The sequence below is a fragment of the Panthera uncia genome, chromosome E3 (genome assembly GCF_023721935.1).
Source record: "Panthera uncia isolate 11264 chromosome E3, Puncia_PCG_1.0, whole genome shotgun sequence".
Classification (NCBI taxonomy): domain Eukaryota; kingdom Metazoa; phylum Chordata; class Mammalia; order Carnivora; family Felidae; genus Panthera; species Panthera uncia.
In genome coordinates, this window is record NC_064815.1 from 8,424,493 (window position 1) to 8,712,850 (window position 288,358).

At 48.0% G+C, this 288,358-nt stretch overlaps 1 protein-coding gene across 1 annotated transcript; it reads left to right on the top strand.

Moving 5' to 3' along the window:
- The first annotated feature begins 8,951 nt into the window (after positions 1-8,951).
- XYLT1 (xylosyltransferase 1) lies at positions 8,952-241,866 on the top strand. The gene is made up of 12 exons (XM_049639366.1): positions 8,952-8,987; positions 17,483-17,572; positions 96,916-97,423; positions 154,718-154,890; positions 155,875-156,077; positions 190,383-190,463; positions 203,990-204,206; positions 207,202-207,378; positions 212,002-212,264; positions 218,726-218,921; positions 224,733-225,066; positions 231,283-241,866. Exons 1-12 carry the CDS (start codon positions 8,952-8,954, stop codon positions 231,603-231,605), a joined length of 2,601 nt encoding a protein of 866 aa, XP_049495323.1. The 3' UTR covers positions 231,606-241,866.
- The last annotated feature ends 46,492 nt before the right edge of the window (positions 241,867-288,358 follow it).

Consider the following 288,358-nt stretch of genomic DNA (forward strand, 5'->3'; position numbering starts at 1 on the left):
TTAAGGGCTTGGACTCTTAAGCAAACCCAGTAGATCTAATCAAAATTAGAGAGGTGATTATATTAAAATGGTTATCTTTGTTTAAAAAAAAAAAAACGTATTTTGCAACAAGCGAGCACCCATTTGGTGTGGGAACCACAGTGTCCCTGCCCCTCTCCCCCCACACCCTGCCCCTCTCCCCCCACACCCTGCCCCTCTCCCCCCACACCCTGTCCCTCTCATGCTGTGCCTGGCAAATGCTTGCTGATGCCATCCATTCACTGAAAATCTATTGAGTGTCAGCTGTCTGGCATGCCTAGGGAGGTAAAAACCCCTCACCTGTGAGTGTCCGTGTTTGACTATTTTCCTTCAACTACGAGAAAATGGCAAAGGAGAAAAAGCACGATGCAACTACTCTGTTATTTTGAGCCCCAGTGTTTTCTGGCTGTGCAGTGAGCATACCTGGGTGTGACAGTCTCCAGGTTCTTTGTAGCTCTTCGGTTCTAGAACTCAGCCGAAGCCAGGAATTTCTTTTGCATGCCCTGCACCTGATTCAGCTCTGATTCAGAGCTGTTTGTCTGGCCGGCACTTCTAGGTGAGATCGTCCTAGGGTGAGTTGAAGTGCTCAAATGCTCAAAATTCGCACGCATCACATGGTGAAGCCAGAAACAGAAAGTAGGGTTTAGGGTTAGGGGTTAGGGTTAGGGTGTCTGGGTCTTGGGGGGTCCCTGAGTATTCTGGTTCTCTTTGGAACAGAGGGCTATGGCAAGAATGAACCCCTGGAATGGGATCACAGCTTTCTTCCCACAAAGACCTTCCCCATCAGGATGTGAGTCAGGTCGAGGTCTTGAGAGGCTTGTAGGAGGGGGACAATGAGCCAACCAAGTGGTTTTCAAAGTCCTCCAGGGCAGGTAGAAGGCTGGCTGTCTTTGCCCACAGGATTAAACCTTGGTCCCCAGTTGTTACATACCATGTGATGATAATAACTTTACTTCTTGGAGCCCATGTTTTCTTTATAATACCTGTGGTTGTTGTGGCTAGAGAGACCTATTTGTCCTCGTTTGGGACATCCTGATTTTAGTATTGGACACCCATGTCCTCAGTTTGAGGCGAACTGAATGGGGGTCACATGAGCTATCAAGTTGAAATAAACACAGAGCACACAGTAGCAGTCAGTAAAAGGGAACTGACAGGACATAGGATATAGTTTGATTGTGTGTGTGTGTGCATGTTGGGGGGTTGCCATTCATCTTTTTCAATATACAAATGCCCCTGGCATTTTCATAAGCCATAGAACTTCAGAGCTGCAAATTGACGTTTGTCTGAGATTGATTTTTTTTTTGTCTTTGATTTTTTTTTTTTTTTTAGACAGAAGATACTTCAGACTTGAATATGCTGCAACATGCCATTTCTTGATTTCCCCTCCCCCCCATGGTCTATAACAATGAGGATTAAATCACTTGTAAAGCTTGGTAGGTAGTAGCAACCTATGGCTTAGACAGTGTGGGATGTGTTATGATCCCTAAAAATGTGAAGTAGAAACCACTTGAAGTTCATCTTGAGAACTTTAACTGTGTTGGTCCACTGAAAAGGTTTTCCGAGGTACCTTTACATCCAATTGTGTGAAGCCGTTTAACAATGATCTAGGACGTGGGAGGGAAAGCTGGCTTCTAGGGAGGAGTCCCGTCACTCCCCACATGAACCTTCTCCATCATTCTCTACTGCTGTTGGCATGAAATCCAAATTCCTTGGAACCCACAGGGTCTGCCTGGCCTGGCCCTTTGACCAGGTCCTCCTGTGTCCCCTTATGCCCCTCACCCCTCCACATGCTAGGATTGGGCTGCCTCTCTTTGTTGCTTAAAAGCATTGCTAATGCTGTACTTCGTGCCTAAAATGCTTATGGGCTTTCCCATCTCAAGTGAGTTGACCCTTGTTTATTCTTTGAAGCCCATTCTATTTTACTTTATTTTACTTTGATTGATTGTGAGAGGGAGAGTGTATGTGAGTGGGGGAGGGGCAGAGAGAGAAGGGGGGAGAGAATCCCAAGCAGGTTCTGCACTGTAAGTGCAGGGCCTGATGGGGGGTTTGCACTCATGAACCGTGAGATCATGACCTGAGCCGAAATCAAGGGTTAGAGATTTAAACCACTGAGCCACCCAGGAGCCCCTGAAGCCCATTTTAATTGTCACTCCCTGAAAGAATCGTCTTCATTGCCCGACTAGGTTGAAGTTCCTATGTTTGATGTCCTCCCCACATCCTCCTCTTGGACGGCATTTCCCACAAACAGAACCAAGTCATGAATTTTGTCATCCTTGTTTGATAGATGGTGATTGAATCCATTCACCCCTATTCCATCAGCTTGTTGCACCCTAGGTGTTTATTGAAAGGGCGACAGTTGTTGAATTCCGCAGGCTTTATGAGAGGCTATATTTCAGAGTGTTGAGGGGCAGGGCCTCTGGAGCTTGAATTTGATCAAATTCTGGCTCCAGCACTTTGTAGCTGTGTGGCTTTGGGCATCTCCTAGAACCCCTTTGAGCCCAGTTTCCTCATCTGTGAAATAGAGGCTAATAATAGTCTGTGCCTTTATAGGACAGTCAGTGGCTTAGAATAGTGCCTGGCAGGTAGCATATGTTGGTGCTGGTGGTGGTTGTTACCATTGATTCTGTTAGTGGCAGTAATCACCTTGACAGATGGACCCAGCCAGCTTAAGAAAATGGGGAAGGAGAGAAGGTTAATTGTGAGAGGCACGTCACAACTTGGTTTGGTTAGCAACTTGAGCGATCAGAGACGAGTTGTTTGAAGCCTCCGTCTCCTCATCTGTCAAACGGGGGCAGCGTTACCTTCTCCACATTCTCCATTTCACAGTGCCTACTTGGAGGCTTGGTGTGAGAGCTTAAAAGATGGGGTTGTAGATGGCCAAGCCCAGGTCGAAGCACACAGCAGGTGCTTGAGGAAACTCAGCAGTCCCAGTACAGCGAGAAACGGATCAGCAGCTCCTCATATGCAGTAATTAGATGGTTGGAAGCGTGCTTGGGGTCTGAGGAGTTGGGCCTCAAATCTGGGTTCCCATGACAGCCTTTCAGGGAGAGGTCTGCTTCTCTGTGATTTAAAACAAAACAAAAAAATACCACGGATGATCCAAGGTGCTGGTTTTATATGGCAGCTAATGAGATACCAGGACAAGTAATTGGAGAATGCATTGCTCACAGACACAATAAATACAGCGATGATTATATATTAGTAGTTCTCAAATGGCTCATAATGCAGTGAGATTGCATGAGGTCAAGAATGTGTTAGAAAACAGATGTTGTTGAGGTATGTTACAGCCTCCAGTGATTAGTTCTTATAGCCCGCACTTTTGGAAAAAATACTTATTTGATGATGATTATGAACCAGACATGATTCCAAGTGTTTTACAAATGTGAATTCAGTCAGTCCTGAGCACAGGCTTCAGTGGCGGGTGTTACTAATGCTCTGGTTTCATATGGGAAAACCAAGGCATCAACAGGCTAAGTAGCTTGTTGAAGGATAAGCAGAGTAAGCCGCCAAGCCAGCATTTGAATACAGGTGGACCGGTACAGGAGTCCATCTTCTCAGCCACTGAAGAATGGAAATAGGTAATCAAATGCAAAATACTCACTTGACCCTTGAATGGGCCAAGCCAGCTGTCCTTGGTCCTGATACCTACAGGTCTGTCGATTGATGGAATTTGTCTACTGGGTTCTAGAATCCATTGGGAGAGTTGCAGCCCTCCAATTAATGGAAGGTACACAGCCTCTTCTCTCTGCCTGTGACACTGTATGCCCCCCCCATCCCCGCCCCCTTCAAACTCTGTCCTGATACTGATGGTCTTTGATTCAGTTAAAATGTATAAGTGGTTCACCATACCTGCTGAAAAACAGGGTCTTAATTAGCCTTAATTTTTGAAGTCTACAGCTGTAAACTGTGTTGGAAAGATTGAAAAGATTAGTGCACTAGTAATAAGATAATTGTCCCTGAGAAATGCTGTTAGCATGTAAATACAGTTAGTGTGTGAAATCAGCAACTGTAATATTTCCCCCTTTTGGTGTTTAACGATGCTCCTGCATGAATAATTATAACTAAATGCAAAGTGCAGAAATAAAATACTGCATGCTTTCCCTCTTCCTCACCTCACAGCTCAGAAAGAAGTCTGCGGAGTGGGATCTCTGCTGCCATGGCCCTCCCTCCCTTCACACAGTGGCCATTGGAAATTAGTACTAGGAGTGGGGTGACTTAGAGGCAATTCCCCAAAATTAGGGGTAGCAGGCAAACAAAACTTAGAAATCTCATGTCAGCTTTTTGGAAGGCTTCAAGCGGAAGAGACCACGTGTTCATGCAAGTGAATGCTCACAGATGTTTGCGTGTACGCATGTATGCACGAACACACACACAGACTCAGTCATATACAGAGCTTGAAGAATAACAGTCTTGGCTACATAGGACAGAAGCAGATGCAGTAAATGTCAACCCACCTTCTTGGACCTAGAAAAGCTGTAATAAAATACGCTGTACCTGCCACCACTGAGGGGCCTGCCCTGTTTGTGTTGAGCTTTTGTAGCCTTGGCTAAATTGGGAACTTGCTTGCATTTTATGATGTCGGTGTAGGTAATAACTTCCCAGGAAACCACAGCTTGCCAGATAAGCTACATATGCCACATGGAGGAACCTCTCTGTTTCTTCATCTCACATGGTGGCCAGTCGGTTGAGTTCATCTGCTTTCTGCTCGGTCTTTGATGCCCAAGGCTCATCTTTGCAGCAGGCACTTGACCTCAGGAAAACCTCCTGCAACTCCTAATTTGGCCGGGTTCTGAGGATTCATCTTTTAAATCCCAACCCTGTGTGGCTTCAGGTACAGTTAGTGTGGGCTCAGTGAAAATGAGAGTGCTGTCTAGGTTGATAGCCACAGGGCTTCAGATATGCGTACAAAGAAGGTAGTCCGGGGTCTTGGGAAAGCAGGACAAGTTGTGAAAACAGTAGCTAGCTGGGAAGGGGACCCTCACCTCTACCGGATGAGGGGACTCAGCTGCAGACGCAGTGTCTCGGATGTGTGTTCATCTGTGCTTCTTAGGTCAAACTGTCCTTGGATTTTGTAGCCAAGTTGGCCTTAAGACCAGTCTATGATACATATTGTGTATTTATCTCTCATCCCAGGGCCACCGTTGAGAGTGTTGAGACTTAATAAATCAGATCGCGGAGTTGAGGGCCCATAGCAGCCGCCAGGCCTCCTTCATAAGGGAAGCCTGTCTGCGGGCTGGGTAGCCTGGAGGGCACATGCCCCTTCTAAGGGAGACAGCTGCTTCCCAGATCCATACTACTGGTACCTTAGGGAGGTGATGGATTTGTGTTTCCAAGTCTTAGGGTTTTCTAAGAAATGCCAGGACTTTGCAGTTTTACGTGGGACCTCCCAAATATTAAGTGTTGGCATGGTATTTAACAGTTTGCTTTTGAAAATAATGTACAGGGTAAACAAAACATGTCTGAACTGAATCCTGGTCCGTAGGCCCCCAGTTGGCTCTTTGCTACCTGTGCAATAAATCTCTGAAGATGAGGCTCTCAATGTGCCTGCAACACAGGGGCTCCTGCTTGGTCATCAGCAGTGACTATTCCCACATCGTGAATTGGGTCAACTTGAGACTGCAGACTTGAACTGGCCTCTTCTCCAGTCCTTTCTCGTCCTGCCCTGCCCCCTCTGTGCAGATGTCTCAATGAAGTTTGTGGGAAGGAAACACTTACTACCCTGAATAGATCCTACAGTTATGCCAAACATGTCACGCGTGTGAGTGAGCCCCCCCCCCAACCCCGAGTGCCCAACCCCACTGCAGAAAAGCATAAAAATAAAAGGGGATCTTTGTAGACTTCAGGTCAGCCAAATGGCACTGGGCACTGTGGTTGTCTCCTGGGTGCTGATTAGCAGCTTGCTTGGGGGTCTCAGGCTCTTGCCTGACCTTGGCACAGGGTCTGGCAAATTTGGCTTTCTGGGTGTAGAATGGGTCGTTTAAGAAACAAAGCCATTGAGACTGAGTTGAGGAGAGTCCTCTATTCACTGATGAAAGGAGCTCATTGTACACAATCCATGTGCCCTGCCGAACCCCCTTCCTCTGGCCTCCTCCTCCTTTTCCCTGTCCCCCAGCTGGGGCTTTGTCAGTGGGCTACAGGATGCTGTATCCCAGGCTGTGCTTTCTTCCCATTTTCCTGTCTGGGCAGCTCTGGGGTTGCTCCGTACAGAAGGAGAGCTGGGACTCGGAGCCCCTGCGCACGTTCTCGGTTCCTAGGGCCAATTCTGTTGTCGTGGGTGATGAGCGCGCTTCCTTCCGGGACAGCTAGGAACAAACAGCCAGTTCAGAGGCAGCTGCGTGCGATGGCTACGCAGGAAGCCAGAAAACAGTGGTGCTAATAACCTCTTCCTGTTCTGTGCTCTGCACTGAAGCGTCCCCATCACCACCTCCCTGTGTGATCCCACCACCCCAGGAAAAATCAAAGCTATTGAGCTCCAGGTAGAGGCTTGTAAATGAATAAACCATAGTGTTGAACTTACTGTGGATTAGTAGAACTTTGATCCTTTTTAGGTGAAGGCATCCCAAACGTTGCTTTCTTGGGACTGGAAGTGAGGGTGGGGTCCTGATGAATCAACCATTGAGTGGGTAAAATGGCACAGCGATAAACCCTGGTGGCAAAGATATGGGGGGGGGAGTGGTCACCAACTCGGGCTCGCCCAGGTGGGTGGGGCAGGGCCGTAGCTTAGAGGAGGGTGTGTACCTACCTTAAGGAAGTAGCAACTTTCTCCAGTTCAGCCATGCCAACCAGCATGCCCACTTGGCCAGATCTTTGGACATTCTAAGGAAAGCCATAAATCTGGATGTTCTGAAATCACCCAATCTTTGGGGGTTGGCAACTAGTAGAAAAAAAAAAATGTAAAAAGCGCTGTGTATCGTTTAAGTCAAACCACACCACATCTGAGGGTTCTGGTTACTTTTTTTTTTCCTAACGTCTATGAGGATTAGAAGGTTCAGTGGGCCAATCTCTGTGGCTTCTGGGCAACTCATGTAACCTCTCTGAGCCTCTGTTTTCTCCTCTGTAAATTGGCAACAGTACCACAGGGTGTCCGTACTCTGGCAACAGAGGTGAATGTGCATGGCCATCAGGGGCCTCTCACTCTAAGAGCATGATATAAAACCATCTGTTTCCAGACTTGATGGCCATCCTGTGGTAGCCAGGCCTTGAGGATGGGACGAGGATTTATTGAAATAATGTGCATGAACTGCTAACTGTGTTGCTTCATGAGGACTTTGAAAATAGCTGTCCTAATGGCCACTGTCATTGGTGCTGTCACTGTCATCCCCACCGTTGATAACATTAAGAAACCTAGGAGAAGGCCAGGAGGCAGGAAGGAGACCCTGAGTCTCTATGCTCTGAAACCACCTGACTTTGACCTTGACTCTGAACATAGGAACCCTCTGTCTCCTGCATGTTTGATGACCAGCCATCTCTTTTCCGGCCCAGGAAGGAGGCTCCCCTGTTCTGAGGCACAGCCTGGAGTTGGGGGTGTCCCCTCTGCAAGCACTGTGAAGTTCTCCCCTTCATCACCCTGTGCCCGGCATCCTGGGATCAGTTTTCCCCCATGGCTTGAATCAGCGGGTCTGTGTGTGGCATCCTGGAAACACTCCAGACCTGAAACACTGCTGAATTGGTTTTCCCAGAGCTGGGATATGCTATCCTTTGAACAGAAAATGTCCTGGTTAGAGGCTCTTGTGTGGGAGCCGAAGAAGAGAAAATGAAGAAAAGGCAGAAGGGACAAACATAGAAAATGACTTTGGCAAAAAGGGATGAACCCAGGATTTGGTATTAAGAACCTTGGATTCTAGACCAGGCCCTTAGGACATTCACTTCTCATCTTGAATCTTCTTTTCCTTACCAGAAAATGAAGGGTTTGATTCAAGTCAGGGACAGAAATAATTTTGCATCTCCTAGGACAATCAGAATCTGTTAGTAATGGCTGCCCAGAGGGCCGTATTGAAACTTTGAGGCCGAGTAATTGCTTAGTAGTAGCCACCTTGGGCACTTGGCAGGGAGGCACTGAACACCTATCCTCCACCTCTAAGTCTCCTGGTGCTCAGTCTTGGATTCTGGGTCTTAAACCTGAACTGTTTGCCCGTGGGACAGAAGGCCTACTCAGTGGTGCCAGAAGCTGTAGAGCAAAGCATAGTCTCTCTGGAACTTGCGGCAGTGTCTGCGGGACACTCAGTGGCATTGGCTCCAGTGGGCCGTCTGCCATTTTGGTGACCACAGCAAGTGAGTGCAAAATTGGCAGGTGCCACAGCATGTGCCTGGGGAGAAAGCTAATTATCGCGCTGAGCTTGAGCTGTGGCTTGCGTCCACACGGAGTTCAGGTGGCCAGCTTCAGAAGGACATGGAGCCCTGGAGACAGCTACCAGCACCTCTTGCCCAGCAGTGGTGGGTGGAGGCTGCGTTTCTCAGGTTTCTCCTGGCACGTGGCCTGTCTTGTTTCTGGTCTGAGCTATGAAAAGCCGAACACGACAGAGTGGTAGTAATTGTCCTCTAGAGGAACTGACACTTGTGGCTCGCCCACTGTGCACCAGGACTGAGCAAGGCTCTGCTCCACCATTTGAGTCGGTCTTCACTTTGTCCCTCTCAGAAGGTTGTTGTTAGGATGGTTGCCGTTGTGACAAGTCACTGGCCTGAAGACACACACGAGGAGATGGGAAGGTTACCACTTACTAACAAGTGACTTTGAGCAAATTCCTTTCTCCTCTGAGCTTCGAATGCATCGTCTGTAAAATGGGTCTGTTAATACCTACATTAAGAGGTTTAAATTAGATGGTTCTTACTACCCACTTAGGACAGTGCTTTGTTTTCACTATGAGCCAATGTTAACTGCTCTTCTGATAATTGTTGATACCAGCCATGTGACCTTAGGCGAATTGCCTTAGTGAATGGAGGTGACCGATACAGTTGTTGGCAGTGACCAGGTAGCGATCCAGCCAGAAGCTTTGCTGTCTTGCAGGGACACGTGCAGTGTTGGTAAATCTCTCATTTTCAATTATTTTTTAATATTTGTTTATATTTGAGAGAGTGTGCCCGCATGAGTGGGGGAGGGGCAGAGAGAGAGGGAGACACAGAATCTGAAGCAGGCTCCAGGCTCTGAGCTGGCAGCACAGAGTCTGACACGGGGCTCGAACTCATGAACTATGAGATCATGACCTGAGCTGAAGTCAGACGCTTAGCAAACTGAACCACCCAGGCACCCCTAAATCTCTCATTTTTTAAAAGAGAAATGAGAAATCTGGATTTGCATGTGAACTATCCTGGTTTTAGAACATGGGCAACAAGGAAAAATCTGTCATCGATATTACAGGCCAAAAAATACCACCTAGCACGAATCATCTAGAGGCCACCAATTGGCCATCCCATGTTAACACTTCCTACCACAAGCCTCTCCTCTTTTAGGTAGGTGTGTTCAAAACCTTATTGTTCGAAGAATTCTAATTCCGTGTGGTTTGCAAAGAATTAAAAAACCTCTTAAGGCATACACAGAACCAAGTGTGTGGTTTAGATACTGGATAACTGTTTATTCTCACAGGTGTTCACACCCACCTGGAGAACCATTGAAGTCCTTCCAGAGTTTCATGCATCTATGGCCTTTTGTAGCTTCCAAGGTGATTCACTAACTCCAAGGCCCCGAACTTCATTTTGAGGTCCTGTGGCTCGGTTCTGGGGTGTGGGTTACAATCTGTGGAAGGAAGGCCAAGTGGTAAAGAGACCTGTAAATTCTTAAAACTTGGAAGACCACAGAGACAGGACAGAGTAAGGAAATTGCACCCAGTTGAAAGGGCCCAACTCTGCAGCACCGTCTCTCTAAAGCACTGCCAGTGTCCTTGACCTCTCTGTGAGGTTTCTGTTTGCTCAGTCTTTCTTCGAGATGAGTTTGCATTTTCCAACAAGGTGAGGGCTGTGTGATTCTGGCCGGCATCTGTATTCCCAGTGTAGCCTTTCTGAGAGAACAAGGGGTCTTGTGTGCTGTTGGAATCCCTCCCTCATCGACCAGTGTTGCCTGCCATGCACGTCCCCAGCCTTCATCCCAGGAGCCACGGACACATGAGCTAAGCTCCTTGTGAAATCCCAGAGGGACACCTGGCAGAGAAAGTCCCATTGTGTGAGCACCTTCATGGCTGTGAACAAATCCTGAGGAGTCCAAAGGAGCCACTTATCCCTGGGGAAAGAAAGCTGGAAAGATGAAGGTGATGGTCAGGGTTTCTGGGGCAAGAAGGAGGTCATCACCATGTAAGTGGAGAAAAAGGAAGGAGCAGAAAACACCTTGTACCCCACTGTGGATGGAATGGTTTGTCCCCCTAAATTAATTTGTTGAAATCCTGACCCACAGTGTGGTGGGGGCTGCTGAGGGCAAAGCTCTCAAAAACGGAAGGAGTGCCATTATAAATGAAGACACTGGAACGCTCCCTCAGCCATTCGTCTAGGTGACGGCACAGCAAGAAGAAAGCTGTCCATGAACTAGGAAGTCCTGCCAGATCCTGAATGCACCAGCACCTTGATCTTGGACCTCTCTGCCTCCAAGACTATGAGAAATACAATTCTGTTTCTAAGTCACCCAGTCTGGTCAGTTAGAGCCCTCAAACACACACACACACACACACACACATCATGGAAATGTCTAGCGGATGCAAAACGTGAACATCGGAGTTGGATGAACACCTCAGAGCCTTGGTGACTGGCTGGGGATCAGAGGGGACCTATTCTTGGTCTCGCACTGGCTGTCTGTGTCACTGCGGATGCTTCCGGTCTTAAATTACCCATGCTACAGTGCAGGTCTTGTCAAGCTTCAGTATGCATAAGACTCAGCCAAGACTGTTCAATGAAAACGCAGGTTCTTGGGCTCCTGACCCAGAGATCCCGATTCACTAAGTTCATGGTTTTGTAAAGGACCAGGATATTGGTGAAGGTGCCTGTTTCAGGCCACTTGCAAACCTAAGCATCAGTCCTGGCTCCAACCCGTATCAGACCTGTGTTTCTGGGCAAACGATCCTCCCTGAGTTTCAGTTAATCTGATCTGTAAAAGGGGTAGCATGATACCTGCCTTGGCAGAGTGGCAAGGATTTCATGTGTTTGGCACAGAATAAACACAGAAAAGGAGATGGCTAAATTTGCCCATTTCACTACTGTCAAATGGGATTGGTTCAGCTGGGATCTATAATGAGTGGCCGTGGAGAAGAATTGTGGCTGATTGGTTTGGGGGTGGAGGGGTAGGTCTTAGCCTTCAAAAGCCTGGAAGAAGATGACAAAGAGGAGATAGTTTTTGAGCTTTTAAAAATTTGTTTATTTAGATTAAGACAGAGTGAGTGTGAGCCGGGGAGAGACAGTGAGAGAGGGAGGGAGAGAATCCCAAGCAGGCTCTGTGCTGTCAGCACAGAGCTTGACATAGGGTTTGATCCCACAAACTGGGACGTGACATGGGTTGAAATCAAGAGTCAGACGCCCACTGAGGCCACCCCGGTGCCCTTGTTTCTGAGCTTCTAACCACGCAGCAGACGTTAAAAATAGCTGGTTTTATTAAACATGCATGATCACCTGTAATGTCTGTGGTAGCCCACTTCCAAGATGAGGAGGTGACTCTCTATACACATGAACAGTCCAGATTTCCACCTCTTAAGCTAGTGTCCTTATTTATTTGTGTCCCCTTTAACTTCGAAAACAGTCCTAGACTGTCCTTTCCTTCCTTCCTTGCAGTAGCTCTGTTGGAGAATACAGTCCCACCTATTCACAGGGTGTGGTTGAGAAAAGTTAAGCTCACAGAAACTAAGTAGTTTGCCTGAGGTCCCAAATCTACTAAGTGGTTGTTAATCTGCTGAATCGCCAAACCCCAGCACCTCAGAATGTGAAGGTTTGGAGACCGGGCCTTGACAGAGGTAATGAAGTTAATATCAGGCCTGAAGGCTGGGCTCTAATCATTCTGACTGGTGTCGTTATAAGAGGAGGAAATTTTCGATGCACAAGGAGACACCAGAGAGGCTCAGGCATGGAGGGTAGAACATGTGAAGACACAGTGAAAAGATGGGTGTTGGTGAGTTGAGGAGAAAGGCCTCAGCAGAGAGCAACTCTCTTGGCTCCTGGATCTTGGATTTCCAGCCTCCAGAACTGTAAAAATAAACATGTCTGGCACATGGGCCAAGCAGACTAATCAGTGGTGACGTGTGATTTCAGCTGACGGTCTGACCCCGAACCTGCACTCTTCCACTGCGTTTTCCTTCTTTGCCCCATACAGTCCCTTGTTGCAAGTGACAGCATCCTTTTGGGTCCTTGGCTTGGCATCCGAATTCCCCTTGCACTTGATGGTCTTGCTTGGTGGTCTCCAGCAGGCAGGAACGCTGTTGGTGAGATTTTGTGTGTTTTAATCTCTGATCCTATAAACAGCTCCCTGCATTTTCTGAGGTACCTGGTGTTTGGTAAAGCACAAACTCCTAATGGGGGAGGCTTCTATTTCTGTCCCCCAGAGGGCTCTCGGGAAGACACTGCCACACCAGCCTTCTGAAGTGTTCTCCTGGGTGTGTCCGTGCAGAGATTGTACTGCAGGGCCTGGTGCCTATAGCTCTGCTGACTTGATGGCCCCGATGGGGAAATCTGGCTCTGAAGACTTGAGTCACAGTATTGTTGCCTGCACACCAAAGCCATTGCTTAGTACCCAAGAGCAAACACTATCTTAGGAGATACTCAAAGCACAGGAAGGGAACACACTTTCCAATGGCTGAGGCTAAGCTCGAGGCTCACCGCCGGCCAGGGGAGCCCAAAACGTTTGAGGCACGTATGGAATGATCATGAAATGTCTCCTCCTATTTTCTTCATGAAAGTCTAATTGCTTGTTAAAATTAGGCTTTTGGGCTTGCTGAGCTCCCAAGTTTCTGAGCCTGGCTTCCTGGTCTTGAAGTGAGACCGAGTTTCATTTCTCCAGGATCTGTAATCAGACTTCTGCCTATTATTTAAACTGTTAGCTTTGGGAATAGAAGTGTACACAGAGTCCCTTTAAACTCCTTTCTATCTCCCTCCTGGTGCCCACCAGACATGGTGCTAGCTACTGAGTCGGGACTCGGTAAATATGTGTGGATGGATTTGGTGCCCCGCTGTGGCAAAGTGGCTGTGTTTTATTTTTAGTCATGACACGTGTGCTAATTTCCATCAACCGTGTCCACTACCTTTTTTTAAAAAAAGGATGCTAATAGTGGTTAAAGTGCTACTGTTGATTTGCTGTGCATGTTCTTTCTTTTAGTAGACCTCATCCAGGTTGCAAAATGATTTTTTCTGATGGGGGATTGTGTTCTCCAGTGCAGCTAGTATAAAATAACGGAGCACAGGTTTCTCAAGTACAGGGCCCTGGTGTCCAGTCCAGGCTTCAGTACTGTCTGTGTAACCTTGGGCACGTCACTCAATTTCTCTGGTCATCAGTTGGCTCATTTTGGTAATGAGCATCATGGAGGTCTCTATCTCCTAGGTTTGTTACAAGGGGTCAGTGGAATGATACATGTTTAGAAGGTAAGCCAGTGTCTGAAACGTGGTAAGAACTCCAGGTATTAGTTATCACTTACTAGTTCTTACTGGTATTGATGATTGTTGGAAACGTTGGTCAACTAATAGGCCCATGGGTTAAAGTTTAAAATAAGCTGGAGAAATGAAAATGGTAATTATCTCAGGGCAAGAGGATTCTGAGAAATCCTGTGACCATTGTTTGTCATGGCATTGGAGTAAATTCAGAGGGACTGGTCCATTTGGCAAAGAGATGAAAGTGACCTCCTATATAGTATGAGGTCTTGGTGGTTGAGAATGTCCTTTGCTTGGTATAATCTACAGCTCATGTGGAGTGTGGCACATAGTAGGTCCTAAATCATAGCTATAAATGGTAGTTAGTTCAGGTTCCTGAGGTTTGTTTGAATACTTGGGGAGAGTAGATAGCATTTTGTTTCCAAGGCTGGATTGTCCGTTATGTTTTTGTTCTATTAAGATCAATTCTTCAGAAAGTGTATCAGTTAGTTACTACCACAATGATGGCTGTATAACAAAGCACCCTGAACTGTGTGGCTTGCAACAACAAGCATGTATTATGTATGTGTCTGAAGGTTGGTTGTTCAAGGCTGGGGTGGGCTTCAAGCTGCGGGTTGCATATAGGTTTGTTCCCTGTGTGTGTCCTCCTCCGTGCACCAGCAGGTTACCTGGGGCATGTTCTTGTGGGGGTAGCAAAAGCACAGGAGATCATGTTCAATCACACAAGCATATTTCAAGCTTCTGCTTAGGTCCTGTTAATCTCCCCTTGGATGAAACACATCAAAATGGCAAGCCCAAGGTCAAGGGATGGGGCAGAACACTCAGCAAAGAAATGGAAAGTCATGTGACTAGAGGGCGTGGATACAGGGAGTGGTGAAGAATGCAGGCCACTAAATCTGTCTGCCTGGTTCCCTATTTGACTTCCCCAATTTAGTCATTGCAATAGATGATATGAAAGGGCTTCCCTTGCTTCAGGCAGTTCCGTAGCCCCAGTATCCACATTAAGATTCTAAAAGCACTCCACTGTAGCATCCGAGCATGTTGCAAATTCCCCTTTGGTCTCCAGGAGCCTTTCCCCTGACAGACAGGAATTTACTCTACTGTAAACCAAAGAGTCCCAGTTTAGACAGACACGATGGATTAGGCAGACAGCATCATTGACCCGGTTCCACTTCGTTAGCCTTTCCAATTAAGGAGGATGTTGCTGAAAGGGAGACCTCACAGATATATTGCCATACCTGGAATCTTCTGGATGGAGCTTCTGTAGGGAGAAGCTTAGGTTTTGAGTGTGCACAGAGGGAGGAGATTGAATTTTTGTTGGCAAGTGAATCCTAAGTGTTAATGACATGGCTGCTTGGGAGTACTCTGTCTGCTTCCTGGCTAGGTCATTAACATGCTGAGTAGATAATACTGGACCCCTGACCATGTGCTGGGAGGGTTTCTGATCTTGGAATTCCAAGTAAAGAGCCGGTGCTCTACCAGAATCTAAGTATCAGCTTTGGGTTTTGTCAGTACAGTTGACAAGTTGACAGAGTTTTCTTTGGTTTGCTAAGGACGATCGTTTTCAGGGAAGTTGTTCTTAGGGGTTCAGGATGGCATTCTCCCCTCTCCACCCCTTCAGGATTCTGAGCAGTGAAGCATAAGCCCCAAACAATAGCCAAATGGGCTGAGAAGTACAACTTAATTAATCTGGGCGCACACCCAACATCCCAGTGTGGTTCTTCACTGTGACCTGGCTTTGAGAATGAGGCTCATGTTGGAATCTGAGAGGCAGCTTCTTATCTTCTGGCCAAATCGAGATGGCAGAAACTGAACTTTGGGAGAGACACACAGGCTGACTCAGAGTTGAAGAGTAATGTGGCATGCCCTCACCCACAAAGCAGCATGCCGGAGGCCGGAGTCCCACCCTGTCATAGACCAGGAGGAGAGCCTTGTCTCCCAAAGACAAAAGTGGGTCCTGTCTAGTGTGCCTGACACAGGGAAAATGGAAGAACAGGGTTGCCACTCCCTGTGTGTGAGGATGAAGAGGCTGGTCAGGGGGAGCCCCGTGAGGAATGGCTAAAACACAGAGGCTGCTCACTCGAAAATGCCTCAGCCAAGGTTCTCACCCATATAACGGCCCCTCCTCACCCTTGGGAGGGAGCTAGGTAAGGGTTTAAAGAGAGAGCCTCTAAAATACTTTCAAGGCTTGAAGGACAAGGCTGCAGTGTCCAGAGAGGGGGAGGAGTATTCCCCTCAGTATCTTCCTGGGTCTGAGGAATATTCTGTGCCTGGGTAGAATGTGGAAATTGGAGTGAGCTGTTTGCCTGGTGGTCAGCTTGGAGCCGTAGCCTTGGAGAAATGCTGGGGACTGGATTCAGAGCTAGGATCTGGGGTGGGGGTGGGGTGGGTGGGGAAAGGAACCCTTCATCTTGAAAGAAAACTCAGAACAGATCAGAGCTCAGGGTTACTTTGGCATCGTTATAAAGATACCACAGCGGAATCATTAAGAAAGCAAGTGACCATTCCCCTAGGGTAGGGGTTGAAAATTTTGCCACAGTTTTTTCTTTTCTAATTGTGGTAAGAACACAACAGGAGTTGTACTCTGTGAACACTGCAGTATACACCTAAAATTTTGTTCACTATAACCACAATGTCACACAGCTGAATGCCAGGGTTTCTACATCTTGCATGAATGAAACTTGACACCTGTTGAATAGCAACTTCCCATTCCTTGCCCCCAGCCCACCTGACACCCACCCTTCCACTGTCTGTTTCTGTGAATTTGACTATTGGAGATGCCTCATGGGAGTGGAATCATGACACTTGGGTGCCCATGCTCGTTGAAGCCATACAACAGCCAAGATAGGGAAAAAGGGTAAACATCTGTTGTGGATGAATGGATCAAGATGTGGTGAATGCGTATAGTGCACTGTTACTCAGCCTTATGTGACAACAAGGATGAACCTTAAGGATGTTACGTAGAGTGAGCCAAGTCAGACCACAGAAGGACAAATACAGCATAATCCCTATACTTGTTTCTTATTCACCGACTAGGCCAGGGGGTGCTCAATTGCATGGCTTCCTAGAAGCCAGTGCTGGAAAATCTCTTGCCTAAAGCAACGCTTCCAAACTGAGTTTGTCCCTCGGGGCCCTAAAATCAAGCCCATTCTCTGTAAGAGGCAGCTTGAGGTTGTTTTACCAGAATCCTGAATCCAGGGTGGTTAAGTTCAGAGCCGACACAGTGCAGACAAAAATAGTCTTTATGTGCTGGGTTTCCTGTTTTCCTTGGAAACCACTTGCTGAAAAACCCTGCCTCCTCCTCACCCATCCCTCCCGCCTCTCGACCCACCCTGCCCCCCACCTAAAGAGTTCATGTTTAATGACCCGCGACATGACCACCAAGCCTTTCCAGTCAATTGGCTTTTGTAGAGAGTGAATGAATAGGACTTTTCTCTGGCCTTTGCTATCCTGAAAAGGCTCTTCCCCAGCCCATTGGAATGTGCTGCGAAAACGAGGAATTAAGCTCTTCTTTTTCTGTCTGTTCCTTCCCTCATTTTTTTGTAAGACCAGGCCTTGCCCCCTCATCTGGACTCTGTGTTCCTTGAGGTGTGTTTCTAATCTTCTCAGAGGTCCATTCTCTCCATGTAGAGGATTTGAACACACTTTGAGAGAAGCAGCAAGAGTGCTTTCTTTCCTATTTCCTTACACTTGCACATTCGCATGATCTCCGTGGCAGGTGTCCCCTTAACCTGTCAGTGAGAAACTTGAACCTCCTTAGTCATCTGGGTGTGGGAAGAAGTTAGGGGGAGATTGGGGATTGGGTCAAGCTCTTCTCATGAGTTGTGGAATGGGGAAGACATTTGGGTAGCCCTCCCTGTGGGCTTGTTAGGCACTGAAGAGATGTAGCTTTGTTGGAAAATGTGAACTGGGTTAGTAGGCTCAGTTTCCCCCCCATCACTTACCTGTGTTTTCTCCTCTCTCCCTGCAGGACCCTCATCCAAGTCCACCGATCACCCTGGAGACACAGGTCAGTACCTTCCCCTGATTTTTCTCACTTACCTGTTTCAGCTCTTCAGGGGGCTTGGTGCACCCTCTAGGCTCAGGAAAGCTGGGCAGGCACATCAGACCGTCCTCTTGCCTATTGGGATGTGTGCAAGCACGCACAGGTGGGGACACGTGCCAGCCGATTGTGTGTGCATGCACGTGTGTACCCTCGTATCCGCGTACTCATCTTCAGGGCCTGAAAAGTGACGTCGCCTGTCAGTCTCCCTCCTGCCATCTGGAACATTCCCATGGTGGTAGTGCCTACCTTGCGGCGTTGTGAGCACAGCAGAAAATGGTGTCCATGAAGTTGTCAGTATGTATTAAGTACTGGTGAGGTAGCTTTTGAAACCAATAGACTGTTGCCTTTCCGGCTGGGCTTTAAGGGGAGCTATCTTTGGATTGATCGTTTCCTGGGCTCTGAGGGTTGGTCACACGGAGAGGAGACCAGATGGACTGCATCCAGAGCCCTGTCTGCCCAAGACAGGCAAGCCTGCTGGAACATTGCAAGGCTGTGGAGCAGCGCTGTGGCTGTTTCTGGAGTTGTCTGGCAAGACCCACCTGCCTGTCTCCCTCTCCAGCCTCCTCCATGGGTCCCTGTTCTCACCGATGTCTCTGCCTCAGTCTCCCCTAGGGGAATGAAGGCCCTCCCCCACCCCCCCACTCCCCTGCCCAGCTTCTCCTTACCTGATCAGGAGGGCCAGACACAATGGGCAAAGTGGAGTCCTCTGCCTTCTCTTTCCTACATGTATGTTGAGTTCTGTCGACTTCAGGAATGACACAACAACAGAGCAGGCGGGAAAGAGCATGTGACTTGGGGGATAAGGACCCCGTTCTCTGGCCCTTGTGGGCCATCCTCTGTTCTGGTTCCTCTGAAACTTCTGCCAGTGACCTGTCACCTTAGCCGTGTTTGCCCCATGTGAATCACACCTGTTCCAAGTCCCCTAGAAGTACATTGGCCTTAAATCAACCTAATGTACTTTCAGAAGTGGATTTACTCTAAGCTAATCGTGCTCAGTCAAGGAGATCTTTGACCTCCAGAGGATGTACGACAATGTCTGAAGACAATTTTTTATTTTCTCACCTTGGGGTGGGGAGGTGACTACACCAGGGTAGCAGGTGAGGAGGTAGACTCCAGGGATGCTGCTAAACTTTGGGCAGCACTGGGGCCAGCCCCCCACACAGAGAACGAGCTGGTATAAAAGGTCAGTAATAACAACGATGAGAAACGCTATCCCGTGGGATAATATTGGTGAAATCACAAGCAAGGAATCACATGCTGGTTAGATTTTTTTTTTCCGCAAAACATTAAGAATTAAACTATTATTCAATAGTTAAATGATTAAATATTAAACGATTAAATAAAAATAAATAAAAATATATAAATTTTAAATATTAAACTATTAAACTATATTAAAATGTTAAGCTATTAGTTAAATATGATTAGTTAAATATTGAACTATTAAATATAAATATAAAATTAAAAACATAAAACTTAAAATACTAAAATACAATTTAAAGGTTCCTTTTGAGTTCCCTCCAAAGTCATCTACGTATACTCTCAGAGCATTTGTTTGTATGCTGTGTTTTGGAAAACAAGGCTCTCCCCAGTCTACTGAGTGGATTACCAGAGAACTTCCACAGTATGTTTTTATTTTTCGTTACTTTTTAATGATTTTTTTAATGTTTATTTGTGAGAGACAGAGCACAAGTGGGAGAGGGACAGAGAGAGAGAGAGGTAGACACAGAATCCGAATCAGGCTCCAGGCTCCGCCCTGTCAGCACAGAGCCTGATGTGGGGCTCAAACCCACAAACCAGGAGATCATGACCTGAGCCAAAGTTGGATGCTTAACTGACTGAGCCACCCAGGCATCCCAGGGTGTGTTTAAATGATGGCCCTTCCCTTGATCAGTCCTTCCCCAGAAGAAAACTTGACTCTGCCCCTGGGCAGATGGTCTGTGTCCCGAATTCTAGGAGCCAAATCTTATCTCCCAGGGAGGAGTAGATGTGCCCCAGGTAGTTCTGTCCTTGGCTGTCTTGTGTCCTTTACTGTAGAAACCATCCAGTCAGCAATTAAGAACCTCCATGGGAAAGAACAGTCACTTGCTGATGGCTGATAGCTGTGGTGAGAGTGACAGCTCACCCCTACACAGTGACCTCTCCTAGACCCGAACCTGATGCCAAGCCAGCCACAGCACAAGACAGGCTTTCTACGTTGATGCCACGCTATCAGGGAGATGACTCACCTGGGCTCCAGTACCACTCTGTCAGCCCCAGCCGGCTCTTGGGGAGCCATAGGATGTTCTAAGTTTCTATGTTAAAGAGACTCTGGAACCCAACCAAAGTACTAATGTTTTTCTGTAACTGTTGGCACAAGTCCGTGGCCAGATCTTATGCTGTGCTGGGCCCCAGTCCATCCTGGGACTCATGATGGGATCCTGTTCAGCTGCCTGCAGGCAGGTTAGACAAGAGGGACATGGATGGGTTTTCTGGCAGAAAGTGGTGTCCCAAATACTACCCATATGGCAGCAGCGAGACAGCAGATGAGGCTGAGCTTGGAAAACCAACCATGCAGTGGCAAGGGACAGGTGTAGGAAGTCTGGCTCAGTTCCTGCTTCTTTGCCTCAGCTCCCTTTGCTCCTCAGACAGGCGTTACCTGGTCCAGCCTGGAGCACAGGTGTCACAGGTAGGGCTTGCCTTTCAGATTCATTGTGAGCTGTGTTTGTACATGACATACCTGTGGCTCAGCTTACTTAGTGCTCGGCCTGTGTAGGAACATTGGGCCACCCAGGGTGTTCGTTGGGTCCTCCCCCAGAACTTGGTGAATCCACCCTCAAGCCCCTGGTCTGAGTTGGGGACCATAGACAAATGGGCTTCTGGAGCCCCTGCAATGCGCTTAGCCTGTGGCAGCACCGAGCTCTGCATCTGCTGCCATCAGCATGCCTCACTCTGCCTGATGGCCACGTTAATAGAATGAGGGAGCCTAGTGAGGTTGAAATCCCTGTTGTCAGCTTTCCCTCAGCAGGCTGCTCCTGGGGTGCACCAAGGAAGCCCTGACTTGCCATGGTGGATGCTTCCCTAGTCTCCAGATGGTGGTTACCCAGGAACCAGAGAAAGCCAGTGTGAAAGCCGTGTGAATTTGGTTAGTGGCATTACCACGACCTCTGCTCACACTGACATTGACCATTTGCCGAGAACTGGCTTCTCCCATTATATCTTCACCTCATTATGTAGGTGTTCTCATGATACCCATTTTCCAGATGAGAAACTTAAGGGTCAGAGAGGTGAACGAACGTGCTCAAGATGATGCTGGGAGCACATAGCATCGGTGAGTGTCAAACTGGGGGCCACAGGATAGCACAATCTATCTTCTCAACTTGTATCTTATTGTTCCAGAAAAACAAGTTGCCTTGACTGGTAGATGTGAAATGGCTCAGGCAGAACTGGAGGGATGGGCTTGATGTATACAACCCAAGGTCTAGATAAAGGGAACGCTTTGCAAAAGTATCCCCAATGTACTTAGATAAATAGGAAGAGAGATAGATGGATGACAGGTGAGTAGGTATGTAGATAAATAGATATAATGCTTTGCACAGTGAGTAATTCTTTGACAGATAGATTGCCACAAGGCTTGTGGATAAAATGGTTTGAGCAATGGAGCCAATAGAAAATTTATTTTAAAACAAAAATGAAATCTCTCCCTGTACATCAGTAGTGTTTTTGACCAGTTTAAATGCTCATTATTTGATTCTTTCTCATTGATCCCCAAGATGGCTTATTTCTGAACCCTCTCCAATTTGGCAAGGCTCTTGTCATTTAATTTTAGCTTCTCTGCCTGCCTTATCCTCTCTACCCCCCCACCTCCTGCCCCCACAAACGGCTTCACTGTCAATTAGTTAATGTCCTCTACTCAAATCCTGAAATACCCTGGGAGTTGTAATAAAAGAACTCTTAGTTAGAACAAAGATTTGTCAATCTGGGTATTTGTGAAGTTGGCTGTACTTAGAAGGGAAACAAACCTTCGTTTGCATTGAGAATTCTCGCAGGACCTGAATATCAAGGGCATTAGGAGGAAAAACTCCTGATTGCTCAGTGTTCATCAACCAACCAGGTACTTGAATGTCTTTGATCTGCTCAGTAACTGGGAGCATAAGAGGACTGAGTTAACTACATTCACTGAATTAAAAGATGATGCTGGGGCCATGAGGATTGTGAACAGAGCTCAGGCAGACAGAGAAGTGGGTGGTAAGAAAATACTCCAGGGGCGCCTGGGTGGCGCAGTCGGTTAAGCGTCCGACTTCAGCCAGGTCACGATCTCGCGGTCTGTGAGTTCGAGCCCCGCGTCAGGCTCTGGGCTGATGGCTCGGAGCCTGGAGCCTGTTTCCGATTCTGTGTCTCCCTCTCTCTCTGCCCCTCCCCCGTTCATGCTCTGTCTCTCTCTGTCCCAAAAATAAATTAAAAACGTTGAAAAAAAAAAAAAATAAAAATAAAAAGAAATTAATACTCCAAAGCTACAGCTATGCAAATTCGTTCATCCATTTGCTTACTTACATAGTTCTGGGGCCAGGAAGAGGCCAGGCCTTGTGCTAGATGCTAAAGATACAGCTGTGAACAAGACAGAAAGCTCCCTGCCCATAGAGCACCTGCTCTGCTTGGGGGAGTCAACCAGTGAATTTCTGAATTAAAAAAAATGTGCCCATAATTTCGGGTAGTAATAAGTGAACAGAAATACAGGCAGGTCTGTAAGCAGGAGTGGCTGGGCGCTGTAGAGAAGCTTGTCCAGGGAGTGTTCTCTTTGGACTCGAGTTGCAAGCTCAGGAATGGAGGTTTGAGCTGAGAGCTTACAGTGGAGAAAGAGTTACAGGCAAAGAGACCACAGTGAGAGCATTCTGAACATTTTGCATATTATATCTGGATTCCTATAAAAATAATGCCACTTTTCCTTAGAATCAATTAAAGTGTTAGCTCCTTCGAGCTCCTTCAATGCCTTTGTGTCACTAGAACGTCAAGATGAATAAGGAATTACCTTATCAGGCAAGGGTGAAGGGAAAGGACTGGTAAGGGAGGTGGGGGGAGAAAAGGTGGTCACATTTGGAACCAGCCTGTCAAACTGATGTCCAGTGCATCTTGCCAGGGTCAAAGGAAGTTAATAGCTCCTACAGTACTGTGCAGATACTGGGGACTTAGGTAAGAAATCTGGCTTATACTTAGCATTAGCTAATTCGCTGGCTTAAGTTCTGCTGAACTAAAGCCTCCCACAAAACCAGTGGTTCACAACTGGTTGTGAATTTACCCCCCCAACCCCGCCTAGGGGACATTTGACAATGTCTTGAGACATTTTTATTACGACATGGGGGGTGGGGCAGTGCTACTGGCCTCCAGTGAGTAGAGGTCAGAGGTGCTAAATAACCTGCAGACACCTGAGGAAGAATGATCTCCCAAATATCAGCAGTGCCAAGGGTGAGATACCTTGGCACACCCCTCTTTGCTCTGTGGACAAAGATGACCCTGGCCATGGAATCATAACCATGTAGAAAAGTGTAATTCATTCCTTCCTAGGTGTTGCCTCGTTTATGTCCAAACGTCACCCTCTCTGGTTAATATCAGACTTGTCCGATCTCCAGCCATGACATACTTGTCACCCAGAGTCTCTGGGTCTGTGTTTGTGTGCATAGTCACTGTTGAGTAATGACTCATGCGTGTGAGCATGTGCATGGCGTAGGTAAAAGGGAAAACACCTTTTGGAGATGGTTTCCTGAGAGATTTATGGCTCAACAGTGCAGGGAGTGTGCAGCGTGTTAAAAAAAAAAAAAAAAAAATGAAAATGGAGCTACTTGGCTTGGGTTCAGAGAGGGACTGGCCAAGGCTTGTGGCCTGATGGAGCAGGCTTTGCAAATAACTCGATTTGGAGGCCTGGTTCCTTTTTCTGAGGCAGACCACAGTCTCCTCTGTGCAAACTTCTCTCTGTGGAAGCTCTTTGCCGACTTGCAGGATTAAAGCAATTGCTGTCTCCTCGCCTCTCTTCCAGCTCTGGGCTTCGATTAACCTTTTCCTCCGTGGAGAGCGGTTTTTGGAGCAATCAGGGAGCTTTTGAATGGCTCTTACCTGAGTCTCCAGCCCATTAATTCTTATGGTGCCCAGCATCTGTTGAGAGGACAGCGAGACCAAATTGCTTCTCAGCCCATCTGCTTTCCTCCCGCCAGCCTCCTTGGGGGAACAGAACCTCTCTGGAGCAGACAAGGCTGGTTTTGGGACAGGCTGAGTCCCTCTCCTATGATCTTTGCTCCTGGCTCTGGTTTGCTGGGTCTTTAATCAGCCCTGGTGGGGAGTGGAGCAGGGAGGTGACCAACTGGACCACTGCTTGGGCAGAGACAGGCAGGGAGCATATTTCCTGAGAACGGAAACATTCTCAGGGAGGGTTTGCGGTCCTTGGTCCTGGGCGCCTTACTGGTCTGGGTGACTCAGGGCGAACCATGTGATGCAACATTCCACAAATAGCCGACAAGTTCCCCCAAAGCACAGCCACATGTACTGTTGTGAAAAATAGATCATGTTGAGATCACTATTCATCCCTTCTTGGTGGGAGCTGACTTTGCCCAAGATGTTGAAGGTTTGAGTTTGGCTGTTGACTGAGAACACTTCAAAATCATGACTCTTGTCCACAGTGACTAACGTACCTTGAATATGTTTCTATGTTGTAAGATTTTTTAAGTAGTCATATACTCAACGTTGGGCTCGAACTCGTGACCGTGAGATAGTTACATGCTCTTCTAGCTGACCCAGCCCGTTGCCCGTTGAATATAGGGTATCATGAGCTGTGAAGTGTGCAACATACATGGATATGTAAACTTACCGTTGTTAGCTAACCTTCATTAAGCACTTCGAGTGGGTTCTGGGCATGTTTCTGAGCAACCTCTTGGTATAGGTTCACTCATGCAGATTTCACAAGTATCCCCAATGGGAGGTGTATCAACATCATCTCCACTTGACAGACAAACGGGCGCAGAGAGGTTAAGGTGCTTGTCCAGGAGCTAATGGGAAGAGCAGCTATAATTTGAAACTGGCCATCTAGCTTTCATTTGTCAGGTACCACAACCCCATGAGACAGGTACTAATCTTAGCCCATTTTCCAGATGAGCCGACTGGAAGGCCATGGAGACCAAGTTTCCTTTTATTTATTATTTTTTAAATGTTTATTTTTGAGAGAGTGGGCGCGTGTGCACATGTGAGCTGGGCAGGGTGAGAGAGAGAGAGAGGCTCCCAAACACGGTTCACGTTGCCAGCACAGAGCCCAGCATAGGGCTCCATCCTGCGAGCTGTAGGATAATGACCTGAGCCAAAATCAAGAGCTGGACCCTCAACCACCTGAGCCACCCAGTTGCCCCCAATTGTTCTTTTAAAGGTAATTTGGTTAGCAAGTGGTAGAGGCTGAATTAGAAACATGATCTCTTTTACTACTTGGTTGCTGAGGAGACACATGAAATGTACAGATTGGATGTAGAGATAAGAGGTAGGTATGCAGATACAAACATGGTTGTAGACCTGTGACTTAATTATATACAATATATGTCATGTACAATGCACACATGGTAATGCGTATATCCTAAATCAGATGTAATATATATTACCAACATATAACCATATAGCTAATCTATGTATCTCCAATTTGTAGCATTTCTAATGTATATACATATGATGCTGCATGCATGTATCATGTATACACTATAATGTATGATACAGAGGTAAAGGTAGTTTAGATGCAGGTGTAGCTACAGCTAGAGATGCAGTTATCAGTAGAAGCACATACGAGTGATGGAGAACGCTCACTTGGCAACCCCAGGCAGATGGGTCTGGAAACACCTGTCTGTGCGGAGTGGCATGCAGGTGAGGAACCAAACCTCCAGGCTGTGGGAAGTTTCGCCCTGCAGAGGGGAAGCAAAGTGGCGGCCCACAGGGGAGTGGACACTCAGACTCCTCACACCCCCACTTCAAGCACAGAGTCAGGAGCCTGCTGTGCTGCCCGCTGAGCAACAAGGCAGTGTCGCCAGATTTGCATGGAGTTGCAAGCCAAAGCCTGGGTGAGGAGGCAGTGCTGCTGTTTGGTGGAAATATCAAACGTACCAGCGTGTTTGAAGCTCAGTCTGTCTTCTCCACGGGCGTTTTTGGGCAGGGCTGTGCAAACCAGCGAGCTTCAAAAGAGCAGGGTCCAGTGCTGGAATGTTCAGGCTGGGTTTTGAGGTTCTAGTTATCAAGATAACTCAGTCAGGAAAATCGCTTTTCACATGAAACGGCAGCCTGATGGAAGTCCAGGCGTATGAGGCACGTAAAACTCAACGTCCAGGGCCCAGACTTGCAGAATATCACAGAAGAGGGCCTCCGATGTTCCTTGCTATACATTATTTGCATGTAGGACTTGCTTAAGTACCTCTTTGAGGTGATCTCCTCTCATCCTGACAGCCATGCCTGGGGAGGGGACTCTTGGCCCCCTCCTTAGCAGGTGCAGACCCAGAGGTGTCAAGAAGTTAAATACTTGGTCCAAGACCATCGTGCTCCTGACATACTGACATGAAGTGTGTTGGGGGTGTCTCCTCTCCCCTCACCCCAGCAGATCCACTGTCAACCTTTCTTTTCCTGTTTTTGGGCCCTCAGAGGCTTGACCTTGATGGATTTCATCAGCGTGACTTCTCATTGCTTCCACTAGGGGGAGGCACTGGCAGGAGATGGGAAGGTGGGATGACAGTGGGTTGGGGGTCATTTTCCATGTGTCTCTCTGTGAGGGCCACAGCTCCCAGAGAGCTGCTATGATAGCTTTATTCTTCAGGATCTGGTAACACCACTCTCCAGGGTGGTGCCAGCTCCCCATTGTGGCCAGCCCTGCTTTGTTTCCCTTAGAAAGGGTTTTGTTATGGGGGAAGCTGAGTGGGTCAGTCGGTTGAGCATCCAACTCTTGATTTTGGCTCTGTTCATGAGCCCAGGGTCATGGGATAGAGCCCTGGGTTGGGCTCCGTGCTGAGCATGTAGTCTGCTTAAGATTCTCTTTTGGTCTGCCCCTCTCTTTCACTGGTACACACATGTACACACACTCTCTACGAAACAACTGTTTGCTTATTCCCTAGGAGAGTAGTATATGTTTCCTTTGGGAACCCTGCCTTGGACATGAAGCCTGCCCCCAGCCCTATGCTAACACAGCATTGCTGGAGTGAGCGACTGTCATTTCATGCCATGTTTTGGTAAAGTAGGCGTGGAGGTCTATCTTCACGCCAAAGAAAGGCCTCACAATGGTTGCGAGGGAATGGGGAAGCTGTTGAAACTAAATGCCCAGTTGTCAATGGCGTGAGTGTTTTTCTGGGCAGGGCATCGTAGCTGTCATTCTGTTGGTGACAACTCCCCCCAAACAGAGACACGAACATTCTACACACCACTGTGCTAGTAAATCATCCTGGGACCCATGTATGTGAGAAGAGATGTCCCAGGCAGGGGACACTATGCTCTGAGTCTCAACAGTCACTCATACGCATTCTGTCTGTCGTGACTACAAAGCCGGGAAGAGCTGTCTCACCTGGGGAAGGGACTCAGGTTGACGGTAACAACACAGCGGGGGTGGGGAGGGCAGGCCATTGGCTCCTCCCTGTAGCCTACAGCAGACAGACAGACAGAAGACAGATTGTTTCTGCCAGCCAGCACGGCCTTGGCAAACTCTCCCTGTTCACTGTCCTCCTGTCACTCCCAGGAAATACCACCTTTCTAGCCTTTGAATCTGTTTTCTCAGAATTGCTCCTGCTCCTCCCTGAGCCTTCTGTTGCCATTCCTCCAGCCCAACTGGTCCTGTCTGGGGAGCTGGTGAGTCCTCTCCCAGCAGGATGAGGCGGTTAGCTGGCCCCAGCTCCAGCTCAGCACAGCCCTCCTGCTGTGTTCAATTGCCTTCCTGAAAAGGAACATCTTATTAATAATGATAAGCCCTTCTAATTTTCTTCTGGGAACTGTAGCTCTGTTTTTCCACTGCAAGGAAGAGAGGAAAGGAAGGATGGAAAACTGAAGTTAGCTCTGGTGCAGGTGCCAGATGGGTGGGGCCAAGGACAGTGGTGCTGTTTTACTGTCCCAAGAAGGAAAACCCCAGCCAGCTCGATGCAGGAAGAAACTCCAGCCGTTAAGAGAGGCCTCGCTGTCCCAATTACAGTCTGACATTGGTTATGGGGGAGTGGGAGGTGGCTTTTTATTCTGTGGCCCAAGATCCAAAGTGATATACGAGCCTGCTGATGGGTATCTCCCACTGGCCTGTCATTGTTCTGGGATTTTTTCTTTCTTTTTTTTAAGCAGGGGGAAAGGGGGTTGGAGGAGTTCTGAGAAATTGGAAAGTAAAGGGGCTTCTAGAAGTCAGCTAGTGGTAAGGAAGGGGCCCAGGGTTAAGAATTTCCAGCAGCTTTCTTAGAAAGTTGGCTGCCAGAACCATCTTAGCTGCCTGAAGGTAGAGGGTGGACCAGGTGTTCTCAATCCTGTTCTTGTGTCTCCAGCCAGTATGTCTTTGAAGGGTCTCCTTTCCCCAGGGCAGCCTCCTTTGTGCGGAGTCGTTCAGCCAAAACACCCCAGATATTTTGGACTGTATCATTTTTCATTGTGGGGGGCTGTCCTGGGTACTGTAAGATATTTAGCAGCACCCCTGGCCTCTGCCTGCTACCCCACCCCAGTTGTAAGAACCAAAAATGTCTCCAGACGTGGTCACCAGTCTCCTGGTGGCACAATCCACCCCAGCTGAGAACCACTGACCTAAGTAGAGTTTGTAGGGATTGTGTGAAAGTCTGTTGACTGTCTGAAAGGATTGCTCATGAGGGTTAGGTGAAGTCCACTGGCTGAACACCTCCATATAAATGTCACTGGAATTTAAGGTTTTTTTCTCTCAAGTGGCTTCCTGTTGGCTGGGTTATAAATAAATTAGCACCTGCCAAGCCTCTGGGGGTGGGTGAGATGAGATATGGAGGAAAGTTATAATGTTTCTTCTTCGATCCTTTAAAAAAATTTTTTAATGTTTATTTTTAATGTTTGAGAAACAGAGTGCAAGTGGGGGAAGGGCAGAGAGGAGGACAGGGGATCCGAAGTGAGCTCTGTGATGACAGGAGGGACCCTGGACTGTCAGATGACCTGAGCTGCCCAGGCACCCTTCTTCTTTCGTTTGACACCCAGCAAACCCTGAAACACAGGAGGGTGAGAGGCCTTGGTGTGCTCCTGGGGAATGACCTCTCAAGCCGCAGCTTTGAATCACGGCAGCGGGAAGGCTGAATCCCAGGCCTGGCCCTAGAACCCCATCCCCTTGAAGACACAGGCATGGGGCTGGCAGATTTGCCACGGTGTGGCTGTCTGAGGAGGGTGGGGGCTCGCCTGACACCCGGAAATAGTCTGTGGCTTTGGAGCTGACACTGTGATGGGTTCAAACTGGCTGGTCTTTACTCCTACTTACTGGACTGTCATTGTACTGCATTCGTACAGGCTGGTCTTTACTCTCTCGACTCCATGAAAGAGGCCTGTGTGTCGAGCGCCAGCCTTAAACAACCAGGCTGCTGTGTGCTGTGCTGGCTATTAGGTGTTTACCTGTTAGTTTGTCCTTGGGTGTTCCCCCACCCTGTTCTCCGAGGACGGCTGTGGCTGGAATGTGTTTGGTTTTGATTTTTATTATTTATTAATAAATTTGGGAGGCGGTTGAGGTCTTCTTTGGGTTTATTTTTCATAGTGTTTATCAATAGTACTTTGTGTTATTTCGTTATCATGTTATTGATTTAGTTCACTCATTGAACCTTTTTTGAATGCCTTCTATGTGCCAGATAGTGTTTTAGGAGTCAGAGATACAGCAGTGAGCAAGATAGAAGTCCCTGCCCTCATGAGCTCTCATTCTAGATAGATTACAAATAAGAGATGTGTGTTTATATGTTTATATCAGATATTGACAAGTGTTAAGGAGAAAAGCTAGGCAGGGGAGGGATTACCCTTCACCTTTGGTGGAACCAAGGAGAACTTGGAGATCAGGCAACATTCAGGCAGAGACCTCAAGAGTATGAGTGGGCAAGCCCTGGAGAGAGCAGCCAGTGCAAAGGCCCTGGGTTGGCATGCACTTGGAACGGTCATTGCACCTTAGAAGCAGGAGTGAGCAAGGGAAAAGGGGGTGAAGGTGCAGGCAGATCATTAGCATCTTGTTCAACTGAGAAAGGCAAGCCTTTGGATGATTTTGAGCAGAAGACTGACATGGCCTGACTTGGTTCGGTGGCCGCTGTACTGAAAGTGCACTATTGTTGTTCAAGAGCAAGAATAGGGAGTTGGGCAAGGGCAGAGGCTGTCAAAATAGCCAGGGCATTGTAGTGGTGGTTTGTACCAGGGTGCTAACTGTGGAGACGCAGAAAAGTGGTTTCATTCTGGATACTTGGGAGGGCAGAGCCACGGAATTTATTGTGGATTAGAAGGATGTAAAGCAATACAAGCACACGATAGAAAGCAAAAAAAAAAAAAAAAAAAAAAAAAAAAATCAAATCAAATAATACAAAGAGTATTCAGTGAGAAGTCAATCTCGCATACCCTTTTCTCCAGTCTTCAGAGGCAGCAACCATTAACCTTTTTCTCGTTTCCTCTCCTAGACCTTCCTTTGCATATTAACACGTGTGGGGTGTGTGTGAGTGTGTGCATGTGTGCGTAGGCAGGGATTTTGTTTCCTTGAACTGGAATCTAATGAAACATATTTTCTAATCACGCATGGTTTCTTTGTATCTTACCCCCATTGGCTATCATATCTGCACACACTGCTCTTCCTTACAATTTTTAACTGTTTTCTGTGTTGTCCAGCTCTCTATCCAGCACTCAGCATGGCGTTAATGTGTAGAAACTGTTCAGTAAGTACAAGTTGAATGAATTATTTTCTCGTGTATGTAACTGATTTCCTATTGGTGGACGTTTAGGTAGTTTCTTCTCCCCCCACCCCCACCCCCCATCTTAACACTGTCGTTCTCGTACACACGCTTTCTCACAGCTGAGTGGCTAGATCTGTAGGGTGAAGTAGATTTGGGACTGTGAGTCAAAGGGTATGTGCGTTTTCCATTTTGACAGTCGTAGCTGAACTGACCTTAGGGAGGTTTCTTCAAATCGACTATCAAAGTGATTTCCTGTTTCCACTCTCAAAAGCACTGGTAATCATCAGTCTTTATCATCTGTGTCAAACTAATGGGTAAAAACACTGTCTTGCTGGTATGATTTGCATTTGATGTCTGAGTGGGGTGGAGCATATTTTAAGAGTGGTATCTGTTGATTAATTTCTTAGCTGCATTTTCCTGGGTTCTAAAAGATGCCTCCTCGGAGACATGATTATTAAGACTGGCCAAGCCAGCTATTGTGCTAAGGACTCGACGTGTGTTAACTCACTTCATGTTGCCATGAGCCCTGCATAAGGAGGTATGGTTCGCATTCTCCCTCCCAGACAATGAAATGGAGGTATGGAGAGGGGTGAGGTCAGTGTTGCCCAAGGTCACGCATCATGTGGAGAGGAAGTAGGGAGCCGGTATTGGGACCTAAAAAGAACTCTTAACCACCATGCCGCGTAGCTCAGCATATTTGGTAATAGCTGTGACTCTCCTTTAAGGCTTAACCACTCTGATATTTTGAAAACAAAAGCCTAAGTGTCTCTGGGCTTTGGAAAGCAGATGGATGAGACTCTGGCATGTGGTGGGACCTGGGCTTGAGGCCCCAGCCTGTGCTGGAGACAGAGCTGTGCACTAGGCACCTGGCAGGCATGTGCCATGCAAGGAGACCGTGTCACCTTTTTCATACTAAATCGCACTGCCCTCTGACCAAGTCCCCAGCTGCACGGCAGAAGTGGATCTAGGGGCCAGTTACATACGGAGCTATCAGTAGTTAGAACTGTGCATTGGATCACACAGATGGAGAACAAGATCGAAGACAACAGGTAAATGGGAAGAAGGAAGGAAGATGGATAATATAATATCTCAGTTCCTATTGTAAGAAAATATCCCTGCTATATACTGGCCACTTCTTCAGGTACCGGGCATTGGGACATGAAGGACCCAGGGCGCTGTGCTCGGGGAACTCCCATCTAGAGCATCGTGTTTGAACTTTTCCTGTGTCACGGTCCCCTTTGGCATCCTGAGAAATCTGTGATCCCTTCTCTGAATAATACACATTTTTAATTTTTTGTTTTCTACTTTTTTCTAAAAAATATTTTAAATGTTTACTTTTGAGAGAGAGTGAGAGAGGGTGCGAGTGCACACAAGAGGGGGAAAGAGCAGAGAGAGAGGGAGGTAAGAGACAGAATTCCATAGGCTTTGAGCTGTCAGCACAGAGCCCAATGTGGGGCTGGAACTCAAAAACCTGGAGATCACGACCACAGCCCAATTCGGATGCTTAACTGACTGAGCCACCCAGGCGCCCCAAAATAACATTGAAATGCAAAAAAAAAAAAAAAAAAAAACCTAGCTGCAAAGGATTACAAAAGAAAGCAGTTGCGCCGAAATACAGCTAGCAAAATATATATAAACATAAAATAAGTGTGGAGCAATTAATGCATTTGCATCTTTACTAACACATTAAGTAACTAGGTTTGGCTGCAGGTCTAATAAGTATCATAATTTTGAGGTAGTGACAAGTATAAGTAATATTTTCAGCATCTGCTACCAAAGCAGTGTGATAGGAAAATCTCTGTAATTTCCACTCATGCCAGTCTCAGGTCTTGGTAATACCCCTGCAGTCTGGTGCCTGCATTCATAGCTAAAGGACACAGCAAAATTGAGTTAGAGTTAGTGAAAATAATTACAAAAAGGAATATGTATGAATCTAAGACCCCCAGAATTGGATCTACCGACCGCTCACTCCTCCCCCTCCCCCCTCGCCGAGTCCACGGACATCCCTGCACTTGACAGAAAAACCATTGCAAAATGGTGTATACCTGCTGAATGAAATGGTGAACAGGGTCACCCACGTTATGTAAATGATGTGTTGCCCTGTCTTTTTTTTTTTTTTTTCCCTTCCACCTGATATTTGTAGTTGAACTGTTGTAAGATAAATGGACTTTTGCTGTTTCTTTCTTGTGGGGTGGTATCGGATCCGTGATGGTATAGGAGGAAACAGGACAACCTGGAAGAATCCCAGAAGGCTTCTCGTTGGAGCTCTTGGCCACACCATGTCCTCAAGGGTGAGTGAGACCAGACCAGGAGAGGCTGGGATGACAGACAGAACATTCCCAGAGAAAAAACAGAGCTGAAATAACGGGTCCTATCAAGAAATCACCAGGGACATCTATCTGGGTGGCTCAGTTGGTTGAGCCTCTGACTTTTGATTTCAGCTCAGGTCATGATCCCAGGGTCACGGCGTCTGGCTCTGCACTGAGCACGGAGCCTGCTGAAGATTCTGTCTGTCTCTGCCCCTCCTCTACTTGGGCGTGCCCGTGTATACTCTGAGTCTCTTTCTCAAATAACATCACACAGTATGAAGGGAACACAGGTGGGGGAGCAGAGAACGGCAAGAGACTGTTGAAGTGGGCACAGGCCCAGATAGCGCCGGGGAGCTTGAGATCGACCTAATGGGCAGTGGGGCAGCACTGAAGGGTTTTGGGCGGGAGAGTCTGAGGTCAGCTTGGGAGGATTGCTCTGGCTGCCACATGGGCAACAGACTAGGAGGCAGGGGACCAGAGAGGCACCTTTAATCCAGAAGAGCCAAGAAGAAGGCCTGATCTGGAGCAGTGACAGAAGGGAGAGTAGGGGATTGTATTTGAGGGGCCATTAAAAAGACTGGGCAGGGTAGGATTTGGGCAAGTAAGAGTAGGGCACAGAAGAAGTTAGGATAGGAATGCGTGAGGAAAGGACAAATTCAGTGGGAAGACGAAGTACTCCCTGGGCATGGGAAGGGGCACAGTACCTAGTGAGGTTGTCAAGGAACAGGTGGAGTGGAGGAGACCTTCTGGAGCCCCTCACTCTGCTTTCCCAGAACACGGAGCCCTGATAGTGCTGTGGGGGATGGGGGTGGGGGTTGTCCTTGGACCGAGCAATATGGAATCTTGCACCCAGGAGCTTGGGCAGATTTTCAAGTTCAGTCTCCCAGGAATGAATAGAAGCAAAAGGTAGGAAGAATTAAACCACTTTTTAAAAAGAAAAACCTGCACTTTGCAGGGATTTATATGCCTTCCTGGATCTGAATAATAAATTTTTTTACAGCTACAGCTGCCGTTATATACGACCTTATAAAATGCCATGATAGCGTCTAATGAATATCGTATTGCGGAATATATGACTTTTTTTTCCAAGGGCTTTTTAAGGTACTGTCTCTGGCTTGCGTCGGCAGGGAGGCCACACTGCACTCCATCTGAGAATGCGGGCGAGTGTCTTCGCTGGGACTGATCCTCACTGTCAAGGTTTTCAGGCCCGGAGGAGGCAGCCCCCGGCAGAGACACGGGGGCTGATCTGACACAGTGGCAAAAGCCTCCGTGTTTGGGCAGATGTCCCCTCTGCGAGATCAAAGATCAGACCGGCTCTTCCCCCTGTGGAATTGAGGCTGGCTAGACTTGCCTGACCAATTTAGAAGTGGACCTTTCACAAGGCACGTGTGTCTGTCTGGAGACCTGGATGGCCCTGGGAGAAATCACACACTGTCCAGTGGGGCATGGGCTTCCAGTGTCAACATCCTCTCCTTGGCCTTTGACTACACACCTTGTCTCCCTTCCCACCCCCCCTCACCCTGACCTTGGACATCTGCATGTAGAATTACATCACCATCCTGGAAATTGCATTCCTTCCCCAACCCCCACTGCCCCCCACCCCCCACCGCCAGAAAAATGCGATCAGAGGACAGTGTTGGGAACCAGGAGGATAAGAGGCTGGGGGGGGGGGGCTCCGGTTACTTGTTACAGGGTTAACTGGGAGTTAGGAGAACACTATTGTTCAAGTCCTTGCTTGTAAAATACTTGCTAAGGGAGTCCGTCCGTGTTCTCAATGTGTCCAATCCATTGCACGTACCTAAATGTCAGCTCCCTCCCTGCCTTTCCTGCTCCATGCACGTCTACTCTTGCATCTTTGTCCCTGCGGTGTACCTCTCCTGGGACGTCTTCCCCACCTCTTCTCCTACACAGATCTTCCCAGCTCACCAGGCAGAGCTCAGGTGTGTCAAATATGAACCGGAGGCGCCCAAGATAATTTCAAGCAGTGCTTGAACAGACTTTAAAGAAATGAATAGCTATTGTTTTCTTTCCTTAGTGACATTCTACCTGTGGCAAATTATATTTTTTTTTTAAGTTTATGGGTAATGTTTCCTTTTTCAATTAGTTCATTAAAGAAAAATAGAGCTGAGCTGATTGAAAGAGCTTTGGTAAATAAAGAAAACTGCAGATGCTCCATGGATAGGGCAAAATCAGAAAGGTTAGCAGGTGAAGGACTAATATTTGGGAAGGGTGACTGTGTTCCTTGCTGTCCTGCTTCTGGATTTCCCACTGCAGCAGGTTGGGTCAATTCTTTCATTTTTCTGACCTCTGTTCTCTCCTCATGATGATCTCTGCCTCGCATGAGGGTTAGCCCTCCTTCCTTGCGGGCAGCGGCCTCTGAGCTATATCAGCTCCATCAATGGTTGATTTTTTTCGTGTGGGATTTGTCACTGCCCCTCCCTGGCTGTTCGCGTCTTTGGGGGTGCCTTTGTGGGCACCATCAAACTCTACCCGTTTCTAGGTGGTTGGCAGTTAAAAAGGCCTTTCCAAAGAAGTATTTTTTGGCTGTAAAGTGTGAGTTCCCTTAAGAGGTGGAGAGACCACCCACTTATCTCAACACTGAGAAGGAGGCAGGTGATGGGGTCGAGGCCACCTTTCTGCTAGGAAAGACCCTGGCTGTGGAGAAAGGTCTTGGTTGCCCCCTACCACAGATCCTCATGGCTCGTTAATCAGCCCAGGATGTGCTTGTTAACCGTGATGCACCAGTTGGGAGAAGACAGTAGCAGTCATTGACTAATGACCTGTTTGTTACAAATGCCCAGAATCGGCGTTCTCAACAGTCCCTTCAGACTTCGTTCCAAGCCTGTGCTGTCCAGCGTGGTGGCCAGCGAGCTCTTGAAGGGCAGTGAGTCCTGTGAGCTGTGCTTAGGTGTGGATAGTATGAACCACACCACGTAAAATACTGCCTTGATACTTGTTCATATTGGTCATATGACGAAATGAGACTATGTTGAACATATTGGGTTGACAAGATTATTCAAACCCATCTGTCCCGTTTCTTTGTTTTCTTTTCCTTTTTTTTAAACATGACTCTCGAAAATTTCCAATGAGTCATGTTCTCCCGATGATGAAGGAAAGTGGTCTGGATCAAAGCTGAACCTGGGAAAAGCTAAGAAAACAGTTTTTCTTTTTCAACTGTGCATTTCTCCCTTTTCTGAGCTCAGAGTCTCCTGAGAGGAAGCAAAAGGTGATCTCTGTTAATCGATGGTTCTGGTCCATTGAGTTCAGTTAATCAGGGTTTCGCCTCCCCCCAGGTTCGTGAGCGCTTGCTGCTTTCTTGGGCTTAAGCTACCCCACCCCCACCCCCCCACCCCCCGCCCTGGATTCCAGGTGGAAGGAAGGGGGAGGTTGCCGATTTGCAACAACAGTCCGTCCTGTGGATGTCTCACCAGGCGTCTGTTTCTCGGGAAGCGCCGTGGCCTGTGAGGGAGTGATTCCTGGCCTTTGGCGGGTTGGCCACACACCCAGCATCCAGCACTGGACCGATGAGATGGGGAGGAGTTACTCACGTACACTGAGCCTGAGGGAGGATGTCACATGCCAGGCAGGGTCATATGGTGGAGGGAAGAGTGCGAGGGCCCGTTGCTCTCCACGATTCCAGGGTCAGTCTTGGTAGTATCAGGAGGGTGGGCGAGGTGACTACAGCTTCCCACAGCTGGGTGAGATTGTCTTGTTTGAATAATCCTGAGGGGCGAAGCCCGCTGCTCAGGGACGAGCAGGAGCTGCCTGGTCTCTGTGATGGGGAGGGTTGCCGGGCCAGGGGACCTCACCCAGTGGAGAGAAGGGGCCACAGGAACTGAGATTTAGGCTGTTGGAGGCCTTCCTGATTTTCCCCAGATGTTGAGGCAGCACATAATACTGATTGTAGCCCTAAAACCACAGTGGGGTGGGGGGGGGGTGGAAACTAGGTGGTGGGATCATCCTATCTGGGTTTGACTCTTGGCTGTGCTGCTCATTAGCAGTTCACCTCATGGGTCCTCAGTGTGTCTGCCCATCAGTAAAATGGGGATGTGAACATCCACCGTGTGTGCTTGCACGTGGGTGTGTGTATTTTTGTCTATCGGCAGATCGAATACCGCATACACCTATTTCTCTTTTCTAGAACAGTGATTTAATCCCTGCTCCTCTCCCCTCTCCCCCCACACCCCCTGCCTTCAGACAACAACACATCCACGATCAAATCACAAGCAGCATTTAATAAAAAACAGATGTGTGAGTTGAGCCAACTGAGTTCTTGAAGCCAAAGGCTACATCTGGCCCTCCATGTACTATTTCCACTGACTGAATTGAGTTTTGCATCGCCAGAGGCAGACATTGGCTCATTCTGTTTCAGGGCTGAGGAGCCAGGCTGTTAGTTTGTGTAATGCTAAGTGGACAGAGCCTCCGCCCTAGTCCAGACATGGACGTCCATGTTCCAGGGGCTTTACCTTGGCAGAGGGAAGGCAGCTGTGTGGGAGCGAGGCATGCCACAGAGCACGGCAGCCCCCGGAGGGCCTTGTGTGCCGTCGCTTGGGTCGCCCCGCCGAGTAAGCAAGCTGTCACCTTCTTGGCTGACAGGCAGCCTGGCCGGGACCTGATTGAGTATAACACACCCTTCGTGCAGGAGAAGGGGGCATCTGTTGGCTCTTTCCTTCCAGATAGACACACTGTCTTTGTTCGAAGACAGAAGGTCATCCCAGCCGCTCTAGGGACAGCCCTCCAGTCTCCACGGTGCTCAGACGCCATCTGATAGGTGGGTTGGGGGTTTCGCTGCCCCTTGGTCACTGCCCACCTTGGTGGGGATGTTCTCTGTGGAAACCCCAGCCCTGGTCTCCTCATGGGGCCGTAGGGTCCCTTCTATGCTGAACGTTGCAGGGGACTGAACTGCAGTGGTGTTCTGAGCAGTGTGGGTGGTGACGTTCTGGAATCTGGCAAATGGCCAACAAAATTGCATAATCCCAAGCCTGGAGCACCCTGTTGGTCAGTTCCTTCCAGGGGGTGAATGAACGTGGATGGAGAATTGCAAGAACCTTGGGTCGCCCAGCTCATCTGTTAGCTGTTTGCTGTGATCTGTTTGTATGTGCGAGTGCTTGGCATGTTTGTAAATGGACAGGTGCGTCATGAGCACATGCTTTGTGTCAGATGTAGTTCCTGCCGTCATGGAGTTCACAGTCCATGTGCGGTGTGTGTGTGTGTGTGTGTGTGTGTTTATATAAGAGTATTTGCATATATATTTAGTTTTGTGTAGAGTGTCATTAACAGAGCAATGAGCATTTATTGAGCACTCTGTGTATGTCAGACACTGGAGCTAAGGATACTTTTCTCATTTAATCCTCAAAACCACATGGCTCTTTCAACCTATATTGCTGGAACACTGACTATGTACTAGGCATTATGCTGAGTGTTTCACGTTCTAAGGTTGAGCCTTCTAGAACTTCTCCTACCATTAACTCTATTTCACACAGGAAGCACCCAAAGCTGAGTGGTCAAGTGCCTTCCCTGGGGTTATACACCCAGTCAGTGGATGTTCCAAGCTGGAACTTGATCCGGGTAGATTTCTCAACGGGCATGTGTGCAGATTGATGTGTGTCTGTACTAGGTGCAGACGCAAAGCTGGCGGTTGCTGGTTTGGAGAGCATACCTTACTCCTCTGGCTACAAAATCTACTTTCGTGAGTTTTTGTTTTCTTACCAGTAAAGCAGCTGGCAACCTCTGTCTCCCCACCTTGTGGAAGATGAGCAGGGGGAGGTTATGAGAAGCCCCTTGATAATAATCCAGAATGGTCATTGGTGACTGAACAGAACCATATGGGTGCATAACCAAGGAAAGAACCACATAGATGAAAAGAATAACTACTGGGTGGGGCAGTTAATTTTTAATCATCCTCCTCTGTTTTCTCTTTGATGTTCCTAATAATCCAGCAAAGTGGGTATTATTATCTCCCATATTATAGAAGAGGGAAACTGAGTCTCAGAGTAGCCAAATGGTAGAGTCATGGTTCGAATCCAAGTCTGGGCCTGTCAGAGCTCATGTTCTTTGTTCTAGACCAAGGGTTGGTAAACTCTTGCTCATGGGCCAAATTCAGCTGGCTATCTCGTTTTCTAAGTGGAGTTTTTATTAGGAACACAGACACACCCATTCATCACATACTGTCTATCGCTTCTTTGATCTACAAGGTAAAAGCTGAGCCGTTGTGACAGGGACTATATGGCCTGCAAAACAAAGTCTTGACTGTCTGAGCCTTTACTGAAAAAGTTTGCAAGTCTTTGTTCTAGACTATAAGGTCTGTGATGAGAATATTTTTTAAATTTTTTTCTTTTATTTTCTTCAAGTTTATTTTGAGAGAGAGCACAAGAGTGGGAAAGGGGCAAAGAGAGAGGGAGATAAGAGAATCCCAGGTAGGCTCCACACTGTCAGTGCAAGGAGCCTGATGCAGGGCTAGAACTCACAAACCTGATGCAGGGCTCAATCATGGCCTGAGCTGAAATCAAGAGTCCCGACGCTTAGCTCACTGAGCCACCCAGGCACCTCAAACATTTTTTAAATAGGTGAAAAAAAATGGGGACGGGGGCCGCCTGGGTGACTCAGTCAGTTAAGCAACCAACTTTTGCCCAGGTCATGATCTTAGGGCTTACGGGTTCACGCCTTGCCTTGGGCTCTGTGCTGATAGCTCAGAGCCTGGAGCCTGCTTCGGATTCTGTGTGTGTGTGTGTGTGTGTGTGTGTGTGTGTGTGTGTGTGTGTGTGTGTCGCTCATTCTCTGCCCCTCCCCTGCTCATGCACTGTCTCTCAAAAATGAATAAACATTAAAAAGTTTTTAGGTAAAAGGAAATGCTACAGAATGTAAGCACTCACATACATCATATATATGCCTGTGTACGGCCAAACTTCAGCCATCTGGAGCCTTGGGAGAGGAGACCATCTTGATTTTCTCAAGAAAATTAAGTCTTACAAGGGGGAATCTTTCTAAATTATATCACCTGTTTCCCTGCCTTCTGAAACAGAGTGTGTGCTGGGCAAGTGTTAAACTTTCCTTGAAGAAATCTTGACTGCATTTCAAGCACCAGGTTTTGGATTCTGCTGAAAGTGCTAATGACCCCGGAGGGCATCAGGAAGGCTTTCACTTTTTCCCTCAATGGGCCCACGGTCCTTTTTATTTTTGTCTGCCTTTTGATCAGTTTTTCTGCTTTTGTCTTTCTTGCACGCTGTTACTTCTCAGTGCTTTCAACGTGACTGATTGTGACTCTCAGCTGGCTTTGCTTCTCACCTTTAGAAATCATCAAACTCATTACAGTCCTACACAGAGTAAACAGGTTGTGATCAACAGCCGGGGACACCTGTGTCTCTCTCATTCGCAGCTTCTCAGGAGAGCTGAGTTCCCTGGAAGCAGGGTTTCACTGTGTGTCTGGCTTCCTCCTGCAGCCCAAAGACCGTTTCCCTCTCCATCATGGCCCTGTTGTCCCCGGGTTCAGATTGACAATAACCGAGAAAACAGCAAACCTTAGAAGCAGATGGTGAGCGTGGCTGGCTCCTCACACCTTGCAAAATACCAGGTCTTATCCTCAGGTTTGAGCTTCAATAGCCAGAGCTCACTGTGAGTTACTTTAATCTTGATCACAGATGTTAACAGAGGAAAGGTTCACTGAGTTTGGCTCACTGCAGTGGAATTTAAGACCTGGGAAATGCAGACTTGCCTGCGAAATCCAAGCACAGTTTTATGTCCAGAGACATGTTTTTTAAAAAAGAAACTGATTGTAATCAAGTATGCAAAGGCAGTTGTCGTTAGTTTTTAATCACTCGACCCGAGAGTATTTTTGTTGACAAGTATGTTATCTACCTTGTGAGTCATTCTTAGTGAAATCTACATGCTTGGTCTGCCAAACTGTTTTAAATCCCCTTTTGTTTTGGTCAGTGGTGCTTTATCTTTTGCCTTCTGTCAGCAGAGCCAGCTTCATGGGCGGGTACCCTGGGCAGTCACACAGGGCTTCATGCTCAGTAGGGCCCTGCACTTGGTTGAATGCTCTATTGTCACTGTCTTGAAATCCTTAATTTTTTAAAAAATAAGTTGCCCTGTATGTTCATTTTGCCTTGGGCCATGCAACTTAAGTAGGTGGTCTTGGCCATCATGGAATAGGACGATGGAATATCAAAATAGGAAGGAGCTTACAGATGAACCTTTCAAAGCCCTTCAACCTAAACGTGGAGACTGAGGCCACAAGAAAAATGAAAGTGACTTGGTGAAGGTCACAGGACAGTGAAGGGCAGATTCAGACGAGTGGAAAAGTCCAATTTTGAGGCCCCTCAAGATCACAGGCTCTTTCTCTTACACACAGACAGTGCTTCCTGCTCAGTTCATTCTTGCAAATGAGGAGCTAATTTAATAGTAAACTAAGCACTTAATACTTAGGAATTTAAGTTTGCCACTCATCCCCATTTCCCCAACATGCACAGAGTAAGTAACCAGTTTTGTGTGCACTATTCAAAAATGGCTGTTGACTACAATGGAGTTCTCATTAATGGCATAAAAATTGGGACGAAACTCTCAAAAATGCTGGTAGTTTTCTTGAGTTAAATATTTGAAAGGCACTTTTTTCCCTGCTTACAAAAGTAGTACATTCTCATGGTTGGAAATTTGGAAAATGACCAAGAAGAAAAAAAAAAATCACCATGCTACAGTTTTTTGTATATTTTTTCCTGTCTTTTCCACGATGTGCATTTTATATATCATCAATCTCAATCTATTCATGTGAAATTTTATGTTCCATTTAACATTGTACTAGGTTAAACCATATGAAATAGCTGTTTTTTATAGGTAAAAAAAAAAAAGGGTTGAATATCAGCAATTTGATGTTGTACAACCAGATTGCTAAAACATCTCCTTAAATCATAGAATACTCTTTGTAAACGTTGTATTTATTGCATTGTATAAAATTCCAGCATGTGGTTATATATAGTTAGGTAATTTTTATTAGACCATGTGATAATTATATTTTATATAATAATATACTTAAAACCTATATAAATACATGTGAACAACTGTAAGTCACGTTATGATAAAGCTTCTTATTTCTCTGCCTTCATAGATGGAATATTCTTTTAAACATTACTTTCACGGTTCTTTATGTTTAAAAAAAAGTTGATGTTTTTTTAAAAAGCTTGAAAAGAGAAGGAAAGAGAAAAGTCATCATCCTGAAATAGCATCTTTGGTGCATTTCTTTCTGGTCTTTGTTTCCTAGATTTATATGCATTTGAAAACTTACTTTTTTTTTTTCTTTTTTTGGTCACCCACCGACATGTGTGAAGCACTAAATGGAATATTATAAATCTGATGAAGGGCATTTCCAGCGACTCTGGGGCATCTTTTAGAAAAGAGCCCCTCAAAGTGTGGTCCATGGATCAATGCCAAGCTCAAAGAGCCAGTCACTGCCTGCTCTGAGACCCTTTCAGAAATTGAGGGCATGGTGTTGGAAACTTCTATAATAATTGAACATGGACCCAAGCATATCAGCCTGCCTATCTATCTGTCTAACTATTTACTTATTAATTTATTTTGATGCTTCCTTTTTTGTTGTATTTTATAAAACTACCAATCTGCGATGGGGAGGGGAGGAATCTCCCCACAGCTGGATTGAGCCCTGGAGGTAAGCCAGCATATAGGGCTGGGGCACAGGGCAGGACACCTGCTCACCTCAGATCCTAGGCACGCGTGCCGGGCGGGGCTTCTAAAATCCCCGTGATTGCTGTCTTGTGGTGTTTCACTTTATTGTCCCTGTTTGCTGCTTTCACTGAGCATGTCTCTTGTCCTCTTAGATGCTCTTCTTCTACCTCCCTTGACCTTTCTCTCTCATTTTTCCCACTCCCATCTCATGGTAGTGGTAGCAAACCACATTACCATGCTTGCTAGAATAAATTGGGTCTCAGAGAGTGTCTCTGTCTAAAGCAAATAGGCTTTTGTATCCAGCTGTCATGACACATCCTCCTGTAGCTTGAGAATGAGGCTTTTTCTCACTTAGGAGATGTTGGTTGCATTTTAAATGTGAAGTCAGCTGGCTCTGAATAACTTAATGACGTTCTAAGGATAAGCATTTTTTTAAGGTTATTTTGAGAGAGAGAGAGAGAGAGTGAGAGCGTGCACAGGCAGGGGAGTGGCAGAGAGCGAGGGAGGGAGAGAGAGAATCCCAAGCAGGCTTCTCGCTGTCAGCACAGAGCCCGACTCAGGACTCGAACCCATGAACTGTGAGATGGTGAACTGAGCCAAAACCATGAGTCAGATGCTCAGCCAACTGAGCCACCCAGGCGCCCCTAAAGCTGGGCGTTTTTTAATGTTAGTTATACTTGGCACCTTCTCTGTCCGTGCCCTCCAGCCTTGACGTGGAGTCCAGATGTGCCTGCAGGTCAACCTGGGCATTTTGGGGACATGCGTAGTACCCGATCTTGTTCCGTAGCGGGATCCCGCGCCCAGTGGAAGCAGCGGCATGTTGGTGACGCTCTGTTGCCGGTGAGCAGGAGCAGGCGGCCTCGGGCTTTGCAGTGCTTCCTCGGGCTCTGTCAGCCTGACGTCCCCTGGGCGACATGCGCAAGTCCGGTGCTGGGAATGAAGCGAAAGGCAATGACGAAATAACTGGCTTTGGTTAAATAATTTGCTGTTTACGGCTTCTCTGTTTATGAATCAGTTAAAAGCCCTTTTAAGTGAAATTGGATAGACTACAAAGTGTTGGTTTCATGTGTTTTATTTGCAGTTTAATCAGCGTGATCCAGCTGCTGGAGTGGGGAGAGTGGAACAGGATTTTAATTATCCCTGCTTTGCCCGAGTTAGGAATTCCCAATGGTACCGTCTGTGCGAAGATGCCAAAAACCGCATTGTTCTTTAATTAGCTGTTGTAATTGTTTTAGTCTAATCTCCGTGATTAGCAGCAGCATTAAATACAGCAGGAAGAAAAGGCCTGTCCTCTATGCGCTGCCCCAGTAAACAGAGCCTTTCTCCCTTCTGGAGAGGGATATCATAGAAAATCAATTAGAACTCAACCAGTGTTGATTGGAAAATGATAAAGACCAGCCACCATGAAGAAGGGTTTATGGCCTCTGCAACCAGCTCGCCTGAAGAGCTCCGCGGGTTCTGACGTGTCACAGAGGCGCCTGGACAGGGCCCCACTGGATGGCTGCATCCCTCTCTGGGGATTGGGAGATGGACTGGGCTGGCACCAGCTGTGCTTTTGGCTTCAGATCGTCTGCTTCATGCATTCAACCACAAGCTTTTATTGAGCCAGGCGTCATGCCAGGTGCCTGGGGATGCAGGGCTGATCAAAGCAGGCGCAGTCCCTGTCCTCACCAAGCCTATAGTCTAGAGGAAGAAACCGCTGTCGGTCAAACACTTGGACAAGTGCAGGGTTCCTTGTAAATTGTGAAATGCTATGTAGGTGCGGGATGTGGTGCTGAGAGAGAGTTTAACAAAGATAAATTAACTGGTTAGGAAAAGGGCAGAGAGGGTGTCCTAGCAAAATGAATTATAAGCTGAGGTCCAATGGATGAGAAATAGCTGGACAGAGGGGCCAAAGGAAGGGTGTTTAAGGAAGAGGAAATGGCTTGTGCAAAGGTCCTGAGGCAGAGGGGAGTTGGATTCTTCCTTCCGTCGTTCTCTTAGAAGCGGTAGAGTGTGGTAGGAAGGAACCAGATTCTGGATACATCTCATCAGGTTCAAATCCCATCCCTGCTACTTACCAACTGTGTGAAAGTCTTCAAGCGGCTTCACACCACTCTGCCTCAGTGTTCCCAGATGTAAAATGGGTTGGTGATCATGATGAGGATAACGACAGTAGTATCTACTTCACAGAGTTGTTCGGGGGATGAATTAGGCCAGATGGTAAGCATTCAGACAATTAAGCATTGTCTGACATGTGATGAGGCTCAGGAAGTATGATCTGGGGCAGCCCTGATCATACTTTTGTTTGGAATGTAAACAAAAGGGACTAAAATTGAGATGGACTGTGTGCAAGCATGGTGACCTTGGCCTACTTACCCAACCTTGCTGATCCTGCTTTCTTGAGCATGAAGTGGGGACAGGAGCCTCTAACTCAGAATTGCCTTGTGGTTAAGTAAGATATGTCACCCCCTGGTAGGTGCTCAGAGAATAGTAGCGATTCTGGTTATTCATGAAACATCTGCCTGGCACGGGGCTGGAGGTTGATACTCACTAGTGATGAGTTCCCTTCCCTTTTTCTTTCTTCCCACTGTCAGCCTGCCGCTGTTGTCCTCCCCACCCCCACAGAAGGGATGACTCTGTAGCACACTTTCCCACCCCGACTGGGGCTGTTGACATTTTGGGGTATGGCATTCTTTGCCATGGGAGCTGCCCTGTACTTTGTAGGATGGTCAGCGGCGTCCCTGGCCTCTACTCACTGGACGCCAGTGAGTACCCTTTCCTCCAAGCCGTGATACCCGGAATGTCTCCAGATACTACCACACATTCCCAAGAGGGGTGGTAGCCGAAAACCACTGATCTAAGCTGGTAGTTTGGGAGTGATCCAGAATAGGGGCTTAGAATAAAAATAGTAAAGGCTGTTGAAGAGGACAGTAGACAGCAGATAGTGTTGAGGGTTTTTTGAGCATAAGGACTTTACTGAGGTTCTCATTTTCTGCTCCGCATCGGAATCACCTAGGGAGACTGAGAAACTGGCTTGAGCCCTCCCTGGAGAGGCCTGTGTAATTGGTCTGGGGGTCCCCTGGGGGTCAGGGTAACCTAAAGCTCCCCTTGTGATGCTAATGGACCCCCAGGGGACAGAACCGCTGTCCAGTTGAGGAGCCCAACCACCTTTGTGAAAGGTCATGTGCCGTGGAGGGGTGGGGACAAGAATTATTACTCCTACTACCAGATGTCACTTACTCACATACAAGGCACTATTCTTCGCCCTTCACATACGTTAACTCATTTAATGTTGAAAGCAGTTCTTTGAGATAGGTACTATTACCGTTCGAACCATTCTAATGGTAAGGAAACAAAGGCACAGAGTGGTTGAGAAGTTTTTCCCAGATCACACAGCTGAAAGTAGTGGAACCAGGAATGGAGCTCAGGTCACCCATGCCCCACGGCCCCAGGGGACAGAGTGGGGAAAGAACTGGACACGGGCATTGGGAACAGTGTGCTTTAAGATTCTGCAGAGTGAGCTAGATGAAGGCCTTGATGTGTGCAGACTGGCAGGAACGCCATGCCGTCATCTGCTCAGTTGTCAAGCCTTTATTGAGCACCTGCTGTGTTCCAGGCATTCTGCTAGGCTCTGGAGATACATGGCCGACCAGGTCAGAAATGGTCCCTTTTCCTTAAGGAGGCCTACAGTCTCCTACTCTGTGGAAGAAACGGGAGAACGGCACACATTTACTATAGAGCTACACGTGGTGGTAATAGGAAAATGAATAAGGAGCTGCTATCAAATATAATGGGGTGGGCTACGTTATACAGGGCAGCCAGGAAAGGGTGAGAGGTGCAGAAGGAGCCCATCACTGGAGGGAGGAAGACGTTCCAGGCAGAGGGAATAGCATATGCAAATTCTCTGAGGCTCGGATTGCTTAGAGCGGCTGAAGACAGGAAGTCCAGTGCGGGAGGGATTAGAATGTAAAGTTAAGGGCTGGGAAAGGACCAGAGACCAGCCACTATCCCATCTAATGATTGAGGAAGAAGGCCCAGAAATTGGGTGAAGATGCTTCATTTTCTCAAGGTCGCACAGCTGGAATTCGGATCTAGATGGTGTGGCCCTGGGGTGAGATGTTCTAGAATGGCCCTTGTTTTGCTGGCATGTTGTGATGTAGGGTTTGGGAGATGGAAGTAAGACAGGGCCCATCCTGCCATGATTCTAAGGCTTTGAGAGGTAGAGAAAACTGAGGCAGGCTCCCCACTGCCCCTTGAACATAGTGGGCATTTAATAAGTCTCTCAGGACCACATCCGTAAAGCTCCAGTTGCTGTGATTGATGTTTTTCACGTATTTCTTGCTGCAGCATTGAAAGTATGCCCTTGACAATAGGTGGACAGTCATTATCCCCATTTTCCCTATGTGAAAACGGAGGCCTAGAAAGTGGGACCGCTCTTTGAGACTCCCCCAGCAAGTTCCCCAGGAGGAACCTCCAGTTGCTATCAACACAGCTCACACTTTCCCCCTGCTGGGTCTCTACTACTTCATCTTGACATTGTCCAAAGCGCCCAGAAGTTCATTCTTTGCCTGTGTAGAATCAGTGAATGAATTCGTGGCTTCGGGTTCTGAATTGCAGTAATGCTTTGGGTCTGCATAACCGACGCCTGTACTCATGCTGTTGCATTTTGCTGAGGCACCAATGTGATCCCTGCATTCAGAGAACAAATCTGTGGCTAGAGAATCGCGTCAGGACACCATACCCTCCACCTCATCAAATGTTGGCATAGGAGCCTCGGTGCTTCTTAGGAAGTGGTTTACAAAACCAGATAAAACCTCAGCCTTGTGGTGAAATTTGCCCTTCCCCCCAGAAGCCACATGCCGGTGTTATCTTTGGAAGTCCAGCTGACTCAGTGTCCTGTGCTGAGGCCATGTCAGCCAGTGGTTAGGAACCTAGGCTTTGGAGTGACATCAACTGGAACAGTGACTCCTGTTCCCCTTTCATTCTCTCCCGGAGTCATTACTTGGCCTCTGCATGTGCTGGCATGTCTCCAGGCACTGGGTTTCTTGGGAGTCCAAGGTCTCTGATTTCATGGAGCTTAGCGAGAAGAAACAGACTATAAATGCCTAAGCAGACACATAAATATGAAAACTTGAAAGAAGTGGAAAGGTGCTATGGGAAAGATTAAACAGGGTGATGAGATGGGTAGTGGCTCCAGGGGGCATAGGTGATATTTGAGCCCAGCTTCAAGTGATGGGAATAAACCAGACAGATATTCAAGGACGTGGGGAAAAGTACACCAGGCAGAGGGGTAGCGTGTGCAGATGTCCTGAGGCAGGAATGAGTTTGCTTCTGGTGGTTGAAACCCACTGATGAGTAGGGGTGGGAGGAACTTACAGAAGTTGACAATCTCCTGATCCCATAGGGCCTCATAAGGTCATGATAAGGAGCTTGGATTTTGTTGTTCTTATAAAAGAACATATGAGGTTAGTGAAATACTGCATGTAAATATCTTTACAGTCCCTGGCACTTGTGCTGGGTCCCTAATTATTAGCCATTGATGTCATGATTTATTTATGGTTATTTTTTATTTGGGCATTTATTCCCCAGGCCCCTGCTGTTTCCATCATGAATCTGAAAGATTGCTTTTCCCCTCCGGTCGTAAATGACCCAAGGAGAAGTTACAGCTCAAAGAACCATGAAGAGATGGCATGAGGCAAACACCTAGAGATGGGATCACATCACAATTCGCTGCTGCCAACAACGAGAGCCCTGTTAAGTCGGCCTGCAGTTTAAAAGTCCGTTCTCTCTGAAACCAGTTTCTGCAGAATATTAGCTTTTCCCAAAATGCTTCCACTGTTCAAGCCAGCCACATGGAGGGAAAACACGGGCTCAGGAGAAGGCCCACCCCGCCGCCCCCGGCTCAGAAATCTGCATGCAGTGAAGAAACAGGGTATCTGTCCTTCCACCCTATTCCTGTTCCAGCTGTCATTCAAAACTCAGTAAATACTTGGTGCCAATAACCACTAGTCCCCCAGGCTCAGATGACATGTGTAAATATATCTTCTCCATGTGGTACCAAAGACTGAGTCAATAAGCTTAATTTCCTGTGGATTCCACTGTTTGGTTGGCGTAGCCTAGAAAATTGATGAGATAAAGGCTGTGTACTTGGGGGAGGATAGTTTGTGTTGCGAGCTGTGGAACATGGTGGCCATAAGGCCAGCCAGCCAGGTAGGGTCTTGCCGCATCCCCCTTTGCTCTCCTACATGGAGCCGGACTCCAGCTGCAACTTCCTGACCCTCTTCTGATCGTCATCACATTTCTTGTTGGCTCCGTAGCAAGGCACAAAGATCTTGATGCAATCCATTGGTAGGGGTCTTAGGGAGTAAGGTCAGGGAAGGGTCTTGTGATTTGACTCCTGAGCAATTGGATCAGAGGCCCTGGCCTGAGAGTCAGACCTGGGATCCACCAGCAGGTAGCCTGACATCTCTGAGCTCTCCTTTCCTAACCTAGTGGCTCTGCGTTTTCACCAGAATTTATTAAGCACCTGTTATGTGTCAGGCCCTGGGCTATGATGGAGGAGGAGATGCCATGGGAGACACATCTTTGTCTTGGTGGAATACTAGACCTCCTGGTGGAGAGATGGGCCATAATCAACCAAGAAGTAAACCAGACCACAATAATGATGGGCTGTGATTGGGTGCTAAGAAAGAAGCAGGAGAGTCTGGGATTGAGGGAGATCGTACATGTCACAGGGGCTTGAGAAAGAGCTCTCCCGGGCTGACAGTTACAGTGCCATGCAGAAGTCAAGGGAAGTACATGATGGGCAGATACCCAACGTGACTAATAGACGGGACCAGAAGTGGACAGATCTCAGTGGTGGGAGGGAGAGAAAGTGGCATGGGATTGAGCTGAACAGAGAGGAGGGTCTAGAGCATGTGAAGCCTTGTGGGTGCTGGGAAGTAGGCTGGGTTTCATTCTAAGGGCTTGCACTGTCTCTTGGGTGGCATTTTGGTGTAGCCTCCGGATAGGCCTCCCCGCTTCTCCTGTTGTATCCCAGCAGGCTATTCTCAGAACATGTCAGAATTGTTCTTTTAAGTCATGAGTGAGATGAGGTCAGGCCTCTGCTTAAAGCCCACCCCTGACTCCTCATGCCGTTTAGAGTATAAGCCAAAGGCCTGATCTTGGCCTGGCTGCCACTGACCTCTGGACCTCCTTACCTCCTGCCTCCTTGCTCACACCTGCCGGGCACATTGTACCAGGAGCTAGCTTTTCTTTTTTCTGTGGCTAAGCTTCCAGGTGTTAGATTATGAGCTATATAATATGATAGGTTCTTTTTTGCTTTGGCCACCAGGAAGCTCAGAGCCTCATCTGATGTCGGTTGGAATCATTCTGTTAGCTGCCGTTTGTAAAGTTCCCATTCCTTCACTGTGGTTATTGATTTTCTGTCTGTATACGGTTTTTCTGGCTTCTGTGTCTTTCATTGCAGCCTTCCCTTTCTGGAATGAGAGGGTATAAATGGTAATTTGGTTTCACGTGATGTCCTCAGTTAATTGTGTGCCCATTTCCCCTTCTATTATGGGTTCATTTGGAGAGTAGATGTATTGATGTCCCTTAAGGAACAGTAACTGGTGGGAATGAGTGGGGAGAACTTCTGGCCATTTGAGGGCAACTGGTAACACATATTCTGGTTTCAAGAATCTAGTGGTTTCTGGGAGGCTCTAAAAAATGATGTTGAGTTAGCCGCACGCAGCCTCCTTCTCTGTGGCACCCAAGGGAGTTCCTGTGCAGGTGAGGAATTGACCTGGGAGGCCTCTGGCCAGAGACTGGGCAGCTGCATGGACACTCCAGGACCACAGTTCATTACCTGCGGGCCCGTCGATTCAGAGCTTTCCCCCTAGAATCTTCCGATCCAAAGATCGAAGATGTCCCAGAGCTCCCGAAATGCTTCTGGGCACGAGTGGGCTTCAGAAGTCAAATGAGCACCTAAGGCAATCAGCCAGCTTGGTTTGACCTGCAGAATGTTTTAAAACAGTCGGGTTTCATTGTGTTTCCCAACCCTCCCAGAGTGGATGGACTTAAAACTAATGACCATGACGGATTGGTGGGGCCTGCCCAAGGCTGCATTTTGAATCTCTGGACAAAATAGAAGTAAAAGACTTGCTTTAACTTTGCCCCCTCCCATACAGGTCTCTGTAGCTTAACAGTTGGAGATGGATCCTTGTAGCCACACCTATGCTTTCCAGTCAAGGGAACTGAGGCTTGGAGAAGTTCAGACATGAGGCTACTTACCAGACTGTAACAGTTGTTTCACATTTAAGCAAAATCATTCCCTGTGCCATAGTGTCCTTTTCTAAAATTTGCGCCCCCCCCCCCCCATGAAAGAAAACCTTTTTGCCTAACTACACAAAAAGCATTATAGTAACATTAGCAGAGTGCCAAGTTGACAAAGGAAAGAATTCACCCATGGCCCCACCAGTCTGGCTACAAATCCAACGGTGTGTGTGGGTCTGAGCAGACCCTGTCCACGTGCATGGATCATCTTTACATGTTTGTAATCACAGAGAACATTCCCTTCTAAGAAGCCCACCAAGCCATAAAAGCAGCAAAAGGAGGCCTATGTCTGGTAGTCGCTGGCCACTAAGGCGGTGGCTGGAGGCCCTGATCATGAGGGAGGCCTTGTTTGGTGGTGTAAGGCCTTGCTGTGTGTCTTCTCTCCCTACCCTATCCTCCCCTAGCCCAGCCCAGCCCAGCCCCTGGGGGCTCAGAGCTTGTCTGACGGGAAGGCTGAACAGCCCAGCCTCCTTCCTGCCTTCACAAACAGGCCTCTGTGGGGTTGCCAGGCGCCAGGGCAGGAGCTGGGATATGGAACAGCAGATTTCTGTCTGGTCCTGATGTTGGCAGACAGCCCAGGCCAGCCCTGCGAACATCACCCGACCAGGTACCTGGGGGCAGATCCAGTGGACAGGGGCGCCTTTGAGCTGGGAGCAAGGCTTCCCAGGGGCCAACAGTAGAGGAGCATCTGTGGCCACCCTCCCCTTTCCCAGCTTCTCTGCTTGGCTCCTGCCAGTGAGGCTTTTTCCCAGACGACAGGGTCCTTCGGGATGGGCCTCTTTTTGCAGATATGCATCCCCCTTGGAAATCTCCCTGATCTGTGAGTTTGCATAAATATCAGAACTTGTCAGAGAAGCAAGACTTCCAGAAGTCCGTTTCTTCCCCCTTCTGCTCCTGCAAGTTATTCTCTCTGTGCTTTGGTTTCCTCATCTGCAAAATGGGATAATAACAGGGTTGTTGTGAGGACTCAAGAGTAACACACCCACACACACACATACACACAAATGTGTGCATGGAAAATGTGAACATGAAATAACTGTGGTCTTAGTTAATAGTATCATAGTGATGTGAATCGTCTGGCCTTAATATTGCAACGCAGTTAAATAAGATGTCACCATTGGGGGAAGCTGGGTGAAGGAACATGGAACTCTGTACTATCTTGGCAACTGCCTGTGAGTCTATAATTCCCTCTTTCAAACAGTTGGAAAAGAAAGAAAGCTACGTTAATGGAAGTAAGGCCTTGGGATGAGACTAGATGTATGGTAGGCGTTCCAGGAGCATTAGCTATATGATCGTGACATCTGAGGATGTTTTATTTCCTCCTTGGCAGTGCTGTGTGGGGTGAAGAGGAAGCAGGGCTTCTGTGACCTTGGGGCTCCCTTCCCTCACCTCCCCTCCCCTCCCCTCCACTCCCCTCCCTGGTCTTCTTCCTGCCCTGCCTGGAATCCAGGCACCGATAATGAGTGACACAACGTGCATCATGCTTCTTAGTTTGTTCTGTGTGGTGTCCTCTGTCCACATTGCCCCTCTAACCTGTTGTGTGGCAAGCTCTTACTCATCCTCCCAGCTCACACCTTGCTTCTTTGAGAATGCCTTTCTGGGCCTTTCTGAGGACTTCCTTCCTGGACCCCCATAAATCTGTCAAGTAATGGTTCTCAAAGCTTGATCCAGGACCAACCCCATCATCTTGAACCTGAGTCCTGCCGTACTGCAAACACTGAATCAGAAAGTGGGGGTGAGGTAGGTGGGGTCCAGGGGCCTCCAGATGGTTCTGTCCAACGCTCTCTAGCCCAGCGCCAATACCCATCACCTGGGATCTGTTCACATGCAGGTTCTTACCCTGGCCATCTGGGATGGGGCCTGGGATTCTGCATTTCCAACCAACCCCCCAGTTGGTGTTGCTGCTGCGGGCCTCCTGGAGATCAAGGTCCACATCTTGCTTCCAGTAGGAGTTTGGCACTTTGTTGTCAAACCAGTGGGTGGTTTTGCTGGGGCTCAGTGTCCTGGAAGGGGGTGCAGGGCAGGGAGGATCGGTCTTCATCTATCTGGGGCCAGAATAGGGAAGCTTGCAAGGGAGAGGAAAGAGGTAGGGGCAGAGCAGACACCACACTCCTCTCAGCTCCCTTTTTAATTCTCCTGGGAGGTGTCTGGGAATGGAGCCATGGTATGACCCCTGAAAGGGACGCTCTGTCTAAGCTTGGAGCAAGCTTCTCTCTTCCTTATCCCCATTCGTGAGGTTGTTTATTCCACAAATGTTTACTGAACTGAATAGGAACAAAGACACATCAGTGGACAAAATAGACGCCCTGCCCTCAGGCAGCTTCGTCATCTGGTGGGGACAGATGCCAATTGTTGAGCCAGACTGAAGTGCAATGGGATGAAAGTCCCAGTGTTCTGAGACTGTTTCGCTGTGGGCTTGGCCAGGAAAGGTCAGCAGAATGTCCCTAGGGAAGCGACATTTAAGCTGAAATGAAGAAGTGTAGTCCGGGTAAGAATTAGTTGAGGAGGAGGAGGAAGCAGCATGTGCAAAGGTCCTGGTCTAAGTGGGAACCTGCTAATGACTGGAGACAATGCTAAGAAGCAAAACAGAGGGTGGAGAAGGGGGCAGGTGGGGGCTGGGCAGGAGCCTGGCCTTGTGGGCTGCAGTCAGAATTCCGTGTGGATCCTCAGCAATAGTAGCTGTGCAAGGGTTTTAAGCAAAGGAGTAGCATCTGATTGGTCTTTTCAGAGGGTTGCTCTGGCTGCTGGGTGTAGGAGGGCTGCCTGCGTGGGCCAGGTAAAGCACAAGGGGATCAGTCTGCATCTGCTGCTCACATCTAGCTGCTGGCCACGGTGGAGCTGCAGAGAAGTGGCCACATGCGAGGAAGACAGAGGACCTGGACGAGATTGGAGCTGGGATGTGAGGGAGAGGGGGTATTAAGGGAGCGTCCAGTGAGTCCGCTCCGTTGTAGCTCCTTCCTTAAGGTGGGTCCTAGAAGTTCGCATCTGCTGGTGGTCCTACCCCCAGCCTTTGAGCTCTCAGGTGACCTCTCTCCCTTGCCCCCCCCCCCAGCTGTGCACCTGACCTGTGATTTCTCTTCCTCCCTCCATAGCTCCCTCACCATCTGCCAAAGGGTTAGGTTCAGGAGCTAGAGAGGCCAGGGTTTTCCACCTCTAAGCCTCCAACTGCAAACCCAGGGTAACTCCATACCTCTTACTCTTCCTGACTACAATGGCTCGGCCACACAACAGGAACATTAAACCATTCGGGACTACAAGTACTTCCAGAGAATCCCTTTGAAGGGAGAGTGATGAGAGGCAGGTTGAGTGGTACGGATACCTACTGTGCTATCCACAGACAATCTTCAGGACCAGAAAAATGGATTCTCAGGGAAGTTGCCCGCTTAAGGCAGAGCGCAAACAGTGGGCTTGAGTAAGAGCCACCTGTTTGAGAGAAACCAAGTTGCCGGCGGACAGCCTCTCTCCGCGTCGTCTATCAGGAGTGAAGGTCAGGAGAGGCAGCCAAGGCCTGCTGCCCTGCGGGTCAGCCTGGTTCTGTTGCTCCTCTGTCCCTGCTTCCTTCCAGCATATTTGCTGAGTGAAAGCCTGGCGTGTGTCAGACAGTTTCAGACCAGGGGTTCTCAGAGGCATTTGTGCCCCCCCCCCCAGGGAATACTTGGTAGTGGCCAGAGACCTTTTTTGGTTGTCACAGCTGGGATGGGGAGGGAGGGATGGTAAAGGGATGCTGCTAACATTATACATTGTGGGGAACAGCTCCCACAGCACAGAATCCTCGGGCCCCGAGATTTGTAATCCTGAGGCTGAGAAACTCTGCTGTAAGCCCCTCGTACTTCCCTGAGTCACTTCCTCTCCATGGAGCAGATAACATTTTTTTGTTTTTGTTTTTGAGAGAGAGAGAGAGAGAGAGAGAGAGAGTGTGTGTGTGTGTGTGAGCAGGGGAGGGGCAGAGACAGAGGTACAATCTGGAGCAGGCTCCAGGCTCCAAGCTGTCAATAGAGCCCAATGCAGGGCTTGAACTCACAAACCATGAGATCATGACCTAAGCTGAAGTCGGACGCTTAACCGACTGATCCCTGATCCACCTAGGTACCCCAGAGCAGATGCCTTTTGGCCACTCTGTGCACGTTAAGCTCCAGGCTAGACATTGGCCTTTTTCTTTTTCTTTTTTTTTGAGTTTGTTTATTTGGAAAGAGAGAGAATCCCAAGCAGGCTCCCAAAACGGGGCTTGATCGCATGAACAGTGTGTGATTATGACTTGAGCCATGCAGGTGCCCCTGGACGTTTGCTTTTCCACAAACCTTCATTTGTTCTTGTTACTTATGTTTGTGCCCACGTATCAATCCTTTGCCTTCATCAACCAAGATGTACTCGTTATCATCAAGGACACGAGGCACTGTGCTAACCAGACTTCACGTTTTATTATGCCCGTGGCAGTTAGGAGAGAGACGTTATTTTCCTTACATAAAATAACACATCCCATTTATTGACCACTTGCTGTGTGCCAGTTGCCGGGAATGATACTGAGTTAGAATCTTCATGGATGGTGACTCTGGCTTAGAGCAGCTGGTATATACCCCCTGATCTCAACCTTGAAGCTGATGCTTGGATAAGAGAAGAATCTTGTTCGTGTTCATACGCCTAGGAAATGGGAGAGAAGGTCGAGATTGGGATGAGATCTTGGGTAGATGAGCCAGAGTGTGGGCCTGTGTCTTAGCCTTGAACCAGAGCACTGAACCATCCTGTGAGGATGCCAAAAGAGCTTTGTCTGCACTTGGTTGACTTTGGCACCCTTACTGACATTTTGATCTGGATCATTTTTTCTTGTGTGTGGGGAAGGATGCTGTCTTGTGCCCCGTAGCATGTTGAGCAGTGTCCCTGGCTTCTGCATACGAGATGCCAGTAGCACCCCATCCTACTCCCTGTCTCCCAGTGTGACAGTCAAAAACGTCTCCAGAAATTTCCAAATGTTCCCTGGGGGGAGGGGCAAAATGTCCACTCCCAAATTGAGAATTGCTGCCCTAAGGTAAGCAGCCTCACCCCACTTTTACAGAAGAGTCAAGTACAGTCCAGAGGGAGAAGTCGGCTGCCCACGTGGCAGCATCTAAAACTCGGCTCAGGTGTCCTAGCCTCCTAGCCAGCATAGAACTCTGGGCATCGGCCACCACTAGGGGATATTGGGTTCGTGGGATGTGTCCAGAGCCGTGGGGCATCCATCCTTTTCAAGCCCCCAGGTCCCTCTGCCCTGTTAGGAAGCCTCTGAGTAACCCCACTGTGGCAGTCCATTGAAGATGCTTAAGAAATGCCACCCCACTGGCTGATGGACGCACTGAGGCTACGTCATGCCAACTGTGGATTGGGGATCACGAGGAGGGGAAACTGAGGTGCAGTTCCTAAGCAGCCAGTGGCAAGCCTTCCCTCTGTTTCCTTTTAAGCCTCTGAATTTTGGAGACTTGCAGGCGTCCCTCCCTCTAGAGAACCCCCCCCACCCCAAGCAGAGCAAGGCGGAGCATGTTTAACCCCTCAGGGCTCACTCTTCAGGGGCCGAGCTGATCCCTACTGGGCTCTCTCTCCAAGAGCAATTGCCCCATTGAATTTCATCCCATCGTAGACCGTGTCTCCTAGGGCGCAGGACGGCCCCTGGGCATGGAAGCAGTCCAAGCCCCGATCAATCCCTTCTTTTATTCAGGGCAGAGTTACAAATGGGCCGGAGTCATTGGAAAGATTTTTCCACCTCACTGTGCAGAGAAGCCCTTATGAAAGATGTATTGATGGATCTCCTTGTACCAGGATGTTACTGGCCTCGCAAAGGCAGGAAATAAGTATCTGCTGGTTCTCCTTTTGCCACAAAGACAGTCTTTCAGGTCAGATTTCCTCTGTGCCCGAGCACATTGGCTTTAAATCATTTTGCTGCAAAATATAAATAAAATCAAGAGGACTCCATAATGAATAAGAGAAACACCCTGGTGGTGTAGTTTGGACTTCCAGAAAAATAGGGCATTAAAACTACAGGCTCGTAAGACTAACAGATTCCTTGGTCCCAGGCTCTGGCCCGCTTATTTCAAGCGTCCCAAACGAGTAACTGCCAGAGCGCATAGCCAAGAAGAGCAGACCCTCAAGTTCAAGGCTCAATTCTGACTCCAGCTGTGTGACCTTAGGTCAGTCACTTGGCCTTTTGGGCCTCAGACCCTTCCTCTGTCTAAGGAGGGGGGCCGGAATACACCCCTATCATACAGGTTTGGCTTCATGAGTATAGGGACATTAAGAACACTTGGAAACTCAAACTTGCCAAAGGATACTTTTTTTATTAATGTTTATTTTTGAGAGTGAGCGAGTCTACAAGTGGGGGAGGGGCAGAGAGAGAGAGAGAGAGGGAGACACAGAATCTGAGGCTGGCTCCAGGCTCTGAGCTGTCAGCACAGAACCTGGTGCAGGGCTCGAACTCACAAACTGCCAGATCGTGACCTGAGCCAAAGTCAGATGCTTAACTGACTGAGCCACCCAGGCGCCCCCAAAAAGGATTTTTAAAAAATTCCTGTTCGTATCCGATTTTTCTGAAGTCTATCTACTCTATAAAGTGAAACGTCCGTGTACAGAGACATTGCATCTTATCTGGAGTTGAGGTTTGAAAGGGCAAAAATCCTGTGTCGTCTGTTTTTGTTCTCTCTTGTATATTGTCTCCAGTTTGCTCACTTTTGCCCTCCCAACCACCTGCACTTGAATTCTCCTTGAGTACGCACATGGTGTGTGTCCACCTCTCTGACTTTGCTCTGGCTGCTGGGACCAAGCACTGTAGAGCGGTGGCTTAGAGATAACAGACCTTGATTGCTCAGAGTTCCTGAGTCTGCTGCCGGCTTGGTCCTCCTCATTCCTAGGCGCTGGTCGCCCACCTCTTGTGGCGTCCTCACAGGGTGGAACGAGGGCCAGGGCGCTGGCTGATTCTGTTCATGATGAATCCACCCTTGTGACCTGGTCAACCTCCTGAAACCCCACCTCCTAACACCATCACATCAGGGGTTAGGGTCTCAACAGGAATTCTTGGGAGACACAAGCATTTGGTCCATAACACCCCTGCAGCTAATCTCCTAATACAAGAATGCACTTGGTCACTTACCCTGAAAATGACTCCCGTGTGCCAAGGGAGAGTAAAGTCTTCAGCTGTCCCTTGGTTACTCACAGGCTCTCCAGGTTGACTGTATAGTTGTTTCCCCGTGTCAGGTGTGTTTGTGTCCGTGTGTGTTGGGGAAGGGACATAACCACAGTTCTCAGCCAGAGAGGGCACCCTGTCTCCCTGGCTAGCCTTGGCCTGAGGCCATAAGAGTTGTGGGGAGTCAGACCCCCACCAGGCCCCCGTGGCTGCCAGCTCACCTGGGGAAGGGGTTCAGCACACGGGACTGACGGTTTCTCACACATGTGGGCTTGAGACCCAGCTCTTTTTATCTGGAAATAAAAGTTCTCCCGGTGCACCTGGGTGGCATGGTTGGTTCACCTTTCCACTCTGGCTCAGGTCACGATCTTGTGGTTTGTGAGTTTGAGCCCCGCATCAGGCTCTGTGCTGACAGCTCAGAGCCTGGAGCTGGCTCCGGATTCTGTGTCTCCCTCTCTCTCTGCCCCTCCCCCGCTCGCTCGTGCGCACTCTCTCTTTCTCTTTGACTCTCTCAAAAATAAACACTACACAAACAAAAATCCTCATGAAGCCAGAGTGTGGGGTCTGTGGGGCCTCAAGAGTTATTAATGCTTAATAGACTAACACTTGGTCTCTTGGGTCTTGTTTAGAAAGAAGGTATTCTGTATTACACGTGAATGTTACACATAACTGAAGCTCACCCTGAAAGTGCCCCCCGCACAGTTTGGTTAACCTGTATTCCTGAAGATGTGTGACCCCTTCGGTGCCTTGTAAACAGGATCTGGAGAACAAAATGCTGCCCACGACCCCATCACCATGATCAGGGATTAGCTGTTGTCCTGTGAGTTTTTGATACCTGAAGGAGGTTTCAAAGTGTACCCTCCTGTCTCCTGTCTCAGACCCTTCCTCTCCTGTCTCTCACTCCAGCGCACATACACATTCTAATCTGCCATCCGCTAGAATCCAGAAGGGCATATTTTTGGAAATCAGAGAAGGTAGTTAGATCAGTGACTGTAGACTTATACTCAGGATGGACATGTGAACTTGAACCCAAGTCTCGGAATGACTCCTCTCCTGTCCCAGGTAGTGAAGCCACGTGGCACCCTGCCGTGGGGATTGGGATGTGCTTCAGAGTCTGCACATCCCTGACCTCCCCCCTCCTCATACAATAGGGACAACTTGTAGGCTCACATCAAGTTGTTAGTGGCCACAGGAGGCACTCGGATGCAGCAGTGAGCATAGCTGGAAGCATGCATGTTGCTTTAAGGGTCAGGTCTTCTTTGTTACCCAGAAGCAGGTGCCCTTTCTTGTCTCAGAATATGGCTTTGTTCTTGGCTAGTTTGTCACAACCCTCGCAGAGAAATGTCACAGCCACGACCTCATTATCCCATTGTCTCCTCTGTCTTTGCAAAGTTTGGGGATGTATGCACAAATACATTGATTTATCTTGAATGCTATGCTAACATTCTGCAGAAATAGACACCTTCTCATTCAGCTTTACTCATCAAGTGCAAAGCAGGAAGCAGGACTGCCTTAACTGGTCCTACAACTTTGATTACAACCCATTCCGTTCCCATGACTTTTTGGAAGGGAGAAAAAAATCTTACCTGTGGATTTACTAGGTTGTTGACAGGTGAGGCTTTTGTACATAGGCTTACCGCAGGTTTATGGCCAAGAAAACACGTCAGCTATTTCAAAGGAGCTGAGCTTGAGTAAGCTGAAATAAAATGTTAGAGTCACCGCTCTCCCCTTCCCCGTCCAAATCCCTGCGCCATTATTTCACGCTGCGCCAGTACTGTGCAAATATAGCATTTCTGTAATCCGTGGGTAGCATTGCAATAGGAACAGCTCTGGCATCGAGAGGGGAAAGGTGGGGGGTGGGGGGAGACTACTGCCAAAGATACGTGTCTTTGCCCCCGATCTCACACCTTTTCTTCCCTCTACCTAGAGCCCTGTGCTTCCAAACGGCAGCACGCTTTCTCCCTCACCTGTCTTGGGTCCTGGTTCAAAGCTCCTCCTCTGGAGAGGCCTTCCTGACCACCACTCTTAAAATGGTAAACTATCACTGTTGTCTGTCCCATCTGTGCGGATTTGTTTTTCCTCATACCTGTTATTACCAGCCGACAGCCGATACACAGTTACCGTGTGCCTCCCTTGTTCCAGCATGAACTCAGAGTGAGCATAGCTTTGTCTTGTGAACTCTACACACACACACACACACACACACACACACACACACACACACACACACACTTAGTGCTCCCATATTTTCACAGATCTTCAGTGCCTGCCACATAGTTGGTTCTCAGCAAATATGAATGAACAAGTCAGGTGTCCACATTGACCCTACGATAAGCCTCCATTTCAGAACTGTTGAAATAGTGAAAAAACCCATACTCATCTGAACATCTAGAGAGCATAGGAAAATAGCCTGTAAAGGGCCTCGATTACTTCAATCATAATTATACCCCTTCCTAGAACTGGAATGAAAAAGGCTGCCTGTGTTGTAAAGACACGTTGGCGTTCTTCCTTCCCTGTCCTCCCAGCTGTTGGGAGATCAGTAGTAATGGGCATAAAAAGCATGGCAGTGTCTGTGCCTAGGCTTCCTTCTCAGAGCCTCCTGTGCCTTCTGTCATTTAATTTTCGCACTGGCACGCTTATCGTGCCACGTGTAATAGATGAGAAACCCGGGGTCTCAAGAGGGTGTCAGAATTTTTCTGTTGGTTTAAAAAATGTTTGTCTACTGACAAATAAAATGTGGGGTTGACAGACTTGCTGTCAAGGGTCTGACGGTAAATATCTGAAGCCGTGTGGACCCTTCAGCCTCTGTCACCACCACTTAGTTTTGCATGGAGCCCGGTGCTCTGTAAGTGGCAGGTCCCGAGTGAATGAATGAGTGAGTGAGTGAGTGAGTGAGTGAGTGAAGGAACCAGGGAATCACTTGATGTGCCTGCTAAGACCCTCATGACTAAGCCCCTGCTTGCTCTTTTCCATCTCCATATACGTACTTCCCTACCTTATGAGATCTCTCCATCTTACATTTTCCAGCCCAAACACCAGTGTCTGCCCTCCCAGCTTCCCTCAAAAGCACCTGGGAAATTGGGTGATCTAGCCCAATGAGTTCTGTCAGTGGTGGCTTTTTCTGGAACCTCTTGGAGTTAGTTCCTTGAGTTTGTGTTGAACTATTTTTTTTACACTCCTCCTATTTACGTCCTATTCTAGGACGGTTGTATCGCAGTCTACCAAACAAGATGGCGTAAGTGAAAATGAGGCCAAAGGAAGGAAACCCAGTGCTGGGGCCTTAACTTAGACTCAGGATTGATAATACCAAGGCCTCGTGATGGGGGAACCAGAGACTGAACTCACAGCGTTCTGGCAGCCAGCAGGAGAAACAGGTTCACTGCCTTCCATCACCCTGTGTCCAAATAAGTGACAGAGACCATTGTTCACAGCAGGTAGGATTGTTCTTAGTGCCCAGGGCTTTGGACATGTCTCTAGGGAGCCTCCCAAGAAGACACTGTCAGAGCAAAGGACCAGCGGCTCAAGTGGACCTGACGGGAGCTCCAGGCTGTGTGCTATAGCAGTCTCTGGGCTAGACTTGCCATCCTGTACTGGCGCTCAAATGGATGAGGGCGTATTTGGGTTGACCTATCACAACCCGGAATGGATTGTAGGGCAGCTCCGTGAAGCATGTGGTCTTCAAGCACTGTTAGTGTGTCGAGTGGGGGCGCCCAGTCGTGGAGACCAGGTGAAAAGCCTGGCTGTGCTAATCCCTTGGCTTCTTTGGACCTCAGGCTCCTCATCTGAGAAATGAGGCTTGTTACTCAAGTTCACGGCCTGGCATGGTGGGGCATTGGGGGTGTGGGGTGGATAAAGAGATGGGGCCTCGTGGCCTCTCATTTCAGCCTGACAGCAGTGTCACAGGTCAGTGTCATCCCCATCTGCTCTCTGCAGCTTTTGAGGACTTCAGACCAGTGTCGGTCAACATTTTTTCAAGATCACTCTCCTAAGAAGAAAAACATCGTTTAAAATTAAACGCTAAGGGTTAAGATTGATCCGGTAGGGTCAAGCTTTGGAGGATCCCAGACCACTGTAATAGGTTAAGATTCTTTTCACCACCTCTTGGTCTGAGCTAATGTTTGCCCTTTCAGGCGGGGGACACATAAGCCTTGTTGAGAACGTTTGTTCAGATACATTAACTCTTCTTAATAGCTCATTGGATGGATGAAGAAACCGAGGTCCATAGAGACAAAGTAACTTGCCCGAAGTCCCATTAACTAGTGACTGGGAGTTGGAATCCTATCTTAAGGTGGTCTGGCTTTGGACTATGCTTTTGTGCTGCTCTTTTTAACTCATAGGGACAGGCCACGCCCCCTGTCACAAATCTTGGGGGGGGGGGTTTTGTTTGTTTGTTTGTTTGCTTATCCACATACCCTGTTGATTGTTCCGTCTCCGTGCATATAGAATTCCCTTGTTCTTTTTAATTGCCACTCCTTTCCATTTGTATCAACAGAGCATCAGTTATTTAACTGGGGCCCCAACCAAGGAAGGCTGGGGTGGATTCCAGTCGTTCGCATCTCAAAACTCTGCGGGAGCAATCCTCCCTTGCCTGCGTGTTGTTTGACTTGAGCACAAGCAACCTTGAAGGTTAAATTCCTAGAAATGGCATCACTGTGTGCTTGCTAAAAGGCAACGTTTGTTGGGAGTGTGGAAGCATCTCCATAGAGCTGCAACTCTTACCCAGCCATCCAAGGTCAGTTCTACCACTTGATTAACAACTAAGCTACTGTTTTGACCCCCAGATTCCGCCTGACCTGGTTATTGACTTAGACGTGGGCTCCCCACACTGCCACCTTTTATGCACTCGGTCACCCAGTTCTTCTTCTGTCATCTGGTAGTTCCCTACGAGGCTTTGCACAGTTTATTTTTGAACCTCAATTCTCATCTCATTAAACGAAAGCCTAGGCAGCGGGCTTTCATTTCAGTGTGCTGCCTGGGTGCGTGCTTTGAAATGGGTCTGGAATAAAGCAGTGGTGAGGCTTCTCCTAGGGCTTGACACCCACCAGGTTTGGGAGGGCGGTATGGGGAGAAAAATCCTTCCCGTGTCACTAGTCTCTTTGAACCTTCCTCAAAGAGCAGGATCTCATTCTGCAGACTTTCCTTCTGGCATTCACTTATGCAGGATGGCTGTCCTTTGGCAATCGAGGAAATCCGGCGTGAGTGGTCCTGGTTCAGTATCTGCAGGGGTTAAATTAAAAGCAACTCTCCTGGCAGAATCTCTATGGCTGAGCCAACGCTAAATCAGCCCCCATACTCTATGACCCCTCCTAGAATACCATGGACACTCGTGGCGGGTACCTTTAGTCCCTTGGCAGCAGAAATGCCTGTAATTAAAGCCTGCTGCACTGTTAAAATCATCTGAGTAATTAAACCCAATGGTAATGGGTGATGGTTTGTTTTGTAATCTCCTTGAGGAAAGAAAAGCAGGTTAACGGGATGGAGAGGGCTGAGAGGTATTTTCTGCAAGTGGAATCTGCCAGCCTACTTTGTCTGGTTATGAAGTTCACTCCCATCCTGTAAGCTGTTTCGTCCAACTCAGGTTTGCTTATTAAACATGGCAGCCAGGTTGATAATTGCACGTGGCTAGGTTCCATCACGGTGGTGGGGTTACCCAGGCTTTCTGCCTGGAAAATAGTAGGGGCACTGAAATGGATTTAATGTATTCACACATCTGCTCAACAAATATTTACCTGATTTCTGTCATGTAGTAGCTGGGGTTTACGGGTGCATAAGGGATGGAACAAAGTAGCTTACATTCTAGTTGGAGGATACACATGATAAGTAAATATATCATGTCCTAGTTACAAGTGACACGGGAAAGAGCCCTAGTAAGAGGGTTAGGGAATGCCTATTTGAGGGGTGAGGGGTCGCTCTCAGAGTGTCTTCTGAACAGTTGGCTGAGGAGTGAACCATGAAGATAAGTCGGGGTGATCTTTTTCAGACATAGTAAGTGCAAAGGTCCTGAGGTAGGCTACAACGTTTCCCTTGGGAAACACTGGTTTAAGATCAACATAGAGCAACACGTGAGGTCAGAGCTGAGGGATATCTCACTGAGCCCCCTTCCCTGTAAGAAAAAGATTAAGGCCAGAGATGGGGAAACTAAGTATCCCGGGGTCCCATGGGTGCTTGTGAAACAGTTTTTCAGATTCCTGACTCCCACCGTCATAGTTAACAAAGACTTCGAGGGGCCCCACAGTGGCTGGGAACGTGTCCGCCAATCTGGTTCAAGGCCCAGTAACCTCCGTGTGCCAGCCGCATGGCTGAAATTATTTTGCTTTCCTGAGCTTGACCATCAACTGTAAACTGGGAGCGACTAGAGCAGTGACCTGGCGGCTCTGTGAGGACAGATGAAGAACACGTGGGCGCACTGCGCGGTGCGTAGCTGCTGGGGGCCCAGGCTTCTGAGCGCTGACGAGCATGGCGCCCGCTCGCTTCCCAACCGCGGACGTGCCACCTCTCCTTCCTCACAAGGCTGTCCCCTGACCCGAACCACATTTTTAGGGGCAGGGACTCTTTTGGGAGGGAGGGGCCTGTGTTGGCCCAGTAGAGATTTCTGGCGGTGGGACACGGAGGGACATGTTTTGGTTTTCTCTCCCATGAAACGGAGCAGTGATGACTTCGATAGCTGACTTTCCTGCGTGTTATAAGGCCCCGGCCTCACAGTACGTGTGCGAAGTTCAAAGTGTTCTGCGCATGGCGGTATGACTGATACAACTTGGAGAAAGGAGGGTCCCACTCCTTGGCCCAAGCAAGTGGCGTGATGCCTCTGAATCACAGCATCCTTCCATTAGAGCGGGGTACCCAGTGCCACCTTGGGTTTGAGAATTGAGTGAGCTAATAAGTCTATACGTTTAGCACAGTGTCTAGTAAACCAGAGTCAGTAAATGGGACTTGTGCCGTCTTCCGTATGCCTTCCCACCCACCCCTCCAAATCCTTTCTCAGGGCTATTCCTGATATTGGCATTTGATTCCATTTTACAGATGAAGAAACTGGGACTCAAAGGGCTTAGATGTTTTAACACAGCCAGGAAGGGAAGGAGCCAGGGACTGAACCCTGATGGTTTGACTCCGGCCAGGAGAGCCTTCCTCTGCCCTTCCCAGTCTCGAATCTCGCTCTGGATTTTTGATGCTTTGATTTGATTGATCTGTGAGCTGGCTGAGGAAAGCCAGATCCTCAGCGACTCGTCCTTCTATGTCTTTGAGCCTAAGGGTCAGCTTGGCCCTGGAGAAATCTTCCCCTCTTGGGCCCCAGCCGACCTCATCCCCAGTGATCCCTGTGGGTGCTCAAGTCAGATCCGCCTCTCAGTTTATTTTCGGAGCTTCGTAGATGTCTTGCATGGCTAAATCCTCCTCCCATGGGGCCCTGGCTAATTAGCCTTTGATTATTCACAAACTCAGAGGCAGGAACAGCGAATGAAGTCCTCCTTGCTTTAATCACCCACATGAAATGATGCAGGGCCATAGGTGTCTAGGAGTAGCTAGGCCAAGACCTGGCAACTGGGAGAGAAAGCTCTCAAGCAGCCACCAGCACGGCCACCACCCTGCCCTCCTGTCTTCACCTGGGGAGAAAAGGATGTTGAGCTGACCTCCTCTGGGGCCCTGTTATATCCCAGTGCCCGATAAACATGGTTTTTCCTGCTGATTTCAGGGTTTTCCCCTTGGGCGGATCCTGGCCACCCCCTTGTTACCGCAGCCAGCTTTCCAAGAAGTTTCTTCCGTTGTCACCAGGCCAGACGGCAGTTGGCATCCTTTTAGGTTGCACATAAAGTAGGACGTTTCAAAACCCGGAGTTCGACTGTGTGCTTTTGGCAGGAAGAAAGGCCTCTTTTCTCTGTTTTCCTATTCTTCTCTTTTTCCCAACTCTATTAATAGGACAAAGGGTTCGGAAGAAGATGAAACACCTCCTGACTTACCATTTGTGTTACTGTTCATTCATTCAGCACGTAATCTCCACTCACTCAGGGCAAGAGCCAAAAGGTCCTTACGATGGTCTAGACTTGCACCAGGGGATATCTCAGGCCAGGTAATGCTTTGTGGGGATGTCCCATGCATCATTGGACTTTTAGCAGCACCCCTGGCCTCTACCCATCAATACCAGCATCCTCCATCCCCAATTGGGACGACCAAAAATGTCTCCAGACATGCAAGGATGTCCCATGGAGGATAAAATGATTCCCATTGAGAACCACGGTTCTAGAAGGCTTTATATGATCTAGGCCCCATTCCTTCTCTGACCTAATCTCCTCCTTCTCATCCTTTTACTTTTTCCATTCCTGCTTCCTTGCTCCTCCCCACTGGTGAGGGGAGCCACACAGGGCATGCTGTCACCTCATGGCCTTTGCACTGCACTTCCCACTTCCCTGAAAAGCTCTTCCCCCAGATATCCACACAACCTGTTCACACCCCCACATCAGGTCTTTGCTCACATCACACCCTCTCCTCTCACTTTGAAAGATTGCACCCTTCCCTCCAAGCTTTCTAACCTCCTTCTTGCTCTCTTGTACCCTACTATGCACGTTATTTGTGTGTATTATTATTATTTATTATCTCTCTGTAGTAGACAAAAGGGCAAGCGTTTTCTCTGCCCTGATCACGAATGCCCCCCCCCCAACCCCTTGGATAACACTTCTTTGGGGATGTGTTTATCCAGTGCCTGTTCTCTGTATGTGCCAGGCATTGTCTGGTCAATGGGAATATAATGGTGAACGTGGCAGATCAGGTTTCTGCCCTGAAGCAGCTCGGAGCTGTCACAATTCAGATCTGAGCTGCCTACACCTGGAGGACAAGTTTTGTCCCCCTCTCAGGGGGAAAAGGAACTTGGAGATTCCTGGGCAGGATGGAGATGAGACAGGGCGCTGCCCCGGGGCAGCCAGTCACAGCGCTGAGTTTGGCGAAGGACATTTCTCTCCATCGGGTCAGCCCTGCTCTGGGTCCCCGCATAGCTGTGCCCCTCCCCGCCTCTCTTGGGCCCTGTCCCCTGGAAGCCCTAGCAGCTCAGTCTCCCACTGGCCCCATTGGTATTCAGGCCGCCCCTCGCTCTGAGTAAACAGTGCCCTGCCACCCTCCCTCCAGCAATAGCTTTTGCCTGTGGTCTGGGAGTGTCAGAGCAGTGATAAAAATAGTGTTGAGTTACCCGCACTCTGCTTATTTTGTACTTTGGAGCAGTAACACGTCTTCAGACGTGTCAGGCTGGCCAGCAAGCCCCTCATCCCCCCCAACCCCAGCCCCACCTTGCATGGAGCAGCCTCAAGACAGCCTCTGAGGTTCTCTGTCCTCAGACAGGCGTCTTTAGCTGTGACACCAGCCAAGTTGAGCCCAGCCCCAGCAACTGGGTTTTCCAGAAACCTTTCCTTCCCTCCCCAATCTGTGTTAGAAACCCCTGAAGAATGGATTCGGAGGCTGTGCTGAGCAGAAGATCCCCTGCAGAGAGCACAGCCTCGGATTCTGGGTAACTGCTCTGCGTTCAACGGCAGGGGTGCCCTGGGGACTCCTAATTATTCTGGCCTAAACACTTTATCTCTTTTAGTCTCCTCCGTCCGGTAATAGCTGGCTTTGCCCCATTTTGCAGATTAGGATAATGGGGTGCAGAGAGGTCAAATAACTCGCTCAAAATCCCACAGCATGTAAGCTGGATCTAACCCCGTTTCTGTCTGAGTCTGCACTAGGAGCACAGCCCCGTCCCGCCAGCTCTCTGCCCTTCACAGCAACCTGGATGCGTTTTCATACATTTCCAGGGTTTCGTACCTCCAGCTGCTTTGTGACTGGCCTTTCTGAACAGCGAACAATGGTCACTCACGTTGACTCCGAAGATGGAGATTTTTTTCCCCCTGCTTAAAATCTTTAAGAACCCTCAAGCCTCTGGTTTGGGAGTAAATGCATGGCTTTACACCTCGGAAGTGTCACATTATTTAATTGGTACAACTATCCTAAGGGAGCTACAGTGGCTCCAGTAAGTGGTGGTTGCATTAGGGAGATAGTTGCAGGTCAGTGAAAGGAAAGCTGAAATACTAGTTGCTGGGTGTTAAACAGAGGTTTCTGGGGTTGTCCAGTGGTATTAAACTCAGGAATGGCAGGATATCCTGTCCTGCTGATCACCCCTCTTCCCTCCTGGTTTCCTAGGGTCTCTGCACATCAGCTAGAGTAACAGATGGGGAATCATATTCCTGATGCCCCGAGCACACGGTTCTGGTAAAATTCTGCTCTGGAGCCCAGAGCTTGAGGATGGTGGGGGTGGGGGTGGAGATTGAGGGCATGAAGTTGGGCCCTGGAAGGCTTGCATGTCTTCAGGGAGCCTGACTCAGTTTACAGCCCTGTTGCACAAAGCCTACTGTGCAGCCAGAGCCCGAGTCTCCTTCCCCACCCATTTCACGCAGCCCACTCAGTGCTTGGGGCTGAGGTCCCCTGGCTCCGCCTGCCATCCTTTGCCAGCAGGACTAGGTAGGGCAGAGAGAGAAGTGGGGAGGGGTCACCTTACTCCCGCATGCCTCGCTTCGTACAGGAAAGGGCTTCAGAAAAACTGTAGCCCCACGGAGAGGACATGAACCCAAATGTGCGTTTCATCATTTACTTCCACTTGAAAGAGCCGTCTCTGCTTCGTTTCCAATTGCTATTCTGACGGTTCAGTCTCCTACCGGAGCCGTTTTAAACTTCTTCATCGGCAGTCTGTGCAGGCGATGCTCGGTAAATAAACACTTGGCAATCGCAGGGAGGCAAGACAGCAGCCAGCTCTTCTGATTCCAGAAGCTTTTCTGCAGAGACTTTGCTGCAGGTCATTTCAGATCAGCTCAGCAGATACAGAGACAGAACTAATACCTGGGACACGGAACACAGTTAATGGTACTGAAAAATGAAGGGTGATAAAGAGTCTTTACAGTAAAGTGAGGAATCCCATCTGTGACACAGAATCACAAAGCTAATTGTGTTTCCCTCTTTGCATTGCCTGCCAGGGAGCTCCGAGATAGAGTTCTGCTTCTCACAAGTGCCTAGTACGTATGGTAATTTTCTGCATGCTTCCCATGCTCCTGGTAGCAAATTAAATTCTGTATTGGATCTTGTCTCCTGATTCCCTTCCTTACTCCCCGCCCCCCAACCTGCTGTGTTTTGTCTCTTTAGTTTTGGGTCAGTGGAACTGTGTGTTTTGCTTAAGACTTTTTATAAGACAAGGATGCATATCTGTGGAGATAAAAGCACAATTTCCAGCTGTATCTGTGTTTGTATATGTCTTTTACTTAAGTGTCTTTCACCCCTACACCCCACCATTTCAACATACTCCAAATGTGAGGTATATTTTGGCCTTGGTAGCCTTAGGAAGACGCAGCTCAATGGGCTCACGGGGTTCCTGGCCCTGGAACGTGTAAAGACTGTGCAAAATCAAGCTGAGCATGTTCCACCCCAGCCAAATCCTCACCCCTTTGTTGGCTCTGGGCTGGAGGCCGGGACCCATGGTCCATTCTTGGCTGTGCCACTGATAGGCTGGTGGGCAGGCTGTTTACTTTCCCTGGGCCCCAGTTTCCACATCTGTGTAATGGGAAATAATAATCCCCTGCCTGCCGACCTCAAAGGCCCCATATCTTATCTGATGCTACTCATCAAATGAAAGTCCTCTTAAAACAAGTTTTTCAGAAGGCCCGAGGGTGATTGGGTTATGGTGACAGAGCTGGGGGTGTTGACTGACACCAGGAACTTATCTGTACCTGGTCATAGATGATCCCACAAATAGGATCATTCACTAAGTCAGTTATTTTGTCTTAAGAGAAGCCTCTGAACTCAGATGAAGGGGCTGTGAACTTCAGCTCTGCCTTCACTCATTTGGACCTTTGACTTTGGTCTTCGTTTCTTTGTATCATGGAGGTAATGATGTTAGAAGTGATTAACACCACCTCTGGCACAGAGCGAGTGTGTGTCATTCCAGGAGGTTGACCAATGCACGTTCTGCGGCAAGCTTTGGGCTCTTACTTGGCTGGGTTGGACTGTCTGGGGCACCCCAGGGAAGTGCATTCTGGATGTGGAATGCACTCGTACCTCCGTGCAATCAAGGGACCCTGTTCTATAAGGCATCTCTTTTCGCTTTGTTCTTGGCCTTGGTGGTCATGGCGACCTCCAGACACAGTTCACTCAATGCCAGATGCCGGGACTGAGGCCGGCCCTTCTTGGAAATGGAATTTAACCATAATGAAAAACGAGATGGGCCTCCCTCTACCTTCCTAGATTTGGAACTTTAAAACCTAAAGTCAGTCCAGATAGACATTTTTATTTTCACTTAGGAGGTTGTTGAAATTACGGAAAGTTTGACACGATCCCTGACTTACCTTGGATGAAATTTTCAAGACGTGGCTCTCAGCCTCTAAATTGGATGAGTTCCTTTGCTAAACTCCCAGATCTTTTTTTTTTTTTTTTTTTTCAGTTGGGAGAAAAATAACAGAGCTCAGAGTCTACTTTGATTGCCAGCAAGGTTCTGTATTCTAAGTAGGGCAACAGAGAAGTGGGCAAGTAAGAGGTGGAGAAAGTGAAATCTTCTGTAACGCTTTATTTTGGGGATGAGGTGGCTAAGTTTCCTTAACCCTGAAAACCTCTGGGATTTCATTTGCTCCAAGCCCAAGTTTTATTCTCTGCGAGAAGTCACCGCAGGCCTTTCCTGCTTCTTAGAGAGAGGGTGCCCCAGGGACTGGGTGTGTGGGGTGATAAAAAAGCTATCCGAGTTACTTCTGCATCACCCTGGATCTTTTTTTGGGGAGGGGGGGATAAAGTTTTATAGAGCGAGTCAAATAATCTGTAGCAACAGAACTGAAACTTTGAAAAAAATGTTCTGAACAGGAGTAATTTGCATTGCCAACTGTCAGAGTGATGATGTTGGGTCTTAGATTTAGAATACAATCATAACTTTTTACAGTTCCCATACCCAGGGAATCTAGAGAGCTATCAACCTAACATTGGGAAAACATATCAGTCAAACTGATTTTTGGAAATGACAGAGATTTGCAAAATTAGGGAGTCGAGTCACACACACACACACTGGGGAAACAAAGCCGCTGGGTGTAGAGTTAGTTGTCACATGTCGTGGAGTAGAGTAGAAAAATGGCAGAAGATAATTGAGGGGTTTTACATGGAAATCCTAGAGAAAGGAAAAAAATGAGACACCAAGGAAAGAACGAAGGGTAATGGTGTAGGGAAGTGGTCTAGAGCAGGATGTGGCAGTTTGTAGCTCACGGGCCAAATCTAGCCCTCCTCTTATTTTTGTAAACAAAGTTTTATTGGAACACAGCCACCCCCCACTTGTTTATATGCAGTTTATGACTGCTTTCACTCTGCAATGGCAGAATTGAGTAGTTACAACAAAGAGTACAGGACCTACAAAGCCTAAAATATTTATTAGCTGGTCCTTTACAGACCAGCTTTTGTTGTTGGTTTGTTTTGTTTTGGTTTGTTTATTTTAGTTTGTTTTTTGTCCCCTGCTGTGGATTATCATGGATAAATCCCTAATAATGGTACAGAAACCCTGCTCTGCCACTTACTAGCTAAGTGACCTTAGATAGTAGCTTCCTGTCTCTGCAACAGTTTATCTGGATGATGCTCATTGTATCACTGGGGTGATTAAACGAATCACCCCAGAACCTAGTGGTATAAAACAGTAAGCGGTTTTGTTCTTCATTGTTGCTTCCAGGTCTTTGGGTCAGCTGGAGGTTCTTCAGGGGTCTCAGTGGTAGCTCCTCTGATCTTGGCTGGCTCTCCTGGCTGGGGTTGACATGACTCCTCTGGGCTGCTCTAGAATTGTCTCGACTGGGACATGTGGACTTCCCTCCACATGTTCTTTCCACCCCCAGTAGATGAGCCCAGACTTGTCCACGTGGCAGTAACAGGGTTCCAAGGAGGAGAGCAATAGAGGGACAGAGGGGAAGTGTGCAAGGCGTCTTGAAGCCAAACTTAGAAGCGTGGTCATATTCTTTGGGCCAAGACGAGTTTCCCCTGGGCCGGCCACGTTCCAGGTGTGGGGGAACACACTTCATCTCTTGATGGGAGGAGATGCCAAGTCACATTGTGAAGGGAATGGATATGACAGACCGTTGCTTGGGGCCTTCAGGAAGTCAGTCTCCTATGCTCCTAATAAGCCAAGCTCCAGTAGGAACAAAGAATCATGCCCAGTACTTGACATGGAGGAGGCATGGAAGAAATCCCCGCTGCTGTATGAGTGAGGCTGTGCTCCCAGGGTTCAGCTGGCGATCATCTCATGGCCTTCCTGCTTGGGCCGGGCGCTATTGCTGTACCTGGGAAGGACCGGTAACTGTTACAGATTCCCTGCTGAAAAAGCGTGCTTAATAGAGAACCTTACACACATTACCCTCCCTCACTCTTAGTCTTTGTAACTAAGTGATCGGTAAAAGTAAACTCTTAGTGTTTTCCCTGCCAGTGAGCAGGACCAGTGTCTCCATTCCAGACAGACTTGCGGTTCCTGTCCCTGGTTTTTTCCTGCAGGCACCCAGTCTCTTTCTCTCCCCTCTTCTCTTCTCTCCTTCCCGCCATGCTTCCCTCTCTCTTTCCCTATCTCCCTCTTTCTCTCTCTCCCCATTACCCTTCCCCTCTTCCTTATTTGACTTCTCTCTTGGGAACATTTAGCAGAGATCCTGGAGTCCAGCGCAGTGGGCCTTTAAGACAAAGCTACATCGGCTCAGCGTCTAGGGCCCTGGGAGCGTCCCCAGCAGCAAGCTCTTGGCTGCAGAAGCCTCGAGCAGAATCCTCGGAATGGCTAAATTGCAGCCTGACAGTGTAGATCAGGAAGGGTCACTGTGCAAAGTGCCTGCCTGATTGGGGCGGGGAGACTGAGCCCCCGCGGTACCCGCTGTAAGGATTGGACATCTGTGTCACAGTGGAGAGTTGCTTTCTGTGAGCCCAGAGTCTTTCTGAGGCTGTGATGAAGTGGTCACAGCTCCTGGGGATGGAAAGAGGTCCATTCTGTTCTGGAAGGATCTGCTCCTGGCCACCACACTTGACAGAACTGTTGCCCCCTCAGAGATAGCGGATGGGGCATTTTCTGAGCAGCCTTGGATGCAGTTGAATCTAGAACTGAGTCAAAAAAGAGGGAAATGGTACCTGAGGTGGGTGATGGGACATCTGTAATAATTTAAAACCAGATCCACGTCAGACCTGGATTGGGATCTCATTTCTGCCATTTATTAGCTGGCAATCGTGCTTCTGTGTATGGTTATCCAGGATGTGCACTGCACGAAGGAGTAAGCAAGAACTAAAACTCAGCTTGTACCCTAATTATCAAGACATGCACTTAAACTCAGGACTGAAATTGCCCAGAGTAAGGGGCAATTCTTTTTTTTAATTTTCACAGCGTGAGCGTTACTGGGTGGGTGGCATTGGGAGAATTCAACCTCTCTGAACCTCAGTTGTCTTACCTATAAGACAGAGACAAAGCTAGCCCCAGAGTCATAAGTTTGTTTGTAACATAAGATACCTGTGAAATGCTTAGAGTAGTATAAAGTTCTAATAAATGGTCACGCCTAGTGGTTAGGATATCAGATGGCCTGGGTTCAAATTCCACTCGGCCAATTCCTAGCTGTAAAACCTTGGGCAACTTACCTAAACTCTCTCTGCCTCAGTTTATTCATCATTAAACACAGGGATAATGACGGCGATGACGACACCTCCCCGTGGAGTCATTGTGAGGATTAAATGAGTTAATGCATATAAGGTGCTGATTTAGATACCACTTAATATTAGCCTTTATGTAAGCCAGTTCTAGAGCTGTGGTGACCAGGGATCCAAGTGGCTGACCAGTCCATCTGGGTTAGAGAATCTGCCGTGAATAAGCACCCATGGATCCTCGAGGGTGGGTGGTCTGGGATGCCAAGGAAAAGCAGCTTGTATCGAGCTGATGGGCATTTGCACTGCTTGACCAAGACCCTGAGGAGATTCTCTGCCTTGACTCATTTCCTCTAACTCCGTGTCTGCCATCCGCTTCCCTGATGGTCTGGCCAGTACGTACCTACCTCCCACCCACTGCTGCCCACCTGTAACCGTTCAAGGATGAACGGTTCAAGGTGAAGGGGTGTGACTTAGGGGTTGAAACGTTTCTGGCTCAAATCCCCAGCCATACCAGTTTCTTAGCCACTTGAAGCCTCGGTTTCTTCATCTGTAAAATGGGAATACTAAGCCTGTGTCACAGCCTTATTGTGAGGTTTACGGCAGATGATGCAGGTTAGGTGTTTAGCACACGTCGGGGGGGGGGCACGCTGGTTCAGCGCCACACCATTAGCTGTTGGTGGTGGTGTTGGCATAACCCATGTATGGGTCCAGATTTGCACAGGCATGCACACACACACACACACACACACACCAGGTTTGGGGCTAGACCCTTGGGGGTCATAAACCTGAATGGGTTTTCAGAGGGGCATGTTTGGGTGGAGGTTATACCGTGCTACCCAGTGAGCTGAGTACAGTGTGGAAAGTTCTGTAGCGAGGGGAGGAACAGACTTCTGTAGGAACACAGCTGTAAGACGGAAGGAGGCAGAAGGCAAGAGCCACGTGAATGCTGGCTTGCAGGTGAACAGCTTCAAGGCTAAGGCCACAGCAGAAATCTGAACTTGCAGCCACTCACGTGAAATTCGCAGCCAGGCCTGAATGCTGCTTCTCAGTTCTGGGCACAGACACCCAGCTCCCATTCCGGCAGGGGCCTCCCACTCTGAGACTGTTGTGTGACAGCAGCTGCCCCACGTCAGAAAGGATCGGAGCCCCAGATCTGGTGGGAAATGCCAACGTCATTAATTCTGGCCCTGAGTCACCCGAAGGATGTGGCCAGGGACCTCCTGAGAGCAGATTAGAAGCAGCCCCTCCAGCGCAGGTACCTAAGGCTTCTGGGGCGCTTCAAATTAATCAGCTCTAACCGGTACTTGAGACTCATTAGAATTGTGATTTAGGCCCATTTACTGGTGTGAGATCACAATGGGGTGCTGGGTGATTATGGTCACCCAAGCTTGCAGCCAAAGACTATTAAATAAATTCCTGTCACTTCCTGTTTCACTTGCGCCAGTCCCCAGCCCATCCTGGGCAATGCCTCAGGGGGAGAGGCCAGAGCAGTACCTGGGAAAGGGGTTCTCATCCTCCTGGGCTTGGTGAGGGCAGCCTGCACCTCTGTCCCCCTGCCCCTCCTCTCTCTCCCTGCGTCTGCGAGTGGTGAGTGTGAGGGTGCCTCCATGCCCCAGCCCCAGGGACCTTTCTGAAGCCTAAGTCTGATCGTGGTGCGCTCCTGGCTCAGAAAGCCTCCCATGGCTTCTTTGAAGGACTTGGCCCCACACGATGTCATAATTTACAACCATTTGTGGCTCTGTTTTTGCTTGTACTGTGTAAGTTCCGTGAGCTTACTTAGTTTACTACCTTGCATCTAGAACATTGGATGTTGCCTAGAAGGTGCTCGAGTATTGGTGAGATGAGTGAATGATAAGAAGTAGTCAAAGTAGAACAGTAGTGACGATGAAATATAATCGCTGCTGCTGTCTGAGTGCCTGCTGGGTGCCTGTCACTGTGCCGAGCACCTGCCCTACTTTTTCTCATGTGATCTTCACAACAAGCCTATTGAGGCAGGTGCTAGTTCATCCCATTTTACAGAAGAGGAGCCTGAGGCTCACAAATGCTAGGAGTAACTTGCCCAAGGCCACCCAGCTAGTAAAAGGTAATTCTGTGACTGACTTCAGCTCTTACGTGTCCTCTGTGTTCAAGTGGAACAGTGAGGACAAGGGGCCATTCTCTCTCTGCTCCCTGCCTGACTTATTGACACAGGAAGGCCTTACTTCTGTCCACAGGTCACAGCTGGGTCCTGAGGAAGAAGGGGAAGTTGGTGAGACCCTGAGAGTCATAGTCACTGTCAAATGGAAATATTGATGGGGGCACCTGGGTGGCTCAGTCAGTTGAGCATCCCACTCGGGCTCAGGTCATCATCTTGTGGTTTGTGAGTTCGAGGCTTGTGTCGGGCTCTGTGTCGACAGCTCGGAGCCTGGAGCCTGCTTCGGATTCTCTGTCTCCCTCTCTGTCTGCCCTTCCCTGCTCACACTCTGCCTCAAAAATAAACGTTAAAAAAATATTTTTAAATGGAAATACTGATGGAAAAGATGCTGTCGACAGAGAGCGCCATCACCCTATGCAGTGACGGCGGTGGGATTCTTTGCCAGCCCAAGACACATGAAGGATCCAGAAATGGGCCGATGACAGGATTCCAGAGTGCTCTTGGTGCATTTCATCAAGGAGTTGAGCTATGGTTTCTTTGCGAGTAGCAAAAAAGTTTGAGCCATTTGTATATTTTCAAACTGGAGCCTTTTTTTCCCCCAAAGGCCAAATTTAAAACTCCACTTACTACTTGTGGAGTAGGAAGAACGCAGACATGGGCTTTCAAAGGCTCTAGAATGTCAAGTGAGAATCTGGCTGTCCAGGCAAGCCAGGAGAGAGAGAATGAGCGTGCGTGTGCACATGTGTGCACACATACATTTGTCCTGGACCGTGCTGTACTTGGCATCTTTCTTGACACTCTGCGCACTTCTTCCGTGATGCGATGGGACGGCCCGGCCATTTTCGCTTTGTGTCTTTGTGAGTGGCTGTGACTGCCACCGGCCTTCAACAGAGTTTAAGCTCCTGACAGATATTAAAGAACAATTCACTTATTACAGCTAAACAGAAAAGCATATGGAAAAAGCAAACTGCATTAACATCTGCTGCCTGGTCTCCATCTGCTCCCATTGGCTTGGCTTTGCCTCCAGACGTGCCAGCCTGTCAGTTTTCCAGGGCCAGCTTCTCCTTCCTTCCAAGCGAGGACAGGATGTGCCCGTCCATTTCGAGCCACTCATGCAAGACCGGCACTTCTTAGGTGTTGTGGAAATGCAGAGAAATGTGTGAAATGCGGGAAGTCGGGAGGTGATGGGCTCTGGAGCTCACACTCTGGCTCGGCTCCTGACTGACTGTGTGGCGTTGGGTGGGTGGCTGAGCATTTCCGTGCCTCAGCGTGCTGGTCTGGGAAATGGGGTTAGCAATGGCAGTAACTGCATCTAAGGATCGGTGTGAGCGTTAGAAATGTGAGAATGCAGGTAAATCCCTTGCAACAGTGGCGTATATAACGTACGTGTGCACCAGATAGTAATTGTGGCTTTCCGCAGAAATACTCACCGCCACCCCCACCTGGTGTGTGTTACTTATCCGGTTTTCTAGAGCCTTGCGCCCTGGATTTGAAATTCTCATTGGACACCGCAGGCAGCGGGGTCTTCCAGCCTTGTGGAAGTTCCCCCGTTCGCACCTTAAAGACGCGGCCCCTTCTCCCGCACCGCTGACCTTGGCGAGGACCAAGCAGGCAGCTCCCAGCACATCATTTCCCGCTGGGGTCACAGAACTGGGCCAGCTCGGGGCCAGCCGGCTGCTTGTGCGTTTCGCCGGCAGCCTCCTCCTCCCACCTGAGCTGATTTTTGCCTCCAGCTAGCAAGACAAACCAAATGTTGTTATTTTAGTATCTGGTAGCCTGTCGGAAATAATTTCTGAAAGCGTTTTCCCTCTTTGTCTGCCCTCCCCCCTTGCTCCCCGAAGCAGCCACCTCCGTGGAGCGGTTAGGACGGGGCAGGTGGCAGCCGCTGGCCGTTGGGAGATCGGGCTGCGGTGCAGTGGTCATTGGGTGCTTACTGGCTGGGGTGCACGGTTGGGGTGCGGGCCTTAGGCAAGTCTCTGTACCTCCTTGTGCCTCAGTTTCCCCACCTTTAACATGGGAGTGTTGGCAGTGTGTGTCTCCATGGGCTTGCCATGAGGTTTGAGTGAGTTAACCCATGCACGGTGCTTAGGACAGTTCCTGGTACGCAGTGTGGGGAAGTGGCAGGTGAAGTCACAGAGAGGGCTCTGGGTGTGAAGGCAGCCTGACGTGGGGGAGGAGTCAGCATAGCCAGTCCTGGGTCTCCCTGTCTTGGTCACCCCTGTCTTGGGAGACTGGGAAGAGGGGTAGGGGTTTCACTTCCCTTTCTTGCTCCGTAATCTCAGGCATGGCCCATAGACTTGTGGGATCCTAGAGCATCCGAGTGACAGGGAACCAGAGGGCCGGACTAGTCCTGTGTTTTTGCAAGAGCACTGTGTGGCCCACTGTGGCGTCCAACAGGATTTAGGGGTGCTCCCTGCATATTAAATAACCTTAAACGATCCAGGGAGAACATTCATGCCTTCTCCCGTTCCTCACTGTCTTCGATTATACCGAGGAGACTGTCTCAGCTTGGTGCTCGTGTGTCTTTCACACCTGACACTTACACATGTCCCTTTGCAACACAAGCAGTGTGCCTTGGGCTTAGAGCCTTAGGACGGCAGTTTGATCTAGCTGGGGTGGAATAATACCACCTCTTGTTCCTTGGGTTCAACGTTTTAGAACCCACGGCCAGCAACTTTTCTTTTCGCGTTATAAGTACATTTACATGGTGGCCAATTAAAACTACAAGGGGCAATATGGCAAAAGTGTTATAAAATGTCCCACCCCCGCACGACTGGTTTGCGAATGCTTGAACAGGGTTGAGGGAGTGCCACGGAGGTATAGCAGAGTCACTGCTAGGGTGTAGTTCCAGAAGCTTCAGCCCCCATGCCCTCCTCCTGTTCTACCCTCATGTTCACTGTCCCACCTTCCTTTCCTGCTCTGTCTGGGCCCAGCTGACCCTGGGTCACAGCACGACCTGAGACTGTAAGAGCCCTGACAGCTTGCATCTCTGGCTACACTTGGGAATCACCTGGGGAGCTTGGACAAGTCCCAATTCCTGGGCCCCAGCCCCCTAGTACCTCCCTGGTTGCAGCTGGGCATCAGCATTTTTAAAGCCTCCAGGTGATTCTAGTTGGGCCGGCAAAGTTGGGAACCCGGTGGACTAAATGCTGCCCATTCTCACTGCATCGTGCCATCTGTGGAAAGGAGCATCGAGCAGAGCTAAGGGGAGAGGAGGAGGAGCAGAAATGCTAATAAAATACTGAGCGAAACCAGCATGTTGCAAAGGGGATATTTACGGCATGGTGCCATTTTGTCAACCTTATAAACACACAAAGCAATACTATATATTGTCTGTGGACACATACCTATTTACTAGAGATATAAACGCATAGCTGTGAAGGACAGAAGTGACCTCTGGGTTGTTGAGAAATGGGAGCTGAGCAGTGGAGACTATGTCAACCATACCTATAAAGGTTTATTTCTTTAGAGCATTGAATAAAGCGTGGCGGAATTGGTCTCTAGTGGTGTTATATCATTTTTCTTTATTTTTGGTATGTTTTGAAATGTCCTAAGTCAAGAGGATATTAGTTTTTATACTTGTTTGATTAGCATTTATATTAGGAATATATTTCGATCCCTTTTAGAAAACAATAGAAGAAAAACCACTAAAATTTACCACCTCTGTTCTTGAGAAACATAACAACTTTTGTAAATGTCCTAGGCCACGGGCAGCTTTTTGATCGCAGAACGATGCAGGACGGTGGGGTGAGAGGGAGGCAAGACCCAGGGGGACAGTGGGAGGACAGAGACCCAGGGGTGGAGACGCGCTGACCCCTGGGGTCTGAATGAAGCCAAAGCCTTCAACAATAGGGATGGCTCTGCCCAGCACAGCTGGGGTGCCATCTGCACGACTTTTTTCAGGCCTTGCAGGGCTTTAGTGTCTAGTAAGTGCCGCCACGGACATGCAGACCTTGGCCTCAAGTGATAATCTAGGACGGGAGAAGTGGGGGAGGCCCAGCCTGACCCTCAAGATCTTCTTTGGCGGTCCTACGAACACTCTGAGTGGCCTGGAGGTGGATGAAACCCGACGGACACCGTCAGGAAGCTGGACCCCCCTCTGCACAGGATCTGAAATTGGAGGCTTTTATGCCCCCAGAGAAACTGCAAGCCCCCTGGTTGGGTGTTTCACCCCTAACCAGAGGCAGCTCATTGTTAGTCTTGCATTTGAGGGAGCTGTTTTGTTTGGTAAGTGGGTATGAATTTGAGCTCCAGAGTCACACGCTGTGGTTTAAACCCCTGTTCTCCCTGGCCTTGAGCAGCTGTCTTTAGCTCTCTGAGCCTCGGTTTACTCATCTGTCAGAAAAGATAGCCCACTACTAACAGGAATACTGTCAACGGGTCTGATTTGTGTTCCAGGCACTGTCCTAAGTACTCTGCCAGCAATGACTGATTAGCTTCTCTTATCAATCCTATGAGTTGGTTATAGCTGGGAGGTCACAGAGCTTTTAAAAGGCACCTTTTAAAAGGACACAGGTTAGCCCGTTTCAGTGCCCATTCCTCTGACCACTGGTCCACACTGCTTCTTCATAGGGCTGTTAGGAGAGTCAAGTAGGAGAATACATCACAACAGTTTGAAAGGTGTGTTAGGGAGCAGGGGACTGTATCATAAAATCTTGGGGGTGCCTGGGTGGCTCAGTGAGTTAAGAGTCCAACTTCGGCTCAGGTCATGATCTTGTGGTTCATGAGTTCGAGCCCCGCGTCGGGCTCTGTGCTGACAGCTCAGAAGCTAGAGCCTGCTTCAGATTCTGTGTCTCCCCCTCCCTGTCCTTCCCCTGTTTATGCTCTCTCTCTCTCCTTCTCTCGTTCTCTCTCAAATAAATATTTAAAAAGTTTTTTAAAAAAAATCCTGAACACCTAGTGTCCACTAGGATTCTCTGGGTCTTGACGCTAAGTGTGTGGATATGACAGATGAATTTCTGTCTACTTCCTAAGGCCAACCAGGAGGGGAGATTTCACGGCCTGCCCCCTCCACCCTCACAAACCCCTGGTTCCAAGTTCAGACACTGCCAAACCTCCCCTGAGAGATGATGCTGGGAAGTTGAGAACACAAGCTTTGGAATCAGACCTGGCCTTGTTCCTAGCCCTGCCCCTTCCCACCTGTGTGACACATAACCTCCTCTCTGAGGCTCCACTTCCTCTTACATCAAGTGAGGATAATAACGTTCCCCATGATAAATGCGAGGGTTAACCGAGGGAGTAAACAGTAGGTGCCCTCCCGTGTAACTTGGGGCTGATGGGATGGCGTGGAGAAGATGCTCAGAGTTACAGGTGATGGAAAGGATCACAAAGCTCAAAAAACAGGCAGCACTCATATGTTGGGGGAGCCTGTGGGGACTTGGACGTCTGGCCTGTATTTTGAAGTCAGCTTGGGAGTCCCGTGTTGCTGACTCACCTCTTAAGTGAGAAGTCCTAAGGGGAATACTGCCTTAAGGGAAGAGGTGACCTACCCTGGGGCAGGAAGTCCGCCAGGAGTCAGGGTGAGATCCTGGAAGGCCCCCAGAAGCTGAAGACTCAGAAGAACTCAGAGATAGGTCCTGTCGAGAGAGAAAGACAGAGGGACAGAGACAGAGCAGCCTCTGCCTTACAGCAAGCAGCTTGCACCACTGTAAAGTTCACAGAAAGAGCCATCTAGTGGTCTGAACAGCTGCGGTCCATCGGGTTTCCCAGAACCACCATCTGCTGGCTTTGTTCCGCGAGCTGTTTGAGGATAAAGGGGAGCGAAGTCAAGGCAGGGCTGGTGGTGCTGGGAAAGGTGCACCTGCTCAGCCCCTTGAGTAAGGAGCTTGCCCACCGGCACCTGGGTGGCTCAGTAGGTTTGGTGTTCAACTTCAGGTCATGGTCTCGTGGTTGGTGGGTTCAAGTCCCGCATCAGGCTCTGTGCCAACAGCTCAGAGCCTGGAGCCTGCTTTGGATACTGTGTTTCCCTCTCTCTCTCTGCCCGTCTCCTGCGCGCTCTCTCTCTCTCTCTCTCTTAAAAGTTAATAAACATTAAAAAAAAAAAAAGAGCTAGCAGATCTTCTGCCTTGATGGGAGTGGCACATGTCACTTCTCAGAACAGGGGCAAGAGGAGGCAGAAACAACCCTTTGATCTGTAGCCCAGGCACCCGGCCTCTCCACGTCTTTTCCTCATTTTGTCAACTCTGAGACAGGGTAGGCCTGGTTCCTGAACTGGCTGAGATGAGCTCTTCCCGCCTTGGTCCCCTTGTCTTTAAAACAGGTGGATAGGGCCCTCTGGCTGGCTCGGTCCATTAAGCGTCCAATTCTTGGTTTCGTCGGAGGTCAGGATCTGACGGTTTGTTCGAGCCCCAATCTGGCTCTGCGCTGACTTTAAAAAAATAAAAGAATAAACTTAAAATGGGTGGATAAAGACATGTAACCAATGCTCAGCATTGCATCCATAACACATTCTGTTTTTATCTTTTTATGGAGTTGGTAAGCTGGTTGTCTGTCTCCCTGGTACTAAAATGCAAGCGCCCTGAGAGCAGGCATCTGTCACTCTCAGACACATTCCTGCTGCTTAGAACAGGGACTTGCACATACTTGGTACTCAGTAAATAGGCACGAATTCATGCACAAAAGGTTACCCGCAGATAGAATTTTGGATGGAATGATAACAGCTACCTCCTATCGACTGTTGCTCTGGGCCCTGAGCTGTGCTTGTGCACTGGTTAAGTCAACATAGCTTTTCATCAGCCCTAGGAGGTTTGGATATTATTATACCCATGTTCCCTAGGAAGGAACCAAGGCTCAGAGAGGTTAACTAACTTCCCCAAGGTCACACCGGTAGGAAGTGGCCGAGCCAGGTTTCTAATCTGGAAGAGCAACTCCACACATGACCTTGGAATGCACGCCATTGCAGGGTGCCCTCCGGCGCGTCACAGTGGCTGTGGTTGCCTGCTGGCACGTCGATGCTCAGCACCATTGGAGAGATGGACGTCAGACACGTTTCGTCTGAACGAGGTGACCAGACCTTTCCTTTGGAGGCGTGTCAATACCTGCGAAAGTTGGTTGTGATGAAGCTTTGCATCTCCCCCTGAAGCGTGGTAGAGACTCGGGCAGGGTCTTGTGAACTGTGTGGTCAAGAATGGTGCCTCCCCTCCCATGGACCACAGCAACCCTCAGTCCAGAGTGCAGCCATCATTTTATTTTTATTCTTTTAATGTTTTATTATTTTGAGAGAGAGAGAGAGAGACAGAGTGTGAGCATTTTTATTCTTTCAATGTATTTATTATTTTGAGAGAAAGAGACAGAGTATGAGCGGGGGGAGGGGTAGAGGGGGTTGGGGACAGAGAATCCAAAGCAGGCTCCAGGCTCTGAGCTGTCAGCACAGCAGGGCTGGAACCCCCAAACTGCAAGATCATGACATAAGCCCGAGTCAGATGCTGAACTGACTGAGCCACCCAGACACCCTGGCAATCATTTTTCAACAGCTCAGGGTTGGACATTGCTGTCACTGAATCCCCATAGCCCTCCTGTAGGGGTGCCGTTGGCTGTGGCACGCCAAGCCCACCTGTAAACAGGAAGTGTGGAGGGGGACGGCGCTTGCATTTTGCAGGGAGGAAGGCTGCGGGGCAGCAGCCTGCTTAAGGAACATGGCCAACGAAAACTTGGTTGGAAGCCCCTGTCCCTGGCAGGGTGGGCCAAAGCAAACACAGGCTCATAAAGGAGATTTAGGGGGTGGCAGCAGCATATTCATTTGTACCTCTGCATAGTAAAAATAATTTATTGGCAGCCGTCTGGGAAGCTCAGTTCTGAAATCACATGGATGGCGATATCAGGTACCTTTCCCCTTCTCTCTCCCCACCCCAAATGGCTCAGGGCTTTCAGATGAAATAAATTAATTGGCTGTGTGTGTGTGTGTGTGTGTGCACGCGCACGTTTGCGCATATATATTTATGTACAGGCGTCTTTATTTATATCGCTGGCTCTGCGAGCATTTACATTTCTTCAGAGATTCTGCAGTAATGAGCTTACAAGTGTGTCATTCATTACCCACTTGTGGCAGGGTTTTGGGAGGGGAAAGGGGGCTCGGCAGATGCAAAGGATGGGTTTGAAAGCTGGATGTCTTTCATCAACAGGAGGCCCATTTGTCTCCTTAAGTGCCCCTTTCCTAGAGGACCTGGGTTGGAGAATGTTAAGAGGGTGGCAGCTGGAAGCAGGAAGGCTTCTGGGGAGTCAAGGCAAGAGAAGTAAAGAAGGTGTATGGGAGAAGGAAAGAGCGTGTCAGGGTTTGGGGGTACAGAGCTGGGGTTCATCTCAAGTCATGGAGATGGAATGAGGCAGAAGGACTTGGACCCAAGGACCTAAACTGTTCAAGCAACCCTCTGTCTCCCTGCTGACCCTCTCCTCCTCAGAGATTTCAGCCCACATAGGGATTGATGGCTTTCTTCCAGGGTCTTTGGTGGGGGTGATATCGCCCCCTAGGGGTCATTTTGGAAATCGTGGGGCACTCGTCTAAGGGCCAGCTGTTAATGGCGCTTGGGAGTAGTGAGTGGATTTTAAAACCATACTGGGTGATGTGGGGATGTGGGCCTTGTTACTTAATGGCGCCTACCAAATAGCTCTCTGGGATTCCCCCGCCAGCTTTACTGAATTCTAATTGAGAAATAAAATCATACTTGAGATGGTTAAAGTATACAATGTGATGATTTAAGTGTACATTGTGAAAGTATCCACCACCCCCACCCCCATTGGAGTTGGTTAACGCGTCATTCTGGGATTTTTAAAAGATAATCTGTGTTGAGTGTTTAGCGCAGGCTTTGGAATAAATGTCAGCAACGATGGTTATTATTAATAAGTTTGCGGTTTGCTGGTCTCTTCTGCCATTGATTTCTTTGTCTGCCTCATGAGCATATGCTCTTTCTTCTCTAGATTGGGGCTGGAAAGTGCTTTCTCTGTGAAAGCCTCCTCTCCTCTCCTTGAAACCTAGTCCTTGACGAAACCCACCCATGGCACACGTCCATCCCCGCTGCCCTTCCCTCCCTGTCCTGTGGTGAAATAATTTACGTGCACGGCCACTTCCCGATTCTGTGCCTGAACTCCACTGACAGCAGGAAGCACATCTTAATTCGCCTTCTTCTCCTTTGCCTCTGCCTTTCCTGGCAGGGAATAGGCACCCAATTAAAGTTCATAGAATGAATAAACCAGTGATTTTCAACCCTGTTAGACCCAGACTCTCTTAATGCAACACATCTTCTAGAATATTCCTTTTATCTATCTTGAAGTGAAATCCATTACTTATCACCTACTTACACTCAACAGCTCTAAATCAGATCAATATCCTGCCCGTGTAATAATATCAAGGATATATAAAGGTAATTTATAATAAAAAATAATAGAGATTTCATTCCAGAAAGGATCAGGGGCACACAACAACACTGGACTAGGACTTCTCAAACTTTCATGTACAGGTGGGTCACCGAGGTGCACTTGTTAAAATGCGGATTCTGATTCTTGTTGGCCCAGACAGGAGCTGAGTTCCTGCCTTTCTAACAACCTTCCAGAGCTTTCTGCTATTGCCAGCTGAGGGGCCGCACTTTGAGTGACAGGGGGCTAGAAGTCCCATGACGAGGTCAGGTGCCATATGTGGAATCACCGAGAATTCAATGGTTACAAATTCAGGTGTGTTTGTTGGTGATGCCTGGCCACAGCTTACATTTGTATGGATGATGTTATTTTCTTAAAGTTATGGTCCAACTATGAATGATGTAAAATGTCCCCTTGAATTAAACGGTATTTACTTTCCTGGAAAATTCAGTTAGGTTAAAATCATTCCAACCTACTCTGTGTCATATGTAAATTTGAGTTGGGTTCCTGGCTCCAATGATTTAAAATGAGTTGTTGACCTACCGGACATCTTAGAGGCATTCAGATGTCCTACAAGATGTAGGACATTTTTTTATTGCTTGGCAATGCGTGTCCCCATGCATTCCTAGGGGTCCGGTGTCTGCCTATCTATCTACTATCAGGAGCATCCCCCAGTCATTGTGGCAACCAGAAATGACACCATATGTTTTCAGAACATTCCATGAGGGACAGTTTGATTTCCATTGAAGACCCTGGAATAACAGGTTTGGTTAAGAGTTCTAAGATCTTTGAGGCAAGGCTCAGTCTAGATAGTTATCTAAAGATCCTGGGTCCTTGGTTTTAACCAGTCATGCCTCATAGGCTTGCAGCATGCAAGGGACTAAGGGGACATGGGCTGGGGTGGATGGAGACTGATACTCTTTAGTATAGATGTCCCTTCTTGGTGCCACTGGGCCAGTGCTCAGCCTCCAACAGCTGTCACAGATAGAAATCCAAGTCCAGTGATGTCAGCTCCCCTGATGTTTCCAAGAGAGGTTGGAAGTCCAGATTTGTAGATGAAGTCTCCAGCGTTTGAAATGTTGACTGAGGGCACTTGGGTGACTCAGTCTGTTAAGCGTCTGACATCAGCTTAGGTCATGATCTCGCAGTTTGTGAGTTCGAGCCCCGCGTCAGACTCTGCGCTGACAGCTCACAGCCTGGAGCCTTCTTCCGATTCTGTGTGTCCTGTTCTCTATGCTCCTCCTCTGCTCACACAAATATTCTTTCTCTTCCTCTCTTTCTCAAAAATGAATAAACATTTTAAAAATTTTGAAATTTTAGTGGGGATTAAAAGCCAAACCGATGAAGACCTTACAGAGCAAACCAAGCATCTGTGCATTTAATGGAACTGTGGGCACCCTGTAGTGACCTCTGGCTTAAATGAAGGCATGTGCCATCACTCAGGGACTATCCACACTCTGAATGACTGCCCCTCCCCTCCTCGAGGCTACCCCTTGCCCAGCTGGGGACCCTAACCCTCATCCCAGTCTCTGCCATGCACCTGTTACTTCTCCTGACCAACTCCCGCCTGGCTGTCACACCGCCCCCCCCCCCCCCCCCCCGACCTTGAGTGCCTTTGCCTGGTTAACTCAGGCCCTTTCCTCCTGGCTTAGCTCTCCTGTTCGGACAACCTGTCTCGTCGCGAGGTGCTGCTGTTCCTGGACGGGGACAGGGTGTGAGCAGCTGAGGCCCACTAGCATCAGCTGCCACAGAACATGCCCCCAGAGCCAGGCTTTTCCACAGGGGGTGATTTTGCCTCCTGGGGGACATTTGCCAAAGTCTAGAGACATTTTTGGTTTTCACAAGGGGTCTCAGTGGCACCTAATGGGTAGGTCACAGCTGCTGCTAAGTATCCTACGGTGCACAAGATCGCCCCCACAGCAGTGTCAGCTGGCCCACATGGCAGCACTGTCATCGCTGGGAAACTGTCGTAGAGGTGCCCAGAAGGCTTGATCATTGACCCAAGACTGGGTTGCTTCTTCCCTCTCTCACTCTCCTCTCTCTCTCTCTCTCTCTCTCTCTCTCTCTCTCTCTCTCTCTGTCGTATCTTCTTTCCTTCTTTGCCTTTCCACCTTTGGGTATTGTGGCCTTCAGTATGAATTGATGGAAAGTTGTAATTGCAGGCAAACTCAGGTTCAAACGACATTCCGGAAGGGGCCAACCTTAGAGACCATTTCTTTGCTTTCACAGTTATGAGGCCTCCCTGCAGAGACCCCTGCTGTGTGTTGGGCGTTTTGTTTCAAACTAGTGGTGGTAGTAGTCATTCCTAGAAAGCTCTTCTCACCTTCCCCTCTGTCCTTGCAGCTGATTTGCTACCCTCACCTTATCTCTGGCATCTAGCCCCACCCTAAGTCTCCAAATGACCGTGAGCAAGCTTGGCCTGGCCTCGGTTTCCTTATTTGAAGCAGTGCCCACTTTGTCTACAAAGGCTGGATTTCAGCTTTTGCGGGCCATTCTGCCTCTGGCGGGCATGGCTGTGACCCAGTAGAGCTTCAGAGACAGATGCGTTGTAGGGGGCTGACCCCTGACGTACTTGCTGGGCCTGTTTGGAGGAAGGGATAGGCTGTCCCAAGGGGAGTGCGTAGCGCGGTGCCTGGCGTGTCATCACAGGTGGTCCCTGTTAGCCTGCCCCTGTTTGCTGCACTGCCTCCCTCTTCCTCTGGTCCTGCCCCACCTCTGCCATCATTTCCTACTCCTCCATCTTTCTGCCTACACGTCTGGGTCTCATACTGTCCGACACACAAACAGCCAGAAGAGGTGGGTTCAAATCTTCCCCAGCCACCACTGCCCCGTTCCGATGCCTGGTGGAACTGGAAGAAGCTTGTGGGCCCAGCTTGTGTTGGGCTCTGAGCACGCTTCTGCTGGACTCCCGTACTGGAGTCCAGTCCTTGCTGGATGAGGTATTGCGTACAGGGTTGAGGTCCAGGCCGTGTGCCTTGGGCAGTATCCGCGGTAGACAAAGCCATGAGGACAGATTTTAATTGGTAATAATACTGTGACAGTAGGGTAAGGAGTCGAGCGTGAACCGGACTGCACCTTGAATGCTACAGAGGTGACTGGGTATTTTAAAAGGAGAATGTGGGGAGCCTGGGTGGCTCAGTCTTTTAAGCATCTGACTTCAGCTCAGGTCACGATCTCACGGTTCCTGGTTTTGAGCCCTGCATTGGGTTCTGTGCTGACAACTCAGATCTTGGAGCCTGCTTTGGATTCTGGTCTCCCTCTCAGCCCATCTGCCACTCACAGGCTCGCGCGCGCTCTCTCTCTCTCTCTCTCTCTCTCTCTCTCTCTCTTTCTCAAAAGTAAATAAACATTAAAAAAATTTAAGGGGAGAATGAAGGAATGCTGGGGGGAGGGTTCACAGCCAGGGGTGAGGTGGGGGGAGGGGCTCAGTGAAGTCAGGGAAGGGAAAAACAGCAAAGAGCAGAAAGAGGGAATCAGTCTATATGAAACCCACCTGGGTTTGCTAACTGGCATGTGTCCAGGTTTGCTCCTACCCTCCCAAGAAGGCCAGGACACAGGAACCCTGTCTTCAGGGGTTGGCTAGAACCAACTAAATGCTTCTGGCAGCCCTGAGTTTTCTCAGGTAGGCACGACAAAGGGGGAGGGAGAGGGTATCATCCTCAGAATGTGGCCTTGAGCTGTCAGAAACTGTGTCACTGCTGGTTCCAGGCTTTATAGGCCAAGGTTGAGGCCTAGTTGAGAAGGGGCTCACAGGAAGCCGACTAGAATTTGGTCAAGGAGAAATCTTTCTCAGCAGGTTGCTTTCCTTCCCAGAAGATAGTTCCGGGGCTTCAGGGATCTGGATTCCTGCTGCCTCTCTCCCTCTAAAAGTATTTAACAGCACCCTGTTTCCACTTGACCTAGATTTCTATCTTATGTGTATTTATCGTGTGTGTAAGTAAAGTATAAATCCAAAGGCTTGGCATATAGGGAAACAACGGAACTGAAAAAAGTCCTACGCCTTTAATTTCAGTCATGAGAGATATTTAGAATCGCAAGTATGTATTACCCCAGCATTCTCAAACTTGTTGGTCTGAGGACCCCCATATATTTTCAAAACGTTGTAGACTCTCAGAGAGCTTTGGTTTACATAGATTTTATAGGTTATCAATTATTCCCTGTATATTGATATTTAAACTAAGGCACTCTTAAAATGTTTACTAGTTTACTTAAAATGCCAATGATCCCCCATAACATGTCTGCACAAGTAAACATACAGACTGCACAAGTCTGAAAAATAGGTATGTTTTCCACAACAAAAACACATTTCGTGAAAAGGGGCATTGTTTTGCATTTTTGCAAATCTCTGTGATGTCTGCTGGATTCTCACATTTGCTCCAGCTTTCAATCTGCTGTGATTTCACACCTCGTGTGGCCTCTGGAAAATTCCACTATGTGCTTGTGAGAGAATGAGAGAAAAAGGGAACAGGATGTCTTTGTATTTTGATGGAAATAAGGACCTAGAGATGACTCAGAAGGGTCTCAGGGACCCACAGGAATCCCCAGACCACACTTTGAGAACCACCACGTTAGACCACCATTGTAAGCGTCAACTCTATTGTAATGAATTATAGGTAATACTTCTTAAGCTCTCGGCCTTATTGCTAAATGCATGACGTATATTAACTCTCTTAACTCTCAGAGAGGCCTGCATGAAGGAGGTGCTAGTTAGGTCCATTTTACAGACAGGGAAAGTGAAGGTCACACAGTGTTGTGCCCAGAGCCACCCGCTGAGCAAATGGCAGAGGTCAGATCTGAATGCACTATGCCTCACGTCCCTGTCTTTACCCAAGACTTAGGGCTTGCTCATTAAATGACAGCGAGGTACCAGCTAAAAATGTCCTCCTGCTGCAACTTACTAAGTGCTGAATATATATCAAGCACCATGCTAAATACTCTTTTGTTAAATAGAATTAAATATCAGTGTACCATATTACTTTCTGTCTCACCGTTGCAAAGTAGGTCCTCTTACCCCCTTTTTTGTAAATCAGAAAATTAAGGCTCTGAGGGGTAAATCTTGGCCTCTCTTGGGTTAAGGGGTGAGGGCTGGATTCCAAGCCAGCTCCATCCATCCAGTGCCCTCCTTCCTTATCCCATGCTGTGTTTCCTGTTAACATAACTCAATTCGCTGAACTGAATTCGCACCAGGCTTATTATTTAGGGTTCTGTTAAAGAAGGGCCTGCCCATGCCCATCATGGCCCATGGGCTTCTCAGTACTGGCCAGCCAAGCCATGTGCAGTGTATGCCAACGAGCTTGGGCGAGAGGCCTGGGTTAGGTCTATTTGCATTGGCAGCCTGGGTAATTGCGTATTCGAATTGGGTACGACCATGCACACTGCCCCTCCACCATTCATCTACCCTGGCATTGAGGTCCTTTTGGAAGCAGGTGTGGGCTTCTCCCCCAGTGGCCCTCCCAGTGGCCTTGGTCACCCTGGTGATGGGAATGAAGCCTCAGACACTGGGTTCAACAGCAAACCACCAGTCATCTGGCTCTGCGTCTACATGGCACAAAAGGAAGCCATAAACTGGTCGTGATGAGCAAGCGGGTCGGACAGCTTGTCCCTTTGACATCATCTCTACTCCTAATAGCTGCTGAGAGGCAGTGTGGTTTTGGCGGGCATGACCACTGGACCCCGACTACCTGGGTTCAAATCCTGGCTCCTCCCCTTCCTAGATCTAGATTCAGACACGTAACATCCCTGAACCTTAGTGCTCCCATCCAAAACACAGGGAGAGAAATGGAGCATCTTCTTGATAGGGTCATCACGAGGATTATGGGAACTGGTACGTGCAGAGGGGCTTGGGATAGAGCTTCGGACATGTAAGTGCCATATGTGTATTTTCTAATAGATGGCATGTTTCCTCGGCACCTGGCATGTGTCGAGCCCTGTGTTCTGTGTTTCATCAATTTGGTTCCTGGGAGGACAGTGCCAGCCTCAGCCCCCCCGGGTCGGATGAGGGAACTGAGGCACAGAGAGGTGAAATGATGTCTCCCAGATCCAAGGGTCCCTGGACACAATAATCAAGAATGAGTCAGGAAGGAGACATCATGCCCTTGGGAGTATCCATCTCTTTCTCAGTCCCTGATCTCATACAGTCCACGAATGACTTCTCATTGAGCTGGAATGACAGAACTTTGTGAGTCAGTCGTGTTGATTAGTGGCTGATTCAGAGAACGCTGAGGAACGCGTATACAGGACCTGTCATTTTACAGATGAGAAAATTGGACTGTCTCCAAAGCAAGACAGCCACCCGGGTCTTCTCCCGCCCTGTCCAGTGTTCTTTCTCTACAAAAAATAAGAGCTATGGTGTATCAGTGAGCGGGTAGTTGTAAAACAAACACAGCCACCCCCCTCCACCTCCTTAAAGCAGAAACAAGGGGCCCAGGTTCAGTCAATGGGGTGAGGAGAGACCCACTCTGAAATCAGAACATGGGAAAACCAAGGAGAAACAGACATGGATCCTTAATTCACCTCCGAACAGAAGCCCGGGTCACATAACCTGCCTCTTGGAGCCATACTGGGTTTAGCATATTTCTCCCTGATTGAAATTGGCTCCACACGTGCCCAAGGTTGAATAAGAATAGAGGACATTATTGCATTTAATTATTTCTCTAGAATAAAAATGGATTCTAGCGGCAGCCTAGACGTAAGGCATCAGCAGAGCAATTAGAGTTTTGGAGCTCTCAAGCAAACATTTGAATGTACAATCATTGTAATAAGTACATTAAAATAAAATAAGTCAAAGGGTTGCATTTGCATAAATAACTCAAGGTGAGAGTGTTGAATTGGTTAAGAATAAAGGGGACACAGCTAGTTGATCCTAATGAGAAAATAATAACCAATCTGTCCTGCAGGCAGAGACCGTCAGGGGTGAGATGGTTGAGGCCCAGTGCTCATAGGTAGCAAACCTAATCTGGATTCAGTGGTTATTCTTCTTCCTGCTTTGGGTGGCAGGCACATTCTGGAAGTTTTACATAACATTCATCCTCACTAAAATTCCCATGAGGTAAGTACTGTCATCATTCCCGTTTTCAAGATGAGGTGACTGAGGCACAGGGAGTTTGAGTCACTTCATTTCTAGCAGCATGACCTTGGTCAGGTTGTTTAACCTCCCTCTGCCTTCATGTCCTTCCCTCAATTAGGACTACTCCTGCCTGCTTCCGTGGGTGTTTGAGAGGATTCAGGACACAAGGTGTATAAAGGGCCACGGTAGGAGGGGATGTGAGTGCTGAGGACAGGATGGTTATCTTGCTTGTATCTGCCTAGAAACCTCCCACGGTTGGTTTTCGTAGGGAAGAGGACCTGGATTTGGATGTCTGGGTCTTGATTCTCTGGGGAAAGAAGAGCAGAGCAGAGAGCTGTTGACCCTTGGTGTGCAGGTGAAGAGTTACTGGGAAGGTCAGGCAGTATCTCACGTCCATCGAGGGATGGATAGAGAAAATGTGGTGTGTACATTCAGTGGAACATTGTTTGGCCTTAAGAAAGAAGGAAATCCTGGGGTGCCTGGGAGGGCTCAGTCGGTTAAGCATCCAACTCTTGATTTCAGCTCAGGTCACAATCTCATGGTCCCTGGGATCGAGCCCCACATCAGGATCTGCGCTGACAGTGCAAAGCCTGCTTAGTATTCTCTCTGTCCCTCTCTCTCTGCCCCTCCCCTGCTCATGCATGTCCCCTCCCCCCTCAAACATTTTTTTTTTTAAAAAAGAGAAGGAAATCCTGCCATATGCAATACCATGGATGGACCTGGAAGACAATGCAAGATGAAATAAAGCTAATCACAGAAATACAAATACTGCATGAGCCCACTTAGGCGAGACAGCTAAAATAGTCACACTCAGCGAATCCATAAAATGGTGGTTGACAGGAGCTGGGGGAGCCAGAAATGGGGAATTGCTAATCAAGTGGCATAAAGTCTCAATTACGCACGATGAATACATTCTAGAGATGTTTTGTACAACATCACACCTATAGGTAGCAATATAGCATCATGCGCTTAAAAATGGGTTAAGAGAGTAGATCCTATGTTAAGTATTCATACCACAATAAAATTTTAAAAAGAACAGAGTGGGTACAAGCCAAGGGAGAATTCATCAGCTACTGTAGAAAGCAGAGTTGACTCCATGAGCCAGGAGATCTCAGACCTCTGAATGACGCCTGGTTGTCATTGAATGTGCCCCTCACTGACCTTTCTGGAAGCTGTCTAGTATCTTTGAACTCTTGATTCCAGAAGACAAATCTTTCCCTTTCCTCTTGCCCTGGAATCTTTTGATTTCCTTTGGCAGCTGTGGAGCGTCTGGGGCCAGGCGGAAGGCCACAGGGAGACACAGAGCCAACCATTCCCATTGTGGGGGCCTCTCTGAGTAGATGACACATTAATCAGGAGTTATATTAGAATTGATGGTGGCGCCTGGCCCTGATATCACAAATTAACTGGAGGAATCAGATGTTCTCCGATGGTCAGATTAGCTTCATTGATTGCAGTGTTTCCTGTGTCTGGTTTTGTCTGGAGAAGTTCTTCCAGAAAGTGAAAGAGAACGAGAGCTTTTGAAATCGGTGGCTTATGGAGGTTTTCTGCTCAGACTTGTGATCCTCCCTTAATGAGGAAAGAGAGCAACCCCAGAATAACACTTGGGCTGTGTGTGATGAGAGAGGATACACATTGCTGCAAAGACAGAGACTCTTCCGCTTACTCCCACCTTCTTGTTAACTCCTAGAAAACGAGCTTGGGGTCAGAACTGAAATTCATGTTTTCAGACAGCAGTAGTCATCGAACTGATTTTCTGTCAGAGGCAAAACCAAACGAAAAAAGGCACCCCAAAACTGACTCCTGAATCTGAGGACCGCTCGGAGGAAGAAAGCAGCCCAGGTTGGCTCCTGTATCAGTCAGGATGAGTTACTCTGCTGCCGTAACAAAGATCCCCGTGAGTCAGTGAGGGAAACAGCGCAAGAGTTATGAGAGTTGGTCCCCGCTCCACACTAGGCTCACTTGGGGATGCCGGACCTTCACCATCAGGAGTGTGGTGGGATGCTATGGAGGAAAGGGGAATGTGGCAAACTGTGCCCTGGTTCCTTTCGCTTGTCTTGGCCGCAGCACGTTGCTCGGCTGTGCCTGATTTGCAGGGTATGGGAAGTACAGCCCTACCGTGTGCTGAGATGAAAAACAACTGAAGTGTTTGTCAAGAGCCTTATTGGAAAACCAGCCTCCCAAGACCCATTTCCATTCCAGCCTGGGCTAAGATGAACAAAGAGGGAAACCGCCCCTCCACTCCCCGCAGTAGACAAGGGGGAGCTCACTCCTCCTCAGTTTACCTCCCAGCCAAACGGAAGGGGCGGTGCGCCGTAGCAAATTGTAGAAGCAGACCTGTGCGATCTGACTTCCTACCCCAGATGACTTTGGGCAGGCCACTGAGCATCCTCGAGCTTTCCCCCCCATCTTTTGTAAGATGGGAGAAGCGCAGTACCTGCCTTGGAAGTTGTTTTTAAAGGTTGAGTGGCACCCCACATGTCAGGACTTAGTTTGGTGCCCGGCACCTGGTATGTGCTCAGGAAGGTTAGAGCAACAGGCCTCAGCTTCTCTTTGTGTCAAGTGGCAAGGACAGTAACGCTTACGGGGTGACTGCATCCAGGATACCTGTGAGCCACTGAGTCTCTGGTGCGTGACTTGTGGAAAGTGCTCAAGAATGTGGCTGAGAGGCTGCTTGGGTTTCTGTGAGGGCCTCTGGACAGGAAGAAGGGAAAAGACCAACATCAGGGGGGTTCACTTAGGTTATAAGAACAGAGGTGTGGTGTTTCAGCAAGGGTGATTTCTTGGAAGAAGTGTGGGGAGGGAAGAAGGGCTGGAAGCAGGGGTCAGAGCTGACACTTTGCCCTTCACGGACCAGGATAGAAGACTTGTGTATCACCAGCAGCTGTGCTGGGACCCAGTACAGACTCCGCTCTCCCTTCTTGGTGGCTGCTTCCTCCTTCCTACTCCTTTACCTCCTGGCTCTTGCTGCCTTGTGGCCCTACTTACCGTCCCTCTTTCTGTGTGACTGCTTGCATCCTGATGAGCCACTGGCCAGACTTGAGATGGCTCCTTGGAGGTGGCATGCGTATTCCAGATCCACGTAGCTGGGCTGGAGTGGATGGGAAGGGACCCTGTGGTTGGAGGTCAGGCTGCAGTGCCCAAGGAGCCGGAGTGATGAGGGTCCACGGGGCTCTATAGCTTCTTGCAAGTGGGTAGGGGAATTGGTAACCCAGGCCATGGGGCCTGCAGCCGAATCCCAGCTTCACCACCAACCAGCTGGGGTATGTTGGGCAAGCTCACGAACGGTCAGTTCCCTCACATGCAAAATGAGAAGACTAGTGATGTCCCAGAGAAATTGGTGCTGGATCCTGGAGAGATGGGGCAAAGGCAACAAGGAGGCAGCCATATGTGACTTCTTTTCCAGACCATTACTAGGCCACGTGGGGACAGTGGGCACAGGGATGTAAACCAAGCCCAGGGGAAGAGGAACCTCCTGAGCCCATACTCCTGGAGAGCAGGTGTCTGCCTACTTTTTCTTAAAAGGCCAGGTAGAAATATTTAGGCAGGCCAGAGGGATCGTATTGCAACCATCACTTCTGGTGTTGGAGCGGGAAAGCAGTCATAGACAGTACATAAGCCAACAGTGGTGGCTGTTTTTCAATAAAACTTTATTTACAGAAGTGGATGGCACTCAGGATTAGGCCCCCGGGGGCCACAGTTTGCCCACCTGCTAGAGTTGGAGCTGCGTGGAGCACTTCAGCCCACTCACAGGCCCCAGCCCCGCCTCTGCCGTTTCGTTCAACCATCTTCTTCCCCGGCAACTGTTAACAGGCACATTTAGGAAAACCGAAGGGGATTCTTCCCTCAGAATTGCTACTGATGGCCATTGTGTTTCTATAGCAACGGGGGTAGATTTATGGAGCCAACTAGCGTCGTCTGTGGCTCTAGAGGTCCCCTCTGGGTCTAGCTTTGGAACAGTGGGTACTCTTTTCAGGTTAAGGCCTTGGTAATGGGCTCTACGCAGAAGCAACTTGTTTTGGAAATGATGCAGGGTGTTCATTGGATGGTACATTTGCTATGAGCTCAAAACGGCCAGGGCCCGCCTAGGCACGGAGAAGCTGAGTTGGGGGCCTTCCTGGAAAGATCCCTAGCAGGCATGGTCTCCAGAAGGACTCTTGGCCTTTCTCCTGACACCCGGGTGACTTAATCAGTTCTGCTCCAGGTACAAACATCAGGAGTCGAGCCCAAACACAAGAGTGTTACAGGTTTGCCTCCCCGCCCGGGATTCATTGTAAAGATAATAATGCAACAGGTGCTTCTCCTCCAAAACAGCCAGGACGTCTCTCCCTCAGAGTTCACTCTGGCTCCACCTCGTTTCTCGTATGGGTGTAGACCTCTGAGCATGTCCAAAGGAAGTAGATTATATATAATATCCTGCCTATATTTTCTCCCCTTATAACTTTCTTATGACATTCCCAGCCCTTAAATAAACCATCACAGCACTCTCTGCTAGAAGGTAAACAGGAAACTAGAACAGAATATCCAGGATCCAGGGGCAGAAACAATTAAGGAAACTTACTTGAAAGGGAGGTGTGGTTAGTTACAAAGCATTGGGGTCCATGGACATAGCATTTAGATTTTTCAAAGTCTTGGTCCCTAGTTGGAACATCCTTCTATTTCCAGATGGGGAAACTGAGGTCCGGAGAGCAAAGTCTACCTTAGGTTAAGCCCATAGCGAAGGTATCACACGAAACTGGGGCCCAGACCTCCAAACCTATGTGCCCCACTCTCCAGGGGCCAACCTACTTGACATGACCGCTCAGTGACATTTCTCCTCTGTGTTTCCTCCCGTCTTCTCCAGGACGGCTACTTTTCTCACCGGCCAAAAGAGAAAGTGCGAACAGACAGCAACAATGAGAACTCCGTCCCCAAAGATTTTGAGAATGTGGACAACAGCAACTTTGCCCCTAGGACTCAAAAGCAAAAGCACCAGCCTGAGCTGGCAAAGAAGGCCCCGAGTAGACAGAAGGAGCTCTTGAAGAGGAAGCTGGAGGAGGAGAAGGGGAAGGGGCATCCGTTCCCGGGCAAGGGCACCAACGAGGTGCTGCCTCCTGGTGAGAAAGCCGCCGTGAACGGGAGCCATGGGAAGGATGTCCCAAGACAGCCCCACAGCAGGAAAAGCGGGGGCAGCTCCCCTGAGATCAAGTATGACCAGCCCCCCAAGTGTGACATCTCGGGCAAGGAGGCCATCTCTGCCCTGTCCCGTGCCAAGTCCAAGCACTGCCGCCAGGAGATCGGGGAAACCTACTGCCGCCACAAGCTCGGGCTGCTGATGCCCAAGAAGGTGACTCGGTTCTGCCCCCTGGAAGGTAAGCTCGAGCCCTGGCTCCGACTCCTCCTCCTGCTCAGTGCCGTTCTGCTCCCATTTCTCAGACCTTCTGAGAAGGAGCGCCCTATTTTGCCCTGTTTTTCTTATTTTTTTTTTTAACATTTGTTTAGTTTTGAGAGAGAGACAGAAACAGAGCGTGAGTGGGGGAGGGTCAGAAAGAGAGGGAGACACAGAACCGGAAGCAGGCTCCAGGCTCTGAGCTGTCACAGCACAGAGCCTGATGTGGGGCTTGAACCCATAAACCGCGAGATCATGACCTGAACTGAAGTCGGATGCTTAACCGACTGAGCCTCCCCGGCTCCCCAGGACCACCCTATTTTCCAAACCCCTGATCAACACAAAAGATATTTTCTTCTGGGAGTGTTTGAATTTGAAGTTTTGTATAAGAAAAGCTTTGGAAAAATCAAGTTACGTTTGGTTATAGCTTTAGCCAATCGTCATTATGGCAATGGGTAAAAGACACAAAATCAGGGCTGATGTGGAATCCGAGGTGATCACATTCCATAGGGTTCGTTTTCTCTCTCCACAGACTATTGGGATTAAGATTGATGCAAATATTACTGTAATTGAATATGATTTGAAAGGTTTCTAATTGGTTACATTGACTTTGGAGGTTCTGCAAAAACAACCTTCCTGTTTTCTCTATCTAAAATTCCTTCCTCTCTCCTTCCCACCATCTGTCTCTCCCCACTTCCCACCCCGTACTGGGGACTCTTCTATGTGCTGATGGCCAGTGACAAATCAGATGTCTTGCTGTGATACAGGGAGAGGTTGGGGCTATAACAGGTGTTCATAAGCACAGCAGGGTGTGGGGGATGGTTCAGAAGGTGTGAAGTGTTACTCATTGTATTTCTGCACCTGACCTCATGCCCTTGACCAGATCTCATGTGTTTCTTGGTGTGTATTACTTCCTCCAGTGCCTGCAAGGGACAGGCAGTTAGGGAGTGCTCGCTATGTGCCAGGCACTGCACGAGGCACTTAGCATTCTGTTAGCTCATGTTAGCTCATCTCATCTACCATCCTGTGATGTTAGCCCTGTCGTGAGCCTAATTTTTTTTTCCCACTTTTTAGGATTCAGGTCAGATAGACAGGAGCCATGTGTGTAAGAGGTGTGAAGGGATATGCAACAAACCCCTTAAGTGTTGGTTCCCCTTTGTGCAGGGTGCAGACAACCTTGGATTCATCCTCAATGTTTTACCTGTATTTTTTTGAGTTTTCAGTTGTGAACGTGTATGTGGAATCTACTCTCTTTTAAATGGAAAGATTTAAAAAGAAAAGGTTCATTTCTCCCTTGGATTTCAACGCTAGTCTGAGCTGTCCATGTGGTGTGCATTTATATTCTTGATGGCACTTGGCTGATAGGGTGTAGGGATGAATGAGTGGAGGAAGAAGTTTCCAGAATCTTTTGTTTACCGGCACGTGACTCAGCAGAGAAGTGTCGGAGGCCTGAGTTGAATGCCCTTCGGTGAAAATAATTCTGGGTACTCCTTCTACCAGGGGCCAACCCTCTGTTTCTGCAAAGGGCCAGAGAGAAAACAGTTGAGGCTTTGCGGGCATACAGTCTCTGTGCCAACTACCCGACTCTGCTGTTGTGGCGCAAAAGGAGCCGTGAGCGATATGTGCACAGAGCACTTAGTTATGTTCCAAGAAGACTCAGTGTACAAAAGCAGGCGGTGGGCAGGCTTTGGCCTGTGGGCCGTAGTATGCGTACCCCTGCTAGATCCTAATCTCACGTAGTAGTATTTTCCACCCGGTTTGTGCCTTATGTCATTGATTCCTCACAACAGCCCTGGAAGGCAGGTCTGCTATCAGCCCTTTGTATCGATGAGGAAATTGCTCCTGAAAGATGTTTAGGACGTGGTGAGAGGTGTGTGGCTAGTCGAGCTGGGATTGGAACTCGGGTCGAAGAGCCTTTCCCTCGTCAGGAGGCAGAAGGTTTCACTTTAGCTCACACCATTGGACCTTAAGGATGCTTGCAGCCTGGAGGCAGTATCTCTCAATGCTCAGTAGCCCTTGCAAGGAGCAGGGAGGGCGGTAATGGGGAAACAAGAGAGCCGAAGTGGCCAGTGGAGGCCAGGGGCTCCCACCCTGTGCTGAGACACCCCCAGGGTGGTTGGGCAGCGTGTTTCCCGGGGGTTTCCCGTGGACTCCACTGCGTCAGCCAACATGGCACACCCTCCCGGGACCTCTGAGCTGGTTAATAAGATTGGCATTTAAGAGCCATTGCACACCCAGCCCGGCAATGCATTAATTTGCTGCACCACAGCCTCCCCTTTTGCAATAAATTTACTGTGAATAGACTAATTGCAAAATAACCCTAATTGGGTAGTTATCAATGAACAACTTCCCGTGGAACAAAACGGCTTACAATTAATAGCATTTAAGCCATAAACTATTCTTCTGCAGAAAGCTAAGATGTAATTACACCCCATACGGAGATCGTATTCCCTTTCTGGAAACCATGACACCCGGATTTCCCTCTGCTTAGGAGGGATTTGAGCTTCAGCCTATGGCCCTTTTATTTCCTGCTACATGAGGAAATGGAGGTAGGAGGGCAGGGAGATGTAATATGTGTGTAAATACACATATGTGCACACACGGATGTATGCACGGGGTTTGTCATGTTGCCGAACTCCATATCACCCAGACTTCAGCCAATATGCTGCCGGAAGTTGGATATAATTAGGGAAGCAGTTCTTTGGGGGGGGGGGGGGAGTCTGAAAAACCCAGAGGAAAGGAAATGGGGTTTGAATGTCAACTTTGTAAATGGCTTCTGCTCCTCGCGCCCCCTGCCCCCATCCCGGCCCTTTGACTCTAGCAGCACTCAAGGAAAAGGAAGAGTCTAGAACCCCAGGAGCGGGTTTGCTATCTTTGGGGCCGTTCCTTGCCTTTGTGACTTAACCACTTGGCTCCGCCTCCTGGAGGCAGCACCTGGCATGGCAGCACATGTCCCGATGGAGAGGAGGGATCCCTACGCCATCTGCTCACAGCCACCGAGAGATCTGTCCGCTCACAGCCTCCAAGAGGGGGATGCATGGATGGTGGGAGATCATCCCGTGGTGGTTTCTCACTGCAGCCGCCAGGCCACCCGCCCGAACCCCTTCTGCAGCCAGGCAGCCCCCACAATTGGCTGGGCTCCCTGTCCCTTCAGCTGGACCTCCTACTGTTTGATGGAGATGAAACCATGTCAGATGGAAGGCTAAGGGTGGCCTGGGCTGGAAAAAGAGGTTTTCTCCAGCCACAGGGTTTTGAATTGCGGTTGTGCCTTTACTAGGTGTGTGAGACCCTAACTTCTCGGTGCCTCAACTTCCTCATCTGTAAGATGGGCACAAAGACTCCTACGCTATCCTCATAAGGATTGCCGGCTGCAGTGGGAGCATGCGTATAAAATGCTTGGCGCGGACGGGGGATAGGCTGTTGGCAGTGGTATAAATGAAGGGAGCATTGAGAAATGGAGCGAATAGAAGGCCTCCTCAATGCTGACTTCCTGTGGCACCCCACCTTGTCTGGCTACCACCCCTCCCCCCACCTCCAGATCTCAGCCCAAATGCCACCTCCTCAGGGAAGTCTTCCTGGACCACATCTCCCCGGGAAGCCCTGACCACAGGAGAGACACTGACCCTGGGGAAGGGCAGAGGTAGTTTTTCTAATAAATGGCTTCCTTGATAAAGACTCTTCAACCTGTAGCTGGCACTCTGGTGCCAGGTGCTAGGTAATGCAGGTTTTAATGCCTCATTACAATTGGAACAATTAAATACCAGGAAGCCCCCTCCAAAGGCCTCATAGGCCTCTAGCCTCCCTCCATCTGGAGTTAAAATACCCCGAGGAAGGACCGCCATCCCCCATCCCAGTCACCCAGGTCTGTCCCGCATGCAGTCTCTGCAGTGCTAGGTAAAGCCAGTGGAGCCGTGCTTCCAAAGGCCTTTGCCTTCTGCAGCCTGCACATTTGGGTGGAGAATAATCTGGGGAAGATGTGAGACGTTTCCAGAGAAAGCTCTCAGCTGGGAGGTACGGTGGGCTGCCACCGGACCAGGAACTTGTGCCTGAGCCCCTGGGTGACAGGGCAGTTCCCTGGTGAGTGACAGGCAGTGGGCTAGTCCTTTGCAGTCAGCTGACCAGCCGTGGGGCTGCGAGCATTTGCACCTGACGGGGGAAGCTGGCTCGAGTGTGAGGGCTAGAGATGGACAGAAAGGGGGTTTCCGATAGAAAGGCAACCGTTCAGGGAGCTGACAACAGTCTTTACCCATCAGCCTTTACGGGAGGCCAGAGGCTCTGGACGCATGGGCTTCTGGACGGCGGTAGCCGGCTGCCTGCTTCAGAGTGGCAGATGGCACAGCCAGCTGCGGGAGGGCTGTCTGCTGTCCATCTCTCTGCATCCCAGGGGCAGTGGGATGACTACACAGCACGCATAGCTGGCTTCTAGAAAGCATGGTTGGCAGACTGGCACGGGAGGAAGACGGACATGTGGATATCAGTTTGGCCAGTCTGAGTGCCCTGGGGCCCATGCCTCAGTTTCCCCATCTGTCAGCCAGAGACCCTGACACCCCCCCCCCCCCCCCCCCAGGATTTTTGCGGTATCCGTCATGATGAGGAAATGAGAGAACAGCTGTGGAAGGTTAAAAGGCACCACATATCCCAGGACTGCATAGATCTCCTGCAGTCTGGCTAAGTGGCCGGGGCTGATTTGGTTTTCAAAAGGCCAGATTTGCAGAGGCCCCAGTCAGACCCTTCCGGGGCTCCTGTTGAAGAAGGCACAAAGCCCAGGAGAGAGGAGGTATTTCAGGGGTGGTTCCCTGGGATCAGAAAAACCGGGTCCCGGAGGTGCTTCTTGGGCTTCTCATGGAGGGAAAGAGACCGTGCGGAGTCCAGAGAACATCATCAGCCTTCACTTACGCGGCACCCAGTAGGCAGTCCTCTGCAAGTGTTGTTTATTGAGGGCCAGATTGTAAATAGGCTTTGCAGGCCATATGGTCTCTGTCACAACCACTCGATTCTGCGTGGAAGAGTCAATAGATCAATAAATGACCAGCATGGCTGCGTTCCAATAAAATTTCGCTGATGGTCACCAAAATGTGAATTTCATAAAACTTTCATGTGTCATAAAATGTTATTCTTTTGATTATCTTTCAACCATTTAAAAATGTACCAAAAAGTCTTGTTAGCTCGAAGGCTGTACCGAAATAGGCAGCCAGGGGCTGTAGTCGGCCGACCTTTGTTCCAGGACCTGACCCATAGTGGTGAGCAAATGCAGAGAATGCGTTGTTCCTGCGGGGTCTCGACTGGCACAGCTCGCGCCACCGAGTCCCCTGACCTAAGACGGACAGTGACTCTGAGAGGTGTGACAGGAAATAGCGCCCCCTTCGCGGAGCTTCTGCCCTAAAAGGAGAGGCCATAGGTGGCAAGTGAGCCAGTGGGTCTAGGGCCTGCCGTCTGGTGTAATGAAGCCGTGAAGACAATGCAGAGAGGACAGGGCGGGGACACTTGAGTTAGTTGATCACAGAGGCCTCTCTGAGCAGCAAGTGAGGGCAGTGCCACAGGGGAGAGGAACAGCCCTGGCAGACAGCCTGGCCTGTAGAAGCAGCCAGGTCAGTGTGGCTAGGCAGGGCAGGTGGCAAGGGCGGAGGGACAAGGGGTCGGCCCCAGGGTTAGGACAGGCCATGGCAGGGAGTTTTCACATGTCGTTTTTAGTGACATGGGAGCCGATGGTAGAACTGAACAGTTCTAACATGATCTTACTTCACTTTTTTTTTTTTTTAACTTTATGCTACTTAAAATTTTTTTTAATGTTTGTTTATTTTTGAGAGAGCACAAGCAGGGGAGGGGCAGAGAGAGAGGGAGACAGAGAATCCCAAGCAGGCTCCAGGCTCTGAACTGTCAGCACAAAAGCCCACACAGGACTCGAACCCATGAACTGCGAGATCATGACCTGGGCCAAAATCGGACGCTTAACCAACTGAGCCACCCAGACGCCCCAATTTTATGCTACTAAAGGACTTTGTTTTATTTTATGATAAGAATACTTAACGTGAGATCCACACTCTTCACAAATTAAGGGTACAATGCAGTATCAGTACACGTGGGTGCCATGTTGTACGAAAGATCTTAGACCTAATCTTACTCAACTGAAACTTTACACCCACTGAAGCCCCTTCCCTGCCCTCCCAAGCACTGGTGGCCACCATTCTACACTGTTTCTATGAGTTTGACTATTTTAGATGCCTCATTTAAGTGCCATCGTTCCATGTTTGTTTTCTGTGACTGGCATAGTTTGCTCAGCATAGTGGCCTCTGGGTGCATCCGTGCTGTTGGACATGGCAGGATTTTTCCTTCCTTTTGAAGGCTGAACAGTATTCCATTGTTAAGTATATGCCACAGTTTTTAATCCCTTCCTCCGTTAGTGGACATTCGTTTATTTCCACATCCCAGCTGTTGCAAATATTGCTTCAATGAACGTGGGCATGCCCATATCTCTTTGAGACCCTGATTTCAACTCTGAATAAACGCCCAGTAAGATAACACCTCCACACATTTGGAGGGCCATTACCAAAAACAAAACAAAACAGAAGACAGTGTTGGCGAGGATGTGGAGAAATTGGAACCTTTGTGTACTGTTGGCGGGAATGCAAAACGGTGCAGGCACTATGGGAGGTACTATGGAGGTTTTCAAGAAATTAAAATAGACGGTTAAGCATCCAACTCTGGATTTTGGCTTGCATCATGATCTCGCGGTTCATGAGTTCGAGCCCCTCATTGGGCTCTGCGATGACAGTGCAGAGCCGGCTTGGGGTTCTCTCTGCCCCTCCCCCACTCTCACTCTCTGTGTCTCTCAAAATAAATAAACTTAAAAAAAATAGAACTACCCTATGATTCAATAATGTCACTTTTTTTTTTTTAATTTAAATTCATGTTAACATATAGTGTAGCATTTGTTTCAGGAGTAGATCTTAGTGATTCGTCACTTACGTATAATGCTCAGTGCTCATTCCACCAAGTGTCCTCTGTAATGCCCATCTCCCACCCACCTTCCCTCCACCAACCTTCAATTTGTTCTCTATATTTGAGTCTCTTACAATTTTCCTTCCTCTGTTTTTATCTTTTTTTTCTTCCCTTCCCCTATGTTCATCTGTGCTGTTTCTTAAATTCCACATATGAGTGAAGTCATAAGGTGTTTGTCTTTCTCTGATGGACTTATTTCGATTAGCATAATGTCCTCTAATTCCATCCAGGTAGTTGCAAATGGCAAGATTGCATTCTTTTTGATTGCCAAGTAATACTCCATTATATATGTGTGTGTGTGTGTGTGTGTGTGTGTGTGTGTGTGTGTGTGTATATATATCCCATGTCACTAAAAACATACATATATATATATATATATATATATATATATATATACCGTATCTTCTTTATCCATTCATCAGTGGATGGACATTTGGGCTCTTCCCATACTTTGACTATTGTCAATAGTGATGCTATAAACACAGAGGTGCGTGTGTCCCTTTGAATCAGAATTTTTGTATCCTTTGGATAAATACCTAGTAGTGTAATAGCTGGGTCATAGGGTAGTTCTATTTTTAACTGTTTGAGGAGCCTCCATACTGTAGAGTGGCTGCACCAGTTGGCAAGAATCTCACTTCTGATCTGATTGTCTTTTAAGGAAGGAGTCAAAACAGAGCAGTTGTGGAGAGGTTCTTACTGGGGTCAGTAGAGGATTTGCTAGCAGGCAGGAGCTATTGGGATTGGCCAGTGGACCAGCTGGGGGTGACTGTCAGTTGGTGCTCTGGCCTCAAAACACAATGACCACTCAAGCCTGATCTTTCAGCAAAGAAATTTATTGAACTCCTGTGTGGCAGGCAGTGGTGGCCCACAGTCCCTCAAGACCCACCCCACCCCCCACATTGGGAGGTGAGTTCCAATAGGCCAATCCCGCAATGCCTTGTCCTTCTCAAGCACTGTGGTGTTAATTCCCCACCACTGTCCCAGTCTTGGAATCATAAAGAAAGCCAGCTGCCACCCACAAGGCTTTTTAGAAAGCTAAATATGTAGTTACGGGAAATATCATAAATGGCCCCTTCACCTCCCGCCCACCTCCTCTTCTTCCCCCAGGAACATTCTGCCAGCTGTACAGTTTTGCCACTCACTTTAAAACTTGTCATTAGGGTATGTTTGTTCCCTAACTGCCATGCCTGAAAGCCAAGCTGGAAGGTTTAGGTGCAGAGAGAAGCTGCAAACCACAGCCGCGGAAAGAGCATATTTGAGACCATAGGATCAGGGTTCGATGGATATTTTTTCCCCATTCTTGTGTGCACACAATGACACCTATAGATGGTATTGGATGTGTGTTTATAACCCACATTTGTGGACCACTGCTTGGAGCAGCTTGGTGGAGAGCTAATTGGCTTCCCTTTCATTTGAGGCTAGAGGGAGGCTGGGAACGCAGTGACTGTCCTGAGTTTCTGGATGTTGGCCCAGCCCTGGATGGAGATCAGAGATGCCTACGCCTCAGACCACCCTCCTGTTAGCACTGCCCCTCCCTCCCGCACATAGCACGTGGAGACACTGGTGGGCCAGTCTCTGTCACCAGGAATGTTGCAGGCCACTTGGGATTGCTAATAATTCAGGTTCCACACTTGGCACGTTCCCCTTTTGATACGTTGGAGCAGAATCATGGAGTCTCCTAGCACCTGACACCATGCTGGACATACAGCAATTACCTGTTGCTCGATGAGCGAATGAACCCCTGATACTCCATCCTCTTGCTTTCTTGCAGCTCACTGAGAATTTAGGAGAACCCCAGAGATGTCCTTGGAAATTGGTCCTGAAGATAATCAGCGTTCTTCCCCTTAGCATTCTTAAATATATTTCTTTTGGTCCACCTAGTGAACGGATTCGTTTTGAGAAGCTACCCCACACCCAGCATGGTGCTAAGCACTGGGATGCAGTAAACGAGAGGAGATCCCACCTTACGGAGCTCACAGTCCTGGGGTGGGGGTGGCGGGCAGACAAGGAACAGAGAGACACAGGGTAACGGCAAACTGCCATATGCGTGGAGAGAGGGAAAAGATCCAGGAAGCCAGAGAGGCTATCCCTGAATGACTTCCAGAAAGCAGTGGACAAAAGGTGGTCAGACATGGGTTTGGTCTCATTGTGGAAGAACATGCTAAGATTAGGAGCAAACCCCAAAAGGAACAGTTTCTAGTTTTGGGATATACTGAGGCCTTTCATTCAACAGCTGTTTATCAAGCGTCCACTGTGCTGGGCACTAGATTTGGGGAGATTCACTTGGAGGGAAAAGAGACAGAATCCCTGTCTTCATGGAGCTTGTAGCCTGTGAAAGGTGGGAGGGTACATCCATGAATCAGATCGCAAGAATAAAAAATTGCAACAGGGACCATCATTTCTGCAGAGTCATGTGGTGGCAGGTCAGTTGGGCTGAGAGTTGAAGGGTGGGAGGAGTTAACTAGGGGAAAGGTGGGAGGGGGAACATTCCGGGCCTAGGGTGCCTTGTGTGCAAAGGCCCTGAGGCAGGAGGAGGCTGTAGGGAGGTTGAGGAACTAACAGTGCTGCTCCCCAGGGAGCTCTGAGTTTGAGCAGGAGGGTCAGTCTGTCATCTTCCCAGCCATGTGTTAATTCCCAAAACGTCTGGGTTAGATGATTCCCATCTTTACCTTAAGTGAAGAAGAATGAAACGGAAACGTGTCTCTGAGGGGCAAAGTGAAGTCGTGCAACAGCCAGGGGAAGATCAGCCCCAAAGACAGGCAAGGTTCTGGAAGGCGAGACAGAGGACAGGTGCCGCATCCTCTCTCCAGAGAACTGTGTTCCTTCTGCCTTTGGGGACTGACCCACACTCTTAGCCCTGGGCTCAGGCTGCCCGCTCCTGGGGGACCTCACCTCCTGTGGCACCGTTGTTTCTCATGACACGCAAGGCACAGAGGGAACTTCTCCCTGCAGTAGCGTCCCAGCATGGGACACAGATTCACGCGGGCCCTGTTCCCTGGGCTGCTTCGATCTCAGCAGCTAAGGCACAGTTATGGAAAGGATCTGAACCGGACTGACCTGAAAGATTTGAAAGGCAGCCCCTGCGCCCACTGCCTCAGCAGTAACCGCCTCTGACAGCACATCTGTCTTCTGTAAGTCTCGCTCCTTACCTATGCGGTGGGTTGTTAGATGCCCCCCGCCCCCACCGCCTCTTTGGATTGCTGAATGAGGTACTGTCTTTCAGGTTAGTTATTCCCTCTCTTCAGCCAGCAGATGCTTACCAAGCACCCATTAGAAATCAGCAGCGGATGGTGAGTGTTCTGGAAGCCTCCAGGGTGGGCAGGGTGGACCTGCTTCCACAGCAAGGCAGTTTATGATCCTTTTCTCAGCTTCTGGGAGTATCTTGCTCTGAAACCGCCCCGGGATGAGCCAGAGAATAGCAGTTCAGAGGGCAGCATTCTGGCCTTCTGTGCCGTTTCTTCCCTTGGGTGAAGCTGGCTGTGTGTCAGCCAGCTGGGGCCCAGAAAGCACTGACCTAGTACAGAAAGAGAGAGCCCATGCCCGTGGATGAAAGTTGTATCCAAGCTGGTCCCTCCCTTTTACACAAACCAACACAACCAGGTTGATTTTGCTCTTCTCTCAAAGTTTTTGGCAGGTAAGGGTAAGGAGTTCCTTCAAATATCGCTTTCTTCTGGAAGTCTCCTGTGATTCCCTCCCCAAGTTTCCATGAGGTGCCCAGACTGTGTTCCCCCAATCATGTTTCTGGTCCCCACTGGAACACATGTTACGCTGGAATCTTCTGTGGTCCTCACTTAGCTGAAGGCCAAATCTCATCTGTGTGTGTGTCCTGTTGGGTTGCCAGCCCTTGCAGAGCCTGGGATGTGTGAGTGCTTTTGTCTTAGGCACTTGCTGAGTGCCATTGGAGCGCTTGGGTGGCTCAGTCGGTTAAGCACCCAACCCTTGATTGCAGCTCAGGCAATGATCTCACGGTTCGTGAGTTCGAGCCCCATGTTGGACTCCGTGCTGGCAGTGTAGAGCCTTGCTTGGGATTCTTTCTCTCCTCTCTCTTTCTCTCTCTCTCTCTCTCTCTCTCTCTCTCTCTCTCTGCCCCTACTCTGCTTGCACACTCTCTCTCAAAATAAATAAACTTAAAAAAAAAATTAGCCACTTGCTGGGGCACCTGGGTGGCTCAGTCAGTGGAGCGTCCGACTTCAGCTCACGTCATGATCTCGTGATCCGTGAGTTCAGGCCCCGCGTCGGGCTCTGTGCTGACAGCTCAGAGCCTGGAGCCTGCTTCCGATTCTGTGTCTCCCTCTCTCTCTCTGCCGCTCCCCCACCCATGCTCTGTCTCTCTATCTCTCTCTGTGAAAAATAAATGAACTTAAAAAAAAATTTAAAAAAACCAACAAACTAGCCACTTGCTAAGTGCCAGGCACACAGGAAAACACTTTGCATGCATCTCATAGAGCCTTCCCCACAGCCCTGGAGAAGAGTGCGTTCCCTCTCCCCATTTTATACCTGGGGAAACTGAGGCTTGGTGAGGTCAGCTGGCTTGCCCAGTGTGACACTTGCAAGTGGCAAACACTGGGTTCAAACTCCATTCTGCCTGACTTCAAAACCCGTGTTTTAGCTTCTCTACTATGTGGTACCTTTAGTACATGTGCATTTGGAATATGTCGAATGACTAATCCAATTCCTCCAGAGATAAAGGGAGAGGCAGAGGAAATGTTAACACCTTTCTCTCGCTGTTCATTACTCTCCTTCTCTGCAGCCAAAAGGAACAGGGCACTGAGGTCTCTGTACAAGAATCTGTTCTTAAATAATGATGCCTAACCTTTACCTAGGGATTGCTAAATGCCAGGGACTATCCAAAGCATTTTAGCCATATTGAATCATTTGTTCTTGGAACAGCTCTGTAGTCCAGGAAATTGACACACAGAGAGGGAGGAAATCTGTTTAAAATCATACCATCTCCTCAGTGGCGGAGCCAGTCCCTGAGCTCAGAGACTTCAGCTCCAGAGGCAAAGGCGTAAACACTCTGCTGCGCTGCCGGTCTAAGCACCTGCCCTTAGAAGGGAGCCTCGTGCGTTTTAACTTCGTCCCCGAGCTGCAACCTGTTTGTTGCAAAGGGATCCATGCAGTCGGGCAATTCACCTGGTTCTGGTGGTGGCTGATTCCATCCAAGACCCGCAGGATTTGCCCGCGAAGCTTTCCGGGGTGAAAAATAGCCAGCCGAGGTTGCTTGCTATTTCTCGACCGGCTTCTAGTGGCCGTGGTATATTTGTGTTAGTGTAAAAATGACAAAGCAATAATTTTTCATTGTATCCTTCAGTCACCCATGAGAGATTGGATTTAGGTCACAATTTATTACCCCGTGGAATTGAATCCAATTTTTAACACCATGTCAGCCATTCTGGTATTAGAGCCTTTTAATGGCTGTGAAATTTATACAATGATAAAGTAATTTAAAACATATGTAGGAAAAGCATCAGGCAAATTGATGTGTATAGAACCCTGTGGTAAAAATTGGATAGGAGATAAACATGGAAAATGGTCATGGATTAGGGAACGGTGCTCGCTTTGATAAACTCTTAATGGTGAAATTAGTAAACTAATTTATTCCTCGAAATTTTGAGGAGGGTTTATGTTGCCCTAAATCAGAAGCAAGGATAAGCCACAAAGTGCAAATTAATAGCTCACCTCCGAGCGTGGTGCGGTGAGAGCAAGAAGCCTGTCTGAGTAAGTGGGAGGCTGCCAGGAGCCTGTCTCTAGGGGTGTTTCCAGCAGCCGGAGAGAAACATGGTCAGAAGACATGGCAATGAGAGGGAAAGCAGATTTTTTTTTTTTTAATTTTTAAAGCTTGCTCAAATAATGCAAAAAGTGTGTTTGTTGTAATTTCTTGAATTACTCAAGTGGGAGAATATATGTTCTCATTATTTCAAAAAACACGGCAGATCAAGGGAAAATTGAGCTTGACCAGGCCCCTCTGAGAAGGGAGTGCAAGCACGTTGTTGTGTTCGTTGAGATCTTTAAGTTCAACAGATGCAAAAGTAGAGTTTGTTCTGTGCTGAGGAGAGGGTATCAGTGGTAAGAAACGAAGGTGGAGATCTGAAACTTGCAAAAATAGAGAATCTGGTTTGGGCTGGGAAAATTCAGAAACTGTATGAAATGGATACATAGTTCTGGAGCTGGTTTTTTAATTTAGACAAGTGTCTTGTTCTGAGACCTGTATCCCTGTCAGGAGATAGAGGCCTATGTAATTCCTCCCCCCCCCACCCAAATATAATGTTTATTTTTCCACTGTCTCTTACTGTCTGTATAATTCTTTGTAATGGCTGGTGGCTACTCTGGAGTATAGCCACGCCTTAGTTGAACTAGCCATTTCCCTCACGGACATATACGTTGTTGCCACATTTTTGCTATACCGAATGGGTCTTTTTTCGTTTTTCCCCCAAATGGTGCATAATTAGTACCATTCTAGACGCATTGGAAAAAAGTTAATTTGCTGCTTATGATGGCTGCCTCCAGGACATTAGAGCTTAATTTCAATTCTCTTGGGCACCTTGAGTTGAGACTGGCTGTTAGAATCATCCTGAGAAACACAATTGGTAGGTTAGAAGGCTTGTCTGCTTGAAATTTTGGTAAGTACCCCAAACTGTTTTTGCACAAATGCTGTACCAGCTACAGCAGAATGTTCTATGCTGTATTAGTCATGAACAGAATGTTAGAAGTTTCCAGAACATCTTCATCCTCCTAGAGGGGTCGGCTTCCTTCCCAGGAGCTTTTGTCAGACTTCAGATTAGTAACAACTCTACTTCCTCAGCCTCTGAGACCCCAGCAAGTCATTTCCACAACCATGGATATTGGGTCACAGAGTGCAGCTCCTTAAAACACAGTTTCCCCGGCCCGCCCCCAGAGATGCCGATCCGGGTGTACGGGGGCCCCAGGAAGTTGCCTTTCTAAAAACTGTTGCTTCTCCAGAACCACACCTTGAGTAGCACTGACCTGGAGAATACCTGTGCCTCCCAATTCTGCCCTTTCTCCAGGTCATTGGTTCTGAATGGGGGTGATTGTGCTCTTTCCCAGGGGACAGTGGGTCATGTCTGCAGCCACGAGTTATCATAAACGGCAGGGGATGCTACTGGCATCCAGTGGGTACAGACCACGGATGCTGCCGAACATCCCACAAAGCATAGAAGGGGCCGCGCAAGCACTTTCCAGTCCAGGATGTCTGTAAGTGTCTCGTTTGAGAAACCCTGCTCTCCTGTGAGCCAGGGCGATGTGTCTGAGGCAGGCTCATGTGTTTTCCTTTGGGTGCTTTTTTCTCCTCTGTGTGGCCAGTTCCCGTTCAGCATGGATGTGCGTATCCCCAGTCTCATTCCTGGGCATGGAACGCATCCACCTTACCGCCGTGTCTTTCTCAGCCCCGCTGATCCCTCACCCCATGAAAGTCCCCCTTCCCAGCCTGAAGAGTCAGTAACCATTAAACACCACCTACTGATCGCTGACTGCTGCCGGGTGGTGTGTGATGTACGTGGAATTGTGTTCAGTTTTAGTCCGTCTGCTTGGGTTTGAATTTTGGCTGGCCACTCACCACCACCTGAGCAAGTGACTTTACCTCTGATGATTGACATCCCATTTTGCCCGGGATGTCCCCATTTCTGACTATGGTCCCTGATATAATTACAAATAGCAACGCTTTTCCTCTTAGGAGTTTCCCAGTGTGGGCAGTAAACTGTATGGTCACCGTCATGATAAGCACGCTTCTGCCTTTGTGTGGTTCTTGTGAGGACCGAATGACCATGTGTGCGGTGTACTGTAGAGGTCCTTGATGGAAGTGAGTCCTTCTGTTCTGGGTAAACATCCAGGAGAAGAGTAAGCAGATCTCAAGATGTTTGTGTATCCATGTTGGCAGCAGCCATATTCACAAGAGCCAGAAAGTAGAAGCAAGCCAAGTGTCTGTTGATGGAAAAATAGATAAGCAAATGTGGTACATCCACATCACAGGGGAATATTATTCAGCCTTAAAAAGGAAGCAGATTGTTTTTTAAGTTTATTTTGAGAGAGGGAGAGAGAGTGAGACAATGTGACACACACAAGCAGGGGAGGGCAGTTGGGGGGGTGGAGAGAATGCCAAGCAGTCTCTGTGCTGTCAGCATGGAGGCCAACACAGGGCTTGAACCCACGAACTGTGAGATCATGACCTGAGCCAAAACCCAGAGTGGGAACTTAGCCAACTGGGCCATCCAGGCGCCCCAAAAAGGAAGGAAATTCTGGCGCATGCTATGATGTGGATGAACCTGGAGGACATTAGGCTAAGTGAAATAGGCCAGTGGCAAAAAGACACCATATGATTCCACTTACATGAGGTCCTTAGAATAATCAGATGCATAGAGGCAAAAGGGAGAATGGAGAGCTGTTGTTTAATGCATACAGTTTGAGTTTTCCGATTAAAAAAAAAAACAGAGGTTGGTTGAACTCACAGTGTGAATGTCCTCAACGCTACTGAATTGTATACTTACAATGGTTAATAAGATGGGGGGGCGCCTGGGTGGCTCAGTCAGTGAAGCGTCTGACTTTGGCTCAGGTCATGATCTCGTGGTTTCAGGAGTTCAAGCCCAGCCACGGGTTCTGTGCTGACAACATGGAGCCTGCTTCGATTCTGTGTCTCCCTCTCTCTGCCCCTCCCCTGCTTGTGCGCTCGCTCGCTCTCTCTTTCAGAAATAAGCATTAAAAAAATTTTTTTAAATGGTTAAGATGGTAAATTTTATGTTCTATTTATTTTATAATTTTTTTAAAAATTAGCTCTTCTACAAACCTGGATTACATCATGTGAACCTCACTCTAAGTCACTGAGTTGCTCTTCATTTGCCCCATTTTACAGATGAGGATCCTAAGTCAAAGTGTGGCTGGGTGATTTGTTCAAGGTCTACACATAACCAGATCACAGAGACAGTGCCAGAGATTAGACTGTCTGTCTAAGGCAGGTCCCACAGAAAAGGATTTTGAGGCCTGGATAATGTAGTCCGCCTTGATCGTAGGGTAGTAGGGAGCCAGTGATGGCTGTTGAGCAGGAACAGTGGCATGATCTGATTTATAGTTTGCAGTAGGGATTGGCAGACTTTTCATAAAAGGCCAGATAGTAAATATATTGGGCTTTGCAGGGCATATTAAGGTCTCTGTCTTAACTGCTCAGCTAGATGTGTAAATAATATGTAGATAAATATGAATGGCTGTGCTCTAATACCACATTATTTACACACGGACTGGATTTGACCTGAGGGCCATAGTTTGCTGACCCCTGCTTCAGAGTGAGCTCTCTGGCTGCTATGCCCTTTCAGCTGTGGTAGGTTGGGAAGAGAACTGCAGAAGGGAAGGTACATACCTGCCTTCCCCTGCCCCGTTGTAGTAGCCCGGAAGTTGCTAAGAGCCTGTCGGGAGGCAACAAGCCCCCTTGGGTGGCCTATAGGTCCCAACTTACATGCAGCCTCTGCTCTCCCTACTCGTATTGAAAACTCTTCAGGCACGGGGCCCCTGACAAGGTGATGTGAAGGCCCAGAGAAGCCACACAGCCAGGCCAGGCTTGAAGGAGCCGTGGTTCGGGCTCATGATGCTGGCTTGACAGTGTTGTCTGTTTCCAGACTTTATTAGCATTGCAGCTGGGACCCAGAGAATCTGGAGGTGCTGTTGCCACTGCTTTCTCAGCCTAGACCGCAAAGGGCAATTACCCTGGTTATCCAGGCCTCCTGCCCTCCCCTTGTTTATTGCTGTGAACACAGGAAATGCACTATTAAGGTACACAGAACACTATCAAGGAATTTGACTGTAATTTAAAAGGCTCTATGGGGAGGACCCCAGTGGCTGATTAATAATGCATTTGTAGAGCAATAAAGACTCCAACAGATCAGTGGAGCTCAGCCTCCAGACTTTATTTATGCAGCTAGAATCCTGTGAGGTTCCTCTCTGGGTAGGTGGGGGTGGGAGTGTCTACATTGGGATTTTCTGACTCAGATGATACTTGTAAAATTGAGAATCACAGATTCTACCACTAGAATGGTAGTCAAGGACATGGGGTTCCAATCCTTGGGGTTCTAGAGTTGAATCCTGGTGCTACCAAGTGCTACCTCATTCTTGTGCCTCATTCTTCCCATCTGTAAAATGGGACTAGTGATAGTATCTGTCTCCTGAGTCTTGAGATGATGCATATAAAAGACATAACAAAGTACCTAATACATACAGAGTGGGTGCTCATTCAGTGTTCAGTGATCTCTTACCATCCCCATCATTCAGATTAGTATTCCCTTCTGAGGAGCTTAGGTGACAGAGGCTGGCTCAGGCTTCTTTTTGCTCCCTTCTCGCATCTGACCCAGCAGTGAGAATGTCACTCACTGGTCCCTTTTTCTCTGTCTCCTCCACAGCCTCTCTGGCCAGGTTGCCCACATCTCTTGTGGGGATGCAGAGTACGTTCTTCGCTCATCTCCTCACGTCTACTCTGTCCCACCCTACGCCATCTGCCAAGTGACTCTGTGCATCCAGGACATTCTTCCTAAGATGTACTTTGAACTGTGTTGCTCATCTGCTAAAAACCCACCAAGTCTACCCATTGTACCTAGGGTGACTCTACTCCCTTTGGGGTCCTGTGGAAACCGCCCCACCTCTCTCTCCAGCCTTGTCTGTTTTTATCAACGGTCCTCTCCCCACCATGGCTCACTGTGCCAGGGCCGCCCAGCCTCCTGCATCCCTAGAGGAAGCAGGCTTCAGCCTGAGGCTTTCCCACATTCTGGTCTCCCTGTCCACACCCTCGTTCCCATGTCTCTTCTGGCAAGTTCATATCATTCTTTGGAGCTTAAATCCAGTTATGCTTTCGTAAGGGAAAGTTGTCTTTTATAGCATTTGTTCTAGTTAGTAATTTTGTGTGGCTATTTGTTTAACATCTCTTTTCCTAAATAGACTAAAATCTCTAAGGAAGGCAGGTTATGTTTTTATTTTTCAGTACTTAGCCCACCTGGCACAAAGTAGATGCCCAGGATGGATGGATGGATGAACAAATGGATGAAAAGATGAGTCAATTAGATGGACAGATGGATGGACAGAGAGATGGCTAGAGAAGTTGAAGTCTGCAGGCAGAGTTCAAGAAACATGGTTTTGGGATAATCTGGGTAGGAAATTAAGGAAGAACAACTGAGAGATTTAAGAATAATTCAGGAGGCAAATATGGCAGAACTTGGCAGCCAGTTGACTGTAGAGATGAAGGCTGGGGAGGAATTGAAGGAAATGCCTGGATTGTTTGTTAGAGAGACTCAGTGGCGTTGATATAACCAGTAGAAGTGGAGAATTTCTGCATCTGGACAGTGGAGCTGATGACTGTTTGTACCTCAGTGCTGTGAAGGTAAATAAGATAATTTATTATTTTGCAAAAGCTGATGGAAGTGAGAGAAACTTCCTACTTGGTCAACTGAATCAGAGCCCAGTTCTGGTGGAACTTTTAAAACCGGAAGAACGGTTGTGCTCACGTCCCAAAGTGGCCAAGCACTCGCAGACTAAGAACAGAAGGGAGGAAGGGGTGGCCGAAGCTCAGTCAGCCGTGGGGGCCACCATGGGCCACGAAGACCAGCAGGCATCTGGTCATGCAGGCTGTTGTACGCCATGAAAGGTAATTTGGAATTTCTTTTTTTTTTTTTTTTTTAGTGGGGTCCAATGGCCTCACAAAAATGCATGCCTGATTTCTCCAACACGGGTCACCTGATTTCTCAGGCGTCGTATATGACTATGGCCACCCCCATTCACGTATGTATCATCTGTGCCGTTTTCCAGGCTCAAGGGTGGAGTGGAGTAGTCACACCACAGTGGACTACGTGGCACCCAGAGCCTAACCTACTTACAGTCGGTCCCTTTACAGAAAAAAGTTTGCCAAGCCCCGTTCTGGGACAAAAGCTCCTGGACTTACTATGTCCAGTGTAGATTCCAAGACTTGAGAAATTCTCCATTGCCTTCAAAACTGATGAATGGGAATAAATTACAGATACAACAAGGAATGTCTAAAACTGCTTTCAGTGGGGTTTCAGTTGACTTTCAGGGATGGGCTGGCTGGATGGAAAGGTGGGAGGAAAACATCCTCCGATTTCACATCATTATAAAAACCTGCCAGCCTAGTTCCTAGATGCACCTACACTCCCTGGAGAGAACCTGCGTGAAGGTGGGGTGCCTGACCTATAACAGGTGCTCAAAAAATGTTTACTGAATGGCTGATGAATCAGCAGTGACCTTCAGAGGGGCTTGGAGCTGGCTTCCCACCTGGAGTGTTAGAACACAGACTTGGAAATCGGGACAGAGCCTCTCCAGCTCACGGCTGCCTTTCATTGGACCTATCAGCTAACTTGTTCGGAACAGGCTAAACGCTCACTGTCACCTGAGTGACCCCAGAGGAGCCCCCCCAAATTTTGCCAACACACGGCACATAGCATCGACACTGCTGTGGTCTCACAGGAAGTGAAACTGGGCCCAAGTGAATATCGGATCATCATTTTTAAATGCTGGTAAGAAATGCTGATGATTACCGTCTCCGGCTTCTAATTACACCTCTGCGTCTCTCAGGAAGGAAGAGACCTTTTTGCCATAGGCGCACTTCACAGCTAATGTGAAACCCAGCACAGGCTCTGTTTAATTACATGTGCACTTCCTGAAGCCATGACAAAGGTCCTGAAAAACTAATCTGCTGCCTGTCAGGACAAAGGGCATTGATCTTGAACCTTAAACTCCACTGGCATCTTCAGCCAAGACACATCCCTGTGCATGACCAGGGGGAGGGGAGGAGGGAACTGCTATAAGGCACACCAACTGGTGTGGGTGAGAACATTGCATCTGGGGGAAGAAACGAATATTTTCTCTACTACATTTGAGCTTCTTTCTCAACTGAGAATGGTGGGGAGAACTACTGAAAGACAGATCTGAGTATGGAGCCCATCTAAGTAATAATAATAATAGGTGATTATTTATTGAGTACATTATTTCCACCGATGGACATTACACTTTGAGAGGGAGCAAGCTTTATTACCAAACAACATCTTTACACATGCTTGGGTATATAATCTTTTAAATGCCAGAGTTGCATTCACTGGCATGTGGTTCCTCATCCTTTTTTTTTTTTTTAAGTTTATTTATTTTGAGACAGAGTAAGCGCACGCGTGTGCATGCTCACAAGCAAGAGGGGGAGGGGCAGAGAGAAAATCCCCAGCAGGCTCCAAGCTGTCAGCACAGAGCCTAAGACGAGGCTCTGTCGTGTGATCCGTGAGATTGTGACCTGAGCCGAAATCGAGTCAGATATTCAACCCTCTGAGCCACCCAAGTGCCCCAGGGGGCTCTTCATTTTATGTTCTGTGTTGAACAGTAGCTTAACTCCTACTGAGTCTCAAATCAGGTCTCTTCCCAGAGTTTCAGAATCCTAAACTCAATTGCTAGGTAAATATTATGGCTTGCACTGTTTCCCCAAAAAGATGTTGTGGTCCAAACCCCTGGTATCTGTGAATGTGACCTTATTAGGAAGTGTATGGTCTTTGCAGATGATGAAGTTCAGTTGAGGTCATTAGGGTGAGCTCCCATTCTAACATGACTGGTGTCCCTATAAAAAGCAAATTTAGGGTGCCTGGGTGTCTCAGTCAGTTAACCATCCGACTTTGGCTCAGGTCATGATCTTACGGTTCATGGGTTCGAGCCGCGCATCAGGCTCTGTGCTGACAGCTTGGAGCCTGGAGCCTGTTTCAGATTCTGTGTCACCCTCTCTCTCTGCCCCTCCCCTGCTCATGCTTGCTCGCTCGCTCTCTCTCTCTCTCTCTCTCTCTGTCTCTCTCAAAGGTAGATAAATGTTAAAAAAATTTTTTTTTTAAAGGCAGATTTGGGCACAGAGATAGACACATACAGGGAGCGTGTCATGGAACGTGAAATGGAGTCGGGAGTGAGGCGTCCATAAGCCAAGGAACAGCAGGAATAGCCAGGACACCATGGGAAGCTGAGAGGGGTGAAGGAATAGACTCTTTCTTACAGCCCTCAGAGGGAATCAACCTCCCTGACACTTTGATCTTGACTTCTAACCTCCAGAACTATGAGACAATACATTTCTAGTGTTGAAGCCACTCCATTGTTGGAGCAGCTCCAGGAAACTAACACAACAGACGTCACCACTGAGAGATGTCCCACTAGCGTCCCACACCCACATCGACTTTGCAACCGTCCGCCCCCCCACCAAATCCAGCCGCGTTTTTGTCTTCTCTGTTTCAGCTGGTCACTCCAGTCTGTCGTTCTAATGAACAGTCCTGGCATCTCCTTTGCTTCTTGATAGCCATTTAGGCTAGTAAATGAAAACAAGGCGTGTGGGCCCTGCACACTGATTCGGCTCATCTTCTCAGGGCCACAGCTGGCATACGGGCAAGCTGGGGCTAGAGGTTTAAACTTGGTGAATTCGTTGCTAATGATTAAAGATTGGAGATCCTCATTTCAGCTTCCAGATTTCTGGCTTCTCTTGGAATTGAAGGGAAAATGTGGCAACCCCAAGCTGACAGAGCCTCGTGTAGCAACGTTTGTCTGACGTTGAGAGAAGCAGCCTCCTTTTGATGGGATGCGGGTCCTCTCCTTCCTCCATCAGGTCTCTCGCTGAGGCCCGCCTCACTCGTCAGGTTACCTCCTGGCCCCTGTGATCTTGGTGTTTCCAACCCCTGATTACTGCAGTTGAAAAGTTGACAGGGAACCAATTCCAGCTCAGTGGTAAGTGGAGACAAGCTTCCAGAATTTCCAGGATGAAGAGAAATGAAATCACCCTATCAACCAACGTGCCCACCATTTTCTTCTCAGAAGCTCACCCCTCCCTTCGTGACTTTCCCCTCAGTCCCCCCATCAGTATAGCCTCTCATAAAATGATGGATAATGGTGCACGTGGTTAAAAGTACGGGGATGGTGGCTCTAGGAACTAGGTTTGGACAGAAACTGTTATTTGGAGGACTCTCAAGGTGCAGTTTTACCAACACATTGGATTTTCCTTTTTTTTTTTAATTTATTTATTTTGAGAGAGAGGAGGGAGGGAGGGATAGGAACAGAGAGAGAGAATGCCAAGCAGGCTCCACACTCGTCACAGAGCCCGACACTGGGCTCAAACACAGGAACAGTGAAATCATGACCTGAGCTGAAACCAAGAGTCAGACACTCGCCACTGAGCCACCCGGGTGCCCTGCCACATTGGATTTTCTGTAAACACATGGATGCACTAGGCAAACATGTTTTGAGCCTGAAAGCCCTACGATCAAGACAAATGCATAAAGGAACCCCAAAGAAAGCATTTGCCATAATTCCCCACTCAGGATCCCAAATGCACAATTTCTACCATGATTCAGTCCATCTTTGGGGACCAGAGAACAAGTGAGGCATCATGCCTGTTGTGTGTGTGAAGAGTATTGAGAGGCAATGGGATGGGGTCCTCAGAATTTAGAGCCCATTACTACCACTTTCTAGCAGGTCAGAGGCCTCTTAGAGCCCCCATTTGTAAATGAGGCTATTGGTACCTCCCTTTGCAGGGTCGATGGGAGTACTGGGGGAAAAAAAAGTCTACAAAGCACTCAGTGCTGTGCTTAGCACATGGTAGGTCCTCAAAAAGAAAAAAAAAAAAAGAGTCCAGTTATAGTGGGGATTTGCCTTTGCAAACTCCAGGCTGCTTTCAACACACTCAGTAGTATATGTGACTTGAATAGCGTTGTCAGATTTGTCTGGGATAAGGGAGTTTTTTTCTGGAATCCAGAACTACGTTTAGTTAGGTGTCAGGAATCTCCATTCCCAAATTGAATTGGAATGAGCTATTTTCCACACTCAAACAAGGCAAGGAGGAAAATGGAGCAAGATGACTCTCCTTTTTTTTTTTTTCCCAGGGAGTTTCCCCATTTCCCATAATGAAAGATCATTAAAATAACCAGAAGACAAATGGTACCAAATTAATAAAAATGTAGATCAAATGATCCTCTGTTACCTATTTTTGCTCAATTGCAGTTCAGAAATGCATTGATTAAACTGCCAGCAAACCATTATGGTCATATTCATTATGGTAGCATAATCTATTTTATTATGATAGGATAATAACTAACACAGCCTTGCAGACAGACGTTTCTCTGTGGGCTAAGTAATCATTTACTGGGGATCTGCACCAAAGAACACTCAGTTCGTTTTGCTCGCGGTAGAATTGAGCCTTGGAGTTGGGGAGGAGGGAAAAGCAGTTTATTTTCTTTGCATTTATTGCAGGACTTCGCCTGCTTGACTCCCAAGCACTCCCAAGCACTCTGTTGGCTGCTGTGAAATCTATAATGATCCGGGAGAGATTTTAGAAATGTCAAAAAAGTAGTCAATGAGCTGAGTTTACTAATTTTTTTTGTTTTTGTCTACTCCATACGCAAGAGCTGAGTTGATTGATTTCTCGTGTGCTTATTTATTCATTAAGCTTATTTATTCATTGGGCATTTATTTATCATGCATTAGGCAAATAGGTGATAGGGCCTGGCAGTGTGCCAAGCCCCAGCCATGGAGAGATCAGTATCACGAGACCCCGAGTTGCTCACAGTCTAGCAGGAGAGGCAAGGGCATAACTAAACCGTTATCAACATGCACAGAGAGAGGTGTGTGCACAGATTTGTAAAAGCGAATATGGGGCGTGATTTTGCCAGTGGTGCAGCTGGCCTCAGGAGCGCAGCACCTGGGATGGGGAGTGGCCAGAAGGATGCAGGAGACCTGCCGTTTGCATTTGAATCCAGACTCTGTCACTTAAGAGGCAGATCACTTTCTTTCTTTCATCCCAAGGACCTCCTTTACAAGATGGGGGTGATCACGGGACTCCCCTCCACTGTTGAGACAGATTCCGTTATGAGGATATACTGCCTGTCCTGTGTATGGTTTTGAGTCCTTCAGCAGGGAGAAGCCACTGTCATCAACCTCCTTGTTTGACCCATGATGAAGCTGTGATTTGAGAGAGGTACCTTGCTTGAGGTCTACTCCCAAGTACATGCTCTTAACTAGCATGAAGGTGGCATTTTCACACATGGACGTTCAATGCAAGGGTCCAATGCATGGACGAAATACCTTGAGGGGCCACGAGGACGCAAAAGCCTGGAGCAGGCAGCTGTGGACCATGGCTGACTGAATAACACGGGTCCTGTCGAGAGCCCCAAACCATCTTGCCATGTGAATGACAGGCACAGGCTGGCTCTTGTTTTTAAAAGTAAGAAATCTGAGTTTTCGTATGAAATCTTTTGGTTTAACTGACAACTGTATTTAAAACAAATAAGCAAAACTGAAAGCAAGCCCAACAAAACCTGTCTGGAGGCTAGGCAGGCCCAGGAGCTGGCAGCCCGCAGGCTCCACTTTGAAGCCAGCGTCTCAGCAGGCCGCTTGGTGTGCTGAACGCCTTCTGCCCCGCACCTTCCCACATAGATTTCTGCTTGAAGGACTCTTGCCTGTTTGTGCGGTCAGAAGTCTCTGGCACAGGCTGACGGCAGGGAGCCAGGCTGCTTTTCCAGGCCCCCTTTCTGCTGTGCTCAGTTCTGGCACCCCTTGCTCGCTACTTTCAAGCAGGATGGTCAGGGCCCACCCTGTAATGAAGCTTGTCTTCTGGTGCTGCCCCCCACGCTCACAGTGATTTGAAGCTGGGGAAGAGCTTGCCCCGAGGTTTCCTTGAAGCAGGCAGGGATGCAGTCTCCCATGAGTTGTTTCTGTTCTCAGTGGGAGAGAGGAGTTGGAACATTCTGGTGCCTCAGTAATCCACCCCATTCGATGTCAGCCTGCGTATATAAAATGGCCAGTCTGCTTGTGCCAGGGAAGGAGGGAGGAGTGCCCCTCTGCAGGGGCGATGAGTACTGGACAGGAGACAAGACAGGTACAGGAATCCTGATTGCATATGGCAGATGGTAGTATGGTTGAGGCATTAACAAAACGCTGCAAAACACAAATGAGGAAGAATTTTGCCCAGAAGAGGCAATCAGTGAAAGTGTCATAGTCCTTGAGCTAAATTGCTAGGTGTGGATATAATTTCACCAAGCTGAGAGGGAAGAGGAAGGTCATTCCAGACGGAGAGCACGCTGTCACCATCACCAATGCCACCCCCATCCAACATCATCAACCACCACTATCACCATCACCACCATACAACTCTCATTATCTCCATCACCACCATGTGACTGTCATCACCTCCATTACTATCGTTGTCACCACCACATCCACCTTCGCCATCACCACCACCAACCACTGGTATCATCACCATCACTACTCCATCGTCTCCATTGCCATTACCATCATCTCCACCCTTATCACTGCCTCTATCCCCACCTCCACCACTGTCATTGCCACCATCAACTCCACCATCACCATGGTCGTCATCAGTGAATCCTTAGCCAACATCACGATAAAGACCTTTGTTCTATATAATTTGTCCCTCACAACACTTTAACATGGATACTAAATGGAATTTCATTTAGAGGTGAGAAACTCAAGGCTTAGAGAAATGCAGGGATTTACCAAGGTCACACTGATTATTAGTGTGGCCCCAGATTCAAAGCCAGCTGCCTGACTCCGGAGCCTGCACTCAGTCACTGCCCTTCCCTGCCTCCATATACCGGTGCCGTAGGGGACAAAGGCTTCAGTACATGTGAATGCTTAAGGCACTGCTGGCATGTAGTAAATGCTCAGTAAATGTTAGGTGTTACAGATTCTTTCAGAAGAATGTAGTGGCTGTTGCCTAATCAAAGAGTTTCTGTACTCAAATACATTTAGGAAATACAGGATTAAACAAAGTGAAACAGGTTTTTATTTGGCTGCAGAAATTGTCAGAGCCTTTTAAGCATAAACCCACATTGGGAATCTCTAAGAAGCAGTGCAGGAATCTTTTCCCTTTGAGCATGTTCAAGGCTCTGGTCCCTTGAGAGAAACAGGTCATGAGATAAATAGTCAAGAGCTTCAAATTTTGGGGTTAAGTTACATCAGGGTTTCTTAATAGTGGCACTGTTGACATTTTGGACTGAATCATTTTTCATTGTCAAGTGGTACCCTGTGCACTTTGAATGTACTTGAACCCCAACCCAGTGGATGCCACTAGTACCCCTGCCCCAGTTATGAGAGTCCAAAAGGTCTCCAGACGTTGATCCATGTCCTCTGGGACACAAAATCATTACCAGTTGAGGGCCCCTGGGTTAGCTTATTTTGAGCTAAAATAGAAAAGATAACAGGATAGACTCTTCTATTTAAGGGTCTGCAGGATGAAGAAAAGGCCACTACTGAGCTGAGGAAAGTAGTAAAAAGAGCTTGGGTGACCTAGAAGAGGCAGTACTTGGGCTGCCAAAGGAGCAGGGGGTCCCTGGAAGGGGAGGTGTGCCCCCAGAGGTGCCAAAGCTTTGGAGAAGAAAGACATCTGGAGAAAACTAGCCCCTGGTTTTTCCACTGGCTTCCCTTGAACAAGCATCTCCAAATGACTAACAGGCAGCGGCCAGACTCCAGGGGCCAGCACACAAGACTCCCCCTGGTCATGGGGGGGAGGCTAGAGAAGCCAATGGCAGGAAATGTGAAGGTAGGAAAATCTGACTTGGTCTAGAGAAGGAAGGAGGGCATGGTGGAGAGGGAACATTTCAAGGGGGGAGTGAGTTGATGAAGATCCAGGAGATGAGGAAGCAGAGGAGGGATCGAGACCATGATCCCAGGACCAGCTGAAGGACCGTGGATGCTTTCCTCTCACTGATGTGTGTCATTTGGGTCAGGGTGTTACTTTCCTGGGGTTGCCATAACAGATGACCACAAGCTTGGTGGCTTTAAACACCATGAATTCACTCTCTCTTTCTAGAGAATAAGCACTGTAGAGGTCAGAGTCTGAAACCAGGTTGGTGGTTCCTTCTGGGGTGTCTGAAGGAGAATCCATGGCTCTCTCCTACCTTCTGGTCGTTACCGGCATCCTTGGCCTACAGATGCACAGTTCCAATCTTAGCCTCCCTTGTCACTTGGCCTTCTTCCCCACGTGTCTTCAAGTGGAGATCTTATGAGGGCAGCAGTCACTGGATTTAGGGCCCACCTTAATACAGTATGAGCTCATCTTAATTTACCTAATTACATTTGCAGAGACCCCATTCCCAAATAAGGTCACATTCTGAGATTCCAAGTGGATGTGAATTTTGGGGAGATCCTGTGTGACCCATACACCCACATACAGATGATATTTTCTTTAGGGACAAGGTGGGAGGGGCAGAGAGAGAGAGAGGATCCCAAACAGGCTCCATGTTCAGTCTCACAACCCTGAGATCACGGCCTGAGCTGAAACCAAGAATCAGACACTCATAACTGAGCCACCCAGGTGCCCCCATACAGATTTTTTTAATGTAAATTAGTAACCATTTTAACAATTGGAATATTGAACATAAGAATCAGTATTTCTGGAATCTTGTGGAAAACCAGAAGATTTACCAACACTGGAATGCATCCCCCATGGCAAGAAGCCCTTAAGAGACCCAGCCCTTAAGAGGTGATCTCTCCTGTCTAGCAGGGTGAGTGGGCTCTTTCTGATTTGCTACTGCCTCTGCCCAGCGTGTTTCTCTTGTGGACTTTGTGTGGCAGCCCTTGTTTGGGCTGAAGTTTGAGATACCCACCACAAGCCCTTCCTCCCTGGGGCCTAGCTCAGTCCTGGGAGCACAGGCCACCATTCTGTAAGTTCATGATGGTCTGATGCAGATCGGAGAGGCCACTCCCTCCCTGATGTGTTCTGACCTTAGGTTTAACCACTGTTGTATTCAACCATCCAGGTCAAAGCACGCAGCTGGGCTCACAGAAGTAGGCCTCCCAAGTTGGCCCTCCTGTGGACTCCGTACTAGGACTGGCTGGTCTCCTGGGGTTTCCCTCGCCTGGCTAGAGTTCAGGCCCTTTGCCCCATTGTTTTTTGTGGCAGTTCTGGAATCCCACCCTGTAAGGGCATGGTGCCAAAGGTGAAAGGACACCACCTTCAAAAATCACAGGGATCTGGCTTTGAAACCTAGCTCCAGCCCTAACTGGTTGTATGGTCTTAGAATGAGGGTACCGTCTACTCAGCCCAAGGATTGTGTGCTTGTGACAAATAATGTGTATGGAGGGCCTCAGACGGCGCCAGGTATGAAATAGCCACTCAGGAATTGCAACCATGTAAAAATGATTACCATTCTATTGTTAGATGACTTCCAGCGAGCAGACGGATGGCACACAGCATTCGCAGGCCAGGGAGGAACAGGGTGGATGGAGAGGGGGGAGGGTAAAGTCTCCCCCAATCATAAGCCTCAGTAGGGAGGATGGCCAGGTTCTGAGTCTCCCATTGGCTGCTTGAAACAGGAAGTCTTCTAAGCAGCAGTGACCTGTCCCTTAGTCTCCACGTCCTCTCATGTCCTGTGTTCATTTTGTATGCACCGTCCAATGTTTAGGCGATACCTTATTAAACAAGGTTGCCTGCAGCCCTGGCAAGTCACAATGAAGTCAGGAATTAAGATATAGCTTCCTGCATCGTGTAATTGGATTACAAGGATCATATGAATGCCACGTTGCCTATGAAATGTGCAGGGGATTATTCAGTAATGACTTTCTTCTGTCATCCTTCACTAATCCTACCAATCGGGAATAGTTTTAGATTAGGAGAGAACCCCACTGGTAGTAGCTGTCTTTCTCATTTACAGCTGGGCCTCCCTGGGGTTTGGGAAAGGAGGTAGCTGCAGATGATTGACTGGCCAGTGGTGCCAGCTGCCATGGGTAAACCAGTGACTCTGGTCCTTGTTACTCATCTGAATTCCTGCTCCACATACCCAGCAGTCTGTGGACATTTTTATCCTGGGGTCCCACAGGCATCTCAGGGTTCCAGAAAGAACCCACCATCTTTCTGTCCCCAAATTCTCAACATTTTTCCATAAGGAATACCATCCCCAACCTCCGAGTTGCCCAAGCCAGAAACCCAGGGACCTCTATGTTATTGCTACTCCCTTAAATCCATAAGGTGACTCTCAGTTTTAACTTCTCAACACCTCTTGTGTTCGTCACCTCCTCCCCAACCATCCTGTCCTCCCTGTTAGGCCTTTATCATCTCTCAGGGTATTGCAGTCAGTCCCCTACTCTTCCTCCTGCTTCTACTTCTGCCTCTCTTTAACCTCTCCTTTAAAAAAAAAAAAAAAAAAAAACAAAAAACGATTTCTGGAGTAAGTTTTTAAAAATGTCCTTTTCCTATCACTCCCCCGATAAAAATCCTTCCATCACAAAACCAGTAAATACATTGCACTGTTGGGTCTCTTCTTCCTCCCTGGGCTCAAGCAGACATTGCTAATTAATCACTGTACATCTCCTACTGAGCAGAACTGGGACTGAGCTTTGCCATGCATTCATTGGCTTTGATATCTCGGAGCTTTCCATCATCTGCCTTCTGCCTACTTGTCTCTTCCCCCACCCTTACTGTGCAACTCACGCCCCAGCAGTCCTGAGCTCTGGGTAGTTATGAGGGGCTCCTACCACCATGCCTTTGTCCGTACAGCTCCCTCTGCCTGGGATGCCCTTTATCACACATGTCTTCCTGGAAAACTCACTCCTCTCAAGTGTCGTCTCTCTGAATCTCCAAGATTTGGATATTTTTCTCTAAATCCCCATTGCCCTATGCCTCCATTTCAGCAACTCTCCCTTTGCACTGAAGCCGTTGGTTTGCATGTCTGACCACTGTTTTTGTTTCTTTAATGTTTTTATTTAGTTTTGAGTGACAGAGACAGAGCACGAGCAGGGGAAGGGCAGAGAGGGAGACATAGAATATGAAGCAGGCTCCAGGCTCTGAGCTGTCAGTACAGAGCTCGACATAGGGCTCAAACTCACAGACCGTGAGATCATGACCTGAGCTGAAGTCAGATGGTTAACCAACTGAGCCACCCAGGTGCCCCATTTTTTTTTGGTTTGTTTTTTAATGTTTATTTTTGCACATGCGTGCCTGAGAGAGAGAATACATGAACACATGCCGAGAGTAGGGGGTGAGGGGCAGAGAGAGGAACAGAGGATCCAAAGCAGGTTCCATGCTGACAGCAGAGCCCGATGTGGGGCTTGAACCCACGAACTGCGAGATTATGACCTGAGCCAAATTTGGATGCTCATCCGGCTGAGCCACCCAGGGGCCCTGTCCACTGGTATTTTTCGCTCCCACACCAGGGGCAGGGACAGTGAGTGGCCTATGCATCTTAACATCTCCAGCACGTATCTTCGCTTTGCTGTGATCAGTACCTCTGTATCAAATAAGTGATTGACTAAACAGCATCCAATTTTTACTGGACACTTATGTAGTACCCAACATGGAGGCACTCTGCATGAATCTTCCTGCTCCTTCTTAACGTCGCTATAAGGTAGGCACAGGTTTTTCTACTTTCTATTTGAGGGAGCTGAGGCTCAGAGAGATGAAGTCATTTATCTGTTCAGGGCCACACGGCCGAGGACCCAGGTCTGTCTCAACTGGTGTTCTCCCAGGGCAATGTTTGGAGACGTTTTGGGTTGTCACCACTGAGTGGGGGGTACTCCTGATGTGGGAGCACAGATGAGGTAGAATTCACTTACTCTGCTGGACATCATGCAACGCCCAAGGCAGCCCCCTACTCCCAACAGAAGGTGATCCAGCAGCAACGTCGATAGTGGCAAGGGTAAGAAACCCTGCCCTAAGCCTTTTGCTCATAATCATGGCTTTGAACGCCTCCCTCGAGGATGTGTAACTTAAAACTCTCAGTGTTTTTATTGATTTTGATTGCTGCGGCTCACAAACTGCAAAAATACAGGCATGAGGTGCTGCTCTTACTTGGGTTACATCAAGACTGGGCGAGCCAGTGGAGACAAACATCCAGGTGTGCCTTTTCCTAAATCTTGGGGGTTCATCAGTTAAGACATTAGACTGTGACGGCCCCCAAAGACGATAGGTCTCAATACAAGCCCTCTGTCCCTGAGCTGTCACCTCCAAACCCACCGCCTGATGCAGATTTCCAGCAGCTGAAATAAATACATGCAGATTTGGGGGGGAGAGGGTGGGGTGAAGATGCTCACAGGAGCAAGGTAAATAAGTAATTTAGATCAATCCAAAGAGCCTGTGACCCGAATCTGCTTAAGCCACGTAAAATTAGCAGAGGGGTAACAGCACCCTATCCATTTTCATCACCAAAGTTGAACTTTAGTCCTAGTATGCAACTTACCCATGATTCTATGTTATTTATTATTCATGGGGCATTGTAAGTTACCATAGTCTCTGAGTAATCTTCTTAAGCCTGCCAAAAGAACCGGTGTTAATTGCTTACACTGGAACATATTTGCTGTTGGAAATGTCACACCATAATTATATCCCATTTCACTGTCTGACAAGTAATAGACTAAAAGAAAATTGGGTTTCTTTCTTTTTTTTTTTTTCCTCCTTCTCCTCCTCCTCCTCCTCCTCCTCCTTGTGATGTGTAAAACCATTCCCACAACCCTTCAGGCAGCAAGCAGGTGGCAAGTTCCTGGACTTGTCAAAAAAGTTAGAAAACTTTCTGGGCGGGCTGATGATAATACAAATGAGTATTTGTGGACAGACATGCACACAGAGCCCGTGCCCAGAAAGGCCTGTGTGTGATTTAATGTTCTGCTTAAACTCATGAGAAAGAATGAAATATGGCCCTTTGTAGCAACGTGGATGGAACTGGAGAGTGTGATGCTAAGTGAAATAAGCCATACAGAGAAAGACAGATACCATATGTTTTCACTCTTAGGTGGATCCTGAGAAACTTAACAGAAACCCATGGGGGAGGGGAAGGAAAAAAATGAGGTTAGAGTGGGAGAGAGCCAAAGCATAAGAGACTCTTAAAAACTGAGAACAAACTGAGGGTTGATGGGGGTGGGAGGGAGGGAAGGGTAGGTGATGGGTATTGAAGAGGTCATCTTTTGGGATGAGCACTGGGTGTTGTATGGAAACCAATTTGACAATAACTTTCATATATTAAAAAAAATGTAACAAAAAATGTTCTGCTTAAACTCTTAATAATTTTTGAACAAGCTGCCCCATGTTTTCTCTAGCACTGGGCCATGCAAATTATGGGGGCAGTCTTACAAAAGGGGAAGGACCAGGGAAGTGACAGAGCCCACCGGGGTATGGCTGAAGACCAGACAAGAGTTGGTGTAAAAGGAAATGGTGAGAACGTCAAGGACACAGACCGGTTATAAATTAGAAAAATGCGTATACGTGTGTGTTCGTGTTATAAGAATCGGTGCCTTGTGAGGTCATGTGGGGCAGACTGTCTGATCAGACGGCCCTTTCTGGAAGGCTAGTGACCACGTTTGGTAGGCTGAGCTGCTCTTAAACCGGGAGTTGGTCGCCTGTGGCACACAGACTAAATCCAGCCCGCTCTGGTTTTGTAAGTCAGGTTTAATTGGAATGCAGCCACGTGCATCTCTGCAGGGGTTGTCTGTGGCTGTTCTCCCAGACGATGGCACGGCAGAGTAGTAGTCACGACAGAAAACAGTATGGCCGCAAAGCCCTAACTGTTTACCATCTGGCCCCTTACAGAAAAAGTTTGCTGACTCCTTCCTGTCTTCACCTAGGGGGTGCCTCTCTGTAAGAGGGGCCAGGAAGTGGGGTCCCAGGCAGGCAGCCTCTTCCCCACCTGTAACTATACACAAGAGGGGAGAATGGATTTTGACGGATCACAGGCTATGTGTGCTACACCCATTTTATAGATTTGGAGGCTGAGGAGGCTTCAGGAGATGAAACCTCTTGCTCACAGCCACAGAGCAAGTAAGTGACTCAGCCAGCCCACAGAGAGAGGCCTGCCTGACTTGAAAGTACAATGTACTTGCTGGTTGGGTTTTTTGCTTCTTTTTTCTCTTGAGCTGATACAGACAGACACCTGTCATTTCCCCATTTCCCCCAGCATCCTTTTCCTCTCTTCAAAAAATAAATATGTACATTCTCTCTTTTGTCAATCTTATTCCAGGATCTGACATCATGGTTTTTTGAGTGAGATAGAATATTAGGTGAAGTCAACTTGTGTCAAAAAAAAAAGATACTATAAATTTATTCTCTAAAGCCCGAGTCAGTTTACACTATGTGCTATGCGTGCCCTGGGCTAGGTGCTTGGGATGTAAGATTGAATAAATTGTCCAGGTATAATATATAAGAAAATTAGTTAATTGGTGACATAAAGTATGTGTTTTCTACACTGCATCAGCTCACAAGCAGTACAGTCACTCAGTGGTGGGGTTGAGTAGGAGTTGCCACACATTACAACCCTTGGTCCAGGGCACTCTGCTCAGACTGAGGAGGGAAGCGAGCTAAGTCAAAAGTGGATCCTGTCCTCCAGGGGAGATGAGACTTGCACGTGCAAGCTCTGTGTGGAAGGCAGTGCCGCTAAAGGGATTTGTTCACCCATTTGCTCACTCAAGAAAGCTACAGTGTTGAGGCCAGTAACTACGTGATCGTGCCTTTGCCAACCTCCATGCCTTGCTTCCCCTCCTGCCGACTGGCTGATAACAGGATGTGAGCAAGGCTGAGAACATCTAGAATGGCTGACAGCTACGAGATGGTTCCTTTCAGCCACACCCTCTAAGTAGGGCATATGGGCTCATCCTCCCACGTATTTTATTTCCATTTTTCATTTAGGGAAACTAGAACCTCACAGAGGTTCTTCTAACTTCTTCAGATCGTGCAGTGAGCAGGTACTGGCCCTAGACCTTCCTGCCTTCACAGCCCAGATGTACAGTCACTGTATTAGGGCAACATTAGCTAATTGACCAAACGGGCAGAGTAATGTATAATGAGTCAGACAGGAAGGAGGTTTACTGGCCCCCCTCCAAGTAGTGATTGACGGACCCAGGCCCCTTCCATCTTGTGGCTCCACCTTCTCCAGCACATGGCACCCAAGGCGACCATGCTCTTGGGCACCCAGGGGAGGAAGAAAAAGCAGGGAGGGGGTGAGGGGGAAATATCCACGGGTTAAGCCTAGAACTTAGGCTCATGACTTATGCTTAGCTTTTTCAGCTAAAGCAGAGCCATTTGACAAGATGTAACTGCAGAGGATGCTGGGAAGCAGGTGCCAGTGGATGCCAGGGGAAAACCAGCAGTGGGTTTGATGGAGAGCCTCCACCACTCTGCTTGTTCTACTGCTCTGGTCTTGATTCCCTCACTTTCCAGCTATTTCTAGGCGAGCCAGAGGCCGCTGGCCCTTTTGAAGGACATGTGACCACATACGTGACCACATGGCTCTTTTCTGATAAAAGGGTCACCTTCCACGATGCAGGGAACACATCTCCAAGAAGCATTCCTCTGTTAATGTGGCTGTGTATCTGACAGGGATATGGGGCACGGGGGAAGGCAAGGTTAGTAATTTAGTTGTCATTGGCTGACAGGTTAGTCTTAGAATATATTCCCCGCAATTCAAGGCTTGCAAGAGAGAGGCACTTAACAAATGTCAGCTTCCCGCGCTGCCCCATAGCTGCCTCACACTGACCCTGACACATTCCGAGAGTGTCTCAGCACGATTCCATTGGTGCCTCTCCCCCACCCACCCCCCACTTGGTATTCTTGCCTCTCCTGCCCGGTGAGGTTTCCCCGGGTGTGGCTGCAAATAGTGGCCATCACAATCACCAGAGGAGCTCTGGGAGCTGCATTTTTTCCTAATTCATTTATTTTGAGAGAAACAAAGAGCAAGTAGGGGAGGGGCAGAGAGCAAGAATCCCAAGCAGGCTCCATGCTGTCAGCACAGAGCCCCACACGGGGCTTGAACTCACAGAACTGTGAGATCCTGACCTGAGCTGAAACCAAGAGTCAGACGCTTAACCGACTAAGCCACTCAGGCACCCCCTAGGGACCTGTGTGTTTAGTGGTACCTTCTTGAGAATCCCTGGCTCCAAGTAGTTCCTCCGCTCCGGAACTTGACATTGGGAATCAGAGGAACCCCGTGGTGGGGGTGGGGCTGCCCTGCGCACCCTGGGATGTGAGGCAGCATCCCTGGCCTCTGTCCCCTGCATATGAGTAGCATCTTCTCACCCAGTCGTGATAACTGAGAACGTCTTCAGACGTTGCTAAATGCTCCCTGGAGGCCCAAATTGCCTCTGGGTTCATTAGAGCATTACTCACTATGTTTCTGTGTCATAAACTGAATGTTCCTCAGGGACCCATGTTCCCTTCTCTGTCATCCACTCCTACGCTTCTGGGCGAGGTCCTGTGACCGGGTCTCCCTATTACTGGGAGTGATGGTTCACTTCCTGGCTGAGGCAGTTACACGTGGGTATGAATTCTTCACACGGGTCCCCTTCTCCTCTGTGTGCTTGGTGTCAGAGGACTTGGGGGGAGTGAAGTAGAAACAGCTTGGGTCCTCAAGTGACCTCTCGAAGGACAGCAGCTCAGCAGGGAGAAATGAACCCTCGTTGGCACCAGCCAGCAATGTGATGAGGAGATGTTAGGGCTGCAGAGCCTTGCATGGCCCTGGGTCACACAGGTCCTGGTGCTGAGGCTTCCCGTGAGAAGCAGTCACCTTCCCTTCCCTTCTTCATCTGTCATCTGATACAGGCTCGTGATGCGTTTAAGGCAGAACAGGGTAGGAGCTCTGAAATCACATGAGCCGCGGTTCACAGCCCAGCTTGGCCACCAGCTGTATGATCTCGATCATCTTGCCTGACCTCTGTCAGTCTCCTCTGTAAGATGAGGTTGGTGATGGCTCCTGCCTCCCCGTGTTTTATGAGAATGGAATGAAAAACACTGCAACAGAACCAACAGAAAAAACCCAGAGACACACTTGACTCAGTGCCTGGCATGTCGTAAGCGCTCGACCAAACGTTAGCCTTTATGAATGTTAGGTTTCTGCCAGGCTTAGTAGACACATTGTTTCTCGGGTCCGCATCTTTAGCAAAGTCCCATTTCTTTCCAATCGATGGGTTCCCATAGCTTTATTGACCAAAGGACTAGTTTCTGTTGATATTGAAAAGGAATGACAGCAAGTGGACAAGGACAGGGACCTCCAGACCACTCTGTCAGAGGAATGTGGATTGGAGGTGATGGTTGCCGACAGCGTTAGAGTCATGATGGAGTCTAACATGAGGGTATATTGGAAGACACTGCAGAAGGAATGTCCATGTTATTCATGAATCCCACGTTTTTTAATGTTTGTTTTTGAGAGCGAGCATGAGCAAGGGAGGAGCAGAGAGAGAGGGAGAGAGAGGATCTGAAGTGGGATCTGTTCTGACAGCAGTGAGCCCAACGCGGGCCTCGAACTCACCAACTGTGAGATCATGACCTGAGCGGAAGTCGGACGCTTAACCAGCCGAGCCACCCAGGGGCCCCTCAAGTAGTTCCCATTTAATGCCTGACTGCCTACTGTGTGCCAGGACGCAGGAATAAAAAGGAAAGCCATCTTTGCCCATTTTCTCATGCCTTAAATCTTGAGTCATCCGTTGCTTTTAAGAAATAAAAGGAAATAAACAAGCAGGCACATTTCCTGCCCAGGGTGAGGTTTCACTTGTTCGGAAAGACAAGCAGATGGTCGTGTCTGCCCAGGCACACAGGAGGGCATCGAAAATCAGGGTGCACTGGCCCGAGTCCCCTAAATTCGTCCATGCCCTACTGCCCCTTCTCCTCTCGAGCACAGTGCACCGAGTACGCGTGGGTGACCTGGCCTGGGTGACAGCTTGCTCAATTTTGAGTTATGCTTGTGTTTTTTTGTTTTTTTTGTTTTTTTTCCAAATGGCAGTTTCAACAAATTCTACCCACTGATGCATTATTTAACCAAATGTCATTTCTCTGCCTCTCTCATTTAAGTATCATCTGTTAGGTTTACACATTGGTACACCCATGAAATTAACATTACACGTGTTTCCTTTTGGAGCTGACTGAATTTAATTTAATTTAAATTGTTGTCACTGTCAGTGGCCTTCGAAAGCTGTAATAGTGCGGGTCCCCTCTCCTCAAAGGCTTATCTTAACCCCATCCTGTCTCGAAAGCTCCGACTGCCCTTTGCCCTGGAGCTCTCTTGTCCGATGTCTAGGGCATGTTTAAGATGAGTTTTTTATGCCACTTCATTTATAGGGGTTCTTGTTTAGGAGAGGGTATTCTCAGAAGCCCCCTAACTTAGATGCAGCTTCTGAGCCATGGTTGAGAAATCGAGGTGTCCTTGGTCTTCCAGGCTAATCAAGGAAGGTTCACAGGAACGAGAACTCTAAACCAGCACGTTGGGAGACCTGATTCGTACAGATACTATGGCAGAGGGTGGCTATCCCCACCGTGAAGCTATATATGGTGAAAGGCAAGACACAGCATTCATCCCATTCCATGCTCATTTTAGAGACTCGGTGGGAGAGGAAGTGTGTCCGTCTGGTCCAGTGCCAGCCACCCCAGCAGCAAGTATTTGATAATTATTCCCCAAATAAGTGGTATATCTGTTCTATTAAGTGCTGTTCCCCCAGGGTGTAGTGCCATCAGACACTCACAATTACTTAACGAATGAATGAATCCGTGCTGTCACATGCCTAGGAGGCTTAACTTTTTTTCTGTGGTGATCGTAGGGTATGCTAGTGCAGGGTCCTAATCAAGAGCACTGTTTAACCATAGGCTGATAGCTCTTAGTCACTCTCAGGAAGGAGAATGACAAACAGAACAGGTGTCCTCAGTGTAGCAGGAGCAAACCGAAATGAGCTGGGGAGCACGTTTGGCATGGGCTTGGAGGGTGGTATGGGGCGGAGTGATTGTATAATAACAATTTTCATATACTGGAGAGGCTGGTCCACAGCAGAAGCGGTGGTGCTAATCTTCAAAGGCAGAATTAGGACCTACAGAGAAAACCTTCTGGTGGGCGTATTTTGAAAGAAAACAGCTATTGATCAACACTGACCACAAGTATGGCTGGCTGCTTCTTAAAGCACTTAGGTTCCCGTCTTTGGAGGCATTCAAGAAAGAACTGAATGGCCCTTCATCGTGTATTCAATATGTTTTTGTCATTCCACTAGAGAAATTTGAAAAATAAGGAAATGTAAAGTAAAAAGACAAACAACTACAAAAAAAACCAGAAGTCCTTCTCCCTGTTTTTTTCATCCTTCATAGTAAGATTTTTTACCTCTTAAGACCTTGATACATGGCCTTCCCTTTGCCTGGAATGACAGCCTCTTTACCTGGCTCCCTCTTCCTCATGTTTAAGATGTTGGCTTCACTGTTGCATCTTCAGAAAAGTATAAAGACCGGGTCGGCCTTTGATCCCCTGGCCCCATCTTCTCCCTCCTTTGCATTAAGCCTTTCCTTCATTGAATTCAACACCTTTTGTAAAATAGGTTTTTCTCTCCTTTCCACCCTCCCCCCTGCCGCCCCCACCCCAGTTAAGTATAAGCTTCTTGAAGATAAATTCAATATGTGTTTTGTTCTTCTATGCATCCCTGGCACCTGGCAGGGTAACTGATCCTAAGTAGACATTCATTGAATATTTGTGAAGGTAGAGGAAGGAAGGAAGGAAGGAAGGAAGGAAGGAAGGATGGATGGATGAATGAATATCTGTGTTCATTGACACGGAAGAGATGTCAAGGGTATATTGAAACTAGAATGCGTACGACAGAGCAGGATGCATATGATTATATGTAGTGTGGGTGCGTAGAAATACTTGGAAAGTCTTCACCAATGTGTAAACAGTGGTGATCTCTAGATGCTTTCATGTGCGAGGGGTTTCTCCCTTTATGTTGCTCTGCATGCTTGAATTTTCTAACAGTGAGTATGTATTATCTGTAAAGAAATCAAAGAAACACCCAGACCAGGCAAAGGAATGACTCTAGACAGGGTTAAACACGAGCTCCCTCCTTGAACCCTAGTGAGGTGCAGCTCCCGAGCATGGCCCCACACCCAGGTGTCACTCACCCTTGCAGGGAAATGGATCTGTTGAGATCCCAAGTGCACTTGGGGGGCTCCCTGTTCCCCATTGCCATCAGCTCTCTAGTACATGGTGGTGGGGTTTTTTAATTTTTTAAAATTCTTTTTGTATTTATTTTTGAGAGAGAGAGAGCGTGAGCAGAGGAGGGGCAGAGAGAGAGGAAGACAGAGTCCAAAGCAGGCTCCAGACTCCAAGCTGTCAGCACAGAGCCCAACGTGGGTCTCGAACCCATGAACCATGAGATCATGACCTGAGCCGAAGTCAGATGCTTAACCAACTGAGCCACCCAGGAACCCCATTATACATATGTGTGTGTGTGTATTTGTGTGTGTGTGTGTGTGTATATGTAATTTTTTTTTTTTTTTGAGACAGAGAGTTATGAGTAGGGAAAGGACAGAGAGAGAGACAGAGAATCCCAAGCAGGCTCTACAGTCAGCACAGAGCCCTATGTGGTGGCTCAAACTCTCAAATCATGAGATCATGACCTGAACTGAAATCAAGAATCGGACGCTTCACTGACTGAGCCACTCAGGCGTCCCTGATCCGTGTGTTTCACTAGCTATGTCTTCTTTCAACAGAAATGTATTCAGTGTGTCTCAGGTGCTCCTGGCTTTGTCCCTAGGCATCTGGTTAGGCCTTGGAGAGGCAGAAATAAAATAGGCGTAGTTCCTGCCCACTAGGAGCAAAGCCTAATGCTGTGCTGGGTTGACATTTGCTTCCCTTACTGTTGAAATGAACTGGCGGGGTGCCCGGGTGGCTCAGTCGGTTGAGCGTCCAACTCTTGGTTTCACCCCAGGTCATGATGTTGCAGTTTGTTAGTTCAAGCCCCACACTGGGCTCTGTGTTGGCAACAGAGAGCCTGCTTGGGATTCTCTCTCTCCCTCTCTCTGAAAATAAATAAACGTTGAAAGAAAGAAAAAAGAAAAGAAAAGGAGAAACCATTAGCTGTGGGTTGGTTGGCCAAGAGGATGACTATGCTTCTGGATCCACCCAGTGCTTGTTTCTCAGAAGGCAAGATGGCAAAGTATTCTGTATTCAGGCTGCCTGTATCCACATCCTGGCCCGTAACTCCCTAGCTGTTTGGCCCCAAGCAGTTGACCCACTCCCTCTGTGCCTCAGTTTCCCCATCTGTAAAATGGGGATGGTGGTGGCGCTTCCTTTGTAAGTTCGCTTCAGGGTCTAAACGAAGCGACCCATGAACAAGCTTGGCCGAGTGACCCGTGCACCAACACGAGCCTGTGTGTTTACCCCTGTCCGCACTGTGTGATGTGACAGCATTAACGTGACAAATGGGCAACAATTTGGGGAATGCCCCATTTTAAAAAGAAGGCACCTGCAGAACATATTTATGGTTTATGGTCAGGAGACAGCGTTAATGGCCCATAATGTGATTACTATGAGGATTTTTATTAGGAAAATTCCAACCAATTCGGCATTAATTAATGTACTGTTACTTGAGAGTGTTACTCTTCCAGTCCTTGGTGAGTTGGAGAAAATAAACCTGTTGTCAAAACCCTTACCCTGAGAAGTAAATAAGAGCTGTTCCCTCTTCCAGTGGCTCCATTTGTAATAAAAATAGATGAGTCTCTGCGTTTTTCCACAGCAGTATTTATTGAGCCCGCGAGTGCCTTTAGCAGGGGAGAGAAGGACAGAGATGAAAATGTCAAGCGACAGGAAGGCTCGCAGGAGAACTTGGGAAATGGTGTAACCTCAGGGTCAAAAAGGTAGGGAGCACAGATGAAGCAGCATTCTCGACACCCCAAACCTCAGACCGCAGCACGTGGGTCTTGGCCCCACTCCCCCTCCTGTCTGCATCAGGCAGCCGTGCACCGAGCACCATCCCATCTGCGAACCGCAAAATGGGTCCTGCCTGCAGTGTGCACCCGCACCCCCACCCCGCCGCCCCGCCATCCGTTACAAGCCTCTTAGGATGGCTCGTCACTCTCTTGAGCTGCAGTCCCTAAGATGGTGCCCAGGACCCTGTGTGATGATGTCTCTTCATGCCAGTCGCACCACGTGCTTTAGCTGGGCATCGGTGTTGCAGCCACCCTGGCCCTCCTCCCTGTCCTGTCATTTACTGCACTGTCTTTCCTCACGGGCCTTGGCACGTGCTGATCCCTCTACGTGGGGACACTGTCCCCTTCCTGTTTACTTAGTTAACTAACTCCTCACTCTACCTGGAGATCTTAGATCTTCGCCCAACAAATGCATCCCCTGCCCTCCTCGAGTAGTGTACTAAGCATCTCTGGGCACCTTCAACACAAGAAAGTTATTTTCTCATGCTTCTGGAGGCCAGAAGTCTAAGACTGGGGTGCCAGCTGGTCGGGTTCTGGTGAGAGCCGTGTTCCTGACTTGCAGATGACCAGTTCTTGCCGCATCCTCACATGGCGGACAGAATACAAGCTCTTTGCTGTCTCTTCTCACAAGGGCTCTGATCCCATATGACCAGGGTTCTGCCCTAATGACCCCACTTAATCACCACCCCCCTTCAACGTCCATCTCCGATGCGGTCACCTGAGGGTTAGGGCTTTGACGTACAAATTTGGGTTGGGGACACAATTCAGTTCATATGGCGAGCTGGTGTCTGAGGAAAAGGGAAGGGCAGCCCAGCACGGTGAGGAGCAGAAGCAGGGGTTCGATGACATTCAACTAGGTTGCAGCCTCACGGAAAGGGTCACTGGGCGAGCACGGTTGGAAATAAAATTGGAAAGGAGAAGTAAGAACTTGAATGCAGCCCCTCGCGTGTCATGATTTAAGGTGATAGTAACAGGCCACCGTTCGGTTCTCTTCCTGTGGTGGAAACGGTCTGGGGAATATTCAGGTGTTCGTTGCCGGTCTTCTCTTCGGGAGAGTCTTCCACTCCTGAGCCAAGGTTCTCTGTGGCACAGGCGTCGCTCTGTTACCTGCTCCCCTAACTGCTCCTGGTTACGGTTGCTGAGTATCAAACCACCCCATGTAGAACACTGCACTTTTTTATTCCAGTGGAGACTGCAGATCAGGAATTTGAGGCGAGCACAGAGAAGAAGACAGATGACTGGAGGGACAAAATTGCCCCAGGTTCAGAGCCCCTGCTCCATAGTGTGCACTTCCCTGAGTGATCCCCAAGATTCCTCCCTACAAGGCAGGAGTCAGTATTTGCCCTCGTTTTTGTTTATTTTTCTTTAATTTTTTTTTAATTTATTTTTTGAGAGAGAGACATAGAGTGTGAGCAGGAGAAGGTCAGAGAGAGAGGGAGACACAGAATCTGAAGCGGGCTCCAGGCTCTAAGCTATCAGCACAGAGTCTGATGTGGGGCTTGAACCCACAAACTGTGAGATCATGACCTGAGCCAAAGTCAGACGCTTAATCGACTGAGCCACCCAGGCACTCCCGCCCTAGTTTTACTGATGAGGAGCTAGAGCGTTAGGTGATAGAACTTGCCCAACCTCACAGAGTCACAGTGGGTGAAAAGCTAAAGTTTGAACCCAGATCTCATGGATTTCAGAGCCAAACTTCTTTCCACTTGGCCATCCCGCCTTGCCAGAGTGACTGTCCATGTTGGCAAGAAGGAAGTAGGCCATCGTGGCCAAGAATCTCCTGCCTCCCCATGGGGTAAGAGGTTCTCAAGCCACAGTCCTACTGATCCCTTTATGGGACGTTGGGAAATGCTGAGGGGACGGGGCATTGGGTGGGACAATGTTAAATGTCCTTGAGTGCATGAGACAACCCTACCCAACGGAAAAGTCATCTCTCCTCGAATGCCAGTAGTTTGTGTTGAGAATCCCTGCTTAAGAAGGGGAGAATAGGTGACCTATTCATTGGTACTGAAACCATCTGAAAGGTTGCTCAAGTACAGTAGGAAGCTGTTAGTTTCCTCGTACAGTTTAGCTTAGGGGTTGTCTTGGTCCTTTGTGCTTTAAGAAAGTACCACAGAGTAAGTGGCTTATAAAGAACAGAGATTGATTGTTTATACTTCTGGAGGCTGAGAAGTCTAAGATAGAGGGTGCCCGTAGATCCGGTGTATGGTGAGGACCTACTTCCTACACAGCTGTCTTCCCTTTATGTCCTCTCTTGGCAGACTGGTGAGGGAGCCCCCTGAGATTTCTATTATTTGGGCACAGGCCCCATCGCATGTGTGAGCACTCTGCCCTAATGACTTACCTAATCACCTCCCAAAGGCCCCACCTCCTAATATCATCACCTGGGGCATTAGGTTTTCAACATAGGCATTTGGGAGTTGGGGACACAAATCTTGATACCATAGTAGAGGTTAAAAACCCTCATTTTAGGGGCGCCTGGGTGGCGCAGTCGGTTAAGCGTCCGACTTCAGCTAGGTCACGATCTCGCGGTCCGTGAGTTCGAGCCCTACGTCGGGCTCTGGGCTGATGGCTCGGAGCCTGGAGCCTTTTTCTGATTCTGTGTCTCCCTCTCTCTCTGCCCCTCCCCCGTTCATGCTCTGTCTCTCTCTGTCCCAAAAATAAATAAAAAACGTTGAAAAAAAACCCCTCATTTTAGGGGCGCCTGGGTGGCTCGGTCGGTTAAGTGTCCGACTTCAGCCCAGGTCATGATCTCACCGTCCATGAGTTAGAGCCCCGCGTTGGGCTTTGTGCTGACAGCTCGGAGCCTGGAACCTGCTTCAGATCTGTGTCTCCCTCTCTGTCTCTCTGCCCCTCCCCTGTTCTCACTCTGTCTATCTCTCTGTCTCAAAAATAAATAAACATAAAAAAAAATTTTAAGTCCTCGTTTTAGTGGCTAACAGAGATTTGAATGCTGGCTTTGCACCTTATGAGCTAGCCAGGTCAAGCATCCGGTCTGAGTCTCAACTTCCTTATCCGTAAAATAGGACTAAGCAGGGTATCTCCCCACACCGTTCTGCTGTAAGAAGTAAATGAAATAATGTCTGTTGAGAAACACTCAGCCTGGGGCCTGGCACACAGCAGTAGCTGTTATCATAATGGCCCTTTCATCCGGATGCCAGGGAAAAGTAACATCAGCAGGATGGACACGAGCTTGCAGGACCGAGAGCAGCATTTTCACAGATGATGTGTAACAGGCAAAGTGACTGGGACCCAGTGAATTGCGGCGAAATGTACCATACGCCATCAATATCTATCCCACCAGTTTCCATTTATTGAGCAGTACATCATTAGAATATCCCTGGGCTCTCGACAATAAAATCAATAAGACAGTTCAGCCATGGGCTGTGGTTTAATAACTCCAGACTTGAATGGAGGAGGAAAAAAAATCAGTGAGCAGGAACATTTCCTGAGTGCTTGGTCGGGGGTGGAGGGAGGCATTTTCTCAGAGTGGGAGGAAAAATAACAGTGAGCTAGGCTTCGGTCTCTGGCGGAGCAGGAGGCCATGGGGATTTGAGGAGGAGTCTGGAGATGTATCTGGGTGTAAAGCTACACCTTGAGACACGTGGTTTTGTAAAGGTGGTTGAAAAGAAAAGAAGGTATCCAGAAGGTGGTTCTCAACCCTGACTGCACATCGGACCCCCTGGGAGCTTTAAAAAATTGCCACCACTGTCACCCACCAAAGTTATTAAATTAGAATTTCTTGGGGCGGAGCGAAAGCATGGATTTAGTTTGTTTTGGTTTGTTTATTAAGATGCTACGGTGATTCTAATGTGCACCCAGGGTTAAAAATCACTAGCCTACTGTGCCTACTTGGGATTTTCTCTCTACCTCTCTCTGTCTCTCCCCCACTCACTTGCTCATGCAATCTCTCTCTCAAAATAGACTCAAAAAAAAAAAAAAAAAACAAGCATCACTAGACTAGGCTAGTGATTTTTCAAATGTTAGCTTGCACCAGAATCACCTGGAAGGCTTGTCAAATAAAATGCAGAGGTGCTGGGCCCCATGCCCAGAGTTTCAGAGTCAGAAGCTCTGGGTGGACTGAAATTTGCATTTCCAGTAGGTTCTCAGGTATTGCTGATGCTGATGATCAAAGACCACATTTTTAAGACCTTCCGTTCTACAGCAGTGATTTTCTATGGAGAGCGATGTTGTCCATTTTCCCAGGGGACATTTGTCAATGAATGGAGACGTTTGGGGAAGGTTCTACTGGCATCGAGTGGGTACAGACCAAAGATGTGACAAAGATGTGCATCCTACAGTGCACAGGACGACCCTCACCTCCCACAACCGAGGATCTGGCCCCAAGTGTCAGTTGTGCCAAGGTTGAGAAACCCCTTTGGGTCCTGTGGAATCCTGAGCAAAGCTGAGAATGCTGAGGTTCTTGCCAGGCAAAGTCTGCACGTGGAACATGGTATTTGAAGTCAGATCCACTTGTACCCTAATCTCTTTTCCACCTCCTGGCTCTGTGACCTTGAGCAAGCTCCTTCTCCTCTCTGATCCCAGGACAATTATCCACGAATGGGGATAATTTCCATGCGCTGCATTTCTATGAGAGGTAGAAGCCTGTAAAAGAACCTCATGAATGTTAAGTGCCCCACAAATTGGAGTGAAAATCGAAAGGATGGTGTTTGTCAGCACAGCCATGGCTCCTTCTCCCTAGAGGGAAGATGGTCCCTCAGAGCCTCCCCTAGAAAAGTCCTGAACAAAACCTGGTTCCCTGAAGCCGGCTGAGAAGGCCAGGAGTGTAGGAAGGACCTGCGAGTCCTTCTGTGAAGTATGGATGGGGCTGCTCGGGCATCAGCCTGTAGCTGGTCTTCACCTCCCCTCATTTGTTTAACAAACTCAGCACGTCCCAGGTGGGGAAGCAGGCCTGTGGAGCCTAATTAATATTCCTGAAGCTTCCTTCACCCCTCAGCCCTCTTCACCATTTTCCCATATCCACATTCCACCTGCCCTATTATTCTCATAATGTTTTCATGGCCAGAGACTCACTCTCATTTTTACTTAAGTCAGTTTTTTTTTCAGAGTAATTTTGCATTACTGCTGTAAGTGGAAATCTTGCTATCGCTTGCCATAAAGAGGCAGGAACCACGCAAGGGCATTCAGTGGCATTCAGCGCTGGCCGGTACTCCCTTCGCTTGCCAAAGATGCCGGTCCGTGTGATCCAGCGATTCCGCTTCTGGGGGTAGACCCAAAAGAACTGAAGGCAGGTCTCAGAGGCCTCTCAACACCCATTTCCACAGCAGCGTTACTCTCAAGCACCAAAAGGTGGAGGCACACCAGCTATTCACCTGCCCGTGAGTGGATAAACCGGAATGTGGTCTGTCCTTAACAATGGAAGATGACTCAACTTGAGAAGTAAAGGAAATCCTGCCATCCGCTACAGCATGTACGACCTCTCGGCACATTAGGCTAGAAACCAGACACAAAAGAGCACCTATTCTACGATTCCACTTCGGTGAAATCTCCTGGAGTGGTCACATTCATGGAGACAGAGAGAGTGGTGGTCGCCTGGGGCTTGGGGGGAAGAGAGCATAGGAGCTGTGGTTTAATGAGGATTCCAGATGTGCAAGATGGAAAGCCCTGGTGCCAGATGATGGTGACAGTTGCAGGACAGAATGGATGGGCTTAACACTCCTGAATGGTATGCTTAAGCATGGTTAAGATGGTAAACGTTACGCACATTTGGGCACAGTTTGACCCAAAAGGAAGTTCAGGATGCTTGGAGGGCCTTTAGCGGACTCGAAAGAAGGGAGAGGGGCAGGGTCAAGGATGGCTTTGCCGAGAAAGGTTCATTGCTCCTGAGCCCTGAAGGGTGCTGGCCTGGCCATCTTTACGCTTGGAGTGGCGTTCTCCCAGCTCCCCCCTCCCGACTCCATGGTCCCCTTGTAAGACCCTCTCCCCTCCTTCTCCCTAAGTCCAGCTGGTGGTAATTTGATGGCATTGAATTAGCTTCCATGCTGGAGGGCAGCTGGGCATTTTCCTGGTTGCTCAGCAAGGGTCCCCAAGCTGCCAAAAGCCTCAAGGAAAAGTGGAGACCCAGCGCTCGGCCAGTTCACCCGATGAGTGGAGACAGTCAGGCCTGCATCCTCCACTTCGGCCTCCTGGCCCCCAAACCTGGGCGAAGCTGCCAGGCTTAATCCACCGGACAGAAATCATTCATTCACTGAGACCTCCACGCTGGGCTCCACTCTGTGCTGGGCCAAGGCAGAAGGGTGGTGATGGCGTCCTAGGAAAGGTGAAACCTGGCCGTGGCCCGTGGGGAACTGAAAGCTATCAAAAACCGAACTGACATGGTGTCTCTATGCAGGGTTCTGTCATGCGACCATGACAGAGAAGGGAATCCTGCGGTGGGGGATGGCATGGGTGGACCTCGAGGGCATCATGCCAAGTGGGATAAGCTGGACAGAGAAAGATAGATACTGCCTGGTATCACTTACGTGTGGAAACTAGGAAGGAAGGGAGGGACGGAGGGAAAAGAAAGGAAAGGAAAAAGCCAAGCTCCTAGAAATTGTAGAAAAGTGGCTGCAGGGTCTGAGGGATGGGGGAAATAGGGAAAGGTGGGTGCAAGGGTGAAAACTCTGAGTTTTAAGATGAATGAGCTCTGCGGGGCTGATGTAAAACATAGTGGCTGTAGTTGATAACGCCGTATTGTGTAATTGAAATTTGCTGAGAGTAGACCTTAAATGTTCACACACACACACACACGCACACAGAAGATAATAAATATGTGAGGTGATGGATGTGTTAATTAACTAGATGGATGGGGGACCCATTTACAGTGTATACCAAAGAACTACAATGTACACTTTATGTATTTCAAAATTTTATGTCACTTATACCTCCATAAAGCTGAAGAGAGACAAGAGGAGGGAGGGCAAGAGAGAAAAAGGAAGGGAAGGGGAGGGAAGGAGAAAGGAAAGGAAAGAAAGAAGAAAGGAAGGAACGGGACAGGAGGTCAGCTCAGGGAAGCCAACCCCACTTTCAGAGAAGGAAGCTTTCTATGCACTGGTGCTAATTCCGTAAGGGTAGGATCCCAGACTATGGAAATTTCATCTCCCTCATCTGGCAGACTGACACACAGGTTCTGGAGCCCAGCAGGCCTGAGTGTTTGTCTTTGTCCTGGCACTCGACAGAGAAGGTGACTTGTCATCAGTTAGTGCCCCCTTGGCTTCAGAATCCTTCATGGTAAGATGGGGTTATCAAAAATTAAAAAAATTTTTTTTGTAATGTTTATTTTTGAGAGACAGACCAAGCACAAACAGGCAGCTGAGGGGCAGAGAGGGAGAGGGAGACACAGAATCCAAAGCAGGCTCCAGGCTCTGAGTTGTCAGCGAGCCCGACGCGGGCCTCGAACCCACAAACCATAGATCATGACCTGAGTCGAAGTCAGATGCTTAACTCACTGAGCCACCCAGGCGCCCCTTGGTACCTGCTTCCTTAGACCTTGGGAGAATGACACCATGCGCGGATAGTGCTTAGGACATAGTAAGTGCTCAGTCTACCTAGACATATCATTACTGTTTTGTAAGGGTTAGAGGGGTCAAGGAAGGGAAGTGACTTGCCCAGGGTCCCATGGCTGGATCACAGCAGAAGCAGGATTGGGACCCAGACTTGGGGCCTTTGGTGCACTTGCCCTCACACCCCGGCCAGCTTTCTAGGCACACTGAGAGCAGGACTTCTTTCTGGGCACTGGGCATCTCCCAAGTACTGGTCACCAGAATTCCGCATTGAAGTCTCCCAGTGGGGAAAGGCACCCCCACCCAGGTCTGACAAAGAATCTACCACCGTCAGGGGCTGTCCCCCGAGTGATGTGAATCCTGCCCCTGTGCGGTGAGCCTGCTGCCAGTTGGAAGCCGTGTCCCATCCGTAGTCACGAATCACCACACAACTCCGTGGGGTCGGGGACAGATTGCTCATCCGTCTTTATTTTTCGTGTACATGCTTTATCCTATTGTGGTAAGAACACTTAACATGAGATCTATCCTGTCAACACATCTTCAAGTGCCCAGCACTGGTCACTCAAGGTACAGTGTTGTGCAGCTGGACCCTAGAGCCTGTTCATCTCGCTGGCCTGAAACTTTGTGCTCATTGCTAGTAATCCCCCCCGCCTCAGCCTCTGGCAGCCACCAGCCCACTCTCTGATTCTCTGCAGTTGACCACTCTCACCACCTCACACGCGGGCAATCATGCCGTATTTGCCTTTCCACGACGGCTTCTTTCCCCGAGCATCACACCCTCAACGTTCACCCCGATGGGAATGAACAACAGTACGGATGCTCCTCAAAAAATAAAAAAATAGAGCTACGAGGAACCATCCCGTTTGACAGAGGAAGAACCGAGGATCAGAAAGGAACTCTGTCTTCCCAGAGTCTCTACCGGGAAACGACAGAGCTGGCCACCGGTGCTGAAGTGCAGCCCACAGCCTCCCAGGCAGCAGGAAGCTGGTCATGATCCAGCTCGGAACCTCCTGACCCGAGTGCCACGTGCGCACAACCTTGTGTCCGCGTGCTCCCTTCCCGACCCAACCAACCCTCTTACTTGGAACCGAGTCAGAAAGCTGCTTCTCTTGCCGCAGGCCCGAGAGGCCCTCTCAGAGTATAAATAGCATTGAGGGCTTTGTTGGTGAAGCAACTATTCCAATCAAGTGGCTTTTTTGGATTTGGTTTTTGTTTGGTTGGTTTGGGTTTGAGATTTTTTTATTTTAGCAGTGTCCTGGAAGTTGTATTTATTTTTACTATTTTTTAATGGAGATAGAGTGAACGTATAGCATTCGTTCCAGGTGGACACTGTCATTACCTGGTAGTGGGATTCACCCCAAAAGGATCGCGGCCGTAAGTCGTTCCTGTTGGCCGCATTTATTCATCGCAGTGTGAGGCGCACACTGCAGAGGACTCCGGCTTTGGACATTGGCTTGGAAGCTGCCTGTGCACAGCTCTCGGAGCCTGAGAGGCTTCGGGGGTTGAGCCTGCAACTGGGCCCATTAGTTAAACCAAGCTGGATGCTGATCCTTGTGGATGAACACCCTAGTAGAGATGATGACGTGAACACTGACGACGCAGACGCTCTTGTCTATTGAGCATTTACCGCACGACAGGCACAGTGCCGGGTACCGGACGTGAACATTCACGGGATGCAGGTGCTGTGATTATCACATGCCCGTTTTACAGACGGGAAAGCTGGGGCTTGGAGAGCTTGTGTAACTTGTTCAAGGTCTGCCTGACCAGAGGCAATGCTCTTCGGCCCCGCACCTTGTTTCTTCCTCCCAGGCGGTATTCCTGCAAGGTTGTTACCAGCATCACGATATTTGCCCAACACATCGACCCTTGCGAAAGCCGCTTCATCTTCCCCACCTCCCTGGAGCCTAAGCATCACATAGTCCTCGTCTGACCCATGACCGTGATGAGAAACGCGGAGTTTGGGCAACGGGTCGAGTGCAGCACAGATAGAAACTGGCAGGACTCTCCGTGATTCCCTTTGCTTGGCCTTCACACCTGCATCGCAAAAATAGGTTTGATATTCTTTCCCGAAAACGTGGCTTGTTAACTTTGGTCTGAAGTCAGCTTCTCCCGCTGTCCCTAATCACTCTGATTCTTCCACTTACTTCCTGTCTTGTGCCACAGGAACCTGATTACATTGTGAAATGCATCGGGGGGTTTTTTTGTTGATTTTTTTTTTTTTAGGACCTGGGCAGTATTTGGGTCTTAGTCTGTGGAGACACACACGGCTCCGGCCACATGTCGTTATCTGTCCTGCAGCTGAAAGCCAGCTGACATGCTTCTTCGAGAAGCAGCCTTCCCTCTTTTTGTAATGGCGACAGTTTGATCGAGCGTAGTGGCAACGATAGGGCTCTGGCATCACACACTTGCTTCATCCCCAGCACAGCCACGTCCCAAGTGGGACTTGTCTGAGCTCCAGCTTCCTCAGTCATATAATGGAAGGACAGTGACTCTCCTCATAGGGGTTTGGGTAGAAGTAAGAAAAAAAAAAATCACGGATAGAAATTGCTTAACACGTAGCAGCACTCAATAAACAGTTTGGTATTAGAATTATCGATTAGGCCTCACCTTTGTTATGTTTCATGATAAATGTAATCCATTTTACCAAATGCAGATAATGCAGAAAAGTATAAATAAGAGAGGAAAACTGTCACGTCACCATATGAACCTCTGTTAATATTTGGGATCATGTCTTATAAAACGTTAGGGGTTATAGACTAGAACTTCTCTTTTGCTTGATATATTATAGACAACAGTCTGTATCAGTATGTATTAATAACACCTTTTAGGTGATTCCTGTTTTGGACCATTATAAACACTATTGAGGTCAAGGCCCCAGGACCTTTGCACTTGCTACACTGGCTGCCAGCAATCCTCCTCATCCCTGATAATAACATGGCTCACTCCCTCATCTTAATCAGAGTTTGTTCGCATATCCCCACATCAGCCTTCCCCGGCCACCATGGTTAAATAAACCCCTTCCCTTAACACGCCTTTGTTCTCTTTTTCATAACCTTTATCACTATCTGCAACTGTATTTTCTATTTGCTTTTTTTTTTTTTATTGGCTTTCCATCCTGCTAGACTAAGCAGCATTCAGGGAAGTACTCTCTTGTGTCCACTAACATGACAAGAACTATGCCTGGCACATTCAAGACACCAGGTGAATGAATAAATGAACAAAAGAGCCTTCTGTATGTAGAGACTTACACGCTTGCCTTCTCCTAACCTTAATTAAGATAGATTCCTGGGGGCGGAGTTACTGGGTCAAGGGCTATGTTTAAAATTATAATTCTTGCGGCCACATCAGTGCTGGCCAAGCCGTGGCAGCTAACCGCCCCCCGCCCCCCAACCTCCCGCCAGCAGCATGGGAGAGAAGGTTTCTCCACTTCCGGCTCGTGCTGGGAATCTCACCACAGTCTGTTGAAGACGTACTGCATAGAAGACTTTTCAGGACCGCGGCCCCCGCGGTGGTGGCCGGGGTGTGGAGGGGGCCACCGCAGGGCCCGTCTCCGCCCTGTCTGCGGTGTGGCTTCTTGTCCTCCCCAGCTCACCCACCTGCCAGCCCCCACCGTGTCAGAGCTGATTGCCGGAAAGGTCATTACAGGAGCCAGGGGCGTGCGACAACAATGGGAAGCTGGTGGCTGGCAGCTGGCAAAGGGCATCGTGTGAACCTCAGCCCTTGGGAGCCGCACCCCCACCCGGCCGCCATGTGGGCACAAAAGTCACTCGTTCCCTCTCTGGTTATTCAGTGAAACGCATCGAGGTCCTACTACGTGCCGGAATGGGGGGCCGTTATGGGTGTGTTTCTGGAGCCAGCCATCCTGCCGCTTTGGGTGGGGCTCTGGGCCTCGGCTCCTGCCTCCGTCACGGGGCCCCTGAGAGAGGCAGAGCTGCCAGGTGAGGGGGCAGCAGGCGAGCCCTGGGGCCTTCTTGCACTCTGACGTCCTGGGGGTTCGTTTGCCTTTGCTCTGAGGGATGCTCAATAGGTGCAGAAGCTCGGTGGACCCGGCTTCTCCATCGTGGCTCCCTCTTTCCTTGTCTCTTCCTGTCTCTCTATATCTGATTACATGGTTTGTCTCCGTTTATACCTGTGTAGGTCTCTGGCTTTCTCGGCGCTTCTGTGTGTGTTTCTCCCTCCATATATGGGAGGAAGGGGGTGGTCTTCCTGCCTGCAGCTCTCCCTCCATTTTTCTCTCAAGGGGATTGTGGCCTCTCTGTGTCCCTGCTCCCTCTCTGCATCTGTCTCTCTGTCTTTGTCTATTTCTGCCTGTTTGTCTCTCTGCCCCTCAGCCCTGTCTTCATCCTCCCCTGTGTGTGTGTGTGTGTGTGTGTGTGTGTGTGTGTGTCTCCTTTCTTCAGGTATTTCAGTTCTTTCCTGCCCACCCCTATCCTCAAAATAGCCGGACTCCAGAGGAACCTGGGGTTTTTTGTTCCCTCTTCTCTTGGTTGCTCCCCACACCAGCTGTCTGACCCGGGGATGGCTTTCAGTCCAGGGGCTCTGTTGCTGGAGTGATAGTGCCTGATTTCCCTGGGGCTCGGTTCCTTTTCTTCAGAAGGGAAGCATTCACATCTGTGTCTGTCTGTCCGTGAATCTGTTCTTCTTTCTAAAACCCTAAAGAAAGTTACGAAAGGTTTTCTTGAACATCAGTGCACAAATCTCTTTAAAGACCAGCACATGGGGGGCTCCTGGGGGGCTCAGTCAGTTAAGCATCCACCTTTGGCTCGGGTCATGATCTTTCAGTTTGTGGGTTTAAGCCCCACATCAGGCTCTGTGCTGACAGCTCACAGCCTGGAGCCTGCTTTGGATTCTGTCTCCCTCTCTCTCTGACCCCCCTCCCTCCCTCCCTCCCTCTCTCTTTCTCTCTCTCAAAAATAAACACTAAAAACATTTTTTTTTAAAAAAGAAAAATCTGCACAGGGTCTGACGCCAACCCTCTCTGTCTCTCTACCCTCTGATGCCCTGGAGGCAGGTAGAGGTAGCAGACTAGATTTGGGCTTGTGTGTGACCCTGGGGAGACATGCTGATTTCTCTGAGCCTCACAGGCTGACTCTGCATTCCCCCAGAGCCAAGTAACTCTCCCGCAAACCCGGTCCAGCACAGGCTGATGGGTAGCAGGCCCTCAAGTGACATCAGCTCCTCTGGACCGGAGCAGCGGCTTGTGTCCAGAATGCATTCCTTCCTTCCATTCATTCGTTCACCCCTTCAGCAGCATGGCAAGAGATATCCACGGCCAGAGACCACCGGCTGATCCTAGAGGCCCAGGAAGCTGCAGGTGTGGGGAGCTCCAGATCAGTGTTACCCAGACACCTTGGTGTAGGGATGAGCAGTGTTACCTGAGGACCAGCAGGAGCCCCTGCAGAGTGAACTTCCTAGAAAATACGGTGTCGTGGGCCACCTTTAGGCCTTTGAAAAACCACCCGATGAAGTCCAGGTGGTAAAAAGGGGCATAGGTAGCCGTTGTCTCTAAACGTTCCTCCCTTTGTTAAATAGTCTCCAAGGAAGGGAAGGCGACGTCGCAGCCAGCATGGTGAAGATCAGTATGTTGCCTTTAGGCTGCAGTCATGGGAAGGAGAATATAAGCTTTTCTTACACATTATCATCTTTTTACTTTGGATTCTCACATTCCTTAGTCCATTCATAATCCATTTGTGAAAACAGGCTCACATCCTACGTGTCTCAGCACTTCAGACGTTGTCCAGGGCTGGCATGTGGGGGGTTTTAAGGATGCTGGGTGGGTGGGTGGGTGGACGGATGGATAGTTGTGTGAGTGTTTAAAGGGACACGATTCCTCCAGGCATGCCCCTCTCATATAATCACCGGGAAAGCCCAGAGTATTTGTGATTGGTTTGGAGGGAAGATTAGAGGGTGGTTAGGATAACCCTTTCTGGTTGCTGCTCAGTCTGTCTGCAACAAGAGCCAAGATGGTAATTATCCCCAGGATCGCAGCTACTGACTAAACAGCCAAGGAGCCAAAGACGCTGGGATCCACAACGAGTACTTAAAAAGATGGACTTCCTAAGGTGAACTTCCTAAGCTGAACTTCCTAAGGTGCCCCCTAGCTCTGCAGGCAGACCGCTCACCCCTTCCCCACTCCGAGGGCAAGCTGAAGACACTCCTATCCTAAAACAAGTGACCGTTGTCTTCTGTTTGCCCCAGCTGGCTGAGCTCCTCAAAGATAAGGATTTTTTCCCCTGAATTTTATTTTACTGGTACCTAGAACAGTACTTGGCAAAGAGGTACAGGCTAAATTAATATGGCATGAATCACCAAGTTGATAGTTGGAAGAGTGCGGGCATGGGTGATTTGCTTTGAGGATGCTGGGTAAGTGGATGGAAGGATGGTTTTAAAGGTGATGAGTGGATGGATGGGTGCATGGATGAATGGATGCTTGGTTTTCTGGATGATAAGCTGTTGAGTGCTGTGCTGGATGTGTTGTCGAATGGTTTGCTGGATGGGTGGTTGGATTTCGATGGATGGATGGATGAAAAGGTAGGATCTTATTGGCCATCGAGAGTCAGCCTCCCACGTAACATAGGAATCCTTCCTGCAGTGCCTATGATAGGCCTTGAATGCATGTCTACCTAGCTAAAATGACTAATTTACAGGCTATTTCATTAAAAAGCAGAATTGAGTAGGGGTTGTTTTGTTTTTTATTTTCTCTTTTAGAGAGAGTGTACATGAACAGGGAAAAGGGGCAGAGGGAGAGAGAGAATCTTAGGCAGCCTCCATGGTCAGCACAGAGCCTGACACGGGGCTTGATCCCACGACCCTGGGATCGTGACCTGAGCCAAAATGAAAAGCTTGACGCTTACCCGACTGAGCCACCCAGGAGCCCCTCTGGTGCTTCCTGTCCTCTCCTCAACTCAAGCAGAATTGTTATAAACTTTTCCAAAGTCTAGGTGTGGTACCGTAGTATATATTAGTGTTTAAGGACATAGGCTCTGGAAATGGATCCAGGTTTGAATCTCAGCTGAATAATTAAAGCATTGTGACCTTGAATAAACAAATCCCTTAGCCTCTCTAAGCTACGGTTTCCTCACTTGCAAAATGGGAATAATAGCACTATCATGCAGGGTTGTTAAGAGGATTGAGTGAAATAATGAAGGGCAAGGGCTGGTCGGCGCTCAGTGAAACGTATTGTTATTATTATGGACCAAACCAAAATGTACCCTCCTATCGCTTTTTTTTTTTTTTTCCAGCGAGAACCAGATGTGTGCCAGATCCTGTTATAGCATTGAGTGTTCATTGATAAACAACACTGAAATAGCCTCTCATCTCTTGGAGTTTATGTCCTAGTGGAGTGTTCAAACAATTAATAAGTAAACAGATAAACAGTTTCAGATGGTATTAAATGCTATGCAGAAATTGAGATACGGTGAGGTGAAAGAGAGTGATGTGGCTGGTGGCGGCAGGTGTTCTTCTGTTGAGCTGTGAACTAATGACAAGCTACAACCATGCAAAGATCTAGGGAGAGGGTGTTCCAGGTAACAGGAATAGCCAGTGAGAAGGTCCTGAGGCAGAAATGAAATGGCTCAAGGAAAAGAAAGTAGGCCAGGTAGCAAGGTAGACGGTAAGGCACGCAGGGCGCAGAGGGCCTCAGGAGGTAGGTCACGTAGGCCGTAAAGGCTGGGCCACGTGATCTGGACATCATCCATGTTAATTTCATCCTGTCTTCTGGAACAGCATAGAAGGAGCCGTGTTCATTTGGCAGTCGCTCAGCTTTCCAGTGACAGCGGCAGGCTCCCAGTCTCCAGAGCTCCAGACTAACCGCTCCTGGTTCTGTTTTCCAAGCTGACATCCTGGGACACCTGCAACGTTCTGGGTCTCATAAACCTAGAAGCCAGAAGAAATCAAGTTTGAGCCAAAGGCAGTCAGGCAGAAGATCTCTAGTCAAAATTGTAATGAACTAACCCAGCAGGCTGTGTTCCTCCTTGAAGCCCTGCCCTTGGAGTGTTTGCAAGGGAAAGGAGGAGAAAAGGAATCTTTAAGGCTATTCTAGGGTAAAAGACATATGGAACCATGTAGATGCAGGTGGTTCTGGTCTAGCATCTGGGCTTTCTAAGAAAACCAAGAGATGATGGTGGCTGACCTCCAGCAGGACTGATAGAGCTAACTCAGGCGGGGTCATTAGGATCCCATGACTCAGCAGTGCCTCCTCTGTGTTGACTTTTCTCTCAGAAAAAAATCTTTGTCCAGGTGGGGATAAATGGGCTCTTAGAGTCTTGCGGTTTTATGTATTGCAGAAGGGGAGCCTCTCTAATCTACTTGTTGCAACAAAAGTCTGAAATTCTACTGTCTTCTTGGCTAATTAGCTTCTTTGGGTCACACATCCGTCTCTGAACCGTACACACTGTTCATTGCCAGAGAGATACAGTGTTCTGATTGGCCAGGCCTTAAGCTCTGTGACCTTCCCTGTCACCGATAATGGAGACCCTCCCCATCCATGTAGACTGAGGATGGAGGAGGGGGACGATGCCCCCCAACGTCCTGTATGAGAAAGTTTTCATTTTGGGAGATGACTTAGTTCTAGAGACCTTCTGTGTGACATTGTGCTTAAAATCAACAATACTCTGCTGTGATCTTAAAAGTGTAAGAGGCCAGATACCATATTTTCTCTTCTTACCACAATTTTTACAAAAAAGGGTGCTGTTAGGAGGAGAAGGAAGAGTGGGTGCTTGACAGGCAAAGCCAGCTCATGTATCTTGTGTTTTCCAGCTCAGAAATACCTCCTCCTTCCCCTGCAGTTCAGAGACACAACTCTTACACCTCTCATTTCCTCCCTCCTTGTTCTATAGTTTAATACATGTGCTTAGGTCTCCATCAGCTTTTTTAAAGCTTCTTGGGGTTTGGAACCCTGCCTTTATGGACCTCACGGTCCCCCACATTTGTACCAGGACGTTGTAAGTGTCCACGACAAGCTTAGTTAAGCTGGATTAGGTGTCAGGGCCCGATGTGATGACCGTGCCTTTCAAATAGTCCCCAATTGAAGCATTAGAGAAACTCCCTGTCTCTCACCAAAGAACCTCTGGGCCTCACCCACCTCTGTGGTCTCTTGGGTTGTCCCCAGGCAAAGCCAACAAGAACGTTCAGTGGGACGAGGATTCGGTGGAGTACATGCTGGCCAACCCAGTCAGAATCGCCTTCGTCCTGGTGGTCCACGGCCGGGCCTCTCGGCAGCTGCAGCGCATGTTCAAGGCCATATACCACAAAGACCATTTCTACTACATCCACGTGGACAAGGTGAGGAACTCCTCCCCCTCTTGCCACCCCTTGCTGCCTTTCTTGGCCCGTCTGTCTGCCCCTCTCCAAGCTGCCCTGCCTCTCAGGCAAGTCTGATAGTCTAATCAGCTGCCTCTCCTTGTAGCATTTGGTCTGGGGGAGAGAGAAAGAGAGAGAGAGAGGCACAGAGTGTGTGTGTGTGTGTGTGTGTGTGTGTGTGTGTGTGTGTGTTTCAAAGTCCCCAGTTGTGACTTTAGACTTTATCTGTAAACGTTGTTTTTCTTACCTCTTTTTCCTCACTGCCCCACTGCCCAATACAGTGCCTGCCGCTTTGTGAGCGGGGCTATCCCAGGGGTGGGCACACGTGTCCCAGAAAGGGCCTGATGGTAAATATGGGCTCTACACTCTCTGCTGCAGCAACTCCGCTCTGCAATGTAGCGTGAAAGCAGCCATAAGAAATGTATAAATGAGTATGTGCGGCTGTGTCCCAATAAAACTTTATTTATAAAAACCCCGCAGCCGACTTACGCCTGAGGTAGAGGTTTCTGTCGGTCTGCTGACCTGACACGATTATGTCAGTAGTCGACGAGGAAAAACGGGACGCTTGATCACAGCAGGACTTTGGGAAGGTCATGGAGAAGTTCCATCCCTCAACTTACACACCAGGTTTAGACACGGTCGTACTTCTTAGCTTATTATCCTCAGACCACATGCCTCAGTCTTGTATTAAAATGCAGCATCCCAGGCACCAGCCCACATAGAGTGAACCATCAGCTCAGAAGTGGGGCCAGGGAATCTGCATTTCAAGTACCTAAAACAAGTTTTTAAAAATAATAAAGTTTCACACAGCCACATAGAAAGACCCTGCAGGCCTGAACCAGTTACTTGGCAAAGTCCAGTATGTTCAGAAGCCCTGTCAACTAGAAGGGAAGGGACAGAAGCCGAGGGGCATGTCTGCGTGTTTTCTGGGCTGCTGAATTGTCCCCTTTTCTCTCCTGGGAAAAGCGCTCTAATTACCTACATCGGCAAGTGCTCCAGTTTGCCAGACAGTATGACAACGTTCGCGTCACCCCCTGGCGGATGGCCACCATCTGGGGAGGAGCCAGCCTCCTGTCCACATACCTGCAGGGCATGCGTGACCTCCTGGAGATGACCGACTGGCCCTGGGACTTCTTCATCAACCTCAGCGCGGCCGACTACCCCATCAGGTAAGGCGGCCTGTGGCCCCAGGCCGGCCTGCGCTAAGGTCTTGGCTTCCTCTTGCTTTCCTTGGTCCGAGCTGTGAAACCAGAGGCAGAGGCACATGGCCGCCGGGCTGGAGAAGCATTCTGCCTCCATGAGATGCTGTGGAGACCTTACACTTGGGGTCTTCCAGCCTGGGATCCGCACCAGACCTGAGCATCACGGGTGCGTTCGTTCACTCATTCAGCTAGTGTTTATTTACTGAGGGCACGGTGTCCCCAGCTCTGTTCAAGGGTACACAGAAGAGACCACAAAACCCCTACCTGCGGGGAGCTTCCATTCAAGTGGGGGAGACCACAACAAAATAGTACGGTGGCATGTGAGAAGAACAGAGCAGAACGTAGCAGCAGGAGAGAGTTGTGATTTTAATAAGAGTGGCTGGGGAAGTCCTTATGGAGAAGAACAGGAGGAGGGGTGAGTTGCTCTGACTGGGAAAGTGGTCTAGGCGGAGGGAACTGCGGCTGCTGGGAATGCGCCTGGTGTACTGGGGGGGGGGGGCACAGTGGGGCTCAGTGTGGCTGGAATGGAGTATGCAAGGGATAGAGAGCTAAGAGATCATAAAGATTCCTGCAGTGACATGATGTTCGTTCTAGAATCTGGGAGTCTCTGGCATGTTTGATTAGAGGCAGGGCAAGGTGTTGGAAAGGGAAGCAGAGTGGAGGAAGGGAGGTCAGTTGTGTTAGGCCCGGCAGAGTCACAGACGTGTGTTTTTGGGCTATTGGACACCCACAGGTCTCTGTACTTGGTCCCTAACAACTGTTAACAAAACAACGGTTTGCGCACATTTAAAAATTGGGAGGTTTCACGTGAAAGTATCAAACGGCAAGCTATTCTCCAACGTCTGCCCGCTGTGGGCCTGCAGGCTGCCAGCCACGATTGTGTGGAGCTGGTGGGGCGGCCAGCAGCCCTGAGGCACTGAGAAACTGAGATGCCACCAGGAACATCTGTCCCTTGGCCCAAACATTGATCTGCTCTTGAAAATAGGCTGTAAAAAAGGAAACCCCTCTAGACGGGGGGACGGGGAGAGAAGGCAAGAAAATGAAGTGTATTTCCTGCTGGAAGGCAGCTCTTTGCTTGGCTGTGTTGTGTCTTCCAGCCTGATTTATTGGTGGGGCTAAAAAGGAGAAGAGGACAGAGAGCGAAGGGCGGGGGGCCTAACTTCCTCTGGTGGCGCGAGGGTATTGGGTGAGGACAGTACTTTCACACAAGAGCCACATGAAGGCATCTTTTAAAAAAAGAAAAAGAAGGAAACGTTTTTGGGCACGTGGGTGGTTCAGTCGGTTAAGCGTCCGACTTCGGCTCAGTCAGTTTGAGCCCTGTGTCAGACTCTGTTCTGGCAGCTTGGAGCCTGGAACCTGCTTCGGATTCTGTATCTCCCTTTCTCTGTCCCTCCCCTCCTCATGTTCTGTCTCTGTCTCTCTCTCTTTCTCAAAAATAAACATTAGAAAATTTTTTTTTAAAAAGTTATCAGGGCAGTTTTCAAACACACATACGTGTGCTGAGAACAGTATGGGGAACCCTCACGTACACATCACCTGGTTTCAGCTGGAATCAGGTCGTGGCCAGTGCTGATGTGTCTGTGCTATCACCCTCTTCCCGCGGCCCCACTGAAGCACTCCCGAGACACCATGTAGTTGTGTGTGTGTTTCCGTATACCTCCCAGAAAGGTAAGTTCTTTTAACCTAACATCCACAGGGTGATCGCACCTAAACCATCATTCTTAATGTCATCAAATATGGAGAGTACACATCCCCAGGAGTTTGGGTTTTGAATCAGGAACCAAATAAGATACAGGCGTGGAGGGATGTTCTCTGTTTAAAGCTAGAAATTGTCTCCATCTCCTTCACGATGCGATTCCTGGTGCCTTCCTTCCATCCTTGGTTGGTGGCATTTCATTGTTGGCTGGGAAGCCCTGGGCCCTGGCGGGAACCTGGGGAAGGCACACTCTTTGGCCAGTTTAGGCAGGGTCCACCTGGCACCCTTGCACCTGAGAAAAATGATCCTTAGAAACATACCTATTTTCTTTTGTTCATAGGATAGCAAGGCAAACAGATTATGAAACATGGCAGGCAGATTCTTACTTATTTACTCATTTGTTCAGATGCCCATTCCACAGACGTTCGTTAAGCAACTCCTATGCTAAGCACTAATTGGGCATTTAGTGAGCAAAAGCGCCCCAGGCCCTACCTAGTGGAGCAGGTCCCCTGCCTGTGAAGGTGGAATTAGAGGCGCCATGCAAGGTGTGAAAGAGCTAGAAAGCAAGGGGATGACTAGGGGGTGGACATGGTCAGAGGTCAGAACATCTCAACTTGCAGTTTTAACTTGAAAACTGAAGGATTAAAAGATTGTCAGGCAAATGAGACAGAGATCATTCTAGAGTAGGCCCCAGATCATTCTAGACTGGGCACTGATGACATATTGAGTTGGATGACTCTTTGTTTTGGGGACTGTTCTGTGCACAGCATGACATTTAGCAGCAGCCCCTGGCCTCAGTCCACTAGATCCAATAGTGCCTTGCCTCCCCACCCCCCCACCGACTCATTTGGGACAACCACCGATATCCCCAGACTTTGCCCAATGTCCCCAAGGGGCAAAAATGCTTCCAGTTGAAAATGCTTCTTGAGAGAACAGTCTGGTCAAGACATGGGTCTGAGATGAACTTGATGCATTTGAGAAATTTATAAATGGATGGAATATAATAAACAAAAGAATGAGGAGATGTGAGTATAGAGAAGCACCGGGCAGGGGTGAGTTAGGACCTTCTGTCAGAGGAAGACCTCTGTCTTCCAAGAAAGGACTGAGCTCATATGTTGAGCATAACGTCTAATGAGGTAGACACTTCCTTCAGCTCCCAAAGCAAACCTCTTTTACACAAGGGCAAACTGAGACCCAACATCATGTAAGAAACACATGGTAGATTGGAAACGAGAACCAGTTCTGTCCCATTCCAAGGTTGGTGTTCTTTCTGCTTCCTTGGGGAAGTCAGCCGGGCCCAGAGTGGCAAGATGGCCCCAGGCTACCTGGACCACAAAGCAGGAAACAATCCCATCCCTCAAGCTGGGCAAGGTAGTGGTTGCAGGGAAATGCCTTCAGAGAAGGTCCTTGGAGGTGGAAAGGTCACCTCTTGTCCCAAGTCTGATCATTCCTCCTCTGGACCTCCAATGCAGGCTGAGGTCATCTCAGCCTAGATGAAGTTGTGGCACTCGGCCAGAGACCTCTTTAGGTCCAGTGGGCATTCTTGTGCCCAGGGCCCTTCCCGGGAGACTTCCGCCAGATCTCGAGGCTGCCCCCTAGGGGCCCAGTGTTGCTTTGCCACAACCGTAGACACAACCAGGTCACCTGGGCCAGGGTGTCAGGATCTCTAGCACTCACACATCCCCGAGGGTGGGTGCTCCGAGTCCCATCACTTGGCTTAGGGTTTGAGTCCGTGTTCCACCAACTTCACTAGCTGTGTGACCATCTGGAAGTAAATTCGGTCTTTGTGAAATCAGGGTAGGGTAAGAGAGCCTAACAAAGTGTCAGGCACTTACAAAGGGCTCAGTAAATGTCAGCTGTTAATTCTTGACCTGAATCCAAGGCTGAACCTCCTATATTTCTGAGGGGCCCAGAAATACTTTCCTAGACCATGTGCCAAACCTATTCTGGGTTCCAGAGAAGGGAGTCTTGGTATTTTTAGCTTCTTTAGCTTTAATGCTCCAGGTCTCTCTGTACCTCTGTCAGTCTGTCTTTCTCCCCCTCTACCCTCACTGTTGTCATTTCCAGCACCCTTCGCCCCCCACCCCCACCCCCTTCTTCTGCCCACTTCACTTTGCCAGCCTCATGGCCTGAGGTACTTTCTGCATCAAGCACTGCTGGTTCCTCCTGCTATTGTTTCTGGGAAGTCGCCCCACGCAAAAACATATGAATTTTGCAGATGAATGGTTTTATCCTGGGCAACTCTGATAGGCTTTCACTTCCCATCTGCCGCTCCATCTGTAGCTTCCAAAACCACTACTTCTCCCGTCCCAGGAAGGGTGAGCACACTTAGCAGCCTTCTCAAAGGGGCACGAGTGCCCAAGTCAGAAGCTTCTAGGAGGTTCTCAAAACTTCGGGGATTTCCGAGGGCAGAGTCCACCCCACATGGCTAGTCTGAGCCATTCTGTGATTTGACCTCACCTCCCTGTGTCCCCTGCCCAACTCTAACTGAAGGGCCAGACTCTTGGCCTCTCAAGTCATAAAGACTCACTGATCTTTACGGGCTCCTAGCCTTGTTTGGGCCCTGCACACAGACAGCCTGGTTGGAGATTCTGAGCCACTGCCCTGGCCTTGGGGACCGTGCACGTTGCCTCTGCTTTTTGCTTCTCAGTTTGTCCACCTAAGAAAGGGACACAATGTTAGCACCTATTTTATAGGAATGTTAGGAGGGGTCAAGGAAATAGTACATCAAGGGCTTAGCACAGTGCCTGACACATGGAAAATTCTGGATAAACACAGGCTATTCTTATTCCAGCAGTGGAATCATGAGGGCTTCACAGGCAGGACTTCATCATCAACCGAGTTGCTTCCTTTGTTCCCTTTACTGAAGAAAAGACTGGTAAAATATTACTTGAACTCCCATCTCTTTTAAAAGCGGGAAAAGCAAAGTTAGACAATGAAGTCCAAATGTCTCAAGAAAACAGGACAGAACCAACTTGTTTGTGACCGTGAACTGTAGCCCTGTATTTGGAATATGCAAGCTAAGTGTGTTTAAAGAATCCAGACCCTCCTGCTGTGCTGTGATGTGATGTGACGTCATGGCCCGTGTAGGCTCTGGTTGGTGTTGGTTATGGCTGCAGGGCATGGATGAAAATAGATATTTCAAACGCCGAGGTCCTGCTAGGCGTTGAGTCTTCAAAGGACACGATGGTTTTGTTGAGTATATTGAGCTTACTAAGGCAGGAAGCTCCACTAGTTAGTATCCTGTAGTTAGATGGGCCTTAGAGACAAAACCAAAAATATTTCTCACTGTTGCTGGTTTGAGCTAGTCGTGAGAGACCCCACACTGTCTATCCTACACTAGGTCCTGTGTCCCAGACAAAGCAGATGCAAACAGAAGGAGGGTTGAGTGTGTCCATGGCCCCTCTGAGGCTTTCTTTCTTTTCTTTTTTTGTTTTTTTAAGTTTATTTATTTTGAGAGAGAGAGAGTAGGAGGGGTAGAGAAAGAGAGGGAGAGAGAGAAAATGCCAAGCAGGCTCTGCACTGTCCACGGCACGGAACACGATGCAGGGCTCGAACTCACAAACCGTGAGATCATCACTTGAGGCGAAACCAAGAGTCAGAAGCTTAACCAACTGAGCCACCCAGGCGCCCCCAGGGCTCACTTTCTGTCTGGCGTGCAGATGTGCATGTGTGCATGCATGTATGTGGCAGGGGAAACAGTACTGAAATTTTTCAAGCTAAATCTGGGATCTACTAATTCTGCCTCTTGCGGATCCGCTGCAGTAAGGTCTAACCCAGTGGGGCCCACCATGTGGCCATGGAAGTTACACCTGACCATAGACCCAAACTGCTGTCATAAGACAGCAGAGCCCCAGGCCAGGAGCGTTAAGAGCAGATCTGTGGTGCCTCAGCAGGAAGCTCCAGCTCATGACAACAGGAACTGGGTGTGTCAGGGACTTCCCTGATGTTCTAGACCAATGTTTACATAGGACTGATGGAGCCGAACTCACATCCAGATCCAACAAATACCTACTGTGCACCTACTGTGTGTTAGGCCCTCTGCTGAGGCTTTTAACATACACTTTGTCTCAATCCTCATTCCTCAAAATGTAACTTCTCCTGTGTAAGAAAATTTAAGGAGGTTAGTAATAAAACAGAACTTCGAGTAAATTCTGCAGGAAGTCAGACCCTGGGTAATCTTCACAGCACAGGTCCTGCTCAGCCTATGCTTTGAAGTTACGTTAACCAGTACGGATGCCCAGGCATCTGTGTGCAATTGCTTCCCTGCTTTTCATTCCGTTGGTTGCTCAGTGATCTTTCAGTGCTCAAAGAACTCCTGTTGTTAATAGCAAATCGCAACCACAGCAAATGCATATCCCTGGCATAATTCTGAGTGTTTGACATAGTCCCGACAGCAGCTCTATGACGTACACACTTTCAGTATCCCCATTTTTCAGATGAAAAAACCGAGGCACAAAGATAATTAAGAAATTTGACTAGAAGGATGCGGCCGGTAAGGTGGCAGAGCTTCCCTTTTTTTTTTTTTTTTCTTTTAATGGGGGCAGAATTCACTTAACGTGTGATTAACCATTTTGAGGAGTTTGATCCCATGGCACGGAGTGCATTCACCACCGCTGTCCGCTTCTAGAACATTCTTATCATCCCAGGAGGAAACCCTGTGTCTATTAAGTAGTCCCTCCCCATTCACCTTCCCCAACCATTTCCTGTCAACCACTAATCTGCTTCTATGGATTTGCCTTTTCTGGATATTTCATACGAATGGAATCATACTATGTGTGACGTTTTGTGATTGGCTTCTTTCATTTGGCGTGTTTTCTCGCTCATCCACATCATAGCATGTATCAGTACTTCGTTCCTTTTTATGATTGATTTTGCTCTTCGATTGTGTGGATATATCACAGTCTATCTGTTACTCAGTTGATGGACCCAGAATTCTTAGGGCTGCCCACAAGCCCTGTCTCTTGGCTTGGATTGTGTTGTGTGCCATGAATGGAGGGCCTCGTCTGGCTTAAGAAGTTGTGGCTCCATTGCCCGAGACTATACACGGCCGTGGTACTGAGAGACTCGGGGCTGAGTCATGGGGATGCCAGGGCCGGGTGGCGATGAGGATCTGGCATATCCCTGTCCACACAGGCCCAGTGACCTTTCCCACTCAGCCTGCCCCTCCTTGACTGAGTTTTCAGTGTCTCTGGTTGGCTGAAACAGATTTGGGTTTGAAGGTAGAAAGATGAAGGCCTAGAATCTGAGCATTAAGTGTGCCTCTTTCCTTCCTGCATCATCCAGACCCCTTCTGAAGGCAGCTGAAAACAGACTTCTACTCCCACAATGAGTTCAGGAGATGGGGCTCCTTCTGACCTCCTCAGTCACTCAGTAAATATGTACTGAGCTCCTACTGTGTGCCAGACACTGGGCTGGGCAGCAGGTATTCAGCAGTGAGGAGAAGCATGTTAGACTCTGCCTTCATCAGAGGTCAGTCAAGGGTGTGGGCTCGAGCCAGACCACCTCGGTTCAAATCCTAGCCCTTCTGTTCACTAGCCGTGTGAATTTGGACTTGAGAAAATCACTTAATGTCTCAGTGCCTTAATTGCCTCATCTGTAAAGTGGGGATAATAACAGCACCACCCCATATGGTTGCTAAGAGGGTTAAGTGAGTTCCTGTGTGTGAAGTGCTTAGCACACAGTAGTGCTGTCCATGTGACAGCCCTTGTTATTAATAGAGGGAAGATGGGCATCAATCAGAATGATGACACAGATGCACATACCATTACAAGGTAAGGCAGGTGTTCTGAAGGGAAGGAAGGGGTGTAAAAGCACCCAGCTAGTGTAGCTCCCCTGAGCTGGGGGCCTGGGACAGCCTTTGAAGAGGCAGCGTGTGAGCTGAGATGGGCATGATGGGTGGTAGTTCCCCAGTAGAGCACGAGGGGTGCCGGGAGAGTGTTCTGAGAAAGGGGTGGCATGAGCAAAGGCCCTGTGGTAGGAGGGACCTTGGCCTGTTTGAAGAGTTGAAAGAAGGCTAATGTGGCTGAAACACAAAGAGCAAGGGAGTGCCTTTCTACCAGTGAGGTAGCTCAAGGCCAGTCCCTGCAGGGATTTTGGATCACTTGGTGGGTGGTTTAATTCTTAGCCCTGAGCTGTGTGGTCTTAACGAGGAAAAATCACCTTCACAGTATGAAGAGATCACTTAGGCTGCTGTGGCAGACAGTTGCGGGGGGCGGGGGGGGGGGGGGTGGAGCACAGGTGGGAGTGGAGAGCCCAGCAGGGAAGGAGGTGGTTGCTTCTGCTGACCCCACAAGCACGCCTAGAGACCCCCTGGATGCTCGCCAGTCCTCTCTGGAGGCGGGCGTCCTGGGAGTCGTCACACGCTGCCTGAATGCAAACAGCCATTTAGTCTTCTCATCACACAGAGCCCGGCAGCCGCCTTCTTTTGGGGACCAGGATCCCACCCTGCGCGGAACCGCCCCACTGGGGAGACTCACAGAGCAGGGGCTGGTGCAGAGAAGCTGGCATGCCCAGCGGTCAGAAGAGCACTGAGCGTGAGGCAGCCGGGACAGCCTGGTGATTAGTGGGAGGACCATGGAAGAATGTGACTCAAGACCCCTCTTGGTTCATTTGTTTTTAACTACGGCAAAGTACAGTAGCACAAAATTAACCATATTAGCCATTTTCACGTGTCCAGTTTGGTAGTGTTGAGTACATTCCTTCACACTGCTAGGCAGCCAGTCCACAGAGCCCTTTTCATCTTGCACAACTGAAGCTCTGTGTTCCTGATACGACAGGTCCACATTGTCCCCTCCCTGGCTCCTGGCAGCCAGCACTCTGTCTTCTGTTTCTGCAAATTTGACTCCTCTAGGTCCATCCTGTAAATGGGATCATACGGTGTTTGTCTTTCTGTGACTGGCTTGTTTCACGTAGCATAATGTCCTCAAGGTTCACCCGTGTTGTAGCAGGTGTCCGAATTTCCTTGCCTTTTAAGGCTGAGAAATAATCCACCACATGTATATTTGTACCACACTCTGCTTACCCATTCATCCCCCACTGATGGACACCTGTGTTGTTTCCATCTCTTTTCTGTCGTCAACAATGCTGCTGTGAACATGGCTGTAAAAATATTTCTTCACCTCCCGGCTTTCAGGGGGTTCTGGGGGATATACCCAGAAGTAGAATTACTAGATTGTATGGTAATTCTATTTTTTTTTTTTTACAGCCATTGCACACCATTTTCCACAGCCATGCACAAGGCTCCAGTCTCTCTATATCCTCGCCAAAATGTCTTATTTCTGGGTTCTTTGATAGTACCCATACTAATAGATGTGAGGTGTTTCTTACTCTTTTTAAGGAGCATAGATTCCTGGAGCAAAGAGCCCTATCACCCTTAGAAGTTTTGAATAGCTGACATAGCTCTCCCTAGAACTGCAGGGAACTGTCTCCCCCACAGGCCACGGCTTTCAAATGATTCTTCTAGAACTGCTTCCCAGCCTCCACCAGTTCACTTCATTTCACACTCCGCTCACCAGTGTCTGGAAACCTGTGCACCCACCACCTCGTCACTCCATCCAGGTCTGCAGAATTCCGCCCCAGCCGTCTCTCTCATGTACATTCCCACCCTCAATCCCCTCCGTCTCGGCCCGTCAGACCCTCCTCGCCACATACCTGGGCCATCAGAGTCCGCCAGGAGGACGGAGGTGCTCCAGAGCCTGAAAATGGGCTGGAGCTTCGAGACCTCGAGAGCTTACAATCTCTGGGAGAAACGGAGATTGTAGAAGTTAAATAATGACAGGGTGCCATGATGGAGAATAAAAGGGGGTCCTACTTTAGTGGTCGAGGTAGATAAAATGCCTGTCAAGAGTATGTTTAAGCCACGTCCTGAAATGGGGTCCACTATGGAAAAAACAGGAGTGGAGGTGTCAGGCAAAGGGGAACAACATAGGCAAAGTCCCTGGGGCAGAGAACAGCCAGCAGAGCTCAGGAACGAGAGGGAAGAGTAGTAGGGTGGAGCAGAGCAACGGAAGTGGGGAGGGAAAGAAGCAGAGTCTGGAGAAACACACAAGGAGACTTACCAGGCCTGTGCCCCTCTTCCTTCTCCTGCCCACTTACCTCTTCTCTCCCTGCCCTTAGCCTCTGTCCTAGTGTCTTGGGGCTGCTAAAAGAAATTCCCATTGACTGGGTGGCTCAAAACAGCCTGCAGAACCTTACAGCTCTGGAGGCAGGGAGTCTGAAATCAAGGTGTCGCAGGGCTGTGCTCCCTCGGCAGGCTCTAGGGGAGAGGCCTCCCTTGGGGCTCCTTGCCTTGTAGATGCATCATGCCATTCTTTGCCGCCATCTTCATATGACCTTATGGGGACATAAGTGGTTGGATTCAGGGCCCACCTTAATCCACTGTGACCTCATCTTAACTAATTATATCTACAGAGACCCTCTTTGCAAATAAGGTCACCTTCTGAGGTGCCAAGTGGATGGAAATTTGGGGAGGAAGGATGCCCTTTGGCCTCCCATGGCCCCTTCCTGGGCCAAGCACATGAGGCAGCTGCCCTGTGGGATGGGCTGATGCTGTCCTGGGTCTCCAGCAGCATCTGGAGCCCACTATGAAGGCAATTCTTAGGTAGATTCCCTCCTCTCAGCGCCATGTTGGGATGGAACTGGTATTTTCCACTTCCGAATTTCCTTCCTTTTTAAGGGATCCCAGTGTGACCCTCCCTGTGTCTCTCAAAATTCAACAGCCATGTCCCACACATCTACCTACCACGCACCGTGTCCTGGGGGTGCAGCAGGCAGCAAGACAGGGTCCCTTCACAATGAGTACGGTCTCCTGTCACATAGTTCTCAACAGGGGAAAGTCAGGGTTCCACGTGATGTTTGGACATTTTCCTGCAGATGCCTTTAAAATATCAGATTCTTTAAAAACATCACAACTCCACCCAGACCAGTTGAATATAAATTCCTTGTCAGAAGCAAGAATCTGTGTATTTTTTAAAGCTCCCCACATGATTGGAAGACACAGCAAGAGTTGAAAACCACTGATGTCGGAAAGACGTGGTCACTTAATTACAGTAACAAATAGTAAGGTAAATGCTATGATGGAAAATTCTGTAGTAGCCTTAGTACCTTGTGGGAAGTCCTACTTGGGGGCCCAACACCCAGGTCTGCAGGTGTGACCATCTCTTGTTGGCCACTTTCTCGGCATTTAGCCACTTTCACTCTCCGGGTGCTCAGAGATGCACATCCTCTCTCCTGAGACCCTCCGACCCTGGTGTGACGCCTTCTGAGGAAAACTCCGCCCAGATAATGTGCAAGTTGGAAAGGGTGTACCTTCTCAGGCTGTTGTTCATGAGGAAGCTGGAAAGACATGCCGGTAATTATGCCGTTAGCAGGTTTGTTTGCATCTAGTAGCAAAATAATCATTTCCTCAGCCCTGTTATTTCTCAGCCTGACAGAGCGCACTCCTGCCTTAGCAGAAATGTGGTTGGCTTTCCTCTTGCCAGCTGGTCTGGGTTTCTTTCCTGAGCTGCATCTTCGGTTGGACAACCCATCGGGCTCTCTGGGGGAAGGGCAAGGACTGACCCAGAGCATCCCCTGGACAAGCGGAGTGAAGCCCAGGTTTGGGGAGTTCTCATGGGACTTGGTGGAAAAGCACTGAGGCTCTTGAGAAAGCCAAGGGTGGTCATATCGCTTTAAAGCGCTGTCTTGGCTACCAGATAAGGAAGGATGTTCTTGCAAGAATAAGAAGTTTGCAGGAAGAAGGGCAGAATGATGTGACTGTTTCACCCAAGGGATGCCGCTGTTTGGCTTAAATACGTTCCAGCCATATTGTCTCTGTGCTTACCATTGTGTTCATTTTTCCATTCTTTCATCACTGGAAAAAAAAAATTCCAAGTCCCAGGGAAAGGTGGTTCGATCTTGCCCCCTATGTCCATTCTTTGCCAGCAGAAGTAGAGCGCTTTGGTCATTCATTCATTCATTCATTCAACACATGCTAAGATCCTTCTGGACACCAGGAAGTGTTGTAGGCAGCACCGTGCGATAGGACTTCAGTGATCGGAATGTTCTATGACTGTGCAGCAGCCACTAGACATGTGTGGCTATGAAGAGCTTGAAATGAAACTTAAAAACAAAAAGAAGAAGGGCTTGAAATGTGCCCTGTGGGGCTGAGGAGCTAAATTTTAAATGTGATTTGGTTTTAATTTGAATGTAAACCAATAGCATATCAAGCAGCACAGGCCTAGGTGATCACGTGGAGTACTGAACAAAAGCAACCAAAAACTCCGGCCTTCACGGCCCTTCCGTTTGTGTCACGGGGCAGAAATACTTCCGCTGGAGAGAAGTGCACCCCTGTCCACAAGGTGAGGGAGACTGGATGCCGCCAGTTCAGAAACCCACGTGGCCTCTGTCCTCTGCCAGTCTGATGCCAGTCTCGTGGGATCCCGGTGTGACTGTGCACTGAATTTCACAACGTATGCTCTTCCTAACTCTTCCCTCCCCAGAGCTCAGGGCGTGCTGCTTCTCCTTGGCAGCGGCTGTCTGTGTGCCTGGGGTTGGGACATTTCCCTCCCTGGGCATCTTCCTGCCTGGTGCGTTTTGCATGTGTGCTTCTCAGGAAAGCAAAGCCTTCATTTATGTGGCTTGCCCGCCAGTGGCCGAGAGCAGGGTGGTGTGCGTTCTGGGATGCTCCAGGTGCATCCAAGTACAGTCTGGGAGTTTGGCTGTGAGCCCCGGGTGGTCCACAACATGGGTGATCTGCACCGGCGAGCCCGTTGTTCTTCCACACCCTCCCCCCTCACATCCCCCTGCCGGTAGGGGTTAGTGTCAAGGGCAGTCTGGAGGGACAGCATGTCTTCAGAGGTCAAGTGGAATAAGGGAGGAATGTTTCCGCTCCCTTTTTATTGATGATAGCAGAGGTTTGCATGCGATGGGCCCAAGGGACAGGGTTAAGTTCCAGCCATTGGGATGGAAACTTGCGGGTGGTGGTGGTATTATTATTATTATTATTATTATTATTATTATTATTATATATTTCCTCCCTCCCCCTTGCTGCCACTCAGAGTCATTGCCCACTGTAGAGAGTGGTCCATAGTGGAGTTTCAAAGTAGATGCCCGGTGGGTCTGCCAGACTCTGGGGGTGCCTGGGTGGCCTAGCTGGTGAAGCATCTGACTCTTGGTTTCGGCTCAGGTCGTGATCTCCCATTTCATGAGTTCAAGCCCCACATCGGGCTCTGTGACGACAGTGCAGAGCCTGCTTGGGATTCTCTCTCTCCTTCTCTCTCTCTTCCCCTCCCTTGCTTGTACTTTCTGTGTCTCTCAAAATAAATAAATAAACTTAATAAAGAAAAAAAGGGATCTGCCAGACTCCTGTAGCTAATCATGCTAATCAATGCTCATCAGCTAGCATTTTGCCAGTAGTGAACCATCCAGGGAATCCCCAGCCAGTGTGTCCTCAACCCCAGAAGGCAGGTGCTGTGGCAGTATCCCATCTTGCAGATGAAGAAACTGAGGCTAAGAAAAGTTAAGGAATCTGCCCCACGTCTCACCCCGGGTGGGGATCAGAGCCGGAGTCTGAACCCACACTTCTTCTATCACCGGAGGAGAGACAAGAGCTGAGTTCTTCACCAGCACGTCCTAGTGCACCCAGTGGGCAGCACAGCTCTCCCACGCATCCTCCCATGTGAGTCCACGTGCTCTCCACCTGGATGAGAGTCCAGGAGGCAGACATGTCCAGGAGCCAAGAGAGCAGCAGTGCAAGCCAGAGCCTGAACCCAGAGTCGTCCGTGTTCAACAGCTGCCAAGCCCCCATCGCTTTCCGCTTTAGCTCCGCTGGATGGAGGAGGGGTGGGGCAGAGAAGGGCACGAGGCTTAGTGAGTCCGAATGACCTGCCAAAGGTTACACAGCTTGGCAGTGGCCGAGCGGGAATTGGCACGCAGGCTCAGTGACTCCCAAGTGCAGTGTGCTTTGTGCTCCATGAGGTCGCCCAGCGCGATGCACAAGCCCTTGACCCCAGGGGAAGAAGCCAGTCAGACAAGAACTTGAACCCCAGCACGTGGCCGCCGTGGCTAGAGTGGCCCCATTTCCAGATGGGCGCTCTCCCTCTCTGGCCGGTAAAAGATCGGGACTCTACCAGTTGTCTCTGCTCAAGGCATAGACTGAGGAGCCAGCTGTCCTGCATTAGCTGGGACTGCCCTGGCTTTCAAGTTCCTTTATAATCCTGTCCCCTCCTGATTTCACCCTTCAGAGTCTTCCCCTAACTGCTGGACTGCGGTGCCTGATGGAACCCTCACTCATTTAAATGTTAGCCTCAGCAAGGCTAATTCAGAAAGAATGGCTGCCGTCCCTCCAGATAGGCACAGTTGTTCTGCAGCAAAACCTAACCGACGCTGGCATTTTCTGCACCATTCCTCGCTCCGCCAGGGCACATGAGAGGCCCTGTGTGTCGGCCTGACCTGGGCTTGAATCTGTCCCCTGCTGCCTGTATCATCTTGAGACAGGTGACTCCAAGCTTCCTGGGTTTCCGTTTTCTCACCTGGAAGAGGGAGGTGATCATGTTACTTGTCAGGAAGCCACGTGAGGAACAGCAGCCACGCGGGGATCCGAGCCCTGCCTGAAGTCCCGCTCCGCAAGCTCTCTGATAAACAAACGGGTTAGAACACAACGGCTCAGGCCTGGCTCCCACCTCCATGGGGGCTCATGTTCATCCCTACCGCCATCTGAATGTCGGGACCAGGATGCTCAGCCGTGCCGACGGCCACAGAGGAGAGAGGGATGCCAGGTCTGCCGGGGAGACCTTCGCTACTGTATCCACCCAGTTACATGAAGGGAAGAGGCAAGAGAGAAATGTGTGGCTGGTCCTCGCCCCAAGGACTCAGGCACAGCCGAGGTTTGAGGCAAGAAATGGGAGAAAAAGTAGTGGAGTGCAGGTGGGGGCTTTCACCAGATGGTAACCCAGCCCCTGATAACCCTGTCCAAGAAATGTCTCTGGCACTGCATAATCATACCATCAGTTCCTTCTCCTTTTGGGAGAGTCTAGGAAGGAGATGAGCAGATGGGGCCCTAATATGAGAAAGCCAACCAGAGCCCGTTCCCCACAGCCATTTCCTCAGGGTGGCATTATGGCATTGGGAGACACTCAAACACAGGACCTAAGCCAGAGCTGGGCGTTTATTATAGGCGCTCACGAAGTGGTTCTCCTATTATTATCATGCAAGCTAAAAATCCTTCACAGTTCTTAACTGTAGACAAAAAAAAAGCATGATCTGGCCTTTTTTGTGGTCGTTTTCTTTATTCCTTCCTGTATTTTATCTCTGTATCCTTGTACTGCTATTGAAATGCAGACCCAGAGAGAGCGCACACACTTACCTTTGAGGAGATGCGGTGGTCACAGGGAGTCCTGAAGGCTGTTGCCTTGGTCGGAGCCCTGTTGGGATGTGTCTGCAGTTGAGCAAACCTGGCCCCCACTGCCCTGCCCCCCGTAAGGCTGTTTGAAAAGACCCTCCTTGTCGATCAGCCTGCTTGAGCTCAGTGGGCAGAAACACCACTGTCCTTCTCCATTCGGCTTACTCTTGAATCTGTGTTGCTACAGTCTCCTTCAGTTTCAAGGTGGAATGTGCCTTCATAGTTCTACTCCTAAACCAACTCACCGTCCTCACCGCTCCACCCCTCTCCCCAGGCTCAAGTGATACGCCTCTGGCCAACCCGGTGGCCATTGCAAGGCCCCTAGGCAGGGTCAGAACGTGGCTCAGACATCTGGATGGGTCCACAGCCTGAGGGATAGTGTCACGAACAGAAGCCTTTCTCCATCGCCCCTGTCCTTCTGAAGTGAGAAGCCCCACCCAGTCCAGATGGATCATCTGGAACCCGGATTCTGGCCTTGGCCCATTGCCCATAATGCCACATAATCAAGTAGAGGTTGGGGAAAGAGGAAGTCAGTTGGTGCGGGCCAGTTTTCCCAGGGTGAGGGGCCCAGTGGAATCCCACATCAGTGTTTTGCTCCCTTGTGGAGGAAGAATGGAAACGGTGTCCCCCAGAGCCACCGCCTGCCTCCTGTGTCCTTTACTCCTCCAGAGGATTCTCCCCGGTGCAATTTAATCGTGTCCATCAGTCAACATTACTTGGCAAACCCAGCTAGAGGCACAAACATCACCTCCCCTTTCTCAACGTAATTGCGCTCTTTGGGATGCTGAATGTGGTTTAAGGCCAAGCAGTTTTTGATTACAGAGTCAATCTTTGTTTAAAAGTTTGCCGCCCTGGGGATGTTTCTAACAAGTTAGTTTAAACAATGCATTCTCCAGGCACCTACAGCTAAATAGTCCCATTAATCCAAATTGCTTTGCCAGGGATGTGGTGGAACCTTGTCCACTCCGGGGTGGCTTCTGCCCGGCTTCATTCACTAGGAGCGACGGCCGCAGGACTGGGAGGCAAGAGCAGCTGCGTGGTCATACACTGACTTACCAGGAGACACCCCTCTGCCAAACGTCCCCACCTCTGTACGTCCAGTCCTGAGTATGTGCAGGGGACTGAGCCAAGTGCTTCCCAAATCTCACCTAACCTCTCAGCTGCCTGGTGAGATGGGACCTTCAGCATCCTCATTAGAGAGAAGGGACATGAGTTTGCCCACCATTGCTCGCTTCCCGTGAGACGGAGCTCGGACTTAAACCCACCCGCATCCTTAACCACAAGCCAGGGCTTCCCAAGTCTAATTCACAAGCCACTTGCAGCGTGCAAGACGATTTAAAGTGGTATGCAGACATTTTTGAAAACGTCAATATTTATTTATATTAACACATACAAGGAAGACCTGACATACCCCAGATTTCTGAGGCTGAAATTTTATTTAAAAATACAGTTGAGGGGCGACCAGGTGGTTCGTTTGGTTAAGCGTCCGACTCTTGACTTTGGGTCAGGTTACCATCTGACATTTCTGGTTCGAGCCCCACATTGGGCTCTGCATTGACAGAGCAGAGTCTACTTGGGATTTTCTCTCTCCTTCTGTCTCTCTCTGCCCCTCCCCCACACTTGCTCTCTTTCTCTCTCAAAATAAATAACCTTAAGAAAGTAAAAATACAGTTGATCCAAATAGGAAAATGTTAAAGCAAGTATACAAGGTGTAAGTGGCTCTTCAGTCAATTCCACAAGTATTTATTGAGTGCCTATTGTATGCCCGGCAGTTTTCTGGCTGCTGGGGTATAGCAGTAAATAGAGTATGTTACTGCTGTGCCTCCTTCCATGCTGGTGAGGGAAAGAGACAAGACATCAGCAGGTGGATGGCACATCCAGTGGAAATGTGTCCAAGGGAACATACAGTGTGGATGGAGGAGGGAGGGCCCAAGAAGACACTTAAAAAGGGGGTTAAGGCAACAAGTTGAGAGGAAGGTGTGTGAAGGGTCACAGAGAGAGAAGCACAATGGCAGAGGTCAATCAACTTTTTTTTTTATAAAGGACCAGGTAGTAATTACATCAGTTTTGTGGGCCAGATGGTCACAATGACACAGTTCTACCGTTGTAGCAATAAGGCAGCCGCAGACCATACATAAGCAGACAGGCTAGGCTGTGTTACCATCAAACTTTATTTACGAAAGCAAGGGCAGACCATAGTTCACAGACCCGTGATCCATACCATTCTGCCAGGTCTCCCACATTTCAGGTCATGGCCTTGCCCAGAACACACAGGTTTCAGCCTCTGCAGATTCACTTCCCCACCCACCATCTTCCCATGCGTGGCCTTTACAGATGGTTCTGCCCACCCAGGCACTGGCATGCGATCCACTCCTTGCTTCAGATTTCATGACCCTGGACAGAGAAAGAATGGTAAGGGCTTCTGGTAACCTCCCCCAGACCCTGGCCTGGACTCCCACTCAGCCCTGGGTAGCTGAACTTGACACTAAACAATAGTCTCCTTTTACTTTATTTTCCCCAACCTGCATCGCTTACCAGTCCTAAACTCGAGCTGGAAAGCAGTGTGTGAACTACAGCTCCCCCATCCCTGTCTCCTGACCAAGCCAGCCAAGAGGGGATGGGGAGTTTGTTCACAGAGTGTCCTCCATGACTATAGGCCTGTCCAGCCTCACATAGTATCCTTCAGCCAGAGAAGATCATACGTTGTTCCCATCAGCCTTCTCTGTACAAACCCGTCAGAAATACCGTGTGCCCATTAGCACTGTAATTCACCCTGTGCCACCTTCCTCATTCTGAATCAGAAAGGTTAATGATGTTGAATCCCAAGACTCATTGATTTCAGCACTTACCCCAACTTCCTGCTCCCCCTGAAAGCACAAGACTCGTTTCTCTTTCCTCGGCTGACCTGGCAAGTTGCTGATGAATGCCGTGATGCCAGCTAATTCTCCAAGATTGCCCAGAGTGACCAGACCCGTGTACTTGTACCTTCTGTATCTCTGGTTGATCTTGTGGGTCCGGTTCCCCACCTAGATGTGTTTGGGGTCCCTGTCTGTAATCTGTCTCATGAGTCTGCCATAGGTTGCCACGTTGATTTAGGGAGAGAGAAATTTTTAACCAAGACAATGACCACGAAATGCATTCTAATGAAATATCAGCTTTAGGACCTCAGTATTGATTGATTGATTCATTCAGACAGTCAGTCAGTCAATACACACTTGTAGAAACATGCAGCGTGCCAGACATTTGCTAGGATCTGGGGTTATAGCTACCAATAGGGTAGTTAACATCTCTGCCGTCACAGATTTGACCATTAAATAATCACATCTTCACGCCATTGTCAGGAAGGAAGTTTACATGCATATAACGTAGGAAACCACTGTGCATATAACCGTTTCTCTTCTCAGGAGTCAGAGAGAGCTTCCCTGGAGAAGTGTCTCTGAGCTGAGAATTGAAAGGACAGAAGGAATTAACTGGGTGAACAATGGGGCATGAGTGTTCCAAGCAGAGCGGGCTACAAAGCCCTGAGACACGAGGCAACACGGACCATGCATCAGGTCAATAGCGGCTGGTGTGGGCAGGGGGATAAGCACATAGAGAACCGGGCTGGAGAGTTAGGCGGGGCCCAGACAGCCTGAGACCCTGAAAGCCTGAGTTTATCCTAAAAGCAGCAGGTTATCTTGGGAAAGTTTTAGGTTGGAAAGTGCCATGATGAGATTGCCTCAGCTCCTATTCGGTTGTTTGGCATTGGGGGGAAAAGGAAGGAAAGAAGAAAAAAAAGTAGAGAAGTCTACCAGGCTGCTGGAGAAGGAAATATGATAGCGGGTACTTTGTGCGAGCGGATGTGTGCATGATAGCTCAGGTAATTACTTTCCAGCAGGCTATTCCCCCCTGTTGTTTCACCGCTATTATTTCTTCTCTCTTGGGCCTCTCTGCGGCACATAGTGCTCTTCGTCTCCGTGCCTCGGGGGGTTCCTGGGGAGATACTATAAGCTGGAGCTGGACCCAGAAACCCTCTTTCGGTTCTCTGTTTGGCAGAAATTTTCTGGGGCTCGGGCCTTCGGGCATTGTAGGAAAGGGATCAGAAGTGTGCGTGTGGGGAGTCCGCAGAGTCTGAATCCAGTTGTCTCGTTTACTGGCCCCAAAAGCTTGGGGCAGGTTGCTCACCCTTGGCACACCTCGGTTTTGTCATCTGTAACATGGACAGCGTCACAGTGCCCCGCCGCAGCCTTCGCCGTGAGGATGGAACTTGCAGGGCCTTGCCTGGCACAGAGCAGGTGCTCAATGCACAACGACCGTGGGGTGACCTAGACGGGCCAGTTCGCTAGGTTGACAGTTCCACAAGCATGGCAGTGACAGGTCTTCTGCTGAGGCTGTGTCTCTAGTGCCTGGCACAGTGCCTGGCATGTTGCAGGAGCTCAGCGAGTTCTCTGTGCAGTGAGGGCTGTAGGAGCAGACTGACGGTCGGTGGCCACCCCCTACAACGGCGGCAGGCGGCAGCCCCTGCTGTCATTTATTCCTATGTGGCGGAAGACTCGCTGATCCTTCGTCCCATGTTGTTCGCTTCCACAACTATTAAATGGCATCTCTGAGCTTCGTTGTGGATTGAAGACCAGTGGAAAGGTTTTGTCTTTACTTATTTCTTTCAGCTAGAGGCATTTTCAGATTTTCCCACCATGGAAATGGAAAACATTCCAAAGTGCCAGAGACTCGATTTCAGGAGAACAATGAGCCGTGATGGGTTCTCATAAATCCTCAAGTTGGCTCTGCTGCTTCTCCACTTAACTGGAGGTGCCAGCACAGACCCAGGGGGGCCCCCGTGTGGGAGCCCAGCAGGGGGGGATGGTGGCACATCATACTTGCCCGGCCGCGGACATCACACTGCTGGCTTCCCTGCAGCCTGGGAGAGGGTCCGGATCCCAAGTGATCTCTTGACGTCGTGTGGCAGGGAACCTAGTTGTCCCCATCTTCCACGAACAGGGCCGGGAGGTAGACACTGTGCTGTCCACCTTCCCTCCATTTCCGTGACCAAGCCTCTGTACCAAAGCCCTGGGACTCTGAGGTCAGGTGGCCGCTTCTGTTACACATGGGCTGTCTGAGCCAGAAGAGGTCATGGAACTTCTTTGTCCTTCCTCATCTGCAAAATGGGTGATAATAATGGCAGCCACCTCGTGAGGTCTTTGGGAAGGCACAGTGAGGGTGGACGCAGATCCGGTTCCTGGAGCGCTTGACCTCTGTCCCCCGTAGTTAGCAGCCGCAACAGCCCTGGTACTAGAGAAGCTAGGCCGGCTTGAGAAGTCAGTGTGTCCATTGTGAAAGGAGTCCAGTGCTGCCTCCTTTCTAGGGGAGTTGTGAGGATAAACACATAGAGTGCACGAAACGTTTACAACACGCCTACCATGGTTGTCGTCGGAGCTGTGTGATGATGAACTTTGTTTTTTTCGCTTTGGAATATTGGAGTTCAACCGATAGAAATCACCACGAGTGACACGTGGTACATTCACGATGTGGTGCAACCACCATCACCCCGGTGCCGGACATTTGAGTCATCCCGAAAAGCTAGTAAGCGGTGGCTCTTTGTTCCTTCCTGTCCCTGGGCCCCGGCAATCACCAGTGTGCATGGGTTTACCTATTCCGGATACTTCATATAAATGGAACCCTGTGATATGTGGTCTTTTTGCCTGGCTGGTGTCATTTAGCATGATGTTCACAAAGTCCAGCCACATGGTAGCAGATATCAGTGCCTCATTCTGTCTTACGGCCGAATAATACTCCGCTGTAAGGATGTACCACATTGGGTTTCTCGGTTCACCCTTCCGTGGACGTTTGAGTCGTTTCCGCCTTTTGCTGTTGTGCATAGTGCTGCTGTGAACATTTATATAGAAGTTTTTGTTTCAACACTGGCTTTTCAATTCTTCTGGGTATTATGGTGACTTTTTACTGTATGTGGTTCAACTGCCTAAGAGAGAAAAGGAAGAAATAGTAAGAAGATAAGGTAGGAAAAAAGGGATTCCAGCTTCTGAGGGTCTCCTTTTTTGGCCGACCTCAGCCTTTTAGGGGGCAGCAAGGGCACCAGCTGCAGAGAGACATTAGTCTCGGCTTTGTTCTCAAGCTCTTGGGCCATGTCAGCACCCCACGGGCTTGGCTTCCCTGGGGAAACACCTGCTGACTGCAGCTTGCAGTGTGATGTGCCTCGGGAAGCCAGGCCTCCTTGTCCATCCCTCAGAGGTCCTGAGTAACAACAGCTCTGGGATAACCAGGCACTTCCTGTGTGCCGGGTCCTAGGCCAATAAACCTTCACACACGTGATCTCATCAGTTCTCTACCCCCCTCAGACCAGGACACTGAGACTCAGGATAAAGTAGCTTGCAAGTTCGCACAGTAGGCTTTAGAACCAGGTCACCTGATGCCAAGCAATGTCCCTGCAGACCAGTGGCACATCTGGCTGTCACTCAGTGGGGCTCGTCTCAGCTGCACCTGCCCATTTATCTATCTGCCTTAGCATGAAAGGGATGCCATGTGAGTTTATGAATTCCATTTCAGGAACCTGGCAGAGCCTTAGGGATTCCATTCAGCGTTTGTCCCTGTAGGTCTTAAGCAACTATTAAGTGCCACACATTGTGCCAGCCGCACCTTTCTTAACAGGGGTTCCTTGTGGGAACCTCAGAACACAGAAAATGATCAGAGTGGCTCTTTTCTTGATTCTTGCAAGAATGGTCTATAACTAGTACCGTTTGTAATACATGGGAGAAAAGCTAATCCAAGGCATAGGGTGGGTGCCTCGAGACACTAAGGGGTCAATTCTCACAGAGACTGGGTCTCAATCGTCACTGTTCCTCCAACATCTAGAACAGTATCTTGACATGTAGTAGGTGTAACGGTAATGTTTGCTGACTGGATGGATGTGGGATATAGTGATATGAACAAAAGAGACCTGCTCCCATCTGGCACACATCGTGTTTTACAGTTTACAACATAAACCTCTTTTACGATCCAAACCATTTAAATATTCAAGGACCAGCACTGGAAAATATTTTATCAGTGATCGATGAACTTGTAATAGTACCTTTCAGCATTATTATATGTGAACAGGTTTTCAGAATAGTCCCAGATGACAGTAAATATTTTTTTTAATTTTTTTAATGTTTATTTGTTTTTAGAGTGAGAGAGAGAGAGACACAGAGCATGAGCAGGGGAGGGGCAGAGAGAGGGAGACCTAGAAATCAAAGCGGGCTCCAGGCTCTGAGCTGTCAGCACAGAGCCGGATGTGGGGCTCAATCTCATGAACCCCAAGATCATGACCTGAGCCCAAGTCGGACACTTAACGGACTGAGCCACCCAGGCGCCCCTAAATATTTTTTTAAGAAACACTCTGTCACTATCAGTCAGGAACACAAGGGGAGTGGACGTAAGGTATTCTCTTTGAGTAAACACCTCAGGAATATCCGGAAATGAATGACTTTTACCCAAAGAGCAGGAAGTCTGAGTTCATAGTCCAATAAAACCTGGGAAAGTTACCCCTCCTTGAAATAGGTCTGTGCGGCTCAAAGTGATACCAGTGGTCTAAAAAGCTGAATTCCTATCTAACATCAGAACTCAACACAATTTTTGACATTTAGGCAATGCTCAAAAATGTGTAAAAGGAGAGGGGAGGAAAGAAGGGAGGGAGGGCAGAAGAAAGGAATTTATTCCCCAGCCCCAACAGTAACACATTTAGTACCTACTAAGTGCTTGCTGTATACCAAGCACCCATGCTAAGTGCTTAACCTCCATGCATCATTCTCTTTATCTTCAAAACAGCCATACAAAATGTGTCCTATCGTGATGCCCATTGCTCAGAATGCAAGAGTGCTCCAGGAAAGTGTTCCCGCCCAAGGTCAGACAGTCTAGTGAGGGTGGAGTTCAGCCAGTCCTGCTACACAGACTTAGTCACCTGCTATACTCTGCCCTCCCTGCCCCTCCCCCCCAAATTAGAATCTGAATTGGCCATCTTCTTTAATCATGTTTCAACTTACATTGTTATTCTACTAAATCTTTTACTACCAATTGAAACTTCTCCCAGTGTGGAAAGTAGGTGACAGATTTCTCTGGAGAAATTTCAAGTGAGCTGTCCTGAGGCCCCACTGGCCAAGTGGAACCTAGCGCTGCCCCAGACACAGTTTGAGAACCATTCATCTATGTGATAAATTCTCTTTTAAAACATTTCAGAAGCTTTTGCCTCTAGCAACTGCCAAATTACAACCTCAGAGCCTGTGTCCTCTGTTTAAACAGCCTGATTTCTTGTATAACTTCTCATCAACCCTCCAAAATAAATAGGCTTAGAATCTGCGAGGAAAGAAGATTCTGGATGCAGCATGTCCTCGTCCCCTAGAATCAGTCTCTTGAGCCAAGAATCTGTGTCCGCTTGAGGTTTACAGAGGTGGCAAGACGTTTGCTTTTCCACGGAGGAGTATGTGGCTTCTCCTCTGTGTTCCAATGCATTCGGATCCTATTCCGGAAAGGACAGGCTAGGGGACCTGGCAGGCTGCCCAAGGTGATCCATGACAGTCAGCTGTCCTTTGAGCTCAGTCCTGCTCTGGGACTGAAATCAGAACTGACCTGACCCTGAAGTTCCAGGGGATGGAGATGCTTGTTGTATCCTGTCAGCCGCAAAATACAGAACCTAGTGCTGGAGAAGTAAGAGGAGTAACAGCAGCCTTAAGAATAGTAGCTACATTGTAGCGTTCTGGGGGCTAGGTTACCCAGTCTCGGTATGTGGCTTTCCCCTGCCCACCATTCAGTATCCTGTCCTACAGCACTCCTAGTGCCTGTGTATCTGTATCAGCCTGGATCTTTCAGTAGCAGGCAACAGTTAATATTGTCGTATTTGACTTAATCGTCACAGCAACCCTATGAAGTAGACATCCTCATCCTCAGTTTTAAAAAAAATTTTTTTAACGTTTATTTATTTTTGAGACAGAGAGAGACAGAGCATGAACGGGGGAGGGTCAGAGAGAGGGAGACACAGAATCTGAAACAGGCTCCAGGCTCTGAGCTGTTAGCACAGAGCCCGACGCGGGGCTCAAACTCACGGAGTGTGAGATCATGACCTGAGCCGAAGTCGGCCGCTTAACCGACTGAGCCACCCAGGCACCCCAATCATCCTCAGTTTTAAAGATGAGGGAACTGAGCTTCAAATCGCAGAAATGACACGCCCAGGGACACGCAGCCGGTAAGTGGTGGAACCGGGACTTGAACCGACATCTCTCTGGTCTCAGGCTCATTATTGTGAACACTCCACACATCAGTATATTTATTGTTGGTGCGTTAGGGATGTCCATCTGGTGAAACTGGAATAGAGAAATTATTATGATGGGTCACTGCTGTCATTTGAGCAAACCCAGGGGAGTGTGGAATGGTGAAAAGAACTCTGTTCTCAGCCATACACGCAGATGGAGAGTTGAGCTTATCAATAAAATTTCATTCAGTTTAGTTCTCATTTATACTCCAGCCTGTTCCCGTTGATGTGACCCTGGGCCAGTTCTTGGAAAGACAGTTGGGGGTTAACAGGCAAATATATGGGAAGGATGGTCCCAGCATAGGGAACAAAGGTCCTCATTCTGGAATGCAGTACAGACGGGCTGAGCCCCTCGGAAATGAGCAGGGGGACTCACAGACATCAAGCTGCTGGAATGTGTGTTTTAGGCCTATGCCAGACACTGAGAAAATAAAGATGAATCAGAGAAAGTTCCTGTCATCAGGTAGTTTACAGTCAAGGGACTTGAACATACGTAACTTATTCTAGGGCTAGGCACACAGGCAGGTAGGATTAGAAATGTCACACAGCATGATGGAGGTCTGGCAAGTGGTGGGCATGCCTTTCCTCTGGCATTTCGAAGCAAAGGATATGGGGGTTTCTGTTTACTGAGCACCAGCCATGGGCCAGGCGCTATGGGTGCCTTACCCACAACACACAGGTGTCTCAGGTACCATTTTTATCCCCGTTTTGCAGATTAGAAAACTGAGGCTCAGCCAGCTTCAGGAATTTGCTCAAAATCAAATAGCACAAAGTGGCAAAGATCAGGGAGAAATTTCTGCAGACACAGCTTCCGTTGTAGCCAAGTTTTGGTTCTCTCCCATAGATCACGTTTACTCTTAAGATTCAGTCTTTCTGTGTCCTCCAAACAGGCCTCTCTTCTTGCCCAAAAGCAAATCAAATAACTGGCTGTAATCAGTCATCGTAAGGGGATGCAGAATTTGGTTAACCAAATGTTCTGCTCATTTGAGATGTCTCGTGGCATATGAGGACAACCAGATTTCAGAAAATTAAAATACAATCAAACAGACTTCACATGCACACACACGCGCTCACACACACAAGGCTGAATGGCAATTTAGTTCTGCATTCATGATTCCAGCAGTGTTCCAGGATCAGGCATGGCCTCCGGGGCGCTGATTCTTGTCAGTTACCTTTCCATTACAGCCGTCTGCAGGAAGGGCTGACATGTTAAGAGTTCCCACTGATGGAAAGTCAGATAAACTGCCTCTTAGAATGGCTTATGTATGTTTAAAATGAAAAATGTGTGTCTTACAAGTGTTCTGTGAAAGCGTTGAGGCTTTGAGAAATGGTTTGCCAGTTCCTGCCAATGCAGTGAGCATGTTTTAATTCTGCATCGGTTTCTCTGGTAACAGAAAGATAAATCCAATCAAAAGTGACTGAGTTTTATTAGCCAGGTGGCTCCCCAGTTTGCTGCCCGGCTGCATGGAGGGGAAGAGCTGTTCCCCTGGTGTCTCCAGGATGCTCGGTGCCTTATTTCACCTGGCAGTTCACCCCATATCATAAGAATCTACCTGTCTGTCTGCCTTCTCCACTGTCCTCTGCGCTCCTGGAGGACAGAGACCATGACCACCTTATCTACTGCTGTTCCAGGTATCTGGCACCCGCCCTGTCAGGGGGTAAGAAATCATGTTTCCAGGAGAGCACAGTTTTATGCGAGTTTTCAAAGTCACGGGAAACACAGAACATTTAGAAAACTTCAAATAATGCCAGAGATTCAGCAGCCAGGCCAGCTCACGAACCACTCTATATACCTTGCTAAGGAGTTAAGAGCATTGTTCTACAGGGGACAAAGTGCCACTGAAGGGTATTAAGTAGAGAGGGGATACAAGCAGACTTAGGTTCTAGAAAAATCCTGCAGCTGCTTTCCAGAGGATGGATTAGAGTGGAATCTGAAAGCTGGGGCAGCATTTTATCCAGTTCACTTTTCCTTGGGTACCAACAGTGGCTGTAAGTACACCCACAGGGCCGAGGAAGAAATACAGTACCTAGGTCTTTCCATACATTTCCCACTGTGTCTTCGCAGAAGTGGGTCTCACTCCTCGTTTTGGCTCTGTAAGATCAATCAGTGATTGCCCTTCTCTTATCTCCAGTGCTTTGGCTCTTGGCTCGTCTGCGGAGAACCCTGAACTTGACCTTTCTTTGTGTTGTTCTGGAATTCTGGCCTTCCTGAGAGATTTCCTAGTAGGCAAGAAGACTTGGTAAGGTCCAAGCAAAACCTGCCTGGAGGGTCATGGACAGAGCATCAACAGGATCTCCCCCGCCCCTCCCCAACACCCAAAAAGAAATAAGCCATGTGGAAAAATGGGTTTGAATCCATCTGTGAGCCAGAATGCAGCGAGAGAAACCCAGTGGCTAGGGCTCCGATTTTAGACCAGCGCAGCAGAAAGGCCCACACTTAGGAGGCCGTATCTGTGTCACCTTCTGACATGCAGTGTGTGTTCGACGATGGGTCCCCTTAGAAGGTGGCTGCAGTTTCAGGTGCCTGTTTCCCGCCTGGCTGTCCTTGGAAAGAAACGGAGGGCACTCCTCAAGCTGATCCAGCATGAGGAGATGAGGATTGCAAAGAGTCATGTTTTGGGCCTGGAATGCGAAGGTCCAAGTCTGTAGTCCACCTTCCTGCAAGACTTCAGCCAAGTCATTAAGTCTCTTTGTGTCCTACTTTATTCATGTATCAACTAGTTCCTGTGTGATGGGGGAATTGTGGGTGAAAGGGGGAGGCATAGTTAACACAATGAGCAACACAGGCATGGTTCCTGCAATCGTTACTAAGTGTTTTCTGACTGCTTCACGTTCCCCTCTCTCCCTCCAGTTCAAAGACACAGGGAAAAGCATGTCCAGTAGAGGAAACATTGTGGTCAAAGGCAGGGACATACATACAAGTGAATGACAAAGCTCTCTGCCTTGATGGCCACGAGCCCTGCACGCCAGTGCTCCCCTGGGGCATTTATTAAGAATGACGGCAATTATTTGTTGCGCATCTAGTGTCAAGTCCAGGAAGAACAGAACGGAATTAGATCCAGTGCCCACCCATCTCACAACTATAGCCAGGCTCCTGAAAAGTATTGTCCAAGGTGCCCTGCTTGAAAATCCCTGTGCTATTAACAGACAGATGGGCACCAGCTGGAGCAGCTGCCCCGGGCACTGGATAGTTCTGCACACCCCACACCACACACACGCACACACACACCTCGCTGCCTGACGGAGGCTCATTCCTGTCCCACTGGCTGCTGGTACCATGGGGAAGCAAGAAGGCCCTTGCTAGTCCTGCTTAGCCTGCCAAAGAAGCCCACCAGCCTCCCCAGGAAAACTCCCCCACCCCTTTCATCACCTTTGCCATTTCCTCCCCACTCCCCATATTCCTGGGAGCCCATTGGCTTGGTTCCTGCGTGATGGTGTGAGCCCCGTCCTGGCTCTGGGCGTAGCCTCAGTCTACGTAGCGTGCCTTTCTAAAAGCAAAGAGACACTAAAAAGTGCCCTTTGTACGAACAATGCTGCATCTGGGAATTGAATCCTACAGAAAGCTATCAGACCCACATATGGGAAAGAGAAACGCTCAAGGAGGTTCCTAGGAGCGGTATCTGTAAGGGAAGCAAACAACATAAATGTCCATCGCTAGGAGACTGGCTGTGTCCCTTCCATGAGATTCTGTGTCGCCCTTAGAAGGATGAAGTCTACTTTATGTGCCGATTAGACAGATCAGCATGATAGATCCTTACATTAAAAAGCCATGGACACACACGCTCCCCTTTTTGTAATAACAAGGGCTGTGAGTGTCCCAGCACCTGCTTCATAGGGGTGCCGTGAGCACTAAGTGGGTTAACAGATGCAGAGTGCTGCGGAGAGTGGTCCCCACTGCAGGCCCTCAAGTGTTAGATGCTGTTCTTTCTGTTGTTCTTGCCATTAATTGGTCTGTCTTGCTGTGGGCTAAGCTGTAGGATGGTAATTTCAGAAGCATAGGGAAGGGTTACGTGCTTCCCCCAGCATGGTTTTCTGCACTCTTGGGCTCCTCAGAAAAGGACGAGTATGACGTTTTTCTGGGGTCACATGGCTCTCAGCAGACGTGTATGCCACCAGCTCAAGTTGGTTCGCCAGGACCATCTGATATTTATTTAATCTTTTGAGAGAGAGAGAGAGTGCACATGTGCGCATGAGCAGGGAAGGGGCAGAGAAAGAGGGAGGGAGGGAGGGAGAGAGAGAGAGAGAGGGAGAGAGGGAGAGAGAGAGAGTCCCAAGCAGGCTCCATGACCAGCGCAGAGCCCGATGCAGGGCTCCAACGTGAGTTCATGACCTGAGACGAAATCAATAATTGGACGCTTAAGTGCCTGAGACACTCAGGTGTCCCAGGACCATCTGATTTTAAAACTGAAACATCTATGTCCTGGATCCCCTCTCAGGGCTGGACAAACCGGGACAGCTGACTGCTCTCCATATGCCCCTGGTGGCCCAGGTGCTTTAGGAGGTACCCAGATACGTAGTCATTATTGTTTTTCATGTGTAACGGGGGAAAAAAAACATAAAAATGGTGTATCGGAATCACTCAGCCTCGAAACAGAAATACACATGTTATGACATGGGTATCCCTTCAGAACATTGTGCTAAGGGGAAAAATAGCCAGTCGCAAAAAGACAAGTACTGTATGATCCCCCTTATAGGAGGTTCCTGGAGTTTGACTCCTCTATGAATGTGTTCACGGAGACAGGAAGCAGAACGGGGGCTGCCAGCGGCTGGGGGAGGGGGAAATGGAGAGTTCTTGTTTTCATGGGTACAGGGTTTCAGCTTTGCCAGATACAAAGCATTCTGGAGGGGTATGGTGGTTGATGGTTGCAGAGCAGTACGAAGGTACTTAATACGACTGAACTTTAACATGTAAAAATGGTTAAGACGGCAGATTTTCTGTTAGGTGTATTTTACCAGAATTTAAGATTTGTAAAAAAAAAAAAAAAAGTACATCACATACTGCAGATATTGTCACATAGGGTAAAGCTGAAGCGCTATTGAATTGAACGTTAAATTGAACATGTGTCTGAAAGAACCGTGCAGATGATAGAGCAGTGGAAGCTGGGGAAACACGGTGTGTTTATTCTGAGCTCACATTGAAGGTGTCTCCACCCTTAGCATGCTCGGCTTGCCCAGTGCCCTGGTTCTCCACCCCCTGCCACCCACACACATTTCTGATCCTCACATGGCCCACCCGCCGCATCCACGAGGCCTGGATCTGGTGCCCCTGGGGTCTGCACACACCCGGCAGCATCAGCGGGTGGAAGTCTTGAGTCCTGACATTCACAAAAACTCTGTGCTTAGCTTTTGCCTTGCCGGTAGTCGGGAGTACCTCTGGCAGATTCTTCTCAGCATCCTGTATCAGAGAAGGGGGTTCTGGGCCACAGCCTGGTGGGCAGGAGGAACGTAGAGCAGTTGAGGGCTGGCTCTGTGTTGTGCTCTTTCCAAGTGGAGGCTGAGAAGGTCCCCGTTCCCTCCTTGCCCTGTTTCAGGCTGCCAGCAGGCAGGCTCGGCTGTGACCGGGCTCCTGGGTACTAGAGGGACCTGAGAGCTGAGCTGTCCTCCTCCCCCCAAGTCCTCGTGCCCAGAACCATTATGCATCTTAGACACACAGTGTCGAGGTGGCCCCCCGGGAGCCAGTTCCTAACTCTCACACCAGCCGGGAGAGGAGACAGGTCCGTTCGATGGGGCATTTCCCAAACCATGCTCCACAGGGCATCCCCTGGGGCTTAAGCACAGAAAGCTTTCCAAGTTCAAATCTGGCTGGGTCATTATACTGCTGTCTCCAGTTCAAAATGTCTTAAGCTTCTGATATTCAAGATGGCAATAATAATACTATTAAATAACAGCTAACATTTATCAAGGGCTTACTATATGCCCGGTGCTACGGCACAGATCTTCAGGCATTATTTTATTTAATACTCCCAACACCTGAGGCTTACTGAGACGAAAGTAACTTGCTGCAAGTCCAGGCTTTCAGGAGCAGGCCTTAGGGAAAAGATGAAGAAGGAAAAGAGGAAGAGAATTAACTACCATATTCATGCTTCACTTAAAGCAGCCCTTCTTAAACTTTAAAGGGCACACGCATCCCCTGGGAATCCTGTTAGAATGCAGAATTTGACTCAGTAGGTCCGAGGTGGAGCCTGAGTTACTGCATTTCTAGTAACAGTGGACGGAGGCCGTTCATCCAAAGACCAGGCTCTGAATAGGGGGGCATTTGAGCACCTACACCTGGCATGGAACTCATTCATTCACTTGTTCATTTGTTCACTCATTCATTCACTCGTTGACTCATTCATTCATTTATTCATTCATTCATTCATTTACTCATTTGTTCATTCCTTCCTTCATTCATTCATTCACTCATTCATTTATGCAAACAGTCTAGTAGCAAAGGGCATGACACTCTCTGACATCTGGATTCAGATTCTAATCCTGACGCTGTGCTTCACTAAGCGGCAATTTTTGAGTCTCAGTTGCCCATCTGCAAATTGGGAATGAAACTAGCATCTTATAGAGTCTTTGTGAATATTAAATGCAGTAAAATGTGGCAAACATCTGCTCCAGGGTCTGGGGCATGGTGGACAGTTTCATAAATGGTCATGGTTTAGAGCTTATTTGAAAAAAAAAATTTAATGTTTATATTTGAGAGAGAGAGACAGAGCGTGAGCAGGGGAGGGGCAGAGGGAGAGGGAGACACAGAATCCAAAGCAGGCTCCAAGCTTTGAGCTGTCAGCACAGAGCCCGACCCGAGGCTCGAACTCATGAGCCATGAGATCATGACCCGAGCCGAAGTCAGACACTTACCCAACTGAGCCACCCAGGCAGCCCCTTTTTTTAAATTTTTGTAATGTTTGGAGCTTATCTATCATTCACTTATTCCCTCATTTCAACAGAGATTTTCACATGGTTCCAATAAGTTTGTTTATATTATAGCCAATTTATTAATTGAAATAAATGACCTATTTATTAAAATAAATCACTTATTTTAACATTTACTTATTTACGTATTTCCACAAAGACATCCCAGTGGCCACGAAGGCTGCCAGTGAGGGGCCCAGAGTCACGGTCACAGAGGAGTGGCTGTGGACGAAGAAACATGTCTCCTAATGGTTTTCACAAAAGGTAGGGACAGGCACAAGTGATGAGTGGTGGGAGCCACTTGGCACATGACTCCACCAGAAGAGGAAGAGTGAGAAACGTATGTGGTGGGGAATGAGGAAGAGAGAGAGAGGCTGGAACTGGGTAAAATGTCAACAGATCGCAAGCTGTTAATTATCTGAGGAGAACTAAATATTATGTAGGCAATTATAGACAGGCGTTGGAAAGCAGTGATAGGAAAAGTTGGGCCCCAGCCGAATTGCGTGTCCCCTTGAAGAAGGGCTGGGAGACTGGTTTCAGTGTGCAGAGCAAGCTTTTTACTCTGAGAGAGAGGGAGAGTGAGGGGGCCGGTGGAGGGAGCCCAGGGAGGGGGAGTTAGGGGTCCCCTCGACCCCGCCAGTCCAGCCAAGCCAGGCACACAGCACTTTGCTTTGAAAGGCAGCCTTACCCCCCCACCCCACCCCACCCCCGCATTCTCCCTCCCCGGGCTCTGGGCCTGGAATCCGCAGCCCCCTCCCCAGCCGCCCTCCCTCCCCCAAGATGTCATCTTTTGAGACGATTTCATGTGGAAGCATCGCTAAGTAAATTCGCTAAATGCCTATTCATCCCCGTCAGATGGGGACTCGGTGAAGCGGTAAATGTGAAAATGGCCCCAGCTCAGGGCCCTGAAAGGCGCTTTCTGGGGTTGCCAAATGGAGCTGCAGCCACTGACCCTGGGAGGCCTGAGGCTTCTCGCATGGGGGCCCAGGAGCCCCGGCCCGGCCCCTTCAATCCTCCCTCTGAGGCCGCTGAGAGGCCCTATTTATTATTCCTGCTGCCAGGGACCCATTCAGAGGTTAACTTGTCCCCGTATTCATCAGGACTACGATAATGAACTGTCCCAGAGTGGCAAGGGGGTTGGTAAACAGGAACTGCTGAGACACGGAGATGGAATGGGCCTCTTTAGGGTTTGGAAAGAGAGCTTGCTTTCATTTTTTTTTTTTATGGGCTGATCTTGTTCCCACCTCTCCCCGCAACTTCGGGAGGCCCTTTGCCCATGGCTGTCTGTAACTTGGTATGAGGCACACGTGGGCTTTACCTTGGAGCATGTGGGCAGGATTGTCCACACACCAGATGCACCGTTTTGCAGATGCGTGGGGTTAGCCATTTGGCTGCGTCCCTGGAATTTCCCTCTGTGTGCCTCAGCAGGGCTTGGCTTGCGTGTTCCTATCGGATTTACCTCAGTGTGGACGGGGGTCTCTCTGCTACCGCCAGAATGGCCGCCTCTGTATTGGTGTTCATTTCAGTAATAGGATGGGACACCAGCAGGGCTCGTTTTCACTGCAGCGTCCCTTGACTGCTTTGTGCCCCCTCCACTGGAATTATGAGTTGGTCAGCATGCATCATCCAATCACAGAATAGGGGCTTGCAGTGGTGCGGCTGCAGGGAGTTGCAGGGAAATGAAGAGGAGTGAGGCGTGGGGGCTGCTTAGACCAGATGGTGGCAGGTGGAAGGAGCAAAGCACTTTGCATTTATTGCGCACCTACTATATGCCCTTTAAATATTCCCAGCTTTCCATTCGTTATATATGTACTGAGAGCCTACTGTCTGCTGGGCAGTCAGGGGGGTTCAGAGAAGCCTACCACCCAGATGTTAAATCACTCACCCTTGGGTCAGGAGTGGAGCTGGGATCTGCCTCTAGACCTTTCTGCTTCTAGAGCCCAGGCATTGCTTTCTAAGGCACCTACCTGCCCCCCAAAGTTCTGAGAGCCTCCTTTCGGTTCCACGAGTGTCCTTCCTTTCCACCGCCTCCATCTCGTCTCCCACTTTGAAACAATGGTTAACCCTTTCCTTCTAAGTAAAAATTCCTGAGCAGAGCAGATGATAAAGGAGCTGTCACTTCAGCACCATTTACCTGTTTGGGTTTATTCAGCAGAAGAGGCGACTGCATTTCTGGCAGATGGAGACCCGTGTGACTGCCTTTTAAAATACTGTCACAGCTGTATGCACAAGCTGATTAGCTGTGACTACACTGCCTGCACCGAGATTGATGGCGATAAATTTGGGATAACAATACTAGGAACGACGTCATCTGTTTCGATCGCAGTTCATATTTTTTAAAGCTCTCTCAATTGGTAGCCCACTGGTTATTCAAGGACTTAGTATTCATTCATCCAGCAACCATTAATGTAGCTCCTACCATGTGCTAGTGAGGAGCAAGTCCCACTAGGTTCTGTCCTGATGGAGCTTACATCATAACATAAACAAGTTTAACATTTGCAGGTGACAATAAAATAGTAATGGAAATAAAGGGATATGATAAAGATGGGGGTGGGGGGGGCTGATGCCACATTAGGTTGGGTGGCCAGAAAAGGCGTCTCTGAAGAGGTTACATTTGAAAGGAGACCTGGATGATAACAGCAAGCCAGACGTGGAAAGATACAAGGCAGAATTTCCCAAGGACAGCACATGCAAAGACCCTGAGATTGCTGTGTATCGCATTGAGCTACACACTAATGACTTACTGTTTGCCACGCCCAGTGCTGAGCACTGGAGATTCCAGAACAGCTAAGGTAGTATGCTTATACTCAAAGAGTGTACAGGCTATAGGATAGGTAGGATACAAACATGCCAATATCCCCTTTTAATGTAGTGTGGTAAGCCTAGGGTGGTGACCCACGAAAGAAGATGCTTTATTAGCCTGTATGGACCTTATTTCTGTGACCACGAAGGAAGCCAAGACTCAGAAAGTGTCCATGGTCTCTGGAGGACCCTGACCTTCCTCTTGGTTTGTTTCCACAGGACGAATGACCAGCTGGTGGCATTTCTCTCCCGATACCGAGATATGAATTTCCTGAAGTCACACGGCCGGGACAATGCAAGGTAGCACATCCTCCCCCTACCCATGTGCAAAATGGAAATGAAAATCTGAGTGATCACTTTGGGGCTTCCTTTGAGGCTAGCCTAGAGGAAAGTAGAGGACAGGAGGAAGGCATGGCTCGGGTGGGCCCCTGCCCCTTCCATGTCGGGTCTGCAGCGGTCTTTCCCGTCAGCCAAGGACAGGGATAATAGTAAATACATCTCTTCTCGTAATAGCCCTTTACGCACCCCCCCCCACACACACACACACAACACACTGAGCACTTTCCTGGGTCCATTATCTCATTATGGCAACACTTTGAGGTAAGTAGGGCAGCCATTGTTCATTCCCACTTTATTGGTGGGATGACTGAGCCCCATAATTTAAGTGATGGCCCCAGATCATTCATTGGGTCAGCCATTCAGCAAACACTCACTCAGTGCCAAGCATGTGCCAGGCACCCTTCTAGAGCTGAACAAGACAAAATCCTCATTCTCATGGAACTTACTTCCTGGTGAAAAAGAGTCTCATTCCAGCATGGAGTTGAGCTCATATATCCTGATTCCCACCCTTTGCCCTCACCAGTGCCTCACTCTTGCTGCCCAAGACATTGGCGGGGATTCAAGGCACCAAGAAGCCCAATCTGGATCCACAAATAGCATGCTGCAGTCCCACTTTCAGCAGAGTCAATATCTCTGTGGCCAGAGATCAGCTACACGAGGGATTCAGTCTCAAGCGCCCCCTTTAGGGGAGATCACATGATAGGCCTCACCGTCCTGATGGCAAACACCATTAAAAAAAAACCAGCCCAGATCACTGACATGCTGGCAGCTTTTTCTAGCTTTGAACTCAGACCGTAACCTGGCAGCACATGGGATAATTTTAGCTCGTTAATGTGTTTTCTTTGGTTTGGCTCTTGTGTTGGTTTTGTTTTGTTTTAGTTCAAGTGCTCCATTTGAAAATGAATAGCCCCATTTAAAAATAGCAATGTTTCCCAGGCACATCCAGCTCATCTTAAAAGATCCAAAGGTCCACTGACTCTGGGCCTCAGGTTTCTCATTGGAGGCTATCACCTGGGTCATAGACAAAGCCCGTGTTCTCCTGTCCTCTCCTGTGCCCCTTCCCTACCTGGCCCCCACTGGCATCTCAGTTTGTAGTCTGCTTCAGGCGTTCTGTGCAACTGCTGACTGACCTGCCCTCTGGCTGGCTCTGTAACTCAGTTTACCGAGTTACCTACGGCGGGAGGGGGGGGGTTGGAGGGGGGGGACCAGAAGGTAGCCTTGAGCTCCATCTCCTGAGCTCTCCAGATGTAACCCCAGAATCCTTTGTTGTGTCATTGCCTAAATTCTAACTCTGATTTCATCCAGCTGTTTATAGCTTGTTCCCATCCTACTGACAGCCTGCATTTTTTACATTTAGAAGGAGCCCCCAGACTTGAGGATGCTCTGTAAATCAGCATGATTTACAGATTAGTGTGAGCATGTTCCCACCACTAAAGGGAGAGAGGCCTGGGTAGATCAAGAATTACAGCCACTGTGTGATGTGTTCCTAATAAGTGCCCTTGCTCCGCTGACCTTTTCCCTGTGGGATCCAATTTCATTCTTAGGGCCCCTCAATGCAAAATAAGAATCATTATCCCCATTTGTCAGGAGACGAAAGGGGTTTGGGGGAGTCTAAATGGTTTTCCCAAGGTTACACAACTGGTAAGTGTTAGAATTTGAACCCAGTTCTCTGACCCCAAAGCCCATGGGAGCAAGGTGGAGCTGAAGAAGATTTCATTCAGGTGTTAGTTATCAAAACTGGCCCAGGTGTTAGTGTCTAGGCCCTTAGGTTACCTCCAGGTAACCTTGTAATATGTGTTTTGTGCAAAGCTGTTTCATCAGAAAGGAGCCCATTGTAATTTGATAGACTTGTGTCTGAATTATTATCCACCCTGGTATTATTATTCCTGCCTAGTTGGTATTTATTCTCTGTCCCCTATTTCTAGGCCCAGTGCTTGGGACTGGGTATGTAGCACAGAGGTTAAAAGCGTGGGCCTTGAGGTTTTACTTCCTGGATCAGAGTCCTGCTCTGCCATGTCCTAGCTATGTTGCATTGGACAGGTGTTGTAACCTCTCTGAGCCTGTTCCCTTACCTTTATAGTGGAAATAACAATAGATCTACACTCTTGGGGTTGAGAGGATTAAATGAGATGCTGCATATAAAGCATCCACCATATAGTAGATGCCCTATGTGATGGTGGTGATGATGATGGTGATGTCATGGCTATGATAAGTGTAGGATGAAAATATTGTGGTGGGAGAAATAAACAGATGGTGTTTGGGCCAGAGTTACCCCGCTGGGTGTGTGAATACCTGTCTGGTGGATGTGCGTCAGTAGCTGACAGGTAATACCCACATGGCACAGAACAACATAAAGTTTCCGGCTAAGATGTTGTTGGCACTTCCTGCTATAAAACTAAAACCCAAGGATCTCCGAACAGAAAAGCTCCCACATTCCACTACCCAGGAATGAGCCCTTGGCTGGTTTTCTCTTACTTGAATGAATGAAGGGCAGTAATGTAGTATTAATTTCATAGTAAAATGAGCCAATACCTGCCACTCTCTCCTCTCTGTCAGCTGGGGCCTCACCTGCTGATGAGTAACCCTAGCCACTGTGCGTCTTCTGTTGTCCCCTCCCCATCGCACAGAGCTGGGCATGGCTAGGCTTCAGACCCTGCACGGGTGATGTGTTTATAAAGGACCCTTGGTGGCAGATGACAGAAACCCAGCTTAAACTAGACTAAGTGGGTAAAGGAAGTTAATGGAAGGAAAACCTTGATCTCTGACTTCAGATATGGCTAAATCAAGCAGTTCAAATGCTTTAATCACACCTAGACTCCATTCTTTTCTTTTCCTTTTTATTGGGGGGGGGGACATTTAATTATTTACTATTCCTGGAGCGGGTTAAAGTAAAATAAACACATTAAATAGCCAAGTAGTTCACTGAGGGGGATCTTTTTATTTTTTTAATTGAGATGTAATTGACATATAACATTATGTTAGTTTCAGGTGTATGACCTAATGATTCGTTATTTGTATATATTGCAAAATGATCATACTAAGTCTAGTTGACATCTGTCACCCCACATGGTTACATTTTTTTTCTTGTTGATGAGAACATCTAAGATTTACTCTCTGAGCAACTTCCAAATACACAATACAGTATTATTGGCTATACATCACCTCCCCCCAGCATGTATTTATTTCACACCTCAAGTGTGTACTTTTTGACTCCCTTGTTTAGTTCTATTTTCCTTTGTGTTGTTGGATTTTCTGGCTCCAATGGTGACTTAGTAGCTTCGTTTTAGAGACGGGGAAACTGAGACTCAGGTGAAGTAATTTGGTGAAGCCTACATAGTTACAGCAGTGCTAGGACTCCGGCCCAGGTGCCTGTGTCCCCAGAGCCCAAGCTCATAACCCTTGTATGATGCAGCCTGTCTGTATTCTGGGCCTGCTTTCACCCAGGATGCTGGGTGGCTTTCAGGCAGCGACTCTGCTTCTCTGGGCTTCACTTTCTCCCTTTGAAAAAAGAAAAGTGGATGAATAAGATGGTCTCCGAAGGCACGTCTCCTTCTGATGCTCTCTGCTCCTGGACCAGCCCTTATAAAAGACATTGTGACAAAGGCAAAGAGTTTAAAAGATCAAACAATGTGGAGGGACCAAAAACAAGCAGTAAGATACAAAATAGGCCACAGGGTGCCTCGGTATTTAGTTCCACGTGGCTCCTAATAGCAGTGTTGACCTTCTGTCCCCATCTTCAGCCCTTGGCAGCCAGTGTGGATTCCCAGCTCCTGCTCCGCAGGGATGGCATAAAGGCAAACTAATATTTTAATAGCTGCCAAATTGGTCCTGACTGTTCCTGTAATTAAATGAAGGGGAGTGTTGTGTTCACCATTTCTCCTTGCTTTCCTCCAAAAATAAAGTCGATGCAACGAAAGGCACGCAGCACAGTTACTGTTTTCCCAGTTAGCCTCTGTAGGGTGAGCAGAAGCAGGTGTCCTAAAGCTCACTGAGGGACTAAATATGTCCTTGCAGACTAAATAGGTCCTTGCAGTTATCCTGGAACTCCTGGCTTCTGTTCAGGGAGCATTGGAGAAGTTTACCAAATGTCTGCAACCTGATTGTTGCGGGGGGCCGGCGGGGGGGGGGGGTGGTCTGATAGGGGCTAGAAAGGGAAGATCCTTTCCACCAGCCAGAATAGGGTTTCCTCTGACACTTTGTCTGCCTCAGTCCATCTGAGCTCTCTTGCTGATCCAAGGTCCACAGGCCCCCATGCTGAGCCCAGGGACACATTGTGGTACAGGGGCAGGTACATGAACATTGGAGGCCTGGCACCTGTGTTGAAATGCTGGCTTGCTCATGTGATGGCCATAGGACTTCAACAGATGGCTTTGACTCTCCAAGCCTCTGTTTCCTCATCTTTATAAAATGTGAATAGGGAGATGGGCATTGTGGAGGACGGAGTGTCCTCCCTGACCCTGGGAAGGCCCTGAACCACGCACTTTCTGGTGTGTTGTCTCATTCCCACCTCACTTGGCAAGTGAGATCTTCGAGATGAGTACAGCTGAGGCTTACAGAGTTGATTTTACTTGCTTAAGGTTCCACAGCGAGCAGACCACAGAGCTGGGACTGGAACATGGCTCGGTCTGGCTTTTAAGGCCTGATTTTATCACGCCGTGATTCATGACCACATCTGACAGGACCTGCAGTTTTGCCTTTGGGGCGTACAACTGAAAGAGCAGAATCCTGCTAACTTTAAGCAGAAGTATTGTTGAAATGATCAGGAGAGGAAAAGATCAGGTTCTTCCCCTCCTTTCTCGAGTCGGCGTCTCCCAAAGTGTGTTCCCCATCCACCCGTAGCGTGAGAGGTGGATTCAGGTACTTCACAGACAGGAGTGCTGGGAAAGCTAGGTACTGATCGCAAGTGTATCAACAACAATTGATAGAATTAGCCGTCTGCCCCATGGTTTCATAGAAGTTATGCTGAGAATAAGACTCGGTTTAAAAAAAAAACAAAAACACCGTTGAAGCTATTCAAAGTTGATTTAGAGAAAATTATTAAGGGAGCTTTCCTGTAAGTGCTATACATAAAGCACTTGGCACAGCAGGTAGGAATCCACACTCTGGATTCTAGGTGTATGACCTTGGCTGAGTGACATCAAGCACCTGTGTGTCAGAGTTGTTAGAAGAATTCAATGGGAGAATATAGGGATAAACTCTTGGAACAATTAGTTGGGCGTGTCAACTTAGTGACAGTGATGATGGAGAAGAATCTTGAAAATGGCATACATATGATTAACATTTTGCAAGCACTCCTCCAATTCTTATGGAAACTAGCATTTGACGGGTAAGAAGGCTAGACCAGTAGGAAACCAGGAGGGGTCCCAGCCCTGAGGTTGGAAGTGACATCAGCAAGTTTCTTCCAGCTGTCAGGTCTGGACCCCACCTGCTCTAAACAGCACTCCCCCCGACTGGGCACCAGAATGACAGCCAAGCAGCTTCAGCAGCCCTTTCTCTCTGACATTGAACTCATCTTCAGACCCACACCTCCCTTGATGTATAAACAGGCAACTGTTTAGCCAATAGTTGGCAGATCCATTGAGAGCCTGGCCAGGAACCTCCTCCAAGCAAATCTGTGCTCAGGAGGCCCTTTGGTGCCAACTTGCTTATCAAGAGATGGGCTCTTTCCCCAGCTGTCTTATAGCACCATGATTGATGTGAGGAGATAATTAATATCTCATTTCCAATGGGGAAAGCAGATTGCATTTCCCCTTTGCTTTTCTTAAACCCAACCAGTGCATTTATCACTGTTTGAATGTTCACTGTATTTAATCCAATTATAGCAGGCATGTCAAAATAAAGCTTTGCGTTGCACCAGCACCCACACAAAGCTGTGTATGCATCTCCTTTCTTGGCCCCCACATGCGTTTTGAGGTCAACTTGGGAACTTTTCTTTTTCCAAAACAATATACATCGAAGTTAGACAAAAGACTAGGACAAAAGTATGTTCAGGGTGTCATCTCTGAGAGGTGGACTTTGATTTTTTTTTTCTTTGCTTTCTCTTTCTGTTCTAAGTTTTCCATGAAGGACGTGCATTACATTTATAAACAGAACAAAAGGCTGTAAACACTGTTTTTTAAAATGTGTGAAAAATTGTGGAAAACCACTTAGCCTTCAGTGGACCTTTAGTCTCTTGGAAGTAGAAGCTGATTGGGCACCAAGCACCATGAAGACCATATGGCTACCAAGTCAGGGGATTCTGGGTCCCAGGATTTGGGCCCCTGACTTGGCATCTCTTCTCAGTCTTCTTTTTTCTCCCACCCTTAGATATCAAACACAAGTCCACTTTCTTCGCACAAGGCAGTAGTAACAGTCACATGTGAAGGGTTTCCTGTGTGCCGGGGACTGTCCTAAATGCCTTAGTGAGGTTATTTCTTGCAAGTCTCAAAACTACCCCATGATGGAAATGCAGTCCTATCAGGCTCAGTTTTCAGATGGGAGCCCAGAGGCTAGCTAAGTTAAACACACAGATTATAAGTGGGGAGGCTGACTAGAACCCAGGAAATCTGGCCCCAGCGTCTGTAGTCCTAGCCTCTGTATCACGCTGATTCCCTCAGCATGTTCACTGTGGGGCTTCCTGCCATATCCAGGTAGATGATGCATTCCCCCCACCAATCAGGTAGGGTCTGCCTCTCTCGCAGTTGACCTGCTCAGATGTGTCAGCAAGGCTCTCACTCCAGCCACCTTGACTTCTTTCCATTCATTTGAGTTCTTGCACATGCTGTTTTGGTCCCCAGTAAAGCTCTTGCCTCCAGATCTTCAGATGACTGATTCCTCCTCATCCTTGACGTGAAGCTTCAATGCCACCTCGTCAGTGAAGCCCTTCCCCAACAATCTTCACTAATGACATCTCTGTCTCTTTATTTTCTGCCACTGCGCCCTTGAGTTTTTCTATATAGCACTTATTACAAACATCTAATTACATATTAATGTGTTTTGTGGCTCTTTGTGTCTACTTACTTAGTTATTAAGAGCAGGATTATAGCTCAGTGGCGAAAAGTGTGGGATCCAGAGCCTGACGGCTAAGGTTAGAATCGCACCCTTGGCACTAACCAGCTGTATGGCTCTGGGGAAATTACTTAGCCTCTCCGTGTCTCTGTTCCTTCATTTGTAAAATGAACCTTCATAGGGTTGTAGTAAAGACTAAATGAGAGAATATGGATTTAGTGTGAGGAATGGGATCTGGAAAGTAGCAGGTGCTCAATAAATGGTAGATGTTATTCTATTTTTTATGTCTCTCCCTGGAAGATGGAGAAGGGTAGGGATGATGTCCATCTTGTTCACAACCAGATTCTCAGCACACAGACCTGGGGTAGTGAAGATGCTATCTGGAGCTGCTGAACGAGTGAATGCTCCAAGCCCCCTGTTCTTCCAGGTACTTCAGAGTAGAGGCATAACAGTTGACCCCAGCCTAGGTCAGGAAAGGGGACAATCCAGCCTGGGCCTGAAAGAAACAGCCAGTAGGGTCCCTGTGGAGCTGCCAGACTAGGTCCCAATGAGCTGAATCCTTGCTGACTGGTAGCATGAAAAGATGATGTATTCATACTGCTCGGACAGAATTAGAAAGGTGCCCATGACCCTTGTCACCTCCACTACCACAACCATGGGCATTGCTTATTAAAATAATCACAGGAGATGAAGTTCACGGTTTGTGTGGGGCTCTGGGCTTCTGTCCTTGGTGCTGAAATATCATTGCTTTTCTGGACATAGAGGTGTGTAATTAGTTCTGGAGGTGCCCTGCCCATTCCTGTCTACCAAATCACAGGAGAGAGAAGAGGAGAGATAGAAAATTTAAATTTGTAGCTTGATGAAGGAAAAATATTAAGCATCTTGGTGAATATTTATGGAGCACTTACAGTGTGTTGAGCACTACCCTAAGCCGTTTCTATGTATAATCTCATTTAAACTTTTGCACTAGCCCTCTGAAGCGTTATTATCATCACCATTTTCCATGTGAAGTTACGTGTTCAGGTCGTCCAAGGTTGGTGGCCTACCCAGCACGTGAATTGTGTAGTCCAAAGCTTGGCCCCTGCATTATACAGCTGTTACGTGTCAGCACATTCACATAGCTGGCTGAGTTCATACACTGTGGGCTTTCGTGCTTTGTTCCATGACTTTATTTTTTAACTAAAATGCTTAGGTTGTATTTAGGCTAAAGGAGTAATCTGGATTCAGTGACAGATCACTGGACAGGAAAAGAGAAGAAGGGGAGATTTTTTTCCTAGGCTATGTGACTTTGGATGTCTTTGAATCATACATCCTCTCAGTGTGTTGGGGTTTTTTTTCAATCTATAGAATTAATTATATTAACTGATTGCTAAGATTCCTTCTTACTCAGACACGCTGTAAAATCTGAGGAGCAGAGTTCTTCCTTTTCAAACTCATTATAGGACGAGACAGTTCTGGAATAATTCCACACTCAATGAATATGCCAAGACTGTAGCCAGGGAATTAACTGAATTAAGAGACCTTCATTGTCTGCCTTTTCTGAGATCATGTTCAAAGGCTACAGAAGGTTTCTTAACTGACCTTTTCACACACGGATGAGAATGAGGACCCCTGTCCCCTTCCATCCAATTTCCTTTGATGCTCAGCTGAGTAGAACTTGGTCCCTATGACATCTCAGTAGAATCCATTTAGTTATGACTTTGTTCCATATTGTGCCAGTAGAGAAAGTCCCTGGAAGGCAAACCACCCCTCCCTGAAATCCTGGGAGGTAAAACCAAATGCAATTGATTCCATGTTTGCCCTCAGGTAGTCTGTTCTGAAGACAGAAGTCTTTGTGACGTCTGGCAGGGAGCTCTTCCAAGACCAACAATGAACCCTTTTCTGTCAGTTTTCTCATTTCAGCACCGGGTCTTTTTGAGGTAGTGAAAATTCTCAGATCCTCCCTTTGGATCCTTTTACAAGGACCCTGGCAATCAGGACAGAGCAGTTAAGAGCTTGCATGGATTCATCCAGACCTGGATTCGAGTCCAGGACTGTTAGCTGTGTGACTTTGGGGAATGCCCTTAACCTTCTTGGATTGAGTTCCTTTGTGTCTCAGTTTGTTAGAAGAATCAGATACCCGGTTAAGGGCTGCTACTTCCTTATTGAACAATTTCATGGCTTTTACTCCTCCCTTTATTCATTGGCTCAATAAATACTTATTGAGCACCAACTGTATGCTAGGTACTAGTCTAGGCACTAAGGATACAGCTTTGAACAAAAACAGGCAAAAAACTCTCTGCCTTCTTGGGACTTACATCTAGTAAGGAGACAGTAAGCTAAATAAATACCTTGTATACAGTGGTACAAATTTTTAAGTTCTATGGAGAAAAATAAAGCATGAAATGGTGGTCACAGATGTGAGGGATTCTGGGAGGGTATAATTGCTATGTAAGAATGGTTCACTGTGTAATGACTGGCTCAATCCATTGCTGGAATGAATAGTGCTTACTGAATACTTAGCAAGGACCTTTGTAAACCTCATTTGTCAGCCTTTCACAACTGATTCAGGAGGGTGTCAGCACAGGTGTCATGGAACTCATCTTCCAGATGAGGAAACTGGCATTCCAGAGAGTCAAGCCAACCCCATATCTCCCCATCTGCGAAGATAGAGTCATCATTAGTACCCAGATCCTTTTTTTGTCTGCTCTGAATTCCACCTGTTGACTCGGTTGCCCTCACATAATCAAATCATCTGGAAATGAAACTAAATATAAGAGAGTGTCTTTGGTCATCTTCTGTGTGCTTGGCCCAGTGCTTAAATAAATCTAGTCTCCACCCCTCAGGTAGAGAATCACACACCCTTGACTGCTGAACCAACATTTATGAAAAGGCACACCCAGGTATTTGCCTACTTACCTTGATTTCCAGCCATTCCCTTTTTTAAGAGATGGCAAATGCATAGGGTAGAAAACAGAATCCAAATCACTGTCCAAGCAGTTGATTCCTTTCCCCTGCTAAATACCCAGACTCTGGGCCTCTGCTGCTTTATCCCAGTCCAGATGCCCCTCTTAACCCAGGAACTGAGACCTGGGGGGATTGTTTGTCTCTATTTACTCATAATTAACCGAAGCATGCATTTGCAGCTTATCAGTTTTCAAATGCAAGTAAATATAGCAACCAATCTCCCACCCCATGAATATTTCATTTTGGAGATTACTGCATAAATATTGTATTTGGATATTATGGTCTGGGACATCACATTAAAATTGCAAGACGATGCTATTCTCCCACATAATGGAACACAAAATTAAAAGGCTGGCCTATGGAAAGAAAACTTTTGCATGTCCTCAACACCTGAATTTTGTTTCTTTCTTTCTCTGGGTGAGTTAGTCTTGGCTACCACATAAGTTCTCGTGGAAGTTACCTAAAATTCAAAGGTTTAAGCAGGGTTAAGTGTCTGCAATTTAATATTATTATATAATTAGCACCAGACAGAGCTGAGGTAGGATTTTATTTTCCTAAACTCAGGCGCTTCCTTTAATGGACCCAGTTAGAGCCGAGTTTTGTGTCAGTGGAGTGATACGGTAAGTATATTGGAAAACCTTCGAGTGACTCCCAGAGAGAACGTGGCTTTGCTGACAGCGTGGATTTGCACTTGGAAACGTGTTAGGAAGGATACCTGGGAGGGATACCTGGGTCTTCTGGTTGGCTTGTATCCTCTGTGTGTCTGTGGAAAATTTGTCAGCCTTCTCTGGGATCCCATGTATCTGTCTGGAATGCCTGCCCCACCCCCTCTTCCTGGATATAACAGAGTGACTTAGAGAATGTCACAGCTGGGAAGTACCTTATGATTACCTAACCCATATGACTGACGGCCCATGTGCTGGCTTCAAGGCTAGGGATATGTTCTATTTAATCAGAGCACCTTTTTTTTTTTTAAATGAATTTGAGCGCTTTTCAAAAACTGCCTTCTCTACTTTGCTGACTCCACCAACCCTGTGGTCTTCTACCCAGCCTGCCTCAGATGCTTCCATTATCCGTCTGACTCCTGTAGGCATTTAATATTACAATCCAGACCTAGCCCAACTTTGGTCATCACTTTCCAAAGTCATGTTACCAAAAGGGAAACTAAGACTCAGGGTCATCACTTTCCAAAGTCACTCAACTCGTTACTGGTAGAGCTGCACCACCATGTAGATAGAAAGCACATTTCAGCAGAATAAGTCAGCAACATAAAGAAGATATGGTTTATATATACAATGGAGTACTACTCAGCAATGAGAAACAATTAAATCTTGCCATTTGCAACAACATGGATGGAACTGGAGGGTATTATGCTAAGTGAAGTCAGAGAAGACAGATGTTTTTGCTCATATGTGGAATTTGAGAAAATTAACAGAAGACCATGGGGGAAGAGAAGAGGAAAAAATACTTTCAAACAGAGACAGAGGCAAACCATAAGAGACTCTTAAATACAGAGAACAAACTGAAGGTTGATGGTGGGAGGGGAGGGGGAAATGGGTGACGGGCATTGAGGAGGGCACTGGTTGGGACAAGCACTGGGTGTTGTATGTAAACGATGCATCATGGGAATCTACACCCTAGGCCAAGAGCACATTGCACACATGGTATGTTAGCTAACTTGGCAATAAATTATATTAAAAAATGAAGTCATCAACATTTTTAATACAGTCATCAGTTTTGCTAAGAATTCAGTGGATTACTGAATGCTGAATTACTGATCATGATGCTCAGTGAGTGACCAGTATCTATGGGCAGGTTCTCTCCTTAAGCAGGAGGAAAGTATTGGGGATATGGATTTATTAGTGAGGTTCCACACACTTCCCTCCAGTGGATGCTAGTGGATTTGGGAGGACACACTGGGAGGGATTCTTTGTAGAATTCAGCACGTCCAGCACAATGGAACTATCTGCAGCTTTTATACCCTGAAGTCTGGGCATCACGGTAGATCTTTCCCGAGTCACTGCCTTGCACTGTCCTAGGAACTGTGAGGAAAGCAGAAAGGAGGAATCCAGAGTCAGTTCTAATGATAATAGCATCTACCTGGTGGGGGACTGGTAACTCTAATCTGAAGACATGCAGGTTCAAAGGCCTCTAAGACACATGATGGAGGTGCAGACTGGCATAGTGGAAGAGGGGTATATATGTGCCACGTCCATGGCTATCTGCTTTCTCTAGGGACTGAGATGATTCACATCCATCATGGTAGTGATAAAAGTTTAAGTTGTTCAGGAATGTATAGGACTTTTTCAACGGCAAATGACAGAATCCCATTTCAAAATGCCCTAAGCACGTTACTGAGGAGTCCGGGTGAGTCAGGCACAGTGGGATCCAGGGTCTCAAGCATAGTCATCAAGACTGTCCCTCCCTCTTTCTTTCCCTCCCTCCCTCCCCCTCTCCCCCTCTCTCTTTCCCTTCCTCTCTGCTCTGCCCACCTTGCAAATCCCAAATATGTATACACTCCAGAGCAGGAGTTCTTAATCTGGGGTCCTCCGATAGAATTCTAGGGGCCCACAACTTTGGCTGGGAAGAAAGTGATCTTTATTTTCACTGAACTCTAATTGAAATCCAGCTAAATGGAGGTAACAAACCACAACAGTATTCGCGGTAACTGTAAGGAATCACGTATTTTCATATCACTGTGATTGATGCGTATACCTCTAAGTATCATTTATGCTCCCCTCTTCTGCAAAATTACAACAGTTGTTAGACCTGCCACAAGAGCTTGCTATCTCATGTGTTACAAAAGAAACACACACAAATTTGGTGTTTTGAAAAATATTTTGTAATCCTGTCTTTCTTGTGTGAATCTAAAACCATATGAATTACATCATAACTGGGGTTTTGTAATATTTTTAATACTACATATTTAAGGTATACCTTTAAGAGCATTATTCCAAGATGAGCATCCATAGGCTGTATTCACCAAAGTGCTAAGGCATTCATGGCACGAAAAGGCGATTTCAAAAGTTCCGTAGGGAAGAAGTGGATATAACAGATGATTGTTGCCATCTACTTGTAGTGGGCAAGCCCCCTAAACCTTCTAAGCTTCAGCATCCTCACCCATAAAATGGGAATATTGACAGTGCTTACCTCATGGGGACATAGGGACCTGTCTCACTTGTGTAGATCAAGTGGCAAACTACACACAGAGCCCCTGGCTCAGTACTTGGCACACAGTAGCAGTGCCTGGGTAGCTCGGTCAGTTAAGCGTCCGACTCTTAGTTTCAGCTCAGTTCGTGATCTCACAGTTCATGAGTTTGAGCCCCACATCGGCTCTGTACTGACAGCGTGGAGCCTGCTTCAGATTCTCTCTCTCCCTCTCTCTCTCTCTGCCTCTTGCCCCACTTGTTCTCTCCCTCTCTCTCAAATAAATAAACATTAAAAAAAATACTTGGCACACAGTAAGTGTCAATACATGCTTTTATTGACATGACTGTGCTATTTCATTTGGATTCTGTGCACCTCTGGGCTAAGGGCTACTTTGGCTTTCACAGGTTCATCCGAAAACAGGGTCTGGACCGACTCTTCCTGGAGTGTGACGCCCACATGTGGCGCCTAGGGGACCGGCGAATCCCAGAGGGCATTGCTGTGGATGGAGGCTCGGATTGGTTCTTGCTGAACCGGAAGTTTGTGGAGTATGTGACGTTCTCCACAGATGATCTGGTGACCAAAATGAAGCAATTTTACTCCTATACCCTGCTTCCTGCTGAGGTGAGTGTCTAGGGAAAAGTTCCTCAGCAAGGTAAGAGCCAGCTCTAGCCTTTGGAACAAAGCAGATGCTGAATTTTTGCCGAAGGTTTTGCAAAGCAATGCTGGGTCCAATACATAGTCCTGCAAACATCCAGAAGAAGTTGGAGAACTGCATCCGCCACCAGGGTCCTTGCTGTCATAGCCGGCCTCTGGTATGGAATAGACAGGCATACAACACGGCCACTAGCAGTCCACACAGCATATTTGTGCAAAGTAGAAAAGGCAGCTCTTCCTTAAGACACTTGGCTCCCATTGGTCGTAAAATCATCACAATATACTGATTTTGATAGAACAAGACCCTTCACTGCCATTTTCCAGAAAACTTAAAAAAAAAAAAATTGAAACCTCTCAGACGGACAGTGTTGATGGTGTCCCACTAGGGTTGTGCAGTGTGTAACCCTCACAACTGTATATGCCGGCTCTTTCAGGACACACCCACATCAACTTTTGAGAGATCCTCTACAGTCATCAATCATGTAATAACCACTTTTTCAACATGAAGAATCCCTTTTTCAATATTGAGGGTTTTTTTTTTATTTTTTTAATCATATCATGATAGACATTAGTGTTGGCCTCATCGGTCACAATAGAAATTCCAGTGATCTCAAAGACAAAGAGCCAGGGCTTCTGCTGGACCTGTACTAGCTCCTGCATTGACAGCCATTGGGACTCAACATTTCCTGACAGCTTCTGGAAGCTCCAGGGAGCCTGTCACCACTTTTCAGACCTCAGTGAGGGGAAGGTGTCTTAGTTCAGACTGCTATAACAAAATACAATAGACTAGGTGGCTTTTAAACGACAAAAATGTACTTGTCACGGTTCTGGAGGCTGGAAGTCTGAGATTGGGGTGTCAGAATGGTCAGGTTCTAGCAAGGGCCCTTTTCTGGGTTGCAGATTACATACTGACAGTTTTCATTGTGCTCAATCCCAGAAGGGGCATGGGAGCTCTCTGGGGTCCCTTTTATCAGGGCACTAATACCATTCATGAGGGCTCCACCCTCCTGGCCTAATCACCTCCCAAAGTCCCCTACCTCCTAAGACCATCACATTGTGGGGCTAGGATTTCAACCTATGGATTTTGGAGGAGATGCAAACATGCAGTCCATTTCAGAAGCCTGGTTGTGTACAATTGCAGCCTGTTCTGAAACAGTGCCAGCTCCATCTGAAATTTGGGGGGGGGGGGGGGGTGGACACAGTTCTGAATGTTGCCAGCAGCCTTCTTATCAGACCTGACTGGGGGGTTCTTGATTCAGCTCTCTGGCCTCCAGTTCCCTTTCCTCCTAATTTCTGACTTCAGGAAACTCCAGAGCTGGTTGCCCTTCTGTTGAGCCCATGACACCTCTCGTGAGTGGTCTACCATTTCTTCCTGGCTGTGCCTCAGGCTCAGGCTGTGTGTCTAGGTCAGACAAGACAACGTATCTCATTTGATGGTTTCCACATCCCTCACCAACATCTGGAGCAGTGCCAAGCTGATAGGGTTGACTGCCCACGTCACTCCAGAGGGATGATGGGCTTGTCATCACTGGGCCAGGTTTTACTATTCTGCACACACATTAGGTAATCAGCTTTTAATCCTTTTTCAGCGAAAATCACCTTTTCTCTCAATGTCGATAACCTCCTCATCCATTATCTTCGGGGAATTTCTGTATCATTATGAAAGGACATAGGGTAATTGGTAATTGGGAACTTCTCCCCACTGTTTGATGGAGAATATGTGCCTCTGTGGGCTTGTAGACAATTTAAGCTTAAAATCCAGGTTCATGGGCATATGTCATTTAGCAGCACAGGGCAGCTGGAGTTCGTGGGTGGAGCCTCATTTTGCCCATCCCCCGCTTGAGAAGGGACTGTTTGGAGGCTCTGGTTGTTTTAATCAAGATGCCGTTCATGATGCTGGCTCTATCTCAACCCCGCCCCAGCACACACAGGTACTTAACACTCCAGGATCCATACCTTGCCCTCCCTTCTCCCAGACCACCTCTAGGAAAACAGTTTAGAGTAAATCTAAAGGCTGAGCTATAAATTTATTAGAGGCAGACATGTGTACCCCAACATCTTCCCCCTAGGGAGCAGAGAGCAGGGAGAATGTATCTGCCTGGTATCTGGGGTTGTTATAAAACAGTGTCCAAACGGAAGTCTGCCTGTCTGTCTGTCTGTCTCTCTCCCTCTCTCCCTCCATCCCTCCCTCCCTGTCCCTCCTCCCCCCTCCTCTCTCTCTCTCTCTCTGGTCTCTTTCTTCACTCTCAGTATTGATTGCTTCCTTCTCAGATTCCTAGGAGAGGTTGGCCAAGAGTTATTGGATTACAAGAAACTAATGGAGCCTGTTTCAGCACCATGGACAGCGAGCAGCCCTGCCCCACCCCTCCCTGTGTTGTAGCCACACCCGTGTGGCTGAGGCAGGAGGAGGGGGGCCTGGGACTGAAACATCCCTGAATCTGGCTTCTTTTACCAAGGGGTGAAATTCTAGAGCATCAGTCCTTGTTCTCTAGATATCTCAGACAGAAATCCCCTTGGTTTCAGATCTGACTATTTGCAAAGCAGGAGGCCTTTTGGCCCAAGGTTTTCTGGAAAATTGTCACCACGTTTCCTCTGGTACCCATGAGTTGACATAACCTGAGGGACTTTTCCTCTCTGCCGGGCAGACAGAGATGTCGTGAACAATAGGAAACGTCTTGCAATCAGATTGTAGACTGCTGGGGAAAGACAGTTTAGAGAAACACTCAGAGCGTTAGACTTGCAAACAGAATGAAGCCACTTGGACAAAACATCCTGTGTAGCCTGAATTGGACCAAGCTGGCAGCTGACCCCATTTGCAGAGAGACCCAATGAGTGTCCAGGAGAGGGGAGTCCCTGCGCAGTCAGGTGGTCCTGGAGGAAGGGAGGCCCCACCACCACCACCACCTCAGCCCACTCGAGGGAGGCTGGAGGAGGTCTCAGGCTGGTCCCTGTCTCCCCGCAGTCCTTCTTCCACACCGTCCTGGAGAACAGCCCCCACTGCGACACCATGGTGGACAACAACCTGCGCATCACCAACTGGAACCGCAAGCTGGGCTGTAAGTGCCAGTACAAGCACATCGTGGACTGGTGCGGCTGCTCCCCCAACGACTTCAAGCCGCAGGATTTCCACCGTTTCCAGGTGAGCCCACCGGGGCCCCTGCCAGCCCCTGGCCCACGCCCTCCCGGCACACGTCCACAGGCCTCTGAGGCCGGGCCTGCGAGTCTTCTCATCTTGCGGTTTCCAGACCTGGGTGTCCGTAGTAACAGTGACAACATCAACTGTGGCCACCGGGTTTTGATCACTTACCCCCCAGGCCACAACAGTTTTAGCCACTTGGCCTGTATTGACTCATAAACCCCACATCAACCTTGTGTGACACACAGAGAGTGGATTATTGGCTTTTTAAAAAAAATTTTTAATGTTTGTTTATTTTTGAGGGGGGAGGGGAGGGGCAGAGAGAGAGACAGAGGGAGACCCAGAATCCGAAGCAGGCCCCAGGCTCTGGCCCGACAGCAGACTCAAACCCATGACCTGCAAGATCATGACCTGAGCCGAAGTCAGACGCTTGACTGAGCCACCCAGGCATCCCAAGATAATATTATCAGTAACCTATTTTAGAGATAGAGAAACTGAGGCATAGAAAGGTAAAAAAACTCGAGGTCCCATAGGGCTATGTATGTTTCCAAATCCATTTCTCTCTACTGCTTTTCAGTTAGAATCCCCTGAAATATTCAGTAAAAATACATTTCTGGGTTCCAAGTTGAGTGTACCCAGGGCAGAGTTTCTCAACCTCAGCCCTCCGAACATGGTAGCTGGATAGTTCTCTGTTGTGGGGCGCTGTCCTGTGCGTTGTTGGGTATGAGTCTGCATCCTTGGGTTCCAGCCACTAGATCTAGCCACACACTCCAGTTAGGAAAACCACAAATGTCTTCAGACATCGCCAAATGTCCTCTGGGGGCAAACTCACCCCCACTTGAGAATTTCTAATCTCTGTTGAGGTCCAGGAATTTTTATTTTGATGTGTTACACTCTGGAGAATCCTGATGAGCAGTCAGGTTTGCAAAACACCACGCTCTCTGAACCCGAAGAAGTCAGAAGAGGTAGAAACGTTACTGCCGTCACAGTGTCTCGGCACAGCCAAGCGACTTACGGTTCTGGGGGGAGCAGAGGCAGGGGGTCATAAATGCTCCATCGGCTTCCATGAGCCCCAAGGATGCTTGGCGCCCAGACCTCTTTTGGATGGCAGCCTCCTTCCGTCCTGTGTGAGTGCTCATCCTGCTCCCGCCTCACCCCCCTCACCATGCCCTGGCACTTGCTGCTGAGAGGGCGAGCAGAATGCTACAGAGTGGTTAAACACATCACTCTGAGGTCACCAGAGCCACCACATGGATATGGTGTGCTTCTTCCCCAACCACTAACACAGAGGGAGTGCAGGTGGGTAACCCGAGCTGAGGCGCCCCCACAGACTCACTCTGACACATAATAGAACCATCCATGGGAGGACACGGCCACCCCCACCCGAGTGGAGCTTCTAGTCTCTTAGCAGGCTCCTCAGCGTGTGGTCCAGGGAGCTGGCCTAAGCATCACCAGGGAGCTGTTAGAAGGCTGCAGTCTCCACTGCTCCAGCTGGCCTGGGGCAGAATCTGCACATAAATAAGATTCCCAGGTAGAGGAGGAGGCTATTTATGCTTGAGAATCACAGGAGTAGGAATCTGTCCCATACCAGGCACTGTGCCAGGACCTCTGTGGGCCTTGGCTTCACTGGGGTAGGCAGCATCCCCATTGTGCACGTGGGGAAACTGAGGCACAGAGGGGCTAACTTCATTGTCCGTGGACAGAGTGGAGTGGCAGGGCTGGAGGTCCCTCCTGGATGCCTCCAGCTGCAGACCTGGGCCTTTTCCATCAAACCCCACTGCCACCCTGGTTTTGTGTCCACACGGGTGCAGAACACACAAAGGGTTCCGTCTCATTATTTGGATTTCCTCAAGGTGCACACCTAACATTTTTCACCTCTGTAAGCGGTTGCTGCAATAAGTATTCTTTTAGGCCTGTTTTTGGTGGCAGATTAAGAGCTACCCAGGGACCTCTTCAAACCCATGTTAATTTAGGTATGAACTTGGGTGACATTTAACTCCTTTGTCCATGGAGAAAGGATCCACTGAGCAGAAAGAAGGTTGCAGGGGAAATAGCTGACCTATTCAAAAGGAAAAAAAAAAAAAAGATTCCCCCTTTTGTAGAGGACCAACTATTTGCCTCAATGCCAAGGACCTTCATCATTTAGAGCAAATGGCCACGGCAGTTGGTGGGAGCGCTGCCCCTGGTGGCGGCATCTGCGTTCCAGCCCCAGCCTCCCAGGAACATCGTGGTCTCTGGTAAAGACGAGCTAACACAGAGACCTTGCACGTGCTCACAGCTATTCCTCTCACAGTAAACAGAGATCAAGAATATCCCCCAACATCTAGAGTCTAAGAAACTGCTGCCTGTAAGGAACTTAGAGTTCTTGTTCAAAGAAGAGTGATAAATATAGAAACGTGCCCTTTTAGAAGATACAGCTGTGAATAAAGAATCACAAGCAGACGAGGGAGGCTGCCGGCCTCTGAGTCCATTCTCTGCCTCGAGAACATGAAGGTCTAGAAGCCCCTCGTAGCAAGCTTCGGGGAGTAGTGATAATAGTCACATAATAATAGCTAACACCGTGTGCCAGACTCTGTGCTTAGTATGTATTTTATTATACCCATTTTAAGGATGAGAAAGCTAAAGCCCTGGGTGATTTGCCCAAAGACATAGTTAGGAAGTAGCAGTGTAAGGATTTGACCCCAAGTGGTCTCCTTTCAGCACTACTGTAAGGTAACTGAACTGAACTTCCCCCCACCCCCCCAGGGAGAGTGAGAATACTATTAAATACTGTCCATGAACCGCCACAGGGTTCATGAAGCCGAGAAGCGAGGGGATCTTCAGGATAATACCAAGGATGTTTGTTTTCGGGAGCTTCCAGCTTACCCAGCAGCCCAGTCCTAGGATGGCATAGTGGAAAGAGCTTGGGCTTGAGAGTCCTGCAGCCGTGTGAGTTTGTATATGAGCTCAGTTTCCTTCTGTGTCAAATGAAACTCATAATCCCTGCTTTGCAGAGTTGCGGATTCGAGGTGGTGATGTAACGCAGCATTTGGTGTACATAGTATGTGCTCGGTGTTTTTGTGGTCATTGGTGCTATTAACCCACTGCAGTGAAAACAGTGTTAGACCCAGCTTAAGGTCAGTAATAACACTAGACCATTAGCTCCTCAAGGGAGGGCTAGGTTTTGTTTCCACAGTCCTAGATGGGGGTCACCAAACTACACCCCCTGAGCTAAATCCAGCACACTGCCTGCTTTTGTAAATAAAGTTTTTTTGGAAAACAGCCACACCCGTTGACCACAGCTGCATTTACTGTGTGGCTGCTTTCACACTATGACAGAAGAGTTGAGTAGTTGCAAAGCTGGAAATAGTTACTATGGCCCTTTGTTGATCCCTGCCCAGATATTAGTATAAGACCCAGTAGGTCACAGTGGGCTCAGAATTTTCCTTCTTTATCCTCAACCCTGGATCTTCATCTTGGCTTTGCCATTAGCTTGCTGTATGGCCTTACATAAGTCCCTTTCCCTCTCTGGACCTCAGTTTCCTTGAAAACTTGGTTTACATACGTGGTCCTTTAATACTGCACCATGGTCACCTGGGAAGCTTCTTGGCCTCCAGATTCCTAAACCTCATCTCCAGAGATGTTGAGTCTGTAGGCCTGGGGATGGACCCCAGAATCTGAATTTTTTAAAAAATGTTCAATTGACTGTGGTATTTAGCCCAGTCAGGCACCATTTACCTTACCCTGGAGTCTTATAAAAGTATCACCCCCAAAACCTGTTAAGAATGTAGATTCCTAAGTCTCACTCCCACAGATTGTTCTGATCAGTACCTCTCGGAGTTCCTTGTGAGTCTGTAAATCAGCTGCTGTGCCCAGGAGGCAGTAGGGAGTAGTGGAGACTATAGCGAGCTGAAGAGGATATGCCCATCTAAAGGGACAGCTGCTTTTCAGCCTTTTTATTTTTTATTTTAGAGTGGGCACACAGGGAAGAGGGGGCAGAGGGAGAGAGAGAATCCCAAGCAGGCTCCACGCTCAGTGCAGCCTGATGCAGGGCTCGATCCCAAGACCCTGGGATCATGACCTGAGCCGAAATCAAGAGTCGGACACTTAACTGACTGGGCCCCCCAGGCGCCCCCTTGCTCTCCAGCTTTAAGCAGTCATTCCCATGTAGGAACAGGGGCCTGGATGTTGCCAGATGTATTTCTGTTTAAAGGAAAGCTAAAAGTTGTTTCTGTGAACTCTTGTACTTTTTAAATATTGCCAGCTAATTCAATTTTAAAACACTCTGCTGGACGACTAAAATATATCTGTAGGCTATATTTGCCCCAGACCTTCAGCTAAATGATTCCTGAGATCCATCTCAGCTATAAACATCTAGGACGTCATTTATTTAACAGACATTTAAATGATGCTTACTCTGTGCCCATCATTGCTTTAAATGCTCTCCAAATATTAACTCATTCAGTCCTAACACACTTCTGAGGATCTCCACTTTACGGATAGGGAAACTGAGGACAGAGAGGTTAGAAAGTGTCCGAGCTGGGATGTGGATCCAGACAGGGTGGCTTGCCGAGCCCTGCTCCCCAAACCCCCACTCCCTCCCCCATCCCACTCCCTGACACTGCTTTTTTTATCCCATGAGCACAGCAGACAGCCAGGCCCACCTTCTTTGCCCGAAAATTCGAAGCCGTGGTGAATCAGGAAATCATCGGGCAGCTGGACTATTACCTGTACGGGAACTACCCCGCGGGCACCCCGGGCCTCCGCTCCTACTGGGAGAACGTGTATGATGAGCCAGATGGCACCCACAGCCTGAGCGACGTGGCACTCACCTTGTATCACTCCTTTGCCCGCCTGGGCCTCCGACGGGCTGAGTCGTCGCTGCACGTGGAGGGGGAGAACAGCTGCCGGTGAGCCCATGGGTGGGGAGAATCGTCCCGGGGTGCAGGAGGGGCGGGTGGCACAGCACCAAAAGGGGGCACTGCGTGGGGACCTCCACCTCTCTGGGGGCTGTAGCCGCGCACCTCACCTCTCCCAGTCTCCTAGGGCCTGAAAAGCATCTGAACTGTCCGAAGGGCCGGCACTCTTCCACTCTAAGCCACGGTCACTCTTCCACTTTTTCATAATACCAAGTCTACTGTTTACCTACTTATTCCCTTGCAGCGCACTCATGTTTATGCTAAGTACGTGTATCTTACAGGGAAGCTTTAGATCACCATGTTGTATAGTGGTGTTTGTCTTAAGTGGAAGGTAACCATGAAAATGCAGAACTTATTTTTTTTTTTTACTTTTTATTACAGAAAATGTCAAGTATATATGAAATAGCAGAGTGCGACCCCATGCTCCCATCACCCAGTTCTAGCAATCTCTAGCTCAGGGCCAAGGTGATTTCCTCTCTTCGCCCTTGCCCACTTACCCTCCTCCCAGATAGTTTGATTGCAGCAAATCCCAGGCGACCTTCCATTTGAGCTACACATATTTTTAATACGTATCTCTGAAAAATAAAGACTCCTTTTTAATACATAGCCATACTATCACTGACACACCTAAAAATATAACCAGAAGCGTCATTAACATGCAGAACTGTTATTTAAGATGTTCAGGTACCGCTTAGCGTCATCTCACCCACCACTAGCAGGTACCAGTTGAGACTTGAAGAAAGAGTGTTCTAGAATATATGGAAAGAAGAGGGGAAGGTAGAAGATCATTCACCCTCGGCCCCTTCCTCTTCGCGAAGCCCTCCAGCCCTGGTCTATTTTGCCTGCCTCTTATTCCGTACCAGCAATGCGCATTGCAGATGTTTACATAATTGCACCAAGAATTGGGAGCCCTGGTTTTTTTTTTTTTTCATTTGACGTTATAATATTCGCCCCCTTTTCCCCATGCCGCTCTGCCGCCTCCCTAATGATAATGATCCTCTTTAATGCCTGCAAGGATTCCATTGAGTAGAAATTCCAGAGTTTGCCTGGTTCTGCCCTTTCCCGTTGCCTTGGCAGTAATGGACCATTGTAAATAATGTTCTGATGACTATCTTTGTGCAGAAAGCCTCTTTTTTTTTTCCCCTTCTGTTTTCTGATGATTTCCTTAGGATGCATTCCCAGAAGTGCTAATCACTCTCCCTCTCTTTCTTGGTCTCCGTTCTCTTCGTCATCCCACCTCCCTCCTTTAACTACAAAGAGAAAACATTTCTTCTTATTCTTTTTTTTTTTTTTTTTTTGGAACAACGGTCTGTCCACACTGAGGCCTCCCCTGGTGTCCCTCCTTGCTCTTCTGTTTCCTCATCTGGGGAGTGGAAGAAGAGAAGAAAGAGGAACTGTCTTGTTCCCTCCAAGCTGCAAACATGGGAGTATCCGCCCAGTGCCTGGTGCATACCCAGCTGGGCTGCAGCAGACACTTCCGTTCTCTCCTCCTGGCCTCACACTTCGCCTCTCCTCTCCGTGCGAGTTCTGATTGGGTTTGAAGGGAGACCAGCCTGGGTTGGGAGCCCAGGACTGCACTCCATACCTGTTGACCTTGGACAAGTCATTAATCTCTCTGCCTCAGCTTCCTCATCTATAAGATGCACATAGTGTCAGTAAGGTGATGTGAATTTTAACGGAGATCATCTTCAAATGCTGCCTCATGAGCTACGTATCACTGTTACTATTATCATCCCATTTAAGTGTTTTACACGCTAAGTGCTCAGTAAGGACGCATGTCACTGTTGGTATCTCAGTTGCCATTATCGTGAAGCTGCCAAAAGCAGTCAACACTGAGCCCGGTGTGGGAGCTGCACGCTTCGTAGCTGGTATGAACCGCTTCCTCCTTGGCTGTTTCCCTGCGCTCAGCGCCTCCCCGCTTCTTGTGCGGCCCACCCTTCCCCAGTCTTTGAAGGTCACTTTCAAGGCCTCTGTGATGCTCATCTGGGGCTCCCCTAAGAGTCCCACTCCTCCCTCTCCCAAGCGGCCAGTAGCTCAGACTTCCCTCCAACACGCCCACTGCGGATAGGTGCGGTGCCCCGGGTCAAGGTCATCACCAGTGTCTTTCCCCTCCTGCTAGTTTGGGGACAGGATCCTGGCTTTCAGAGCCACCACATGCATCCCTGTAGGTAACTCGGTGTCTGACTCTGGGGAGGCAAATGTTGTTCAAGAATAGTTTTAGTCCCAGACTTGATGGAATTGATAAGGTAAATGACCGATACGAAATTCCAAAAGACACCCACAATTTATTTAGGGTTGTTGAAATATTCTCCTGGTATTTGTTTGGGGATTAAACAAGCCATCAAGTTGACTCAGGCCTAGAATCCTTTGGCTTCTACCTCATTTTTTATTATAATAGAACCATTGTGCCTTGCTGTGGGCAAAGCAGATATATTTATGGATATGTGCCTGCAAATAAATCAGGACAAAGGACCCTTATCCCAAAAGGCAAAAGAGAGTGAATTCCTGCCTCTGGGGTATCTGGGGAAATAGCAAATGAAAACTTTATTTCAGGAGTCTCATTTCCTCTGGGCGTCTCATGCAAATTGTCCTTCCAGTCTATAGTATAACCTTTCATAAAAGTAATGTTTATTGATTTTTTTTTCTCATTATAAAATGACACTTGTTCATTGCAGAAATTTTTGAAATGGCAAATTGAGAGAATACAAAATAAACAAATACATACATACATACATACATACATACATACAAGTTTGCTTTTGAGCCACCATCCAGAGATAACCATGTCAGTATTTTAATACAGGCGCTTAAATCCAAATGCTATCCCGAGCCAGAGAATAGCAGGTGTCAGCCAGTGCCAGTCCTCACGGGGCGGGGTGACCATGCCAGTGTGGAGTACCCATGGGCCCTGGTACCGAGCTCCAGCACATCCTTGCCTTCTGGGAATTGCAGACTTGAAGTTGCCAACCAGTCTACTGATTTTTCAAGAGAAATTAGAAATCCAGATTTTTGTGTGAATCTAAGTTTTTTCAATGCCCACCTTCTTTAAATAAGGAAAACCCCTTTGGGCCAGATGGGATGCATCTGTGGCACCCTTTGGGTCATATCCTGTTGGATTTTGTATATTGTACTGCACCTAATTAAAATGACCTGTCTTGCTGTTTTTAAATTTTTTAATGTTTATTTTTGAGAGAGAGAGAGTGAGTGGGAGAGGAGCACAGAGAGACAGAGACAGAATCTGATGCAGGCTCCAGGCTCTGAACTGTCAGCAAAGAACCCTACACGGGGCTGGAAATCACAAGCCGTGAGATCATGACCTGAGCCGAAGTTGGACACTTGAAGGACTGAACCACCCAGGCACACCCCTCATTTTAGTTTTAATTGCTCAAGTACCATATACAGTCAAGAGGAGGTATCACAGGACTTTTTTTTCAGTTATATATAGGGTTATATGTACCCTAGATGCACCTTAGAAGCCAAAGGTTCAAGAGAAAACCCTTCTAGAATTTTCACTCAATCAACATGCATTTACTGAGCATCTCCCATGTGTCAGGCCCTGTTAGGCACTGGGCACTCGGCTGTGACCCAGACAAACCAGGCCCCTGAATTCAAGGATTTTCCATTCTAGTGTAAAGACAGTACCTCAGCATACCTAACAAAAGCCACATGGTAGCATTGAGTTGGTGACTTAAGATTCAGTGGTCAAGCAAGATCTCTCTGAGGTGGTAACATTTGTGCAGAATGGGACTACAGAGCCAGACGTGCAATGTAACAGGAGAAGAGCATCCCCAGCAAAAAGTTTATCCTGTGCAAAGGTCCCAAGGTAGAAATGAGCTTAGCATGCTCAAGAACCCAAAATAAAGAATCCATGTGGCTAGAAGGTAAAGGGTTGGGACAAAGGGAAACAAAATGAGGCTAGAAGGAGAGGCAGGACCTGGTCAGCCACATGGGGAGGTTGGATTTTATCATAGACATCAAGCAAACCACTTATGGTATTTAAGCAGTGGACAGTGGATATGGCTACTAACAATGGGTTACGGTGGACACAGTAGGAAGGGACAAGCAAGGAAGGTCCTGGAAAGGGCCAGGTAGGGTGTGATGGTGGCTTGGATGAGGATGGATGCTAGCAGTGCATAAGGAGAAGAGAGGATGGATTCAGGTGGGAACAACAGGATTTCTTGATAGAAGGTGAGGGAAGGCAAGCAATCAAAGACTAACTCCTGGATTTCTAGAGTGCTTGACCATGGCTCATTTACTTGATCCCTTAGTAGCACCTAGTACCACTGACCACTCCCTTCTGGAACCACTTTTTTCTCTTGACTCTCATGACAAGCTCTCCTATGTTTTGTCCACCCTCACTGACCCTACCCACCTTACAGAACAAACGTGGACAGACTATCTATGTAATGATGCCACATAACAAGTCCCAAATTAGTGTTTTGAAAGGATCAGCATTGACACAGCGCTCAAGTGTGTGGGTCAGCTGGGCAGTTTTCCTGGTCTCAGCTGGTGTCTCTTCCGCATCTACAGCCAGCTGCAGGTCACAAGTGGGGCTCTGTTGTCTGTAGCTGAGACTTGTCAGCGGATCTAGGATGGCTTCTGCTGGGATAGTGGGGATGGCTCTGTTCTTGTTCTCCGTGCCTCCTCCCCTGGCAGGCAAGCTCAGGCATGCTCTCAAGGTAGGCACAACAGAGCAAGAGCCAAGTAGAAATGTACAAGACTCTGGAGGCTCTGGCTCAGACCTGGCATGACACCCCTTGTACCACACTCTGCTAGCCAAAACAGATTCAAGACCGAGAACTAGACTGTCTCATTGGTGCAAGGAGACGTACAGAGTCAAATGGAAAAGAGTGTGGAGACAGCGGAGGTGAAGAACTGGGGACATGAATGCAGGCTGCCCCAAGACCCCTCCACAACTCTAGGCTCTCCACAGTGGCTACCAGCCACAAGCGAGCATTCACGTTTAAATTAACTAAAATTCAAACGTCACCTCCTTAGTCACACTGGCCACGTTTCAAGCGCTCGGGAGTCACAGGTGGCTGGTTGCTACTGTACTGGACAGCAGGGGAGAAAAGCATTCCCATCATGGCAGAAAGTTCGGCAGCACAGTCCAGGGAGGGGGGTTTGTGGCTCCCAGCATCCAGACCCAAAGCGGGTTTGCATAAGCCCTGAATGTTCCACTGGCAATCCCAAGACAGCATAAGCTTTTTTTCTCAGAGCCCTGGAGGCATCCCAACAACAAGACGGTGACTTCGGGAGATGTGTCAACACAGGAAGGCAGCTTCCCTGACCATTATAATTGGACATGAAGACTTAAACTCCTGACTGGAGCCAGAGGGCAGGAAGGACAAGGGGTGGGGCAATGATTTGTGGAATGCTGTTCCCTAGGGGCCACCAGCACCTTCTGAGTGTTATGCTATTAACACATTACAGAGGCCGGCAGCTTTTATTTCATGCTAGGAAGGACAAAGAGCTGAGCTGTCCACAACTCCCCTCTCTCTGTGCCTCCCCCCCTCCCCGCCCGCCTCCTTGGGGTACCTCTGCTTAGCTTCCCTGCCCCTTTCAGCCGAGAGACCTTGAGTATCAAAGGCATGTGTATTAAGGGGCTACCTGTTTGTGTGTATATCTCTTGGACTGGCAATAGTTTTTAAGGATAATACCCAATGCTGTGGGGTGAGAAGGACAGTGGGAATGTAAATCAGTACAACCTTTCTGATAAAGTTGAACAGCAGACATAAAGAGCCTTTTGGAGATGAGAGCGAGTGATGTTCCAAAAAAGGTTTTTTATTAAAAGATGTTTAATGCAGCATTGTTTAGAATTGCAAAAAAAAAAAAAACAAAAACAAAAAACACATTAAGCATCCAAAGATGGACTTGCTCTATGACCTATGGCATTACAAGGGAGTGGTGTGTGTGCACACACTCAGAAAAAATCATGTTTTCAGAGACTTTTCAAAGACATGACATAATGCTTAGGCAATACTATGAAGCAAAAGCAGAATAAAAGCAGAAGGTGTATTATCCCAAATATGTAAGATATATGCAAATATATGTATAGAAAATAAGGCTGAAGGGAAAGACATCAATATGGCACCGTTGGCATACTGTTGTCACTTTCTGGTACCTAGCACCAGAGGATCAATAAATAACTGTGAACTGACATCCTCCCTGGGAAGAAGCATCAAAAGTAATAATGTTTATTTTCTTTATTGTGCTTTTGTTCAGTCAGCATGTTTTACATTTATAAACAGCCAAGAAGTCATTTATAGTTATTGGGACCCGAGATACACAGGGAGCAGCTTTCAGGAGGGTGCAAAGGACCATGGTCTGCACTGTGTAAAACGGGGCCTGTTTTTGGAACGGCCCCAGTATGATGGGTAACGCGCTCTGTTGTGAGCCCACACACCTCTGGCCCTACCACATGAGCCCACGTAAGACTGCATCTGTTACAGGTACTACCCGATGGGCCACCCAGCATCCGTCCACCTCTACTTCCTTGCGGACCGCTTCCAGGGCTTTCTGATCAAGCATCACGCTACCAATCTGGCCGTGAGCAAACTTGAGACCCTGGAGACATGGGTGATGCCAAAGAAAGTCTTCAAGATTGCAAGTCCCCCCAGTGACTTCGGGAGGCTCCAATTTTCTGAGGTAGGAGTCCTGTCATGCTTGTTCGTCTTTTGCGGCCCCCCTGCCGGCCTCTGTTTCCCAGTCTGACATTTGAGGATGGAGATGGAAGAGAAGGGGAGTTGGAGAGCCTGGATGATAGCTAACCCCATACCTGCAGATCTTCCAGTGCACGGGAACCGGCATCTTAAACGGGAGGAGGGAGAGAGACAGAGTGTGTGGCCGCTCTCAGTGGTCCAAACTGACCTGAACCCTTGGTCTGTTTTTTTTACCAGTAGAATCCTCTTAATTTTTTATCCTACCCAGTGACTCCTCCTAAACCTGTATTAGCAATAGACGGAACAAACCAGTATCGTAATGAAGTGATGGCATTAGTCTCCTTTTACAGACTGGAAAACTGAGGCCTCTGGAGGGCCAAGAACTTTCTGGATCTTAGCTAGGAAGTGGTAGAGCTCCAAATTGAGCCCAGGTATCTCTGCCCACGTATCTCATGCTTAATGGTGTTTCTGTCTCCCCAATTCCTAGCACAGGGTTTTATTCAAATCAGTCATTGAATGAGTGGATGGATGGATGGATGGATGGATGGATGGATGGATGGATGGATGGATACATGGATGGACAGATGAATTGATAGATGCATGGATGGATGGATGGATGGATGGGTGAGTGGGTGGATGGATGGATGGATGGGTGGATAGGTGGGCAGGTGGGCCACTGGATAGACAGACAGGTGTGTGGGTACATGAATCCATGGGATGCATTTTTAGTTTTTATTTTGTTTTTTGTTTTTGTTTTTTTGCCCAGCACCACCCTTATGACATCAGCCATACCTGCAGACCCAGTCTGGCCTCTATGTATCCAGCCTCATTTGTTACCACTCTCCTCCCCACTCACACTTCTTGTGTTGTTGTCACACATGCCAAGCTTGTTCCTGCCTCCAGCTTGGCAGATTCTCATCTTCCGGCCTAGAATACTTTCCCCCAGGTTTTCACATAGCTTTGTTTTTGTTATTCTGATCTGCATCCCAATGGTGAACCATCAGAGAAGCCTTCCCTCCCACCTACATATGCCACAAGAGCAAATTCTCCACTTGACATGTACCTATTTTATTGTTTTCTTTTCTTAGCACTTACCATTTAAACATCATCTTGTTGGTTTCTCTGATCACTTGCTGATCATCCTCGAGAAAGCTGGGACTGTGTTCCCTGTACCCAGCATCTCTAGGTGCTGAATACGATTTCTGAATGAAGGAGTATGTCGACTTGGGTGGGGGATGCCGGAGGAAAGGAAGCATGATCCAGCGTGGTGAGGGTCGCCCACACAAAACTCCAGCACCTGATTTCTGCCTTCCCCATATCAGCAAGGAGCCAGAGAAGGTGATTCATCTCTGGAGTTGAGCAGTCCCGGTGAGCTGGGCTGCTGGGTTAACTACGAAGAGTCTAGTTTTAGAATAGGGAGTATCTTGAAAAAGCTGGGAGTGGGCGGGGATAGGCAGGAAGGATCCCACCTGCTTATACTGTCCCTGCCGGTCCGTCACCAGCCGCCTGTGGCCTACCTGGCCGAGCTGTGCCCTACTGCATGGGGTTTCTTGTTAAGCCACCATTCTCAATTAAGGATCCAAATGGATTGGCTGGATTCAAGCTGCCATGGAAGTCGACTCCATAAATTACCAGCATCAGGGGGCCATTAGACACTGCCCCAGTTGGATCCTGCGCTGGGGGCCCCGGGCGGCCAACTGAAGACATTAACGTCCCATTAACGAGACAGATGCCTGGTGGCTGGGCTCTCCCTGTTTATTAGCCTGCCAGTGGGTAACTGGGCACTTCTGGCGGTGACAAATGAGGTTGGCCACTCAATGGCTAGTGATTTGTGAGGCTTCCTACCATAGGGCTGGTAACTTTGATGTGAGAACCACCAAGACCTCTGGCAGAGCAACAGCGTGTGATGCAGGGGGCCCTGGATTTTGTATTTTGAATTTTTTTCTGAATTCCTAATAATTTATAAGGCAAACAGTATAAAATTGGTAAAAAGAAAGGAGAGAACTGTAGGGAATGCCCCCCCGCCTTGTGGCAGCACAGCCCCAGGACTCTGCACAGGGCCTGGCTCAGAGCAGGTGGCCATTGTTGGGCCATCAGAGGGACTTCTCCATCCCATGGGAGTGCCATGCTGGTGGCTGGCAGAAAAGATGCTCATTGCTTTACAGACAGTCACCAAGTGGCTACAGTGTACTAGGTGCAGAGAGACCACGGTGACCTAGACAGGCTCTTGTCATGGAATTATAGTCAGGTGGTAAGGCAGCCTGTGAGTGAGCAAATAAATGAAGAAAAACATTTCAGCTAAAGAACATAAAACTTCATTCCTGTCCTTGCTGAGGACTGAAGAGGCTGATGGGGACTACTTCCAATGGGATGGTTCATCCAGGAAAGCTTTTCTAAGGAGATTACTGCAGAGCAGCATCCTGTAAAAAAGAACCATCCACTGGAAGACCTATAGCATTCCAAACAGAGAGAAGAGCATGTGCAAAGGCCCTGGGCCTCCAGGAAGGAGCTTGGCACACTCAAGGAGCAGCAAGGCCAGTGTGGCCAGAGCACCGTGAGAGGGAGAGTGGTAGAAGGGAGGTCTCGGAGGGAATGGGACAGATCATGAGGGGGCGCTTGAAGGCCGTGGAAGGAAAGCTCAGATTGTATTTGAAATGCAGTGAGAAGCTCTTAGTGGGTTTGAAGTTGGGGAGCCATATGTTGAACTTGAACAGGCACTTAAATTTGAGTAGTAATCACTATGTAGTAAGCGTTCATGGGCTTGCACGGTGAGTCTGTGAAAAGATCTTGAAGCCCCAGAGGTTGTGACAGCAGTGGGGTTCCATCTCAGGCAGCCCTGCTCGTGCTTGGGGGAGGCAGCCAGGCTTCTGCCCCCTCTTCTAGGATTGGAAATGAGATCCACTTCTCCACTGACAGCTGCTGTACAGATCTTCTATCTGGACTATCTTGGTTTTAGAGCTCAGACTTAAGAGAATTGGTCATCCCCCTTTCTTTGGGGAATCTAAGGACACTGGTCTGGAGCGTCCCCACACTGCCCTAAATGGCCACAAAGCCCTTCCTTAAGTAGGACCCCAGTAAGTTTGTGAGCAGTCCTCCATTTGTTAGTGTCTGTGGGAAAGCCAGCGTGTGGAGGGCCTGGTGCATAGGGATGTCCGTGTGCTTGGCCCCTAATTATTCATGGATAGAGGATGGATGGATGGATGGATGGATGGATGGAGAAAGTCAGACGAGCACCACCATGTGCTCAGTACTGCTTAGGCACCAGTGATACATCGGTGAACAGGCCAGACACAGCCACTCTCCTCATGGAGTTGGCAGTCCAGAGCTCAGGAAAGAGACACATAAATTAAAAGGTGTAAAACTGTGCAAAAAAAAAAAAAACAAACCCAAAACTGAGAGGGGCAAACACCTAGAGAAGCACCCACCTCGGGGCGCCTGGGTGGCTCAGTCGGTTAAGCATCCGACTTCCCCTCAGGTCAAGGTCTCATGGCTCCTGAGTTCAAGCGCTGCATTGAGCTCTCTCCTGTCAGCACAGAGCCCACTTCAGATCCTCTGTCCCCTCTCTCTGTGTCCTCCCCCTTCCTCTGCTCACGCTCTTTCTCTCTCAAAAATAAACACTTTTTTTAAAAAAGAGACTAGAGAAGCACCAGGGTGGTGCCTCTAACTGGGAAGGATTCTTAGTAAAGCTGATGCATTGGCTGAGCTCTCTGTGGGGAGTGCGGTCTGGGCAGGAGGACGGTGGGGAAAGGAAGGAAGACTGTTCCAGCCAGAGGGCCAGAAAGAAAGAAAAGGTCAGAGACGAGAGAGAGCCCTCCTCACAGAGGCGCCAAGACATCCAGGTGTCCTGGAGCAGGGGTGAATGGGAGGGAGGCTGGGGGGCGGAGATGAAGCGAGACAGAAAGGGACGAGACCACGCAGGATGGGGATGAGAGACTGGACTTGAGACCAGCAAGGGTTGGATGTAGGGGATGTAACAGGACTGCATTTCTTGAGAAAACTCTCCGAGACGTGGAGGCTATCTGGAATCCTGCAGGCTCATTCATTCATTTCTTCAGTTAATGGTAGCTGTTTGCTTCCTGCTGTGTTCCAGCCACTGTGCTAGCACCAGGGTCCTCAGGGGGAGCTGATCCACACGGTGGCAGCGGATGCCGCATTATCATCGATCTGGGAGGGCCGGCCACCCCTGCCGAAGTGCCACAGCCATCCCTACCTCCGCTGCCCTTAGGACAGCTCCTCGGTCCCAGTCCATAGGCTCTTGTGTAAACATGGAAACCTGGAACAAGCTGTGGGAGCATGCATCCCTGGCAGACAGTAGGCGTCTGGCACGTCTGTGTGAGTGAACTTTTGAATGAGCAAGTGAATGAATGATCAGCAACACAAGAGTGGACCAGAACACAGCCTCTGGGGTTGGACTTCCCGGGTCCCCTTGTTGGCTCTGCCCCTCACTGACCACAACAAGTGACCTCAGTGCCCTGAGCCTCGGTTTTCTCATCTGTAAAACGAGGATAATGATGGTGTCTCCCCTTCACAGAGCGGAGAGGGTCAAACAAGTGGGTGCACTGGAGCGCTCAGCGTTAAGCCAGTCCCATGGTAAGCTCTTGGGAAGCATGAGCCACGGAGCTCTGGGTCTAAGAGAAAGACCAGACACAGCAACCAGTGGCAAGAACAAGAAAGTAAGCCAGCGCCTGTACATGAGGCATCTTCTCGGGGTGTTGGTGCACCTTCTTGTGCACCTGTACCCCAACCCGCATGCACACCTTGGAGATGCTGGTCATGGAAAGACCACAGAAACAGGCAAGCCTTAGAGTGTGCTCATTATCTGCTGACAACATTGCCCACATGCTGTATCTTCAAAAACATGAAATTAAATCTCCTGGGGGAGCAGAAGACCCCTCGTTTAAATTGGTTTGAAATAGTAACAGCTCAGTATCAGGGATCTGTGTAGTCCATTCATTTCTTTGCGATGTCACTCACTCAGCGATGTGACAGATATTAACCAGACACAGACACCTGCTGTGCACCAGGCATGGTGCTAGGCACCAGGAAAGCACAGTGAAGCAAGCCACAGGGGCACTGAGCAGCAGCGAGAGGACATTTCAGAGGCTCTTCCTGGCCACTCTGGCTGAAGAACAAACTGCAGGTGACTCTAGTGTTAGGAGGGAAGCCAAGAGCAGGCCCCTAGCCAGTCAGAGCCACACAGACACCAGCTCACTGGCAGGAAGGGTGGGTGTCACAGCCACCTCCCACCCCTAAGGTCTAGCTCTGAGTGCGTTAGGCCACAGCGGTCTCTTCCCAGGAGAGCCATGTGAACTGCCAGCAATAAGTGAGGCTGAGGGACCCTCCTTTTTCCCAGCTTGTGATAGAGCAGCTCAGAAACCTGAGCTCCGTTCATGTTCAGAATGTCATACTAGATGGAGGTGCCTGATCTAGAAGACGGAGAACCAAAGTGGAAACCGCCCGCACCTGCTGAGCAGTGGAGGTATGTGTCTTCGGGATGGCCTGCCAGCAGGCATTGATTGATTCAGTGCATGTTGTGTGTTTTCTTTCCAAGTGTCAAATGCTGTATGAGGCCCAGGAGGCCTAGTGGTTTAATGAACAGACCACAGACTGGGTCCAAATCTCAAATCTTCTGCTTACTACCACTTTTGCAGTCTTGAGCAGGTGACCTCCTGAGAGCTTCCATTTCCTCATCTGTAAAATGGGTGTATGTAGCCCAACAAGCAGGATTGTAGGCCTCTCTGGGACCCTGTATCCTAAATCCGGCTCAGTGATTCCAAGACTCGTTCTCTTCTTTCAGGTTGGCACCGACTGGGATGCCAAGGAGCGGCTCTTCCGCAACTTTGGGGGGCTCCTGGGGCCCATGGATGAGCCAGTAGGCATGCAGAAATGGGGGAAGGGCCCCAATGTCACCGTGACTGTCATCTGGGTGGATCCCGTCAACATCATCGCAGCCACCTATGACATCCTGATTGAATCCACTGCCGAATTCACTCACTACAAGCCCCCTTTGAACTTGCCCCTGAGGCCTGGGGTCTGGACAGTGAAAATTCTTCATCACTGGGTGCCAGTTGCAGAGACCAAATTCCTCGTTGCACCTCTGACCTTCTCAAATAGGCAGCCCATCAAACCAGGTGAGTACTCCTAGTGTCTCTGGGGGTGGAAATAATCCATCCTGGGCGTCTCCCGGGTCTTCTCCCTCAGGCATTGCAGGTGGGGGGCATGTGGGCTGCCTCAGAGAATAGTGCTCTCTGCTCGGCATTTTTCCCTGCTTGTTTGCAAAGAGAGCCTTCTAATTTTCTACCTGCACACTGAGATGATGTCATCTGTGTATTAGGTACCTAATTATTAGATGCTCTCCCACTGGACTTCCAGAGAGCCCTGATTATATTTAAAACAAGATGGGAAATAAACCCAGGCAGATACTGAGTTTTGGCAAATCTTACTTTTTTAAAAATAGTAATTAAAATAGGAAATTCTTTCCATCAAAAATATGATAACACTAGATGAAAAGACTAGTAAGAAAATATTTGCTACACATAAAAAAAAATACATTCAGAATATATAAAGAAATCCCATAAGTCAAACTACAAGCCAGGGGCCGAATCTGGCCCACTCCCTCTTTTTTAAATAAAGTTTTATTGGGACACAGCCACACCCATTTATTTACATATTGTTTATGGTTTCCTTGGGACTACAGTGGCAGCATCGAGTAATTTTGACACAGATTGCATGGCCCACAAATCCAAAACAACCGACTATCTGGCCCTTTAGAGAAAAGGATTGCTGGCCTTTGCTACAAAGGAGAAAGGAGAAAGAAAGGGAAAAAAAAAAAAGGACAGGGCATAAATGGCCCACACACATATGAAAAGATGCTCAGCCTCATGAATAACGAGAGCAATGCAAATTAAAAGCAAAAAGAGATCCCATTTCATGCCACTATGTTGTGAAATGTTCGAAGGTTAGACAATATCATATGATGGAGGGTTGGAGAATAATGGCTTCCCATGTAGTGCTGGCGGGGGGTGGGGCAAAGTGATAAAACGGGTTTAGAAAATGGCATAGCATCTCCTACCAAAGCTGAACACACACCTCCTACTGCCCAGAAATCCCAGCCTAAGGTGTATGCCCTACAGACGTGTGCAGAAGTAGAGCAGAATTGTTCATAATGGCACCAAACCGGAAGCAGTCCAGATGCCCACATTCAGATGCATGAACACCGCGGGGTCTGTTCAGACAGCGGAGCTCCGTGCCATGCATTGATCTGGATGAGTCTCTACAACATAATGTTGAGAGGAAAATATCACAGAAGAGTCATAATTAGAGCGCATACATTTAAAGTTCAAAAGCAAGCCAAGCCACCGCTACGTTATTTCAGGATTCTCTGTCCATAAAAAGCTGTGAGGAAACGAGTTGTTAATAGGAAATCAGGACAGTGGTTCCTGCTGAGCACAGAGAGGGATGTCAGACTCTTAACGTGCCGCCTTCTTTTTCTTTTCTTACCCAGAGAGTTTACTTTTATTTTTCTGTCCTTTCCTCCTCCCCCTTTGATCACTGGGAACATCTTCCTCCCTGCTCAGTCCTACCTCCCAGAGTAACCACTGCCAACACTTTGGTGTTCATCCTTCTAGAGGTTTCTCAAGGCTTCTAAAGCATCAACACACAAAGTAAGTCACACACACATTGCTGGTGTTTGAAAATGGAGTGATACATTTTGGGGTGAAACTTCTCTTTGGACTTAACGAGTCAATATATATAAAGCTACTAGCTGCCTCGTATTCCACTGGGAGAAAGACCCACAATCTATCTTTCATCCCCTGAGTGGATATACAGTTTCTTTCGGTCGTGGTAGGGTTACAGGTAACGCTGCAAAGATTCTTGAAATTGTCTGTGCCCATGCAGATACATCTATAAAATAGATTCTTAGAAACAGGATTTCTGGATCTCTCTGTATTTGAAATTGTTGGTCTATATCTAACAAATCAGAAACCCAGAAGCCAAAAACGCACTCCAGCCTCTGGTTAGCTAAACTCTCAGTTCTGGGCTGGGTGCCATTTAGCTGGTGACACAAGGAGAGGGGGACATAGACATGGGGAGGGGTTGCCTGGAATCCTAACAAGGGGGTGTTGAAGTGAACTTGTGTGGGCCTCTTCTAAGTTTCTGTGCTGAGCAAGCAGAAAGATCCAGGCCTCATATTTTCTGGAGAAGGAAATCTGATCCTCCCAGCTCCCCTGGGAAGCAGGCAAAAGAACACATCCAGAACTAGCTGGGCCAGAGCCCACCCACTGAGGGCCCTCAAGTGCCCTCCTGATTAGGTTCACATCTTTAGCATCCCTGAGAGTTCCCAAAGAAAGATGCAGAAGAGAGGGATAGAAATAGCATTGTCCTCTTTGCTCCACATACACCTGTCGGATATAACAAAGGAGGGGTCCTGAATCTACCTCCTCACCCCAGTAAAATAGCCTGGGGCCTTTAACTGGGTCCTGATTTTTCCAGTTTTTCCTCCTTAGAGTTTCTGAGGATGGCAAGGCTCTTGTAACCCTGCCCAGGAATAGCCAGGGGTCATTGTACCCCACTGGGAGCTGCCCCCCGCCACATCAGCATTTGTGTCTATTAATGATGTTCCAGTGGCAGGGAACATGAAGGTGGGAGCAACGCAGTTTGTAAAATGATTCATCAGGAGTCATTTGCTATTGATGCGTCCCTGGTAATCTCGAGAAATCTGATGAGGTGGAATTGAGGAAAATTTAATTATAGAGGCAAGCATCACGGGCTAATGCTGTGATAGCATTTCCCCACATTAACCTCGTTTTTCATCAGGGTTTTCTGCATCACCCATAATACGGGGTTCCCAGCGTTCAGATGTCTGTTAGCTGCTCTTTTCACTTTGCATGCCCTGCCTTTTGTCAGTTCAGAGATCTCCCCACCACCAGCTCTGCAGATGTGGAGGCACGGAGAGGCTCTGGTGGACAGATCAGGACCTGCTGGAGAGAGAAGAGGTTTTGTTCTTGGGCAGATGGTTCAGGAGCTACCCGCCCTGTCTGCCAGATTTATAAACACGTTGGGTCCTACCTAAGTCAGCTAAGTCACAGCAAGCCGGGATATATGTTAATGCAGGCTCCTGCCCCTTCTTGTACCTGTTACCCTTGGAGCCCAGCCCCTCTGCTTCTGGGAAGGGGAGGGACGGAGAGGGGATGGAGGGAAGGGAGGGAGGGAGGGATGGATTTTCTTGTCTGCAGTCAAGGCATGTTGTGAATGCCACTAGTTGCAGGTGTATGGGATTTCTTCCCCCTTCGTGAACCTCACTCATGGACCACATATTAGAAAACAGTCTGTGGATTATCTGAGCTCTCCTGGTTGCCAGTGAGGGTGACAGCCACTGCCAAGCGAACAGAAAACGTTTTCTGAATGCCACACTGTCCTATAAGGACATTTCTTAGAACCCTGGCTATCTCAAGCAGGGCAAGAGCTGATTTGCTAAAACACAACTCACCAGAATCACTGGCCCGTGTGTTTTAAGAACCTGTTCTTGTATTTGGCAATAAGTAGGCAATAAGAGAGAACCTCTCCAAAACAGAAGTATCTTGGCTTCTTTCCTTCAGCCCAAACGTGCCCTTTCTGCTTCCCCCATCTTGAAACCCTGGGAAGGAGCCACACAGCCTCCTGAGTGTTCCTTTACTGTTTACAGAGCATATGAACCTTTACCTGAGCCTCTTGCCAGCCCTCGGGGTCAATCTGGTACCAGGAATGAGTATCCAGTTTACAGATGAGGAAACCAAGTCTTTGAAAGACTGGCTTCCAGATGAAAATAAAATTTCAAAACTTAAAACCAGTCTTAAAACCAGCTTCCAGTTGGTTGGATGTGCCTGCAAATAGAGTGTCATGATGATGAGCTTTGGAACCAGCCAGTCCTGGATTGAACCCCTGATCTGTCTCACACAATAGCCACCTGTGTCCCCATCTGTAAAATGGGGATGACAACACCGGTCCTGTGGCTGTGTGAGTGTAGGAGGATTGTGTCCTAAAAACACCAGCCACAGTAACCCTAGCTAAACTTCTTCAAGCACTTAGTACAGGCCTGGCATTGCTTGTGTGCGTGTGTTTGCACCAGATTTTGTCTCGTTTAATTTTAAGTCCATTATAATTAACATGTGGTATTCTATAGTTTCAGGTGCACATGTAGTGATTCAACAAATCTATACATTACCCAGTGCTCATCTCGATAGGCAACTCCTAATCCTCACCTAGTTTACCATCCCCCACCCACCTCACCTCTGGTAACCACCAGTATGTTCTCTGTATTTGAGTCTGGTTTTTTGGTTTCTCTTTTTTCCTTCTTGTCTCTTAAATTCCACCCAGGAGGGAAATCGTAGGGTATTTATCTTTCTCTGACTTATTTCACTTAGCATTATACCCTCTAGTTCCATCCGTGTTGTTGCCAATGGCAAGATTTCATTCTTCTCTGTGACTAATATTCCACTGCATAAATACCACTGTACATAAGTTACCTTCTTTATCTTTATGGATAAAGCAGTACTTGGGCTGCTTGCATAATGTGGCTATTGTAAATAATGCTGCAATAAACATAGGGGTGCATGTGTGTTTTCAAGTCAGTGCTTTCATATTCTCTGGGTAAATATCTAGAGTGTGAGTGCTGGATTGGAGGACGGTTCTATTTTTAACTTTTTGAGGAACCTCCATACTGTTTGTGACAGTGGCTGCACTAGCTTGCGCCCCCACCATGAGGCTTCTTTTTCCTCCACGTCCCCAGCAACACGTGCGTGTGTTATAGTCCTCATTCTGACAGGTGTGAGGTGATACCCCATTGTGGTTTTGATTTGCATTTCTCCAAGAATGACTGATGATGAGCATCTTTTCATGTGTCCGTTGGCCCTCTGGATGTCTTCTGCCGATTTCTAGTTGGATTATTTGGGGGTTTTTTGGTGTTGAGTTGTACAAGTTCTTTCTATATTTGGGATCCTAACACTAGGTGCCTTTTTAAGCACTTAAAAAGAAGTCAACCCTTCTAACCATCACAAAAGGTACTAGGTCAAGGAAACCAGGTGCTCAGTGTTGGTATCAGAATCCACACCCCAAGCGTGTGGGCCGTGGGGATTCAGACCCAGACACCCTGACTGCCATCTTCGTGCTCACGCATGGAGCGCTGCTGTTCAGCAAAGCAGGGCTGTCCTGAGAGACAGCTGAGGTCAACCGACGTGGGTTCAAACCCCCGCTCCGCCTCTCGTTACCTCTGTGATTTGCAGAAAGGCACTTAATGAGGCTTTGTGCTCACTGTTGCCTCTGCCCTGAACGCTCTTTCCTGCCATCTACCTGCGGCTGCTGCTTTCTCATTAACCAGCACTCAGCTCAGCTGTCACCTCACAGAGGCCTGCCTCGCCCCTCTCATCCCAAAGAAACACGCTTGTCACTCTCTAACCCCGGGGCTGCAAGCTTTTACTGCAAAGGGCTACACAGTAAATATTTTCAGCTTGTGGGCCACGTATGGTCTTGATCTGTACTCACCTGTGCTGTGGTAGCACAGAAGCAGCTGCAGACAAGATGTACGCACAGGCATAGCTGTGTTCCCCTGAAACTTTATTTACAACAATACGCGGTGGGCCAGATTTGGTCCAAGGGCTGTAGCTCGCCAACCCCTTGCTCTACCGTCACACCCAGTTTAGTCCCGTTTTGCGTATTGCCAATTGAAATGACCTTGCTTATTTATTGCCATCAGTGTTCCTCCCCTGGGTCGTAATCTTCTTGACCACCTGGTTCACTCCACCACTGGGAGTGGAGCTTGGCACTTAAGAAAAAAGATTTAATGTTGAAGAGAGAGAGTATGTGTGCAAGCCAGGGAGGAGCAGAGAGAGGAGGAGAGAGTTCCAGGCAGGCTATGCCCTGTCATCACAGAGCCCGATGTGGGACTCGATCTCACAAACCTGGAGATCAGGAGTGGAGCTGAAACCAAGAGTGGGGTGCTCGACTGGCAGAGCCATCCAGCCAGCACTGAATACATCTTTATCACATGAATGAATGAAGGAGTGAATGCCTTGCACATAGGAGGTGCTTTAAATGCTCCACATGAATGTGTGGACTAGTAACTGACGCTGCTCTGGGAACATGTGCTGACTGGAGGGACGAGCGGACAGTGCCCTGCACCAAGCAGGCCCCTGGCTGGGGAAGGAACATCCCTGTGGTCGGATTCCTCGTCTGTGCGGTGGGCGCCACTGACCAACTTCCCGAGCTTGTCCCGTGACTGACGTGGTGACAGACGGTGCTCCGGGCCATGCAAGGCCCGCAGCCGGCCCCCACTCTGGTGCGTCTGACCCTCTAATCCCTTTGTGTTTCAGAGGAGGCACTGAGGCTGCACAACGGGCCCCTCCGCAGCGCCTACATGGAACAGAGCTTCCAGAGCCTGAACCCTGTCCTCAGCCTGCCCATCAGCCCTGCCCAGGTGGAGCAGGCTCGTAGGAACGCGGCCACGGCTGGCGCGGGCCTCGAGCGCTGGCTGGACTCGCTGGTAGGTGGGATGTGGGCCGCCATGGACATATGCACCACGGGCCCCACTGCCTGCCCCGTCATGCAGACCTGCAGCCAGACGGCCTGGAGCTCCTTCAGCCCCGACCCCAAGTCGGAGCTGGGGGCCGTCAAACCTGACGGCCGGCTCAGGTAGCACTGGGCACACGTGAGCCACAGCAGATCTCAAAGGGAAACAGCCAGGGGGGCCGGTGGCACCTGGACCCTGGCCTCCCACCCCCGGGAAGGGGGGGGGGTGTCTTTTGTGAGAGGAGCTCTCATGACTACAGAATGATGGAGAAGGAAGGTGTAGAGGTCAAAGCTGTTTCTGCCGACGACCTGCATTTGGCAAGCTGGGTACTGAGGGCAAGGACTGCTTGGTCCCCGCGCCACAGTGGTCTTAACCTCTTTTGGTTGATCCTCAAAGCCTATAGGTTCCTTGTTGTCCCTGCCAGTGACCCAGTCCCCCAGACAAGTGATTCTCAAAACTTTTATTTTGAGCAGCAGACTTTAGTTTACTAAGCGCAGTTAGAAGGGGGAAGTTCAAGGTGCAGTTGAACTCCAGGCTGCTCTGGTTGAAGCCGAGGAGTGTAAGGTTCTTCTCCAAGCACAGCCCACCAGGCCGTCCCTTTATCAGCGGCACCTCCCAAGGTACCTGTCCAGAACCCACAGGCTCTGCAAAAGCCAGTTGGAAAAGCACGGCCCAGACCGTGGGCTTGATTGATCTCCAGCCCCCTGCTTGGGCTCATTTTCCTGCTCCTGGGCCGGAGAAGGAGACTGTCTGAGCCTTCCCCCAGCCTTGTCAGGTTGAGTTGTCCTCCTTAGTCACTAGATGAGCAGGAGAGCCTTTTGATGGAACATGGCCAAGGTTCCCCAAGGTGTCACTGCCACCGAGCCAGGGTTCCAGGCCAGCCTCCCTCCCGACTGCCACCGACAGGCTGATGCTTATACGCATCAAGTCTCCTAGGCATTCGTGGGCCCTGGCCAGTGGGAACTTTGGGGACCACGGCCATGAAACTCAGAGATTGTTGGGAGCCAACTCCTGAGCTGGACGGCACAGCAATACCCTCCCGTGCGTGAGCCCTTCTGCCCTGAGGTCCGGGCACTCCAGAGGTCTGTGAATCATACCTGCCACCCCCATCCCTGGTGCTGTAGGAATGGACCAGACTTTCTACATCCCTGCAAAAGCATTTCAGATTTGGTTTCTAACTCCATGTCCTTCCTCCTGTGAGGTGCCGTGTGAAAGGGGGAAGCTTGGGGATGTGATTGGTTACTACCTTAACAACAGTGTTACTCTAAGTGCTCAAGGTGCAGAAACCTGACATCTGAGCCGTGGCTCCAGGCCCCTTCCTCCTCCAGCCCCCACCCCGTCCCCACGACAGGCTTTCTTTGGCACAGGCCCACCCGTGGCTGCACCGTGTTCTGCTGCAGAGTCTATCCTGTGTCTCTGTGCAGCGTGCGTGTGAAGGGAGCAGAGCCCATGCCTCTTGCCCCTGCCCCACCGGGCCGGATGTCCTGCGGGCCAGGGAGGGGCTGGAAGAGGGACACTTGCAGTATTTATTATTTATATGTTTTAGTCCATGACTAATAGTAGGTGCTGCGTTTGCAGCTTGTTAGTTATGTTCTCTTACTAACTGAAGCTGCCTTTATTCATGAAAGGCCCCCCCCTTCCCTACCCCTTCACCTCCCTCCCCATGGCCAGTGTCTGTCTATCTCCTGTCTGCTCTGTATTCTTCACGTCCTGAGAGAAAGGCAGGGGTGTTGGACACTATGAGGAGAATGTGTGCCTCAGCATCTGCTGATAGTGGGGTGCCCCTCACGACAATGAAGGCTTCCTCCTTCTCAGGCAGGGTGGGAGCCTGGGCCTCCAGTACCGAACAGGCCAATGACTCCAGTGGAGGGAGAGGACCCAGGGCAGAGCCTGGGACCTTAGCAGGTGACAGAGGGAACCTGACTCCTTGCAAGCCTGGGAAGAAGAAAGATCCAGTTTAGAAAAAGGGGGAGTAGTCGGACCGAGCTGGGAGTTAGCCCCTGTCAAGGGGCTGCAGGGGCTGTGGAGGGTCTTGCTCTGCAAGCCCAGGTCATTAGTCCATGAACTTGAGTGCAGAGGCCTCTGCCACCACCTCTTTCCACCCCAGCCCACCCAGGGAGCCTGCCTTTTCTCCCTCCTGGCAGAGTGGCTAGGAGCGTGTGTTTTCCACAGTGTCCTGTGTGGGGCTCAGCCCCATGTCCACACTTGCCCACATCCCTGGCTTTCCCCCCAGAACGAGGGGAAGGGCCAGCTTACTCTGGACACCATCCACAGCCCCCCTCCCTGCAAGGGATTTGGGATGCCAGGCAGTCAGCCCAGGTGTTTCTTTTGGGTCAGGGAATAAAATAAGCAAAAGCCTAAGATGATTTGAGAAAAGATGTTTCCACAAGAGACACACTAATAGTTGAACTCTCTTTTAATCTAAGAGTGATTAATCACAAGCCCCTGGAAACCCAGTCATAGTTGGAAGGGCAGTGCCTGGGGCACTGAGTCACTGACCAGGTTTGAGTCACTCATGCCAGAGGCTGGGGCATGCAGTGTGATTTCCCAACCAGCCTGCCCAAGTCTCGCCAAATGGTCTCCAGGGAGGACAGAAAGCATGGCCTAGACCCCGTGGGTCACAAGGGTGCCCTTTCCTCCCTTTGGAAAGAGACCTTTCTGGTCAGATCAAGGCATCATTTGGACTTCATTTCCCCATGGCAGTTTAACTTTTAAAAGGCCAGCACATTCAGAGAGAACCAGCAAGACCCCAGATGTCGGGGGGCATGGGGGCAGGTGGATGCACTGCCTTCATCGTTCCCTGGCTGGTGCATGGACACCGGCTGGAACCTTGATCTCTTTGCCAGGAAGGGGCAGAGTACGGACGTGTAGGGCTTTAGCTGTCCCTTGACACAGCCCAGTCTATCGGGGACTCAGGACACAAGCTCCCCTACAGCATCCAAGGGGGGATGGAGTAGGAGGGTGTACTGGCAACGGTTGCTGGCCGACACCTGCCGGGTCAGAGCCATGCTGTGTGGCAGGGGTCCCAGACCCTTCCATCGTGGGGTAAGACAGCATGGTGGCTGCTGCCTGGTTTTGCATGTGAGTATGCAGGCACAGTGCAGTCTTCCCTTGGGGCCAGGGAGGACAGGAAATGGTCCTGGAAATCTGATTTTAAGTGTCGGCAAGGCTTTTTCTTTGTTTTGTTGGAGAGAGTGGGCAAAGGGAAATTCCACAGTTCATCCTGGGCACTGCTGGCCCACCTGCTGGCTGGAGAGGTGGTTTACCATGAGGTAGGCAGTGCCCATGTGGAGGAGGAAAAGCGCCACCCTTGGTGAAATCTCACCAAGCACTCTGAAGAAACCATAAACCTCTTACCAGTCATTCCAACCAGGAGAGACCGTCCTGCAGAGAAGGGTCCCAGGAGGAATGGCTTGTTCAGCTGTCCTAAGATGGTGCTTAAAAAAAAAAAAAGAATGTGGAGACCTCAGTCGCTGCCCCTTCAACCTAAAGAGGCCCACACTTTCCAGAATTCCTGCCCACCCAGGCAGAGGTGATGGATGACAGGTTGGCTGGGGGGGCCCGGGAGGTTGTGTCGCAGCCCAGCTCTCTCCAAGTCCTACATTTGAGCAGCTGTCCTTGCGCACGTTTCGGAAGCCCTGCTTGCTCGCAGGATGCCCTCTTTGCCTCAGTTACCTTACTTTGCCCATGGGTCTACCACAGGCGCTACCTCATTGTGTCTGCTGAGAAGTTTACCTGGGGGAGAAACAATTAGGTGTCCCAAATCTGCTCGAGCTGAATGTACAATCTATGCAAATTCTCTCCCTCTGTTTCCTTCTCTGTCTCTCAAAAGTATTTTTTTTTTTACGTTGCAAATCAGATACTTTATAGACCCTAGACTGAGGGCTTTCATGCGCCACCTGTGTCTGCCCCTCACGTTGTCTTTGGTTCTGTCCTTCCCAAGCCCCACCCAGGGAGAAAGCGGCCCCCCTCCTTCGGGCTGGGAAGCCTCCCCACTGCCTCTGCCCACGGAGTCCCCAGGAAAAGCAGGTTCTGCCCCCTTGCACCTCCATCCCCCTCTCCTCCTTCATTTTCCTTCCCTCACCCCCAAAAGCCTTAGGTTTCTCCTTTTTGAAATGTGGCCTTAAAATTATTTTTGGAAAGCTGACTGCCCTCTGCGTCCACCTTCCACCAACATCCGAGAAGAAGGAGCATCCTGAAGCTTTCACGGCAGCCTCCTAAGTGAGAGGCTGCCCGTCTGTAGTTTGCAGATGCCATACACGTGGCTTCTAAACGCCGTCTTTAAGAGAAGCACTCTTCTGTTATTCCTGTGGGTGAAACGAAGGCTCGGGTGCTCACGTGAACGTCAGCCCGTCCTCCGCGCACACTGCCGAGGTACCCTCTTTCCCCCACCCCCACCCAGGCGTGGTGACTTGGAGGTACTTCGTTCAAGGGTAAAGCAGGAGAGTTTCTCAGTTTCTCTCTTCCTCCTTCCTGCCTGGAAAGTGAGAGCATTAAATATTCCCAGCCATGGGTCGTGTTCTCAAAGGGATCACACTTGCGCCTTCTGTTGTTCCAGGCTCTATTGGAGGCCAAAGACAACCCTAGGGTTTCATAGGAAATTTACTGGAATTGAGCGCAACCGTCCTTCGAGTCCGTTCTCAGTCTTTTTTTGTTTCTAATATGTTGTCAATAGCGTGTGTTTGGGTATTTTTTTTTTTAGAGGCCTCACGATAAGTTATTACTGTCCCCCTCATTTTTTTCAAAGACATGTGGTGATATAGTTTTTAAAAATAACTATTTTGTTATAGATCATGATATGCATAAAACTGTACAGAAATATTTTGTAATTATTGATTTAAAAAAAATCTGTAAATAAAGTTTAAAAAAATTCCAATGGCACACACCTGAAAGATGTAGATATTTTGCTATTTATTTAAAGGAGTATTTTAAGAGATATTGAACTATCTGAAATTGACAAGTTATCAAAATTCCAATCCTACGAATGCTTTTCCTCAAGGTAGACAGTGATTCTTGGAAATGATTGCACTACCCGCCCATTTTTGCACCTTTTCTGTCTTTTCATTTAGCAGAAAAACAACAACGAAATTGTGCCTTAGCTGTATTTTTTTGTCTAGGGGAGTTTGTTTCTGTCTGACAAAGCAAAATTTTTTGCAGAAAACAGTGGATGTATTAAATACTGTATCATACCAAAAACACTGCAGGTGTACATAGATGCTTTCTGTCATACTGTGTTTTCAGATGCAGAATTTTAAAATTAAAAAAAAAAAACTGTCTTTACGGAACAGCGGCTTATGGCTTCTCTTCAGCAATATCCCAGGTCTTCGCCAAATCTGGTCCTCTCTCCCCTCCTCTGCTCTGTCCATCCTGTAGTCTGAGGGTGATACTATCAGTTATCCAAAGGGGCACCAACTGGCTGGAATTACCAAGACCACAGGCCTGAGCTGGGCCCCTCCTGGGCAATCCTGGAGGTATGGCTACACTCCCTAATCATCCTGCTCTGTCTCTTGACGAGATTAGGACAGTGCCCTCCTGTATAGGAGTCCCCTGGTTGCAGGAGATGCTGTTAAGGAGAAGCTGCCATTTAAGTGGCCAGGGGTCTTCTCTATCCAAATGGCTGATTGTATAGCAAAGCCGTTTCCCTTTCCTCGCCACACATGCTTGACCACAATTCGCAGACTTCCTGGTGCATAGGTGTGATCCCATGGGGCCAAATTCTGGCCAATGGAATGTGGGTGGAAGGGGCATATTTTGAATCCTCTACATCTGGAGCATTCATTGGTCAGTCTGCTCATTCCTGGCAACCTCACAAAGCCCCCAATTTAAAGGCAGGCAGACTTAGAGTATGTAAGGAGCTAGGCCCCTGATGGTCACATGGAAAGCCATCTGACCAGCTGTTTCTGACTGGTGATGACAATACAACACGTGATGTGTTACACCCCTAAGAACCTGTGTTACACAGGTAGCCTTACCTTAACTGCTAATTCATCCAGAATTGGCAACTGACATCATCTGGGAAAGTCCTTCAGCCCCTTCATTCTACAAGTAAAGGACAGAAACTCGAGTGAGTCAAGTGAGTTGCATGAAGCTACCAAGATACACAATACCAGTATCATGGTCAGAACCAGAACCAAGGTTGCCTATGTAGTCCCAGTGAGACCTCAAGTTGTTAGGAGGACTGGTTTTCTTGGGTTGACCTCACTACCACATCTGTATGTGGCTCTCAAAGGTCATGGACAAAGACAGAGAATGCCCAGGTGATGCATTCACCCTTCATGATCGTTAAAGGCAGAGCGTGCCACTAAGACCCAGATGGGACTACACAGCTGGAATAAAACAGTCTAGAGACCGTGACCTTAGGGTGGAAGTAGGGGGTATGGTGATGGCATGCACTGACCTCCACACTAAATGATGCCCCATTCAGAACTTCCTGGGAAGATGGCAGAATAAGAGGAGCCTAGATAACAGCTCAGTATAAATAACCCAAAAACACGGGGCACCTAGGTGACTCAGTCAACTGAACATCCAACACTTGATTTCGGCTCAGGTCCTAATCTCACGGGTTGGTGAGATGGAGCCCTGTGTTAGGCTCTGGAGGGCAGCACCAAGCCTACTTGGGATTCTCGCCATCTCTCTGTCTGCCCCTTCCCTACTCGCACACAAGCTCTCACACTCTCTCTCCAAATAAACAAACTTAAAAAAAAAAAAAAAAAACAGCACAACCCAAACACTGGCAGAACAGACTCTCCACAGCTAATTGTAGAGAAGGGGCCATAGGAAGGCAGGAAACATGGTCGGGAGCAAACTGACCCATGGGGCTGTGTGCAGGAGGCAGGGACACCACAGGCACAGAGAGAGGAGCAGACGTCAGACCTAAGACATGGGGGCCTGCACTGGGAAGATGAATCCCCCTAACATTTGACTTTGAAAACCACAGAGGCCTAACTTCTAGAGGTCTTACGATCAGTCAGGCTTAACATCCTTAACTTTCACAATCAGGTTCAGCTCTGGGAGAGCCAGGAGGGTGATAGGAACCTGAGCCTCCACCCTTAAAGAGACGGAACAACAAACAGCCCATGGAGATATGTCAATAGAAGCAGCAGTTTGAAAAAATGCTTGGGGTATACAAAAAGAGTTATTTACGAAGAGCTTGTCCCAGAGGGACAGAGAACACTGCAAGACTCCTCCAGGAACAGAGGCACCATTTCCCACCCCCGCCCCCCAGCATAAACACACGGCCACCCGTGGGAACCAGCACAGTGCCAACATCCACCACCTAACTTGACTGCACCATATGCCCCACCACCCGGCGCTGTGCTTTGGTGGATCTGCCCCCTCCACACAGGCCCACTTCAATCCCTCTTGCAGAGGACCAGCTGCTCACAAACCTTGCTTACCAGCACCACCCATCCGCCCCTCACACCCCTGCACATGTGGGTCTGCCCCCCGCCATATGCTCTTGGCAGCAGCCCATCCAAACTGGGGCCACAAGCCCGGCAGTATGCAAGCAGCCCCAACCAGGGCCGCCACCACCACTCCAAGGTGACTCCTCCCCCAGGCAGAGGGACAGATGACCACATAAACCAGTCCAACTAACCCAGACAGTGGGCAGGAGGAAGAAATCTTATCTATAGTCTCATCCACCAACCGAAGCTTCTCAGGTGCTACTTCGTCTCTGGCAAATGCCTGGTCTGACTCAACTCAAGCCCAAGGCAGCCCCAGACAGGCCCACTGCCACCACAGGGACCAAACCCTGCCCACAACAGGCAAAAAGCCACTGCAGCTGACTGGACTGAAGGCAAATAAATGTGGCTTAGCCACAACTACAGGGCACTTGCAACACATGCAGGAGACACCCCTGAAACACCAGGTTCTGATGAACAGGGGACACTGGACTCACTGCAGCACATGACAGGACCTCTTCTTCTTAAGGCCATCACTTTCAAGAGCAAGGGCCATAGCTGACTTTGCTAACACAGAGAGAAAGACACAGAAAGTTAGGCAAAATGAAGAGAAAGAAGATTATGTCCCAAATGAAAGAACAAAATCACAGCAAGAGAGCTAAACGAAACAGAGGTAAGTAATCTGCCTGATAAAGAATTTAAAGTAGTGGTCATAAAGATACTCACTGGAAGAGCCCCTGGGTGGCTCAGTCGGTTAAGCATCCGACTTCGGCTCAGGTCATGATCTCGCAGTCTGTGAGTTCGAACCCTGCGTCAGGCTCTGTGCTGTCAGCTCAGAGCCTGGAGCCTGTTTCGGATTCTTGTCTCCCTCTCTCTCTGACCCTCCCCCGTTCATGCTGTCTCTCCCTGTCTCAAAAATAAATAAACAGTAAAAAAAAAAATTTTTTTAAAGAAAGAAAAAAAAAAGATACTCACTGGACTAGAGAAAAGAGTGGGGGACCTCAGTGAGACCCTTAACAAGATAAAAAAAAAAAAAAAGAACCAATCAGAGATGAAGAACACAGTAAGTGAAATTAAAAATATACTTGATGCTTGATGGGAGACTTCTCAGGGAAGATGAAAAGAGTAAGAGAACCCTAAACTCAACTCATCCCATGGGTACAACTAAGTAACACTCACATAGGAGCCAATACCCAGAAAAGGACCCAAAGACTTGCTGAACAAACTCCACAACTAATGTGAAGAGGCCACATCAAAGGGGAAGGGTGAAAACTCAGCAGGACCCTAAGCCCCAAGGATCTGACTACCAGAGGGAGCCATAGGAGCAGACACAGGTGAGAAACAGTCTATCACAACAGGGAGCGAGCAAAGGAAAGAGAAATCCCCTAACATTTGGCTTTAAATCACAGGGGCCGATTTTTTTTTTAATTCTTACAACCAGCTGGACATAAAGCTTCCAGGCAAACCTAAAAAAACAGCAAAAACCAGCTGGCTCTGCTCTGAGAGAGCCCAGAGGGCAACAGGCACCTTAGTCCCCACCCTTAGAGAGCACAACAAATAGCCTGCTATCTCTGCAGTGAAGCAGCAACATGAAAGGCACGTGGGGCTTACAGGAGGGATAGTTGGTTAACTAATCACAGAGTTCCCTGAGGGACTTCTCCAGGAACAGAGAAGCTGGCAGGCACTATTTACCTCCCCTGCTTCTCATCCTAAACACACAACCACCTTCAGGAACCAGTGAGACACCTGGTCTCCAGGGTGGCTGCACATCCCCTGTAGAGGAGGACAAGCACCACCTATTTAAAAATGCACTTCCACCCACAACTTTCAACAGCAAGAGATGTAGCTGACTTTGCTAACACAGAGAAGCACAGAGTCAGGCAAAATGAGGAGAAAGAGAAATCCATCACAAATCAAAGAACAGAACAAAACCACAGCAAGAAACCTAAGTGAACAAGATCAAAGTAACATGCCTGATAGGGAATTTAAAATAATGATCATAAAGATACTCACTGGACTTAAGAGGGGGAAATCAATGATACCCTTAGCAAAGAAAAAACATAAAAAGGAACTCCTCAGAGATGAACAACACAATAAATAAAATTAAAAATACACTTGATGGACCAATAGCAGACTGGAAGAAGCAGAGGAACGCATTAGTGAACTAGAAGAAAGTAATGCAAAGTAATCAAGCTGAATAAGAGAAAAAAGAATTATGCAAAACAAGAATAGGCTTAGGAAGCACAGCAACTCCATGAAGCATAACATTCACATTGTAGGGATCCCAGAAGGAGATGAGTGAGAAAAGATGGCAGAATATTTATTTGAAGAAATAATAGCTGAAAACTCCCCAAATCTAGGAAAGGAAACAGATTCAGGTCCAAGAATCACAGAGATTCCCCCAACAAAATCAACCAAAGGAGGTCCACACCAAGAATGAAAATGGCAAGGGGTGCCTGGGTGGCTCAGTTGATTAAAGCACCTGACTCTTTATTTGGCTCAAGTCACAATCTCATGGTTTTTGAGTTTGGGCCCCATTTCAGGCTCTGCACTGTCATTGCATATTCTTGAGATTCTTGGTCTCCCTCTCTCTCTGCCCTCATCTACTTGCATGCTCGTGTGCACTCTCTCTCTCTCAAAAATAAACTTTAAGAACAAAAAAAGAAAAAGGCTCAAAAAATTGTGATACAGAAACATTTTAAAAGCAGCAAGAGAAAAGAAACAGTTACATACAAGGGAAACTCCATAAGGCTATCAGCAGATTTTTCAGCATAAACCTTTCAGGCCACAAGAGTGACATGATAAATAAAAGTGCTAAAAGGGAAAAATCTACAGCCAAGAATACTCTATCAAGCAAGGCTGTCAGTCAGAATATAAGGAAAGAGAAAGTTTCTCTAACAAAAACTGAAGGAGTTCGTGACAACTAAACCAGCCATGCAAGAAATATTAATGGGGAATCTCAAATGGAAAGACTGTAAGTGACAGTATGAAAAACAGACACACAAAAGCATTAAAGGATAAGTATTTCTACAGAAAAAAATCAGTTGAGGGATTCACAAAAGGGTGTCAAGTATTACACAATATACTTTAAACACGGGGGGAGAGGAGTAAAGAATGGGTTCAAACTTAAGTGACCATCAACTTAATACAGACTGCTGTATGCAGGTGTTACATACAAACCTAACAAACTACAAATCAAAAGCCAATAATACATACCCAAATAATAAAGAGAAAAATATTCAAGTAGATCACTAAAGAAAACCAGCAAACCATGGGAGAGTACATGAGAAGAAAGGATCAGAGAAAAACTACAGAAACCATAATTAACAAAATAGCAAGAAGTATACATCAATAATTACTTTGCATGTAAATGGATTAAACACTCCAATTGAAAGACAGTGGTTACTGATTAAGACATACAGTGTCAGAGTAGATAAACAAGACTCATCTACATGCAGCCTACAAGAGAGTCATTTCATACCTAAAGACACACTGCAGATTGACAGTGAAGGGATGTAGAAACATTTATCATGCAAATGGATGTCAAACAAAGCTGGAGTAACAATATTTATATGGGACAAAAGAGACTTTAAAATCAAGGCAGCTAGAAGAGACAAAGGAAACTATATAATCATAAAGGGGACAATCTGACAAAAAGATGTAATAATTCTAAATATTTATGTCCACAACACTGAAGCACCGAAATACATAAAACAGTTAATAAAGCAACTAATCAATAGTAACATAATAATAATAGCATATTTTAACACACCACTTATATCACTAGCTAGATCATCCAAACAAACAAACAAAAAAAAAAAAATCAAGGAAACAGTGACTTTAAATAACCAATTGAACCAGATGGATTTAACAGATATATTCAGAACATTCCATTCTAAAACAGAATACAAATTCTTTTCAAGTGCACACAGAACATTCTCCAGACTAGATCACACTTAGACCACAAAACAATGCATATTTTCTGACCACAACATTATGAAACTAGAAATCAATCAAGAAAAAAAAATCTGGAAAGACAACATATACACGGAGGTCAAATAACATGTTACTAAACAATCAGTGGGTCAACCAGGAAACAAAAGAAGAAATCAACAAGTATATGGAAACAAAAATAAAAACACAAAGCCTTTGTGATATAGCAAAAGCAGTTCTAACAGGGAAGTTTATAGCAATACAGGCCTAGCTCAAGAAGAAAAATCTCAAACCATATATCCTTACACCTATAGGAGCTAAAAAAAAAAAAGAACAATCAAAATACAAAACCACCAGAAGAAAGGAAATAAAGATTAGAGCAGAAATAAATAATACAGAAATTAAAAAAAAACAATAGATCAATGTAACCAGGAGCTACTTCTCTGAAAAGATCAATGTAATTGATAATGCACTAACCAGACAGATAAAAAAAGAAAAAGAAAAAAAGGAGTGAAAAAAAAGAGGAGAAAGGACTCAAACAATCACAAATGAAAGAGGAGAAATAACAACCAACACAATAGAATACAAACAACTGTAAGAGAGTATTATGAAAAAGTATATGCCAACAAACTGGACAATCTAGAAAAAAATGGATAAGTTCCTAGAAACATGTAACCTACCAAAACTGAAAGAGGAAGAAATAGACTATTTGAAGAGACCGTTACCAGCAAGGAGAATGAATGAATTATCAAAAACTGCCAAGACACAAAAGTCCACAACAGGCGAATTCTATCAAACATTTTAAGAAGAGTTAATACCAGTCCTTCTCAAATAATTCCTAAAAATATAGAAGGAAAACTGCCAAATTCATACCATGAGGTGAGTATAATCCAGATACCAAATGCAGGTAACAATACCACTAAAAAAGACAACTACAAGCCAATTTCTCTGATGAACATAGAGGCAAAAATCCTTGGGGCACTGGGTGACTCAGTCGGTTGAGTATCCAACCAAGCCTCAGGTCATGATCTTGCAGTTCATGAGTTTGAGCCCCTCATCAGGCTCACTGCCTCAGCCTGTCAGTGTAGAGCCCACTTAGGATCCTCTGTCCATCTCTCTCTGCCCCTCCCCCATTTGCACTCTGCCCAAAATAAAATTTTTTTAAAAAAAAAATCCTCAACAAAATATAAGCAAACTAAATCCAACAATACATTAAAAAAATCATTTGAGGTGGGTCCAAGATGGTGGAGCAGTATGGGATTTTTTTTTCTCTCTCATCACTGAAATGCAGCTAGATCAGCACCAAATCATCTTGCACACCTAGGAAACTGATTTGATGATTAACACAACAATCTAAACAACTTCAGTCACAGAACTCGGCAGGCACACAGCATAGAGAGGTGAAGTGGGGGAGAGAGAAGCCGCAGAGGGTAGGGAGCTATTTCTGCTTATGAAGAGAGGACAGAGACAGGGGGGAGAGTACGGGAAAAGCACCACCCGCCTGAAAGCAGCTGGAGAGAAAAAGAAAGAATGGACTGAACAAAAAAGGGAGAAAGGGACTCCAAGAGACTGAACCAAAAAAAAGGGGAGAAAGGAGAAAGAAGAGTTTTAATTCTATTAAGATGCTATAAACAGTGGAGCACAGAGTCTGAAACTCTGCAGCTCGATACCTGGTGAAGCTCTGGTAGGAAGGGTGAATCCCTAGGAGCATAGTGCAAGATCCAAAAGGTCCTCAGGCCACATAGGGAGAGGCAGTTCCCTCCTGAGAGGACATTTGGGAGAGGCTGTGTGGTCTCCACACAGAAAAATGTCCCAGGGGACCCCAGACAATAGACACATTTGCTGGTGTTGGAACAAGGACATTAAGGGTGAAGCCTAGTGGCAGACGGGTGTTCTAATTTACCATAATCCCTGAAACACTGCTGCCAAATGATCGCACCAACTTTTTCTGGGGTGAGCTGACACCTGGCCACAGTCTCTGGCCATCAGCAGCAGCAGAGTCACATGAACATACCAGGGGGTGGGTGTGTTTGGAAACACAGACCCATCTGAGATAAAATTCAGGAGGGAGGTGTTGCCTGGCAGGCCGATGGCTTGGTCATGGACATTGCAGGATGGGGGAGTGAATGGAAGCTGGAGACAAAGGAGGGGTGTTTGACTGCTGGTAGACAAAGAGCACAGAGTTCTGATACTAGAGAAAGGGTAGCTGGGTGACGCCATTTTCACCTCTCCCTCCGACACATGCACACACATGCCATTAGGACCACAATGATCCATCCCAGTAAACTAAGTAACACCATATAGTGGAGAATGAAGGCACTACACCAAGCCCCACCCAACTGAGCCAACTTGCTCTAGAGGAACACCACACATCTCTCCACCTGCTTAGTTTACTGATTATAAAATGTTTCATGGTTTGACTTCTAGGGGAAACTGGATGGAATTTCAATCATATTTCATTCTGTTCCCTGATCCATCTATTCAATATTTTTTTCTTTTCTTATTCTTGAATACAAAAAAAGAAGAAACTATTTTTATTTTCCGTTTTTATAAGAAAGAATTTTTTTCTGTTATATTTCTTACATTTTTGTAAGTTTTTTAAATTCTATTTTACTTTCATCATTTCATTTTATCCTACCTTATTCGTTTTTTTTCAAACATTTTCTTCTTCCTTTTTCTTATCTTTTCCTTCCCTTTTTTCTCTATCAAGCTTCTTTCAACAACCAGAAAAAACACACGTAGGTGCTAGCATCCTTTCTTAAGTTCGTGTTGTTTTTAACTTTTTAGTTTCTATTTTATTTATTTATTTTATTGATTTTTCTTTCTTCCCTCAAAATGACAAAACAAAGGAATTCACCCTCAAAGAAAGAACAGGAGGAAATGACAACCAGGGACTTAACACAGATAGAAGCAAGATGTCTGAAGGAGAATTTAGAATCATGATAATAAGAATACTAGCTGGAGTTGAAAAAAGCATAGAATCCCTTTCTATAGAGATGAAAGAAGTAAAATCCAGTCAGGACAAAATTAAAAATGCTATACCTAAGCTGCAATTTCAAATAGATGCCACCGCAGCAAGGATGGATGAAGCAGAGCAGCAAATCAGTGATAGAGAGGACAAATTTATGGAGAATAATGAAGCAGAAAAAAAAGAGAGGGAAACTAAGGCAAAAGAGCACACTATAAGAAATAAAGAGCTCAGTGACTAATTAAAAAGGAATAACATCTGAATTATAGGGGTCCCATAAGATGAACAGAGACAAAAAGGGGTAGAAAGTTTAGGTGAGCAAATCATAATGGAAAACTTTCCTAACCTGGGGAAAGACACAGATATCAAAATCCAAGAAGCACAAAAAAATCCCATTAGATTCAACAAAAACCGACCATCGACAAGGCATATCATAGTCAAATTCACAAAATACTCAGGCAAGGACAGAATCATTAAAGCAGCAAGGGAAAAAAAATCCTTAACCTACAAGGGAAGACAGATCAGGTTCACAGCAGACCTAATCACAGAAACTTGGCATGCCAGAAAGGAGTGGCAGGATATATTCAATGTGGTGAAATGGGAAAATATGCATCCAAGAATTCTTTATTCAGCAATGAGGTCATTCAAAATAGGAGAGAGAAAAATTTTCCCAAATAAATTAAAACTAAAGGAGTTCATGACCACTAAACCAGACCTGCAAGAAATTTTAAGGGCGACTCTCTGAGGGGAGAAAAGACAAAAACAAAAAACAAAGAGCAAAAGCAACAAAGACTAGAAAGGACCACAGGAGCCTGGGTGGCTGAGTCAGTTAAACATCCAATTTTGGCTCAAGAGCCTGGAGACTGCTTCAGATTCTGTGTCTCCCTCTCTGCTCTTCCACCACTCATACTCTCTCTCTCCTTCAAAAATAAACAGGAAAGAAAGAAAGAAAGAAAAGAAAGAAAAGAAAGAAAGAAAGAGCCAGAGAACACCACCAGAAACTCCAACTCTACAGGGAATATAATGGCAATAAATTCCTATCTTTCAGTACTCACTCTAAATGTCAATGGACTAAACACTCCAATAAAAAGACATAGGGTAACAGAATGGATAACAGAACAAGATCTATCTGTATGCTGTTTACAAGAGACCCACTTTAGACCTAAAGACACCTTCAAATCGAAAGGGGATGGAGAACCATCTATTATGCAAATAGTCTCCAAGAGAAAGCCACAGTAGTGATACTTAACATCAGACAATCTAGATTTCAAAATAAAGACTGTAACAAGAGATGAAGAAGGGCATTGTATCTTAATTAAGAGGTCTATCCACCAGGAAGATCTAACAATTGTAAACACTTAAGCTCCAAAAGTGGAAGAACCCAAATATATAAATAAATTAATCACAAACATACAGAAGCTCATTGATAATAACACCATAATAGATGACTTCCATGACCTACGTACAGCAAGGGACAGATCATCTAAACAGAAAATCAACAAGGAAACAACAGCTTTGAATGACACACTGGACCGGATGGATTTAGCAGATAGATTCAGAGTATTTCATCCTAAAGCAGAATACACGTTCTTCTCAAGTGCACATGGAATATTCTCCAGAACAGATCACATACTGGCACACAAATCAGGCTTCAACAAGTACAAAACAATCGAGATCATACCATGCATATTTTCACACCACAATGCTATGAAACTCAAAATCAACCACAAGAAAAATTTTGGAAAGACAACAAATACTTGAGAACTAAAGAACACCCTACTAAGAATGAATGGGCTAACCAAGAAGTTAAAGAGGAAACTTAAAAAGTACATGAAAACCAATGAAAATGGTAACAGCACAGTCCAAAACCTCTGAGACACAGCAAAAGCAGTCATAAGAGCCAAGTATATAGCAATCCAGGCCTTCCTAAAGAAGGAAGAAAGGTCTGAGATACACAACTTAACCTTACACCTTAAAGAGCTGGAAAAAGAACATCCAATAAAACCACACAACAGCAGAAGATGAGAAATAATAAAGATTCAAGAGGAAATCAATGCTATCAGGGGAACACACACACACACACACACACACACACACACACACACACAGAGAGAGAGAGAGAGAGAGAGTATAACAGATCAATGAAACCAGGAGCTGGTCCTTTGAAAGAATTAACAAAACTGATAAACCCCTAGCCAGTTTGATCAAAAAGAAAAAGCAAAGAACTCAAATAAATAAAATCAAGAATGAAAGAGGAGAGATCACAACCACCACAGCAGAAATAAAACAATATTATGAGCAATTATATGCCAATAAAATGGGCAATCTGGAAGAGATGGACAAATTCCTAGAAACATATGAAGTACCAAAACTGAAACACGAAGAAATAGACAATTTAAACAGATCCATAACCAGTAAAGAAATCGAATTAGTAATCAAAAATCTCCCAAAAAACAAGAGTCCAGGGCCAGATGGCTTTCCAAGGGAATTCTATCAAACATTTAAAGAAGAATTAACACCTATGCTTTTGAAGCTGTTCCAAGAAATAGAAATGGAAATAAAACTTCCAAACTCATTCTATGAAGCCAGCATTACCCTGATTCCAAAACCAGACAAAGACCCCACTAAAAAGGAGAACTACAGACCAATGTCCCTGATGAACATGGATGCAAAAACCCTCAACAAGATACTACTAGCAAACCAGATCAAACAAAACACTCAAAGAATTATTCACCAACCAAGTGGGATTTATACCTGGGATACAGGGCTGGTTCAGTATCCACAAAACAATCAATGTGATACTTCAAATCAATAAAAGAAAGGACAAGAACCACATGATCCTCTCAATAGATTCAGAGAAAGCATTTGACAAAATACAGCATCCTTTCTTGATAAAAACCCTCAAGAAGCATACTGCAAGATCATAAAAGCCATATATAAAAGACCCACCGCTAATATCATCCTCAATGGGGAAAAACTAATAACTTTCCCCCTAAGGTCAGGAATACAACAGGGATGTCCACTCTTGCCACTGTTATTCAACAGTGTCGGAAGTCCTAGCCTCATCAGACAACCAAAGGAATAAAAGGCATCCAAACTGGCAAGGAGGAAGTCAAACTTTTCCTCTTCACAGATGACATGATACTCTATATGGAAAACCCAAAAGATTCCACCAAAAAACTGCTAGAACTGATCTGTGAATTCAGCAAAGTCGCAGGATATAAAATCAATGCACAGAAATAGGTTGCATTCGTATACACCAATAATGAAGCAACAGAAAGAGCAATCAAGGAATCAACCCCATTTACAATTGCACCAAAAACTATAAAATACCTAGGAAAAAACTTAACAAAAAGGTAAGGAATCTATACACGGAAAACCATAGAAAGCTTATGAAAGAAATTGAAGAAGACACACAAAAAATGGAAAAATATTCCATACTCCAGGATTGGAAGAACAAATATTAAAATATCAATACTACCCAAAGCAATCTACATATTCAATGCAATCCCTATCAAAGTAACACCAGCATTCTTCCCAGAGCTAGAACAAACAATCCTCAAATTTGTATGGAACCAGAAAAGACCCTGAATAGCCAAACCAATCTTGAAAAAGAAAACCAAAGCTGGAAGCATCACAATCCTGGACTTCAGGATGTATTACAAAGCTGTCATCATCAAGACAGTATGGTACGGGCATAAAAACAGACACTCAGACCAATGGAACAGAATAGAGAAACCAGAAATGGACCTACAAATGTATGGCCAACTAATCTTTGACATAAGAAAAAAGAATATCCAATGGAATAAAGACAGTCTCTTCAGCAAATGATGCTGGGAAAACTGGACAGCCTCATGCAGAAAAATTAACCTGGACCACTTTCTTACACTAGACACAAAAATAAACTCAAAATGGATGAAAGACCTAAACATAAGACAGGAAGCTTACAAAATCCTCAAGGAGAAAGCAGGCAAAAACCTGTTTGATCTTGGCCTCGGCAACTTTTTACCCAACATGTCTCTGGAGGCAAGGGAAACAAAAGTAAAAAATCAACTATTGGGAACTTATCAAGATAAAAGCCTTCTGCACAGTGAAGGAAACGGTCAGCAAAACTAAAAGGCAACCGACAGAATGGGAGAAGATATTTGCAAACGACATATCAGATAAAGAGTTAGTACCCAAAATCGACAAAGAACTTATCAAACTCAACACCCAAAAAAAGAATTATCCAATGAAGAAATGGGCAAAAGACATGAATAGACATTTCTCCAAAGACGACATCCAGATGGCCAACTGACACATGAAAAATGCTCAACATCACTCATCATCACGGAAATACAAATCAAAACCACAATGAGATGCCACCTCACACCTGTCAGAATGGCTAACATTAACAACTCAGGCAACAACAGATGTTGGTAAGGATGGAGAGAAAGAGGATCTCTTTTGCATTGCTGGTAGGAATGCAAGCTGGTGCAGCCACTCTGGAAAACAGTATGGAGGTTCCTCAAAAAACTAAAAATAGAACTTCGCTATGACCCAGTAACTGCACTACTAGGTATTTATCCAAGGGATAGGGGTGTGCTGTTTCGAAGGGGCACATGCACCCCAATGTTTATAGCGGCACTTTCGACAATAGCCAAAGTATGGAAAGAGCCCAAATGTCCATCAACAGATGAATGGATAAAGATGTGAGATATATATACAATGGAGTATTACTTGGCAATCAAAAAGAATGAAATCTTGCCATATGTAACTATGTGGATGGAACTAGAGAGTATTATGCTAAGCAAAATTAGAGAACTACAAATATGACTTCCCTCATATGAGGACTTTAAGATGCAAAACAGATGAACATAAGGGAAGGGAAGCAAAAATAATATAAAAACAAGGAGGGGGACAAAACATAAGAGACTCCTAAATACAGAGAACAAATTGAGGATTACTGGAGGGGTTGTGGTTGGGGGAATGGGCTAAATGGGTAAGGGGCATTAGGGAGAACACTGGGTATTCTCCACTGAATACCCAGTTGAGATGAGCACTGGGTATTATACACAGGGGTTGAACCACTGGAATCTACTCCTGAAATCATTATAGCACTATATGCTAAGTTGGATATAAATTAAAAACTAAATAAGAATAAATAAATAAAAATAAACTGAACTTTAGCCCAGAAAAAAAAATCATTCATCCTGACCAGGTGGGATTTCTTCCTGGTTTTCAAGGGTTGTTCCACATTTGTAAATCAATCAATGTGATACATCACATTAGTAACAAAGTATAAAAACCATATAATCATTTCAATAAATGCAAAAAAGGCATCTGACAAAGTACAACAACTATTCATGCTAAAAACCCTCAACAAAGTAAGTTTAGAGAGAATATATCTCAACATAATAAAGACCACATACAAAACAACCCAAGCAAACATCCGTAATGGGGAAAACTGAGAGCTCTACGCCTTAAGGTAAGAAATAAGACAAGGATGTCAACTCTCACCACGTTTACTCAACACAGTACTGGAAGTCCTAGCCAGAGAAATCAGAGAAAAAAAAAATTAACAAAAGGTATCCAAATTGGTAAGGAAAAAGTAAAACTTTCACTACATGCAAATAACATGATACTATATACAGAAAACCCTGAAGACTCCACCAAAAAAACTACTTCAGCTGATAAATGAATTCGGGAAGGCCCCAAGATATAAAATCAAAGCGTAGAAATCCACTGAATTTCTATACACTAAAAATGAAACAGCAGAAAGAGAAATTACAGTTTTACCATTTACAGTTGCACCAAAAATAGTAAGATACCGGGGCACCTGGGTGGTTCAGTTGGTTAAGCATACAACTTTTGATTTTGGCCCAGGTCATGACCTCACGGTCATGAGATTGAGCCCCTCAGAGCACTTGGCGCACTGCGCATGGAGCCTGCTTAAGATTCTCTCTCCCTCTTGGGGCGCCTGGGTGGCTCAGTCGGTTAAGCGGCCAACTTCAGCTCAGGTCATGATCTCGCAGTCCGTGAGTTCGAGCCCCGCGTCGGGCTCTGTACAGAGCTGACAGCTCAGAGCCTGGAGCCTGTTTCAGATTCTTTGTCTCCCTCTCTCTGACCCTCCCCCATTCATGCTCTGTCTCTCTGTCTCAAAAATAAATAAACGTTAAAAAAAATTTAAAAAAAAAAGATTCTCTCTCCCTTTGTTCCTTCCCCCTTCATGCACATGTGAGTTCTCTTGAGAAAAAAAAAATTGTCAGATACCTAGGAATACACTTAACCAAGAGGTGATAGACCTGTACTCTGAAAGCTATAAAACACCAATGAAAAAAATAAAAAATGACACAAAGAAATGGAAAGACACTCCATACCTTGGAAGAACAATTGTTGTTAAAAAGTCTACACTAGCCAAAGCAATCTACAGATCTAATGCAATCTCTCTCAAAATGCCAATAGCATTTTTTACAGATCTAGAGCCACCAATCTTAAAATTTGTCCAGAACCACACAGGGCCCCAAGTAGCCCAAGTAATCTTGAAAATGAAGAACAAATCTGGAAGTAACACAATCCTCGATTGCAAGATACCCTATCATGCTGTAGTAATCAAAATAGTATGGTACTGGCATAAAAACAGACACATAGGTCAACGGAACAGAGTACAAATCCCAGAAATAAATCCACAGTGTTATGGTCAATTTATCCTCGACAAGAGAACCTAGAATATGCAACAGGAAAAAGATGGTCTCTTCAACAAATGATGTTGGGAAAACTGGACAGCTACATGCAAAAGAATGAAACTGGACCACTTTCTTACACCAGACACAAACTCTCAATGAATTAAGAATCCAAATGTGAGACCTCAGACCATAGAAATACTAGAAGAGAGCACAGGCAATAATTTCTCTGACATTAGCTGTAAGAACATTTTTCTAGATAGGTCTCCTGAAGCAAGGGAAACAAAAGCAAAATTATTGGGAATACATCAAATTAAAAAAAGTTCTACACAGCAAAGAAAATGGAGAAGATATTTGTAAATGACATATCCAATAAAGGGTTAGTGTTCAAAATATATGAACAACTTATACAACACCCAAAAACCCAAATAATGCAATCCAAAATGTACAGAAGACATGAACAGACATTTCTCGAGAGAACACATCCAGGTAGCCAACAGACATATGAAAAGATACTCATAATCAGGGAAATGAAAAATCAAAACTACAATGAGAGGTCACTTCACACTTGTCAGAATGGCTAAAATCAAAAACACAAGAAACAACAGATGTTGGTGAGGATGTGGAGAAAGAGGAACCCTCATGCACTACTATTGGGAATACAAGCTGGCACCACCACTGTGAAAAACAGTAGGAGATTCCTCAGAAAATTAAAAATAGAACTACTCTATGATCCAGTAATCATACTATTGGGTATTTACCCAAAGAATACAAAAGCATTAATTCAGAAGGATATATGCACCTCTGTGTGTATTGCGGCAGTATTTACAATAGCCTAGATATGGATGGAGCCCACGTATCCAATGATAAATGAATGGAGAAAGAAAATGTGGTGTGTGTATGTATATGTACATACACACACACACACACACACACACACACACACAAAATGGAATACTACTCAGTCATTAAAAATGAAATGTTGGGGCACGTGGGTGGCTTAGTGGGTTAAACATTCAACTCTTGATCTCAGCTCAGGTCTTGGATCTCAGGGTCATGAGTTCAAGCCCCACATTGGGCTCCACACTGTGCATGAAGCCTACTTAATAACATTTAAAAACTAAAAATTTTTTTAAAAGGGAAATCTTGCCATTCGCAACAACATGGATGAATCCGGAGGGTACAATGCAAAGTGAATTAAGTCAGAGAAAGACTAATACCATGTGATTTCAATCCTATATGGAATTTTAGAAACAAAACAAAGAAAAAAAGAGACAAAAAGAAAACAACCAAAAAAAACCCCCGATTCTTAACTACAGAGAACAAATAGATGGTTACCAGAGGGCAGGAGGGTGAAGGGGGTTAAGAGTGCACTTATCATGATGAGCACTGAGTAAGGTATAGAACTGTTAAGTCACTATATTGTACACCTGAAACTGATATAACACTGCACGTTAATTATACTGCAATTCAATAAAAACAGAAATCAGCTAGAGAAGATAAGTGATTTTGGAAAGATGGATGGTCCAGATCCATTTGCTAAAACCCTTTTTCCATCTGCATTTGCCCAAAGAGACATTCTCAAAAAGAGAGTCTGCCTGCAGGGGGGAGGAAAACCTTCTACACTCTCCACAGGAGGAAGGATCATGGAAGTCTTACTCACTATGGTGTTCGCAGCACTTCACACAGTAAGCCCATGCCATGGGTACTCAGAGTATTTAGTGAATGAACAAGAGAATGAGGCCGTATGTCTTAATATATGGACATGATGAGGTCATTTGTCCAAGATGCGGTCTTGAGAGCCAATATTTAATAAAATTTTGCAAAACATGGGTCACTGTAAAGTCAACATTGATTCTTTTTTCCCTTCATTAAGGACGTTTCTGGGCCTTCTTCATGAAAAGGTTGGCCGGAATGTTTTTCTTGATTTATCTGTCCTGTCACATGTCACCTTTTGTTCAGAGAATAGTAGTAGTTGGTTCAAGTTCATTGGATTAATGGTTTTCAGGAGGTTTTGTCCTGTCTTTTAAACAGAACCGTTTTTCAAACAGAACTGCACATTAAACACCAATATATAAAAGAGAATTAAAAACTGGGGATCTGGGTGTCTCAGTCAGGTGAGCGGCCAACTTTGGCTCCCATCACGATCTCACAATTCATCAGTTCGAGACCTGCATCCCACTGCTGTCAGCTTGGAGCTGCTTCGGATCCTCTGTCCCCCCCCCCTGTACTTTTCCCATTCGAGATCACTCTCGAAAATAAACATTTTTAAAAATACAAATACAAACTCCTTTATCAAAAAAAAGGGGGGGTTGGGAAGGCTCCTCCAGTTGAAATGGGAATGAAGCTCTGTGTTAGCAATGCCCCTGCCCCTACTCCCAGTCCCCAGGCGACCCCTGCAGGCTCCAGGGGATGTGTCCCTTTGAAAGCCATGCCTCTGGAGGAGGCATCGAGGCCTTTTGCATGGTTGGCTGAAGGCCCTGCTGCCAGGATGCCAAAAGTTGAGTTCTAGGCCAGCTAGGCCAGTTCTAGGCCATTCTCTCTGAGAATGAGATCCAAGCAAGTGTAATTCACACCTCACCTGGTCTTGAAAGTCGGAAGGCAGAAACAGAACAGAGACTAAAAGGAGGTACGGCTGGCTGGAGGTGAAGGCTTGGAGACTCTTGACCCTGAGTGTTCCTATTTAGTTGGGTGCCCCACTGTTGTGCCTGGAAGCTGCGTGTCGCCTGACCTCCAACGCCAAGTGCTGGCATGAGAACCAAAAGACCCAGGTGCTCTCCAGCCCTGGGTCTGCCACCAATTTGCAGCGTGATCACAGAGCCTCTTTCCCATGGGGCAGCTCAGTCTCCTCACCCACCGAATGGGTAAAGAGCCTTACTGACCACTGAGGTCAAGTTCAGACATGTAGGTACAGAGTCCCAAGTTCCAACTCAACACCCAACACAGAACCTGTAAGGTGCCAGCTGCTTACAAAAAGCTGCTCTCAAAATAAATTTTTATTGATTCTAGCTGCGTTAGTCAGGGTTCTCACCGGAAAGCCATAGTAGGCCAACTCAAAGGCATTTATTCAGAAGAGCAATCTATTGGTTCATAGAAGTGCATTAGATACCAAGCACAAAAACAAGATGCAAGAATGACAGTGCCCTCGGGGACTCCAGAACTGGAGACTTCATACTTATGGTCCCCTTTTTCTCCAATTCCACTGGCCCCGGTTTGATTTTATGGTCCCCACCAGACAGCAAATGCCACGTGAGAGAAAGACGACCCCACAGGTCCCAGATGCTTTGTCCTTCAAATTCTAACACAGAAACATCAACATCCTTGGTCCTCATTGCCAAGCAAATGGATCTCACAGGCAAGCTGGGAGCACATGCCTAGCCCTCCACCTATCACAGGGGCCAGGCACACAGCGGGCTGTATTTGGCTGAGTCTGGGTCATATGCCCACCTCTGTGGCCAGGGGATTGGGTGAGAAGCTGTGATTGGCAGCCCCATCTCCATCATACGATCCAATGGAAGAGGAGCTGCTCCCCAAAGGGAGAGGATGATGTGAAAGAGACAAAAACAACAGATGTCTATACACTTGCCACCACCAACTCCAGGCTCAGGGGGCTTCTCGGCTTGCCAGTCCGATTCCTTTCTGCTCCTCAAGTGCCCAAATTGCCTCCCCCCAGCTCCTAGATAATTCCTTAAGGAGAAGGGTTCCGGACCTGTCTTCAGCAAATCACTTGAAATAAATATCATATGGATAACACAGCTGATTTCACCCTCACTTCCTCACTCGTGGAGTATTTGTGCTCATGGGACAACACGATGGATTTCTCCTTTTCTCCTTGTCACTAGGCACAAGGTTCATTAAAAAGGTCCCTGTAACTCCCCTTCACTAATTATGGTGCATGAGTCTCACCTGAAGCAGCAGCATCTTCCACGTTTCCATGATACCCTCCTCCCGGGATCCCAGTCTCCTCAGAGCTTCCTGCTGCTCTGTGCCCTCAGCACCACCCAGAGCCCTCCGGCCAGCAAACTCCTCTGTGAGGAGGTGGCCTTGCCTTGCTGAGTTGGTGTGTTTGCATCTAAAAACGGAGCTCTTCAGGTCATGATCTCATGGTTCGTGGATTCAAGCCCCGAGTCAGGCTCTTTGCTGACAGCTCAGAGCCTAGAGCCTGCTTCAGATTCTCTGTCTCCTTCTCTTTCTGCCCCACCCCCACTCATGCCCTGTCTCTCAAAAATAAATAAACGTAAATAAATAAATAAGTAAGTAAATAAATAAATAAAAACAAAGCTGATGAGGAAAGCACTGGTGAGCCCCGTGGTTAGAAAGCATGGACAGCAGATAGGCTGGTAGCCGTCACTGCAGATTGGGTGGGACTCTGGAGGAAGAGGAAGAACTTTTTCAAATCACAATTATCAAGACTGAACCCTTTGCTATGAATTTTCCAGCACCTCCTCCAACTTCGGAGTCAGATCATCCTGTGGCCAAATACTGGTTTCATTATGGGTCAGCTGAGTCAGGTTTGGGTCAAGTTTAACCTCTCAGGACCTCAGCCTACCCATCTGTATGTTGGGGATAATAGTTCCTCACAAAGGTGCTGGGAGAATCTTAGAAGAACAGCACATAGGAAATACACAGCCCACTGTCTGCAATTGGGAGGAGGTCAGTAAAGGTCTGCCCCACCACCTTCACACCCAGAGGTAAAAGGCTGGAAGGCAGGGCTAAGGTCTAAATTTTCAGCACAGATTAAAAGGCTTGGCACGTAAGGCAGTGTGCCAGTGTTTAGTGAATGAGTCCATAATCTCATTTCTTCGGGGGTGCTCCATTTAATCTGGTCTCCACAACCATTCTCTGTTTGAAACTTGGTATCTTCCTTAAGCCCCTGTTCATGACAAGGTGCCAACTATCACCTAAACTTCTGATGTTCAGGGGATATTTTCTCCAACACCCTGAACTGATGGAAAAAAAGTACTGCTCCCCAGTCTCTTTGGAGATTCTTGGAGACACTCAAGGTCAGCTACAGCCCTGGGTTCCACATCCACTGAACTGGTTCATCTTACAGGTCACCCGTCTATTCTTCAGGGGTTCTTGCTCCTTTCTGCACCACACCCCCCTCCCCCACCAGAAGCACCCGAACCCACTGCTCCCCAACGTACTACTGCCAAGATACACAAACCAAAGACTTGACCAGCGCTTTCAGAGAAGGGACTGCAAGATGGCATTTCCAACGATCAGGAATTTAATACTCGATAGCCCCATTCTCAAAAGCCCCAGAAATCTCTCCTCCACCACCATTCGGGCAGTCTCCAGATTCCAGGCATGCTTTGGGCTCCCCATTGCATTTCCAGTCTTTTCTCTCCTTCTGCCTGCTCTCCTCCACCTCCACAGTCCAGCCATCCACTGCAAGTTCTCCCTTGCCAGCAGGAGGGTTAGTCTTTTTAGTCTATTCAGGCATACAACTGTTTGGATCAGGCCCATCCACATTAGGGAAGTTAATCTGCTTTACTCAGTCTATGGATTCAAGTATTAAGCTTACTCCAAGGGAGGGAGCAGACCAGTCCCTCCAGGTCCCACATTCCATACCTAATGAAAACTATAAAGGCAAGTTCTCTCCTACGTTCTATCCTCTCTTAAGAGGGGCTCTGGAGCCAGCTGTGGTAACAATTACCACAAAATACTCCCCTCCACCCGCCCCCAATTATTCTGATTGAACACACTCCCTGGCTAAGTGGTGGCTAAGCACTGGGCTTCATTCCTTGGATAATGCTTTTTTTTTTTTTTTTGTACAACCTTTGGGGTCTCCCACACCACCACAGGAATTATCTCGGCATCTCCAACTTCCATCATGGGCATCTGCTGATTTAACTGGGGATGAATGGTGGGCAGGTAGGTTACAAGGGTCCGAATTTGAACTTGGATGAACTCCAGAATGGAGAATCGTTCAAAACAAAGAACACTCATGCTCTAGGACAGTCCTTCCTGCCAACTTTTGTTTTCCAACCTTGCCTATTCACAATGAGCATCGGCCGACACAAGGCATCTAGGATTTGCTCATCTGATATACGTACTGGTCCAGACTCAGCTTCCAAGACTGGAAACAGGACGAGGAACGAACATCACAGGAAATAAAGGACATACAACCCTCCCTAACTGTATCCTAACTTAAAAGCCTGACCTCTATACAGAAACCTAATTGTTACATCTCTCAGCGTATTAGTCAGGATTTACTGAAGAAAGAGACCAATACAAGACATATCCATATACAGAAAATTATAAACTTTATAAGATGTATTAACATAAATAAGGTTACTATCATGTTGTTATTACAAATTAGACTTATTGTTATAAAGAATGGCTTCCCTGATTATGGAGGCCAAGGCTCAAAATCTTCAGTCAGCCAGCTGGAGACCCAGGAGACTTGATGACTGAAGTTCGAGCCTAAGCCCAAAGGCCTGAAAACCAGGAAAGCCAATGATGTGGTTCCAGTCCCAAAGAAGAGCTAATGTCTAACTTCGTGTCTGAAGAGAGGAAAAGACCGAGGTCAAGGCAGTCAGGCAGGAGGTACTCCCCCTTGCCAGCAGGAGGGTCAGTATTTTTAGTCTATTCAGACCTTCAACTGTTTGGATCAGGCCCATCCACATTAGGGAAGTTAATCTGCTTTACTCAGTCTATGGATTCAAGTATTAAGCTTACTCCAAAACACCCTCACAGACATATCCAGAATACTGCTAAACCAACTATCAGGGCCCAGTCAAGTGTACAAATAAAATTAACCATCAGACTCAGTTTCCCTTCCTTTGGCATAATACTAGCTACATGGAAGCAATCCTGATGCAAATGGAAAAAAACTAACCAGCGAACATGGGCTTAAGTTCTACCCTTTGATTTATTGGTTTGTGACTTTGAGCTAGCCACTCAACTTTGTAATACACTGTTTCCATGTGTTAAAAACACAAGAAGGAGGAGAGAATCTTACCCACCTTACCTATTAGTAAAGGGTTCCCCCAAGATGAAACCAGGGGCTCTCCACCACAGCCACACAATGCACTTAAATGCAGGTTTTTTAAGTGTTCGTGTCCACACCACACTCCAGACCAATTAAGTCAGATCTCTGGAGGCAAAACCCAGGCATCGTTTTTAAAGATCCCAGGTGATTCTAATGTGCGGTCCAGGATGAGAACCACTGAATTAGGTAGATGTGAAACCTTTCCCCAAATGTGAGGGGTTTTCATTATTGCCCTATGCACTTTCATCAGCCCCAGGAGGTAGGAAGAAAGCGGGCTTGAGACCAGAGATGTCACACACATACATCAGTGCCCCAGGCTGCTAAAATCAGAGACACAGGATCAAAGTAAAATCCAAGGTATTAAGAGAAAACATTTCAATGATCCAAGTCAACTCAATTTTCCCGAAAATGTGACCCTTAGAATTGTGTATCCTCCCAAGAACTGGGAAAAACAGTATAAACACACCATCTAGTCTATTGGCCGGCCTCCAGCCACAGCTGGGTTTCATGAGTTCTCTGGGGTGGGGATGGGGACTCTATCACCCACAACCACCCAACCCTACCTTTCTTCTGGATCCCCCCAGGCAGCTTGGCCAGCTTCCCTCTGGCCATTCCTCATGCCACACAACCCCTTTGCCCATACATGAGGGACCCCAGGCTCGACATTCCAGAGCCAGAGCTAAGAGAACTTACAAGAGATTGGAAGTCTTCCTGTACCCCACAGATGCCTTCTTGACTGTCTTTTTCTGGCATCTCCTCCATCATACTGGGCCAATGAAGGGAGAGGGAGCCCAGCACAACAGTAGGTAAGCCCAGGACTAGGCCAACGCTGCCTGTGGCGGGCCTCAGGCTGTCCTACCGGCTGCAGTGTCTTCCCAGCTAGGTTACTCGGCTTGTCTGCGAATAGGATCACGTGTTCTAAGACCCGCCTCCACGAAGCACAGCATCAGCATCACCTGGGAGCTTGTTAGGAAAAAAACAGCATCTCGGCTTCCACCCCAGACCTACTCAATCAGAATCCTCATTTTAAAAAAACCCCAGGTGATTTGCAGGCATGCAAAGTTTAACAAACTTGTTAAACCATTTATGTGTCCAGAACAGATCATTGAGTCATTCAATGGTCACCAAGCACTGTGCAAGGCACTATGGTAGAATCTAGGCATATAACTGGGAACGGAAAGCAGCCCTGATCCTCAAGACACTCATGGGGAGCCGTGGGGGACAGACAGTGACAGCAGTCTGCCAAATGCTCAGTCAGGGGTAAGTGCAGGATGTTGTGGGGGTGTGGACGAGGGGCACTATGGTAGTTTAAAATGTGCCCACAAATTCTTGGATACTCCTTCTTTCATGAGGTAGAGTTTAATTGTCCTTCCCTTAAGGGTGTACTGGACTTAATGAGTCACTGGTAACCAACAGAATATGATAGAAGCCACAGTATGTGACTTCAGGGCCTGGGACATCATCTTAGCCTATCAGGCTGCTATAACAGAATACCACTGGGGGGGGGGAGCTATAAACAACAAAACTTTTTCTCGCACAGTTCTAGAGCCTGAAAGTCCAGGATCAGTGTCAGCACAGTCAGGGGCTGGTGAGGACCCTCTTCCAGACTGCAGACTATTATGCTCTTGTAGCCCCACATGAGGGAGAGAGAGCTCTCAGGGGCCCCCTTTTTTTTAAAAGCATGGCTCCCATTCATGAGGGTTCCATCCTCAGGACCTAATCACCTCCTGAAGGGCCTCACCTGATGCCATCACACTGGGGGATAGGATTTCAACATACAAAGTGGGGAGGGGAACACAAACATTCAGTCTACTGCCAACATGCAAAAGGCATCGTAGCTTCCTCCCTGCTCTCTCTCAGCCCATCAGTCTGGTGGAAGCTGGCTGCCATGTTGTATGGAGTGAGGGACTGAGGCCTCCTGCCAACAGCTATGTGGCTGAGCTATTTTAAAAGGGATCACCTGAGGTGCCTGCATGGCTCTGTGGTTAAGCATCCGACTTCCACTCAGGCTGTGATCTCACGGTCCGTGGGTTTGGGCCCCGCATTGGGCTCTGTGCTGACAGCTCGGAGCCTGGAGCCTGCTTTGGATTCTGTGTCTCCCTCTCTCTCTCAAAAATAAGTAAGTAAACATTAAAAAAAATAAAAGGGACCACCCAGCCCTGGTCAAGCCCTAGATGAATGAAGCCCAGGCCAATGTCATGACACCTTGATCCAGAACCACCCAACTTAGCCACCCCTGGAGAATGCTAAATTGGGGTAATTCGTCAAGCAGCAATGGGGAAATAATATAGGCACCAAACCACATTCTGAAGAGACAGGGAAGGCCCCCAAAATAATCTCTAATTAATCTCTAAGCCAAAGCCTGAAAGATGAGCAGGAGCTGGTCAGGTGCTATGGGCAGGAGAATGTTCCAGAGAGGGCCGCAACATGTGCAAAGGCCTGCCAGGGAGTGGCGGCACCTCTGCAGGGACTGCCGGTGATTCATATGGCCGAGGGGGACGGAGCTAGAGGACGCTGGAGTGGCCAGCAGGGGCCAGGTTATGCAGGGCCTCGTGCACCATGGACAGAGCCTCAGCTATCTTGAGGACCATGTGGGACACGCATCAGCGCAAGAGTGACGGGGTCAGATTCATGCTTTATAGCGTTTATCCTGACGTTGCAGGAAGAACAGGTTGGGAGGGAAGCAAGGTGGGAGGTGGGGAAACCAGAGAGCAGGCTGCTGCCGCCATCCAGGTGGGGAATTACACCAGCTCGGCCTAAGGTGAGGCTCCTGTGACCAGGACGTGCTGATTACTGCTTGGAGATGCACCTGAGCAGGGGACCAGAGCCTCTTCTGTGTGCACACATACGCACATTTATGCTCAGGGTTTGCTGGCTGGAAGCATGGCAGCTGAGGTAGGGCTTAGAGGCAGAAGGTAAGGTCACGAAGGAGTGATTATGCGGCCAGCACCCCCAGAAACCGAGTGTGTAAAGCAATGGAAATTTGGATCCTTGAGGCAGCTCCAAGGGAAATGGAGTCCAAGAGGCCTCATTTGGGAGGTGAGGATGGTAAAGGCTCCTGCCTTGCCCCTCACTCTCACAAGAGAACTGTTTGTTTCTCTGTCCACAACAGTCAAATCCATACAGAAAGTAGATTACTGCTTGCCTAGGATTGGGGGTGGAGGTTGGGGTATAGGATGGTGTTAGCTAAAGCTTATAGTTTCTTTTTGGAGTGATGAAATGTTCTTTTTTTCCCCCTAATGTTTCTTTATTTTTGAGATAGCAGAGCACACGCACACAAGTAGGGGAGGGGCAGAGAGATAGGGGGACAGAGGATCCAAAGTGGGCTCCATGCTGACAGCAGAGAGCCCAGTGCAGGGCTCGAACTCACCAACCATGAGATCATGGCCTGAACTGAAGATGGACACTCAACCAACTGCACTGCTCAGGCACCCCTGGGATGATGAAATGTTCTAAAATTGTCTGTGGTGGTGACTGCACATATGTGTGAACATACGAAAACCCATCAAACTGTATACTTCCAGGGGTTAATTTCTATAGTATGTGACTTATATCTCAATAAAGCTATTTTTTAAAAAGATGATCTTTTCTTGGTGCACCTGGGTGGCTCAGTCAGTTGAGCGTCTGACTTTGGCTCAGGTCATTATCTCATGGTCCATGAGTTTGAGCCCTGCGGCGGGCTCTGTGCTGACAGCTCAGAGCCTGGAGCCTGCTATGGATTCTCCCTATCTCTCTGCCTCTCTTCCACTTGTGTCTGTCTGTCTCTCTCTCTCAAAATTAAATAAACATTAAAAAAAAATTTTAAGATGATCTTTTCTCATACTTAAGAGAGAATGCTGAAGCACTGGATAGAAATGCTACCTGAAGTCCTATCGTGTATTCATTCAGTTATTGTTTACCTACCTCAGATAGACTGTAAGCTTCATGAGGACAGAAATTTTGTTTTATTCATCACTGGGTCTCCAGAGCCCAGAACGGCCTGACACATAGCAGAACGACTTCCTCAGCAAGCCTTGGAGATGTTTTTTAAATAAGCCACACTTCTCAGAGGTGATGGAAAGGGTTCCTGTGGGGTAAGATTCTATTTCTAATTTCAAAAACTCCCCAAGTACCTCCTGCTTTTTGGCACAAGAAAAGATTCAATGAATAAATGAATGATAGGTAGATCTTGAGAAACTTAACAGAAGACCATGGGGGAGGGGCAGGGGAAAATAAAAAAGTTACAGAGAGGGAGGGAGGCAAACCATAAGAGACTCTTGGATGCTAAGAACAAACTGAGGGTTGATGAGGGGTAGGGGAAAGGGGAAAGTGGCTGATGGACAATGAGGAGGGCACTTGTTGGGATGAGCACTGGGTGTTGTATGGAAACCAATTTGTCAATAAATGATATTTAAAAAATAAAATAATAACATAAAATGAATGAATGAATGAATGAGCATCTTGACCCAATCCTCAAGCTCGCCAGCATCCAAAGCAAACCCTCTCCTTGTTCTAATGCAAGAAGTGTCCCTCCACTTTTCAAAGGTCTGTGGGGATGATACTGTCTTCCCTAAGAGCAGCTTGGAAGAAAGTGCCAGAGGTAGCCTATGCTATCGGCATCCATGCAGAAAACGAATTCCCAGAGGCCTTGGATCCCTCCGTCACACCAGTGTGCTCCTCTTCCATCTGACCCCATCCCTTGTAAACCAGTTGAGTCAGCACCAATTAACACTTATTAATCCAATTTTCAGGAAATTGGACAAGCAAACCCAGAAGTTCACAGAGCAGAGCGAATTACTGGAAACCAGACTCAAACACCTCTTCTGGCTTCTTAGCCTGCTAAGATGTTAAGGGGCCCCTCCAGTGGGAACTGGAAAGCAGGTAGCTGTTCAGGGTCGCCTTGCATGCAGACGGCTGTCTTACCATCATCAGAGGATTGAGAAATGGGAGGTTGTGTAAGACTAACAGGCCCTTTCACGCTTACGTGGAGCTGGAACTCAATGAATGAGTCACGACACCCCTTCTGGCCAGATGACTCTTGATGCCTGTCTGCACCCACATATCCCCCTGTTCAACCTTGAGATCTGGGCAGGAATGGAATCTCCCATCCGATGGGTGAGGACAAGAAGGCAAAGGTGTTGGCTGCCTCTCTTAAGGACCCAGAGTTAGTGAAGGAGTCCTTGCAGTAAACTGGCCGTGTGAATTTTGGAGTCAGACCCATATCTGAGTACTCATTTGGCCTTTTGCCAATTACTCTCTGCTCTTAGGCTCATCAGCTATCTCCAAGCCTCAGTTTACCCATCTACAAATTAAGCAGCATCTGCAAATTAACGTCTTCGTGTTAAACCAGGTAATGCATATAAAGCATTTATCACAGGGCCTGGCAAAAAGTTATGTTTTTAATAAATAAAAGTATGTTTAAATAATAAATAATAAATCAATGTTTTAGCTGAAAAAGAAATCACTCGGGCCCTTTCTACCATGTGTTAAAAACTCCAACACACCCTGTTCTACTGATAAAAAGCCTTGGACTGTCACACCCCATGCTTTCCCTTCCTTCCCCCAGTTACCCCTACGAAAACCTCACCTCAGATGATCAGATCTGCACTGAATCCGTAACACATACATCTACTCATTCAGGGCTGCTTTCTTGAGCAGCTCCTATATGCCAGGCCCTGGGCAAAGTGCTCATGGTACAAAAATAACAACTTCTACGCCTACCTTCAAGGGCCTTGTGATACAGGATAATACAGGATGAAGGTGCACACAGAAAGTGTAAGAGAACGTCAGAAGATACAACTTCCTGCTGCTCTGACCTGCCCTCATGCCTCACCGATTGCAAATTCCCTAGTCAGCCCCGACCTCAACCTGCACCACCCCCCACCCGGGGCCGCAGAGAAGCTCATGTGGCCCTAATCCCCCAAACATGGGGCTTTGTCACTGAGGCACTATTCACTCAGTCTTCCAGCTAACACTTACTGAGCGCCTATGAGTGCTAGGAGTCAGGCACAATTCAAACACTGGGTGAAAACAGTAATAAGACAGACATGGCCACACTGGAGCTCAGGGTCTGCTGTGGAGGACAGGTGTTAATATAATAAGTGTGCACAGAAATGAAAACTGGCCACTAGGAAGCAGTGTGCGAGAGTGTATAATGGAATAAGCACATATAACAAGAGGGCAGGAGCTGGTCATAAGATGATGCTGGAGCTCAGATGTGATGTATGATGAAGGCTTAATGGGCATGAAGGAAGGGAAGGGTAGAGCTGCCAAGGAGGAGCAAAGCCCGTGACAGGGAGTTCTGCATGCACGACCACATGCACGGCCTGCACGAGGCAGCCGGACCACAGAGATGGGGGTTTAGGGGACAAGAGGTCAGAATGGCAGGTAGAAGCCCAACTATGGCAGACTCAGGAGCCTTGTTGGGATTCTTATCCTCAGAACAATGGGGACCAGAGAAGATCCGTAGGAACTGAGGCCTGTAAGGGGAGCTGTGACATGATCATATTTGTGTATTGAGGTGTGGATCTGCTAGGAAGGCCGGTGGAGTGGGCCTAGAGTGGGCACAGGGAGAGTGGTTGGTGATGAAGTTGGGGAGGAGGGCAGATCATGCACAGCTTTGTAGGCCAGTGTGAATTCTGGTCTACGTTCACCCAGAAGACTCTGGTCTCTGCTGTGCAGAGGAGAGGTGGAAGGGAGGAAGAGCGAGTGGGAGGTCAACAGTTACTAAGCTACTGTGACAGTCCGGATGGGATATGATGATAGCCTCAACAGGAAGGGGGGAGCAGAGAGGATGCAGGGGAATGGAGAGAAACCGTAAGATTCAGGAGCTATTTAGGACACCACAGGCTTCCCAGACAACGTTCCTGCGACTCAGATGTCCCTGGGAATGGACACATCCGGGGCAGGGAGGAATGAGGCAAGGTGAGTCACCTTGCTAGGATTCAGGAGCTGACCTTGCAAGGTGCTTGTGGACCAAAATGCTTGCTCTGGTCTCAACCTGATACCCTATCAAGCATGTTCCTTATCATCAAGCAGGGGGATCCAGCACTTTGGCTGAACTCAATAGAATTCCCTAGAGAGAAGGCCTCACTCTCTCCTATCCCACTGAGGAATCTCGGGTTGAACTTTGTAAGTATGGAGCCATCAATATAATCAGGACAGATTCCAAAGGCACTAAGTCTGAGCCCATATGCCAGGTTAGCAACGGCTTCTCTGTCAGAATGACTTCCTCAGTAAGCCTTGGAGATGTTTTTTAAATAAGCCACACTTCTCAGAGGTGATGGAAAGGGTTCCTGTGGGGTAAGAGTCTATTTCTAATTTCAAAAACTCCCCAAGTACCTCCTGCTTTTCGGCACAAGAAAACAGATCTCTAGGAAACAAAATGTCTGGAAATGCTGCCGTTGCTGCAGAAATTAAAGTCCTGGGTTCATTTCCTTTCTGGTGAAATGTGATGGATTAATTTCCCTTCCTGAGGACAAATGTTCCTATAAACCAGGGTTTCTCAACTGAGAGCAATTCTGTCCCCCCCCCCAACCTCCCCCCTAGGGGACATTTGACAATGTCCTGGAGACATGTGGTTGTCACATGAGGGTGCTATAGAAATCTAGAGAGTAGAAGTCAGGGTTGTTGTTCAATAGCCTACAATTCAAATGACAGCCCATCCCCCACCACACACACACATACACACACACACACACACACGACAAAGGATTATATGGCCCAAAATAGCAGTAGCACCCAAGTTAAGATACTTTATCATAAACCTTGTCTATATCATCTTTTACCATAGCTTTTGTTACACTGAATATAAGGATCATGTTACTCTTGTCCTCTTCCTTCAGCAAATGTCAGATGGACGGACGGACAGATGGATGGACAGACGGATAGGTCATTAAGAATTAATCACTGCATAAATGAACACATGAATGACTAACTTGAATTAACAAGTTAATGAACAAATAGCTAACGTGTATATTTATGATCTCTGTATACTACACACACATACACACACACACACACACACACACACACACACACGTGTGCGCGCACTTGCTATTATACGCCCTCCATGAGGGCAAGGATTTTTGTCTGTTCTATTTACATCAGTGCCTTCAGCACCAAGCAAAGTGCCTGACACACAGGGTACCCTAACCCTGGATAACAATGTATTAAATTTATGATGTCCCGTAATGTTCTCAGAAAACCAGTGAGGAAGGTACAATTTTTGTTCTCGTGTGACAGATGAAGCAACTGAAGCCCCAAAATGTAAGTCATCCAAGGACATACAACTAACAAGTGAGAGAGCCCAGGTTCCCACAGGCCCTAAAGGACACTCCTGACTATCACTCAGTATTACCTCACTTTAGAAAGAATGAATGCAAGTCAACTCCTTTCAAGACTTTCCCTGGCTTCCCAGGAAGTTCTAAAGACAAAGCACAGCTGGTCTCTAACCTGTCTCCCCCACCTCCCAATTCCTTTGCCTTCCCAGGTGAAACAGTGATTGAACAAGGATCGCTGAACTTTGGCAAAGAAGAAAAGGTTCGTAGCCCCCAAGTTAGTTCTCTTCGAGGCAGGCAGGCCGGACTCAGAGGAATGTGCTCAAGGAATGATGGTCTTGAGTCTCTTTGTTTCAGCTACAAACTTCAATTGGTTGCTAAGAGACTGTACAAAGGGAGGCCCATTAGAAGCCCTCGGAACCCAGAGCCATTACATAATACCAGGCCCTTCCTTTATAGAAATGCAAATAATCCAAGTCCAAGCCCTGTCTGCAATCTGTGCTGCCTGTGATAAGGGGATTTCTGTGGGGCCCCCAGAAATCCTATCTCATGGGGATGGGCTGTGGAGGAACCAAAGGGTGGCGAGAGGGTTCTTCCTTCCGTGCCACTTCCAAAGGACTTAAATATTAATTAACAGGCAATCCAATCCCCACCACACAATAACCGGATTTTGCACAATCGGTATCCACACTAATTAATTCAATGATCCCAGTGTGTTATTTCCAGCATTGCTTTTCTGGCACTTCCAATCAATAAGCAAGGAGAGCATTTATTTTATGGCTCCAGATGTTGCAGAACCATGGCACTCTCTCATCAGGTTGACTAAGTACCTCTCACTCCTGGAACTATCTCCTGATCCGTGCTTATCAAACCTAATTCAAAAAAGGGGGCCACTAAGAATAAGCAACCTCTGGGTAGCCCTGTACAACCCATGCCAGCTTTGGCTAGAGCTCCTGATTTGGACAAGAACATGGTTCCTGATCAGCGCAGAAAGGCAAGTTTTCTGATTCACGGTTCAAAATGAAAAGATCAGTGGAGCCAGGATAACTCACCCATAATCCCAGCTACCTAACTCATAACTAATCCCGTAAGTAACCCAACTACCTAATCCACGGACATTGTAAGGTGCCTTACAGTCAACGTATTTTAATCCCCACATACTTACAGAGCGCCTACTATGTGCTAAACCGTATTGTTAAAAACAAGGCAACAGGCTCAAAATGGCCTCACTTCTGCTGAAGCCCACATCACCAAACTGAGACTTAATTACAGTTTTAGCATTCCCAGAAATGGAATCCTAAACCGGTCAATCAAGAATAGTCTGATCAGCACTAGTCAGGTAATCTGCCTGACAGACCCGTCATCCCCTAAAGAAAAATGACCTTGCAATAACCAACCTGTTTCTTGGCCAAGTATAACTTTCTGTTCCCACTCACTCTGGCCTGTGAAAATAAAGGGAGAAATTCACCGAAATGGAGTTGGGAGAATCAACAGGAGAGGCTCTCATCCCCTACCGCTCGACCTCATTTGCACATCCAAGAGGAAGAGACCACCTTACAGGTACACACACTACTTCACTCTCCCAGCCCAGGAAGAAAGGTTTCCTCCCGCTCCTGCAACAGCCCAGCCAGTAAGAGACAGTCACGGCTCAGCCAATGAGAAGCCACCATACTTCAAGCTCCCAGTTTAGCCCAATGGGCTTCTTGTTTAGAACACCCCTCCCCACTTCCTCCTTTTCTTGTGCGAAAGAGCCTCCTCCCTTGTTCTGCGGACTTACCTTTGATTTTGGGGGTAGCTTGCTTATCCCAGGTTGCAACTCTTTGCTATTCCCTAATAAACCCATTTTCGCTGGTAAAATAACTGGCAGTTTTCATTGTTAAGGTTAACATAGCTATAAAAATCATTTTGTACACCTCCTTAGAGCTCCTTCCCATCCGTTGAATTGGATGCTGCCTGATTCATGAATTTAATAAAGCCAATAAGATCGTTATCATTTACTCACTTGAATTTTGTTTTTTTGACAGCATTCAAGGGGATGAGGTTCTAAGAGTGAACCAGAAAGACGGTATCTCCAGGCTCGCGGAGTTTACATTGTAACAGAGCAGAGAGGTAATCAATATGTTAACAAATGACATCAGTTAATGACAAGGGCTGTGAAGATAATAAAGCACAGTATATGATATAGACAGGGTGTGAGTAGTGGGAGGGCTCATCACCCATCTTGATTCAACCTGTTGTCCTGGCGTCCTTGTATAGATCCCCCTTTCACCCCTGCAAGTGGTCTAGACTGGGCAATAAATTATATGGTCACCTTATAAATGACCATACAGTGATAGGCTACACTGGACGAGGTGGTCAGGAAAGGCCTCTCTGAGGAGGTGACAACTCTGCTAAGGCCCGAACAGTGAAAATAAGTCATGCCAGCAAGGGCATCCCGGGCTGAAAAAACCCACAGGTGCAAAGCCCGTAGGCAAGCATGAGCTTATCTTACTGGAACAGAGGGAAGGTCAGTGCAGCAGGGCCATGATGAGCAGAAGGGAAAGTACAAGATGAGACCACAGAGATGGACAGGGGTCAGATCACATGGAACCATGAACACCTGCGTGTGGATCTCAACTTTCATCCCAAGTGGCATGGGGAGCCACTGCAAGCTTTAAGCAAAGGGGTGATGCGGGTCAAAATTTTGAAAGATGGCTCCAGCTTCCACGTAGAGAATGGATTTTAAAAGGCTACGAGTCAAAAAGAAGGCTCAACGAGGACGTTATTGCCATGGCTGAGAGGTAGTAGAGAGAAATTAATGGGAATGGACTCGGGCATGTCTTCGAGGTAAAGCTTACAGGACTTACCAATGTGGTACATATACTGGACATGAGAGAAAGAGGAGAACCCCAAGTTTTTTAACGAGAAGGACTTTTGGACTGGGAAGCATGATGCCTAAGTGCTGAGTGGAGAGGAGACTCCCAGCACCGACCAAATGTAAAGCTAGCACTGGCAATTTGCTGAGGGATTGCTATGCGCCAGGCACCGCGGGAAGCACTACACACCTGCACCCCACCGAATCCTCACAACAATCCTGAGAGGGTAGACACTGAGGGGGGAGCACGATATGCCACCCCAGATCTGCATCTGTGGCACAAGGATTATTTTAGGTTATTTTTAAGAGACAGCAGACAGGAGAAAATATCAGAAAACGGAGACGTTACCCTTTCCTAAGAGATATTTACACTTATAAGGGAAATCTCCATTTGTAAGGGGGTCTCCCCCTCTGTCCTAGGAAGTGGGTGACTAGATTTCTAGAAGCTCTTGCCAGTGGACAAGGCAACAACTTGCATCTGCACAACACCCTTACCCTGCTTTTCCTGGTAAACTCCCATGACTGGCCTCCCCCTACCTATCCCAACATCTTCTGGTTTTAGCTGAAGATGGTGTCTGAGGTGGTAGTTTGGGTAGTTTTCGTTGGTATCTCTCAATGTATACAGGAGGTATATATGTCATTAAACTTCTATTTGTCTTTCTCCTGTTAGTCTGCCTTTTATTTCAGGGAGTTGGGGTCTCAGCCAAGAATCTAGAAGGGTAGAATCTCTAGAGGTAGAGCCCTTGTCACAACATTATTTTCCTCCCCTACAACACTAATTGCCTCTATTTCACAAGTAAAGGGAGCAGTCCTCAGAGAGGATACATGATTTGTTAGAGAGACTAAGCTGAGGTTCAAGGATATGTACCAGGGCTCATGTAACATCAAATCCTAGAGAAAACAGGGCATAATTTCCAGTGTGTGTGTGTATGTGTGCATGTGTGTGCGTGTGTCAGCACACATAAACACATGCCAACCTCACTTTGCCCAGATCTAGGATCTTTGCTTTGAAATGATGGATTACCTTTAGCGAACATTTAAGTGATCGGATGGAATTCATCATAGGAAAATGTTACAAGACAATCCTTTGGACGAAATTGAGGGAAGGGGGTGTCCAAGACTGCACCTTTCTTTCAGATTCTAAAGAACAGGCAACAGTCCAAAAATAACGCTAGAAAACAAAACTCAACCGAGTAAATTTTAAAGACCTTATTGGCTTTATTCAATGATTCACGAACTGGGCAGCATCCAATCTAGCGGCCAAAAAGGAAGTCTGAGGAGCTACAGAAAATGAAAGACTTTTGTAGGCAGAAGAAAGTGGGAACAAAGAAGTTACACTAGACCAAAAAAGTGATTTGGTTGTGGAAAGGTCACTCTCCTTTAGGGGATGGCCAGGTCTCTCAGGCAGATGACTTGGCTAGTACTGATCAGGCAATTTCTGATTGGCCAGCTTAAGACTCCATTTCTGGAAGAGCTGAAATTGTAATCAAGCCTCAGTTAGCATTAGTGACTCTTTTGGGGCCTGTTGTCTTGTTTTTAATAGTAATACAGCTCAGGAAAGATGCCTGGAATGAAAGATTCAGGCTCCAGGACCATGCTGGGATCAGAAGGCTGAAAAGAGAGCTTTCTATCAGGAACTTTAAATTCGCAATGTGAGTGGCACTTTTTCCTTTTGAAATCCCAAGCCCTACTAAAATTCCCCCAACTCTGAAGCAGACAGAACACTGATGTCAGAAAAGGCTTCTGTGGGCCCGATGCATGGACTCAAGCTTGCTTGCTGCTGGGGAGTTCCTGCGTCCTGGAGAGTCTGCTCTGCCCACATGAGACTGCCTGCTGCAAACTCATCTGACAGTCTCACCTTAGCAATGCCTGGCTCTAATCCAAACTGGTACTGACCAGTCCAGCCTTTGGTGACAGCACCATCATCTCTCCCAGGGGCCATGTTTCTCCCCCCCGCCATCTGGCAGGGAATTATTTTGTTAGCTGAAATACAATGAACGTTGGGCTCAGGAAGGAGAGGAGAGTATACACCTTGGTCTCAGAGAACAGGAAACTGAATGCTTAGTGTGAGACAAATCCTATTAGCAACAACACGGATCTGTGCAGATTCTGTACAGCGACTCCAAGGACAGACAGGAATGTGACAGGAGAGACGTGCCGAACCTGTCAGGTTAGATGATACAAAATTGATTCACTTTCAATTTCCTGGATGTGGGATCAGTGCTACTGTCCTCACTTGCTTTTAGCCTCAGTGAGACAGTGATGCCAGCCCAGATGTTGTCAAAGTCCTCCCAAAGCATAGTGTTTGCTTTTTATTTTTAATTAAAATACAGCTGTGGTCTCACGCTATTTTGGAAATGTGTGGGATCGCTCTTGGTTTTCACAATGGTGAGGAAAGGGCACTATGAATACTGAGAAGGTCAGGTCCATGCCATAGAAAGGACAACTTCAGCCCACGCAGAACTGCCCCACATCCTAGCTGGCATCCCAAAGTCTCTCTGTCTGGACCCTCAAGCTGATGAAAAGACTTACTGGTAAACTCGATTTTCCCTATAAATACAGAAGTATTTTTCAGTCATAATTTACACTGAAGCTTCCAGATCCGGGACTAAATGATAAATCTCACTTTGTTTATTCCAAAAGTTCACCAGCCATTGTTCACCGTGTCAGGAACCCCCAGCACTGGTGGCAGTGCCACTCAAAATATCAGAGGCCCCAACAAAGCATGCCTGCATCAGATGGCTTCAGTAGGCATCCCATTCGAGGCGATTCTAGAGATCAGTGCAGGCACCCGCCTACATTGGTATGTCTTCTGTATTCACAGTCAAGCAGCTACATTTTGAAATACATACTATTTTATGTAAATTACTTTCCTTCCATTCTCCTTTATAATACAGCAAGGTCATTATATTGAGTTTTTATGAAATTAGGTGTGCAAGGGAGCTATGGAATCTATGATTTTTATTTCTGGGTACTAAAGGGCATGTCACAAAATAATAGTTATAAAAAGAGGGCATTGGGTCCGATAGGGCTGAGAAACACAGAAATACAATGAAAAAAAATTTTTTTTATTTGAAAAAAAAAAAATCACTCTAGTAAGCCATTTTCAGTTTCTCAATATCCCTTCTCAGCCTTCTTTCCCACACATGCCCACTTTTGAATAGCTGCAATTATAGTTCACAGAGATATATACGTGTAGTTAGAGTTGCCATTAAGGAAGCCCATTTTATGGAGGTGGAAACTGAGGCTTAGAGAAGTGACCCATCTTCAAAGAATTTCTGAGTACCCAAGTTTTCATTCTAATTTTGATTCCAAAATGGGCTGTTCCCACACCAAATTCTGTTCTCATAATAACCGTTAGTTTTTGCTCGTGTAAATGAGCCTTGGATGAGCATTTGAAGGAGGGGAGGATGGAGGGAGAGGTACGGGGTAGAAAGGATAGCACAGGGGTAGAAAGTGGAGGAGACTGTGGAGCGGAAGGTGATGACTGGGGGACGGGGGGTTGGGAAAAAGACAGGAGGACAGAGAGAAAGAGAAGGAAGGGAGCAGGTGAATAAGGCAGATGTTGCTTTTCTACAGGAAGGAAAATGTGATTTCACTCTACAAGTCAACATAAAACAAGGAAACAAAAACAAATGAGACCAGGAGACCAAGACTTGACCCTGATGATCCATGGCAGCTCCTACAGGCAGCAGCGGCCCCTGGTCCTGGCCGAGCCTCAACAGCCATCGCTCCTCGGGGTCACTCCGGGGTCCACTCAGAACCTCAGAGCTTGAGGCTGAAGCCGGGGGCCCCGCAGCCGAGGCCCCCTGGTTCGTGGTGGTCACGGGCAAGCCGGGGTCCTCCACCAGAGACATTAGATGGCGAACTCGTTCATGAGGTTAAGCCTGGGTCTGAGCGCTGAGGTTGGTACAGGGGCTCTTGATGAACGTCATGGTTTTTGGCTGCGGGGAGGCCATCACAGCCGGGCCGGATTTTCTCCCTAGGGGTCCCCGGCTCCTTCAACACTTTGTCGACCTGAGATATTTCCAACCTCCCAGGAAAGGGTGGCTTCCGAGGCAGCAGCCGCCCGAGATGCAGCAACCCTCCCCGCGACGCCCTGTCCAGGGGGGTGGAGCATTCTGGCCTCCAAGCAGCAGCCGGGGGCGCAGAACCCCAAGACCGCGGCGACCAGAGTGTCGGCTTCACTGGGGGCCCGTACACACGCGCCGGCCCAGAGCCCCCCCACCTTGAGGACTCCAGCTGGCTGCCTCGGCAGCAAGCTGGGCGCCCGCAGGTTGCGGCGCTTGATCCGGCGGCGGTAGGTGCTCCCGGTGCCTCAGCTGGGCCGCGAGGGGCCTCCGCGGAAGGGAATGGCCCCACCCCCACCCCCGCACCGAGGTCGTGCACCGCGGTCCTCCTCACCACGCGGGGCCGCTGCACTAGACGCTCTCCCACGGAGCCCAGGTTGGGTGCCGGGCACCGAGCAGGGCGGCCGCCTCCCTCAGCGCCCAGACCGATAAGCGCTTCTCCTCCTCCCCATCCAGCCCCTTCAGAGTCTGTTCCCTCTGGGTTCTGGTCACCCTGCACCTGCCCGCTTCCCTCTGGGACAGGTGCGTGACCCGGGGCCCTGCAGCAGCTCCTGTGCGTCGGCGGTGACAAGGCTCAGGCCTCGGCACCAAGTCCTCTTGGGTGAGGGCGCTGAGGGGTGCCCTCGCCCCTCCCCTTCTTCACTGCCCCCCCCTCCCCGGTCTCGGGACAGCTGAGGTATGCTTCCATTCTGCCACTGTCCATCGTCCCATTCCTTCTTCACTCACGGCTCAGACGAGTGTCAGAAGGGCCCTCCTCCTCCTCTTCATCCTCCTCCCCCTCCTCCACGTGGAAGATTCCACTGACAAGGACTCAGCTGAACTGTCTTCCTTCCACTGTCACTGATATCCTGTGGGTGGGACAGCAGGTGTCTCTTCTCCCAGCTCAGCGGCTGTATTTACTCTGGCTCCGGGGCCACACTCCTCTCTGGCAGGTTCAGAGATGTGCAATAACAACCCTCCAAGTCCTGCACTGACTGTGCTCCACTCCTTCCACTGCTTCTGCTGCCTCCTCCTCTTGCTTCCTTTCTAACTGCTCAAGGCGGTCCCTTTCTCTCCTGGAATGTTCTCTCGCCGTCTCCTTCCTGTTTTGGCTTTCCCATTGCCAGCCAACTTTGTCCTGTCCTCAATGTCGTTTCTGTGTCCCTGTTCTCCTTTCACTCCAGCATGCTTCCCCCTTCCAAACGGCCACAGTCCCTGCATTTCTCTTTTCCTCTTTCCTGTGATGCTCTTTATCTTTCGAACACATTTGCTGGGGTGGTTTGACAGCCAAAGACTCACCATCCTCCCCTCTGCCTGCTGTGGATCCCCTCTCCTGTCCTGAGCTCCTCATGGCCACTTCTATGTGGGGGGGGGGGGGTCCCTCCACTCCCCTCATGTCAAGGCAATTGTGCTGGGAATCACGGTCATCAGAATATCTTAGCATCTTCTCTCTGCTTTTTCCTCCTGTTCCCTCCATCGCTCCTTTACTTGAAGAACCGCATCTAGTTTCCACTTTGCAAGAGTCCTCTTCATCGTTCATCTGAGTTAAAACACCCTGTGTGGCCATCGTTGGTCCCAGAACCTGAGATCAGAACCCATTTGCTTCCTGCATAGTGCAGATTAAATTTTTGTTAACCAAGCTAAGCTATTTAAGCCATCTTCTGCCATAAGCAAAGGGACAGAAGATGAGTTTTGCAGAAGAATGAAAAGAGATGGAGAGGAGATAAAGGGAGGAGACAGAGGAGGAAAAGGTGGAGGAAGAGAAGGTGGAGGTGAAGAAATGGCAGAATCTAGAAGTAGAATCTTGCCCCAGGGTGCTATTTCTATGTCCAGAGGCAGTCACTTCTCTCGGTGGTGTCTATATCTCCATTTGCATGGCTACCTGACCAAGTGCATACAGTTAGGAGTAAGGCCAACCAGCACAACAGACTGGACAGAACTCTGGAAAAGCTCAAAGACCTGTCACAAAAGTGCAAGGGGGGCACGTTCTAACTTCCTTACAGAGACCTCCCAGCTGGGTCCTCCAGGTGCCACGGGCCCGTGTGCACATGCCGGTGTGTATCCTGTGTGCCTTCTCTCAACTCCCCACCCACGCAGAGGCAATCTCGGAGGAAGCCACGGGAACCCACCCATCACCGAGCAAAGCACATGCTGTGGTTTCTCCCCAGCCTACTGTCACTCCTGGGCTCTGAGACAGCCCCGGCCAGACCAGAGGGACGTACAAGGCATTTGTCACTGAGGTCTACTGAATTTTATTAGCAATTTTCTCCTTTTGTTGGCAATCTCACATTGTATATCAGCATTTGTTTTCATATCATATTAGTATTCATCACAAAAGGCTAATCCCATTAGCCCTCTTCACATTGTATTAGAGAAAACAAATAATCGCTTGGTGCCAGTGTGTCTCTGCAGCAAGACTGGTCTTTTCAACTTTTTTTATTTTTTTTTATTTTTGGGACAGAGAGAGACAGAGCATGAACGGGGGAGGGGCAGAGAGAGAGGGAGACACAGAATCGGAAACAGGCTCCAGGCTCCGAGCCATCAACCCAGAGCCTGACGCGGGGCTCGAACTCACGGACCGCAAGATCGTGACCTGGCTGAAGTCGGACGCCTAACCGACTGCGCCACCCAGGCGCCCCAAGACTGGTCTTTTCATCTGCTTTTCTGTTCACTCCAGGTCCACCCTCCTCTCTCTGCCCAGCCACCTACACACAGGGGAGACTCACAGATTCACACCCAATGAACCCATCTGGGCTATTCCAGAGCTGGGATGTGCCCTTCCAAACATTCCCATCCATCCATCCAACCATTCACTCGTTCATTCATGCAACTAATATTTATTGAACATCAACCTGTAGCAGGTGTCACTCCAAATGCGAGAATACAGTGGGGAATAAGACACTACAAAAAAAAAAAAAAAGGGCAAATAAATGTTTTACTCCGGGTTACGGTACATGTACACAAATTGCAAGGGGATGTTTAAGCAAACTTTTTGAGAGTACTTTGTAATTGTTCACTTGTCAACAAAACGGATATGCCCATTTCAGTGCCTCCATCTTGACCTGTGCATTAAAGCGGGTGCTTTAAAGATCTCTAGCAGGCAGACTTCTGTTAGCTTAGTGTACCGGCTTGAACTTAAAAGAAATCATCCTGCATTTTCCATAGATATCAATATACACAGGTCAAGATTTGCCTTATTTCAGATTTGTTACTGAACAAGTAAGGTATTTTTAGAATACAATGTAGATATTTATAGGATGCATACAAAATTTAAATAGTTTTTATTTCTTAAAAAACAAACAAACAAAAAAAAGAGTCTAATGGGGCACCTGAGCCTGGGTGGCTCAGTTGGTTAAGCATCTGACTCTTGATATTGGCTCAGCTCATGATCTCACGGTTGTGAGACTGAGCCCCACATCGGGCTCCACACTGACAGTGCAGAGCCTGCTTGGGATTCTCTCTCCCCTTCTCTCTGCCTCTCCCCTGCTCATTCTCTCTCTCTCAAAATAAATAAATAAACTTTAAGAGAAGAGTCTACTTTCTTATACTTTCAGACTATTCTCAAGGTAAAATTGACTGCTCCTCACTTATCAGGCTCAGATGCTTCAGTTATCACAATTTCTGACAAATGCCTCATTTACCAGAACAGCTTTTCAATACTAGGAGTGGTTTTAGAAACCTGACCTTCAGCTGTAGGTATGACACCTGTGGGTCCCCATGGCAATGAAGACGATATGTAAAGATCTGGGTCAGGGGAAGCTTTGCAAACTATAAAGCTTTCTATAAATGTGCATGGCCGTGATCACAAATCATGTCGAGGTCTCATGACAGGGGAAACATGATGAAGACCAAGGGATCTTAAATGTTTAGTGCAAAGGAAATGTTCAACTGTTTGGTGGACCCTATCTCAGATAAAAACACAGGTTTTTAGATGCATAAAGCAAAACACATAGTATTCAAAAGAAACAGTATATTGAACCACAATCACCACAATACTTTTTAAAATTGTGATAAACCAAAATGTTTATGGAAGCCTTCATCTCATTGAATGACTAGTTGCTCCAGTCATGACTAACATTCTTAAAGAGCTTGTAAAGAAATCACTTATTTCTTAAACATAGATCAAGATAAAGATAAGTCTGGCCCACAAAGTAATGAAGTTGATGAGGAGGAGAAGGATGATAGTGGTGAGGCTAACTGTGTAGAACGATCTTTTGGGCCCCAGTTCTTCTCCCTTCCCTGTATCTACACTCTTGCTATGAAACTCTGCAATTCCTCCCACAAAAGGGAGGGTGTATTTTGCTACTCTTTGACTTTGGGCTCAACCATGTGACCTGCTTTGGCCAATGGGACTATCAGCAGACATGACACAGGAGGAATGTGTAATGTGCATGTGTGGTTAGGCATACCCCTGTATGACTCTATCATCACTGTAAGAAGAGCTGTCCCTGGGTAGTGGCTTCCCCTTTAGCCTGGGCCCCAGAATAAACACACAGGGATCAGAGCCACTCTATACCAAAATGAAATTGACACTTCTTATTGTATGCCATCGAGACTCTGTAGGTGTTTGTTATGCAGCCACAGCTGACTAACACATGGTGAGTGAGGGCAATGGTGATAATAACAAATTTATTCACTTCTTTTTATAGACAGTTCCTTTTAATAATACTGAGGAGACTGAAAGTACAAGGGCTCTGAATTGTGAGGTCTGACTTGGTTCAAATTCGGGTTCTGCAACTGACTGTGTGATTAGGGCATTCATCCTCTCAATCTCAGTGCCCTTGTGTGTAAAAGAATATTTAAGTCACAGTGTAGTCATCTAGAATAACTGAGGTGATGCCCATCAGGTGCCTGGAACAGAGTAAGCACTCAACAAAGCAAGAAGGGTGGGAAGGAGGGAAGGAAGGAAGGAAGGAAGGAAGGAAGGAAGGAAGGAAGGAAGGAAGGCAGGGTGGGAAGGAGGGAAGGAAGTTCATGAAAACAGCAAGTTCACCTGGAACTGGGGGAGAAGGTCCATAGCTCACACTTCACTTGCCTGACTTCTTTCCCCCCAGCCCACACTCTAGGAAGGATGCTGTGCCCATCCTCCCTGGGCTTCCTGGGGCATATGGCATCTCCAGAACCACACCAGGTGTTCGATGCTTTCACAAGGCTTCTCTTCCTTTTAAACCTGTTGCCACAGGAATAGAGCTCCCGTGCTGGCAAAAGACTGGCAGAAAGAGTGAGGAGGGGGGGAAGAATCCACCCTCGTGTATTCTCACTGGGAAATTATCCCTAGCCTTTGATATATTAAAATTGAAGAGCTGTAAATGCCGGTTGTCATGGCGACATTCTGCATGCCGCCCTGCGATTGGTGGTGTAAGTTCACTTTCCTTTGGGTGTTGCAGCCTAATTAACTGTTATTTTTGTCAGTGTGGAGGAAGAGCCCACACTTGAGGTTTTTGGCGGTGATTGCAGTGCCTGTGGACTGAGTTAATTTTCACAGACTACAAAGAGAGAAATGGCTGAGCCCCAATCATATTTTTAGTCTCAGGAAAGTTGCCAATGTTTAAGTAAGAGTCAGAGAAAATATTAAGAGCACCCCCCCCCTCCCCTTGCAACTTTTCTCTTTGGCAATTTCCATTTCTTTAGCAATCACCCAACTTATTTGGGTTGGAGAAGGGATAGCAGGCAGTAGCTAACCCATCCTGAGAATCGGTCCTTTGTTCCTGGCTCCAGCTGACTCTGCTGCCCCCACCGGACACGCATGCACTTGTGTGCCTGTGCTCACTGGAATGTCTCGTTTTGTGCTGTCATCGCACATAGGCTGGTAGTGCACAGCAACAGTACGTCAGCAAGGCTAGCAGGGACACGCGAAAGCCATCTCATCTACTCCTCTTATCTCTACACACAACTAGGTCATATAATTATGCCGGCCAACCTGGTGGATCCAGCCAATTCCCGAAGGACCTCCGGGAAAGACATTCCATGTTGCCACAAGCCTGAAAACCAGAAGGCGGTCTTGCTGCAATCTAAACCAATTTGTTTTCAATTTTGATTTTTAGATGAGCTGAAGTTAACCTGCGTTACAATATGAATTGCTCAACTCACATTCTCGCTTTCTTTTTTTTTTTTTTTTTTGCTTCCTGCCATGAGTTTTTAGAAATTGAAGTCTCCCTTCTCCTCAGGAAACAGGAAGGAGAGTTTTGCACTACTAGTAATCTGAATTCTGTTCTTAGGAGAAACTAAGCTCCTGAAAAGCCAGATGTAGGAGTGGCATTTGAGGGCTAAAGAATGTAGAGAATGTGGGTGAACACTTGAAATTAATCTGCGAAGAGAGGAAAAGTAGAAGGAATGGTGGACAGGGCCCTAGACACACAAAAAGCTGTCTTAGAAGGTACAGTGGGCATTTTAAAATTCCTTTTGATCACTCTGCTCCTTTGCATATTCTTCCTTTGTTGGGAGGTTTCTCTACTTTAGGACAGAACCTTCAGACTCTTTCCCAGCAGCCTCTGCAGCAAGGGCACAGGCACATGGCACACAAGTCAACTCGGCCAATCAGCTGGGCCTGGGCAAGACTTGGAAATGGGAGCTGGTTGCTGCGGGAATCCACTCTGAAGAGAGGGGCAACAGGAATGCTCGGCTTCCAGAGGCAAGAAAGGCAGAGATTCTTAACAACAGCATCCCATGCCCCGTGCCCTGCAGTCAAACCACGGTGTCTGGCCCAGGGCAGCCAACATGGCAACTCCATCCACCCAAGGCTGCAGTATAATTTCAGGGATGCTCCTGAATCCATGGCCTCCAGTCAGGTTCTCTGGAGATTCCAGAAATGTGCATGAGAAATATCCTTTAACAAAACCTTTCTGCACGCATGTGTGTGTCTGATAGAGCTTACTGGGGGTTAGAAGGAGGTTGGCCCAAGGAATTCTTTGGAGAAAGAATGTGCATCAGTTCCCTCATGAAACATGTCCCAGCTCTCATCCAAGAGACCACATTTTGGATTACTTTTGACACTCAGCTGCTGTTCTCTCAAACTAATAGTTACATCAAATTTGGCAAAGCCTCACTTCTTGGAGATCTGGATTTTCTGGCATCTGGGGAACATGAGTTTGGCCCTGAGTTGGGCTGAATCATATGGTCCTTGTTCTAGACTTGCTGACTTGGCTGGCTGAGTCTGAACCTCTCCCAGGTGCTCTGCGTATTGTCTGGATCTATCAACCCTAGCACAGGGCAGGTATTACTGATGTGAGTGATGCAGAAGGGTGGCACTCACTCAGATGTGAATGCCTTGCCAGCATTCTTGGTCTCTTAGGAGTTCCATGTGTGTAGACATCTTCCAGCTTCAGAGGTGGGCCGCTCACGTCCATCAGACACCACACAGGCAGAGATGGAACACATCCCTTTTGTTTCCTTCCAGCTGAGATCAGAGATGCAGATCGGACATCAGAGATGACTTGGCAGAAAGGAGACTTGGGCTGTTCTTAAAGCATCAGTAACACTGGACAAGGCAATGGCCCATGGTACCAATATGCTCAGTGGGAGCCTGCAAAGGGAAGGTAATAAACTCCTTGCCTCATTAAACGAAACAGCGATTTCTGTTGCTGTCAGCTCAGATGCTAACTGATGCACAAGGGCTTGGCCTGTGTTTGTAAATAAAGTTTTACTGGAACACATGCTCATTTATTTACATTTTACCTATAACTGCTCTTGCACTGCAATAGCAGAGGTGAATAGCTGTGACCTTGACTGGCCCACAAAGCCTAGAATACCTATTCTCTGGCCCTTTACAGAGAAAGTTTGCTGACCCTTGGTCGAGGGCATTACTACTCAACATGTGGTCTGGGGAAGAGCAGCATCTGGGAGCTTATTAGAAATGCAAATGGTGGGGCGCCTGGGTGGCGCAGTCGGTTAAGCGTCCGACTTCAGCCAGGTCACGATCTCACGGTCCGTGAGTTCGAGCCCCGCGTCAGGCTCTGGGCTGATGGCTCAGAGCCTGGAGCCTGTTTCCGATTCTGTGTCTCCCTCTCTCTCTGTCCCTCCCCTGTTCATGCTCTGTCTCTCTCTGTCCCAAAAATAAATAAACGTTGAAAAAAAAAATTAAAAAAAAAAAAAAAAAAAAAAGAAATGCAAATGGTCAGGACTGACCCCAGACCTGCTGAATCAAAGCTCTAGGCGTGGGGCCCATGAATGTGTGTTCTCCCAAGCTCTCAAAGTGATTCTTGTGCACACAAACGTCCAAGGAGCACCATTCAAGAAAGGTTGCACTTCATACTGCACAGAAGTCTGTCTACTTGAAGAAGATGTGGTGTTTCTACTTCTCCCCCTGAAACTACCCCAAACAAAGCTAATGCCTCCTCCCAGTGGCCCTCAAGGGACCTGAAGGCTCATTCCCCAAGGTCTTTTTTCCTCAATAAAGGGACAGTTCCTACACAGCTCATCCATCACCGGCATCCTGGCCAGCTGAGGTACCTCAGCTCATCAGTGCTCCTCTTGCTAGTTGCCTGAACTCTAAACCATAGGTGTTTTTGTGGGCCCAACATAAACGCACCCTCAGGTGGTGAGCAAATACCAGAGTGCTTAAGTACTGTGACCACGCAATCAGACAGGTGGATTTACACCCTGGCCTTGCCCTCTCAGAGGTGTGACCTTGGCTGCCTTACTTAATCTCTCCAGCCCATGAAGGGAGCAAAATAATTACAGCATCCACCTCGTGGGGCCATTATGAGCATTAAATGAGATAATGCACAAATACCTGGCTCTTGATAAATGTGGGAAGAGCGATGTCATTATTAACCAGTGGCCCACCACAAGCAAATTTTACCTCTTCAGTTAGAGCTGTGTCATCGCCAAAAAGAGAGCAGTAAATGGGCATCTGGCTTGGTACACAAGCTTTTGTGGTCCACTATCATGAAGGGCATTGCCAGCTCTCCGGGTGCCCCCAAAGCCCTCAGCTTCCTTTCCATGGTTTAAGATTTTCCAGCCATAATTCTACTCTACTGCTTTCTGCCGGTTGTCAATTCAGCGCTCTCAGCTCAACAGCTGGTGAGTCTGAACTGTGTGCCGGGCACTGGGTTAAACACCGAGAGACAGAGGTAAGCAAAAGGACTTTCTTCCTGAACCGATCTTGGTATAGAGCCGTGTCTAGCAGAGGAATCCTTCCCTGCCTCCCCCCGCCAGCCCCGAACAAGGTCTTAAGTGGAAACGCACTGAAAAGAGCAACAGAAATGAGAAGGAAGCCGGGTGGGGGTGGGGGGTATCTGAGCTCCCCCCACTGAGCTTCCTCCAAGTCCCACTTCTCAATTCTCTCTAAAAGAGCCTGAGGAGCTGTCCCAGAGCTTTAGGTATCCGCAGAACAAAAACCAAAGATCACTGGCCCATGAGGTATGGGAAGCGGGAATCAGCCAAGGCTGGGCTCTCAAAGCATTTCCTCCTGTGTGTTCTGTCTCTTGTGTGTCTCTTGAGGAGGTGAAGGGAAATCTTTCTGGTTCTTTGCGAATTCTGTGTCTCCACTTCTGAGCAAGCCTCTCTGAAAGGATCCTTCCATCTTTCCCTATTTTCTGTTCCCTCCAGTGTCTCTCCTCAAACTGCTCTCTCTCTCTCTCCTAGAACCTTTAGACCCCAGAGGATTTGGGAGGCAGAGAGGCCTGAAGAGAGGACTGGATACCTGTTGGTTTTGTCTGGTGGGCATCTCCTTCCCCTTCTTCCAGCCACAACACCTGGATCGTGCGGAGAGGGACCCCCACCACCTTTCTCTTCCTCTCAGACTACACCATTCAGGTGGTAAGGACTTCATCCACACCGCCAGCAGTAAGCATGTGACTCGGCCTGGCCAATCAGAGTACCAGACCCCCTGGCCTCAGTGATTGGTTGAATTTGGGCCAGGAGACCCAATCAGAGCTGAGACTACCGAGAGAAAAGCAAAAGCTTCTCTGCGGAGCTTGAGCTGTGAAGTTCTAAAGCCTGGTCCTCCCAGAGACGGTGGAGAGGGAACATGGGTCCCAGATGGGCACATGCCCTTGACCCCACCAGCACTTCATCTCACAGAGTGGGAAGCAGATACAGGAGGCCAGGGGACCTGACTGACCAGCTCTAAGGGAGGTCCTGCACCAGGGTTTCACTGGTCAAGACTTGTGCAATCATCCCTAAAAAGACATCAGATCTTAGAGCTTAGTAGTAAAGAGGGTGGTGTCTGAAGCCAAGCAGACAAGTCTCTACTCCTGCCTCTGCCGGTCACAGGCTGTTCATGTGAACTGGGGCATGTGACTTCACCTCTCAGAAGCTCGGCTTCCTCCTCCGTACATTGGGGATACTAGCATTTTTGTCGGTGATTGTTGTGAGAGTTTACTGAAATCATAAAGGTGATGTGCCATATCACACTACCTTGTACCTCGTGAACATCCTAACGTGTCATTATTAGCTCAGAAAAGAAAACCCAAGAGCAGATACCCAGGTTCCAAGAAGAAGTTTTCCATGGGCTTTGCTGGAATGCTATAGTAGTGAAGGGATGGGAAGCCGGTTTAAGAAGGAAAAGGGACGAGGAGCCAGCAGCGATGACAGGGATACAGAACCTTAAGAAATGGCTTAAGACTTAGCCTTCAAAGAGCTGCCACTCCCTGACAGTAGCCATTTCATGCCCGACTGTCAGCTTTGACAAGCTGGAAGCGGCCAATCTTTGCCGAAGGGCAGACAGTGTAGCTATCACATTATCATGCTATAAATTAACATTTCACCATGAAACTGGCATTGGAATGCAACTCAAATCCATTCCACCATTGCCTCCTCAGTCTCGCCTTGAAGTTGCTGCCCTCTGATTCTTACCAAGCAGCCAATGAACCCAAGTGGCCGTCACTCGTTCCTGCTGCCAGTGGGGGGGGGGGGAGGCATGGGGGGCCCTCATTCTGCTCATCCCCAAGTAATAACTGGAAACAATGATGTTGCTCATGCCAGTGGCTGGCTCTTTGTTGTTGTCATTGTTGTTCCATTCTTGGCCATTGTTATTGGCTTCTATTGTAGATTCAAGCAGCTTTTGAAAGCACACCCCCTTTCATTTCTCCTCTGCTTTGAAGGGAACAGCTATGCGCAGCCACCAGTGGGGAGACGTTCTTCCTCTATCATTTTACGCTACATTACAACAGAAGTTGCATGACTCCAAAGGATGCTTTTGACTTTAAAGTTCTTGTGATCTATTTGTGCAATACACATGTTAAATTAGAAATTCATTTGTCACTCCCAGATAATAATGTTCAGAATGGTGCTTCCTGCATGAATCATTATCTTCAGCCTGGAGTTGTTCTCCTGATGAATATGCATGAGCCCAGAGAGGGAGAAGGGAGATTTGCACAACCTGTTTCCCCGGAGGAGCCTCAGATGGTTCAGCTCGGTGTTCGGAGTCTGAGCTCCCAGAGCCAAGCCCAGCGTCGACCTTGCCACCCACAGCTCATCCAGTCTTCTCAGAACACCTGCCCCCCTCTGCCCATGGTGAGTGCCCCGTGGCAGCAGGGAGCCCACGCCAGCAGGGAAACGCCACTGCTTGTTCATTCATGAGCCATGAACAGAGTGGACAACCGGTTGGAAGGCAGCGGAAATGGAAGTGGCCTCCCAGTGGCCTCCAGAAATTCCAGCTGGAGAACTGAGAGGCCATGAGAGGAGCCTGCTGACTCTGCTTCCACGAAGCGAGAATTAGAAACAGGAGCCTACAATGCATCGTGGTGAAATGAACCGCCCTGGAGTCCCCACAGCAGCTTGGTCACACCTGCAGGAACGTGTGGCTTTGGGTCCGTTTCTCAGGACCCAGGCTTCAGACTCTGGAACAGAACTCATTTCCTGCCACGGAGGATGGCTCTTCAGAAAAGCTTGTTCCATCTGGATGGGTTTCACATCCCATCAAAGTTTCTAGAGGCTGAACCTCTCTTGCATCCTCTGCAGTGATCAGAAAAGGTCATAGCAAGGGATCCGCTGCTCTGACCTGGTCCCTGCCCCAGGTGTGACTACAACAAGTTCTGAAATACAAGAGTGCCCTCTCTCCTCACCCAGGGCATCCCCTGCCTTGGGAAGGATTGGGGCAGTTACGGCAGAAGCACAAAGAGAAGGGAGCCATTTCTAGCTTTTGACTCCCCAAATAAGAATAAGGTCTCAGCACCCTTCATGAGACAATAGTCCCCCTCTCGACAGATACATAGACAGATAGACAGATAGATATATACAGAGATATTAGATAAAGACAGATACACACGTATTTGTGTCCTCCAAGGAAACAGAACCTATGTATACATCCTAAATAGGAAATATATCTGTATCTGTAGGCACAGCTCCCTACTGGTTTCATTTCTCCAGAGAAGTCTAGTTTTCTGTCTGTCTATTCACGTCCTCTACAGATTGGATGCTGTCCCACCACACTGGTGAGGAAGGTCCTCTCCACAGTGTGTGCCAGTTCACATGCTAATCTCTTCCAGAAACACCCTCACAGACACGCCCAGACAAAATGTTCCACTAGCTGTCTGGGCTTCCCTTCGCCCAGTCACGTTGACACATAAAATTAACCAGCACAGTGGTCACTCTGCAGGGACACCAGCACAGAATACTCAGGGTCAAGATGAGACCCGAGCTCCCACGGTGAAGGCCAAAAAGGTCAGAGGACAACACGTGGACAGAGACCACTTCTCCTTGGCTTTGAAACATCTGAACTTCTTTATGAGCCCAGACACCACCTTCTGGAGGTAGAGGAGAGGGTTCCAGACAGAGGACATAAACCACACAGAGAAGGCTTTGACAGGTGACTGATTCTTTGCCAAGACTGAGTTCACTTGAAAAAATGATGCAAAACCAGTATCTCTTGCACTCCTGTCCCAGGTATCTGCCCACGCCCATCCCGGGGGTGGGGACTTTGAGCACAGCAGGATGGGTTATAAAAAGTGGAGAAAGCAGAGGAAGTTACACAGATCCCGTGTGCATCTGAAGTCTGGCGAGGAAATCCCACATCTCCTGCCAGTGGGGGGCTGGCCCAGGGCTTCAAAGGATCCCAGACAGCACATTCCTACCAGACAAGGCCAGGAGTAGGGCCTGTCGATGCAACAGCCACTGCTTTTTACATCAACGTGCGGTGCTAAACCGAGGAAGGTGACCGTTTTTGTGGGTGGCACGCAACAGGCTTACTATACTTAACTGGCCCGGAATGTTCTTTTTTGTGTTTTCACTCTCCCTAAATGCTGCTCAGGCTAATAGAAGAACGACAAGGCTCTATGATGGGAAGAAGCCCATTAGAAATATTACAGAAGACTCTATAGTTCTGTGGGAGCACAGAGGAGGAGCACATCCATCTGCCAAGTGGACATGAGAGCACTATGTGGCAGAAGGAGTACCTTACGTGACACGTGCTGCATCCTGGCTACTCAGCATAGGGTCCCCGGACCCCTAGCACTGGCATCACCTAGAAGCTTGTCAGAAATGCAGAATATCAGGTCCTACCACAGAGCTACTGGACCAGATTCTGCATTTTAACAAGATCCCCGAGTTATATGAAGAAGAAAAAATAACAAGAGTGGCACTTTACAATGACATAAAGAGGCTAGACACGCTCGGGCCCCTATGATCCCTCCGTGATCCAGCAGGAAACAGCTGAAAGCCCATCAGCCCACCCTCTCAGGGCTCCCGGAGCCTGGGCTGTGTCATGACCTCTCCAGGACATAATCAAACTAAGAGTCCCCTGAGGCACCAAAGCACAAACTGTGAAAATCAGATTTTCCTTTAAATCAAGCCTTACAAAGTGATGAAAATAGA

Coding starts and splice junctions, on each gene's coding strand:
- XYLT1 (XM_049639366.1), top strand. CDS start 8,952: ATGGAGGTGACCGATACAGTTGTTGGCAGTGACCAG. Junction 97,424..154,717: donor TCGGTTCTGCCCCCTGGAAG/GTAAGCTCGAGC, acceptor GGTTGTCCCCAG/GCAAAGCCAACAAGAACGTT. Junction 156,078..190,382: donor GCGGCCGACTACCCCATCAG/GTAAGGCGGCCT, acceptor TTGTTTCCACAG/GACGAATGACCAGCTGGTGG.